Below are 288,358 nucleotides of genomic sequence, written 5' to 3'. Positions count from 1 at the left end.
ATACTGGATTCCCTTTAGTCAGGCTTTCGCTCTCCACACTTCACAGAGACTGTGCTGACTAAGGTTGTCAATGATTTGATCACTGCTAAAACTAAAGGCCATTACTCTCTTCTAATTCTCCAGGATCTCTGCTGCATTCGACACTGTTGACCACTCTCTCCTCATAGACGCTACAATCCCTAGATCTTGAAGGCACTGTCCTATCCTGGTTCTCATCCTGCCTAGCTAGTCGCTCTTTCAGTGTTAGTTTCTCTGAATCCACCTCTGCTCCGCTTCCTTTATCAGCTGGAGTACCACAAGACTTAGTCCTAGGTCCTCTGCTATTCTCTATCAACACCACTTCTCTTGGAAAACTAGTAAGCTCCTTTGAATTTCATAATCATCTATGCGGATGCTACCCAAATGTATCCCACTTACCAACAGAAGGATACCTGACATTCTATTTCTGTTGACAACATAACCATAAATCTCACCCCGCAAGCTCGATGCCTAGGTGTGATCCTTGGCTCAGAACTATCCTTTGTTCCCCACATTGACTCTATATCTAAATCATGTTACATACATCTAAAAAAACATTTCCAAAATACGCATATATCTTACATAAAGTTAATTCATGCACTCATCATCTCCCGCATTGACTATTGCAATTCCCTACTTACTGGTCTTCCCCTAAACAGACTCAAACACCTACGATCTATTTTGCATGCAGCAGTCAGACTGATTTTCCTTGAAAATCGCTATCCCTCTGCTGAGCCACTCTGTCAGTCTCTACATTGGTTGCCTGTTTTTCACCAAATCCAATATAAAATTCATCTAACATATAAGGCCATCAACAAAACTGCATCAACATACGTCTCCTCATTTGTCTCAAAATATCTCCCAACTCGACAACTCCGTTCTGTACAAGATCTGTGTCTCTTATCCACCCTCATTACATCCTCCCATTCTCGGTTACAGAACTTTTTTCCGAGCTCCACCCACTCTGTGGAATTCCCTCCCTCGCACAGTAAGACTTTCTTCTGTCCTAGAAACTTTCTTGCGTTCTCTGAAAACCCACCCTATTCAGACAAACTTATAATATTCCTCAACCACCCTCTTAACCTAACTAGGCTACTTTATTACCACCCTTTATACAATTTACACAAGACTATAACCCTCTGACCCCAGACCAACATTGCTATGTGACTGGATCACACACCATACAAATATCTTTTTATCCTTAGCAATCTGGCTGAACAAATATGCAGTGTGTAGATTTAACCTCATGTATCTGACTCCCATTGACATATAGATTGTAAGCTTGCAGGCAGGGTCCTCTTACCTCTCTGTCTGTTTTACCCAGTATTGTTTATTACTGTTTGTCCCCAACTGTAAAACGCTACGTAATTTTCTGTCGCTATATAAATTGTTGATGATAATGATAAAGTCAGGCCTGCATACGAGAGCCGCAGCCTAGGCCAGTTGATATACTACGGGAGAGATAAACTGAACAGACTGCTCTGTACGTTCTATAATCCACATACATATTTGAAAAGATGGAGGTTGTTAATGGCTCAGAAATTTGAACTGGGTACGTAGCCATTTCCCATTTTTCCATTCAAGAACAGAAACATTACACTGAGGAGCTGATGTAGCGTTAAGTGATGTGAACAGAGCAGAGATTGTGCAGAAAGGGGGAAGGTGACAGAGGGTGGGGTTTCCAGTTAGATCGGAGAACTAATACTAATTTGATGCGCTTCCATGAAGAGAATGATGGTCATGGAACCTAGGAAGTTCATACAGCACAATTTGTTAAGGTATATAGAGAATAATAAAGATGTGTATGGAGATGCAGCAATGTAATGGAAGGCATTCTAGGAAGAATGAGAATTATGAACTGAATCTTTGAGGGCACATGGAGTCACTGTAGTAAGTGGCACAAACTTCTGATGTTGGATAAAGTTAGTGAGGACAACTGTATAACATGAATTCCAATGGGAAAAAACAACAAGTACATGTTCTAGTAGTTTTAGCGAGACAAGAGTGGATGTAGGGCCAGCACGGTGGCTAAGTGGTTCTGCCTCACAGCGCTGTGGTCAAGAGTTCAATTCCCGACCATGGCCTTATCTGTGTGGAGTTTGTATGTTCTTCCCGTGTTTGCGTGGGTTTCCTGCAGGTGCTCCGGTTTCCTCCCACACTCCCAAAACATACCAGTAGGTTAATTGGCTGCTATCAAAATTGACCCCTAGTCTCTCTCACTATCTCTGTCTGTCTGTCTGTATGAGTGTGTTAGGGAATTTAGACTGTAAGCTCCAATGGGGCAGGGACTGATGTGAGTGAGTTCTCTGTACAGCGCTGCGGAATCAGTGGCGCTATATAAATAAATGGTGATGATGATGATGATGATGATGTAGGGGATATTTTTGAGGTGACATGATTTTGCAAGGGCTCAAGTATGAGGAGTGAAAGACAAAGTATAGTGATAGTGGAACTGCTAACACAGGTGAATATTGTAAGTGCATTAGTGTTAATAGACGGTGGCAACACAGAAAGTTCAACCTCACATATCAAGCAGATAAGGCAGCTAAGAGACATTTAGTACTGTAAGTCATATGAGATGGGAGGAGATATAGCGTTGGATACGAGTTGGTACTCAGGGTTTTGATAAAGAGAAAAGATTGTTGTAGTAAAGGCCGCCGTTTGCTCCGGAAGAAATAAGTCATTAACTGCTCTCTGATTTAGCAGCTAAAATATATTTTAGTAGGTGAAATCTCTTGCAGGAGAGGGTTAGTGATGACTGATGTGTGTCATACATCACTGACTGTCTTCCTGTCTCAGTGTATAGATATTACAGAGCCAGAGCCTCATTCTCAGACCTGGATTATTTATGGTGCTGGTTGCTTCTTTTGCACCTTCCCAGTTTCCATAGCTTCAGCTGCACAAATATAGATTTAATAAGAAGATATGTACTAGTGACTGAGGATAATATAAAATGATAATAAAATACAGTGTTGACATCATGCTTGTGAGAGGTAGGAGTACTCCTATAGAGCTCAGCCATGTTCAACCTTGTCCCACCCACCCCAGAAACCATGATTATAACAATTTGTGCACCAACAGCTGAAACACTCCCATTTTTTTTTTCATAAGAAGAGTAAGATAACTAAGACTATAATGACTATATTTTAATAAACTTATTGCTTGTTAGTGATTGATTCTGTGTGTCTCCCAGTTTCATAATACACAGATGATGCTCAAACAATATTGCTAGGACAATGGGCCCATATTGCAGTATGCAGAGGTACAAAGTTCTTAGAGGACTCGCCAAACTAGACCGCGCTGTAATTATGTGTTGACCAGTGGTAACAATTCCTAAATAAAACCATTTTGATTCCATGATATACTACTATACTAAAGACTCAGCACTAACATCAAAAACTACGTTCTTGCCGTCTGTAAGAGGAGAGCATGGAACCACGGCAGGAAGAGACAGGTAATGCTCTCTTATTAATGCTGTAATAGGATTGCACACGTGACCGGTGCTCTTTTAAGGACAGCTTTTTCTGCGTTTTTCACACCTAATAAAAGCAAGAAAAGTGTGCTAAACAGAACAGATAATAGTGTCAATGACACCGCTGCGTTCTAAAATAATAACGAGACGCTTAATATTTTGCAACGCCCTATGGGGCATATTCAATTAGCTTTTGGATTCGCGGTAACGCGCCGGAACAGCCGCGAAACGTAATACACGGTACCGCAATAACGTGGATTTTCGTTCGCAGCCCATAGGGTTGCGAACCAAAATCCGTGTTAATGCGGTACCGTAATACCCGCAAGAACGCGCACTTTTCGCGGTAACGCGCGTTACCGCGAATCCGAAAGCTAATTGAATATGCCCCTATATGTCATGGTTGTATAGATAAAAGCACACTGAGTGAATAGTCCATGGAAAACATCACTAAAGCACGTATCCGTTTATATGCAGATTTATTCAGTTTCCAACACAGGCACTAAAAGGTATCTGCTACCCTGCAGAACAAAGGTTTAATGGGGGGAATTCAATTGCGCATTACTACGGTTATTACGGTAATAGTGCTCGCAATTACCGTTATTACGGTAGTTCTAACACCGGCCTTTTGCTCGCATCTCAGAAAGCCGGGTTAATATTACCGTAATATCTTTAGCGCGGCGGTACTTCGGGGGGAATTTCATTCCCCCCCAAATGGTTCTGAAAGGGGCAGTAACATTGTTGCAGAGTAAAAAATTAAACAAAAAAAGGTTGATGTGGCTGTCTGCCAAGTACAATTGTTGATAGCAAAGGAAGGTTCGATGTGAGAGCCAAAGCTACCATCTTCTCAAACTCGTATGACACGTTAGCTGAAATCTCCAGCACACAAGTAGAAACAAAGTTAATATTGGATGATATGTCCACCAAAAAACAGAAAAGAAATTATCAAATTTTTGCCATTAACCAAAAACATATAATAAGTTCACTCATATCATAGTGTGTAACACTCTGGGCCGGATTAACCCGAGGTCTAACTGGGCTATAGCCCAGGGGCCTCGGGCATCCAGGGGGCCCTTCAAACTCCTCAGCAGCATTATTGATCGGTCGGGGGCGGGGGCGCCCCCGGCCCGATCGATGCTGCTGAGTACTGTCAGTGCAGTCCTCCGTCCTGGCGCGCTGTAGTCTGCTTACTGAGGATATCTCGCGAGAGTTCATGAACTCTCGCGAGATCTCCTCAGTAAGGAGCTTACAGCGCGCCGGGACGGAGGACTGCACTGACAGGTAAGTGCTTGGGGGGGTCCTCGCGGGGGGTGGGGGGCGGCGGACGGCTCACATTGGGGGCCTCGCGGGGAATGGAGGGCCCCTTAGCCCAGGGGCCTCCATTCCCTTAATCCGGCCCTGGTAACACTATGTAATAAATGTAGGTCACTGTTCTCAGTAAGGAGCCAGGAACGACAGACAGAAGACCAGGAGTGCATATGAAAAATTACAGATACACTTTGATGCCTTTTAAAGGTGAATGTGACTAAGGTCTGAGCTCCTTGTCGTATTTAATCTTTATTTCCTGCTCACAAGGCATGTTCTCTGTTCTGAAGTGGGCGGGGTTATAACAACATGTAGCCAATCAGATTGTAATCCTCACAGCAGCAGGAGATGGGTGTGCAGATCACATGGGAGACAGCGACTTGTCCACTTGTGCGATTGTGGGGTCAAACGCTCCATTATATGACAGGAAAGTCATGGATACAACGTGTTGGTGGTGTTTTCCAAAGACAAAATCCACCCATTGTGCTCCCTCTAAATAAAAGGGCGACCCACTTCTGTTGTATCACACATTTTACAATTACTATCCATTGTAAATAAAAAAGTTTTAAGGAGAGAACAAGGACCGCCTCATGTGTACCCAACTGACTGGAAACTGGGAATGTATGTTGTTAAAAACAAATAAATCAAATATTTATCATATTTCATTAAATCTAAGGTAGAATTTTGGTTCTCAGTTTTATACATGAATATTCACAATCACACTATCTGCACAATTAGAATTATGTTACACATCATATCATGTAATACAGCTCCCTATCCAACACTCCCACAAATCTCTGTTACAGCAAAGACAATGCTGCATGTTAAGCGTGGCTACTTCTCTGGAGAATGTAAGTGTTATAAATGGCTGTGTGTGTTTATGGGCTCTGAGACATCAGAGAGAAGCTGGATCTCCTCCACACTGCAGCTGTGACACACAAACACTGCTCTCACTTTATGTAATGCCCTGTATCCCACTCGCTCTGTTACCCAGCTGCAGTGACAGTAATGTCTAGAGACAAGCTTTGTTGGGATGTTATCTTCAATGAGATGGAAAATACAGTAAAATTATTATTTGTGTGCAGGGAATAGACCTCTGAATATTTATACAGATAATAGTATTATACAGTTCTTTCAGTATCTGTACTTACATATCTGACTTCTAAATGCTCAGGAACCAGTATCTCCCAATTGTTATACAGAGAATCTAGAACAACCAACCCAACTGCTTCTAACGGGGATCTAGAACCACCCTACTTCTTCTAATGGGGAATCTAGAACCACCCTACAGCTTCTAATTGTGATCTAGAACCACCCATTCTACTTCTAATCACCCAACTGCTTATAACGGAATGTGAGACCCACCTTATAGTGCAGTAATGCAGGCTTTAAACAATCCCATTTATCTTAAAGCCTTTACAAGTCATCAACTGCAGTTGTAGATACACTGTGTGATCACTGTATGTGCAATTGTAGATTTGTTAATCTACCACAGATATGGCCCCAGTCTTTTCAGCTTATTAATTACATGCCAAATGGGCCGATGCTCTCAGCCATTTAGAGATAAATTTGCATATAGCCGGGCTCAGGAGTCCATTAACAAAAACACTTATAGCACTTAACGATGAGCAGGGGCCACTTTATTGGATCTGGCAGTAGAGTGAGGGATTTAATGATTACAATACATACACAAGTGCTCAGTCCTCATCTCATTCACAGATCTTCACATATAACAATTGTATGGATCAGTGCAATGAGCTCATCACCAGGAACACAGTAAGACACAGTGTTCTCATCACATACACAAGTGTCAGGAATAGGACGTGTCAGGTTTCCCCAGTCTGCGTCTGAAAATCCCATCCATCTGCCCATGTAGGACAACCTGCATTGTACAGTACAGAGCATGTCATAGGATACAAGTATCATTCATTTCTGCAAACACTCTTGGGAACTAGCTGCTATATCGTACATGAGACAAAAGGGTGTTCTCCCCCCTCTCAGATTTATGCTACAAAGGGCTTTTATCTACAGTCTCCACTGTTTATCATTGCCCCAGGAATTGACAAACATACAGAAGAGTTTTCAGTGATTGGTGTTTGATGTTTCCTGGTATCTCAGTAGGGAAACAAATGGCTGGAAGGGCATCTATGGGGCATCTCCGTAGGGAATATGTTTTGCATGAATAATAACAACCACCCTTACGCAGATATATTAAACTGATCTAAACGGAAGTAACTTTCAAACAGAAACGGCTCCATCTATTTGCCCATCTGGACACAAGAATCACGCTGTACCCGGCGGTGCTGTGTCACTGTTGGACCATATCTTACACAAAGGACTAGTTCATATTTTCAGTCACTATGCGTACAGAGTACCTTTAATATAGAACACAAAGAAAAAACACTGAATATTCCAAGTTTGTTTTGGTGAAAGCCAGAAGCTCAATTATATGTCACTATTTAAATGTTAACTTGTATTTCAAGTATTTCATCAGCTCCTGTTTTAACCTCCAGCTAAACCTGGCAGTGTATTTAGGAAGCCCTGATGAGTGTTTAATTTGGTCACATATGCAAATGTGGTGAAAACTGCAGGCCAATAGTGATCAGCCAACGGCTAAATTTACCAACATGCACCATAAAGATCTATTTGATTTCAATCGCATTATCAGGCATTGCAGACGTTTTCAGAGCGCACAGAGAGATCAAGCCAATGGCAGATATCAGCATTATACCGGCTGTGTGTTTATATGGAAAGCCTCTAGGGATCAGCAAGCCCCACCTTTCGTAGCTGTTGTGGTATAGATGGGCAAGTCTTTAGCCGCTCGGTGGAGAATTTCCTGCTGGTATTCCTGCCTCTCCTCCTTCTCATACAACTCCTTGTCAGACTTGGATAAACAAAACTGAAGTAAAGCACAGACACAGGATGACGTTAGATTGGTGACTGGTGAAAGCAAACATTGTATTGTGTGATGCACACAGATTAAATATCAGCAGTGATATACCAAGACCAGCTCATAGAGGCCACCATGTGATACACAGAATGACATGTGATTATTGACACAGGAAGCCAGTCAGCCAGTAGGCACATGTCTGCTTGTAGTAGATATACTACTCCAATATTACATTTTCATCACTGAACATTACAATCAGACTTGGTTATCACAGCAAAATATTGCATCTCAGAAAGGGGCATGGATTAGAGAATTCCAGTAGCTCTGCTGAACTACAAGTCCCAGGAATCTGTCAGACAGTAGTTTAAATACAGAATAAAAGTCATATTTAGTGATAGAAAACTATTCACCTGACGAATCTGCATCTATCCAGCTCTCTTAATTTTACAAGCAATATAATTTGTTGCCTGTTCATTTTGGACCAACTTATTTAGGATTTGTGGTCTTTTAGCAGCTTTCACTTTATAAACGGACACATTTGCCAACAATCTAACACACCTACAGGAGATGTTAAACTTCTGACAATAATCAAAATATTAAACACATTGGGGCTGATTCATTAAGGCACGTATTCTGAGCGCAACCCGCACTCAGTATTATACGCAGATATTTAGGCTTTGCGTGAGGCCGCATTTAGCAAGGCACGGATCTCGAGATGCGTGAGCTTTTGAAATCAGGGGCAGGTCTGCTGTGCTCTACTACACAATAAGCTGCAGGACACGTCCAATACCTATGAGGATTAGAAATTCACAAAAGAACGCACAGGGAAAAAAAAATAATAATATTAAATGCATTAATGTTAAAACAGCAAAAAAAAAAAAAAAAAAAAAAAAAAAAGTGTTTTTTGTTATTTTTCTTCCCCATGAAATACATTTATTAGAATGCTGTTAATACTACTGCAGTGGTTCCCAAACTGTGCGCTACAGCTCCCTGGGGTGCTGAGACGATCCCACGAGAGTGCCGCAGACAGGCCCCGTAGTAAGCAAGGCGAGGGACTACTTGGTAATTATTTTGGCTTAGGGTGCCTTGGAAAAAATGATGGAGACCCTAAGGTTGCTTTGAACTGAGAAGGTTTGAGATCCACTGGTCTACTGAACATAAAATGCATTTTTACAGTTGCTTGTGATGGCAAACACGTTACAGCATGCATGCGAGACTGTCATCACTACTGATCAGGACTTAGACTAGCCCTATAGCTGGTGCGAGAGATACAACATAAATAACGGACATACGTAGGGCTTCATTCAGACGTGGCTAAGTGCATTTGAGTTTGGCACGCTCCTATTGTACATTGATTACGGCAAAAAACCTCTTCCCCGCCCAGTTCACTCCCCAAAATCGTAGGTTGTAGTAATAGCCCTTTGCGCTCGCAGGTGCACGGAACTGGGCTGCGTTCACAGAGGTTTCTGCAGAGTCTGGGCATGCGCAGAGTGATTTTGCGGATGATACGCACAAAATCGGCAGATACGTGCAATGACGAATCAGGCTCATTATATTTTAAGGTTTATTATATTCCTATTTGAGATTCTAAAGCTGATGAGATGGTATTCCTGAAAGGTACAGGAATGTAAATATGTTTCTCTTTCACCTGGTAAGAGAATATACAAAATACCTGTCTTAGCTCATTTATAAATCATGTAAAAGTGTACCTATATTACTTTTGCAGTGACAGCGGCCATTTTGTCAGCTACACCAATTGAAGACACTGCAGACAATCCATTCGTTATGAACCAGTGACATCACTGACACTATGTGCCTCAGAGTTATCACTATAGTTCCTAGTGAAGTGATTGGCAGAGAAGAGGAAAACTTGCTATTTTGTTAAAGACGCATGTTAAAAAACAAACAAAACAAAACAGAATGAACCCATTTATAGAAACACGTCAACTGCACATGAACGTTAGTAAGAATGCCTCTCAAATACATGTCATGATCCCTTCATGTAGATGAAGTAACGCATGAAGTTATGTTTTATCTCTGCATAGTTTTCTACAGACCATGTAATATGATTGCATGCAGCACACACAACATCAATGGCCATTACAGCAGAGAACTGTGGTGACGTTATATAAATAAAGCTTGAAACATAATGAATGAATACATTTTGCTGGGATTTACCTCTTTGGATGGTTTGGCTGGACATGAAAATATTGTCTTCCAATAGGACCACACAAACATTATAAAAAACAGGTGAAAAAACACCAAGTAGATAACTAGAATAGTAAAACAAGAGTTAGTAAAACACAACTCGTCACAGATTATTTCTGATTCTTTTTTTTCAAATACTCATAAGGCCTAAAAAAAAACCTGGATATGTCTAGCTGTTGTGGAACTACAAGTTCCAGCATGCCCTGCCAGCACTGTAGTTCCACAGCTTGCCTGCCTGTGCTCTATACGAGTTAAGCTTTATTATATGCTTCATTTGCATATTATGGCATCTACATTTCTGTAGCTTCGGGCAATAAACTTTTCAACCAAATGTCCTTTGTAAATATTCTCAGTGCAATTATCGACCATTAAGATGTTCAAGTAGTCGAGTGCTCATAAAACCCGTTCAGCTTTATATCTGGGAGAAATACAAAGAACTGAGACATTTTTGCAGCCCCGATTACAGACTAACGGACATGAACAGAACTACAAATGCTTCAGATTTGTCATTTTATCATGCCTAGGAAATCTCCCATAGGAGGACAGAAACACATGCTACTTCTCCTCAGTACACAGAATTATGTTGCCTTAGGCATCCTTGTAATTGAATAAAAAGACCAGCTAAAATATATACAAACGAAAAATACTGGCTACGATAATAGTTATTCAAAAACGTACCTTTTTCAGTGTCAGACTTTATTGTAACTGTAACAAAAGGAAAAACAACTGGCTTTAGAATGACGACACAATATAAATACACTTTGTAGCTGGTATTAATAGTAGTAATCATTTATAAACTTAAAATATATGTGAAATAAAAGTTAAAGGGGAATGACACTTTTAGGCAATATGACTTCTACATGCCCCCTGCAAGTTTTATTAAATATATCAATGTTCTTCTAGGGACAGAGTGCGGGCACAATTAGCAACTGTGATGATACATAGAGGACACTGAAAAGCCAGAAAACGTCAGTAAAAGTTGCGGAACAGCATATAGAAACCAATACATTAACATAATCAGGTCTGTGGAAAATACTTTTTCAAAATGTATTTTCTTTCAGACAACATTAATTTGTAAAGACTCTTGAACCCATTATTTGTCATTATATTTCTGCCTTGCGTCTGTGCTTTTCAATAAGGCCTATATATCAGTGTCCGCTACAGAGAGAATCCATCCACAGAGCAAAGCAGCTCTATGTTGTAACCAAGGGGAATATACATAGGCAGCTCTGCCTGGCTGATTTAAAGATATAGCTGAAAAGCATAGAAACAAGAACAAAAGATAAAATGGGGGTATTTAAAGGAATTAGCACATATAAATCAAAAAATTAAAGCTGTCCTAAGGTGGAAAATTCCATTTGTGCCAGAGACCTCTGTATGTTGTTTTACAGGTTACTCATATGACGGGACATGCACGACATTAGCTACATTAGACACAAATTACATTACGTACACTGAAAATCTCTCTGGCACATTTAAATCCACTTTTTTCAAAAGGGAAAATGCACTAGGTATTTTCACTAAATGTTCTGCAACACATTTGGCCATCAACCATTCTGCACACAAAACAAATTTAGGGAGTACACTTGTATAGCAACAGGAGTGCTACGTTGCTTATAAAGGTATTTTTTATTGTTGGATAACCCCCCACCCCTCCAAATAAAGTACCCCTTCATGCGGCATATCTGTGGGGATACCTTCCCCTCTCAGCTGGAAGGCTGCAGCCCATTGTAGGCTATAGAGCAGCACAGAGAGACGGTGTGCATTATATGTGACATCTGGCCGGGTAGCTGGGGCTCTTGTCCAATCAGAAGCAACGTTCACTACACCACTTCCACCCATCCTTCCTGTCTCCACTGCAGAAAAACACTCTGCTCTTGTTAACTGGCCCAGCCCAGCAGATTGTATAATCGTGGGGCTCCCAAAGAACAGACCCCAGAAGCAAACAGCTACACTAGTAGGTAGATTAAAGGGAAAAAACAAAAACAGGAATGTTTCAGTCCTGTCCTGGGAATTGCCAACATCAATGGCTGTTACACACACAAATTATGTAGATACACACACACACACATATTATATACACACACAGATTATGTAGTTACACTAATATATATATATATATATATATATATATATATATATATATATATATATATATATATATATATATATATATATACACACATACACACACACACACACACACACACAAATAAATAAAGTTACGCACACACACAAATTATGCAGACAATGTGTAAAGAACTACAGAACAAACTCTTGGCCCGTACCTGTAATACCTCTGTACGTAAGCCTGGCTGCACAGTACTACTACTTTGTATTCAGCTCCCGTCTGCTCCTAGCTTATACGCGGATTTGCAGAGGAATAATTGACATTGACTTATGGGGGTGAACTGGACTATCTGCCCTGTGCTAGCCATACAGGAATGTCTATGTATGGCCTGATGTCTTGTATATTGTCTCAGAACTCCATGTAACAAACAATAAACCATTTAAAGCAAAAGAAAGCTTGGGCACTGTTGGTAGAGAATGTCAGTTACAGAATCTCTTTGGTAAACACACTAAATCACTGGTTCCCAACTCCAGTCCTCAGGGACCCCTAACAGTGCATGTTTTCCATATCTCTTTGCTGGAGCACAGGTGTATTCATTACTGACTGGCATATTTTGAAAGATCCACAGGTGGTATAATTATTTCACGTATGACCTGGAAAACCTGCACTGTTAGGGGAAACTGCACTAAATATTACCTGCATGAAATGAGAAACAATTCAGGTGTACAGTGTCCAACAGGCCCTCTAATAACATCCTATCTGTGACTGTTTACATTAGAGATGCTCAGGCTCGGTTCCCCGAGAAACGAACACACCCGAACTTGGCAGATCCGATTACCGAGCTGAGCTGGCTCAGTACTCTCGCACGCCCTCGGAATTGAAAACGAGGCAAAATGTCATCGTTACGGCGTTGGATCTCGGGGGCTTTGGATTCTATAAGTACCGCCCTCCACGGCGATCCAGCGCCATTTCACAGAGGGACACAGAAGGGGTAGCACAGTTCTTGGCAATCTGTAAAGCAGTTGGGCAGCGTCATAGGTAGAAAAGAAAGAGGAGGGGTAGCAGTGTTCTTCAAAGTCTCCAGTGACATTCAGGAGAGCTTCACTGCTAATTGTCATTGCTGAAATAGAAATAATAGGTCTGGCAGGTTTGGTCTTCTAAATCTGCAGTGTTTCTTTAAAAGTGTATGAAAATAATATTGTGACCTGTGAGGTGGTCAAAATTGACTGCAAATGACTTGAAATTAGTGTTATTGAGGCTAATAATAATGTGGGGAAGGGGGGGGGGGGGGGGGGAGAAAAAAAAGGCGAAAATATGTGATTTTATAAAACAAAAAAGAAAAATAGGGATCATAAAAAATAAATAAATCTGGATCCAAAACCAAAACACGCAAGGGCGTGAAAAAAACAAAACCCGAAGTTAATCCAGATCCAAAACCAGAACACGGTGGTCAGTGAACATCTCTAGTTTACACCCGTGTGTTGTATTCCTATTTGCAGAGCTTGTTTTATTGTATAGACCTCCCCTGGCCTGTTCCCGATATCTGTCTGTCCAGACCATAGTTAAACGTCCTGCTTTGTACTGGTGTATTAGTTATATGTTATATTATGTCTCTAACTTGCGGTCACTCTGTGCAAAAGATCTGCCTGCAGACAAGAGATGGCCACTACGTATAACATCAGTTACAGACCGCACCATGGTCAGCCACTGACCGTATTAGTCACTGAAAGCAGCAGAGTTCAATGCCAAAAAAATAACAATACACCTTCAAAACGGTATAACCCTAGTGAAACCCATTAATGAATACAGTTTTAGAGCATGGGATATTTCAGCATAATGTGCTCTCGGAGAATACATCCTGCACAGCTGTAGGATCCAGGTGAGTAGAGTTATATGTGGGTACAGCTCTGGCTATTTCCAACCACTTTAGCACATTTTTCATGGTTTTAAAGACAGTACACCATTGGTCACAGTGTGCCACAGGAAACAAGCCACGACGAGTCAGAGACAGCACACCTCAGGGCATGGATGAAGACAAATAGCTCAGACAATGCAGCACTGACGCCCAGGGAGAGAGAAAGGTTACTATTGAGGACTGTAAACCGGGATCTTACCTCTGTTGTGGAAAATTATAGCTTGCCTTAGTTAATGGCTTAGTACTGCTATCCGGAGCAAGCCTGTGGCAGTCAGGAAATGAACATTTGATTGGCACAGATGAGGCAGCCATGTTATGGTCTTAACAAATACCACTGAGAATGTACACACAATCGCTCCACTACAAACAAGTGACGGCACTAGTTCCTAGAGTGTTCATAGGCTGAATATTGTATCGGCGCACAAAATGGCTGCCCTCCACTGTAAGCAGGTGACTGGTGCAAGAGATGTGGGAACAAACCTACAGAAATGGAGAGCAGGTAAAGAAATACTCACATTTTACTACTTTGTGCTAAACTAGAGATATCAGAGGTACCCCCTCCCCCTCATGATAGATGTCCCATCAAGATGTACATGTACAACTTTCCACATTTGTGAATATTGCGCATATTGAACAGACCTGTATTTTAGGTTTATTTGTCCAGTGAAGTGTACTGGTCACCAAAATAATTTAGCCCTCAAAATACCTGCATTCACTGCAGTCGGCAAGAGACGTACTTTAAGCTGAAGCTTTATATCACCCATCTCAAAGCACAGCGTCTATAGCAAACATGAGACAATCACATGAGAACATGCGTTGGTTGTGTGAATGCGGACACAATTCAGAGGACTTGAGGAGATCATTGCTACTGGTCAGGAGTTTTATATCTGAAAGCCATCAGAACATTTAAGCTATTAATGACTAGTAAGCTTACACATTGAATCTTTCATAAGGTAATAAAATAAAACAAACTTTGACTTTGGACTATAGGTTTGCTTAAAAGTAAAGTATAATGGAGTATTCCCCACTCTCCGGCAAATGGTAAACAAAACAAAAAAAAACAACATTCTTTCAAAATGACAAAAAAGGGTGTCAAGGCAATGATCAATAAGCTTAACACAATTAAGGACAAGCCCCTTCAAAACTACCACAAATAGCCAATCACTCAGACATGTGAAGGTTCAGGCTTCCTCCTCCAAATCCTTATTTGAGAGTGAAGAAAGATACAGAAGGTCAGCCATACTTAGGGCTAGATTTACTAAGCTGCGGGTTTGAAAAAGTGGGGATGTTGCCTATAGCAACCAATCAGATTCTAGCTTTCATTTATTTAGTACCTTCTACAAAATGATAGCTAGAATCTGATTGGTTGTTATAGGCAACATCCCCACTTTTTCAAACCCGCAGCTTAGTAAATATACCCCTTAGACTTGGAAGTTCCACAGCATCTATGGGACCCATACTAAGCTTTCTCTTATATTTGATGCTAAGTAAGTGCACAATCAACACTCAATACAATTCTGGGTCTTTTGCAATAACTTAGAAATAGACTGCAACTGAGAAACCAGAAAGGTAAAGCAGGAATGGGCAAAATGTGGCACACGGAAGCCAGTTTCATATTTTTATAGAGAAACTAGTCTGCTTTGCAGCAAACACTATCTTCCTGTAATTGTGAGATCACCGAAACTTGTGTCAAAACAGCTTTGTGGCAGGGAAGTGATTGCACAAAACAGAGGATATCCCTGGTCATCGATGTTCAGGGAAGTTGAGGTTTGAATTGAAGATGAAAACTTTGAAAAGGAGTTGAAATGAGGGTTCAAAAAATGTACAGTACATCACAAAGGCACCAGGATCTGTAAAAAGTGACTGCACGAAGCTCCTCGCCCCCATTTTGAGCGCCACATAGACACAATCTAGATTCATAAACATGGGTTGTTTGCCCTCAGCCCTCTCTCATGCAACAGCGTTCAGCACTACGCAAATGTGTGGTAACGCAGCGGAAGAAAAACAAATCCTTAACATTTATTGTATACGTTTGTACATAAAATCATCCTTTAATGCATGGTTGTTTAAATGGTATTCACAAAATTAAAATCTATCTGTACTTATCATAGCTCCATAATGTTAGTTCTCATAATAAAACCTATAAATACATTTAATATCTCATATACAAATCTCTATCATACAACTGGGACGTTTAATAATTAGTTCAAACACATTAGATCCTCTCAGGGTTTTCTATTGTCACAAGAATCCCCAATACAGCCAGAAGCAGATTTCTACTACTCAGAGATCCTGACATGTACAGGAATAAACTGTATTGTAATGTCTTATTCATAAAGGAGCATTCATCTTTCATGAATTAATAATACAAAAGTCAAAATGTACAGATTCATATATACAGTACCTTGCTTGGAAGGAAACAATGTTCATTCATAGAAAGATGTTGATACGAGGAACAATGAGAGAATATTCCAATATTGTAATAAATATCACTTTCAAAGCCTTGTAGTTAGAGTCCATAAATAGGTTTTTCAAGTAATGTGCAAATTAACTTTTAACAGAAAGAGCCAATATAATTAATTGGCCGCAGCTGATGTACGGCCTGATGTGGTCTTAGAGGAATAGATTAGTTCCGTTTTACCAGGTTATTTCCTAAGCTGCCTAAAGACCAAACCAAGACTATTAGGAATCTTCTATTCCAGGTTGCAGAATGCCCCCGATTCTGGGCCATTGATCTTTCCATATAAATACAACTCTTGGCAGCACTTTCTAAATGAAAAAAAACTTTCCTATCACTTGTGTTAGTAAACCAACTGACGCATTTCTCCTCTTTTCGTCAGATATTTATTTATATGAGTAATAAGTATGTTTATAGTCCAGGTTGTTTGTTACAGCTGTGCACTGCCATTCATAGTCAAATATTCTGGTTCAAGCGCCGGCCTATTGTTTTGGTTGGGGACATACAGATATGGCTGAAGCAGCTAGAAAGAAAAAGTGTATTTAGTAAATGTTGAAAGAAGGTATGGTATGCACAAGTCGATAACTTAAAGTTATCTGAAGGTGGAAATCCCTCTAAAAAAGGGTCTTTATTTTATTTTATTTTAAAATAACTTATCTACTGTGTGCGCTAAAACTAAATATAGAAAATATATGTTTAAAAAAAGCTGAAACAAACCGTGTACCATCATCATTTATTTAATTATATCGCGCCACTAATTCCGCAGCGCTGTACAGAGAACTCATTCACATCAGACCCTGCCCCATTGGAGCTTACAGTATAAATTCTCTAACATACACACAGACAGACTAGGGTAAATTTGATAGTAGCCAGTTCACCTACTAGTATGTTTTTGGAGTGTGGGAGGAAACCGGAGTGCCCGGTGGAAACACACGCAAACACGGGGAGAACATACAAACTCCACATAAATAAGGCCCTGGTCGGGAATCAAACTCATGACCTCAGTGCTGTGGGGCAGAAGTGCTAACCACTGAGCCACCGTGCTGCTCATATGCCATACTGTACACATATTAAGATCCATGGAACGCTGCACCAATAGTATTTGTGTGCGGTTCACCAGGCACACGTCACAGACACTTATGTCCAACTTGCTCCCATCTTTTTAACCAATTATTTTATGTACAACAAACGCATTCACTTTTAGGCATCAATAAAACTGGAAAACAAAAAAAAAAACAAAAAACACCTCATCTAACACTACAGAAACAACTCTTTGTCTTACATACAAAAAATAAAAATATTTACTTAAACACACACAGAAAACGCATAATATATGCCTGAGCGACCAAGAAAGCATCAATCAGCGTGAGTGGTGCAATCACTAACAGCCACTCATAAGCGGTTCACTACTACCAGAGATCATCATGAACACGGCTTTCTCAAGCTGCGTCTCTTTCCTGGTCTGCATCCAATCACAATTTACTATACTCAGCCCAAATCCCACCTCTCCAGGCACAGGCTGGCGTAAGTGGCAGAATCTGCTGCCCGCACCTACTTACCAGGCACGCGCAGAGCGATCTCACGCCAGATAAGCTACACAAACTGACGTAGTACACACCCGGCATCAGCTGATATGTACATAAAGAGCACGGAGCTGAGACACATGATAAACAGGTTTATCAGTACGACAGTATACACACACTGCGCCTATTTGTTTGGAATAGAAACGTCACATGACCTATACAATAAAGAAACTGGCTCAGTCGGATTAGTAAGTGACAACACAGTTCCGTGGGCTTGTTCCATGTCACAAAGAAAACAATGCTAAGTGTTTGGATTATGTTGTAATGTCCAATTCACTCAATTAACTGTCACAAGGGAAGTTATTCAGTGTTCTGTAACTTCCCCAGTACAACTGTAAAATTACAGCCAACGTGAAGAAAGTTCTTAGGATTTTCAAGGGATCCTTGAAATTCACATTTCCCGTTCAACAAACAATTGCTGGTGCAGCAGTCTAGGATGTTGGCTTTAAACTGCACGCTACATGAGTGCCTGAGAGATGTCACTGCTGCCTAGTGAATGGATGGGCTGTGGGCAGCACGGTGGCTTAGTGGTTAGCACTTCTGCTTCACAGTACTGGGGTCATGAGTTCAATTCCAGACCATGGCCTTATCTGTGTGGAGTTTGTATGTTCTCCCCGTGTTTGTGTGGGTTTCCTCCGGGTGCTCAGGTTTCCTCCCACATTCCAAAAACATGCTAGTTGGTTAATTGGCTGCTATCAAAATTGACCCTAGTCTGTCTCTGTGTGTGTGTGTGTGTGTGTGTGTCTATATTAGGGAATTTAGACTGTAAACTCCAATGGGGCAGGGACTGATGTGAGTGAGTTCTGTGTACAGCGCTGCGGAATTAGTGGCGCTATATAAATAGATGATGATGATCATCAGTATGTCTCCGCCCACAAAATGGCTGCCCGCCTGAGGTATCCTTTTAAGATCAAAAAAATAGCAATTACTCAATTAAAATACCAAATGCTCTCAGGCTGGACACACACATGGAGGAATACATAAAACAGACTTGGTTGTTTGGAGGTCGCTTAAAATGACAGCAAGGGAAGGTATAGAATTAAATCTGGCCAAACAACGGGGTTATAGGCAAAAGATGTTCAGATATTCCTGATGAAGTCCAGTCATAATTTGCTATTTTTACGCACGAGAACAACCAAATAAACCAATGAATTTGCCACAAATGTGACCATAAAACACATAGTGCAGAATGAGATTGCTGACAATTACCCCTCACTGCACTAAACTACAGAGCCTGGAAATAATACACAAATGCCTAAAGGATGCCACAATTCTCATTTATTAAGTGATTTAGTGAAGAAGTTTTTATTAAAATTTCGATTTAAAGTAGATTGTTCTCCGCCTCCAGCAGCAGAGAACAGTGTCTGCAAAACATTGTTTTACTTGTACATCTATAACTCATGGCTTCTGTGACCAAACCCTCTTTAAATAAACCACAGATGAAACTATGATACACGGCATCTGTTTATTTTACTTAAAAAGGAAAACCCCTCTGAGAAAGACACAAGAGGACACTACCTGGCCAACAGCTGTCACCACTACAAGCATCAATCTTCCCCAGATCATTAGAGTGTGAATGGGCAGCATCCACTTCCCGCCTCCCAGCCGTCCGTACAGATCACGTCTCACTTCAGCAGCTCTCCGAGCAGACATATACAGACAGGTGCACACACAGCACAGGCATTACAATGCTGCATGGACAACACACAAGACGGAGAAGGGGCACAAGACCAAACTGGGACAGAAGAGAACAAGACTGGTGGTGGAGAGATTATATACACACACATATAAATCTGTATCTGTCTGAATGGACAGCTACATAGCACCTCTTAATATTGTACCTCTTTATATTGTACCTAGGGATTCTGTTTTTCAGTCCTATCTGCAAAAGCTAAAGAAAAAAATTGGAAAAAGAAATAAAAAAAAAAAAACAAAGTAAAAAAACAAAACGAAAACCTATGATGACTTACAACTGAAAAAGCCTGAAATCTTCTTGCCACTTACAGTCCCCAAAATAGCATTCAGGGACTTGGCACTTTAGCAAGCCCCCTTCCTACCTCCACCCTGACCAAACTAGAGGGTGCAATGCTCCTACAATGGAGAGGAGCACATCAAGTAACTGTGGGGTAGGAAGGAGTGTAGGGGGGGGGGGGGGGGGTCACCCTGCCTATCTACACCTACATATATCGATATAATAGTGAGCAGCAGGGGGAGATACCCAAGACCCTCTTACCTATCCGATCCCCTTACCCCAGCACCCTCTCCTCTCTCCCCTGGCATCTGTCCCTCAAGTTTTGCAGAAATGAGAAGTTCCAGCGATATAATCTATGACTTGCTCTATGCAAAAAGTCTTTGTAAATAGGCATGATGCTAACTTTATAGTGTATGAATAGAGCTGGGATGACAGCGTGTTGTGCTTGGGATGGGCCTGGAAACACTTAAGGCCAAATTCCCGCAAATGTGGAATGGGGAAAATACTTAGTGGAACAATTCTGAACAGATTGCTCATCTGTAATATCAACACAGACATGTTCATACAAGATATTACAAAATACAATTCATGTAACTAAATGTCACAGGTGACCACTTACATAAGACTGCAGGTATGCTGGAGGCTTTCTGATCCCAACATTACCTGCAAATAACTAGCATTGAACATGTCAATAACCTTATCCAGAGACAAATGTACTGCAACATATTGTGCAGACGGAAAAAAAAGGAATGAAATCTAAGTTTCACGCTCATCCAGTAAAATAGATCAAAGTCTTCATTACTGAAGAGAACTAATTAAGATGAAACAAAATCAACCAGAAATATTTTGGCAACAGACAAAGGAAGCAAAAATAAGATTAGAATACAAATAAAATCTAGAATTCCTTAAGAATAGAAACATGAATGACAACCACACTGACTCATTTGTGACATGCAGGGATCAGAATGTATTTTGGAAGTGGAATTTGAGATGGATGAGTCTAAATGACAGAACATCCACCCCATAAGTGGCTATATGTGCCTGAATTCATAACTTACAGCATCACTATGGTGTCAGCTGAATGTATAATTATTAAACAATTCACTGCAAATTGTGTCATTTGTCTGCAAAACACAGATCTTATGAACAGTATTGTCTGGCAGACAAACATTGCAACCCTCCAAGCCGCTAATATTTATACAGCTACTATAAAAGAAAGACTGTCATTGCATATAGTGCATTTCAAGATCTGGTAATGGTGCCCAGAAGCTAATCACTAAACAGCCCATAAATAAACAAACCCAAAAGGTCAATTACAGCAGATTGCAGACAGAAGAGAGAGACGTCAATATTCAGAGTTTGGCAGGAATGCTGGGACAACCAGCTCTAATAAAGATCACCACGCTGAAACATCTACAAGTCCTCCCCAACAGCCCTAACCCACAATGCTTAATTTTCATAGTTGGAATAGTTTCCTAGATCTATTTTAGCTTATTAGGGGAATACAAGGCAGTGTGGGGTGGACCGTGCGATCCAAACAAACTTGGGTGTCCCTGTCTTTACATTTAAAAGTGATGGGAGCATTACCAGTGCTGCAGCACAATCATTGGGCATTTATGACAGCTAGTGAACAGGAAAACTGTTGTATGGACCATAGCAACCAATCATCAGCAGCAGCTATTTATGTAGCGCTACTAATTCTGCAGCGCTGTACAACGAACTTACTCACATCAGTCCCTGCCCCATTGGAGCTTACGGTCTAAATTCCCTAACACATACACACACAGACAGACAGACAGAGAGAGAGACTAGGGTCAATTTGAAAGCAACCAATTAACCTACCAGAATATTTTTGGAATTTAGGAGGAAACCCACACAAATATGGAGAGAACATACAAACTCCTCACAGATAAGGTCATGGTCGGGAATTGAACTCATGACCCCAGTGCTGTAAGGCAGAAGTGCTAACCACAGAGCCACCGTGCTGCCCACACCAGTGAGATGTTTGCTTTCAATTTTTCTAAGCTCTACTGCAAAAATGACAGCTAGAATCTGACTGGTTGCTATGGGCATCTCCTCAACGAAAATTTGGAAACAAAGATATCTCTTGGTTTTTTAAAGTATCAATGTACCATTAAATTAATTTAAAAATATAGTTGAAACATTACTAATGTTGCAAATGAATATTACAGCTTTAAATGGCCGATTTATAAGTTATTATTCACATATGACTGAAAAGCTGCATTTTCAAAAACCATTACTATAGTGTCCTAAACAATCCTAAGCATACTTCTAAGCTATGCAAAAACTATTTGGTGAAAAAACAAACGTCTGCAAAGCTGTAATTGGAGGTTTCTTTGATGGATAGAATAATTAATTAACTAAAAATAAGAGTTATGGCATTGTCAATGTATTGAATATAATTTCAGGTAAATTTAATGGTACCTTGATCAAATAAAAGTATCAATTATTTAAATAAACCAGACATTTCTTAACGATTCCAAATTTTTGTGCACTAGAACTTGACTGCCAATGCGTGGCCTGAAATCCCGCATCGTAGAGACCACCGTACCAACAGGCTGTGCCCAGGAGCAGTGTGTGTCTTCTTACTCATGCCCAGCGACTATCCCTTAGAGTGGAAACACCTGAAGTTCCCAATCATGCTGTATTTTGAGAGGCAGTCCTTCACAGCGGCCGGGATCATCGTGAGGAATGGGTGCTTATGGGGACAATTGTACATCGCCTGCTGGACAGCCAGCAACATGGACCTCCACATAATGACCCCTACCGGAAGAACCTGCATATATGTTCTTTAAAAGGAAGTATTTATATTATATATAATATACATTAAAGAGAAAGTAGTCATTTAAAACAATTACAATGATTTCTTTAGAAATCCTGTACAAAGAATGGGTAACTTGCAAGTCTGACAGAAGGGGGTCAGTGCGGGATAACATACTGAGCCTAGTAGTTTATATACAAAGATAGTGAGTTTCATCTTCATCATCATCTATTTATATAGCGCCACTAATTCCGCAGCGCTGTACAGAGAACTCACTCACATCAGTCCCTGCCTCATTGGGGCTTACAGTCTAAATCCCCTAATATAGACACACACACACACACACACACACACACACAGACAGACTAGGGTCAATTTAGATAGCAGCCAATTAACCTACTAGTATGTTTTTGGCGTGTGGGAGGAAACCGGAGCACCAGGAGGAAACCCACACAAACACAGGGAGAACATACAAACTCCTCACAGATAAGGCCATGATCGGGAATTGAACTCATGACCCCAGTGCTGTGAGGCAGAAGTGCTAACCACTAGGCCACTGTGCTGCCATCTTAAAGAAATCCCACCCCTCTTGAATAAATGAACAAACCAATACTGGTAGGTTAATTGACAGCTGACAAAATGGACACAAGTTTGTGTGTGTGTTTGTATGGCAGAAAATTTAGATTATTAGCTCCAATAGGACAAGGACTGATATATTATATCATATTCTCTGCACAGACTCTGTAAAATGATAGATAGAACTATCCATCTCTCTCGATATCTATCTCTATCCATACATACATACACACCACATGTCCTCCTAGGTCCTGTTATGTCATGGGAACTTTTACACATATTTGTGACATTACATATTTGTGATGTTATTACATTACATTCTTTTTGTACAGAGACCACTTGTATTTAAGTTTCAGTAGACTTTTACCCTACATTCACCACAATTTCTATCCACAAAAGAGGATTCTGCTCCCACCCTCTACTAACCAGACTACTGGCCACCTATCAAACACTGTACATCTTACAAAGCTATCTGCCACTCTCAAACGTTGTCAGATGTACCTCATCACACATCTCCCACGAGTCTGGCTTTCAAAACATACGCCAAGCCAGCAATATGGGCCACCCATCCATGTGAAATCTACTTATTCCTCACACTAAATACTAATTTTGTGTCACACTGTGGCATAAGAACTTTTAAAACACTTCAGTTATTTTGGAGCTGTAATTTATACATGGAAATCTATTAATAAGCACAGAACATATTACATGGGCACACAATTCCAATGCATAAAAGAGTTTCGTCAAGAGGCTTCTAATGTATACGCCCTTTTCCAAAAGTCACTTCCCCCCAAGAGGAGTTGTGTATTTGCATATTGTCACTAGGGAGCAAAACATTTCCTAATCCATTTCATTGCTTCAGTAAGTTTGTCTTCTATGGCAGTTCAAATGCTGAATAGACACCCCGCAGTGAGAAGTGGAGTCTCAGTAGACAACCGTCACATTGTCTAAAATGTCACTCCACTAAAAAAAGGCCTTGCTTATTTGTAAACTGTTTCTTCTGTAATTTGCAATTTGCTAAGTGGCTATAAAAAGGATTCACATTATAAAGACATTACACTACCTGCAGTGTACATCATAACCATTCTATATCCCTTGCTATCTCAACCTCATTCCTCTAGCCCAGTGATGGCCTGCATCTGTCCCTCCGAGCACCTTCCTGCTTGATCATCAGATTAGTTTGTTACAGCTTGTAACACTTGTTTAGAATGCCTACTGATATGTTATTACAGGTAGGTGTCTCTTTCTTTCATTAAAATATATTGTTTTTACTTATTACTGAGATGAGGTTAATGTGCAGCCTGACTGTTAGAGTGCTGCCCATGAGGCCCCCTAAGAGAATCAGGTTGCCTATCCTCACCTCAAGCCCACTCACTATGGTCCCTTTCATTCCTTAAACTATTCACCACTCTTCCTTGGCATCACTATTGCCCACGCAATCCCCTTATCCTGCACTCCTCAATCACCCATTCAGCATGCACCCTTCATTGCCATCACCACCCTATTGTCCTTATTGTAATCAAAATCCCACCATAAAGTCATCATTAACCCATCATCATTAACCCCCCCTTCCTACAACGTTAACACCAATCAATCATTATGAACCCCTCCATTTAGTATTATTACTAATCCTCCCTCCATCATTAACACCATCCTTTATTATTATTAATACTCCTGCACCGTGTTCACTGGCACACTGTTCCTCTGCTATATCATATATCAGTTCCCTCTCCGTACTAATGTGCTATCGGCTACACTGAAACCGATAGATCACTTCCCATCTGAGCAAGTTTGAACTTGGCATTTCAGAACGGCGGACCATGCAGCCAGCATTTTGGGACATTCTGCTTTGCAATACTGCCTAAACTACATCAGGGACAATTGATGTACAGCAATTTCCAAATCATTCATCGTTCCTGCTGGGATCAAGGGTCTGAGTTTTGACTAGGTCACCCCTGGAAATTTTTGTATTTAAGACATATTGGCTTTTGCTGAATGCATTGGCTCAATGGCCTGCTAGAAGTCTGCTCCCAAATAGTAGGTCTTGTGCAGACTGCAGCAGGTCTTCCTATAAGATTTATCTATATTTTGCTCCTTCTTGAAATCTGCTGTCCCTGAACCAAAGCGGCATCCGCAAATTATGCTGCAACAACCATGCTCAATGGCAGGGAAAGTGTTCCTGGGCTGATGTGCAGTGGTCATAGACCACAGAATATCCCTTCACTTGCAAACTCTAGATGAGATATCATGTGTACTTTCTACAACAATGCTTCTCTTTTTGCCACACTCCTATCAAGCACAATTAGTCAACAGCCTAGGCTACTGTACAGTGGACAGTTTCTCCCATCTCTGCCATGAAAGACTAAACTTGGAAACACACTACAGGTTTCACCCAAATATCACGCTAATCACACAATAAACGACTATTAGGTTCGATATCGCATTTAGCCAAAACCAAAACACATCGTGTTGTTCAATTTGATTTTGTAAACTGACTAATAAGGACCAAATGTATTTTTATTTCATACTGGCTTCAGCCTCTGAGTGAGGAATTGAGATGATTTTTCTGTCTGCTCCCCATTCTTTCCTTCTCTAGATGTTCTCTTGTCTCTGTCGCAAAAGTGACGCTACGGAGTGGATTGGTGGAGCAGACACACTTCAAGGTGACTGCAGAACTTCCTCTCTGGTTCCCAAGATCTTGTACAGTACGGATCTCCATAAGGCTCAAAGGGAATAGAGGCAGTATCCAGTGCAAGAGAAAGACAATAGGAGCAATAAATGGAGTCCTGCTAGATGAATAATGCTTAATAACGGTTTAGTAAGTATTTATGCTACATTTTTACATTTAGAGCTCCTTTAATATCTGTCTGTTTCCCATGCTGTGTTTATGCTGCAGAAAATAAATATTAAAACATTTTTATGGTCCATCTTGAAAATGTAATTTAAAGGGCCATGATACTGAAAGCTTTATCTAGTTCTTGATGTCTTACTAGCATCCTTCCGAAACATGCCAAAAGCCAAGAGGAGCACTTAACACGGGAGTAAACAGACAAACTAATATACACAGATGTGTGCATACTTCTCAGCAGACTTCCGGAGACAGTAATGTGAAACACTGCTTACTATACAGTCGCAAACACCACGCGGACAGGCAGAAACTAATCCTATAGGAGCTATTTTTAAGCAGTAGTTCCAAGAAGAATTTTAAATTTTACATTAAAAAGAAAAAAAAAACCTGCAGATCCCATATGAGAAACTGGCCTCGCAAATACAGAAATTAATATCAGGTGTTCAACACGCATTCTTAAAGCCTATAAACTGTGCTTTAACACAGATAACCAAAAAAAAAGTTGTCCAAGGTGTATTAAAACTACAAAACTCACCACCAGCCAAAGCATTCGTCAGGACGTTTGGCCTTGTTGCGAGAACAACTTCCTATGTCATTACCATAGAATGCGGAGGTTATCGCTTTGAGCGTTGAGAGAAGACACTAGGGAGGAGAGTTGGATATAGTATTGAGAAGCATCAAGGAAATATTATTAAGCGAAGGCCAATAACTGGCCATTAGGTATCCAAGTGATGAAGGGCCATCCCTGGTTGTGAGTCTAGTCCAGACCTGTATATAGTGACTATTACAAGAAGGAGGAGTGGTTGTATATAGTTGAGTCACCGAAATATGCAGGAACAGCAAGTTTAATTTCCTATTTCTATATTATTGCTTTTATGGTCATACCACTGTCACTGAACATCCCGCTGGCTAGATATACTCCAGATGAGCAGGCCAAAAGCTTTTATTTTGGGTTGCTGATTCGGCTATTCCTTACAAGACATTACTATTTTATATCCAGTTTGAAATGGATTTATTATAGAAACAAGAAATAGTGCAGAATTATTGCAGTCCTCAATGGCTACCAAAGGCCTCTCTCAATATCACAAAACTCTCAACAGTCCAATCACAAAGTATATACAGTCCATAGCAGCAGCACACATACTGTTTTTACCACAATATTCACCTCCCTCCTTTGAAACTGTAGTGTAGTAGGGGCAAACCCACTAACCATTATGCTCTGAACAAAACCTCTATTTTAAGACTTTTTATGGTTTCTCGTAAAAATTGACCATTGTTAAGTCTTGCAAATTATATATTTGGTTTTGACATTTTCTATAAGAACAAAAATTGTTTATTAACATAAATTGGTTTATAAGAAAGAAAATAAACGAAAAAAAAAATAATCAATGGACCCTTTTGATTAAGGCGGTCTTTGAAGGTTACATTTTATATGACATAAGAAACCAAATACTGGTCAAATTGATCTCTTATTTGAATGCATGACCTTGATTCCAAAAGCTGTCCATGCAATGTCTTCAAATGCATGGGCAAAGTAATCCTCAACACTGCATTCCTCTCCTTGGCCTACATAGTTATGTAGAGTGCATGTCACCTTTATGTGCCATATCAACATGAGAAGGAGTAAGCTGTAGGGCAATAAGGAAGACTATGCTTTCATTAGAATATATACTGAAGCACATTTCCACTAAACGACATGTGCATCTTCACTGTTCTCCCCAGAAAATGTTGCCAGCCAGGTGGCATTAAGAAGTAGCTGGTTGGGAGCAGTGTAATACTTTGCAATAATAATGAAAAACGTTGAAGGTTATTGCCCACACCTGCCAGGACTGGTCAGACTGGTGGTCAGTGGTCTAACACACACTGCTGGCTGTAGTGCTCACATAGTGCCTGTTCCAATAGGAGAAACAATGTTTTTTTCTATTATAATAGGACTCTGTTGGGCTCCAAGAGCCGGGTGGACCACCGGGGAAATAGGTGATGGGAAGAACACTGATCTTGGTTTATCGAGGAAAGTCCTCAATTAGTAACTAAGTCCCCCATTATAACATTGTTTCAGAACATTTGGTGTTAATCAGAAAGTTTTGTTGGCCATAAACGCGTCAGTAGAATACTCTCCTCCTTTCACAAGTGGCTTTGGGTATGGAATGTTGAAATTTTCTCCCATTAAGTTTGCCACCCATTGATTTGCCTTTAAAGATTTTACAATCGCCTGAAGTGTCACAGGCTCTTACATCAATGGAGATAAAATGATATGAATGGTCAACAGCTGCCATTAAAACAAATGAAAACAACATCTTGCAGCTGTAAAGTTTTAAACCACCACTAGGCATCATAGGTATCCAGATGTGTTTGCTGTCCAATGCACCAAAGCAATTTGGGAGGTGCGTTCTGATAGATTAAACCCATACCCTATGACATTATCCTCTGTAGGCTCTGGTATTGCTTTTCAGGTATCTCCAGAGGGTTAGGTACAAACTAACATCATTATCTTCCCAAGAAGAAAGTAAAAATGGAGGGACTTTTCCAGTGACTAATAAATAAGAACAAACCCCAAACAAAAAACAACAAAGTTTAATAAAATGTGTAACATTTTTAATAATAAAAAAAAAAAACAAATGTATGGCCTTCCTTCAACCCAGTCTTCTTTTTTATTTAAACTAAGAAAATCTGACTATTGCTCTTGGGTTTCCTTTCCATTTTAAGACACCAGACAGGGGTATAAATTGCATACGTGTTATCAGAAGGCAAAAATAAAAATGAAACACAATATTCAGAAATAGCAGTGTGGCTGGGCCCAGTGTACTGTCCGCCACATGTGTGTGGTGGCCATCTTTAAATGTGATCCAGTGCTGGGAGGGTTAATGCCCGCCACTGGAGGGGTTAATTCACCAGCGGTAGGCGCTGCATGTGTAAGATAGTTTTGCTTTGTTTTTTTTAAATATACATAATAAACATAATGTATTTCAAATGTGCGCTGCGGTGCTGAAAGAGTAATACCAGCAACGCAGCACTCAGTTGGTTAAGCCCAGGTTTGTATTTTTAAATGTAGTGAGTGTATTTAATGCATGGTGCTGGCAAGTAACCAGCATGCAACGCCAGAAAGGGTTACATCTCGTCTCTGGGATTGTAAATGTATTTACTTACATATTGCTCTTGCATTGATTTATGAGGTAATATGCCATGTTGGAGGAAACTTGTTTTTGTAAGAAAGGAAGAAAGTAAATGTCATGCTAATTAAGTCTTCTCATCAGAGTGACCAACACATCTTCTTAGACTGAAGACACAGCAGCGGGTTATTACCTTTCTATCATGTGTATTCTCTCCTGTTAAAAACACAGGGAACTATTTGAATAATGTAACAGCAAGTAATTTGGGAAATCACAGTTGATGTTTTTAAATTACATTAAATCCAAGTTTAGAGGATATATTACATCCTAATGCTAAACATCGGCTGTAATACCTCAGACTTTGTGGTGCCAGGTAGGATTACTGGGCTGGGCTACCCCCTGCCAACATGTGTATCAAAAACAGTAAAGAGCTGTAATTTGTACTTTAACTGTAGTATACCATCAGTACTTCTGAATGATCATTAGCACCTCGAACTAGTGTATAAAAGGTCCTTATAAGGACCCTTTAGCAATAAACTTAAATGCTTGAAAATTTCGCCCGACACCAATTGCCTGCTGTATCCTGTGACCAACAGATAAAAGCTTACACTCTAATACATTCCCTGGCTGTCCTGTGTTGAACCCAGCGTCTATGTCAATGCTCTGCCTACGACCCAGCAGTCCTGATCCATAGTAAGTGGTCATGAGGTGCCAACCAGCCCACAGCAAAGAGGTGCTGCAGCAGTTATACCAGCTATCCAGAAGCAAACGGTTCCAGGTGCCGGTGAAGGAGACTGGTGGTGGTAGCTGAATCCTCCTACAACTACTTCGCAGTTGCCTTTCGCAAGACGCCGAGTGTTTGGTGGCACCACTGGGAGAGGTCAGCAACAGTCAGTTACTGACAGCAAGAAAGCAACACAGATAAACTGTGTAACAACCCTTCTCTTTTTTTCCCCACAGATTGGGTGGCAAAGGAAACTCATCTGGCCAGAAGCAGTCAATCAGGAACTGAAATTAAACTAAATTCAATGTTATTACCTAACAGAGCACATAATGACCCAGCATATATTAACCCAGCAGAAACAAAACAACCCTGATGTGAGGAGCTCTTTTTAGTTTTAAACCAAAACTACTGTACTATAAAAGGAATAATAAAGCTCCATACAAGGGATGGTTTGCTATAAACTGATGGGGAGTCCCATATAAAAGCAGTCCTTATGACTTTTATACAGGTTGTGGGACTTCTGATTGGCTCCTAATGTGCTTTTGTTCCCATAGGGATTTCATTACAGGTTCTAATAATAAATCATCCAATGTGATCAACAGCTTCTCCTCTGCAGATATACTAGTCCTCATGTCATTGTTTTTAGGAGGTTTGGACGTGCTATTTCAACAAGCCCATTTGAAAATACAATAGTTATACATTTTTGGGGTTACTTCCACAATTCCTTTAGGCTGAGAGAAGAATCCATTGCTGAGGTATTAAGAAGACAAAAGTTGATCCCAAGAACTCTAATGCTTTGTACACACTCTCAATGTGCCTCCTTATGAGCTAACTGTAGCATCCACCTCATAGCAATGTAGAAAGGAGAGAGTAGACCCCAAAAATACGGACTATCCTCCAACTTCATCCAAATCACAGGATGTGGTATTGGGGCTACAAGTATGTGTATAACAGAATGCATAGCACAGGATGTATGTGCTTTTCTCTAAGCTTTGTATACTACATGGCTGGGAAGCTTTGAGTCATGTTAATGAACACACTCTGTTAGCCAAGTAAATGTGCCTAAAACCTTCTGTTTAAGGTGAAAAAATTCCAGAACTAGCATTTACCTTGTTTTTCAATGCCCATGTGTTAATGCCTTAATCCAATGACAGCAATAATGTGAGTAAAATGAACCTAGGCTTACAAAGGACAGAGCCACATAGGCTCTTTAGGTAGAAGTACACATTTTAGTAACAATATTAAAATTAACATTGAAATTCCCTATTAATAACTTTAAAAACTTGAACTTATCCCTATACTGCCCAGAAAAGGACTATGCAATAGCAACAATGACTCCTTCCATCTATAGCAGAACTCTATTAAAAAAAAAAAAAATTCACAGCCGCTGCTCTTGTCATTCGCGTGGACACTTTATGTCAGGTTTAAATGGCAACTAAATAGTTGCTATTTAAACCAGATGTCGTTATTAGGTTCTGTACAGTGCAACTATAATGTAACATGTTCTACTGAAAAACAGATTCCACCTATAGGTGTGGCACTCGCTACAATAGGAATTACCTTGACATTCTTCTTGCTGGTGGGCTTAGCTCTGCCCATTGAAGATCCACATAAAACTTAGCTAAACGTAATGCCGTGGGATACACCAACATCCTCAATTGAAATTAAATTAAGCAGATTATTCAGTGGTGGAATGGAAAGGCCGACTAGGCGGAAACATCAATGTCCCCCAACTCTGCAACTGAACCCAGCTACAAGGGTGCGACTAGAAAACCCACATCATGGAGGCCACCATAATAATAGATTGTGCCTAGATACCAAGTATACCACTCATGCACAGCGACTACTCCTGTGAGGTCCAGCACCTGCAGCTCCCGTCAATCTGTTTCGCTAAGTTCAAGTGGGCGGGAGCAACTTGAGGAAACCGTTCTATTCACACGGACAATTGTACACTGCCTGCTCGAGAGTCAGCAACACAAACAACTTCCATAGTCTAAGTCCTACTGGAACATCACATAAATAGTCAGTGATTGATGCGAGTAAGGCTAGGTACACACTGAAGAATTTTCCAACCGACGTACTATCTCAAATGATTGTACCTACGACTGAACGTCCGATCAGTCTGGCGATTCATGTGTACACACGGACACGATTTACCTTCAGATCTGTGCTCTTCATCTGGTCCTCTAGTCTTCAGAGAATGACAGCACAATATTCACTCATTCATTCTTGTCACACTGATTAAAACCGCCTTGTTACAGCTATCCACATGTCCTAACAAATTTCGTAAGTTTCTGCGACTCTGAAACGAAACATTCTGTCTCAGAACTAACTAATTAATTATTTCTTCTACAGCGCTCTCTACATCTATTCACCGGGACATTCATTGCCAGGACCGGCTGAAAAGAGCCCAACTCTGTAAACTCTTTGCACACACACTACATGATCAGTAGTGATTGGTAGGAAAAAATTAAACAGTATGACCAACCAAATGAAATGATGACCAGCACTTTGGAACGACTTTCGACCATTGTGTCACTATACATACTAGCCAGACTTCCGACCGAATGGTCGTAGGTCGGCTGATTTGCCCGATATTGAGCGAAAACCTAGCCTTAGTTCTCTGTACATGGCTGTGGAATTAGTGGCGCTATACAGATAGCTGATGATGGTAAGTAATCTGTTATTACACCATATATAATATTTAGTTATTGCACATAACACAGCTCAGCCTCAAAAACAGATGACAAAGGATTTTGGAGCAGAAACAAGGGATGACGGTGGTGCAGCATGCTGCATGGTAATAATTAACCTCATTACCGTGCATGCGCGTCTAACAGCGCCACATCTCCCCAGCGGTCAACTGCACAAAGCAGCCGCTTAGAGCCAAATATGGAGCAAAGCTTGGACATGTGCTGCTCTTTACACCATACTTGCCTTAATACATAGACCCCACAGTATTTTTCCAGGAAGCAGCAACATGAAATCTTGCTTTAAATGATTCCTGATTTTCTAGCTTGCAGACCGTGGGCAATTACAGTGAAAATATATTAAGAGCTACATTCCTAGAATACTACTGGCCACTCTAAGATAATTATTCTGCAAAACAGTGGAACTTAAGTAATTAGGAGGGAGTTTATTTTTTTCTGACATTTTCATCTCCCAAAATGCAACTTTCAGTTTGCTATTAATCCAGTTACTCCGTCCCATTCGACCAATGTATTCACACATGATGTCACAAATGCACATCTTTATAAATACGGAGTGTGTCAGAAATTCCCTGGATGCAAGAGAAGATGGGCCTGAAGAACAGGGGTAAGGATTCAAATTGCACTCACCCTATCAGTACATGGCTGAACAACTGAAGGCCATCGCCACAATGGCAGGGTGCATGAGGAACATCCCAAATCATGGGAGCCAAGCTACGGCCCCTTACCACACAACAGCGTAACTTCGCCCCGATTGACACAGCAACACACACACACAATGGCTGTGATGACAATTCCCATCCTCTCTAATAGAGAGGTGGGACTACAAAAAAAAAGCAGCAGGAAGTTATGTATGAAAAATATTACAGATAAACACAAAATATTACAATACATTTATACTTTCTCTTACTGAATAGTGTATGTGTAACAATACCATGTTGAAATTGCTAGACAACAAAGCCCTCAGGCCAATCTTTGGAGTCTTGTTGCTTCCTAATGATATACCAACACCAACACTGAACTTGTGGAACTGACGTAACATTCAACCTATTTGTTTTGGACTAAACATCCCACAAACTACTTTAACAGCACTAGTTTTTTTGTAGGGTAAGCTACACATGCTGGAAACACATGTTCATGAATCCTATTAAAGAGCCACTAAACCAACCAGCGTTATTGGTAGATCCAAGGAAAACACATCAATGCCGTTTCTGGCATAATTACTACTTTAGAGACATCAAAATACATGCATACTCTAGCATGTTCTTGGGACACTCTTTCAGAGAGAGAGCTATACCTTAGATCTAATTTTCTTTTTTATTACACTTGTGCCAAAGTCATTTAAATTGGTCAAACATCTGCACTTTGACATGTAAGTATTAATATCACAGCGAATACTCTGTAAGAACCTGGAATACTGGTCAAACTATAACAGTTTTATTGACCTATTGAAAGGTTCCCAGCACAGAACAAGACTGAAGCACAGCTTGAGGTCTGACAGCTGTATAAATCCTAATCCTGTAGTGCTAATCTTACCAGGATTGGATTCATCACTGGATTTCTTAGTGTTACAAGGGCAGCCATGGGAGGCACAAATGTGTGTTACATTCTCTGTGACAAGGAATGTTTCATTGAAAGAAAATAACAATATATATGGACGTAACAAAATAGTACTACACATAATAACACTTTATCTTCTGCCTTACAGCACTGGGGGTCATGAGTTCAATTCCTAACCATGGCCTTATCTGTGAGGAGTTTGTATGTTCTCCCCGTGTTTGCGTGGGTTTCCTCCGGGTGCTCCGGTTTCCTCCCACACTCCAAAAACCTACTGGTAGGTTAATTGGCTGCTAACAAATTGACCCTGGTGTGTGTGTTAGAGAATTTAGACTGTATTGACCCTAGGCTGTGTGTCTGTGTGTTAGGGAATTTAGACTGTAAGCCCCAATGGGGCAGGGACTGATGCGAAGGAGTTCTCTGTACAGCGCTGTAGAATTAGTGGCGCTATATAAATAAATGGTGATGATGATCTTACGCTTATGGAATCTGTCTGTTTTGCTGTTGATCAAAGTTCTTTTTAACTTTCCCTTATTGTACCTGTTGCTGTCAGTCTTATGCCAGTACTTATCCTTATATGGTGTTCAACGTTACCATATTGGAATTGCTAGCCAACAAAGGCCACAGGCAAGTCTGTGGACTGATATATAGCAACACCAACACTGAACTTGTGCAATGAAGTTAAAGGATTTTTTAAATCATTTAAGTAGAGGTAGACTAGTTAACCCAGAGATTATGGACATATTTCCACCATATAATATCTAAGTGAATTTACTGGTTTCTAGTTATTTTATAGGCTGCGCTATCAGGATATAGGTTCAGCCAATAGCTGCCATAATTGAGTGCTGATCATGGGTACACTTGTATAATTGTAGAGTCAGCTTTAGGAACCATGGTATCCTTCTAATTAGGCTATAAATTAAATGAATGTCTACTAAAATACAACTTGGGATATTAGTATGTGTACAAAATAATATTAAAATTATTAATACTCAGTTTGCGGATTGGTAACATATGGCAGTTTTGCCAAATAGCATAGTGACCAGTTTTCGGGTCGCCCAAAGAAATCTTGGGTTAACCCCGTCACCTCTGAGGCTTTCCTCACCCCTGTGCTGAGTCTAGTTTGGCACTGGTCACTTTCCAACACCACTTTTTTTTTATGCAGTTTCCAGGCAAATTGTACCTTGTTTATTTCACAAGACTTTGAATTTTCAGAAAACACTATTAGTTTGCTTATACATCCTAACACAGCAAAGAAACTCTACCCAAAATGGTAGAAAAAAGTGGGAGTGTTGTATTTAGAGTGCAAGAAAGTGTACTAAAAGCTAATGTGTGCATTTTATTTTTGTAAGCTATTGTTTTGGCATAAATTATCCTTTCCAAAACAGCAAAAAGCAGGATTTTACACGTTTTCATAATAATAATTGCACTTTAAAATGATGGCAAGGCTTTTTAATGTTGGTTTTTTTTTTATTATTAGTTTGCATGGTCTTGAATGAAATGCATAAGGTGTGCAGGAATAATATGGGTAGCAGGTGTTTAAAATAGTATCACAAGTTTATTGAAGCTATGATGAGGGAGATCTGGGCAGTATAACCATCCACCACCATCATCATCATCTCAGGACCAGACGCTTCCTGTAGTCTAGGGTGTTATTGTCTAGTAATCACTAGACAATAACTCCTATGTGGCACAACATTTCACAGCGAGAATGAGGGGTCCCTATAGTTTCTTTGAGCCTGGATGGGGAAGATCTGGGCATTACAAATACCTCTCCCCCGTCCTGGGCTCCTTATTGCTTTGTGTAGTGTAGGATGTTACAGTCTGGTGATCACACAACAATAACTATTAAGGGGACACATGATCTGAAAGAGTGAGCTCCCTTCAAATGAGAGTCCCCCCCAGTTTATTGTAGCCAGGATGGGAGGAGATCTTCTCTATCCCTTGACTTAATGATTTCTGCAGAGTAGAGGGTTATTGTCTGGTAATAACATTGTTCAAACAATAACTTTTATATAACCACATCGTTTGAAAGAGGGGACTCCTTTCCAACTAGAGTACCCCGAGAGTGGAGGTGCCAGAATCACATAACACTGCATATTTCTCTGTAATGCAAGGGATGGAGCCACAACGCGCTCAGTGACATCACACACCAGCGCACAGATGTCATCATTCTGCAGCCTCCTCACCTGTCTCCCACCGACAATAAATCCTGGTAAAAATAATCACTTACTTGAACCCTTCAGTGTGAGTCCAGCTCATCCTAAGCACTGAAGGAGTTAAACAGTCTATCCTTGTGTGTTCCCACAACTTACTCACATATCACCAACATACTCTTCTGTACAATGGGGGACTATTCTTATTATTATAACCCTTCATTTATATAGCACCATTATACAAATGCAAAGCTTTACAGGGAATGTTTAAATGATTGACATCAGTCCATGGCCCAGTGGTTCTAAGTAGAGATGAGCGGGCTCGGATTCCGCTAATCCGAGCCCACCCGAACAGTGCGGATCCGAACGGGATCCGAGCACTGTTCGGATATATCCGGCGGGCAAAAAATTGAAAACGAGGCTCTGTCGTCCAAGTCTCGCGAGGGGTGAGAGGGAGGGCCCAGAACAATTCCATCTTGTACCTCTTTTTTTGGCATTATGTGCTCAAGCTACCTCGGTGCAACCTTATGGCCTAAAAACAATATTGTGAGATGTTCAGAATAGAATGGAAATTAGTGGAAATGATTGTTATTGAATGTTATTGAGGTTAATAATAGCGTAGGAGTGAAAAAAAAAAACACTTTTTATGTTTTTTTTCAAAATAAATCCAAATCCAAAACCTTAAATCCGAACCAAAACCTTTCGTCAGGTGTTTTGCGAAACAAATCCGAACCCAAAACACGAGACACCAAAAGTGGCCGGTGCACATCCCTAGTTCTAAGTCTAAATTCTCTGCCACTCAAACTAGTGTTAATTTCACAAAAGCTAATTAAAGTAACAATACGTTTTTGGACCGTGGAGTAAACTGGAGCACCCAAGAGAAACCTACACAAAAACACACATCTTACAATCTCCACACAGGTAGCACCATGGTCAGGCTAGAACCCATTCACAACAGTTGGTACACCTACAGCATCACATCCAATTAACGACACGTTTTGATCCTTTCGGACAACTCATTTTATTGACATTTTAAGTACCTGCATGGGATAGGCACTAGAACCTATTTGTTTACAGTTTATGCATTGAATTGTTATGTTCTGTGTGAGTTGCCACTCACTTGGTGTGGTAAGGCTGTTTGTATCTGAAATCTGAAGTGCTCTAGAAGGTATTTTCTTCTAAAATAAAATAACTTGTTATATAGAATAAATCACAACAAATATACACCCACAGGGCCAGTTACACGTTTGCACTAGGCACAACCTCATAAACTGAACACATCCGTTAGGTACAAACATAAAACTCATAAGACACAATGTACGGTATGTAAACACAATGCGTAAACTCACAACACCCAGATATAAGGTATAAAACACTCACAGGTAGTGTACTAAATGCACACATAACAGAAACATATCACTGAGACACATTGACAATATGCATACAAAACATTAACAAGCACTGTACTGTACACACACCAGATAACATTAACAAGCACTGTACACACTGTGTACAGTACAGTGCTTGTTAATTTTATATGGGGTGTGTACAGTACAGGGCTTGTTAATGGTATATGGGGCGTATGTACAGTACAGGGCTTGTTAATGGTATATGGGGTGTGTGTACAGTACTTGTTAATGTTATATGGGGTGTGTACAGTACACTGCTTGTTAATGTTATGGTGCGCGTACAGTACAGGGCTTGTTAATGGTATATGGGGGGGTGTGTACAGTACAGGGCTTGTTAATGTTATGGTGTGTGTGTGTGTGTGTGTACAATACAGTGCTTGTTAATGTTATAGTGTGTGTACAGTACAGGGCTTGTTAATGTTATAGTGTGTGTACAGTACAGGGCTTGTTAATGTTATGGTGTGTGTACAGTGCTTGTTAATGTTATGGTGTGTGTGTACAGTGCTTGTTAATGTTATGGTGTGTGTGTACAGTGCTTGTTAATGTTATGGTGTGTGTGTGTGTACAGTGCTTGTTAATGTTATGGGGTGTGTGTGTGTACAGTGCTTGTTAATGTTATGGGGTGTGTGTGTGTACAGTGCTTGTTAATGTTATGGTGTGTGTGTGTGTGTGTGTGTACAGTGCTCGTTAATGTTATATGGGGTGTGTACACTACAGTGCTTGTTAATGTTATATGGGGTGTGTACAGTACAGTGCTTGTTAATGTTATGGACTATAACATTAACAAGTATTGTACTGTACACACACCATATAACATTAACGAGCACTGTAGTGTACACACACATCTAACATTAACAAGCACTGCACTATAGACACAGAGACACACACCACATAACATAGAAGCCCTGTACTAATAAATATATATATATATATATATATATATATATATATATACATACACACACCATATAACATAGAAGCCCTGTACTATATATATATATATATATATATATATATATATATATATATATATATATATATATATACACACACATAATATAACATAGAAGCCCTGTACTATACTCAGATATATAGAACACAAGACCTCATGTGCACTCCCAGCCTGGGTGACACAGGGCGGATGTCAGATTAGGGTCAGCAGGAAGTACAGTACTCACAGATACACAGCTCCAGCACATAGGCGTAGTAGGACCAGCAAACTACGAGTGTGATAAAGACCACCGGGATCCAGCCGACCACTCGCTGGCAGCACCGCAGGGCGTGAGACGGCGCCATGATCCTGTAGCTGCCGGCACCGAGCAGCTACTGTCACTGTCTGGGGGCGGAGTCTGTAGTGTATTAGGAGCCTCGGTCACACCCACGTCGTGACGTCAACTTCAATGCCACGTCACGGAGGGGCACGTGGGTTGCCAGGGGCTCGCGCCAGGCTGGGTGGGATTGACACAGATTTGGTCTCCATAAAACACAACGTACCCGAGGAGACTGCACCGTGCACCTGCCCAAAGTCTGGACAAAGGCATCACCTTACCACTGAGTCAGGGTCCTCCTACTGGGGAAAATAAGGGGACATTATCTCCTGAGGACCCATTCATACCCAAGTTTTATTTTAAACATTTACTTTAGGCAAACTGTTACTGATTCACTCCAGAAATGCGGAGGACAGGGATCACCGATCCCTATAACAGCCACTTCTGGCAGTTAACACCAAATGCAGCAAACATGCTATGTGCAACATTTTCTGTGCATTTACCTCCCACATGACTGAAAATACCATGCACAGACTCCTATGGGTGTGAGTGGGCAGGAGATGTGGGCATAGGCTTGGCTGTGGGGCAGAGGAGTATCTACCCCCTCCTCCCGGCCAGTCCCATAGTGGGCTACGTTTGTTTGGGCCTCCTGCATTTTTTTGTCTTTAAAAGAGGCAGCTGAGTAAGTCTTGCCCCCCTGGACTAAGATTTGCCAGCTCTCCCTTGGCCATAGGGGGTCAATGATCTCTGTGACGGCCACATTTTGTTGGTGGTTTGCAAAAAGTTTGTACACAGGAAAATGAGAACCTGTAATTTTGCTTTACAGGTAAAGGTGATACTATCGCGCTGAAAACTGAATGTCATCCATGTTCCGGTAATCATAGTTTGAAAGAACTAAAAGTATAGACCTCTATGTTGTTACACAAAGGAGATAATCTGGCTAAAATTGTCACTCTACAGTGCCCATACCAGCTTTGGACCTCTTTCACAGGCCTTAATTTGTGCAGGTGTGACTAGATTTCTACTAAAGCGTATGGGTTTGCAGTGAAAGATGGAGGCATTTGCTGAGAAGCAGAGGTTTACATCAGGTGATGGGAGAAGTTGGGTCGAATGGGGCTGAGAAGGGAAGGTCCAACATAGGTCAAGTACAGTAAGCAGGGGCAAACAGGGTTTCTAGAGGGGGGTATTCATTCCACACTGCCAGAGTGTATGCAAGGGGCAGGGTTATCACTTGAGACAGTGCTTGGCTGCTCTCCATTTCTTCCCACCCCCTTCAAATACATGGGCAATGGTAACCAACGGTCTTGTTTCTAGTGGGGCATTCTCAATTTTATGTGATGGTCCCACTCATTCAGCACTTTGTTCCAACTACAAGGATAGTTAGGATGTGTGTCCTGCATTGCACTGTACAGCTTATTAAGGACGAGCGGCTTGCATCTGACTTGTGCATGTTGCTGGCCCTTAACGAGCAGTACAGTGTGAAGTGAGACATACATCCCAGCTATTGTTGCAGTCAGGACAAAGTCCTGACTGAGCGGGATAGTCACACAAAATCAGGACTGTCCCACCAGAATCAGGACAGTGGGCAGACGGTGTTGCGCTCTCTCCTACCTGTTCTTGTAGTTTTCACTACCTGCGGCTGCTGGTTTCTTACGGTCAGTTGCAGCTTGTCTGGATCTTGGAATGTTGCAGCCCTGTTTGGTAAAAAGGGAGATACATAAAATATGGAACGTATAGTATTGAGTAAGGTCTCCCTCCCCAACCACCCCAGATATTAAATAAATAGCACCTACCTTTAATAATTAGGCCTCCCTACCTGAAACCAGCCCAACATTAAATTAATAGCCATTCACATTTAATAAACAGACCTATTTCCACTCTGCCAGCCCCAACATAAATTAATAACATTCACATTTAATAAATAGACCAATTAGCCCCAGCATTAAATAAATAGCATTCAGAATTAATAGATAGACCTAATTCCCTCCACCATGTCCTGACATTAAATTAATGGTATTCACATTTAATAAATACACCTATTTTCCCCCAAACAGCCCTAATATGAAATAATTTGTATTCCCATTTAATAATTAAACATATTTCCCCCCCAAACTGTCCCGATATTAAATAATTGGTATTCACAATTATGGAATAGGACGCCTTCTACCTAAACCCAGTCCCACTTTAAATTAATAAGCCCCAAAAAATCCTAGCATTAAATAATGCCATCACACCACTTTAGAATGGGTTGGGTATGTTTTCCCGATTCTATTAATAACGACAGTAAGTATGCCTACAAAAAAATGACGATTAACAGAAATCTGATATGTCTAGAAATGAGACTTAGCATAATACTCCCACACACTGTATCCGAAAAGCTTGATATTAATTACAACGGAAGAAAATGGCGCCTGTGATATTCACGTCACTTAAGAGGCCGACAGTAAGGTTTTTGGTTTTATACCGATAATGCGTGAACCCCTAACACTAACTTTCACGTCGGGCCCACGCATTGGCGCTTTAAATTCAGAAATGTTAGTGTTGGGCTCTTAAGTTACATGAATATCACAGGCGTCATTTCCCTTCGTCGTAATTAATATGCAGTTTGCCGGATACAGTGTGTGTGGGTGTTAACGGTAAGTGTGTTTTCTAGACATCTCAGGTTTCTGGTAATCGTCATTTCTTTTTGTAGGTATACCTACTGTCGTTGTTAATAGAATTGGCAAAATGACTACCACCGCTTTAACTAATAGTAATTACTATGACCCCACTATTAAATAGTTCTCACAATAAATTAATTTGCCCCCACCAATAAATTATTATTTCCCACCCACTATTAAGTGATGACTACCCACCCTCACCAATAAATTAACACCCAGCCTCTATCCTTGTTACAGCCCTCACATTATTCCACCTGGCAGACCCTTCTGTCTCCTACTTCCTGTACTGTGGCATACCGCCCGTCCAGTGAAAGAGTGGGGCGGGGCACATGCTGCAGAAGGGGGTGGGGAACGGATCAGAACAGATCTGCAGATCCGTGGCTGATCCTGAAGAAGGGGATCAGCCTGATAACAGTCCTGGCCGGATGTTTTTTTTTTGGGGGGTAACTGGAAACCCCCCCAGGAGCGCACCTGGTAAGGGTGTGTTCATGGAATTGTGACACAGCTGCAGATACATCTGCCAGCAGACATATCTTTCGAGTATTCGAACCCTGGTGCAAGATACGTGCTGCTGCTGATTATCAGCATAGACCTTTGCATTGTAAAAAAAACGAACCATCTTTTACAATGTGTTTTGTAGAACTACAATCGCAAGTATACACTGGCAGCCTTGGGTATGCTGGTACTTGAAGGTTTCCCCCTGGGCCCTGGGGTTGTTTGTTTTACTTGAGGGGGGTGGGTGGTGACCCAGTGAATTCTGGCCCTTACCAAACAGATTGGGGCTGAACCACACTATGACAGAGGTATCCATGTTATAGTGTGACAAGCCAAGCCTGGTGCTGTTTGCGGTTTTCACCCCCCCCCCCCCCTCCCCCCTTCTCAAAAACTTACTTTTTGAGGGGGACCTGTAGTTTTTTTTTAAAAAAAGTTAAAATAAACCTTAATAATGATGACTTTAACGCACTATGATACGCTTTATATGTATCTTAATGCAGCTGACGCATTTAACATCTTTATCTTAAGACCTCTACAGCTCAGCATACACACGTAATTAAATATTAGGTTTGTGTATGTCTGTGTTGTAAAATGCGTGCAGACCTACATGAGGCCTACAATGTCTCTCCACCCTCTTACACACAGATTTTGCTAGACCGGGCCTGGCCAACCTGTAGCTGTTTAGGTGTTGTGAAACTACAAGTCCCAGCAAACATTGACAGCTATCGGTTGGCTATCTGCTGGCAAAGCATGCTGGGGCTTGTAGTTTCATAACACCTGTGCTATACACTTTTGCAATACAAATATATAATCATATAAGCTTAGATACACATGACACATTACTACAATGATAACTTTTACCAGGAAAGATCACACAGATGAGGAGCTTCACTTGATGTGTTTTACTGTGGTAGCTTCACTTCTTAACACATTTGAGCAGGTTTTTATGCCATTAACTTCTTTAGTTATTTGGAAAATGTTTCTCCTCCAGAGCCACTCCTGATTTCCATGCAGTGGATCTCTCTTGTTACATACGAAGTAGGTTATTCACAGAGAGATGCAAATTACATCTCAGTAGGAATACACATGATATAGTAGGCATACTTATTGGGTACACTGAAGATGTGGAGTCTCGGTGTCATGAGTAATTTGCTTGTCTCCTGCAATTGAGTCCCAGATAACAAAAACCTTGCCTGTCTTTGATACTGGAGTTGGGTTTAGGGTAACTGGTTTTCTACATTTACGATCCAGCACATGAGTCGTTCAAAAGAGGCCTCCGTTCTGCTCCCCTCTTGTTATACACCTGTCGACTGTCCTAGATTTATAACCTCTCCGGATAGTAAGCCCCCACAGGTTCATATGAACGTCATGGAGCAAGACCTGGCCAATATCAATATATATTTCTGTTTATGTCTTTTTATTTGTGAAAAGTAGGTAAAGATTATTAGACTTTTAACAGGAGCGGTGCACAAATTACATTTTATTTTGCAGAGCAAAGTATTTGAAATGAGATAGAGAGGACACATATTTAGTGGCGTTCCTTCCTTTGTGGATGAATATATAGCCATTATTACTCTGAAAAAGTACTTGAATTTTGGAGCAGCTTAGAGCTGGTGGAGACCAGGAGCAGGATCTACTAAAGGACGGTTTGATGAAACCGCCAGTTTTTGGCCGTTTTTCTGGCGATTTTAAAACCACCGGATTTACTAAAGGCCAAACCAAACATTTTTAAAAACCACCACTTTACAAATTGCCATTCTGATTTTAACAATGATGAACATACAAACAGCCGGATTTACTAAACTGGGGTTTGCATAACCGCCATACAAACGGCCAAAACAAAAGAGGTGATTGTGAGAGGCGAGATTGCTCTAACGGGCAGCACGGTGGCTAAGTGGTTAGCACTTCTGCCTTACAGCACTGGGGTTATGAGTTCAATTCACGACCATGGCCTTATCTGTGTGGAGTTTGTATGTTCTCCCTGTGTTTGCGTGGGTTTCCTACGGGTGCTCCGGTTTCCTCCCACACGCCAAAAATATACTGGTAGGTTAATTGGCTGTTAACAAAATTGACCCTCGTCTGTGTGTCTGTATGTTGGGAATTTGGACTGTAAGCCCCAATGGGTCAGGGACTGATGTGAGCAAGTTCTCTGTACAGCGCTGCGGAATTAGTGGCGCTATATAAATAAATGGTAATAATAATAATAACTGCATGCTGTGTCGGCTATCTGGCCATTCAGAACATAAAGCAACATTTACATAAATTATTGGGGCTACCATTATTTTTTGATTAAGAGGCAAAATTAATTTATAATTAACTTATGGGGCAATATTTATTTTTTATTATATTAAGGGGACATTATTATTATATTATATTATGGGGGAAATATGAATATATAATTATATTAATTTGGCAATACTATTTAATTGTTAATGGTGGATATAAATATTTATGAGGCACAATGTGGCATTACATAGAGTCCCATAATATAATACAATAATTTTGTCCCCTTCATAGAATGAAAAATAAAATTTGCCCCCATAAGCTAATTCTAAATACATTTTGTCCTTTAATCAATAAGTCAATCATTACTTATTGAAAAAGCGCCATAATTTATATGTGAATAGTTCTTCTTATGCTTTGAATGGCAAGATAGCTTAAACAGCATGCTTGAGCTATGAAGCCAATCAGAAGTATTTATTAAAAAACCTGTTTTTTTGATGACGGTTTGGATGTTTGCAATCTGCCACCCATCGCAGACATTTTACATCGCAGCCTTAAACCGTCCTATAGTAAATGCGGTGGTTTGGAGCCAGTGGCGGATCCAGGGGGGGGCAATTGGGGCAATCACCCCCCCTAGCAGGGGCTTGCTGCCGGCAGCTGCACACTATGTGCAGGTCCGCTCGGCAGTGACAGTGTGCTGCCCGGCTGCTCTGATTGTGTTTTAAACACAATCAGAGCAGCCGGGCAGCACATTGCCGAGCGGACCTGCACATACTGTGCAGCCGCCGACAGCTTTAGAAGTCAGAAAGGGGACGGGGCCTAAATCGCCCAGGGTAGAATTTTTTTCTAGATCCGCCCCTGTTTGGAGCACTAAACTGCTGGTGATGTGTGGTGGTTTTAAACCGCCACCAAACACGATTCTTAGTAAATTTACCTCCAGGTCTCATGTTAAAAACCTTTAATAGGACACCAGTTGCACTTTACCTCTTTAGGAAATAATACAATACCAAATCATGACTAATATACTCGGCACTTACCTGTTTACGCCTCTTAGAGGATCGGATCTTGATTGCCCGGCAGGTGCATTCCCCTAATGTCATCTGGTTAATTTAATCGACTATTTCATCAGTGCCTGAACAATAGATTATGTATTTATTAGTTTGTACTCCTCTACCTGCTACTTCAGCTACTGGTGTGTTTGACTATGTTTGATTGCTTGTGACTATGATCCTTTGTGTTGTTATTACATCTTGCATTTGTTCTACTTGCCTATAAGCTCACATTCTGCTTTTGTACCTGAGCTGCCTGCCCTGACCTCGGCCTATGTCTTTCTTCTGTCAGCAGTCACCTAGGGAGAGTAGCCTGGGCGTCAGTGAGTGAAGTCCATTACTCTCTAGCAGTGACTCCGTGCCACAGGTTTACCAGCACCAATCATTAATGCTACAGTAAACTCATATCTGGGACGTTCTGTGACAGGTTTCACAGGCTATGGCCCCTTCCGACAACCTATTACGAATCTCTACATTACAGGATCTTGACAAGTAGAAAAGCGGGAGCATAAACACTTTCTGCAAAGTATTTTTAGCCCCATGGATGCATTTCAGTCCTCTCTGGCCCTTACTTCTCGAGTTTCAGATGCTAGTGTCACTCCAGTTTCTGAGATTCCAAGGCAGCCTAAACCAAATCTGCATATTCTACCAGCACATCACTATAATGGAGAGCCACAGGTGTGCAGGGGCTTCCTCTTTCATCAGTGTACAATACACTTAAACATCACAATTAAATTTTGTCTCTGAATGAGCTAAAGTGCAAGCCTTAGCCTGGACTTCTCCTTATTGGGAACAGAAAGACCCCACACTGTGCAATAGGTTTTTGTTTTTCTTTAAATTTAGGCATTGATAAACGGTCAGGTTTCTTCTGGGGTTGGGCACCATTTTCCGGGCGTGAAAAACCTGACAGTACTTACCCCGGCAGGAGGAAACCGAAGAGCTGCTCGCCGACTGACTGAAATGACTGACCGCTTCAAAGGATGACTTTTCTCAATTGCGGCCCCTGAAGAAGCCGGCAGCGGTGGCTGACGTCATATTGAGATTCTCGATGGGATCCAACTTGTTCAGGTAATAATTTAAGGAGGCAACGCCTGTACAAGGTACACGGTATAGTAATGAACCTTGTAGAGGCGTTGCCTCCTTAAATTATTACCTGAACAAGTCGGATCACATTGAGTCTCTTTAATGTGACGTCAGCCACCGCTGCCGACATCTTCAGGGGCCGCAATTGATAAAATTAATCCTTGGAAGCTGTCAGTCATTTCGGTCAGTCGCGAGCAGCTCTTCGGTTTCCTCCTGCCCGGGTAAGTACTGTCGGGTTTTCCACGGCTGGAAATCCACCAGTCTTCTATGGTCTTACAGTTCAGAACTCTATCCTCAGAATTGGTCTGGAACATTGAGTCTTTGGTGACTTTTTTTTGGAAAGGCCTCCGAACGTGTCAAGAAGGAGTTGGCATTTCACAACCTTCTGGCAGCCCTTGATGATTTGTTCACAGCAACATTTAGAAAAGGAATATCTCTGGTCCCCCTGGCTCCTTATTTTCAACTCAATTGCTCCACTATTCATAGGAACCAATGGAAGTAGGTAATTCTTGTGTTTCAGAGGAAGAATACATTTGTAAGAGAACTCTGGACTTATGGCTTTATTATATTGTACTACAGGTCTCTTTGTTAATAAATGCTCTCAAGCCAGGAAATGAAAACATCTAGGTGGAATCTGAAATGCTATACTCGGGGAAAAGTAATAATATTCAACTTTTAATAAAAATATTTTCATTTTTTTGGTCAAGTTAACCTAAACTAGAACACAGACTAAACGGCAGGGAGCTGTCCAGCAGGTAGAATAGCTCAGTCAGCAGAACAGCAGTCTCCAGAGGCAGAAGCTCCAAGTTTGAATCCTGACAAACGTTAATGAAATCTTTCAGGACCTTCTCTATTATTTCCTCATTGTCTACATAGATGGCATTTTAATATTTTCTCCTGATTTGTCTTCTCACAGACTAGCGGTCAAGGCTGTAGATTCAACATTAACTAGAGAACAGACCAATCAGAAGCTACAGACGCCACCTTGCTCTCAGCTAGTGCTTAGCAGGCACCGTCCCTACTCCTCTGATTACATTTTCCAGCAGCTCAGCTCTAAGTAAATATTATACAAGTCATTATTGTGCAGGGTAATTTAGCATTATGGGAATGCCTTGATCTTACTGGCATATCATCCTCTAAAATGCTCTCTCTCCCCGCTTACTACTGTTATTTTCTATTGTGACCTGGATGGTTTATTGGACCTTGCCTTGTCTGCTGCCTGCTATTAAAGTTATTTCATCATTTTCCAATAAGCATTTTCTATGCGATTTGTGTGGTTCCAAAGCACAAGCAATTTATTTAGCAGAAGCTTAGCAGTTCAATAAATAAGTACAGTGCAGTCGATATATTATACATACATACGCTACGCCCGCTGCGCTCCGCTGGTACCAGCTACAGGGGTGGGGGTCTGCATTCCAAAGGTGGGGGGTCAGCTCTCCAGATGATGCATACTTCTTTTTCCCGCCAAGAACTGGTTCAAACTGGTCTATTAGCATTACACAGACATTATCATTGTGATAATTTATTCCCTATCATCGATAACTAGCGCACGCAATGTGCGATCCTTTCGGCGAATGAACCAGACAACTGCGGATAAATAGGGGATTAGAATGATACCAAGCATGCTTCCCGTGACCTGAACTTAAAATATCAATAAAGTGTACATATAACCTTATAATATATAAATATAAACCAAATAACATCTGCTCATAAACGACTGTGGAATGGAACCATTATAAATATGAAATATATATATATAAATGAATGTGAAAGTGCGAGTGTATGTGTGCGTGCTTTATCGTGCGATTGCGCCATGACATGTAACACGTGGCGTACTGATCGCAATCGCACGGTAAAACAATATTAATCAATATACTTTCTTTCATCTAATTATACGACTTTGACACTGCCTTCTGACTTTAGTCTGGATTCTGTCTTTGACTGCAATCTGTCATTGACCTCTGCCTGCTTCCGATTCAGTTGGGACCACTGCCACCCCCTGATTATTGCCTGTCGGACCTTGAAATTGAAATTTGACTGTCAGTATCTTGGTGTCCTTCACCAGATACCCGATGTTCCCATTTTTCTACTGCTACTATACTGCACCCGCTGGTTTCCTACTGTGTTCTGTCCATCACCTCAAATACCCTGAAAATAATAAGTCTCTACTACTACAGCGGCTTATTTGCGAATATAGCATTCTACACGAAAAGTAAAAGCTTTTTCTTCTTCAGCTCTACAACATCCTCATCTTTCTGATGCATTCTTTTAAGAGGTGAATGCCTCATTAGTTGGAGTTACTTCTGTACAAATAAATCCAGCTAGATCTGGGGGTAAATGTATCATACCCCGGTTTCTTCAACTCCCGCGAGTTCGGCGTCTTCGCAGCTTAAGTTTAAAGCGGCGCTGCCTTGTACCCCCTTTACCATTTACCCCCTGGTCTGTGAAACTGCCTTTGATGGAATGAACACTTTTTCCTATTACTATATTTAATTATTACATGTATCTATAATGTCTTCAGCCATCACATCACTGTAAACCTGGTCTAGGTAATTGGGTTCTTATCCCGTTTTAAAACTTATTTTAGACTTTTCACCCTGGTTCAATAAACCGACACCCCTTCTTGTTTATTTGATACCACTGACTCTGACAACCATTTCTTTGTTAAGATAAATCCTTTGTGGCAAATTAACTTTGATTTAAACTACTTTTGTGGGCCCACAATCCATTTTTGCTGGACATCACGTCTCTTCTTTCTCTCTAATTTTTTTTGCAAACCAAAAGTGTGCCTCAATGTGCGGGTAGCTGGATACATCTTTAGATTGTTGCTGGGCAAAAGTGTAAACCTGACATAAACACCCATCCTCCTATCCCATGAATAACACGCCTTTCAATCAAATCAAATTTGAACACTCTCTCTTTTTCTTTAAAATATTGCTTGGTTTAGACTCACATATGGGTCATATTAATCAGGAGGTGGCAAATTTGTGTGGGTGAAGTATTTTATTAGATGAACGTGCCTCAAAAGGCGGTTCTCTGCCAAAATGCAGGATACAAGCCCAAAATGAGCTGGTGCACAATTCAGTCCCTTTGCAGAGTGCAAATGCCTGAGCACCCCTCTACATGGTAAGTAAGCCCCTAAAAACCCTCTCAACTTCTTTACAGCGGTTCAATACTCTTGAAGCATAAACTGAAATCTCATTTCTGCACTGCTCCACATAATGCTGCCCACCACTGCACTGCCTACTTTGCTCGGAACCAATTCACTTTGCCCAACTCCTTCCCTCTGCCTGTGCAAACTGCTGTTTCTTGCAAATGTGCCTATTGTGCTCCGCAGTCCCATGCGTCACAGGATAAATTGAGATGTACTTGCACAAATCGGGCATACAGAGAGTCTCACTTGGTACTAAACTTAACTTCAAAAGTAGCCTCAGTCCATCAGGATACTTTTGATGAAGAACTTCTCATAATCCTTCAAAGCTTGGAGGATGTATGACTTGTAAGAGTCAGTATAAGCCAGTAGAGAAAACTCTGTTGGACTGTCCTTCAGCTTTTAAAGGCCTCCTCAAAAGCACATCTTGAGCCACAACAAGCTTGTCACTCGGTGCGTGCTGTTGATCTGCTCTGATGTTTGGGGTGGTGTGTCCTCTTTCTCACTTTTATTTTCATCTGGACGTTTTGGACAGATGATGCAATTGGCGAGCCAAAATTTTAACCAGGCACCTGTATTTAAAGAGCACTCTAGGCTCTTTTCAGCACCAAAGTATAAGGTTCCATACTTCTCCCAGCATTCTGGTATTATCTTAATCTAGGTTACTGACTCAGCTAGTTTAACCACTAATTTGTTGGTTGATTGAGCTCCATGCTTCCCTTTTCATTCAGTCTGCTAGTACCAGCCCATAACCCCAAGAGGCAGATTTGAAGGCTGCAACTTATGGATTCCAAGCAACCAAACTTTCTTGCAGGGGTTCATGCTGAATACTAGAGGTCCCATAGACTCCGCACCTTTATTCTGCCAGAGCTAATCTTGGTTGACACTAAGAATCCACCACTTCCTAATCCAAATGCATGACAGTGTACCCTGACCATGTATTCTGCTGGTTCTCCATCTCCCAGGCATCTGCTGCTGCATGTTGTGGAAAGGGTAGACAAGCAACTGATCCAATGCTTGAAGGATCTCTCCCATTGTCTGAATACTCTTTAGCATTCTATAGGTGGTCCAGGAATACTCACCGCTTCTCCAGATGTTACAGCCATTGTGCCTGTTCATTCCCAGCTCTGCATTCTTAATCCACCCAAACAGGGCCAAATATAAGAATTATGAGCCTTATCAAATGTTGATTCTGGGCCCACCTCTACTTAAGAGATGAGTTACTTCCAAAACTTCAATGAAAGTTTCAATGGTATGTACTCTATGAACCACAAGTATATTTGGATCAAAAAGTTATGGTGGTTGAAGGGCGTGGCTTGGTAGTCATTCAGAGAGGCAGCAGACTTGGCAAGATCTGACACTCAGCTCTAGTCAGTCTAGTCTAATCTCCTGTCATCAGGTTCCTCATCGCTTGTAACCACCCACTATGCTGCCTGCTTTGCTCCAGATTACATCCCAGCGCCATACCAGATTTGCCAGCATCTCCCGGCGGCTTTCTACAGGCAGACTACCGAACCTTGAGCTGGAGGCCTGTCAGTGGCATGGCTCAATACAGTGCCTGACACCAATCTCACAGGCCTCCCCATCCATCCACTGTTGAAGAGAGCCCTGTTGTCACCACTCAGGGGACATCTACCCGGCTCAAACTCCTGCTTATTGCCAGACCATGGGCAGATTCTGCCCCTTCAGCAGCTATCTTCCCTCAACCCATCGGATGAATAACATCTGGGAGTGCTACCATTACCTCATTTCCTGGCTGACTCGGGTATGTCTGTACTGGAGTGCTTGCATCAAGGTCTACACACCCACAAGCCCCCAGCTCTCCCGGAGAGCTGGGAGCTTGTGGGTGTGTGGAGCCACAAGCCCCCAGCTCTCCCAGAGAGCAGAGACTTTCAGTATAGCTCTCTGTGGCAGCTCACTACACTCCCTCAGACTGTCGCAGCTAGTGCATGCTCACAGCCACACTGCCTGCTGCCTGACGCCATTGGGGGACAGACAGGTGTTCTAGGGGCACTAACTTACTGGACTCCCCCTGCCATACATATCCCAGTGTCAAAACTATCATACTGGTTGATATACTTCTCCTCAGCTGATTCCACGCCATGGATGACCACTCTGTTGCCTATTGTTCCTCTATCAGAGATCATGCAGTGCAATTTGTGATTTTCTCTATACAATGTGTGCTTATATTGTTCTTCATATTGTCTACACTGTGTTTCACTGAGTTCTAGCATCACCTAGTGGCTGATTCCTATTCTATATCTTGCTTGTAATTGAACTATACTATATTTTCCACAATGGCTCATATTGTACAACTCCTGTGTACGTTTGCCGGTTAATGACGTGCCTTCAGAGGGGTTGCTGACCCGATGTGGCTCAGGGGGTTCCGTTGTTCTCCAAAGATTGTCACCTCCTTTGGACTGCTGAGCCCTCAGTAGACCATACTCGAGCCCGGATGGGCATCTTTCCAGCTACTACCTACACCACCAACTTGCTGGCAAACACCCACCCATGAGGACCGCTTGAGCCACAACATGGGGCTTCCCACCTGTGCAGCACCCCAATAACTTCATTCCTGTCGGAGACTATCCTCTGTGTTTTGCAATAATCCTACATGGTACCATGCCTCCTAAACAGCAAAAGCCTATCGCTCTGGTCTCCCCAATTCATTTCCTGCTGAAAGTCACGTCTAAAGAGAACTCCTCCCAACCTGCCCTTGCATAGTAGATTATTACGACCTTGGCTTCTGACCCCCTCCCAAACCTCGCTCTGGATGTGGAGATGAACGCTCCGCTTACCGCCCTCACTTTACACCACATTTTAACTGCCCCGAGGTCTGACCTAAAAAGTTATGGTTATGATAGTTATGGTAGTTTCTGATTGTAGATGAAATGTGTGACCCTGGGTATTTTCCTTCCCAATTGTTACCGTAAGGCGTCACAGTCCTTCACAGCGCAGTACAGTAGAGAAAACAGGACATACATAAAACAGGAACATACAAGGTAGACAAAATAAATACAGGGATGAAATCAAAGGATATGGATGGCCATGCTTATTAGAGAGCTTACATTGTAAGTGGAAGAGGGCACAACAGAAACAAGAGGCGTGAGTGTGGTTCAGAGAGGATATTGGAACAGTTGTAAGGGTGCATTAGTATGCGCTAAAATGTAGATGGCTTTTCAGAGAGCTTCTAAAGATTTGATGGCTCTGCTAAAGCCTAATTGGATGTGGTAGGGAATTTCATATGTAGGTAGCAGCACAGGAGAAGTCTTGAAGGTGGGAGTGAGAGGTGGTTACAAGAGATGAAACAAGGCCTAGGAAAGATGTAGATCTAGGAGGGCGAGAGGGAGAGTCCTTTAATATAAGATTTGAGCTGTAAGAAGGGCTGGTGTAGTTGAGTGCTTTGTAGGTAAGGGTTGAAGTAGGGATGTGCAAAGGGGTGCAATAGATGTGAAGTGGTGAGAGAGGAAGAAAAAGTCTTTAAGCAGCATTTAGGATGGTTTGAAGTGAAGATATATGGGTGTCAGGAATGCCAGACAGCAGGAGGCTGCAGTAGTCAAGATGGCATATGAGAGAATAGTTAAGAGTTTTGTTAGCATGTTTGGGAAAGAAAAGTATGTGTTCTGGCAATGTTTTTAATGTGAACTCGACAAAACTAGAGAATTTGAATGTGTCACTGTCGACATGGACTACAATAGCGGCATGTCCATTGTTGGTCCGGTTATGCTGCTCCTTACCTGTTAGGGTAAACCTCTTCCTACGGCTTGCTGACCACTACAAATCTTCAGCCTTCGTCTGTCTTGCCGGGTGTAGTACCTATTATCGGTACTGACTACCCCGACACAGAACAGAATGACATGAGGATTCCAAATGAAGACTACACAACGACCTGTGAAAAAACCTAATTACCAGAATGCAGAAGACTTCACATCACGACTGTTTTGCCGGCTTGCAAAAAGGACGTCATCAGGAAACGCGACTTGGCTTAGAACGGCGATGGACGGACCCGCCTGTCATTTATGTAAAGTAAGTACTCTTTCGACCTCTCGAAAGAGTACTAGCGAGCAGTAGCGAGAGATGACCAGGTCAAGGGAGTGTCCATTACAGTGGGTATGAGATGAGGTTCACTGGGAGAGACCAAAGAAGGAAGTAAGTAAGTGAAAGACGTTTAGTGGCAGAGGAGACAGTTGGATTATCAATGGGAATATTAAAATCGCCTAGTATGAGAGTAGGCAGGTCAAAGAATAGGAAATAAGTGAGCCAGGCCACAGTTGTCAAGGAATTGGGAAACAGGAACTGGGGGGTGATAAACAACAGCAAAGAGGATAAAATAGACAGATAGTGTGAACTTCAAAGGAAGAGAATGAGGAGGAGAGTTCAGAGGGTATGACTTGGAAGGTACAGCTTGGAGAAAATAGAATGCCTACTCCGCCACCTAGTCTGTTTCTGGATCTGGGAGTGTGGATGAGGGAGAGACCCCTATAGGAGAGAGCTGCAAGGGATGTAGTGCCATCAGAGGTGAGCCAGGTTTCTGTAATGGCAAGGAGGTTGAGGCATTTAGAAATTAATAGATTATGAATGAATGCAAGTTTGTTACAAACAGATCTGGCATTCCATAGACCACAGTAGAAGGGAAGAGAGGGCAGTGGAGATATGTGGATAAGGTTGGAGGGATTGGAAGTACGGTGTGGATGGAAAGTTTGGGATGGAGTAAGGAGCTGGAGTAGGTAGTGGGGATCAGGGCTGCCATCAGAATCTGTGAGACCTAGTACCCATTAATCTGGCAGGCCCCCTCCCATACATGCACCCCTCCACTCTCTCCCCCCTTTGCTATCATAATAAATGTTCCACTACCCTTTCATAATAAATATTCTGCTCCCCCTCCCCTCCCCTCCCCATCATAATAAATGTTCAGCTCCCACGCAGTTGTCTGTCTGGGCCTCTTACATCTGTACTGGCCGTTCCCCACTGATAGGGATCAGGGTTAGGCAACATTTCTACAGCAGCCATAAGAAAGAGCAGGGTGAGAGGATGATTTGTGGGTGTAAGGTTTATTTCTGTTTATGTAGGCTGGTGAGGATGGTGGGTGCAGGAAACAAAAATAGTTCATGTGTACAGACTCACAAAGATGGAAGTAGTGAAGGGGCAGCACTAATAGGGGAGGGAGAATTTGGATGATGGAGAGAGAAGAAAATTTGGGGAGAAGTGTGCTGAAAGTGAATAGGAGAAAAAAATAGTGTAAATTGAGTAGGTGCATGATGGAGAGATGTGGATGAATGTGTATTTGCTAGGGTAAGTAATGAGAGAGTGAAAAGGAACAATTGTGCAGGACAATGGAGGAGGTGAAGGATACTTTACTGCCCCTTGGCTGGGGTTAATAAAGTAGACACTATGAAATGACAAAGTCCAGGATGCTGACAGTTGGGTGCAAAGGATCCAATCACTTTATTATTACTGTGGACAGTGAGAAAATTTTTATAGTAAACCAATACACCTGTTGTACTGTCATGGTTTTCTAACAGGTGGGTAAAAAGCTTTGAACTGGGTATTCCCACTGTAGACAGTAGATGGTATTGTAACATTTACTGTACTGTAAAAAAACTAATTTATAGGAACTATATGGTACAGACTGTACGCCCTCTCCACCCCGGAAACCAAGGCTATAGAATCATACGTGAAGGGGAATTTACACAAAAGCTACATTAGACCCTTCAAGTCACCAGCTGGAGCTGGGTTCTTCTTTGTAGCCAAAAAAGATGACAGCCTGAGACCATGTACAGATTACCGGGGGCTAAATAAGGTCACAATAAAGAATACTTACCCACACATCACTGATCTCTGTGACCTGGTTGAGAGAAGCCATGATTTTCACTAAGATTGATCTTTGTGGTGCCTACAATCTATTCTGCTTCCGAGAACGCGACAAATGGAAAACAGCCTTGAATACCCAAACAGGTCATTATGAATGTTTAGTGATGCCATTTGGCCTCTGCAACGCACCAGCATTATTCCAGGACATGATCAATGATGTCCTCTGTGAATTTTTGGGAACTTTTGTAGTCGTGACATCTTCATTTGCTCTCAGTCATTGGCCCAGCACCGTCAGCATGTCAGGAGGGTCCTTCTTAGGCTCCGTCATAATCTATATGCAAAACTTGAGAAATGTGACTTTGAGGTCAATCAGGTGTCCTTCCTCGGGGACATCATCTCCCCTAATGGATTTTCCATAGATCCTGCTAAAGTTAAGGCAATCCTCAACTGGGTACTTCCTACAAACCTAAAAGCAATTCAAAGATTTCTAGGCTTTGCCAACTATTATAGAAGATTCATTTGTTCTTTTTCTATTATCATGGTGGCAATCACCGCAATCACCCGCAAAGAAGCAAACCCTGCCAACTGGTCTCCTGCGGCAGTAGCCTCCTTTGAAGCTTTGAAACGTGCGAGTAACAAAATTTCCTGGGTGGACCCATTTCTGGCCAAGCATATCCTGATTCCCCTTTATCGCAAGATACAGTCTCTGGCGGATGCATTGTAGTAATGACTTTCTCCCTGGAAAAAGTATTTGTCACTGCAGTGCTGGTATTGGAGCAAGAAATACTAGGAATGAAGACGGGAAGGTGTTTAAGCACCTTAATTAACAAAGAAGAGACCTGAGAAATTTGAGAGCGAAGTTGGAGAATGTCCACTTGAAGCATCTGGAAGACGGGGATTTTAGAAGAAATGGTAGCCATGGTCTCTGGAAATTGAATTCTGAGTAAATAAAACCACACCCTGGGAATCCTCAAACAAGGATGGAAGCGTGCAATGGCAGGCTAAATTTTATGGCCAGTTCATACTGTCAGGATTCCCAATATAAAAACCAATGAGAAAATGCAAGTGGAACAAAGTGATTTTTTTTTCAAAACATTTTTATTGAAGATGTTCACACACCAATCATACAATACAGTTCGTTTCCTAAAAAAAGATAAACATTCAATTGTAAATACAATCAATATACATGTACATAAATATTGTTACATATTTGATAGATTCTACTTGAGGAGGTTTAACAATACCACGAAAGTGATTTTTATTTAACAAGGGTTACACAGGTAAGTGATGCAATAAATGGTAAGGCATGAAAAGTCAGGAGAGTATGACCGTTATAGCAAGGAGATGACACACAGGGTGCAATAGTTGCGGACTGATACACAGGAGATACTGGAAACAGGATGCAATGGTCTGTGAGGTGTTACTGTGGTGCCCCAAAACCCTGTTAAACAGCACAGAGGAAGTACATAGACGCTTTTGAAATACAGAGCTACAAGGGGTTAATAGAGGCTGAGAAAGACACAGTGGGAATGACAGTTGACAGTTGAACTGAAGAGGCGTGTCCAGGATGATGTGCAGGAAGGAGGAATTTGTGTCATAGCAACAAGTCCACTGAGTTTGGTAATAACTGTGAACTCCCAGAAGGCAGTGGGGAGAGGAAAGTTCTAGACTTCTGAGGGAGAGAGATGAGGTTTATGAGTGACAAAAAGACAGACCGAAAGATAAGAAATCTGAGTTGAATCTTTCCATGTAGCTGCTCACTACCTCAGGAACAGGCTGAGAGAGATAAGAGGTATTACTGCTGGAAGTCGATCATATGAAGGAACTCTAGTTGAAAGTACAGTAGGTCTGCAAATCACCTTGTCACAGATTCCTCCACTTGCTTTCCTCCATGCTGACAGATCTAATGTACTACAAAATTCCTGTGCACAGGTCAGCCCAGGACTGAGTGTAAAATATGGTAACGTTACCAGGGATAATATTGGTACCAAATGTTTTAGTTGAATGTTAATGTTAAGTGATTTACCTAAAATTAATTTATTGTTATTGAAGATTTTATCGCAATTGTGCCTTATACTCACCAGTTGTATATTATATGTTAAATGCTATTGTGCTCTATGTTGATCAAATGAATATTTTGTTATTACCATTGAGTTGAAGGGGTCAGTGGCGCGGTGGCTTACCAAAATTATCTTTACCGCATTATTAATAAACCCAAGTTATTTGACCAATCCTTGTCCCTTTCATTGAGGAATTTATCTCCTGACCACCGGATATCCGACCAAAAAAGAACCTGACTCTTGTCTGGAGGACAAGGTAAGGGAAGGAAATCCCATCAGTACTCGTCCACCACATTACCACTAGACAGTGGAGATGACACACAGGATGCAATAGTCTGCGGACCGATAAACAGGAGATACTGGAAACAAGATGTGATGAACTTTGGGTGCTGTCATAACAAAGCCAAGTCGGGTCACTAGAGGAGATGCCAAAACAGAGAGAAAAGCAGAAGGTCAAAACCAGGAAGTCAAACAAGTATAACTCACAGGAGAACCAGCAGAGGTCAAGGCAACAGATGAACTGGCCAGAGGAACGTTCTTGGGTGCCACAGAAGAATTTGCATGTAAACAAACTTATTGAACAGTTCTTTAAACAGTTCCCTAGGAAAACGGTGTTGGGGGTCCTTAACCCCTCCTCACAGGTGGGGGGGGGGTACTGTTACAAGCCATGGCTTCTCTGCAGGCCCGCTGCGGCTTACAGTCTGCAAGGCTCTCGTGTCCCGGCCGTTGCTATGACGACCAGGAGTCATTTCCTCCACACGTCCTGGCTGTCACCAGGGCAACATCCTGGACGCTTCTATGCTCACCGCCACGGCCCAGCTCACAATTTTGCCTAAGAACACAGCCATGAATAAAGAATGGTACCAAAACATCCTCCAAGAGCAACCTCTCCCAACCATACAAGAACAGATTGACGAAGAACAATGCCTATTCCAGCATGATGGAGCATCTTGCCATAATTCAAAAGTTATAACTATGTGGCTCGGGGATCAAAACATCGAAATTTTGGGTCCATGGCCAGGAAATTCCCCAGACCTTAATCCCATTGACAACTTGTGGTCAATGCTCAAGAGGCGGGTGGACAAACTCCAAGCATTGATTAGGCAAGAATGGGCGGCCATCAGTCAGTATGTGGCCCAGAAGTTGATTGACAGCATGCCAGGGCAAATTGCAGAGGTCTTCAAAAAGAAGGGTCAACAATGCAAATATTGACTCTTTGCATAAACCTAATGTAATTGTCAATAAAATCCTTCGACACTTATGAAATGCTTGTAATTTTACTTCAGTATACCACAGCAACATGTGACAAAAAGGTCTAAAAACACTGAGGCAGCAAACTTTGTGAAAACCAATATTTGTGTCATTCTCAATACTTTTGGCCATGATTGTATACACTCCAGGGGTTTCCATGCAGGTTTCAGCCTACCTGAATTCTGGGTTGGCTGGGAATTTTATTGTTTCATCAGTGGTTTTTAAAAATGTCATTCCAACCCAGGATTTGAATCAAATAGTTTGTATGATGGCCATCAATTTCTGGGGGACTATATTCCGGTGAACCTCTACAGTCACACTGCAAGCTGGAGCTCTACACAAATCATCTATTTTGTTTCTTGTTATTTCCAAGGCAGCTTATCATGTAATTTTGGACCTTCCTTGGCTGCACCTTCACACTCCAGTCCCTGATTAGCATTGTGCCCTGGGGTCCAGTCTTTCATCGTCTCCAAAAAATGACTCTTTGAACACGTCTACCTCTCTTGTCTTCAGTAAGCAAAAAGCTGAAGCCTAGGAAGATTGTTCCTCTTGGATATGTGTATACCCATTATCTCTACCCGAGATACAAGCTATGTCTGCTTATATCCAAGAAAATTTGACTTAGGCTTTTATTAGAAAAACTTCCTCTCCAGCAGTTGTAAGCTTCTATTTCGTTAAAACGAACAGGACCCTTTTCCCCCCTGGCCTCCCCTTCCTTCCCCCTATTTCCTTTTTTTGCTTTCTGTATCCTTGTAATTCAAAAACCATAATAAAAACAATTGTTGGAAAAAAGAAGGACAGAAGTCTTTATTACGACAGATGATAGCTTCTATTAGGTCAGAGGTGAGAAAGGATGAAACGGGGTGGTGTGAGGCAGGGCCGTCTCTTCCATTGGGCATGATGGGCAGGTGCCCGGGGGCCCTGCAGGCAAGGGGGGCCCATCCGAATTATTTTTTTTTTAAATACTTACGTTGCGGTCACATCAGCGGTGATCCGGCTCCCTCCCTGGTCCCCTCTTCCGTGCTGTGCTCGCAGTGAATGCTGGACGTGATGTCACGCCCAGCATTCACTGCAACCACAGCACGGAAGAGGGCAGAAGAGACTCAGCGGTGCGGAAAAAAGAAGAGGATCGGACTTAAGGTAAGTTAAGGGGGCCCCTATATATATATATATATATATATATATGTAAAAAAAAAAGTGATATATATAATCACGTTTTTTTTTACATCCATATATATTTTTTTACACACACACACACACTATATATATATATATTTATTTTTTTTAGGGGCCCGGTACACTGCATTGCCCAGGGGCCCTTAAAGTAGTTAAGTAATTTGTCCCCATTAAAGAGGCTGGGAAAGCCAGTTAGGTTGTGATTAAATTGGGCATTTAGTATACCTGCAGGTGAGCAAGTTGTGCTAACTTGGCAAGGGCAATTACCTGTCACCTTTTAGTATAGCCATGTACATACGAAGAAAGTCACAGAGTCAGTTTTGGACTTCCAAAGATGGCATGATCGGTGGATATCAACGGAACTTGAGTATTGTAGAACCTGGAATATCCTTACTTTGTTGAGGCAAAGCAGGTGCGTAAACATAATGTACCAGCTTATTTGGTTTAAGCTAACTTGGCTTTGAAGACTCTTGGGGCAAGATTTACTAAACTGCGGGTTTGAAAAAGTAGACATGTTGCCTATAGCAACTAGACTATAGCTATCATTTTGTAGAATGTACTAAATAAATGACAGTATAATCTGATTGGTTACTATAGGCAACATCTCCACTTTTTCAAACCCGCCGTTTAGTAAATCTAGCCCCTGGTATCATTTAGAGTCAAGAGCAATGTCCGCTAAAGGATTCAAATTTGCACTTGGACAAACCATGTTGCAATGCAAGGGGTACAAATGCAATTTTTATATTAGAAAATACGGCTTGCTTTGGCATGTAGTACATAAATACTGTGCAGCTTTATGTTCATACTGCAACTTAGACCCATAAGAACATGACCAGTAACCTAGAAGACTATATGGGTGCTGAGTGTGTGTTAATTCCAGTCATTGGGAGCTAATCTCATTCAGCACCATCTACACCCTGAAGAACTCAATCATCCTGGGTTATCACTGGTTACACATACAAAACCCAGTGATTGATTGGAGCACTAAAAAGATAAAGAAATTGGACCAGTCAAGCCAGACGACTGGCATGACTGGTCCAATTGGTAATGGTGTGGTAACGGTATATGTTGCTACACAAAGAGAGGAAACTGAGTCCGGACCAAAGGGCTGTCCGAGGAGTACCCTGACTTTAGCAGGGTCTGACAAAAAGCAGGTATTATTATTATTATTATTTTTTATTTATAGGGCGCCACAAGGTGTCCGTGGCGCCGTACAGGGACAAAACGAATTACAATACAAGGTGAGACAGCACACTACAGTAAACAGTAAGCACAGTAACTCAGTAAGCTCAATGCACAGCTAGAGAGGGTGGGGAAAGGGTGAGGGAGGATTGGCAAACAACGGAGCCCAAGAAGGAGGGGGCGGAAGACAGAGAGACCCCCAGAGGGGATGGGGGGAGGAGGGTCGTCGAGGAGGAGGGCAAAGTAGCTGGAGAGCAGAGTTAGAAGTGGTGGAAACAGGAGGAGAGATGGCCCTGCTCAGAGGAGCGTACACTACCACCCCACAGAGAATGAGACTGTCCAATTGGCTTGATCCCTACCTACTGAGCCAAGGACCATGACTATCTACATAAAGGAGAACTTGGATGGGCACTATGAATACCGTTCAACCTGCGCAATCTAAAACTGTTCTTCGCTGTGCTTTCTTGGTGTGTCAAGAGGGATCAAGGCAATCCAGACATTCGTGGGGTTTAGCAGCTACTACAGACATCTTATCCACAATTTCTCAAGAGTTGTTAGGCCTTGACCAAACGGGACAGCCCTGTCTGTGACAGGCAGCCAGGCAACAAATCAGACTGCTGCCGTGCTGCCTGTCATTTCAGAGCACGGCCAGGGGTTTCCCACGAAAATCCCCCAATACTATAAATAGACCTAGCGCACTGAACTAAGTTCATTGCGTATTGGAGCTTCTACATTGTAGAAGCTGTTTGCGGCGGCTCTCCTCTTTCTTTCTTTTTTTGTTCAAGCATGTTCCAGCAAGGATCTTACAAATCTGGGGCCCTCCTGGCTGAAGAGAAGAAGACTTCAAGCAACAAGGGAGCCCCTTGGCCAAGAAGAAATGAAGACTGCAAGCAACAAGGGGGGCTTTTGACCAAAAAGAACAGAAGACATTACAAACAGGGACTTTTGGATTCAAACACCTTTTTGGACATTACAAGCAGGGACTTTTGTAATTACAAATTTATTTTGGACTTTTTCAAGCCGGACTATTGGATACAAATTTATTTGGGACTTGGTTGACAGCCATTTTTGGATTTAAAGCTGCTGACAACAGATGAAAACATCAGTGGTGCGTATGTGCCCATTTATTATTTTTAATAAAAATATGTGGTATAAATGAGGGTGTTTACTGTCTTTATTGTAGGTTTATTATTTTTATTAAATGTTGTGGTTTTAATGAGGGTGTGGTGATTTATTTAACATTTTCTTTTGTGGAACTACAGGTCCCAGCCAGCCGTGGGTGTCAGGGCATGTTGGCACTTGTGGTTCTCCAAGTGCCAACATGCCCTGGCTGCCATCGGTATGCTGGTGCTTGTAGTTATACAAATATCAGCATGCCCACACTGTTTATGGCACCCTAGCTGGGACTTGTAGTTCCAGAAAACAAAATGGCGTCAGTTTAATTTTTTACACTTTTTTCGCTGTTTATTGTCCTACACCTACAGCCCAGGTGTGTAGGAAGAGCCCTAGTGCTTTCAGCACTGGGCTGGGTGTCCCTAGAGGCATAACCCATTCCCTAGGGAATCCAGCCCAGCACTGAACAGCCTGGGGTTGGTTTGTCATTATGGCAGGGAGACCCCGCCACGTGTCCCCCACTATAGTGCCACCAACCCCGGCTGGGTTGCCTAGTGTTGGTTCAGTGAAAATCGGGGGGACCCCACGCAAAATTTTTACCCGATTTTCACAGAACCAGCAGTAGTCTGGCAGCACTAGGGTTAATATTGAATAGAGGGGGTCCCCACGTTTTTTTTTCTTCTAAAACTTTGATCTATTTTTTTTAGTTTTGACAGCTGCCGGAACCTCCGGCAGCTGTCAGGCAGTGTAACAGTGATGTGTTCACTAAACACGCTGCTAGGATGCAGCTTGTTGTATCTAGCGTGTTTGAAAGCAAACTCTCCTGGTTTGCTTAATCGCAGTTTCATACATTTGAGACTTGTATAACTAGAGTGCCAAACAGTCGGAAATTTGATCTCTGTTGATTTTTGAAATAGCGCTTTTGACAGAAACACATCTCTGGCGATTTTACATGAAATCTCAGCTTCATACATCTGCTAGTTTCAACTCTCCTGAGAAAATCGATGATTTTTCAAAATCGCACCTTGATACATTTACCCCTGAGTGTAATCTGTATACATAGTAACATCATCAGTCTTTTTTCTATACTGAAGCCACATATAAGCATGCTGGCTATTGTTCTGCCTCTCTGATCCTGACTACATGTGACCATGACTGGGTGAAGCACTTTAAGGAAAATGTAATGTATTCAGTGTTTTTATACTTTCCTGCTTTATTGTAACATCGCTAATATGTAATAATGGCTTGCTGTAAATCCTGCTATATTTTGCAATTAAATATCTTTGTGCTTTGGAACCACAACAATCGCATTGGACAATGTTTTATTGGCAAGCGATAAAATGACTTTTATAATAGCATTATGTATGTGTATGTATATGGCAGCATATATGTATATGTAATCATGTATGTGTATGTATATGGCATTGTGCGTGTGTATGATGTGTCTGGGGTGGGTGACGTGATTCCAGGATCCATGCAAGAATCCAGTACCAGGTTGTGAAACCTGCAATAACAGGTGAGAGTAACACCAATTTAATACATAATGAGGGAATTCAATTAGCCGCAAAGTGTCTCTGGAACGTCTGCGAGACATTTTGCGGCAGAGATTTGTGGTGTGAGGGAAAATGAGCAGACTTCCGTTATTGCCAGCAATGTGTGACGTGCGATGTCACATCGCCGGCAATTGAATTTCCACCAATATGTCATGTCTAAATAAGTGTGGCCATGCCCATGTAGCCACGCCCCTTTGGAGGTGCCATCAGGCAGCGGTGACATACAGCACCCTTGCTGCTCGCCTGTGCCGGGGGAAGGTGGGGGTAAAAAATTGCTGTACTGGGGCCCAAAATTTCTCTTGGCGGCCCCGGGGGGATAATGAGAGACATGGGGAGAGTTGGACAGGGTATAATGTAAGAAAAAGGGAGGGTTGTAGGAGTAATGTGAGACAAGGGGAGGGTTGTAGAGGTAATGTGAGACAAGGGGTGGGTTGTAGGGAGTATAATGTGAGACAAAGGGAGGGTTGTACGTGGTATAATGGGAGACAAGGGGAGGGTTGTAGGGGTTATGTGAGAAAAGGGGAGGGTTGTAGGGAGTATAATGTGAGACAAAGGGAGGGTTGGGAGTATAATGTGAGACAAGGAGGGTTGTACGTGGTATAATGGGAGACAAGGGGAGGGTTGTAGGGGTTATGTGAGACAAGGGGAGGGTTGTAGGGAGTATAATGTGAGACAAGGGGAGGGTTGTAGGGAGTATAATGTGAGACAAGGGGAGGGTTGTAGGGAGTATAATGTGAGACAAGGGGAGGGTTGTAGGGGTTATGATGTAAGACAAAGGGAGGGTTGTAGGGAGTATAATGTGAGACAAGGGGAGGGTTGTAGGGAGTATAATGTGAGACAAGGGGGGGTTGTAGGGAGTATAATGTGAGACAAGGGGGGGTTGTAGGGAGTATAATGTGAGACAAGGGGGGGTTGTAGGGAGTATAATGGGAGACAAGGGAAGGTTGTAGGGAGTGTAATGTGAGACAAGGGGAGGGTTGTAGGGAGTATAATGTGAGACAAGGGGAGGTTGTAGGGAGTGTAATGTGAGACAAGGGGGGTTGTAGGGAGTATAATGTGAGACAAGGGGGGGTTGTAGGGAGTATAATGTGAGACAAGGGGAGGTTGTAGGGAGTGTAATGTGAGACAAGGGGGGGTTGTAGGGAGTATAATGTGAGACAACTGAAAGATTAGGCAGACATAATGTGTTCCAGGGACTGGATTTTAATACCCCCTTTCTCTGGCAGAGATACTTATATGGTTATCTGGACCACCAGAAACTTTATTTGTTGTGATGATATATAAAAAAAGGCATCCTGATGAGCTATTAACATGAGAAAGTCTCCTTCGCTGGCACCCATCAGGATAGAGTTCACAGATTCCATGCAAAATGTTAAACCTCATCAAATCCAGAACAGTTCATGCAAAAGCCTCCTGAAGATTTCCTGGCGAGAAAGAGTCTGAAACCCCTTTTGACCTGAAGGAACAAGATAAATTACATGAGCTTTCTTAATGTTTGCAGACTGTTTTGTAAGGCTTTATTAGTCCTGGGTTGAACAAAGAAGTTCCTGCTGGGATACTGATGAAACTATCTTGAATCCATTTCCTACAATGTCCAACACCCATTGATCTGTGATAGAGTGGACCAATAATTCTGTGTATTGTGTGATTCTGTGTCCTACTTGTGTTAATGGGCGCTGACTGTTAGAAACAGATAACAAGCAGAATCCTATTTCCTTGTGTGAGAGCTGTTTGCTTTCAATTAGTTTGAGCTGCAAAGCAGGTGTGTTACCTGCATGTTAGGATTCTATTGTTAGATGCCAGGTTCTGCTGTATTTCCCTTTGTATGAGAGCTCTCTACTTTCACTCAGGCTGAACTGCACTGCAGGTGTGTTACCTGCGTTTTCCTGATTGGTTGCTTGCACAATTTAAGGCCTTTCCTGAAACTCCATCTTTGCCAGTGGTAGCGGTTTGCTTCTGGCGGCAGCATCCTGGTTCCTGTGCTGTAATATCCTGCGTCTGCTTTCTGGTTCTGTTCCCTGGCTACGTCCGACTACAATCCTGGTTCTGTTCCCTGGCTACGTCCGACTACAATCCTAGTTCTGTTCCCTGGCTACGTCCGACTACAATCCTGGTTCTGTTCCCTGGCTACGTCCGACTACAATCCTGGTTCTGTTCCCTGGCTACGTCCGACTACAATCCTGGTTCTGTTCCCTGGCTACGTCCGACTACAATCCTGGTTCTGTTCCCTGGCTACGTCCGACTACAATCCTGGTTCTGTTCCCTGGCTACGTCCGACTACAATCCTGGTTCTGTTCCCTGGCTACGTCCGACTACAATCCTGGTTCTGTTCCCTGGCTACGTCCGACTACAATCCTGGTTCTGTTCCCTGGCTACGTCCGACTACAATCCTGGTTTTGTTCCCTGGCTACGTCCGACTACAATCCTGGTTCTGTTCCCTGGCTACGTCCGACTACAATCCTGGTTCTGTTCCCTGGCTACGTCCGACTACAATCCTGGTTCTGTTCCCTGGCTACGTCCGACTACAATCCTGGTTCTGTTCCCTGGCTACGTCCGACTACAATCCTGGTTCTGTTCCCTGGCTACGTCCGACTACAATCCTGGTTCTGTTCCCTGGCTACGTCCGACTACAATCCTGGTTCTGTTCCCTGGCTACGTCCGACTACAATCCTGGTTCTGTTCCCTGGCTACGTCCGACTACAATCCTGGTTCTGTTCCCTGGCTACGTCCGACTACAATCCTGGTTCTGTTCCCTGGCTACGTCCGACTACAATCCTGGTTCTGTTCCCTGGCTACGTCCGACTACAATCCTGGTTCTGTTCCCTGGCTACGTCCGACTACAATCCTGGTTCTGTTCCCTGGCTACGTCCGACTACAATCCTGGTTCTGTTCCCTGGCTACGTCCGACTACAATCCTGGTTCTGTTCCCTGGCTACGTCCGACTACAATCCTGGTTCTGTTCCCTGGCTACGTCCGACTACAATCCTGGTTCTGTTCCCTGGCTACGTCCGACTACAATCCTGGTTCTGTTCCCTGGCTACAATCCTAGTTCTGGACGTGTCAAGCACTTCTGAATATCAAGGCTGTCCCCAACTATCCTTCCCCAATAAGCTTCTCACTCATCATGGCGATGGTGTGAACATAACAGTTACAGATATTACATATACTTATGTATGACCTTAATTTAGAAGCCTGACATGCTTTAGAAGAATGATGTTGTAGTCACCGGCTGGTAATGTCGATAAGCAGTAATAAGAAATAAGAAGTAAGTAGAACATTGGCTGTATAATAACCTTTACAGGGGACATTCCCTCATCATTATATGTTTGATTTTAAATGTTAACACATGTAAAATGTTGAGGTTATTAAATGGGATACATTGCTAATGTCATAAAAATCATGTAGGTCTGTGTCAACCAGTGATTAAAAGGACAGTTTTAATTGTGTCCTAAATATAACACAGTCCCCAAAAGGTTACTTACCTAGGGTCCAGGATATTCTGTGGGTCCCCTAACATCTCCCACATGCCCGATGTTGCTCCTACTGTTCCGGCACGCTTCCACTGGCAGCATCTAGTTGGTGGACGATGTGCTGCCAGTCTGGAAGTAGAGCAGATGTGCAGCTGACACCGCTGGACTCTCCCCACTCCTCCCAACCCACTTTTTATTTTATTATTTTCAAAAAACCATGCAGTATCTTGTCCATTGAGATCACGCTGCCAGCCGGATCAAAAGGGTCAGGGGAGGGGAAGACTTTGCAGGACAAACTGGGAATCCTGAACGCTGGACCCTAGGTACAGCACTTTCGAGGACTGGGTTGAAGTTAGAATATTTTACCCCAAGTGAAATTATCCTTTATTCGCTACAGAACTAGAAATCACTAAAAACAGTGGTGACTGCCCTCTAGTGGTGTTCCAAAATAGTTACATGTAAATGAAAAAAGTTAAACACGTGCACTTATTCATAATATATCCATATCTAGATATCTCTATCGATATCTATAGATAGATATAGAGAGAGGTCTATTAAACAGCACACTCTTCCAAGGTCAGTGCTATAGAAGCCTCACATCACTACTCTGTGCTGCTGTGGCTTCCTGATTGTCTTTGTTTCCCTCCTCACCTCATGATGCTGCCCCAGTCACAGCAAACTGCCCTACTGAAATACTCTGTGCTGTTTGAACATTACAATAATGGCTACAGGTTGTTCTATCTCCACCCACTTCAAAACTGGGGTCACATGGATGAGCAGCAGACTGAAGACAAAAGAGATCTAAACCGAATGGCAAAGTGTTCGCCCCGGCAACTTCTATTTTAACTTACGCTGAGGATAACATGAATTAGGGGAGCGCTCTACAATAAACGGAGGTTTAATATAAGTGTATATAATAGTACTGGAATCCGGTACAGCCTGTCAGAATAAATCATAATCCAGATTTATAATTAAATTCACCTTTATTCATAACCATAATAATAGAAAACAGCTGTTTATTTTAGACAATTACCATGAACCCAATTACATTTTCTCTTTTAAACCAACACATGAAATTTGTATAAAGTGATACAAAACCAAACAATAAAATGATTACTAAACAAGAAAATCACAATACAAATATATAAATGTAATTTTTGGTTAACAAAACAAGTTTCCTGGAGAATTAATAATAAAAAACAAGCAACAAGTACATCCAGGTACCTTAGTTTCTTTGATAAACTGTGCAGTACGAGCATGTAAACATTGGGGAAGGGCACAGCACAAGCTGCTGACTGACTGCTGCTTTTTCTACAGTCTTTGGAAGAATAATCTTTACATTGCCTGCATAGGAATGGATACACTGGGGGACACACCTGCTGCACAGATAACCTATCGATTGCCACCATCTGGTTTACAGTAACTTTCAGTTATCTGTGTGCTAGTTTTATAAATGTCTTCCACTGTGTTGTTTTATGGTTTTGTTAGAATGTGTTACTGTCAGACAGCATCTTAATTGCCCAAAAAACAGGAAATAACATAATCTGCAGAGACAGAAATAGAGAGATACATCTGAGGTTGCTGGACGGATGTCTTGAAGTGAACCCTGCATAATATTTAGCAGCACAGCACTAAATTACTAACAAGGCAGATTCGCTCATCTCTGAGAGTAAAGTTTTGGACCACATTCAAAAATATTGTAGTGTGTATTATTTTTTTTGTTAGAATTGTTCTTCCTCTACTTTCATTACACCTTCTCCATATCCAGTTCTCCCTATAGGGAGGAACAATCTGTGGACTTACATTTGTGCAGTCGTTCCGTTTTAAATATAAATAAAGTGCCACATTTCTTGAATGTATCTTGTCTGTCCTACGCTTCTCATCCATTGTCCTGGTGACAGAGATCAAAGATGGACAGGTAACTAATAAAATCTCCTATACATACAGTGAAGGGAACTGTTTTTAGGACTGAACCAATATTCACCCCATCAATTGACGAGAACCGAGATAAGTCCTCTAGTAAATGAATACACTGTATTCTCATGAATATTGGGTTGAGCCCATGAAACAGCTGTGATGTCCAATATATACACCAGTGATTTATTAAAGTGTCTGAACAAATAGAAGGGTAGTGCGTAGAAACATGTGCTCTTATTACAAGTTCTGGGGTCATGTTCTTCTTCTTCCAGGTGGTTAGCGATATAATAAGAATAGGAACGGTCAGTAATGACTGGCACGTACTCGTTACTAAATCAGTGCAGCAGTCTGACACAGGGATGGATCAAAACGCTCCCTGACATTTCCCAGCAGGGAAGAATGACTTCAGCCTCCTGAGAAGTGCACTGAACCCATTAGCAGAATATCCAGTATGTGTGATACTACTTGGTGTGGGACAATATAACAGTCTATTGAATGAAGATACATTTATAAATATGCAGCTTGTCCTGAATTAAACCATACTTGTACTTTGTATCTCTTGCTGTATATTAATCCAAGTGCTTGACTAGACATAATGCAACTAGCTCAACTTTTATAAGTGACCGTGGAGCAAATTGGTTAGACGAGACGAATTAGTGTCCGGACAGATCATCTTGTATTTCACTCCATGTGACAAAGGGAGGAGGTCATTTACTAAAGTCACAACTGTATAGAAAAGGAGAGGATGCCCACAGCAGATTCTGTTATCTGATTGGTTGCTCTAGGTATCATCAGGTATCAGCAGCTGTTCTTCAGTTACCTGTAGGACAATCTTCATAGCGGTTCATCAATAAAGTGTAATCACTGTTGCCACGGTGAGGTCACCATACGGATCCGTTGAGGCTCAGCGGAGAACCTCGCAGCTGTTGTGGAACTGGAAGTTACAGCATGACCTGGGCAGGGCATTGTTCACTGGAGAGTCACAGGCTGCCTACCTCTGGTATAGAATAGAATACCCTGCCTGCTCTAGTATGAAAGTGAGGGCACAGATGAAGCACTGTAATCTGGAGAACGATATCAGGGCAGCACTCTCAGACCTACTGCCGTGTTTTTGCATAAAAAAATGCATGTTGAAACACAATTGAAAAAACATAACAAGCACAAATGTGTTTGACATCTGTGTTACTACTGATTTTAAGGTAATAAGATGTCACTTCCCCAATGTGTTAATGCATGTGAATAGAAACAAGATGTGTTCATAAAAATGTAAACACAACGATAGTACAAATGAGAGTGTGTATGGGGTCACTGGAATCTATGAGTTCCATTATCAGGCCTGTTCCCATTGTGTTACAAACACTAGTAAAATGCAGGACATTCACACCATGGGTATGAGGCCTTAGAATGATATATGCGCTTTATACAAGGGATGAGATGCATGTCACTACACACAGGTAAACAATACGTAAACACAAAGATATGTAAATAGCAATCCTGTAAAGTAATAGACCTCGGTCCGCTAGAACAAGAATGTTAAAATGGACTTTTTCCAGTTTGTTTCCAAACTTCACTCGCTCCCTTAATGGTCTCCCGCTTGACGCATCTCCAGTACCCCTGTAAGCCTAGCTGATGTGGCACATGCTGGAAGAAAGGAAATTAAAGTATTAACTGGATGACAGCCAATATCAGATTATTCAGGAATGTACAAATATCACTGAAAGGGGGGGGCTGCAATAACTAACATTGGCCTCCACAGTCAGATCAAACCTCTACATGGTGAAACATCTGTTATTTCTCATGCCAATGCTATCTGATGCATCTCAGTAATATCTGATAGAGTTATATAAACACATTCTTATAAACTATCCATATTGACTTACATGGATCCCGGTGTGGATGACTGACATTAGTGTCAGCCAATCAGGGACATTTATCAAAGTGGAGTAAAGAAAAACTGGTGTAAAAAGTGCAGCTAATAATTTCATCTTACAGATTAATGGAATACTGAAATAATGACACATTTTATTCCAGCTATCTTTATCCACTTTAATGTCCCAAATGTTATTAAAATCTGAAATACTTTGATGCCAATTGACATTATAATAAGAGAGCCAATGATTAACCAACTCAGTAAATGAGTGCTTGGGTAATGTGAATATGAGAATAGACTGATCGCACAATGCAGCCACAAAGCCAGTCAGGATGCCTATAGACTTTCCTACTATTTCAGTGCCATATGCACTTGCCTAGGTTTTCTGGTGTATTATCTGCACCTCACTACACCAACACAGGCAGCCAGAGAAAAGGGTGCGGTAAAAATCACATGGACTAAATACAGCCACCAGCTGGTGATCACACTCGGCCAGAGTGTGAAATTACAGGAACGCAGCTAATGCACGCTCAGGCTGGCTGACCCGGTAACATGGGGGACCTGTTAGTGCAGCCAGCAGATGCCCGCCTGCTCGGACAGTGATCATGTGCCAATCACAATTGTGGACATGCCCAAAATGATCAATTTTAATCTGATTTCTGGGCCATAGTGGCTGCAATATTAAGCCAGTCTACCTGCAGCAATATGGCTTAGGGCAAGGTTTCCAAACCCAGTCCTCAGGGCTCCCTCAACAGTGCAGGTTTTCCGGATCACATGCGACATAATTAGGACCACCTGTGGATCTGTTACAATGTGTCAGTCAGTAATGAATACACCTGTGCTCCAGCAAGGAGATATTGAAAACCTGCACTGTTAGGGAGCCCTGAGGACTGGGTTTGGGAAACCCTGGACTTAGGGTATGGCCAACAAGATATTCCCAAAATCCATTTTTATACATGCGAGTTCTCAACAAGAAATCATCATTATCCTCATATACTACCTTTAAGCCTCTATGGAGCCTGTTCTTCAAGACACCCAGAAACTCCCCATGGCTTAGACAGTTGTCTCCATCAAGATCAAAGATCTTGAAGACGGTGTCCAGGACATTGTCGGATAAGTCCTGTCCTGTCGCCACTTTCACAGCCCTTCTGAATTCAGCTACAAAAATAAATAAAAACAAATCAAACATCACAATACAAAGAAATATACAGAGCCACCGTAACGTGTCCTCCGTTCTAGTCTGTCACGTTGGCTTATCCCTGTCTTTATTGTATGAAAGTAACTGTCGGAGCAGCAATAGACATTGAAAGTAAAGAGAGTCCTTATTAGAGAGTTGTCGCTGTTATCGCAGATCTACGTAGTGTCACGTACCCAACTTCACTGCCCTGCGGGCCTCAGTAAACATCTTCATAGTGATAGAGAAGTCCTCCAGATTGTTCATGAAGTGACAAAAGCTCTTAAATTCCTCCAAGCTAATAGTCTGAAATAAGAAAACCCAATAATTATTATTCTTACCCGTCTCTCTAGAAAAATATAATAATAATTATATATCATTTAGCCAGCTTATTATATACTGCAATACATGTTACTAACATTCCAAGAGTGAATGATAAAGTAGCTACACAGCGTTAAAATGTCCCATCGTATTTTAATATATTGCTAATGGTGAGTGCAGAAGGCCACACATGGATAATATAGATATATATATATATATATATATATATATATATATATTTATATCCCACCCGCCAACAAGAGCATACCTGACATTTCTATCTCTGTTGATAACATGACCATAAATCCCACCCCACAAGCTTGCTGCCTAGGTGTAATCCTTGATTCACACCTATCCTCTGTTCCCCACATTGACTCTATATCTAAATCATGTTACATACATATAAAAAACATTTCCAGAATTCGCACATATCTTACGCAAGACACTGCTAAAACCTTAATTCATGCACTTATCATCTCCCGCATTGACTATTGCAATTCCCTCCTTACTGGTCTTCCCAAAAACAGACTCAAACCCCTACAATCTATTTTGCACGCTGCGGGAAGACTGATTTTCCTTGCAAATCGCTATTCCTCTGTTGAATCACTCTGTATGTCTCTACACTGGCTGCCTGTCTTCTATCGAATCCAATATAAAATACTTTTACTAACCTACAAGGCCATCAACAAAGCTGCACCAACATACATCTCCTCTCTTGTCTCAAAATATCTCCCAACTCGGCAACTCCGTTCTGCACAAGATCTGCGTCTCTCATCCACCCTCATTACGTCCTCCCATTCCCGGTTACAGTACTTTTTTCGGGCTGCACCCACTCTATGGAACTCTCTCCCTCGCACTATAAGACTCTCCTCTGGTCTACAAACTTTCAAGCGTTCTCTGAAAACCTACCTATTCAGACAAGCTTATAATATTCCTTAACCACCCTCTTAACCTCACTACCTTTAGTTACACAATTTCACACAAGACAACTACCCCCTGACCAACATTGTTGTGTGACAGGATCATTTAGCTTATGAGTCACTTTTACCTTTGCAGTCTGGCTGGGCCAAGATGCAAAATGTAGACTTAACCTCATGTGTCAATCTCCCATCGTCCCATAGATTGTAAGCTTGCGAGCAGGGCCTTCTCACCTCTTTGTCTGTTTTACCCAGTTTGTTTATTAGTTTATTATGTTTGTCCCCAATTGTAAAGCGCTACGGAATATGTTGGCACTATATAAATAAATGATGATGATGATAAGGCAGCATTATTATGGCAAACAGTGATTTTATGTATTCGTACCTTGTTGAGGCACTTTGTCCCCCCCCCCCCCCCCTAACTTTCCCAAGTCTGCAACTTCCCGCCACCATTTTTTGTGACATTAATGCTAAGTATGTGGTATGTAACATACAGCACATACTGTGGGCTATATCATCTTACCAGAAGTGCACTAGCTAGTGTCACACTAGTGTAGTTGAGCATCACATTTAAAAAAACAAAAAAAAACAAAAAACCCCATAGCATTTAGAAGCAGACAAGAATGTTTAGTGAACATTAATGGTAAACACTGTTACTCATGAACACTGCAGAGAACTTCATCTTTCAAGCAGAAAAAATCTGCTCAGTGCTTGCTGGAAAATGTGGTCACCCAAACGATCTCATCATCTTGTGAGAGCAGACACTGACTGACCTCAACGCATGAGCCCCTTGCCATTCAGTGGTTTATTCTGACCACCAAAAGAACAGATCTATGGGGCGGCACGGTGGCTAAGTGGTTAGCACTTCTGCCTCGCAGCATTGGGGTCATGAGTTCGATTCCCGATCACGGCCTTATCTGTGAGGAGTTTGTATGTTCTCCCCGTGTTTGCGTGGGTTTCCTCCGGGTGCTCCAGTTTCCTCCCACACTCCAAAAACATACTGGTAGGTTAATTGGCTGCTATCAAATTGTGTCTGTCTGTCAGTCTGCGTGTGTGTGTTAGGGATTTTAGACTGTAAGCTCCATTGGGGCAGGGGCTGATGTGAGCGAGTTCTCTGTACAGCGCTGCGGAATTAGTGGCGCTATATAAATAAATGGTAATAAAAATAATAATCTATGAAAACTGATGGAACACTCTAAACGTGGACATCATAGTGGTTTCAGAGTCCCTAAGGCAAGATGGGACAATAGAACATAAAGCACAACAGTTTAGTCTAGTGTGTGTCTCACTATGATAACTAGAAGGACAGGAGAAGTTGTAAGTACACAGACTCGTTATTAAGTCATGCACCTAAATCAAAACAGAAAGATGATGGGGTATCTAAACTTAGCATATCTGTGCCAATATTAACATTAGAGCGGCATCGGCATTAATATAATGCTATGAGGGTGATTCGAGGTAAACATTTCACAGTGTCAGTTTCTATAGGCTCCAATAGCTGCTGCACCCACTTCTCCTGGAGAGATCCTGGATTTCACGTTTTGCCAGTACATGTCGTTATTCTCCTCATCTGTGAAGAACAGCAGCCACTCTGCAAAATCTTCCTTTCTTAGGAAGTTCAAACCCTTTGAGAACTGGGCAAATTCCATTTCTTGCACCTCGGTTTGTAAATTCTCCATAAATCTGAAATTATAAAGTAGAATATAAAATAACTACTTATTATTTGATCCGTGGCACCATTCATTTGCAGCTGAGCAGTAACAGAGTGAGCTGCGTTCTTTCACCATTCCTGGAATACCCCAACAGCTTGAGGTCATTTTTTAAAAATGAAAATGTTAAATGAAATAATTATGGCAGCCGCAGAGTCAGAAAAAGCAGCAACTCATTTCATTTGGCAGATCAAATAATATATATGTTCGGATATACCAAATGAAACGAGTCACTGCTTTTTGTCCCTGGACCTCACAGAAGAATCTACACAATGGTTGCCAACTGTAAGCGACATATATACAGACTCGGGTAAGTGTAAGATTTTTACAGGAGGTTTTCCCACATTTTCTTTTCACCAAAATATTAATATTCCATGCACACAGTACATTACAAATTTCCTGCTTGTCCACGTGTAACCAAGTTTGAAGAATAAATACAATAGGTCAAATGCACCTGAACAATGCAATGTGCCATCCGTTCATTAATATTTTAGATAGTAATTCTAGAGTAAAATGGAGATTCCATGAACCTTTAAATGTCCCCCTGATGTTGCCTAAATACAGAGTCAGTTCTTTAACTAACATAGTGCTTAGAATTTAGATGGCATTGTGATCTACCAGTCTGCTGTGGAATTCTAGAATGCCTGTTACTATATGGTAATGTCCCTAATCAAATGATGTCACTAGTTGGAATTAATACAATATCATACCTTTTGCTCTACACTTCCTCCCTTGGCGCTCTCATCTCCTCTTTCGGTCTTCAGTATCACCTCTATGCTGATGACATTCAACTCTACATCTCTTCTGATCTTTCCTCCTCCCTCCTCTCTTGTGTATCTGACTGCCTCTCAGCCATCACCTCCTAGATGTCCTCACGCTTTCTTAAAATTAACATCTCTAAAACTGAACTGATTGTCTTTCCCCCGCCTAGACTCCCATCCCACCATGACCTCTCTATCGTTGTAAACAACTCCACCATCTCCTCTGTCACCCAACTCCGCTGCCTTGGGGTCACTCTTGACTCCTCTCTCTCCTTTGCCCCCCACATTCAATCCCTCGCCCAAGCCTGTCGCTTCCAACTCCGCAACATTGCCCGCATCCGTCCCTTCCTCTCTCAGGATGCCACCAAAACTATCATACACGCACTCATCATCTCCCGCCTTGATTACTGCAACCTCCTCCTTACTGGCCTCCCCCACTCCTACCTCGCACCCCTCCGCTCTATACTCAATGCGGCTGCAAGACTCATCGTTCTCTCACGTCGCTCCTCCTCTGCCTCCCCTCTCTGCCTTGCCTTACACTTGCTCCCTTTCCCCTACATAATCCCTTTCAAACTCCTTACCATCACTTACAAGGCTCTCTCCCAGTCTACGGCCCCTTATATCTCTAACCTCCTCTCCATTCACACTCCTGCCCGCTCCCTACGCTCAGCCAATGACCGCCGCCTCTCCTCCACTCTGATCACCTCTTCCCACTCTAGAATCCAGGACTTCTCCCGTGCTGCCCCCCTTCACTGGAACGACCTCCCTCGCTCCATCCGTCTCTCTTTTAATTTGTGCTCCTTCAAACGAGCACTCAAAACTCACCTGTTCCTCAAAGCATACCTACCTTCTACCTAACCCCGCATCTTCTCCTAACGTTCTAGCATACCTACCTTCTACCTAACCCCGCATCTTCTCCTAACGTTCTACCCTCTCTCCTCCTGGTCCTTCTCCCCATACTCCAACTCCCTCCCATTGTGTCTGTTTCGTTTTACCCATCCTTAGGATGTAAGCTCGTATGAGCAGGGCCTTCTTCCCTCTTGTCTCCACATCTGTTCTTCTACTCCGCCTCTACTGCATTAACCTGCCTGGAGTTTCTGAAGCATTGGTATTTTTGTTTATTGTTCTGTACTGTCTCACCCTGTATAGTCTACTGCTTGCTCTGTGTACGGCGCTGCGGAAATCCTGTGGCGCCTAACAAATAAATGATAATAATAATACCTTCCAACAGTCCTGATTTTGGGAGGTTAAAGTGGGTGTGGCCTACTGAAAAGGGGCCGTGGCCTCATTAGAATTGGACGCAACATAGGTAGATTGGGGAATGGTTTGGACAGCTCAGTGGTGTGGCCTAATTCTGCCTGATTTTCCCATTAAGGATATTGTCTGGTATAGAATATTGGCATTTAGAGCGTATTGTCACTGTACAAATGTTAACGCACAATACTGTGCACTACAAATTGTTTAGAGATTTATTTGCATCATCTTTATTAGCTCACTAATCAGAACACTTTTTGCCAATTTGAAACTGAGATTACGAAGTCCCCAAATTATCAGAGCTAACATGGCAATGGAATTAATGTAAAATGCAAAACTGATACATACAGCAGTGAGCATCATTAGAGAATATACTGATGTTAGGTTAATGTTTTCATACAGAACAAGGAAATACCGGTAGTAACTTCCTATATTCTCCCAATCTGCAATTTAAAAAGGGCATTTCTGTTGCAGACAGTGAGATTTTGTGGTATCATCAGTGGCTATGCCAATCCTGCTCTTAGTGTGCAATTTCAGAATCCAATAATAAATATAGAAAGTACCAACATCATTTCTGTTACTAATGCACCCAATTATAAAATGACATTACAAGAGTAACATAAGAAAATCACTTGTGGGGAAAATATCACAGTATTACTGGAAGCAAAGCGTGTACCTTTACACAATGAACAAAAGAACTTCTGGAATTGCCAAGCGGATCTCTCTTAATAACTGGCCCAGGGGCATTGAATTTACATCTCCCTATCCTTTGTTCAGCCACATGTGTGTAACTGCTGCCAGTTTCATTGATCCTAACACAGCACTAGTACAGCAGAATCCAATAACTGTAGCCTTTTTATGTCAATGTACTCTATACCACTTTTTCATGCCTTGTAATTCACCCTTTTTATGAATAGTAAGGTAGGATATATATTGGGTCTATAAATGTAATAATAACCAATCTGACATGTGCTATTTAGCAGAAACACCACTAGAGAGCGCTGCTGTTCCATACTGCACATATCGGTCACTCAGGCAGCTGACTAAGCTTCTGAAGCCCTCACACATCGCAAGCTCTGAGAAATAGAGGGGAAAACTGCACCCATGACCTTGTGTGCCTGTGCCTCTGTCTGTAGGGTTATGTAATGACCAATTCATTTATTTACTATGTCAGTAAATGGGTAGAAATGTCAGCTAAGACCAATACCTATCTTACAAATAGCCTACTCCAATCCTTGATGTATCTTCCCCATTCATTCTAGACAGTAAGCCTAGCACCACCTTAACGGGTGCCATGTGTTTACCCAAACCTAGGATCAAATACATTCAGCTACATCAATTATTATGTATTAATATGTTCTCACTCCTCATTGGCAGGGACTGAAGAGTCTGCTCAGATTAAACCTACTATTGTGAATGAATACAAGTTGGGATGCTGGACAAACAGGATATATACACTTGTAGTGTAATACTTACATAGAGAGTTTATGTCTCTTCCCTAATTACATGCAAGAACAACAAGAACTACTATATGGACAGAAAATTACTGTATACTATCCCTTTATACACACACACACACACACACACACACACACACACACATACATACATATATTTATACACATACATATACACACATACATACACACATACATCAATAAATGAAGGTCGCGGTGCTAAAAAGCAAATCAATGTTGGCTAAATAAACACCACAGTTTGCGGAGGATCTCCTGTCAAGCAAAATGATTCAATTGACAAATTGCCAGGTAAAATTAACACTGCATTTAATATACTTGTCAATATCCACAATCAATCGGACTTAAAATAGTGCTCCTGGATCTATCAAATAAACCCTATATTAGGGTATACCTAATATAGGACACTATATTAAAAACACACATATAAAAAAAGGGACACAACCGCGGCTGTAGAAAAAAGTTGGTGTACACAGAAAAAAGCACATCCAGATATAGAATAATCAGTCATAAATCCGGAACATCCAAAGCATTCAGTATATGCTTAATAGAATGCACACTGTTCTATGGATAATGTGTAAAGTACCTCATGGATACGGCCTCCTTCGGAATCAAATAGTGTGTGTGGCGAGATAGATCTCAATCACCTTATTTCTATGATCCGTCAATAAAGCAGATGATCCGTTTTTTCGGATGATATCATTCCCTCTGAGGTTAGCCGGTCTCTAAAGCACGGACTCCGCTGTACAACACAGATCCGGTAATAATGTTGTCTCAATTCCGGCTGGAGAGCGCTCTCAGTTCATAGTACAGGTTATTGGAGCCAGTTATAATAAAGACTTCTTATGGACCAGCTGAGTAGTATAATGCCCCAGAGTGAATTTGAATGGTTAAAGATGATTCGCCACTTCAATAAAAACACTTGAATGTTAGAATCGAAGGCACACCTATATCCATGTATAAGACACACAAACCCCGCTGACGCGTTTCGTGCTTCTCAGAGCACTTTCTCAAAGCTGGAACAGGATATATACATTTGTAGTTTAATACTTACATAGAGAGTTTATGTCTCTTCCCTAATTACATGTAAGAACAACAAGAAATACTATATGGACAGAAAATTACTGTATACTATCCCTTTATACACACACACACACACACACACACACATATATATATTCATACACATACATATACACACACATATACACACATACATATGTACATACACAAACTTGCATTCCAAATGCTGAACTTCCTGTCAGTGGAACACACATGCGTTCCATGGCGGAACTTGACAGCTGAAGCATCAAACTCCTGGTAAGTTAAAATCTCTCTCTCTCTCTTCAGCCCTTAAGCGGAACTTAAGGGCTGAAGGCAGGTAGCGGGAGGCTGCTGTGCCCCCTTGGCGACGGCACCTCCGCACCACACTCGTTACGGCCCTGGGCTACAATGTAAAAAGTTTTCAACATGATCCATTTACACAAAATACTCTGGAACCTTCCACTTTTTGACCGGATACCGAATTAAGTGATGTAAATAAAGAACACTTTTCTCATCAATTAATTCAGCCCTGATAACTACAGTGGTAAATAAAATAGGGTGTTTGGGAGCAGAGCATACTGGATGGAAGAGGACATGTTACAGGGTGTCTTCATAAATTCACCTTCAAAGTGCTTATGGGAATGAGAACTGTCTCCGGTGCTATTTATAAGAGCTGCCAGAGACAACAACTACTCTGGTCTTCCACACACAACGTCATAATAGATATGGTTTGATAGAACACCTAGGGGTAGATTTATCAAATCTTTAAAAAAGGAATATGGAGGTGTTGCCCATATCAACCAATCAGATTTCTAGCTAACATTTATCTACAACATTCTAGAACATAACAGCTAGAAACTGATTGGTTTCTACAGGCAACACCTTTACTTTAGAAGGTTTGATAAATCTACCCCTCAGAGTACTTGTTACCTGCACACAGTATATTATTATTTATTATTAATTTTTATTTATAAGGCGCCACAAGGCGTCCGCAGCGCCGTACAGAGACAAACAAATAACAATACAATGGGAGACAGCACAGTACAGTAAACAGTAAGCACAGCAACTCAGTAAGCTCAATGCACAGCTAGAGAAGGCGGGGAAGGGGGAGGGAGGATCCGCAAATGACGGGGCCCAAGAAGGAGGGCGCGGAAGACAGGGAGACCCCCAGGGGGGAGGAAGGAGCGAGAGTGGACGTGGGGTGGAGGACCCTCGAGGAGGAGGGCTAAGTAGCTGGAGAGCAGAGTTAGAAGTGGTGGAAACAGGAGGAGAGATGGCCCTGCTCAGAGGAGCGTACAATCTAAGGGGAGGAGTGGACAGACAGAGAGACGCAGGGGAGAGAGGGAGAGTAGGGGAACGGAGGCAGAAGATAAGGTAGGAAGTTAAGTGGGAGACAGAAAGGCTTTAAGAAAAATGTGGGTTTTTAGTGCCCGTTTGAAACTGGACAGATTAGGGGAAGTTCTGATGGAGGGTGGGAGCTTGTTCCAGTGGAGGGGGGCAGCGCGGGCGAAGTCTTGGATACGCGCGTGGGAGGAGGTTATAAGGGGGGAAGAGAGGCGACGGTCAGAGGCAGAACGGAGAGGGCGGGATGGAGCATGAATAGAGAGGAGGGTGGAGATGTAGGGCGCATGGAGTTGGTGAGGGCCTTGTAGGTGAGTGAATATACCAGAGAATACTTCATTTCAATCAGTGAGAATTATCAACATTACTAAGGTACTCTGTGTGTCATACCTCACTGATGCCCCTAGATCCTAGTAACTTGATAGGTGAATACTGGTTCAGCCCACAAAATGGCAGCCACTATTCTGTTTAGGTGACAGGTGCACTTGAAGGAAGTAAAAGCTTTTCCTTTAAGAGCACCAGAGAGCTCTGCCAGCTTTGCTTCACTCATGACAACGGGATTGTGACCTAACCAGAACAGACTGTGCAATAATGCAAAGGGAATGCAATGTAATATAATATAATACCAGAGGAATTATATCCTTTGTAAAGAATGTTGGTTAAAGTTTCCTGACATTGTATGAATAATGAGAGGTGACAGATTCAAATATTTATCAAAAATGACTAAAACTGGCTTGCACCCATGACAATATGGGCACCATAGCTGATTAAATGAATTATTCATAGTGGCCCCCTCTTTTGATAAACTCCACACTCAGAACTTGTAAAACATGAGGACTCTGGCTCTGCAGGCAGCTGTGTGTGTAAGTTGCCGACACCCTCACAAGTCACAATTAGTTCTTAAGGGGGAAAAAAAAGCCCTGATCTGTCAGAGCGATCCAATTAAATATTTCTTAGGTCCACATCTTTTTGATATTAGCTAAACTATGTCTAGCCTGCGTCGCCCAACTTCTGCCCATAATCATATGCTCAGAGCACAATAGTCTGAACTGAAAGGGAAACTAGAGGCTTTTCAACATAAATAAAATGAAGAAAAATGTAAACTTTTTTTTTTTTTCTCAGATAACCCCCTCTCTCCCTTTAAAGATCGCTATATACCTTCAAATAAAAAGACAATGGTTTTTGGGTTTGATTGTCCACTAAATACTGGGAACGTGGTCAATATTGTCCTGCTGGACCCAGGGCCAAAATCATCCTGCAGATCCTGTGAATGTGCCGTTGCACTGGATAGATCTTCTATCACACTCCGCTTCTCTACAGTTTAAAACAAATATGGAAAGTATATGTAAACCTGGCCGGTCTGTTCTAAGCAGACATGTGTCATCTCCCTGTATTCAGAGCTCTTCAAACCTGTCAGTACAATGTTGTCTCAACTATTAAGAGCGCTCATGTAGGTCCGCTGAACAGTTCTATAAAAATGACAACTTCGTGCAAAAACAAATACAGATCAATCCAACATACTTGTAGATTTTTACAGGACAGTGGAGACTTCTCCATAAACACATGTGACGGATCTGGAAGATTTCTGGCTTTCCCACCAGTGTAGAGATTTCCCTTGGTGAAATGATGTGTGCTGCGAAAAATCCCATCCGTCATCTCCTGCACAAACAGTGTGGGGCTGATCAAACACCCACAACAATGTTCTGTGTGAGGCACAAAACATCAACCAGAAAGCTGTCCGTGAAGGATCAGAACTCACAGAAAGATGGAAGAAGAAAGGATGTGCTCTTATTTCCGTGATTATAGAATGACGTGAATAACAGCGCCTGTGAAAATACAAAACCTTGTGCTTTGTCCTCGTTTATAACACATCGTTTGAAGCATGCTCTCAAAGTCTCCCTGCAGCACAGTGCAGCGTATACGCAAAGAGCTCAGCCATAGAACTGCGTTATATGTAAGCTGCTGGCAATGCTAAGATCGATGCGAAGCAAAGTGAACACTTGTCGCACACAATGGAGCCTACGTGGCCTTTATCTCAGAAAGCACTTATTGGGCTTTGCTGACGCACGTTAAAGCACACTGCGCGCTTGGGGGCATATTTAAGAAAGCAGGATAGTGCTCTTACCGGCAAATTAGGCTTCCTGGGTGTCCTCCGCAAATTTTTGAAAGCTGCATCGCAGCAGATATCATGGATATCTGCTGCTTTGCACTCCTCTTCGTTTTTGGGAGCAGTCACCATTCAACGGTATGGTGACTGCTCCCAGCTCAAATCTAACAAGTTCCGAAAAAACATTTTTTTCGGAAACTTGTCATGTTAATGTACGCCAGCTGAAGCAGGCGTACATTATCATAATTGAAAAAATCCAATGCTGTCAGCTCTGCTCCGAAGGGCAGAGTTGGACAGCGCATGTGTGGAGGGATCACATGATCCCTCCCTGTCACTCACAGCTCTCTCTCTCTGCAACGATAGTTGCAGAGACAGAGCAGGGATCTTTGTGCGCATGTGCAGTTCTTCGAAATGCACATGCGCAATTTAAGGATGAAGAGAACGAGGAGGAGATCCGGAGACAGCGCTTCCGAAGAGGCGGGGTAAGTATGATTTTTTTTTATCACAGAAACAGCAGTTTTTCGGAACTGCTGTTTCTGCGATCTGTTGTTCATAAATTTGAGAAATAGTTCAATCCTTATCCATGCGAAAAGGATTGATAACTATTTCTCACTTTTGCCGATGATTGATAAATGTGCCCCTAGATCTTAATGGGCCTATTTAACAGTCATTTCTTTTCATAAAAATCCCCCAAAAATGGCTGGTTTCGGGGGATTTTTATGAAAAAAATCTGCATTTAAGTGTAGTTAGTATCTATTAATAGGGCATCACAGCAGATATCGGCTGCTTTGCATTTTTTATCGAAATCCATAGCAGTCCCCATAAAATGTCTATGGGGACAATGTAACAAGTAATGTAAACCGTATGTGTAAATATTCAGGTCTGCTCTATGGGGAGAGCATTGCGGTGAAGGGATCTTCGGATCCCTTACTGCATCTTACTGCTCACGCTCCGGTCTCTGTCACAAAGGTGGTCACCTTGCGATAGTGACCATGGAAACAATAGGAGAGGGGTCTTCACAGGAACAGCAGTCTTTCAGGACTGCTGTTGAAGTTTTTAATAAATGCACAGATCTTACAATCCTTAATCCTTATCTTTGTGATAAGGATTGAAAAAGATTGTGTTAAAAATGCTGTCATTCTTACAGAGTCACCTAGGTGTACAAGGCTGCAGCTAGAAGAACTCTGATATATTCAGCAATGTGCCGTGCGTTACATAAACTCCACTGTCAGCCAGTAATACCCGTCATGATAAAAAACACATTTTGTTCAAGAGAGAGGGGGAGTGGGGGGATAAGTGACAATTTTGAAACGTACCAGAATTAGATCCTACACTTAGCCTGCAAACCTTAGGAATGAAATGTGGGAGTTAGATTTTGATAACACGCATCTTCTATCTGTGTGGTAGACACAATATTACAGCACAGTCCATCTGTACAACATATATGTTGTTATGAATGCAAGCCTTCCATCGGACACAACAGGGTCCTATTTAAAACCCGTTAATTTAGGAATGCAAATATGTAAATCATATCATAATAGTACTAATATATATATATATATATATATATATATATATATATATATATATATATATATATATATATATATATATATATATATATATATATATATATATATATATACACACACACACATACACAGTTGGGTGGCTTACAGGAGAGCCTTCATTAGAGTGTGGATGTGGTTGGTAGGATAGTGGTCATGACTGGGGCAGAGGTTTGTGAGTGGATGGGGCATGTCTGCATGGAACTGTACAGGGATTATTCTGCCCCCAGTTTGCCTGGATAAATGATGAGATGTAGGTACGGGTGGCAAGATGTATAACCCAGGAAACGGTGACTGTGCTCAGACTCACAAGATCAATGTATATAACAAAAGCTGAAATCCTAAAAGTTCCAGTACATGGAAATAAATGGCCTCTCAACCTCTGTGATAAGCTGGTGGGTCTTGTCCAAATTTGCCAAAATGGTTGCGGAACAATCGCTCAGGTCCAGCCATGTCTATTTTTTTGCATTTAAGTATCACTGAGTTTAAGGGCTGTTTACGGTTTCCTCCTCTTCAGATGGTGCTATTGTGGAATCCATCATTTCCAATACATTCAGAAAGAATCTCATGCTGCCTTGCTTAAAGTCACAAGTATCACAAAACATATGCTTTGGCTTGTCTCGGGGCACACCTGTGTCTCTTCTATAACAACTGGTCTGTACGTAGTCAGGTGAACCAGAGGCTGCAACATGTAGGCAAAGACTGGTCGCCTTTTAGACTCTATGTTTAGTCTCTCTCGGTCTCTGTGTGTATGTATGTTAGGGGATTTAGATTGCAAGCTCCAATGGGGCAGGGACTGATGTGAGTGAGTTCTCTGTACAGCGCTGCAGAATCAGTGGCGCTATATAAATAAATAGATGATGATGATGCTTAAGGTTAGTCGGTGTCAATCACTATCAGAGCATCATCGACACTACCCTCACAGTCTGTCAATTCGAGATTAATTAGCATGCAGATGGCAGTAGTTTACATCAACTCTGTGAAAATAATCTTCTCAGCTATATAAAATAGGTAACAATTTGTTTAAGCAGTGGGAAATTACAAGGGGACACCAAGTTGGGTTATCACTGCAAAGGACAGGGTTGTTTTAAGGATCTACTGGAATACCATCTCAGACCTCCGAAAGTTCAACAATCATTGCTGTTGCCATCTCTGTTTCTCCTTTGGTGATCTCCTTTTGGGTGACCGAAGCTACTGCAACAAATTATGAGTGTATGATGTCAAAGAAAAATACTGGTCATACTACAACCTAGTGGATGACCACAGGAGTAGCCATGTAGGACAAGAGCGATGATAGTCTTTTTCAGAACTAGAAGGTTCAGTTAGGAAAAAATGGTGGACAGTCATGGTTGCCAGCAGCTTGACGCTTCTGCAGGGACTGGTTCATTATTTATGACTGCACCTTCCACTGTTTCTCCTCATTCCAATCGTACCATACTACTGGTAGCTGCACAGAAATGTCAGTCACCGACGGTTGTTTAATATTAGTGGCCGAGTATCAATTTTTCCCCACACGTCTTAGATTGTAAGCTCCTTTGGTCAGGACCATTTTTACCTTCTGTTTCTTGTTTTTTTTTTGTTATGTATTTGTATCATGATCCCCTCAATGTACAGTGCTATGTAATTTGCTGGCATTTTACAAATGAAGGATATTATTATTATTACATTTATGTTGAGAATCCACTTCATCATCATTTGTTTGTAAAGTACCAGAAAACATTCAGTGCTGGACAGTAGATTAAACAAAGCACACACAAAAAACATAATCATACATAAAAACAGAACAAGTACATATGAGGTGGACTAAGAAAGTGCGAACGTGAGACAGGGTAGAGAGAGCTCTGCAAGTGATAGGTTACAACCTAAAGGGAGAGTACTATGCTGAGACAAGAGGAGCTAGTGGGACTCTGAGTGGAGATTGGGACAGTTGATAGTAGTATCCAGAGGGAGTGTTATCAGGTGGGAGTAGGATAGTACTTGAAAAGGATTGAAGGTTGGGTGAAAGTCCGGATAAAGTGGGTTCGGCAGTTCCATAAGTGGGCAGCAGCGGAGGAGAAGCCTTGGAGGCTGGAGTGAGAGGTGTAATCAGAGTGGAGGTGAGGTACAGGTCAGAACTGGATACGAGAGGACGGAATGAGGTCAAAGATGTATGAAGGGGAGGTGTTGGTAAGGGCTTTGAATGTGAGGGTAATTCATTTCAATTGGATTCTGGAGTGTATGGGGAGTCAGTGTAGGGAATGACAGTGATGCAGTGTACGTGGAGTGGCAAGTGTGGACGATCAGTCCCGCCAGGGCATTCAGGATTGATTGTAGTGTGGGCAGATGGGTACACTGATGTTATAATGGTACATAACACGTCTTATCTATAACTCTATGGAAAGACAGAGCAGAAAGTCTCACTTTTATTGTTCAAAATTTTATTTAAACATGTCTCAACTTGGCTACACCAGTCAATATATCTAATATGCATGAGTTTCATACTCTATAAAAGTTTAAAAAAAGATTCTGGCGTAGTGCATTAATTAAAAAAAAAAAGTAACAACACAAATTGCATTTTGACACCTTTTTTCACCATAAAACGTGCGGGATCCCCACATGACAGCCTGGAGAACATTTGAATTCTGTGCTGTCCCAGCACAATTGATACAAGTGCATTGACCAGTGAAATCATTTAAAGTTCCGCTTGGTATCGAGCCCTGGAGAAATAACCATTACCCGCGGTGAGCGAGTTCTAAACATAGGAATCCTGTGGTTCTGCCAGTGGGAGGACGATGGATTGAGATTTAAAAATTAAAAAATGTCTTGAGTTCTGTTTAAAACTATAAGTGTGTTTTTATGTTTTTTAAAGCTGAATATTTTCTAAAGAAAAAGCTGCATCTTCCTTCTGTCTTACAGGGAGGGGCCAAGTTTCTATCACTAGAGGACAGCAGGTCTCAAATATGAGCGCCTGTTTAATGTGACGTGTTAAACAGGGACTTAGGGCTAGATTTACTAAGCTGCGGGTTTGAAAAAGTGGGGATGTTGCCTATAGCAAACAATCAGATTCTAGCTTTCATTTATTTAGTACATTCTACAAAATGACAGTTAGAATCTGATTGGTTGCTATAGGCAACATCCCCACATTTTCAAACCCGCAGCTTAGTAAATCTAGCCCTTAGTGCACATTCATTTAAGGCTAAAACAGTTTGGAAATATATTTTAAAAAAGGATATCTAGCAAGCACAAAAGCTTAATTACTTACATTAAAGGACATGGTTTAAGTTAACCTTTCCTCTGTTAACCTTTGTTTACTCTCTGTCTCTAATGTACAATGGTTACTACTGATGAAAGCAATGAATGACAATATGCTAAGCCACTAATGGTAACATCACCCCCCACCCCCCTTCCTGTAAGGTATAAAATAATGAAGACGAAATACCTGTAGAAATGAGAATATTGCAGCTTATCCTGTCCTGTTCGGCCAAAGAAATGAACTAGCAATGTGGTGTTGATACCAGTGCTGTCTGATGTGTCCTCCTGCAATACAGTTATAGTTTTACAGCTCTCGTTATCAATCACCTGAAATAACAGTAATTGAGATAAAATTGAAGTACAGCACAAGGCTATAAATTAGTCAAGTAAGTTCATTAAAAATAAGTTCATGCAACCCCTCTATGTCCATTGTAAGGGTTAGTGCAACCTTGAAATGCCTTGGAAAATACAATATTATGAATGCATCTGTAAACATCGTTGGGGACATTTAAACTGTTCCACGGTTCAACTGTGTAGTAAAGGCGATGTGGGCCACAGCAACAAGATCCTGACATTTTTCGAGTACTATTTAGAAAATGAAACAGGCAGGTTGGAAATCACCACATTTGATTTTGGAATAGATCTGATAAAGGCTCCCCTGTATCTGGTAAAGTGTAAGTGAGAAATATTTGTTACAACTGGACATACGGAGGAGGAAGGGAATTATAACAGTTTGTAGTCCCATTCTGATGCCTGTGTTGTGTGAAATGTTTGAGCACAACTTTTTCTCCATAGAGCGAGACATCGCTTGTCCAATTGTTGCTGCAGGAGTCATACTGCCAATATATGGACAGATAGAGAAATCCCAGCACAGCGGTTCCCATCTGTTAACTGTGATACACACAATATACATAATGATTTAAGACTTCTGAAAGGTACCTCATATGTCATTCGGCTACAGTTTAATCTTTGGGGTTTACATCCACTTTGACTAATTCAGTAGAACGTAAACATATACATAACTGGATGCAATAGACTGAGCTGCCGATTTGTATTACATAATCCAACAGGAGGTGAAGTATGTGGACACATTGCATGTCGGGTATCTTACAGCATCTTAAATTGGAAAGTGATTTACATAAATGTGTTAGTGGCCTCTCTAGTGATTAATAAATACTTTTATCAGTTCCGTCTGCTGACGTGCAGAGGAGTCCACACAATAACATTTCTAGAATAAATCTGCACCAGAGATTTGGAAAAAGTTTAGTGATATTCAGCAGAGCTCCATGTACAAGCACAGGCATGAGTGATGGGAAACAGAGCAAAGGACAATGCTAGGAGAGGACCTCTACACATGTGCTTGGCACACCTCTACCATCATCGTTTATTTCAAGCATCAGTCTAAAGATTAGCGATCTTGTGCCATAGTAAACATATTAAGGGGCATCGAACTGAGTTTCTAAAGTTACATATCAGGATTGTACTAAATAATAATTATAGGTGCAAATAATATGTGCTCATTTAATGATTAACTAGATCAGACGACATAATTACTAATCAAAGGGTGTGCCCTGTAGTGAATCCCAGCGATGCCACTGTACCCTCCCTGGCCTACGCTCTGAATAGTCTCTTCTGGGCATATGTAGTCTGACCCATGCACTACTCAGAAGAGGACTTGGGACAACTGCACCCATGCAGTAACGGAACGACCGGGGAGCGGCCGGGGAGCGGCTGCAACCGGGGCCTCTTCATCTTGCTTTGGAATGGAGAAAAGGATGGTGCGTTTCTTAGGAGAATTTAGGCCACCAGACCTATTGCTCTTATGAGAAGACATCTATAGACAACTGTCGTAAGTTTCTGGTAAAAAGAAAATCTTGCACCTACTTAAAGTGTACCCGTCAATTACAAAAAAGTATTTCACTAGTGACCTGATTGAGGCATAGACACAAAGCTCCTAGTGAACGGACAGGCTGCACTTCCATGAATACTGGCTCTCTGCACACCACTGAAACAAATATAAATGAACATACGAACAAATGATCAGTAAAGACACCTTACCTACCATCAGCATCAACTATAAATAAAATGCACAATATTTAGGGTGCCCCCTATCAAATTTCATTACGAAGGCAATTTTGGTAGCTGAAAAGGAAGTTAAGCCATTACACAGACTCAAAAGCCAATGTGGACAATAGCATTGCAGGCGATACACCCACTCATACATTTGTAAAGATTTTCTGGTTTTATTTTGCACCTTTAATGAAATGTAAATACTTCTGCTTTTTGAAACTTGTTTTGGCAACATCTAATATTTGACTAATGGCAAAACAAAACAATTTTAGAAATCCATAGTCGAATAAATGAAAGGTGGACCTGAGGCTAGGGTAGAGGATTGAGGTGTAAATACGTATGGTGATAGCTGGCATGGACATAAGGAACAACTTGCAAAACCCAGAAAACATCACATCTCACAATACACCGCAGAAGGCATCGGACTAGTTTGCATTTAGGAAATGAACATTAATTTCAGTTGTCTCTCTATTATAAACAATATTTTTGGACTTTGTATCATTAGTAAATGCCTACAACCTCGTCTTTTCCTGGCAAACAGCAACAATAAATAAATAACTGTCTTATCAACTCTTCCTTGGCCATCAAGGTGTAAGTAGAGACATTCATGCCAACAGTAGTTCTGCATGAAGACAGGTTCTCTTCCAAAAGAGCTTAAACACACAATTTATAATTCTGTAGTTGTGCAAGGTATAGTATGCTTATTAGCTAATATGCTATGACTGCGTAAACTTTCCTCCCTTTGGATTAGTGAGGTTAATCTAGACACACGTTGTAATCTGTGGGACCCTTACATGCTTCATAGATTAGAGCCATCTCCAGATACCATTTCCAGCTGATCTCACTTGCAAGGAACGGTTTTTGGTTTTGATGGGAGCCATATGCCAAGTCCATGCATACTTCCCTGTACACGGCACATGTTATCTTCTGCTAATTAGGTGAGCTGCCGGGTACTGTAAGAACTGTGCGCTCCTGTTTCTCCCAGGATGGATTGCTGAAGCTACTCCCAATGTATCGTTAGGCTTCACTGAGCAATACGAGATGTTTTATCAAACTGACCTTAACATGTATACTGAACACTAAACATCAAAACAACAGGCGTTCAATTTTTAGGAGGGAAGGAAGACCTGTCTAAATAATTAATACACAGCCCTCAAATTCTCACACAATTATATAAAAACTAAGCCTTTGATTGGCTGAGATATTATGCCAGTAGACGAGAAGATACATTTATAAACCCCTGAGGGTTTACAAAGGTTTCATTTGACTGATTTTAGAAACTACGTACAGACCAGATGTGACTGTCCTTAATCGCATGAAATACAGAACGTCGGCAAATGTAGCAGAGTTCATTCAAACAGCTGACCTGATGCTGCACAACTATAAATAAATAAATCGCAATCAAATCTTCACAACTTCCCCATGCACAGATATTCACTTCAATTAGTTCCACTATGTTAGAACACATTAGAATGTAATAGGGAGGCACGTGAACCGCATATAACATCTAGTCATTGTTATTCAGGCTGGAAGTAGAAGCCAGGAACAGTACCAGGTACAGTACTACTCCATCAGCACTGGACTGACAGAGAGGTAAGGCTAAATAATAAAACCTCACTTTTATGTGGTCATAAAAGGAATTCCGTGAGGAATGGTGTGAAGATACCGGGGTTTCTGGCCCAATTCTACCCATGTCAATATCGCTGGCCAACCACGGGTGCCTTCCTATGCCAGAGAAGCCTACCCAGTACCTTCTACGGTTCTTATTAGTCACTCAGGCAAATGCAGTTAGAGAAGTACAACAGTACATTTATTGTAACAAAAACAATCACTAGATTATTATATACACACTGTAAATATATGCCAGGAAGGTTTACCACATTATCTGTCCGGACTCGACAACCCGTGGATCTGCCAATTTATTTCACTCGTAGAGAACGGCAACTCTAAAAACCAGCCACCCTGCAGCTTCCAGTTCCAGAATGAATATCTCCTCCCCCCTGGAGTGGCTTCTTATATCTAGGGTCTAATTTCCAGTGTTTCACCCTCCCTGGGCAAACCTCTGGATCTATCCTTCTTAACCATTGGTGGGTGCTGTATCAGGGGGTTGGAGGAGGAGTGGAGATGAGCTGTACTTCCACAGAAGGTCCCCTGCTGGGTTCTAGACAAAATGTTTGAACTAGTCATGTTGAGAACAATGGATACTAATTGGCCTTCCCTCTCACCTTTATCCTGCAAAATGATCCCTACCCATAACCCCCCTGGCTTCACTTTAAGGACAATGAATAATAACCTCACTGCCACATCATCAATATACAATACGCAATATACATAATTACAATAAGCTACAATGTCCCCTTATCCACATGTAATTAGACACTGCATTTGTACTCTGTTGGGCTGGGGAACAAAAGTAAGGGCTATAAAAAGTACACGGTATAATCCACATTTTGTGAGAAACGAGGGAAAGGCTGATTAGGGTGACATTAATACCTTGTTTCACCACAAATGGTCTATAGGTAAATATAGTATTTGGATGGATAGTTAACTTGCAAAATATTATAAAAGTAAATTTTTTTTTATTGAACGTCTACAAACTGTCATTCAGGAAGAGACCTACCAGACTTGCCATCTGTAAACGGCCAACAAAGATGGTGGCTGTATGCAAATGCGTTCATTTACACTCAAGATTAGGGCACTAGGATCCATTTAATTTGGATTTCATATTGTGACAGCAGCATGCTGCCTATCAGAATTCTAAATCCACATATGTTGTGGGTACAGGAGTTTACAGGAGAGTCTAATACTTTATTTTCTAAAAATCATTTTGCTGTAATAAACCTATTCATCATCATTTATTTATATAGCGCAACTAATTCCACAGCGCTGTACAGAGAACTCACTCACATCAGTCCCTGCCCCAATAGTTTACAGTCTAAATTCCCTAACATACACAGACACACACAGACAGACTAGGGTCAGTTTGATAGGGGCCAGTTAACCTACTAGTATATTTTTGGAGTGTGGGAGGAAAACGGAGCACCCGGAGTAAACACACGCAAACACAGGGAGAACATACAAACTTCACACAGATAAGGACATGAATAGAACATAGGAATAGAACACGTTTTTCAATCTTACCGGCTATTCATTATTTAAACTGAAATTTTCACTCTCACCACACGGCCTGTTCTGGCATTCGATACTTCGATTCAGAATGATGAAGACACTTTGAATAGAACACTAGAACATTCCATTTCTGTTGCATTACTATGTAGGTGCTCTTAAAAGCTAGTTACATAGTCTGAGAAGATCTCACCAGAGCAGTGTTTGGTATAAGCCTGGTCCCTGTATAGGGTTGCCCTTTCACACTGGTATAGCAGAGTTTGGAAAGAAAAGCTGGACTAAGCAATGGCCTTAGGCTGGGTACACACTACTGAAAATTTCTCCCTATGTTATATCGTTAACGTTTTTATCAACAACTGAAAGTCCCGATCAGCATACAGATTCATGTGTACACACTATACACGTTTTACATCATTTACCGTCGGATCTGTGCTCTTCATTTGTCATAACATCCGAAGGAACGATTGTGACTGTAAACTCTATGGAGATCTGCCTACACTGCTGGACGTGAGTGCATACACACTGCAGGATTTGCCCGACATCGTTCCATCATTTACAGAGATTTTTAGTCCGGTTATAAAATAAAACAATTCAATGTGCTTTGGAGGGATAAAACATGATTGTTGGAGCGTACACACCAATGCTATATCACATCTAATGGTCGTTTATTGTGTGATTAGCACGATATTCGGAAGAAAAACCTATAGTCTATACCGTGCTCTAGTTAAACCTGCATTCAGAAAGCCAATAGAATATGAGGCAGTATATTTCACTTTGTATTATAACATCACATTTGTTGGCTTTCATTCTCCAACCATATAGTGTTGACATTACAGCTGAACTGTAGACATAACTTCATCATTAAAGGTGTTACGAACAACTAACAGCATGTTTAAAGAAAAAGAAGCAAAAATATATTTGTACATAGTCAAAAAATGAGGTAAGAGATCATGTAACAATTATTTTCATCCAATCATCCTAACTATTTCTAAACAGATGTTAGAACACACGGAACAAAGCCTTTCAATCCCTTAAACACTGAAATGTAGATCTGAAATGTTAACATTGCATGTAATATTTTGTCGAAAGACGTACAATGGTTTGGAAGGAAACTGTAACATTTCGGGACGTCTGTCGGTGTCGTATATTTCCTCGTTTTTTTCCAAGCAATGCAAAATAAATAGCTGGAGAGAAAACAGAGAGTGCCCTTCATCTCAACCTCTGTGCCTCCAAAAGCTTACAGCCGCACAAAGTGCCCTAGACTTGGGTTCTACTCTGTCACCACTTGCGTTGCTGTATTCTTTGAACATAACAAATACACCAGGCAGCATGAAGAAAGATTTTTTTTTTTTGCAGTGGAAAAGGGAGGGTATAGGGATCTCAACAGAAGTATTCTTATGACATCTAAATAGCCCCTGTGTCTGTTATCCTGCTGAAGAGGCAAGTTGAAAGATGAGAATCTTTTCATGAGATTTAAGACTAATGGTTATTTAGCTTTCAGCGTATCTTAAGTAACCAAACCCATTAGTTCAGTGTGGGTCTTCATGCTTATTGCATACGTGACATTTCAAATATTTTATAGTTCAGCGTCTGCCACTAGCACGAGGGAATTCATGTTGGCAATAGACATTAGGTTATCATACAAAAGTGCTAATACAATAATGCACACAAGACCCGTTTCTACACTGAAGTCAACTGACACTTTATAACCCCTTCCCCACCAGAGGCCGCCGAGTTACACCATTACAGAGAAGCGAAGAGGAAGGAGCCTGTTGCGGCTTGCGTGGATTAATTTTAGATAACTTTTCTATCTACAACCTATCTATTAGGAAGGATTTAAAGAATTGAAAGCTGTAAGAGCGTGTCTAAGGTATTAAACCTATATTTGTAGATTTAGCTCTACACATGACTCAAGAATTCCCCTGTCTTTTGTGTTGTTGGAAAATCTTGGCCGATTAGCAGTTGATTCTTGTAATAACACCTCTATGCTGGTGAACGAGGAACGCTTCTCAGCGAAGGGAGCTCTGCAGAATATTGATGGGAAGGAGACACATATAAACAATACCTATCTTGGCTTATCTGAGATGACAAAGCCTATCCCTGCATTTATAATAAATATGCACCGACTTGTTTGCTAGTCGCTTTATCAGCTGGGATTCCAAGGTGGGACTGGCATGGATCCAAGCACAATGTTAGTGGGAGTAGCAGATCAGTTTTAAACTCTACAGAACACAAACGTCTTTGATACACAGGGAAAAAAAAAAAAAAGCTCTTGAAAGCTGCGGGTAGAACTACAAAGAATATAACCTTAAATGAACGCACATTTTTTATGTAGACAGAGAAATGTGCCCAAAGACGTGAGCATTTGTTTTTCTTACCTAGTAATGTATCACAATGTAAGACACAGATGCCAAGTATCACATGCACCACTTTACAATCTGACCTCTAAGGCGATGTTGCACCTTCAGATGACTTTAGCTTATTGGCCCGCACCCTTGCAAATCTGACATTGTCTTCTATTTCTAACTTCCTACTGTGCTGTTTATCTACATGTCTTCATTCGAGTAGGCAGAGGTTTTAACTTCGAAACCCTGGGATAGGCCACAATGTAGCGTTATGTACACAGTTGCTCAGTATAACGGTATCATATCCCAGAAATAGGAGGTTCTGCCTAGTCACATAAAGACATAGCTGAAACACCATGAAAAAGAAAGCAATATATTTAGTAAGAGCTACAGAGCAGCACGTACATGTCAGTGAACTACTTTCAAGAATTTGAAAGCAACAGTGCAAGCAAAGAACAATGTTTCTATAAGTGGAAGGCCCACTTCTTAGCATAGTCCCTCACTAGAAGATTGATGGATCAGCATGATGTGACTATCCAATCAGGTGCTGCCTTTCATTTATTTTAGTGCATTGGACACATAGGTCCTCCAGTGACCAACCACAGGGGATGTGTCTACAGCTGAAACACTGGGGGGCCCTCAGGGTCGTAGCCCAGATTGTCTACTAGCTATTAATTGGGAGGGTGTGTAAGTGTCCGATCAATCACCAATGGCATTGTTAGGAACACTATCTCCTGTAGTAAGTCTGCAAGTTCATCTTGGTCAATATGGAAACTTCAACACAAATATTCTGCACTAAGATTATATATGGCAAGAGTGCATCAACAAGCCTACCCACCTGCTGCAAAGGGGACCGTGTCCCAGACACAAAAATATGCCTTAAAGTATAAACATATCCAGGCAGTTATAGGATTTGTAAAATAATTAGGATACAATGACTGTATATATAATTCAGATCACAATACAATCAGCCCTATGCCCTACTGGATATTGACAGGGGATAAAGCATACATCATAGTGGGTATGACTTCACCATGGTGCGCAAAGGGTATCATCACATTTGCGCTACGGTGCCCAGACATTATAGGTTATACCTCTGCTGTATGGCCTAAGCTGTTTATGTAAATAAAATAACTTCTGCTGGTTTGGTGCGGAAGTATTCAAGTTCTAGGAAAAATGACACCTTAATAACTAGGGAACAAAATTAGCCAAACGCTACATGCAACATGCAGGCATGTCTACTAAACATGCAAAAGAACAATGAAAGTGAAGAAATGTTGAATACACAGAGCCTCACAGCACTGATGTCCTAACACTGAGGACCCAGAGCGGATTTATCAGCGACACAGTGGAGACAGACATTCTGTAGGCTGAACACAGCTCATTAATTCACAGGTGACTCAGTGATGTCACTAGGTCTTACTGAATTAATAGGCTGACTGTTGGTTCAGCCCACAGAACGGTTGTCTCAACTGGGCGTAGATGATTTAAAAAATTACATATATTAATTTAGCCCACTGCTAATACAACTAGTGACATTGCTGCTAGTTTTCCAATCACATAGTATTCTTTATCCAAAATTCTAACATTTCAAAAACCTAAATGTAGAAACCACAGCAAAGAAGAATGCCAGACACAAGTTAAATATAAATCCAATAATTATTTGCCATCTGGGTCTCTGCAATAATGGCACAGACAGAAATGTGTGTTACGCTGCAACTTCAATGCTTATTACACATGGCCTAGGCTGGCGAGAATCTTGGGCGGCAAAAGATTTTCCCCAATCTTCCACCTGCCACATCGACACGTCCTGGAAACACCTTTCTATGGCCCTCGTGGGTCTCACACATGTGCCCAGATTACTGTCTGGTGGACTATAGCAGGGATAAATGTGTGCGAGGGAGGGAAAGCTACAGATGGGGATATTTGCTATATGTACTACAGATAAGGAGTGTGCACAAAGATTGTATTACCAAACCTTATATACGAATATAACGGGCGAGAGCGAGAGAAAGCGAGAGAGAGAGAGCAAAAGCGAGAGCGAGAGAAAAAGAAAAAAAGAGGAGAGAGAGAAAAAGAAATGCTGAAGCTGCTGCCACTAGTCATGACATAGACGATGAAATGCCATCAACGTCGTCTGGCAAGCCCGATGCCCAATCTCCTAGTACAGGGCATGTAAAATCCAAAAAGCCCAAGTTCAGTAAAAGTAGCAAAAAGAGAAACTTAAAATCATCTGAGGAGAAACGTAAAGTTGCCAATATGCCATTTACGACACGCAGTGGCAAGGTACGGATTAGGACCTGGCCCGTGTTCATGACTAGTGGTTCAGCTTCACCCAAGGATCTTAGCCCTCCTCCTCCTCCCCCTACAAAAAATTGAAGAGAGTTATGCTGTCAGCAACAACACAGCAAACAACTCTGCCTTCTAAAGAGAAATTATCACAAATCCCCAAGGCCAGTCCAAGGGTGTTGGTGGTTGCGAAGCCTGACCTTCCCATTACTGTACGGGAAGAGGTGGCTCCTTCCACCATTTGCAGCACGCCCTCTGAATATGCTGGAAGGATCACCCACAGTCCAGTTACAGATTTGGCTAATGAAGGTGTGAATGTTGTACACCGGGAGGAGGATATTGACGCTGAGGAGGATGTTGATGATTATGATGCAGACAGATACCAAATTGCCGTTCTCAATTTCTATTTATATTCTAGATTATATAACGGCTGAATAGTTTTCTATTTTACTCCTAGTGGAGAGGGGATCTGATGCAGACAGATACCAAACTGCCTTTGTCCATTTCTTTGTATATTTGAATTTCTAGTTCTACAGTCTATGCAGGCTGCTTTTTTTATATTCAACTACAAGTGTAGGGCGGGGGGGAAGGGGCATAGATAGCCACCAAAGTAACGTGGTCCATTTAATTTCACTTTCTAGCTCCACAGTCTGTGCAGCCTGCTTTTTTTATCTTCAAAGTATTTACAAGCCTTGCAATCTAAATTAACAAGAGGTAGTGAAGTGCTAGAACTCCACCCTCTATATGCTGCAGAGGATGGAGGAGCATCAAAAGGCCATTCAAGCCTACACAGCCACCTACGACATAGGAAAAGGAGTGGGGATGCGCCTGAGTCAAGCGCACTGGAGAATGATTTCCGTGTTGTGCAAGGTTCTGCAGCCATTTGAACTTGCCACACGAGAAGTCAGTTCCGACACTGCCAGCTTGAGTCAGGTGATTCCCCTGATCAGGATTTTGCAGAAGCAGCTGGAGAAAGTGAGGGAGGAGCTGGTACACCATTGCGATTCCACCAAGCATGTAGCTCTTGTGGATGAAGCCCTTCGTACGCTTTGCCAGGATCCGAGGGTGGTCAGTCTTTTAAAGTCAGAGGAATACATTCTGGCCACCGTTCTCGATCCTCGGTTTAAAGCGTATGTTGTGTCTCTGTTTCCGGCGGACACAAGTCTACAGCGGTGCAAAGACCTGCTGGTCAGGAGATTGTCCTCTGAAGAGGACCGTGACATGCCACCAGCTCCACCTTCATTTTCATCACGGTTTGTGCAGTCACAAAAAAGAGGAACTGCGCCTTTAACTGCTATGTTGGTTTTAGACGTCCATCCGGTGTCCGCCATCTGTGCACTGGAATTCAGACCAGTTGAGGGTTATTATTATTATATTGTGGCCCCGGTACCAAATTGGGTACCGGGGCCACTCCACTACGCAGTCCAGATACTTGTTGGGTGGAATTCAGACCAGTTGAGGGATTTTTTATTATATTGTGGGGACCACTCCACTACGCAGTCCAGATACTTTTTTACTTGGAATTCAGACCAGTTGAGTGTTTTTTTATATTGTGGGGACCACTCCACTACGCAGTCCAGATACTTTTTTGGTGGAATTGAGACCAGTTGAGGGTGATATATTGTGGTACCAAATTGGGTACCGGGACCACTCCACTATGCAGTCCAGAAAGCTACCTCGGTGAAAAGTTTTGGACTAAAAACAATATTGTGAGGTGTGAGGGTGTTCAGAATAGACTGGAAATTAGTGGAAATGATTATTATTGAATGTTATTGAGGTTAATAATAGCGTAGGAGTGAAAATAAGCCCAAAAACTTGATTTTGGAACTTTTTATGCTTTTTTCAAAATAAATCCGAATCCAAAACCTTAAATCCGAACCAAAACCTTTCGACAGGTGTTTTGCGAAACAAATCCGAACCCAAAACATCAAGCAAATCCTAACCCAAAACACAAAACACGAGACACCAAAAGTGGTCGGTGCACATCCCTAATGATAAATGTATTAGTGTGTGTGTGTGTGTGTGTGTGTGTGTGTGTGTGTGTGTGTGTGTGTGTATGTATGAGAGAGAATGTGTGTCAGTGTGTATGAGACAGAATGTGTGTCAGTGTGTATGATAAATGTATTAGTGTTTGTATTTATGTATGAGAGAGAATGTGTGTCAGTGTGTATGATAAATGAATTAGTGTGTGTGTGTGTGTGTGTGTGTGTATGTATGTATGTATGAGAGATAATGTGTGTCAGTGTGTATGATAAATGTATTAGTGTGTATGTATGAGAGATAATGTGTGTCAGTGTGTATGATAAATGTATTAGTGTGTATTTGAGAGAGAGAATGTGTGTCAGTGTGTATGATAAATGTATTAGTGTGTATTTATGAGAGAGAATGTGTGTCAGTGTGTATGATAAATGTATTAGTGTGTATGTATGAGAGATAATGTGTGTCAGTGTGTATGATAAATGTATTAGTGTGTATTTAGGAGAGAGAATGTGTGTCAGTGTGTATGATAAATGTATTAGTGTGTATTTATGAGAGAGAATGTGTGTCAGTGTGTATGATAAATGTATTAGTGTGTATGTATGAGAGATAATGTGTGTCAGTGTGTATGATAAATGTATTAGTGTGTGTGTGTGTGTGTGTGAGAGAATGTGTGACAGTGTGTATGATAAATGTATTCGTGTGTGTTTATGAGAATGTGTGTCAGTGTGTATGATAAATGTATTAGTGTGTATGTATGAGAGATAATGTGTGTCAGTGTGTATGATAAATGTATTAGTGTGTATTTATGAGAGAGAATGTGTGTCAGTGTGTATGATAAATGTATTAGTGTGTATTTATGAGAGAGAATGTGTGTCAGTGTGTATGATAAATGTATTAGTGTGTATGTATGAGAGATAATGTGTGTCAGTGTGTATGATAAATGTATTAGTGTGTGTGTGTGTGTGAGAGAATGTGTGACAGTGTGTATGATAAATGTATTAGTGTGTGTGTGAGAATGTGTGACAGTGTGTATGATAAATGTATTCGTGTGTGTGAGAGAGAGAGAATGTGTGTCAGTGTGTATGATAAATGTATTAGTGTATGTGTGTGTGTGTGTATGTATGAGAGATAATGTGTGTCAGTGTGTATGATAAATGTATTAGCGTGTGTGTGAGAGAGAATGTGTGTCAGTGTGTATGATAAATGTATTAGCGTGTGTGTGAGATAATGTGTGTCAGTGTGTATGATAAATGTATTAGTGTGTGTGTGTGTGTGAGAGAATGTGTGTCAGTGTGTATGATAAATGTATTAGTGTGTGTATGAGAGAGAATGTGTGTCAGTGTGTATGATAAATGTATTAGTGTGTGTGTGTGTATGTATGATAGATCATGTGTGTCAGTGTGTATGATAAATGTATTAGTGTGTGTGTGTGTGTGTGTGTATGTATGAGAGAATGTGTGTCAGTGTGCAGGGCTGCCACCAGAAATTGCGGGGTCCATTACAAATGTAACAGGCACCCTAATTTTTAAATTATTCTCTAGCCAACATTTGCCTACCCCGATTCACCTTGCGGCTCCCTTCTATTGACAGCACTGTGACGTTATTAATTACATGATGTCAACGATACTGAAGGGAATTTCTCTGCCTTGTTGCAGCTCTCTGTCCAGAAGCCGGGCAAGGACTGGAGCAAACTGCGGCAGCTGTGGGGCCCCACATCTTGGGAGTGGACACAGACATCATTAATTACACGCAAAGGTCTCTTCCCAAACCACCTCTCACATCTCAGGAGCAGCTGCTGCCTAGAAATGGCACCCACTACCTCCCTTAATTTACTGTGGATGTCTCCTCCCCCAATTAATTTATTTGGGCTCAGGGTTGGTGGGGCCCCACTCTGCTGCTGGGCCCCATACTACTGTACTCCCTGTACCCCCCTGATGACAGCCCTGTCAGTGTGTATGATAAATGTATTATTGTGTGTATGAGAGAGAATGTGAGTCAGTGTGTATGATAAATGTGTGTATGAGAGAGGGGGTGAATTAGTGTGTATGATAAATTAATTTGTGTGTGTGTATATATCTGTTATGGTAATGTGTATGTTATGTGTGTGTGGATAATGGGGCTTTAATGTAATGGGGGGTGAGGGCAGGGGGGGTTGTGATAATATAATGTGAGTGTGAGGTAGGTGGTGGCTAATGTGTGCAATTTTATTTGTGGGGTGATGGTGGGCCAATTTAATTTAATAGTGGGGCCTATTAGTTTAAGATGAGGTGGTGGGATCTTTAATGCTGGGGTGGTTTGGGTCTATTAATTGAATATGGGGTAAAGTTTGGGTCAATATGGAAACTTCAACACAAATATTCTGCACTAAGATTATATATGGCAAGAGTGCATCAACAAGCCTACCCACCTGCTGCAAAGGGGACTGTGTCCCAGACACAAAAATATGCCTTAAAGTATAAACATATCCAGGCAGTTATAGGATTTGTAAAATAATTAGGATACAATGACTGTATATATAATTCAGATCACAATACAATCAGCCCTCTGCCCTACTGAATATTGACAGGGGATAAAGCATACATCACAGTGGGTATGACTTCACCATGGTGCGTAAAGGGTCCCATCACATTTGCGCTACGGTGCCCAGACATTATAGGTTATACCTCTGCTGTATGGCCTAAGCTGTTTATGTAAATAAAATAACTTCTGCTGGTTTGGTGCGGAAGTATTCAAGTTCTAGGAAAAATGACACCTTAACAATAACTAGGGAACAAAATTAGCCAAACGCTACATGCAACATGCAGGCATATCTACTAAACATGCAAAAGAACAATGAAAGTGAATAAATGCTTAATACACAGAGCCTCACAGCACTGATGTCCTAACACTGAGGACCCAGAGCGGATTTATCAGTGACACAGTGGAGGTAGACATTCTGTAGGCGGAACAGGATTCACGAGAACACAGCTCATCAATTCACAGGTACCTCATGACTCGGCCTATTAATTCAGTAAGACCTAGTGACATCACTGACTGTTGGTTCAGCCAACAGAATGGTTGTCTCCACTGGGCGTAGGCGATTTTAAAAATTACATATATTAATTTAGCCCACTGTTAATCCAACTTAAAGTTTGGGCAGGAGGGCTATTTATTAAATGTGAATGTGAATTATTTAATGCCAGGGATGGTTGTGGGAAATAGTTATATTTATTAAACTTAAATGCTATTTATTGCTATACCTGTTTGGAGGTAGGGAATTAGGTTTATTTATTAAATGCGGATACTATTATTTTAATGTTGGGGCTGGAGGGAGGCCTAATTATGAAACGTGTGTACTAATGATTTAACGCCGGGGCTGGTTGGAGTTTTCTAAATGTCATGTACCCATTTGTTTTCCAGATTGGATCCTACAATGTTGGGAGTCCTGACAAGCAGCAATTAAGCTAAAGACACAGCAGTCACAGGTCAGGAAAGCGACAAGAAAAGGACAGACATACTCAGGTACATACAGTAGGCGCAAACACATACTGGGCCCCACCTAACATTTATTTGGCCCGTCTACATGATGTCACTTTCAGGCTTTTTTTTTCCAGAGCAACTTTAAGTTCCCAATCTGCCCCTGCCCTTTTCTATGTAGGTGGGGCCCACCCAAGTCCAAAATTTGCACCTGCACCTGAGTCACACACGTGTGACTAGTGGCCTAGTGCTTTTCACACTCACCCTTTAAACGTGAGAGGTATTGATTTAACATTGTGACTGGTTAGGGAAGGGGGCTAGAGTGTGCCCTCATTGCTTCGCAGTCCAGAATTTTGAAAACTCCCCTTAAAATATCCAAAAGACACAGTATAGACCTCCCTTCCCTCTGAAGTGTGACTGCTGGGTGTTGTTCCCAATATCAGACACCCTCTATCCATTCTGGAACCATGCGAAGACATTGCAATAATAAGTCTCACAGAGCACTATGATGCTGGTTAGACAATATTGATGTCTTTTAGGTAACATGCACGCTTCCTCACCAATGTATACACTGCACTCAACCTATACTTCTTGGGCCTGATTCATTAGGCCATGTATCTGCTGAAACACTCTGCGCGTGGCCAGAACATACAGATACGATATAGTAACAGATAAACTGCTGTGTAAGTTAGCAATGTCCATGCGATAGTGAGCGCAACACATACTACAGCAGCCGACTTTGGGGAGTGAAGTGGGCAGGGAAGGGGCGTTCTACCGTGGACAATGCACAATAGGGTTGTGCCAGACTCCAGAGCACACAGCCACGTCCAAATCAAGCCCTGCGCACCTCAAACTTATTTGTTTTTTTACCAATGCTCCAGTATTGGGGCTAGTCTAAGCCCTGATCAGTAATGCCGCCAGTCTCGCCTGCATGCTGTCAGATGAGTTCCCAATCACAGTCAAATACAAAATGTATTTTTATGTTCAGTGACAGTAACAACATTCTAATAAATGTATTTCATTGAAAAAAAATAAAATAAAACTGTTTCATCATTAATGCCTTAATTATTACCATGTGCCATTCATTCAAACTTTTTTGATTCTTAACTGTGCATTCTTTTGACATTTTTTTTTTAATAAAAATATAATAATAATAATAATAATAATAATAATAATAAATACATAAAGTATTTTTATAAATGAAAGCATTTTATCCCTGGTGCACTACAGGTCCCAGGATGGCCGGGGTGCCTTTAAGTAGCACTAGTACTTAAATAAGATATTTCTTAATTTATGATCCTTAATGAATCAGGCCCATTGTGTGATTCCTGGTAGATGATCAAAATCAGCTCCCCTGCAAAGTAAGCTCTTTGTAAAGACATTATTTATATTTAAAATGTATATTACTATACATTATTATACATTGAAACAAATAAATAGTTGAGTGTAGTTGTGTTCACTTTATTTTATAATAAATAGACTTTTAGTTTACTTTGCAAGAGAGTTCTTGGGTACATAGAACACTCTATATAGATTGTAATACCTTAAATAAGGTAAGTTATGTTGTATTTACCTAAGAACTGTACTGCAAAGTAATCTCAAAGCTACAAATTATAAAATAAACTCAACTCAGCTAAACTATTTATTAATAATACCAATGCATAGCGAGCTCTCGCGTGTGTGCCGCACACCCGTAAATGCCCCGATTCTCTGGTCGGACGCAGGAGTCCGCCGTGTCACTTTTACGTGACGTAAGCGGGTCAGGAATGAATACATCTTGCTACGTCTCTTGAGATCCGTTCCTTGATTAATTCGGGAGTGCGCAGCTTAAAAATATGATGTGGGCCGGATGTGAAATTGTGCCGGGGGGGGGGGGCGTGAATGTGAAAGTGTGCCCAGGGCGCCAAGGACCCTAGCACTGGCCCTGGTTGCACCTGTGCTTGTGACAGCTACTAGTAGTAAACATTACACTTAACACTTACAAATAATACATTAAAATGGCATGTGTTTTGTGGCATCAACCTCTCATCTTTAAAGAGGACCAACCACTTTAAGTGCTCAACGTATTAAGCTCCAGATTTACTGACGCTTTGTGTTAATGATACAATAGCTGTCACTGTTAATTTATATTTCCAGCAGGTCTTGTTCAGCGACTGCGTCTTCGTCCTGAGCACGTCCACAGTACAACATAACTGACGGACTGCTCTATGGCCAGTGGCAGTCCCACCATTCGATGCATTCATGCCATGTCTGTATACAGTCCTGCCTCTATAGTCTTTATATCCCGAGCCCAATTAAGGCGAGGCTTGGAGAACCGGGCCTAGGCTAAGGCTAAAGGAGGAGATCTACTTACATGGCACATTTTGCTGCAATCAATGATGAATTGGAAATAAACCTAAGGGCAATATCCACTGACAAGTGTCAGCTACACAATGTTAGTATTACATTACTGGGGGTAGGTACACTTTAAGACGATCACCTCTGCTTTATTATCTAGTTCAGGTGATTATTTGGCCCATTATGACAGTATAAGGTATAGTATAGATTTACCTGCAAGGAAGTCATCTTCAGATCTTTAGATCCAAGAATCTTTTGTAACTAGAAAAAGAATAAAAAGAAAAAAACAAACATACATTATTTTGTTTGAAGCCCATACCAGATAGATTTAATAGTGACAGCTGCAGGCCGCTACATTGTGGGCTGACTTTGTAATCTGAATCAATGATTTGGGGGTAAATGTATGAAGCTCCGGGTTCCCTTTACAAGGCAGCGCCGCTTTAAATTTAAGCGCCGAAGACGCCGAACTCGCGGGTGTTGAAGAACCCGGAGCTTCATACATTTACCCCTTGGTCCTGGATGTGTATATTGGTATTGGCAGCAATTTAAACAAGAAAAAAACCACACAAAAACTATTTCTAATAAAAGTGTACACAGGTATATATGGGCAGGTGTCATGATCTGTGTAGAGCGTATCCACAGTGAGTGTGTAGCGCAGGGTGTATCCATCAACCAGACAACTTCTTGTAATTGGTTGCTACAGATTTACCCCTCTCTTTTTCTACAATTACCTGTAGAACAGTTTTCATAAATAAATTACCAAAATATCTAACATAAGAATAATAAATTAACACTGATCTCAGTGTTCTCCCCAGAAAATGTTGCCAGCTGGGTGGCATAAAGAAGTAGCCGGGTGGGGGCAGGTGTAATACTTTGCAGTAATAATGAAAAATGTTGAAGGTTATTGTCCCCACCTGCCAGGACTGGTCAGACTGGTGGTCAGTGGTCTAACACACACTGCTGGCTGTAGTGCTCACATAGTGCCTGTTCTAATAGGAGAAACAATGGTTTATTGTATTATAATAGGGCTCTTTTGAGCTCCAAGAGCCGGGTGGAAAGAAAAAACAGCCGGGTGGAGCACCAGGGAAATAGGTGCTGGGGAGAACACTGGATCTCAATGCATATAAAAATAAAACACATACCTTCCCGGGTCAGTCTCATTCCTCAAGGCCAGCAAGAATAAAAATGTGCTTGTGGTTATATAGTATTATATGAACACATTTCTGGTGTTATAGTTACAAGTTACAGCACTGATCAATTGGAGCAGAGATTGAGTTCTGCCATTAACACGGGCAGTGGCTTTATCTGAGAAATATTTAGAAATGCTTCCTTTGTGTTTGAATTCAAGAGCAATATTAAATAGTAACAGTTAGCAAATAATTATTATTTCTTTTTTAAAAGTTAAGAGTTTTGGGTACAACCAATTTGGATATAAAACATATTTTAAAAATGAAATGTTGGGATATCAAGTTGTGTGATTATATCATATGTGGTTATTTTGATAATCGTGTTTGAGGATTTTTAAGGGAACTTTAGCTTTACGGTCACATTCCAGTTAACTATTAAGAGTATTTTACACATGGGGCATAGAACAACCAGAGTATAGGATACATTAATACCACAAACCTGTGGCCAGGCTACAACCAGTGCACCCATTAGATGCTCACAGTGAGGAGGGTCAGGAAACGAAGAACTCTTCAGTATTAATCATGCAGTAAGAGCCGTCTAGTAACAGTCTGTATTTCTATTCTCATATTTACTGTATAACAGCCAGTGCCAGTGAGGGTTAAGTCTCACCCAAGGAATTCCTATCAGATTTCATTAGTGCAAGACGTGGATCAATGGCTTCAGCAGTAGAAGGTGTGAATAGTATCCAATCTGTAGACCCATTGAAAAGGGCACAAATCCTACCACATTTGGCAGTATTTAACACACAGTGGTTCCTCCTTTATACTGCTCTCATACATATAGATCATTGGGCAGCACGGTGGCTTAGTGGTTAGCACTTCTGCCTCACATCGCTGGGCTCACGAGTTCGATTCCTGACCATGGCCTTATCTATATGGAGTTTGTATGTTCTCTCTGTGTATGCGTGAGTTTCCTCTGGATGTTCTGGTTTCCTCCCACACTCCAAAAACATACTAGGCTAATTGGCTGCTATCAAATTAACCCTAGTCTGTGTGTGTATATGTTACGGAATTTAGTCTGTAAGCTTCAATGGGGCAGAGACTGATGTGAGTAACAAATATTCTGTCTACAGCGCTGCGGATTTGGTGTCGCTATATAATTAACGATGATGATTGCTATATTTATGCGGGTGAGCATACAGAAGGAAATATAATATATATGGCAAGAGTTACCATAAGCCCAAGTCAATGTAGCCTTTCCACAAATCCAGGCCTGGCCCAACTCTGTGCTTTACTCTCCTGCCCCTCCAGCCATCTATTCCTCATATGACGCTATACAACTTGATGCGTTTTCACCACATCAGGTGTATAGAAACCGCTGCTAGTCAGTACCATAGAACCACTGTTTACAGAGTTTAAAACCCTCAAACTTCATCTGACCAGATTTATCATAACAGGTAAATACCCCAATGTCAATTAACTAATTTCACTCCAATAGTATCAAATTTGACATACATAATTTAATTAAAGGTAAAACTCTGCTTCTGTGCAAAAATGTATGGGCAGTCTATTCAATGGTGCAAATAATACTGCTAGCCCTAAACATATACTGGTAACACTGACAATTTGGAAAGATCTTATATGCAAATATGTAACAGTCTGATTCATTCCGTTAAACACTATAGACTAGCAAAGCATCACTTTGAATCTTGCAATATAATCACTAGAATGAATTAGCAGACAGAGAAAAACTTATGTTTGCCATAAGGAATAAATCTCTAGCAGGAAAGTCACAATTTGTTTTTACATCTTAAAAGTAAATTAAATATACATTATGCACATATTGTTCGTTCTACAAAAATGTAAACAAGTACAGCCTTTTAATACAACATAAATGTAGACTATGACTACTGACACTGTCCATTCTAAGAACGCAAAATAAATCTTATCCAAAACACATTTCTTTTTTTTATGTGAATCCCTGTATTTTATTTCATAAAAAGTGAAAAGATCTACTAGAAAACAAGTTAAAATCAATGCATATTTACAAGCATTTCTGGCTTTAAGTCGTACCCCTTTTAAGCGTCTGAGAGATACTGCTAGAATGTTGTAATAATGCTTAGGTGTCTCACTTTTATCAACTGTTCTTGTCAATGTAAAAATAATTGACTTCCACAATATTAAATTAGATAAGCTTTGTCACTGAACAGTAGCATTCTTAACTGAAAAGGAGTAAATGGTACATATACAATCTATAACTCCCCTGTGTTACCAATCCTATAGTAATTAGTTATAGCGACTGCAGAGCAGTGTGTGATGCCGTATGATCAGATTTGCTTTCTCTGCTAAGGGTGTGTGCAGGAGGAGCAGGAAAAGCAGAAACCTGGAAGAGACGAGAGGAGGAGACCACTGTACATGAGATTTAGTGCAGCCTGTAGGTTGGATGGGCTATGCTGTTGCATTGAGGCGATTTACGTCGATCTGTTAACTTGTCACTTGTGCTCAGTGCAGATAGCTTCCTTCTCTCACTAGCTGCTGTATATCAGTGAACACACTGCTTTGTATCCTCCAATGAACAGCTTTCTGATGGCTTTAAAACATTACTATTGAATATAATATGTTACCCACTGAACCTGGCTAGAATCCAAGATGCGTAAACTTATCCCAATATTATCTAATCACTGAAGGAATGAGCTGTACAAGTCATCATCAGCTATTTATATAGCGCCACTAATTCAGCAGCTCTGTACAGAGAACTCGCTCACATCAGTCCCTGCCCCATTGGAGCATACAGTCTAGTTCCCAAACATACATATAGACAGAGAGACTAAGGTCAATTTAATAGCAGCCAATTAACCTACCAGTATGTTTTTGGTGTGTGGGATGAAACCGGAGCACCCGGAGGAAACCCACGCAAACACGGGGAGAACATACAAACTCCAAACAGATAAGGCCATGGTCAGGAATCAAACTCATGACCCCAGTGCTGGGAGGCAGAAGTGCTAACCTCTAAGCCACCAGGCTGCCCAAGTCATAATATAAAGTGACTATCAGCCAGGTGACCAGGAGACTGTAAAATATATTCACAATAAACATCCTGGACCAACAAATTTGTATTGGGTAGCATCATATTGGTAGTAGCAGGCACACTACCATTACATAGGTAGTCTTAATAATCAATGTAGGAGACTTTCCCACAAAGGGAAACCAACCCTTTCTCCCTCACCTTCTGGTCGTGCAGACTTCAGAGCATGGCAGGAATGAGTTACTGGTGTGTCACTGGTATGAATCTAATCCATATATTAATGTCCGTCTCGTCTCCTTACTGGTACCATCATGCATGTTTGCTTACTTGGGCCAGAGGTAAAATTACTTATATAGATGCGCAAGAGTATGACTTATCTCGATACCTAACAATAAATTGTTCCTTGTGTGCAGACAATGGGCTTAAAAGGCGTTGTCGAAAAAAATGCAGCATAATAGGAGTTAGAGCTAAAATAAACTATTTGGATCTATAAACGGTTTTAAATAGAGGTGTATTAGCCACCACATTCTCCTACACCACATTGTTAGGAGCCCAACATCACAACCCAATGCTGTTGTTAAATACTGGATTTTCCAGTCCTCATCATGATCCCACCGTGTTATATAGAGCAGACCAGTGACTCCTTGGTCAGGTCAGGTCAGTTTTGCCCAAGGCCGCTGGTGAGAAGCCAGGCAAATACAGAGGTGGTAAATCTCCTCTTTTGAAGCATCTATTTGTCTTTTGATTCCCTCCTGAGCGACTAGATACAGAATTTTTGGATGCGGCAGGAGTGAGTCTTAGGGGTAAATGTATCAAGCTGCGAGCAAGTCACTAGATATCACCAGCGATTTTATGTGCAAAGTCGCCATATATATTAACCTGCACTTTTGACATTTCAAAAATCCAATCTCTGGTGATTTGTGTCAATTACACCTATCCCGCCCGTGTTTTAGTCAAAGTCGCCAGAGATTGAACACAAACTCGCCGAAATTTCAACAGAAATGGAAAATCGTCCGAGATTGAACAGGAAAAAAAAGCATGTTCTTAGAGCTATCTGGTCAATGCTAGCACAACAGGAGGCACAATACAAGTTTTAAAGGGGGTAATCATGAGTTGTGTTTTAGAGGGGCAAAAATGATTATTAATTATCTTACGGGGGCTCATAAAATCGCTGAAAATCTCAAATCGCAGCTTGATACCCCATAGTCTTAGATGACATTTGCAGAGGAAAAGTAGACATTCAGCTCCCATAAGCAAGTCCCCAGGGATTAATGTTATGCTATGATGAACACAAAAATGCTTACCTTCAAAAACTCTCTCTTTTCAACCTGGTCATTGTCATCTGTATCCAGCATCTGAAATGCAATATGGAATCCAACCTGTGGTTCTGAAATAGTATTGAAACAATAGCTATTTAATGAATAAATATCTAGTGTTTAGTAAGAGTTATGGAAATATATACATAAACTATCAACTTGTCCCATGAACTGTGCTATAGTACTAATATGGGTCAAATAAAGATACAAGGCCAGCATTTAGAGACAATAGTGGCATATGACCAACATTCCGTGACTATGTAACTCTCCATGAGTCTCTGAAATATGGTTTACAGTATAGTGAGGGACATTTTTTGCAGTTGAATTGCTTCTGTCCGTTCACAAAATGGAATTGTGTGTTGAGGGGACTCGAAGAGTTTAAGTTTGCCAGAGCGATCTATGATTTCTATATCTGCTCCACACTTAGTTTGGTTTAAACACAAGTATTCAATATGAATAAATAGAAGAAGCGCAGCTTTAACAAGCATTGTATTGTCTGGCAAAATGGTTTCACCTAAATTTTAAACTTGCCCGATTCTGTCCATTTGTACTTCAAAAACATCCCCGGCCCTCCTGTCCATGACTAAAGGTTTCTACAATGGAATGCAAAACTGAAGACAAACCCTCTGGATACCGGGGTCCTCTCATACAATGCGGCTGTTGGAGTACAGTGCACTGTGTAGGGCACACTATATTACCCTATTTATTAAAGCTGGTAGAAATGCCAGTATATTCCTATCTTGTTTTTTAAAAAAGCCTATAAATACTAAATGAATGGTAAAATTTAGAATAACGGCTTATTTTTCTACATTAACTAGAACAATTATCTATAAAAAGTTACGGATATCCTAGCAGGCCTCCAAGAGTTAAGTGTCACCTGACAAACACCATGGACTTTCACACTATTGACATGTAAGCAATTGAAACCCGCATATTTTAAGTTGATAATTCTGGATTAGGGGCAGGATATATGGGCACATCTACATAGTAAACCTACCCCATGAACGGAGAAGGCTTTACAGCAGTTACTGATAGATACAGCAGAGCAGAGTGCATCTAAACAAGTATCCAATCTATTTGGCGCAGTTTTAAAAATAGTGCCCGTGGAACTATTAAACTCATGATGAAAATATATCCACATAATGTGTATTATTCCTTTGATATTTTTTTCTTGAAGGCGATGTCCTATTTTTCTGACTTAACAAAGAAATGCATCCAAATATTTAAGAGTTTTAATTGGGTCATTAGTGTGTTAATTATTTTGACACTTTTGCTTACAATAACATGCATCTCTAATATAAATAAATCTATAATTTATAAATGATAAGTTATATTAATCACATAAAACTTCCTATATGTGAAAACAAGCTACTATGGACGATGTGTTCAACATCTGTTTCACTTGTTCCCCTACACACTTCTTACGATTAAAGCAAACATAACTCTTCTTCAGGTAGATTCTACAAGTGCTCTTCAATCACCACGTCTACCAGCTTCCATCACTGTCCACTCACAAGGTCTAGTCATAACAAGGTCTACACCACCCTTCACTCACACAAAGCCCAGCTACATCACGCTCACAACAAACCCTAGCCTACACTAATGGACTCCAACAACAAATCCTACATGGTCAACTCTTCGCCTAAAAAGCATACAGTCAACAGTACAGTAACCACAGGGCCTAAGGCTCCCTCTACCCATAATCACAAAGCCTAAAGTGAAGGTCTGCACCCACTATTATGCCAGCGTAAGTGAAGAAGAAACTGGGCTTTATTGTGCATGTGTAGGCCAAGCAATCAGGCACAGAAGAGCAGAGCGGGAGGACAGACTGCTCCCCCTCCTAATTGTGGTGTCCAGTGATGTAGTATTATGCCCCTAATCTGATCGGTAGCTATGGTTACAGAACGCTGCACCATGCCATTAAACTTCAACTGAGCCTTCAACCTACAACTTTAGAATTTTGTCTACAGTCAACTTATACAACCTAAGATAGAAACGCACCTAACTTTACTTTACAGTGGAAAGGTAAAGGAGCTCACTTTAAAATGACGACGTGTTTATGGATAGAGTATAACAGGACATTTTGCAATTGGTGAATTGCCATAACTCTACTTATAACCCAGTATGTCAGACAGCACTTCCTCACTTAACTGAATACAGAAGACGGACCTTACCCCCTGGTAACTGCAGTACACTACAGACACTGCTAAGAATGAAAACCACCATAATGACTTACGGAGTCTAGATCCCATTTCTGTTCAACTCTACAGTCTACAAGTGAGGACCACTCTTTATATGCAATCCATTTAGACCATTATACACAAGTAGAAATAGTACGTTTCGGTGGATAAACTTCTCAGATGGTGCCAGAACCAACATTTCTGATTTAAAGAAGGAATTATTTTTCAAAATCTCATATTTCTGCACTTCTTAGGTAAACCTAAATCAAACTGTTTTCCTAAAGGACCCGATTCCCTATTATTCCAGAGAATGACACCTTTATAACAACACTCTGGATTAAACATAGCATTTAATACGTAAAAAATCTGAATTTGCAAAAAAAACAAAATGAAAAATGCATTTATCACTGCCTCTGAAGAAATCACCAGGCAGGTGATGAAACGCGTCAGGTGATTTGGATGTTCATTGAGCCGCTGGATAGCACTATTCCATGACCCAGCTCATATCCCTAGTGGATTCTTGGAGGTTGCCTTTTTTGAGCCATATTATCGCTATATATTTGGTGCCACGATTGTGTTAGCTGCTATTCCACTATTTACACGGATTGCCGTCTTCACCTACATATTTACCACGGAGGTCCCGGAGTTCGTCTGGGTATGAGGTGCGTGCGCATACAGACCACAATACGGGACTGAGTATCGGACCAGGTCTGTATTGCGCTTACTGCTTAAGCAGCTTAGCGACTTTGATTTCCATTCAGGAGTGGCGGTTTTCTCATTGTGGCATTTATGGCATATTCTCCTCCATACTACATGTGTAAGAAGCATTGAAGTGGGGTTCACCATCATCGCGGTGACGTACACTTTCCACCACCAGTGTGGCCACACTTATTTTGAAGCTCCACTTCATGACCTTGTACGGGGTCATTGGACACTAGTATCTTTACGATGTGGGACATTTAGCTGGTTCTCTTCAGAAGTGATCGATTTGATGGTTCATCAGCCTTATTGATGGTCAACACAGTCGGTTGATCTGATTTTTTATATGTCTAGTTGTTATCCACTGGCCAGTGTTGCATATTTTATGGTTCATTTTTAATAAAGTGTTTATATATATTTATCACCCACGGATGGTTGTATATTGATTGTGTGTATCAGTCATCAGCGCTGTTTTCTGTTGTGTTATACCATTTGAAATGATCTAGTGTAAAAGGTTGATACAGAGCCTTCCCTTTGTTCTCAGACACTTAATGTTAGTCTAAGAATCTTCAGAAGAGGAGTAATCTCCCCGTAAAATGAACCTTAAGTGAGAGCCAGAAATTAAGAGCTGTTGGAACGTCCAACGTAAAGAACATTCATTCTCTCTGGAAAATGATTTTTTTTTTCTTGATGGAATGTTGTTCTAAGATTTCTTAGATATTGGTTGTATTCTGATGCCTCCTGAGCTAAGTGAAGTGGATCGGTATGAAATATAATTCCCAGGCACAGACAGAAGATGTTTGTTTCTAAAAAGGGTTTTGTAATCTGTTACAAAGGCATGAATAGAGGTAGAGAGAATGGAAGTACAATGTCTCTGAGAAGAGGCCACCAACTTCAGGGGAGTCTGTGGAAGGAACATGGACAATATCCTGTGCTGTGTGAATGATGATTTTAGTGTATTTGAAGACAGTTGCAAAAGGCCCTCTGTTTCAGTTACACAGTCAACCATGGAGCAATTCAATTCATAATGACTGGTAGAGCATGATGGGAGTCATAGTTATTACTGGCATAGCGCCACAGTTTGTAAAATGCCTTCCTGTACCTTTTCAGGATTAACCAATAGTACAAATATTTAAATTTTATTAATACATTACATGTTTTTTTTAAAATAAATTTCCAACTAATAAATCCATAAGATGTTCTCTAACAAACATAATGTCTATTCATAGAAGTACATAATTTAATGTATACTGTGTACACACTTAGGGGGAGTTCTGTCAAAGCTGATTCAGTGGAAGAAAAGCCAATGAAATGCACTGCCAATAAAAATGTATGGATAAAAACTCAACCAATCAAAAGCAATGCTTATATTCTGGCCACTTTTGATTGGCTAAGCAGGTACTAACCTCCAACCCCATTGAAAGCAAAATTGCTGGCCGCAAAGTGAAAAATACTCCTGTGGAACTGTTCCAGCCTGTCAGGGCATGCTGGGACTTGTTGTAGGAGTCCCAGAAATTAATGGGACTTGTAGTTCCCCAAGTATCTGCAGAACTAAGCTCTCAAAAGGCTGCCAGAGCTTTGTGGGGCTTGAAGTTGTACAATAGAACATAATTGTTGTTTTTTTTAACTTACAACTCAGAAACTGAGAATTTGAATGATTGAAGTAGGGCGATTTTTTTTTCTGGAGGTTTTAAACAGTGGATATTTACATGGTGATTTGACTTTAGTAGATCAGGCAAGTTGCAAATAGACATGTAGAATCACTATAAAAAATAAATAGATGGAGATTTGATCAAAATTGCCCTTCGACGAAACTTCCCATGATTGTTTAATAAATCTACTTTACTGACACCCAACTTTGTCCTTTAACGTACACTGCACAAAAGGGTCTGTAGCTTTTTCAGACGAGTCACCTCTACATGGTATCCCATTAATACATAATATAACCCAACAAGCTTCTCAGGTAGGTATACTCCTGCAGAAGCAAATATCCCAATTAAACTGACAAGTTTATATTGAAACATTTTACAGGAACACAGTTTTATAGAATCAGGGTTGTAGAGTCGTAAACCAGGTAAATATGTTAAGGACTTATTTGACCAATAGGTGGCACTAGAGGTCAATTCAAACATATGCATTGCTCAGGATTGAGAGAAGTGCAGTAAAAGAATACAACAATTAAAGATACATATACATATATACATACATATATACATACATACATACAGCATACAAATAATTTAAAAAGAAAAAAAGTTTTTCTACAGTGTCAGTTACACAAGTGCTACAAGGTTAATATAAATGTCACTACAATGCAAGACTCATAGAATGTCAGCATATATAAGTTATAAGTTTTTCCTTTACTTTCCTTTACTTTCAAATATCTGAGGCCAATTCCCCTACAGTAGTACTACAACTCCCTAAGTGTTCTACAGACGGAGGTTAAATAGGCGCAATTATAAGTAATCCGATGACTTCGGAAAATATCTCATAGCAGGTGGTAAGAAGTCTACAATTGCCTGCAAATTAACACAAAGTTATAAGATAAATAAACCAGACAAAAAGCAGGTTTATAAATTTGCAGTCAACAGTGATTTATAATGTCTACGATGCATAAATGTCAGGAGTGATGCAACTTGCATGAGTAAATCAGATTAGGTACGGTCTTGGGAGTGTTTAGTTCTCCCGCAGTATCCTCACATTCCTGGCTGATACTCCCCTGTCCACCTTTAAACAACCACCCTATCAGTTCTACAAGGTTATGTTTCTTATAAGTTTTGCCCTGACTTGTCATCTTTGACACAATTCACCTCCCATGTATAGTGTTAGTTTTGTAGAAATTTGTGTACCAGTAAATGCCTTTATCCTAGATGGATTTAAGCAGATACAACTATATGGTACAGTTTGGGCACCGATGGTCATATTGAATGCGTCACTGAGTCACTAGGTGAAGAGACATTAACGGAACCTCTGCAGGGTACAAACTTAAACATGACATTTCTCAACATTTTAATGCACAATTTATATTTGCTCAATTTAACAGATAAGAATAAAATAAGCATTGTAAATATTGCATGTGCAAAGGTTTGGACAATCCGTCAGTCAGGGCTTAATAACACCTCTTTTGGCAGAAAGCACAGATCTTAAACAAATTATTGCCAGCTACAGTAAGGGTCTGTCTATCTTCTAGCTCAGAAATACTTAGGTCTTCTTGTCTGCACTGCAGTTATCAGATCTCATTCAAAGTCCAGGGACTGTGCAGACCATTCCAAGACTCGTTTGTTCCCATAAGTGGTTCAGGGTAGATTTTTAGGTTTTCGATTGTAGTATCAGCTATATAGTGTATATACTGTATTTAGTTTAATACATTCTTCCTTCTACCTGGACCATAAAATCCTGTGCCATTAGCTGCCACATAACGCCATAGAAGTTGGAGCAGCTGTTTGCCATTTTCATCTTGAGGAGTAGTGTATCCCAGACAGTTGAACGATGTTCCTTGGGAACGATCTCCTTCTGATAACTGTCCCACGCAGGTCATTTGTGAGTAAGAAACACTCTACAGTTGATTACCACTCTAATGTCAGCTAAACATTACTGCATAGCTGATCTGTTCATTAGCAGTTCTGTCAGATTTGGGCTTCCAGATCTTGCCGTAAAGTACCAAAAGAGAAAGTTTCACGTTGGAAGCGCCTAATAATGTTTTTCTATTATAAAGTCCTCAGTCAACTGTGATGAGGAGACTACAGTTGTGTAGCTGCTACACCCTGTGACACTAGAAGAGTCAGAGTCTTCATCTGATTTACTTTAAGGTCAATCAAGTTTTGAGGCCTTAAAGAAGGATTCCACTGTGAGGGTGCCCTGTTATTAGCACAAGCCACCCTCTGAGCACACAATCATAACTGTGCATTTAAATGATCAGAAATATTCAAATGGTTGTGAGTAATATATGTGGTTTGCAGGAGACCTTGAGAAAACGGTGTGGAGAGGAGTGTGAACAGCAGAGGCCGTACAGCGGTACAGGTCAACACATCTCTGTACTGTACTTTGTCTGGTGGTTTTTAACCCCATAATGAGGAAATCAGTACTCACTGGAAAGACTCATTTGCAAGCAAGCCGGTGGGAAAAAAAAAAAAGTAAAATGGGCAATATTGGTACCAGATGCTGACAGCCGGCTCATGCTACAGCTCTCAGCACTGAAGGACTAAGTTTGCCCATAGCTCTACTGAAGACCTATGGCCAATTTTGCAGTATGCAGCGAGCAAGTGGACACTTGGCTTTAGGTAATACAGAGGGGTTGTATATGTGGGGGGCATATTTGACTAATGAAGGCTACACTAAAGTGGAGATGTCATTTAAGTAGTCATCTGGAATATAAAGAACCCACCTATGAAGTCACAGGGGACAGAGTGTTAATACACAATAATAATCCGGTGCATAGCTATGTTGAATTGGAGGTGTTGTTGGGTGGATCATGGGCGTGGGCAATTTTGACCGAAATACTGTAAGGTACGAATACAGGGTTTGCAGACAATTGCTCAAGAGTAATTTAATTGTGATCAAACCGGCAAATATCGGTGGAACTCACCTGATCAATGGGCTAATTACATAAAAGTAATAGATTGTATTCAAGTGTTCATATCTAGGTGATTTATCCACTTTCTAACCCTCCCCTTTCCCAAACTAAAGATAGTGGGAAGTAGTCTGGAGCCAACGGATCAGTAGTAGGACGCAGTGTGGAGACCAGAGCACAGCAAAAACTGTTGGGGTATCCGGAAGTAGGAAACAGGGGGGAGGTCAGTTCAAGGTTCATGAGCAGTTACACTAAATAAGCATTTCCCGTTTGTTTTTGGCAATTGTCTGTATACACCAATGAAGAGATACTGAAGAGAGAAGCACAAGAATATAAACATTTAAGATCAGCTTTAATTCACATACAAATTGCTCAGCGCCTACCTTGAAGACCCTGTCTGTGACCCGTATATATACAGTGTTCTTCACACAGGAACAAATGCTCATCTTTATTGTTCAGATTCCAGAGTACAACTGCTGCTCTGACATTGGGCACAACAGATACACAATGCTGTCCCTGGACCAGAATATAAAGCCACATTGGAACCAACGTTGACTTGTACTCCTGGTGCATTCAGACAGTTCTTTTACATTAATAACCAGCCAAATACACACACTCAAAAAAAAAAAAAAATCAGTCTGAAGACTGACCAAGCAGCTGTGTAAAATCAATATATTCTAGATAAAGATGTATGGAGGTAGTACCTACTTGTAAGAATTGTCAGCATAAATAAGTATTCGGTGTAGGAAATCAGTCCTGTGGGAGAGAACGGTTACAGGGTTAGACATCAGCGCCGTATATCAATAGCCAGAATCACGTTATAGGCACATTACAGGCATTTCAGCTCATTTTTATTAGTGACATTGCAGTTTACGTTACCATGTCACATTTACACAAATTATTGCAGGGCAGATAACTTTCACATTTCTCACAGTGTCATCGTTAAGACCCCGACCCTGCAAAACAAGCTCATATGTTTGCAGTGCACTGAATGTGAACCTGTTATTTTTGCTAAAACACCAGCATCTGTTTTATGCTTTCAACCCAATTAAAAAGGAGAAACATTTATTTGTTTTCTGCACTAAATCTTGGGGTTTGTTTCTTTTTCTTTTCACTTTTTTCTTCTTCTTACTTTTCACTTAAAATATACACTGTTTACACAGAGGGAAACATAAATTAACCTCACTCTGTCATATTTAGTACTCCTCTAATATTACTGAGGAGGATCAAAGTATTTCAGCTCTTTTGCAGCCCAAGGAGAGCGGAGAGTAGCCTGTCCCACAATCCCGTGGGGCGATGGAAGTACACCAGTCTGCCAGGTTACTAGATTGCAATGATAGCATAGTTAGGTCCGGTGCCAAAAAGACTTTTCTCCCTCTCTTTGTAGGATAATGTCCTTTATGGCAAGGTGAATATATAATTTTTTTTTCTTCTTCAAAAGAAACGTCAATGGATGGCTCTATAAACATGCAAGAAAAATATACAGGTGATGTTCAGCTGTCACATATCGGCACAAAATAGTCATTGCGGAATTAAATGATTCCAGTGTGTAATGTGACGGGTGGGAAAAGGCCTTTTTAATTCATTGTTATGTCAGAATACCTTGAAAACACATTGCAAAGCCTCACAGGCACTAACCGGATTAATCACTCTATTGAAGCTTATACAGTACAGAAGGTATTTCAGCGTGGCATGTTTAAACACCACCTAAAGTAAAGTAAACATAATTTACTTCCGTTTACATTGAGCTAAATTAATAGATAAAGGACACTCATCCGTCCATGAGAGGTAAAACGTGTGTTTTAATTAGTAGCAATAATGAATGTATTTTGCACGTGAAAAATGAATTGAAGAAAGATCCCTGAGGAGGCAGCCTTCTTGGGTTTATAGTAATACAGTGTCATTATGACACGGGGTATATTGTAAACGCTGACCTGAGACCCCGTACAGGGAGCTCTGAGAACAGCCAGACAGACAATCAGCGGCACATTCCTGTTCTACACTGGTGCCCGGCGTATGTAGTGGAACCCAATGAGAGAAGTCCATAACAAAGTTGTCAAAACGTCTAATTTTCAGACCAGCATTATTCCACTGCCATTTTAAAGGAAAATATGTTGTAATGCAGAAAAAGGAACGCCAAGTACTGTGATTTGTATATTTTTAAGAGTAATGCAAGAGAAAAAAAAAAAAAAGGAAGAAAGAAAAAAAAAAGTAGTCACCGCAATGTCCCTTTGATATGAGTGGTAGTGAAAAGATATGTCAGCACTACGCAATCTGCAGCAAGAATGTGTGTTTGTATAGCACAAAGACTTACAGGGAAAACGCTACAGCATGTGGGTTACAGTAATATACGTCTTGCGGAAGGCACCTGACAAACTTCCTCTGGTGAAATAAAAGTGTTTATACTTTCTATTCCCCCGTCCTCATGACAAAACTGTGCTAAAATGAAAATGGCCACAGAAGGGCACAGCTAAAGCCAACACAGATGTATATGAGCTGGAGAATCAAAATACAGCAGTTTAAAAAGATATGCTCACCCACAAATACAGCTTTAGTCAAGCTTCCCTCCCCCCCAATAAGCAGAGCTGTAGGGTTCAATGCCAAGGATCCCGCAGAGCGCTCACATCAGCAAGTGCTGCACCACAATCCTCTTTGTTAATTTGTAAGACAGATGCTGATTGGGCAGAACTGCGACTCTTCCCAGTTGTTGATGTAGAGAGAGGATCTGAAGCAACGGAAGTGGGGGAGAGTATCCAAGAACTGCGAGGGAGGGTCTCTGACATGGGAACCCACTGCTCAAGAATGACGACTTAGCTGACATGTCAGGACACTTTAGAAATTATTTTATACATATAGAGACATATACATATATTCAGCTAAAGGGTGCAAATCTAATTATACAGTCTGGTGTTGCAGTTAGCACACAAACACAAGGCAGGAAGTGCACACATTTAACATTTCTCCCCCCTGCAGCAAAACATGGCTTTGTCAAGGTGCAAAGTGCCACCTTCTAGCTGGGTTTACTCCATACTCACCCACACTGGCGGAATGTCCGGAGACTCCCGAATTCCAGGTGGTTCTCCTGGACTCTCAGGGGAGGAGGCCATTGTCACTGGGCGGGGCCAAAATGACGTGATTCACAACATCCCACCTCCTTCCACTCTCCCACACACACCCCCCTGGGATCTCTCTGGGGGCAAGACTTCAAAGTTGGTAAGTATGGTTTACTCCCATCTCTAAATGAGGCCGACAATGTACAAATAACTTGAGCAATACTATATACCTGTGGTACAAGCTCACTTAAAGTATCAGAAAGACAACTAGATCATTTACACTGTATGAAATAAGATAGGGGTGAAACACATACATCTGACAGCGAGTGAGTGTTATTCTGTATATTAAAATCAGACACAGTGTTATATATCATTGGGCAGCACGGTGCCTTAGTGGTTAGCACTTCTGCCTCACACCGCTGGGGTCACGAGTTCAATTCCTGACCATGGCCTTATCTTTGTGGAGTTTATGTTCTACCCATGTCTGCGTGGGTTTCCTCCCACTCTCCAGAAACATACCAGTATGTTAACATGCTGCTATCAAATTGACCATAGTCTCTCTCTGTCTGTCTCTCTGTGTGTGTATGTTAGAGAATTTAGACTGTAAACTCCTATGGGGCAGGGACAGATGTGAGTGAGTTCTCTGTACAGCGCTGCGGAATTAGTGTTGCTATATAAATAGCGGATGATTATGACGATGATTTTTCAGACACGAACGTTCACAAAGTGCAGCAAAGTGCTAGAAGATTAGGTCAATAATGGTCAGATTTCTTGGCTTTTCTCATTTGTAGCCAAGTTTATTTCTCGGCAACCTTCACAATTATATCTAAACATTCATATTAAACACCCACTCAAATGTACATAGGTAGATAACTGTCTGATGGGTAAAAAGTTACAAATCTGGTAACTCAGGGAATCCTACTGGACTCTTGTAGGATTATTAACGCAGAACAGGACAGTAACATATTATATATTAGATATATAAAGTCCCTAGTCAACCCATATTTTGAATTTCTGTGCACTAGTGTACAGGGAGGAGAGAGTTTGGAGACAGACAATTTCATTAATTAAAGAATGGAGGTGTTATGCGATAATGATTAGACAAAGACAAATTACATTTAACAATAAAAAGTTTCCTTAGAGGTAAAAGTATTATGCATAAAAATATCCTAGGACAATAGAAAGATTTGTCTAAAGAAATGTATTATACTCAGGGTTTCACAAATTTGAAAGAGACATACGGACATAGGGCCTGGTTCATTAAGGATCTTAACTTGAGAAACTACTTATTTCAGTCTCCTGAACAAAACCATGTTACAATGCAAGGGGTGCAATTAGTGTTCTGCTTTGCACATAAGTTAAATACTGACTGTTTTTTCATGTAGCACACAAATACTTGATAGCTTATTTGTACACTGAAATTTAAAGTTGATATTTGTGTGCTACATGAAAAAACAGTCAGTATTTAACTTATGTGCAAAACAGAATACTAATTTGCACCCCTTGCATTGTAACAGGAGACTGAAATAAGAAGATTCTCAAGTTAAGATCCGTAATGAATCAGGCCCATAGATTGTAAGCTTGTGATCAGGGCCTTCTTGTCTCTCTGTCTGTATTACCCAGTATTGTTTTGTTACTGTGTTTGTCCCCAATCGATTAAAGCGCTACGGAATTTGCTGGCGCTATATAAAATGTTGATGATGACGGCTTCACCATCGGCCTCGAAAGGAGTACTTCACTGTAAAGGGATGTGGTGTTGGCAGCTTTACTAATTAGACTGCAGCTCGAGCTACAATCACCAGATCGTTTATTTGGGTGTATAGTGTAGGAAATTAATCTGATTGTCATTAATGGGGTAAGCCAGCATGGTTACATTGGCATCTGGAGATTAGCTTACCTCCCGCAGTATTCACAAACTTACAATTTATAGGAGACTGAACTTGATGGACTCTATTCAGCGCTAACTATGTAACTAACCCTTCCAAGTCATAGCGGGGCAGCCTAGGTGCCAAGCTGTCCTGTCTGGATATCAAAGTAGCATAAACATTTCCATGGAACCAAAGCCACAGACCAAGTGTTCAAAAAACATACCTGTATTGTACAAACGTTAAAAACATGACTTGTGTTTTTTATGCATTCAGCGTGACCAGCTTCCTGAAGTCGGTCACACGAGCAATGCTTTTAATGTTCTTAAAATAAATGTATGCCTTGAAACCCCAAGTAAGGAAGCATATCTACTTCTTTCAAAGATCGCTCTCACTGATATAAAGTTATCATGTCAGGACTGGATCTCTGCAAAGTATCAGTTGTGGTCCATTGATGAGATCAGCATCACAAGTTTAAGTTCACTTTTGCATTCACATAATTGGTCGATGTATAGTCATGTTTGTTTAATAACAGAGTTCATGCATTTAAGAACACAATCTTACAGTAAGAGGCGGCAGTGAGCATGCACTTACACTACATGCTTCCAGAGTTTGCTTCTGACAGTAAAGGGTTTTTGTCTTTGCTAAGAGAAAAGGGTACTTTAACGATGGGAAATAAACTGCTGTACAGATATATTTTATAATTACAGGATTAGTCTTCTGTAAGCTGACACCACATTTATCTATAGAATGCTGACTAATTTGTGACCTTTCTAAGTGTGAAATTTAAATATGCACAGATGCATAGAGAAAGGGGGAACAAAAGATAACCTTTTAGAAAAATGAAAGGCTATTCTGTTACATGGGCATTAGCAGTCATTTATACTTTAACTGTTTTCTGTTCAAGTGACTGTGTATTTCTTACTACAAACTATACAATAGAGACAAATAAGTGACAATGCATTGTTCTTAATCTGGTAATTATTTTGGCCATCTACATTCACTTGTATTTGATCACAATGGAGTATAGAGCTTTATTCCTGTTTATTAAACAGTTTAATCAAAATTATAATATAGTTTCCCAAATCTTTGTGACAGAAGCTGGGCACACACTACAGAAAATTTCTCCCGATGCAATATCATTACCAATTTTACAAACGACAAAGTCCCGATCAGCATGCCGATTCATGTGTACAAACTTACACAGTTTACCTTCCGATCTGTGTTCTTCATCTGTCATAACCATCAGCTGAAAATACTGACTCTAAACTCTATGGAGATCTACAGACACTGCCGGTTGTGAGTGCGTACACACTTCAGAATTTGCCCGACATTGTTCCATCATTCATAGAGATTTTTAGTCGGGTTATAAAATCAAACGATACGTTGTGCTTTGGAACAATAATTGCTCATCGTTGGAGCGTACACAGTAATGTAATAACGGGACTGGCAAGATAATCGGGTGTAAAACCTGTAGTGTGTAGCCAGCCTAACAGAAGACCGTATGTATATAAGTTTTGCTCTAACACCCACTGGCTGCTTTTCCAACCATCACCACCTTGGACCTTGCTCAACTACCTTTCTAAATGCCCCTTCAGGGTCTACCTCTAGCTCGTTCTCCCCTCCACCCCACGATCTGTCAGGGTCCCTCAAGGCTTCTCTCTTTATACCTCCTCTCTTGGGGAACTAATATTGTCCTTGACTTCCACTACCACACCTCTATGCATATGACATCCAAATAAACCTCTGCTCCCCTGACCTTTATATGCATCTTTTAACCCTGTGTATCCTCATTCCTCTCCACTGCTCAATGATACAAAACTAAGATCAAATTTGTATTGGATTCTAAGATGGTTGAATGGATAAGATCTTAGTTGCAGGATAGAAAACAGAGTTATAATAAATGGAGTGCATTCACTGGAGGGAAAGGTCATCAGTAGAGTACCCCAGGTATCTGTACTTGGTCCACGTGGTTCTTATCTGCCTGTCAAATTCTATGTTTGTTTCTATGTTTGTGCTGTATTTCTCTCATCTCCTGCATTGACTACTGCAAAGTCCTATCTGCACATGGGGGGGCGCCTGTGTGCTTGTGCCTGCATGGGTCAAGTGAACTAATGTTCTGCAGTGATCAGGTTAAACTTTTCTTTTCCGATTCTAAACAGAATAACTAAAAACACAATAAGGGGCAGATGTATCAAACCTTCTAAAAAGGAGAAGTGGAGATGCCCCTTATAGGAACCAATCACATTCTAGCTGTCATTTATCTAAAATGTGCTAGATAAACGACAGCTAGAATCTGAATGGTTGTTATAGATACATCTACCCCTAAGGGGGGTATTCAATTGTTAGCGTTAACGAAAAAAAACGAGCGCTCAAAAAATATAACCGTTTATACGGTAATATTGCGCGCGAAAAGCGTTAATACGGTAGTTTACGCGCGGAATTTCAGCTAGCGGCAAGCTGAAACTCGGCGAGTAATTACCGTATTGACGCTAAGATTTTTTGAGCGCTCGTTTTTTTTGTTAACGCTAACAATTGAATACCCCCCTAAGGGTTTCTTTGATGAAGTGACCAAAAAAAACCAAGACCTTTTATAAGTCAAATCTGATTAAGTTATAAGATTTAATCTGATATAATGACATCAGAACTTACCACTTATATAGAGGTTATTTAATGTTGGACAAGGAAGTAAAACAGTGATCCATTAGTAAACTGTGTATATTAATAAAATCAATAACTAACACGGCCCCCGCTGTACATTATTTGGGATGATAGAAGTCCCCTCTGGTTTTTTTTGACCAGTATAAAGCTGTTTGACCTGTGGACTCCTGCCTTTACATGGCAACATGTTGACTTATAATACCCTTACCTAATTTGTAGTTTACCTCTGATATTAAATTAGATTATACATTTTACTTCATACATACATGAATATGGATGGTTAGTGTGACTGACAAAGATAGCGGGGGAAAGAAAAACATTGCTCACCTTTATCACCCAAGTCTCTGAACAACGTGGGCCCTGGTTTTACCTTGGCCGCCTGGACAAGCATGGCATCAAACTCCTGTAGAAATTAAACAAAATAAATCACATGCAGAGACTTTATATTTTTCCTGCAACACACAGCGATCTGCATCATTAAGAAACACCTGTGTCTTTTATTAATATGCAACAAGTTTAACGAAGATTTGCCAATAATAGTAATTAAATGTAACTGTTGTGAAAATGTCTAATTAGAAAAAATAATAATTCACAAGTAACATTATTTGTAAAAATGTCACTGTAAGGCCGCTACCTGCCAAATTGCAGCAGACTGGAGGCAGCAGTCTCCACCACCACTCCAGGCCGTTAACAACAGAGTTTGGCAGGTTCAGTGCCTGGAATACATGACCAGCATCATCAATAGGACATCAAGATCATTCACTAAGGTATGGAGCCCATGGCTCTCGTTTTTTCAGGCTTATTCCCCTTTCACTTGACTCTACACCTACATATGTCCATCCTCTTTCCTTTAATCCCTTTCTTCCTTTCCTGATTCGTTCTAGTCTCTCTCTCTCTTCCCCTCTCCCTGCATCATGCCCTCCTTTCTCGTGGCATTTCGCCCTCTCCTTTAAATCTTTAAAAAATTTCTGGTCAATCTTTATACACGTAATTTGACCCCTTGGCACTGATTTTTTACGATATTATGTTTATATCATGCTTTCTGTGATGTGTATAAGCTCGCTTACGCTGCATGTTGGTTTTGTTTGTTATTTAACCATCCCAAAAAAAAATAAAAAATGTTACTGTAAATTATAATAAGTATGGAGTAAAATAAATAACGGTACAGTTCAAAGGCACTTTAACCTCAACAATGTTCTTCAAACCTCAAAATGTGCCTAGTTCAGGGGACTCTATATGCTGTATCGCTTTATGGCTCTGTACAGCCTAAAAGCACATTTAGGGGCTTAGGACTGCCTCCCATTTGCCTACAATATTTTCTGGCCTTCAGATTTGGCCCCGTCATGTTCACTCCCCGAATTCCAACTGACAGACACTTCTGCCTCCAAGCTGTCACATAGGGTTTGAGAGGATGATAAGGGGATTATGAAACCGAGACAAAAATAGCGTTCTCTATGAAAGATAAACTCAACAAGCATATTTAGTAACACCTCTGTAGAGGTGGGGAAAGCCAATGGCCGTTCCTGTGCCTCAAAGTGCCATGGTCAATATAAAAATGGCTCCATCATCTCTTCATTGGTCACAAAACTCCACTTCTAATGTGGATAAAATCTGCAAGCGTGTGAGGTCATCAACTTGCATGCGTTTCTTCAGTAAGGCCCTGTAATGTACGCATTCATATAGACGAAAAGAAAGACATTCACCTGCCGTGAGTAAAGACAATAAAACGGAATTTTGTCATTGAACTTAAGGAACATGAGGCTATTGGACAAGCAGACTGTGATATAACTTCCAGAATGAACAGGTTAGGAAATAAAGGCATTCCTTTCATGCTTAGGAGTTTATTCAACAAGTGGGTATTATGTAGGTGAAAGGAACATCCTGCGTGGTGGACCTTCCTCAGATGAGTAAGAATATGTGTGGGCAGTTGTAAATACTTAAACGATGTGAAATCAATGTAAATCAGCGGAACATCCCGTGTTTGCAGAGGAGAGGGTAGGATTGCTCCATATGAAGGGCCTTCAGTAATAAGACGCTCATACCTTTTTAGTCAATGTCCGAGAGATGGTTTTACCTAAAAGAAGAAAAAAAGAATTATTAGAGAAATATCATAGCAGAGATTAATAGGTTAATGACAACTCATTTTACTTAAGATGGAGCAAAGCAGTAGAGACAGGACAGCTGTCTAAGGGGCGCAGATTGATCATGGAATAATTATATATATATAAAATCCAGTACAGTAGTAACAAAACAATTCCACTGTGTAAGGTTCATAGCGATAATGCAAAACATCCATATATCCACATTTTAACACTTGTGCTGGTTTTGTTCCCTCTTTGGACATATGAATGATATATAGATATACATACATACATACATACATACATACATACACATCTATAGAATACATTTTCTTTTCACCAATTGAGTAAAAGATCACCTCCAAAAGGAACATTACAAAAGCACAATAAAATTAGGTCTACAAACTGTATTATCACATAATTATATTTAGCAGTGATTCATACATGCTCAGTAGCTTATTCCACATCAGGTGTCCTTCATGATATGACACAGTCCCATATCAGACTTTACAAGGGGCCTCCATCCACGAATAACATCTTCTATGTTTATTTACTAATGTTACATTCAGAAAGTCCGCTGCATTTTAATAAGATAACATCCCAACACACAAATTACAGGAGTTCAGTTATTTTACTTGACAAAACTGGTATTTGCATCTATATTTATATGGGGGTGATTGACCTAGGTCAGTGTTGGCTAACCTGTGGCACTCCAGATGTTGTGAAACTACAAGTCCCAGCATAGCCTTCCAGCAATAAGCTGCTATATATTGGCAAAGCATGCTGGGACTTGTAGTTTCACAACACCTGGAGTGTCACAGGTTAGCCAACACTGACCTAGGTAATTCATCAGATTGCTATTTATGATGTCACATGTCCTCCATCCAGCATTCCAAACGGTCATAGAGGGACAAACCTCTATCAGTCAGGAAAGTTTAAAGCAACTGGTGCTGGAAGGTGGCGTATTCTGGTTGCCAACTTCTTAAGGAATAAGGGGGAAAACGGTAGAATACTATAGGGTATAAGAGCTCACTAAGAGTAATATGTACTTTTTGGAGCACGGTAACGGAGTCCATAGCTTGCGTGGCCTATACCGCTAGGTGTACAATTACAGCACCAATCCAGGTATTTTAAACCTTGATGCAGAATCCTGGACCATACAACTTTCTACTCAGAATGTAACCTCCTAATCTTGCACTTGGCATGGAACTGAGCGGCGGCACAAATTTTCTGAGTGGGTCAAGTGCCGGACTTTCAATATCTTTTCCACGAACGTGTAGAGCTCCGACACCTGACATCTGTTGCCTTACACAGAACCCTCCATTTGTTTCGACGTCATTAAGAAAAAATTCAAAGCAAAACAAACTACTCATCAGAAAATGGAAAACATCTTATGTTTCTTGAAGGAAGACACTGGACATTTCATCCCTCGTCAAGTGCCGAGAAGGAAGAAATCTGGATGCGGGTGAGCAATTTGCTTTCATCCTGTATAACATTAGATTTTATTTTACCATCACACATACATCTCTAGATTGTTTTCTCAGTGACCATGTTCCTTTGAAATCCCCTGTCACTGTATAAAAGTGATGGGTATTGTGGAGTGCAAGTGTGCACTAGCTTAATTCGACCTAATGCATTTCCAAACTCTGATGTCAGGCTTGTTCCACGTATTTGTGTTGAAGCATGATAGATCATGGAAAAACATTTCTCGTCTCACAATTAGATCTGACATGAAACCACTTTTGCCCGTGGCAAATCAGAGCTGAATCAGCTGCGCTCAGTGATGTTTTGTTAGTTACGGTTATCAACTAATTTATTCACTTAGCCGCAGGCAAAGTCTTCTCTGACGCTATCTAAACATGGTATTATTGCAGCGCCTTTTCTTCAGCTGGTGTATAAAAGTGGCCCTCTGCCTGTATCACCAAGTGCTTGTAGCTGGTGACTAGTTTGTGCATTCTGAGCCTTATAAACAGAGCATGGAATATTCCAGATAGGTGGAGGCATTCTGAAGAAATATGTACTATATGTTGTAAGCCAAAATTCCATCAAAGGTTTAGAGATCCGCAGAAAAAAAAAATTAAAGAAGTGTTTTTTGATCTTTAAGACTTCTAATAAAAGCAGAGCCAGATTTTCTTAAGCTCCACACTTCAGCAAGTAGCACGTAAACTACATAAAAAATTACTTTTAATTTAACCCAACTCGCACCGGACGTAAGGTCTAAGCCACAGCGAGCAGACGAAACGTCACGGAGCAAGGAAGCAACTTAAAACTTTGCTTTTGAACTCATGACTGCAATATGCACGCTTTCTTAAAATGGGCCTATCGACGCTGTGGAAGCAGCCATTTTGTGGACTGAACCAATGTTCCTGAAAAGGGGCCTCGCGACTCAGTGATGTCGCTAGTTCTTCATACATTCTTAGGCTGAGCACTGCTACAGGCCACAAGATGGCTGCCCTCCCTGTGTGCACATGGCTGGTGCTCTTTAAGAATGGATGATGCTGTATTTAGGAATATAATGGAATGAGCCATTAAATGGATCAAACATTAAAAAGTTCAAACCAGTAAACTGTTAATAGGAGCAGAGACGGGCGATGAGGTGGGAGGATGCCCAGTGCCAGGAGGCAGACTGCTGGTATTTACATAAGTCATAAACAGACCCTGGTAATCATATGAAGCATCAGACGTCTCACTTGGCACCTGACCCCTCATGACACCGCATGTACAGGGAAAATATCTCCCAGGGGAAGAAGAGGAGAAGCAGTTTAACCAGGGTCCTAGTAATGTGCAGACGAAACTGCACAGGAAAAATACAATAAATGAACATGAATTGTCTAGTGCTCAAAAGACGACATGACGAGAGAACACAAGGTTACGTACACTCAGAAATGGCTCAAAAAAAGCCCCAAAAACATACTAGTAGGTTAATTGGCTGCTATCAAAATTTACCCTAGTCTCTGTGTGTGTGTGTGTGTGTGTGTGTGTGTGTGTGTGTGTGTGTGTGTGTGTGTTAGGGAATTTAGACTGTAAGCTCCAATGGGGAAGGGACTGATGTGAGTGAGTTCTCTGTACAGCTTGTCAGGCGATGTCTCCGCTGTTCTTCTGCTTTGCTGGGACGGACGCCTGTGGAGCTTCGTTAGGGGCGCCCTGTTGCCTAGCAACAGGTGCGCCGCGCCCCCAGCTGTCCTCCGTCGGGCGCATGCGCCCAGGTCTGTCCCGTTGCTAGGCAACGGGATGCTATTATCGGCACACAGCGTGCCTGATCCTGCCTCCTCCAATCCCTGCTCCTATTTAAACCTGGCTCTGGCGCCATTAGGGTGCCAGAGTACCAGGTTTATGTCACCAGCAATTCTAGTGAGTGTTTCCTGTTGTGACCCGGCTTCCCTGACCATCCTCCTGTGTATCCGCTCTCCTGTTGTTACCCGGCTTGTCGACCATCCTCCTACCTGCGTGCCCCACTTTGTTCCTGCGACCATGGCTTGAATGACTACCCTCCTGGATTTTCCTTTTCTACCTTGCATCCCCGATTGGCTTAACCCGGACCGTCTGACCCTTCTATCACTACACCGGCAACTGGTTAGTAGGACCGCAACCTGCGTTCCCTGTGCAGCGAAGTCCAAACATCCTTGCGGGGCTCCCTGGCAAATACCAGGGGCACGTTAGACTCCACACCTACTAGTTCAGTAGTGCCAATACCGGTTAGTGTTCTCCTCTATTCCAGTCTTCTACCAGGCCTGACAACAGCGCTGCGGAATCAGGGGCGCTATATAAATAAATGGTGATGGTGATGATTATGAAATTCACAAATCTGTACGAATTCTGTTACACTGTAATGTGTCTCCATTTAAGCCGACATTATGCCTACAAGTTAAATGGAAATCTGTTACAAGGAGGTAGAGGAAGCCCAAAATTATTCTAAGAATCTTTTCTGTGACTGGAGCAGAGTCATACGCTCATTGCTAATAGAAGGAGGCTTATAACATAATCCAATATCATTTCTGTATGAAGCTTCAGCACCACGATAATCCATCAAAAAGATCATCCTTCATAATCACTAAGATCCCTTCTAAAACAGAGACATGCAGCACCATCTCTTCTCCCTGACCTTTCTAAAAAGATCAGTCAGGTGAATCTTCCAACCATGTTTTAACAGCACCAATTAAGTCATAATATTACTTACGTGAGCGCTCCAATGCTGCTTGCCAGACATTGTGACCATACACCTAAACAACTGGCTATTTCGTTTTAGAATTGTCAGCTACCGTAACCTTCCCACCATCTCCGCTGCACCCACCACTAACCCCAGTTCCCTATCTCACTTATTTACTCTATTTTCTAACTAGCCCTCCCCCTTTATCCTTAGATTATATAGTCCTCAATCTCAGAAATCTCTCTCCTAGGACAGTAGAAATCTTTCCATTTAGGTGTAATCTATCTTTAACGTATAGATTGCACCCAAAAGAAAGCTTAGATCAGTGCTCTTGGCACCAAGAGTTTAGCCATGCATTCAGGTGGTCTGTGTGGCACATGGCACGGTCACTAAACCAGAGAATACAACCTTAGAAGATCTGCCAACAGCCTAGGTCACTAAACTAATTCTTTAGGATCTTCCATTTTTCCAATATGGTCAAAGACCAATGAATTGTGCCCAGCACCACCCAGCAATCTGTCACTCAAGTCCACTACATACCAAACCTCTTTATTCTGTGCACAGGAGGAGTTCATCAACATCCAGTGGACCTGCATTACCATCATGTCATGTTGGGGGGGTTAATTCCCTATGTTTGCGTTCAGTACACACTGTGTAATGTCATTGGATACTGCAGCCAAACTACAAAAAGTCTCTGAACATTGTATTCAAATATTCACAACTATGGTATTTCCACAGTGCTTACATTAATACTAGTAGGAAAAAATGTCCAAGTTACTCAGGAAATGTTCTTCCTGCAGAGTACCTCCTTCTGCCCGTCCTACCTTCCCAGCAGATACAGTTTATGTGGCTCTAGACCAGTGTTGGCTAACCTGTGACAGTCCAGGTGTTGTGAAACTACATGTCCCAGCATACCCTTCCAGCAAGAAGCTGCTATATATTGGCAAAGCATGCTGGGACTTGTAGTTTCACAAACACCTGGAGTGTCACAGGTTAGCCAACACTGCTCTAGACAGAGAGCGCTAGAGTAGGGCTCCCGTGTTTCTCAGTCCAGGACAGTCTCCCCACTTAAATTCTTTGACGTGCATCGGAGTGCTGCTAGAACAGTCACAAGGGCACTCCACGGCGATGCAACATCACGGAAAATCTGAGATGTTGGGGTACAGTAGTACCTGGAAACGCACACAGCCATACATTCAGGAATGATCTCCCAGTAACTTAACAAGAATTTAAGATTACCTTGTTTTAATTAATTTAGCAAACACAAGGAAGTATGAGGGAGATTTTAATTCCTTGAGCAAACATCATGTCATATTGGTGTCCTCATTAATCATTTTATATTGGCATCAGTGTGAAAATCCTTGCAGATTTTATTATAAAGGACATCATGCCCAAACTGCAGACAGACTACAAATTTTATATCAGAAACACAGAGATGTCTGCAGCTTACGGATTCTGGGTCCATCATATTGACCATGATGTTATATTGTCTGACTTAAGCAGAAGACAGGTAAGTGGATAAACAGTGTGCGCGCTAATCACAAAAACGCTCATGTTGTAAAACAGAAGAAATGAAGTGAAGAACATGCGGTTTACTGCAAGTCAATGCACAGTGCAGAGTGCTTTAAGGGGTATGGGATTTCATTCCCTCTACAAAATAATAATGTGGTTTAGGTTTACTTTGCTGAGGTCTATTAACATGTTCAATTGCAGCAGCTTCCAAACCAACTAGAGATCGTCCTAAATTTAATGTAATTACAGCTTTAAGTAGCAAATTTTAGATGTCACTCCAGACCCTTTTCACAATGAGTTGCAAGTGTGATGTTATTATTCCTTTACTGTAGTGTTGGAGATTCCAGGATGGTATATATCCCAAAGTTATGTCACCACGCGATGTTATAGTTAATGATCTCACATTACCTCCCATGACTGCACCTCATTGACAACACACTCCAAACCCTTTGCAGGATAGTCCATAGTGATGTCATTATGATGTCACAGAATGTGAAAGTGCGACATCTTCATATGACAACAGTCATCAAACTAACTGCAGTATTCTAATCAATGGGCAATGAGAAGTGAAGTGTGGGCAGTAGGGTGGCAAAGTGGTTAGCACTACTGCCTCTCAGCACTGGGGACACGAGTTCAATTCCCGACCATGTCTGTGTGTATCTATATTAGGGAATTTAGATTGTAAGCTCCAATGGGGCAGGGACTGATGTGAATGAGTTCTCTGTACAGCGCTGCGGAATTAGTGGTGATGTATAAATAAATGGTGATGATGAAATGGTGATGAAGTGAATCAAGCAGCTCCCAGGCACATTACTAGTCAGGAAACATGTCAGCCACCATCTTGAAAGGAAATGTCCTGTCACGCTTCGCTGAAATTTGAAGATGTTTCTGTAGGGCGGACGGTCAAAAAGCTGTTTACAATGAGTCATGTTGTGAACAAAAATTGTTAGAGAAACAACGTATTCTAGATGTGAATTAATTAAACTGCTCATAATGTTTCACAATGCTGCTGTATTGTAAAAAAATTATGGGATTTCTGGTTTCGTTTTGACACTTTTTTCTTCATTTTACATTTTCCGCATTAAATACTTTTCCAATGTAAATTAGTAGTTCCACTTCATTAGGTTACTCTCAGTATTTTTGAATGAGTTATTATTTGATGTGTTGCAATCTATACAGAGTCCAGTGTTCTGTCACTGGACTCTATATTCTGATGACTGAATAACTTTCGTAAGTATGCAAAGCTGCATTAATTGTGACTTTTATGATTCTTATATCAGAAGCCAAGGAATGAATTCAGCCTTATGTAAGCTATTGATCATTTTGACGCTATTTTAATACAATTAAACCCAACTTTCACAGCATCTGCTGTAAAAGTACGTACAGCCTGAGTAATGCTCAGAGACGGATATTGTGCACTAGGACATAGTTGTGTACAGCTGCCCCCTCCAGCGCTGATGGAGGATTACAACATTCCATTGCAGCAATAACATTGCTGGTCAGAAGGCTTCAGACTGACATACATAACAACAACAGAGATATGTACATGAAATGCCATTACAACAAGAATGGCTGTGTAATAGCTTGGGATGAATAAATGCATTCTGATGAAGCCTTTTGGGCATCTCACCACATATTCTAGATCTTCAGCTTTATTCCTAAGAGTCCACCTGTGTATGTCAACGTTGGATAGTCTGAAAACAAGTAAGTGGCACGGTGCACTCAGGTTCACAGCTGGAAGACTAGACAGTCAGGACGCCCAGGCTTGTATCCATATACAGGGATACTTCATAAACACACTGTACTGTGCTTTTGTTACCGTCGCATTGTACCTTGTTAATAAATATTGAGCGGCTGCTCCTTTACCTTCGGCTCTGAAGACGTTACACACAGCATCTTACAAGTGAAGCGCTCTTGTGTGCTGTGGAGGAACATTTCCATGCACCACTATGGGAGCAATTCAGCACTTATAAACATTGCATTTCTAGATGATCATCATCATCTATTTATATAGCGCCACTAATTCTGCAGCGCTGTACAGAGAACTCACTCATATCAGTCTCTGCCCCATTGAAGCTTACAGTCTAAATTCCCTAAGATACCGTTACAGAGACTAAGTGAGACTAAAGTCAATTTAACAGCAGCCAATTAAACTAATAGTATGTTTTATTTAGGAGTGTGGGAGGAAACCAGAGTATCCGGAGGAAACCCATGCAAACATGGGGAGAACATGCAAACTCCACACAGATAAGGCCATGGTTGTAAATTGATCTCATGTCCCCAGTGCTGTGAGGCAGAAGTACTAACCACTTAGCCACCGTGCTGCCCTTATGGAGCTACCCAACCTGCACAGGCAACTACTTTTACTCTGCTTCAATTCCATGTCTTATTGGGACTCATTAAAGTACATTATATCTAGCTATATAATTTCAAGGGGGGATGGTCTGCACACCCTAATTTATAAATATATTAAAGCTGTTACACTGCTGTGACTGAAAGTACAACACACAATCCAAGATGTAGGGGCACACTTTAGGCACTAAGAGGTCTTCGCTCTTACAGAATGCACCCGCATCGTGGATTGTGTGTATATAGATAGAGAGCTGTTTAATGATGTGCATAGATCAGGGCTGCAGAAACATTGAGCAACTACCACTAAAGTCTGTAAACATGTGCCCCTAATCTCTGTACGGATCTACCAAGTGCCCACTCATGTACATAAATACTTACAGGCACCCTCTAATATCTGTAAACGTTTACCACATAGCCTTACATTAGAGTGGTAAACTTGACTTCACCATTGCGTAGCCCACCCCCATTAACAGAGCATTAATATTATGCTCTCAACATTATCCATTTACATCTCTCCCAATATCAATCTTACAAAATGAATATTAAGTAAAACAAATATCACCAAATTTCTGTACATAGTCCAAAATGAATCCAAGATGATCAATATCAATCTAACTCCTCCCCACACTGCAAATAATATTAAGTACTTAAATTAAGCATCTTCATGATTCCTTTGTGAGGCTCATTTTAGCTATGCCAGCTTTATTAGAGATCATCTAATCTGTTCATATTCATCATCATCATAGTTTATTTATAAGGCGCGACAGAATCCGCAGCTCCGTAGATAATATTAAGTGTGTGTACGTTGGATGACAGCATTCGCACAGACAGCTGCACTATAATTCCCAGGATGCAGTGCTGGGAAATGTCCTTGCAAAGAAAAATGAGGACACTTATGTAAACTTGTATACAAAAAATAAAAAAGCGCAGTGACTTATGGCTATTAATCATGTTTCTTTTCATTTTCTAGAGTGGAACAGGAAAATGACTGCTACAATCCATTTTGCTGCTATGGGTTATAAAACCTTTTTCTGTGCACCAATCTTCATTGACGTCTCTATTAAACAGGTATGGCTGCTGAGAGGGATCTCTATCCCCAATGTAACGGCTTCTTGGGGGGATCCCATTAGGCAGAGAGCTTGTACCCACAGCCTGAGGGGGGTGAGTGTGAGGAACAATAAGACGCTATTAGCTTGTGCAGTACCTTTCCCCTGCCTGTAATCTGGCACAGATGGGGCCATGGATGAACTACTGTGGCCCCCAGATGTCATCGAACCCATGACCTTTATACCCAGCCCCCCCCGCCCACCAAAAAAAGGGCTGTTTATGAAATACATATAAAAGGACATGCCGCTGTGCAAGCACAAAAGGTACCTTTAGCAAAACACTTCTCATAAGAATGTCATAGGCAAAGCAGACCGAGTTGCCAAATGAAAAACTAGAAACCGCTTAGTGAAAAACAAGCCCAAAACAAGACCAAACCAATCCTAAAAATCCCAACTTACAGGGGACCGTCCTTTTCTATAACACTAATTTTTACACTGAATCTCCATTTAGGAAACCTTTATAAACACAAGAGGACACATTTATACACTGATATGGCAAATGAAAACACAAATGCTGTAATTTAGGACACTGGTATGTCTATCCCACACAGCCCCATGATATAACAGTATAAAATAGTGCACTGAAAGCAGTCTTCTGACATGAGCAGCTTACTGAATGGGAGGGGAGGGTGTTATATAGCAGTGTTACCTGCTAAAAGTCCATCGATCGTGTCTGTCACCAGACTCACCACTTATTGCAGTAGGTTGCTGTAGATCCGTCTTCCTGTGATTTATTCCACGTCCTCCTCTGACTCCGCCCACCCACAAAAGTGCCACTTTATTGGAGGAATTCTCTGCACAACCCGCCCACCAAAAAAACAAAACTGAATGCACCAATCACAAAACCCCCCCCCCAAAAAAAACTATTATGCAGCCTGAGGACTTAGAGAACGTGTCCAAGCCCAAAAACAAGCTACCCGCGGCAGCCCAAAAATACCCGCAACTCCGGAAAAAAAGAAGCCCAATTCCGCTTGCTATAAGCGGAATTGGCAACTATGCATGCAGCTTTATATGTTTTACAGCTTTGAAGGATTAACAGTCTTTCCCACCCCCACAAATGAGGTCATCTCGGGTGAGGGGATATCTGGCAATTACATGGGAATCCCTCAAAGACTTATGTAGAGAGACCTCTGGTGGTGCTGTGCAGAACTCAGTCTCACATGTGCAGAGGGACTTAAGTGAAGGCACCTGGCCAGGTGCAATGATGCCATCACACCTGGCCGATATACAGGGCGTTAAACGTGCGTGCAATGGCGCCATAAAAACAAAATAGAGACAGACAACAGTAGCAAGTGTAAAAAAGCATTTATCACAATGTACATATTTGACTATACTGTAGCAAGGATGATCAATTCACTTACTATCAGACAGTATTAATACTGATTTTTGAGTATTTTGCCTTTATCATGTCCATAGAAGCAAGGGTACAGATAATGCATATGCTGGGACCTTGTGTCAATGTCCTGCTTTATTTAGAGCATCTCTGAGGAAATCAGCAGAGCTTATGTACACTCTTGGGAAGATGCCAGGGCTGGCAGGGATTCAGAGCAGAGGGAGATTTGCGTCACCAGCCAGCACTGCCAGCAGGTGAACAGGAGCTGTACCACAGGATACTGCAGAGCAACACTTGCAGCTTAGTAACCACTTATTACACCAGGAACACTGCAACATGCAGCAAAACCCCAGATTGTAGGAACATACAGGAGGTTACTCTGAACTAATATAGTACCTGACCACAGTAATACATAGAATATACCAGGTAAATATAACACCTTAGCATTGTCTTTGCATTTATTAAGGGTTACACAGCAAAATGTATTTAGGATTAACCTAGTAAAAAAAAAATCACAAAAGAAAATGTTACTTTATTTACAAAAGATTCAACGTATTATTATGTTTGTCATTTGAATTAATAGTTTTTGTAATTTGGCCATTAATTAATGAGTTATTAGGTGCATTTCCAACCTGCACTAAGGGACTGTTAAATGCCAGTGACAGGTGCAATATAATGAGTATTCTCTGCCCAGTGAGTGATAGGAGACCTCTCACATCCCCATTCAGTACCCTGGAGTGGTTGTGTGTGCCAGAAGCTGTGACATACAGGAGGGCAGACGGTGACAAGGGATCTGATTTAGAGTCCTCTTTCTATATGAACAAAGTGGGTTCTGATTACTCCGTATTTTGAGTTGTGCGGCTCTAAAGAAACACGCAACCTCAAATCTGCCGGATAAACGAATCAGGAGCAAAGATGCAACAATTATCACTTCCAAAACCTGAAGCCAGTTTAAGTAGGTGCAAAATGTGTGTCTCACAGCCAACGCATTTCCAGATCTGTGCAACTCAAAATTAAATGCATGGCAAAAAGGGCTTGCTTAACTTGTGTGCACGCCCCTCCCTTACTGTACTTGTACACTAATGCCCTAACCCTCTCCAACTGTAGGATATGGGCATCTCTAACTAGAGGTGCAAGGTGTGCGCATGCGCAGTGTGTCCATTTTGAACTAAGACATCTAAAAGATTCCTCTCTCAAAAATAATAAAATAAAAAAGACCCCATTCGATTATTTTCTCTTTAACAGACTCAAGTGCTTATCATGGAAAATGAAGAGGTTATTGGCAAAATGTCTATTTTCTGCATCTCCGGGACAGATAGTAGGAGATCTATTCTGTTGAGTAGATCTGTCAGTACATCATAGACGGATCAATTTCAGCCACTTGGGGCCTTACATGGAAAATGCTTTATTTGTGTTTGTATTGCAGTAATGACTCTGCAGGAAGGTTACATCCTATGAACAGTACGCAGGAAGCCTTGATAGACTTTCCTTACTGCAACAGGGAAGATTGTTTCATGTGCTTTGACCTTGTTTTGAGGACAGTGAATCTGCACAGATCAAAGTCCCAATCTGACTCTGTAGATTCAGATTTGAAGATATACTTGATAAGAAGCAGACATCTGACTTCACACACGTGAGATAATGTCCTGTCATAGTTTACAAGGCTTTCAATTAAAATTACCCTATTTTTCTTTTGATTTGTCAGCAACTAAACTGAAAGCAGCCTGTTCTCCACAGCCAAGTATCTAGCAGAGATCAAAAATTGTCAGCTAACCTACCTTGGCCTAATATATACTGGAGTAGCATGGTGGCACAGTGGTTAGCATTGCTGCCTTGCCTCTATCTGTGTGGGGTTTGTTTGTTTTCTCAGTGTGTTTGTGTGGGTTTTCTTTCAGGTGGTCCGGTCTCCTTCCACAGTCCAAATACATACTTATAGGTTAATTTGCTACTGAGTAAAAGTGACCCTAGTTCCGGCCTGGATAACCTGTGGCTGTCCAAGTGTTATGAAACTACAAGCCTAAATATGCTCCACCAGCCGAAAGACTGCAAGGTATACTGGGACTTGTAGTTTCACAACACCTGGAGTGCCACAGTTTGTCATGGCCAGCCGCAGTGTGTGTGTGTGTGTGTGTGTGTGTGTGTGTGTGTGTGTGTGTGTGTGTGTGTGTGTGTGTGTGTGTATATATATATATATATATATATATATATATATATATATATATATATATATATATATATATATATATATATATATATATATATATATATATATATATATATATATATATATATATATATATATATATATCTCTACTATATAAATGCCTAGTGGCGTGTGGAAAAACAAACAACCAAGCTGCAGCGCCACCTGCTGGGCCGAGTTATACACTGACCTATATATTTCTTGAAGGAGAAGTGACAGTTGGGAGTGGTTGGTGGTTGCCGGGGGTGACAGGGGGGAGTTTTTAACACCTTAAGTAGCTTGATGAAGGATGTGGCGATGAAGATGAAGGATGAGGTGATGGAGAAAAATGATGAGGTGGTGACATGTGGACAAAACCACGTTAAAAAAGGGCACTTGCGTCGGGAAGTAACGCTCTTCCCCTGAGGAGGCCTGGGCTAGGCCCAAATGCATGACAAGAACCTTTTTAACACCTTAAGTAGCTTGATTGGACTAGAATGCATGAGTATCATGCACGGGTTGACATATATATATATATATGCTGGTTTGTGTTAGGGAATTTAGACTGTAAGCACCAATGAGGTAAGGAGTGAGGTGACTGAATGTCGGGTGTGATGTCATCATGCCAGACATTCAGTGACAAGTGAGGAGGGAGGATGCTGGGTCCCGGGCACCGCCGGCTTAAGTTTTTTTTTTTTTAATATGTGTATTATTTTTGCATACAACTGTCCTGGCCTAAATACTTATTACGTTTTTTTGACCCGACTACTCATAAAACAGGACTGCTCTGTAATTATTTTCGAGGGGTGTCTTGAAAAAATTATGGAGACTCTAAGGGTGCCGGAAACTGAAAAAGTTTGGGAACCACTGCACTAATAAATATACAGTGGTCGACATGAGCCAGTATACAGCGGTGTGTCATATTGCCACTTCTCCCCACTTGGTAATCAATTGTCACAAACAAGTTTGCCTTCAATGCAGAAGCCATAGTGGGAAAGCTATTTACATAGGTCTCCGTGCACTATGGTCTCCAAAAAAATGGCTGTTCTCTATTACAGACTAGGTCATATCAGACAAAAGTGAAGAAAACCTAGAGTTTTCCAGTTTATTTCTTTCACATGACACAGGCAGGTAAACGTTTTGTTACTTCAGTGATGGAGACAGACGCACACTAAGTGGCCACTTTATTTGGTACACCTGCTTGTTAATGCAAATATCTAATGAGCCAATCAAATAGCAGAACCTCAATGCATAAAGGCTTTCAGACATGGTCAAGAGGTTTAGTTGTTGTTCAGTCAAATATAAGAATGGGGGAAAAAATGTGATCTAAGTGACTTTGACTGTGGAATGATTCTTGGTGCTAGACGGGATGGTTTGAGTATCTCAGGAACTGCTGATCTTCTGGGATTTTCATGCCCAACAGTCTCTACGGTTCACAGAAAATAATACTTAAAAGAAAAAACATCCAGTAAGCGGCGGTTCTATGGGGGAAAACATCCTGCTAAATGAGAGAGAACTGGAGAATGACCGGACTGGTTCAAGCCGATGCCGATAGGAAAGGTGACAGCAACTCAAATAACCTTACGTTACAACAGCGATATGCAAACAAGCAGCTCTAAACCAGCAGATCACCCCGGGCTCCACTCCTGTCAGCTATGCACAGGAAACCGCGGTTACCGTGGGCACAGGCTCAACAAAACTGTATAGTTGAAGACTGGAAACACGTCACCTGGTCTTACGAATCTTGATTTCTGCTTCGACATGTAGATGGTAAGGTCAGAATTTGGTGTAAACCACGTTAATCCATGGATCGATCCTGCCTTGCGTCAGGCTGGTGATGGTGGTTTAATGGTGTGAGGAATGTTTTCTTGGCAGACATTAAGCCCCCTAATACCACTTGACCATTGTTTAAATGTGACAGCCTACCTCAGTATTGTTGCTCACTATATGCATTATGGCCACAGTCTATCCATCTTCTCATGGCTACTTCCAGCAGGATAACGCACCATGTCACTAAGCACATGTCATCTCATGCTGGTCTCATGAACATGACAATGAGTTCAGTGTACTCCACTGGCCTCCAGTGTTACCAGAGCCCAATCCAATACAGCACCTCTGGGATGTGGTGGAAGTGGAGATTGTGACTATCCGTATAGTTAAGGTTTGAGCCTCTATTTTCAAACTCACAAAATATCTCTCTTATCTAGGCCCTGCACGCCTCCGTCTGATATCCAATCTAGGCCCTGCACGCCTCCGTCTGATATCCAATCTAGGCCCTGCACGCCTCCGTCTGATATCCAATCTAGGCCCTGCACGCCTCCGTCTGATATCCAATCTAGGCCCTGCACGCCTCCGTCTGATATCCAATCTAGGCCCTGCACGCCTCCGTCTGATATCCAATCGAGGCCCTGCACGCCTCCGTCTGATATCCAATCTAGGCCCTGCACGCCTCCGTCTGATATCCAATCTAGGCCCTGCACGCCTCCGTCTGATATCCAATCTAGGCCCTGCACGCCTCCGTCTGATATCCAATCTAGGCCCTGCACGCCTCCGTCTGATATCCAATCTAGGCCCTGCACGCCTCCGTCTGATATCCAATCTAGGCCCTGCACGCCTCCGTCTGATATCCAATCTAGGCCCTGCACGCCTCCGTCTGATATCCAATCGAGGCCCTACACGCCTCCGTCGAATATCCAATCGAGGCCCTACACGCCTCCGTCGAATATCCAATCTAGGCCCTACACGCCTCAGTCTCAGGCATTCATTAATATGTCAATGTCTATATAACTTGACTTTGGCATGAGTTTCAATATGGTATAAAGAAAGAGAACTGTATTTGTTAAATCAGTTGGGTCGCTTACATAGATGCTGTAAAAAAACTACTAGATAGCAATATACTTTATCTTAATATGTCAGCCATCTAGAAGTTTACTATATAATCTCCAAATGAACCCAAATTATTACATTTAATATTTCAGTATTTGCCTCTGCAACATTATCTTCCTATTTATCACATTAGAATGTTCAATACATAGCAGACATTTATCACCTTCTCCTCGCATTATTATGTCAAGCATATGGAAATATCTATTAAGTATTATTATTCCGGTTTCATACCTTCCAAATAGCTTTTATAGGCTGCGTAAACACTAGTCTTAAATGCTATGGGAAACGGCTTTCAAGAACATCCAAGCAGGCATAGAAGAGTATTAGCAGCAGAGGAATCACACCAGACTCAAAGACAGCCTTGTGCTGCGAGGAGAGCGTGCAGGCGAGTCAGCCAAGAGTCCGGGCGGCTGGCAGGTCAGTGCAACCAGATGCAACTCCTGGAAAAACACATTCCTGAGATTGCCTTCCCAGATCAATAGCTACCAGAGAACACCCCAAATACGATCAGTCAAGTTGTTTTTAAAGCTTCAAAAAATAAAAAATAACAGAATTGCCTGCTACCATGAATTCCTAGACAATTAGATTTATGTGCTGGGAAACTATTTACTAATGTTCTCCCAATTAGGCTTAACCCATTACGTTACAAGCTTCAAGGTCTGCTTTCAAATGATGCTTTTACAGTACAGCTAGTGTAAACGGCACTGCCAACATATGAATACAATCCTCAAGGAGACTGCTGCAAGGCAGGTGCATCAAAGCATTTAGAATAGACTTTTCCCTATGCAAAATGAATACACATTAATAGTTGTCCACCCCAGCTGCCACTGTAATAAAGCATCATTTAGGGCAAGTTTCACAGGTTTTAAAGCGCTGCAATTTTTCTCCTTCTAAAGCCAGGTTACGATCAATCAGCTAACATTACAGTGAATGGGAAATGCTGTTCCCCGGTCACACCAGAGTGATTCAGACATCAAAATACCACATGCAGCTTGGTACAGGGATATGCCCTGATGTGACGGTAAAACAAAGTGCGCCAATCACGTCAATATTAGGCTGAAAGAGTATGAAGCTTGAGAACGCTGTGGTTTCCAGGTTGAATAATCGCACCATTTTGAAAGGCCTGTGTGAGCTTGCCCCTTATTATGCTACTTAGATTGTGGTTATGGGAGGTTCACTTAGCCACCGTGGGGTAGCACGGTGGCTAAGTGGTTAGCACTCCTGCATCACAGCCTCACTGGGGTCATGAGTTCAATTCCCGACCATGGTCTTATCTCTGTGGAGTTTGTATGTTCTCCCCGTGTTTGTGTGGGTTTCCTCCGGGTGCTGCGGTTTCCTCCTACACTCCAAAAACATACTAGTAGGCTAATTGGCTGCTATCAAATTGACCCTAGTCTCTCTTTCCTTGTCTGTTCTGTCTGTGTGTGTTAGAGAATTTAGACTGTAAGCTCCAATCGGGCAGGGACTGATGTGAGTGAGTTCTCTGTACAGCGCTGCGGAATTAGTGGCACTATATAAATAAATGGTGATGATGATGATGATGATGATGATAAATATTTCTGTTGCATAACTTTACGAAATTGCCAAAATTTCGTAAAGTTATGATAAAGTGGGCCAATATCTTGCTATAGATTCCACCTGTGTATGGAACTCTCCCGAAGGGTTGAGCAGTTATTCTTTCACTGGATTTTCCATCAGTTGATGTTTTGTTTATGGTGGTGGAACACATTGTTTAACGTTCCACCGTAAAACCTGATATACGTGTTATATTGGGTTGAATAGTTGGGGGCACTGTCCTCCTGGAGCATTCCTCTCCCTATCAGGACAACATGCTTTGTATTTACAAATATATACTTGCACTCTGAGGGGAAAAGCAGAAATAAATCATACCACATAAAGGCACCCACACCATAATAGAATCAGAATCCTACAACACTGCAACTTATACTTGTTTACTACAAAATAGGATGAAAGTTGAATTGTCTGATCGTATGACTGTTTACCAATGCTTACTGTCTGTTCTTTACACCATTTTAATTGTGAAAGTGAAATTTAAGTAGAGATGTTCACTGCCCCCCATGTTTTGGTTTTGAATCCCTATTATTTTCTAAAATCTCTTTTTTTTTGGGGGTAAAATCACACATATTTGCTTTTTCTCCCCCTACATTATTATTAACCTCAATAACACTAATTTCAAGTCATTTGCAGTCAATTTTGACCACCTCACAGGTCACAATATTATTTTCATACGCTTTAGGTTAAAGACTGCAGCGACCTGGCTGGATGCTAAGCGACAGAGCAATGACACAAACACATGGCAGTTCATAGCACATCTAGGAAACATTCCCACACAGCAGTGGCAGAATAGAAAAGTGGTGCAAGATGGAATTGTCCTTGGATCATGAAATCAGTTATGGTTCATTTGATCGCTCCACTCGTTCCTTGGATAACTGTGGTAATTCTACAGCTAACACATGCCAAGGAGCGCTGACCCCCCCGGGATGCGTGCTTTTATCAGACCCAGCCCAATCCAGGGTGCCAGACAATGCTCTAAAAAGAGCCATTGTAATTCACAGCAAAAAGCAAGTTCATCACTGAGCTTCGAATCAGCTCCAATTCACAAAAAATTATAATATAGTTAGGTACCTTTGACGTAAAGTGCAGATGGCAAACACTTTGTGCAATACTGATGAAATAGCAGCAAAGTGGAAAGTAATACAGATACACGTCTATTTAGACATTCATGCTTACATTACTTCTGCAAGCAACGTTGTTCTTTGTTAATAAACCTGTTGTCTTTATACCATTCAAAAAAAATAAAAATAATCCTCCACCATTCTTTGGATGTTGATAGTTGAAAGTAGGATCAGGTGGAGTTACAGCAGAGGTGTCACTAATTCTGGTCAATTCTTTTACAGTAGACAAGACCAGATGTCAAAATGTTGTCATCTGCATCATCAATGGGTGTCTAAGATTTTTGCAAAGCACACAACAGTATATAGCACATGTAGGTAACATTGGCACACAGCGGTAGCTGAAAGGAAAAGTGGTGAAAGATGAAATTGTCTTTGGGCCCTCCCACCCACCCTTATGTTGGATTTTAAAAAGGACATGCACACTTTAACAAACCAAGCACTTCAGTGACAAGGAGTGCCACTTTTGAGGCTGATGTGCTTGGTTTGTTTGGGCCCCCACAAAACAAGGTAACAATGGGCTTAAGGCAACTAAGGTAACAGTGCTGCTAATGAACTCTACTGTGGCAAGATGATGTTGTCCTCATCCTCACCCTCATCAGTTTGTACATCATCCTCACATATTATTAATTCATCACCGCTGGAATCCACCATTACAGAAGCCTCAGTATTTTGATGTAATTGGCGGGCAGGGCCTTCCTCATGGAAGATGTAGTTCATGTTGATAAACATCATCTTTTCCACATTTTGAAGAAGTAGCCTCCTATGCCGATCGTTGATAAGGTTCCCGGCTGTGCTGAAAACGCTTTCCGAGTACACAGTGGAGGGTGGGCAGCTTAGGCAGTGCATTGCAAGCTGGTACATGGGTCTCCAAATTCCCTTTTTTTCCTCCCAGTATGAAAAGGAACTGTCTGATGTGTCTATTTCTATGCTGTCGTGAAAATAATCCTCCACCATTCTTTGGAAGTTGATAGTAGGATCAGTTGGAGTTCTTTTAGACCAGACCAGGTGGTAAATGTATCATACCCCGGTTTTTTCATCTCGCGGGAGATCAGCGTCTTCGCAGCACTTGCCTTTACAAGCCATCGCCCCTTTAAATTTTAGCTGCAAAGATGCCCATCCTCTGCAAGATAAAAAAAACCAGGGTATGATATATTTACCCCCAGATGTCAAAATGTTGTGCCGAGTCATATGCAACATCCTTGGGTCTCTTGGGAAAGTTTTTTCCTAGCCGCAGTTGAGTGAGAAACTGAAGGAGGAGACGTCGTCCTGTCACATAACACTTGAGCTGTCATCTTGCTCACCAGGAGCTCCTTGCATCTCTGGGTCAGTTGGAAACAAAGAGAAGACATAGCTCTTAAACCGAGGATCAAGCACAGTCACCAAAATGAAGTGATCCGATTTCAAGATTTTGATAACTCTTGGATCCTGGCGATGCGAAAAAAGTACTTGATCTACAAAGTCTGACATACTTACTGTAATTGCTTTGATTCATCTCCTCCTTCAGTTTCTCAAGCTGCTTTACCAAAAGTCTAATTAAGGGAATCACTTGACTCAAGCTAGCAGTGTCAAAACTCACTTCACAGGTGACCACTTTGAATAGTTTCAGCACCTTGCACAACGCGGAAAGTATTCTCCACTTTGCTTGAGTAGAATACATCCCCCCTCCTTTTCCAATGTCATGGCTTGTGGAGTAAGCGTGGATGGCTTTTCGCTGTTCCTCCATCCGCTTACACATATACATATACAGGGTGGAATTCCATCTGGTCACCACCTCTTGCTTCAGTTGGTGGCAGGGCAATTTAAATTGCTCTTGTAGCTGGTGCAATCTCCTACACGCTGTTGCCGAATGCTAGAACTGTCCACATATTTTACGGGCCACAGACAGCATCTCCTGCACAGCCATGTCATTTTTTAAAAAGATCTGCACCACCAAGTTTATTGTGTGAGCAAAACAGGGAATGTGATGGAATTCACCCAGCTGTAATTGCTTCACAATATTGATGTCGTTATCAGAAATGACATATCCTGAGGAGAGTCCAAGAGGGATAAGCCATGTTGTAATGACATCCCTTAATTTATGTGACAGATTGTCAGCTGTATGCCTCTTAGTGAAGCCAGTGATACAGAGAGTAGCCTGCTTCTGAAAAATGTGAAGTACTTGGGTACATGCTGCTGCTGTTCTGCTGGTGAAGGTGAATCACTAACCCAGTGGGCTCTCACAGTCATATAATCTTTAGTTTGCTCAGTTCCGCTTGTCCAGATATCTGTGGTTAAGTGTACAGTGTGTAAAAAATAATTATAAAAATAATTCCACACATAAGAGGTGGATTTTTTGGCCTTATGCATCACAATGGCCTTCTTCTTATCACGTGCAATAACTGCTTTCACTGGGGCAGGACTTACACAAACATCATCCTCATCAACATCCCCATTAGCGCCCTCGTCAGCTACACAAATATCCCCCTCACCCTGTTGCAATTCCAAAGTGGCATCCTCAATTTGTGTATCACAGACTTCACTTGAGCTGTTCATGCACACATCTGCAGTGTTTTTTTACATTTTTGTTTCCCTGACACTATGCACTTTAACATAGGCTTTAGCAAGATGACGTAGAGGGATTACTATCATCATAACTGGTGCCAGCAGCTGCTAGGTGCTCCTGGTCTTCTGCGTACTGCTGTAAATCCATTTTGATAACACAGTACAATGTCATTGCAGATTTAGAAGACCAAGACTGCCAGACCTATTATTTCTATTTCAACTATGACAATTAGCAAAGGAGCTCTCCTGAATGTCACTGGAGACTTTGAACAACATTGCCACCCCACCTCTTTTTCAACCTATGACGCTGCCCAACTGCACTAGAGACTGCCAAGAACTGTGCTACCCCTACTGTGTCCCTCTGTGAAATGGCACTGGATCGCCGTGAAGGGCGAAACTTATAGAATCCAAAGCTCGCTAGATCCGAGATCTGACGACATAACGATGATGTTTTGACTCGTTTTCAATTCTGAGGGGTCGGCTCGGTACTCGGATCAGCTAAGTTCAGGTGTGTTTGGTTCTCGGGGAACCGAGCCTGAGCATCTCTAATTTTAAGATGGAGAAAGGGATTTCAATATAGTAACCACACCATAGACTATCTTGATAAATGGACTGTAATGGACATTAACCTCTTCTGTACTAGCTGACGAGGAATAACTTGTCTATTTTGCCTTGCATGGAAAAGCAAAGAACTTGCATGACAGCTTAGGGGCATCTGCTTTTATCCCAAATTGCTCAGATAATTACATCCATGCCAACAGCACATTAGCGACTGTTCCTTGTGAAACATCAGTAAGTGAAGCAAATTCCATAACTGCAGCTCCTGTAAAATGTGCCCCCAATATCCCCCCTCTCTTTCTCTAGCTGTGGTAAACCCAAAAAATGGAGCCACTGAACCAGTCAGGCATTTTTAAGCACAATGGGCTCTTAACTGTTTAATTAACTGAGGATCAATGCCTTTGTAGTAGCTCTGACTTTTAGTAAACTATATTCAATAATTTCCACCAGAAGCACTCATGTCATATTATTATTTAGGGAGGTCTAGCTTTCAGAGACAAGTCTGCTTCAAATTATGGAACACAATGACTTAAGTGACAAAATCAGGCAAGTGTTAAAGGTGCAACAAACCTAAAAATCAAATCTCTATACAAAGGTACATTCAACACCATGGGGTAACTGTATCAATGTGCCGATTTGAATCGGCCCGTAAATATCGCCAAAAATTGTCGATTTAACAGAATCTCACTCATACATGTGACAGGATGGACCACCTATGCCACCCTGTCTGTTGTTGCTGGGAAGCGACTGGGCTTACTTTGCCACCGTTACCTTACATTATCCCAAATGCGCCCTCTTTCCGCAGTTACAATGCTGCCTCCACTGCGCTCCTTTATGGTGTTCAGAACCACGTACCTTCTGGGTAACTCTCACTGCTAGTGTACTCCTGTGCTGGTACACTTGGGCTGGTAACTCCGGACCTCTTACTATGGATCAGGGTTGCTGTGGATGGATCCCCCCTGGCCTGTCACACTGACCAGAGCTTCAGGGTAGCGGCAGAGCGGTGGTATTTGAGTGCTGGGTCCAACCTCAAACAACCAGTGAACGGATTAAATTTAGGGTCTAATCTGCAGGTCACAGGATTACAGCAATATTGAAGATGTTGTCAAGCAGGGTCTTGAGGCAAAGAGTGATGTTTTATTTTGCTCAGGTGTCCTGACAAGGACAGTTCCACTGATTAAAGGTATCAGTGGTCAGGTCAGATGGAACATCAGAATGATACATTTCAGTGTACAAGACAGTGCTTTTTATACAAATTTGGACACAGGCTATTTTTAGAATCAGGATGTACCCTGTTTACCAAAACATAGATTTACATGCATTGTAAAGCAAACCATATTTACACTTATCTGTGATATGTCCTGCATCTTGTTTTTAGACACAGAAAATCTAGTAGTCTGCCTTCAAAAGACCTCACACATCAAAAATTCCAATCAACATGAATCCTTTCTTTAGACAGTCGCAGAATACACATTCCCAAAGACAGGTACAACCCCAAACAAAGCATTTCTTTACACCAAGATATGCATTAGGCTTTCAAAACAAAGACTTAATGTATCAGATATATACATCAGAAATAAGGTATTTGCTTTAGAAAGGTTAAAACAGAAAATACGAAATTTCTACCCTGGTCTCAGAAATAACGATTTCCTATCTCAAAATATACACAATATCAAAAATAAGTGCATGTGCAATAAAATAAATACGCGCCCTGCGCTATTTCCTTTAAATAAATTTATACCATAAGGTATATATATGTGATCCAGTCACTCCTATGTTTCATCACTCCAGTGTGACCAGAGTCTCACACTGCTGTGCTGTTGAGGATCTTGCTCTTTCCCTCTTCACTGTCAGTCGGTGGCTTCTTGCTCGCATTAGGACATTGCAGTTTTATGCAGCCCTGCCCTCACTTCCACAAACACACGAGTGGACAGGACCCTGCTTCCAGCAAGATCAGCACGAAAATGTCCTAAAATGAACGGATTAGCTTTCAGTTGTTTCCCTGTCCACATCACATGAATAAGCCAGAGATGAAGAATAAACAATGTACCCTACCACTATTCACAAATAAAAAAAACAACAAAACAAAAACCAACAAACTAAGACATTATAGTGACACCGGACAATACGCCCACCAAGATCACATGACCAATGAACATGATCATATTACAATCCTACTGAATTTGAGAGACTCATGTTCAGTACAATATAACTAGCAAAGCTCACAGAGAACCGTATCAAGTACTCCTGGACAAAATGATCACAGACACATGCAGTGACCACGGTTACTAGAATTAGAGAAAGTTGTTGTATATTATTCTAAAAAAAGAGGAGGAAACGAGGGTCAGCATACATAAGACAAACTCTTCATAGCTATTAACTGGAGAGGAGACATCAGGTTACAAACATCTATGTGGAGCTTGATGACTTAAAACAAATAACCAGGCAGGCTCTGATTTTTTTCCCACCCGAGACTTATAACTCATGGCATCACTCATTTGCTAAATGACTCCAGACTCTAGGATTGTTTTCCTGACTGTTTAAGAGCAACAGAAATATGCTGCTTCTGCCACACCAGCCTGGCTGTAGGACAGCTTAATGGGCAGTTGGAGTAAACAATGGTACTCCATGCAAGCGATATGAAACCCTTATGGAACACAGTCATCATCATCAACTATTTATATAAACTCACTCAGTTCCTGCCCCATTGGAGCCTAGTCTAAATTCCCTAACACACACAAACAGAGACTAGGGTCAATTTGATAGCAGCCAATCAAGTACCAGTATGTTTTTGGAGCGTGGGAGGAAATCAGAGCACCAGGAGGAAACTCACGCAAACACGGGAAGAACATACAAACTCCACACAGATAAGGCCGCAGTCGAGAATCGAACTCATGACCCCGGTGCTGTGAGGCAGAAGTGCTAATCACTGAGCCACCGTGCTGTCCATCTATGGAGGTGGCATAGTATTCTGGCCTTATCAGTCAATGTCCTTGGTAACCAAATAACACCTATCCGTAAAGATTTTCTTCCAGCCACCCTAAACTCCATTTTACTCTACTCCATTTTACTAAATCCTAGGAAGAAACACAGTTCTAGCTCTCTCTATTAATTGTTGTTAAGACGCAAATACTTTAAGGTTTTGCATGTGATCTGTTAGAAAATTATTAAGGGACTGCGCTCTATTCCATTAGCACAAGAGCAGCACACAACAAGGGTCTCCCTCCCTTATAGGCTAGAACAAAAGGTTGTAGAGCGCTCATTGACTAAACATGATCATGTAAACTCACGATTACAATGGTTCAGCCTATAATACATAAGGAGGATAAATGCATAAATAGAAATAATTTAATGGGTCAATATATCCGGATAAAAACAGGGTAAACAATATAAACACTGTTAAAACACAACAATACGTTATTACATGGTAAATATAATCTTGATAAAATGGGTAAACAATATAAAATCTGTGTAAACCCAGCAACACATTATTGCAAAGTAAATATAAAACCTGATAAAACTTAGATGTAGGTTTCCACACAAATTGTGAAATCCAATTAATAAGGTATCCAATGGTTTGCTCAATATAATTATTCCTCCAAGAGCTAAATAAGAGGTCAGATGTATGTCGTAACGGTTTTATAATCCATGGATATCGAGATTGTGACAGACAGAAAGTATATGTTCCAATGCATAGATAAATGGTGCAGTCAGTGCATAGGATTGTTTTTATGAATCCCGCTTTTAGAGTGGTGGTTGGTCAATAATACTTGCGTTGATACATCATGTAGGAAAAGCAGAAGTACTGGCATTTGCAGGTGGTCTGTAGGGCTGTGTTCCAATAAGTGAGAGTGGAGCTCCTGAAAGTGCCGACCGTCGGCAATAGGCATAGCGTGTGTTCCACCGTGGAACGCATGTCCGATGACACTGTACTTCATGTACACGTGATATTTAAGGGGAGTGACCCAATGCGTTTCATCCAACCGGACTTTCTCAAGGGAATGTTTGAGGATGTTGGTTCTGTTCTGTCTTTTAAATCAAATCGTGCAATTTGATTGGAAGTAATGATATCCCACTGTCTCAAGCAACCTCTGAATGATGTAAACTATACACTAGTGCAAATGAGTTAATTCATACTTGGTCTGCTAGCCCCTTAAAGATCACCAACAGTGTTCTCCATGAACCAATGTCTGGGAAGGACTAGCTTTGAAGTCTCATAATGATTACTAGGACTACTATACAGGTAGGAGATTTAGTATATATTATATTTTTAAGTGTCATAACCACTTTCATTTCTTGTACTGTCAAACAGACTAAAGGCATTTGGGATAATGTTAAAACCCTCTAACCCCCAGAATAGGCAGATTTTTACATTCTCTTGTTTGGAACTCAATGCAAGAAAACTCTTGCTTTAATGAGCCCCAAGTCCTTCTGACCAAATAAATCAATTCACATACACATAAAAACAGAAAGGTTGCAAAGAAGAAATAAAAAGATACTGAAAACGAAGATTGGGGATGAGATTAAATTTGGTTATCTAATTCATGATAAAGACTACATTTGATGTAATTGGTGTGAAATGTATTGGGGAATTGTACGTGGCCATCCGATTTCACAAAGTTGATATGCTTATATACAGTAAATTCTTCCAATACATAAAATTACACATTTATATATGAAACATTTTTGGAACTTTATTAATGATAAATCTATGTAGCATAGGGCTATCACTGTGGGGGAGATCATTTTTCCATCCACACACTAGACCTATAAAAGGTGCCGATGCATTGGGTAAACCAAGCTGCCTCAACTGAGCAACGCATGTGTGCTTAGATTGGACAAATCTGATTTATCATCATTTATTTATATAGTGCCACTAATTCCGCAGCGCTGTACAGAGATCTCACTCACATCAGTCCCTGCCCCATTGGAGCTTACAGTCTAAATTCCCTAACACACACACACACACAGACACAGACACAGACACAGACACAGACACAGACACAGACAGAGAGAGAGAGAGAGCGACTAGGGTCAATTTGATAGCAGCCAATTAACCTACCAGTATGTTTTTGGAGTGTGGGAGGAAACCGGAGCACCTGGAGGAAACCCACGCAAACATGGGGATAACATACAAACTCCTCACAGATAAGGCCATGGTCGGGAATTGAACTCATGACCCCAATGCTGTGAGGCAGAAGTGCTAACCACTTAGCCACGATTGTGCCGCACTGTGGTCAAATGGCTGGAAACAATGCGACACAAATTGTGCAGTCGGAAGATGGCCGTGTAGGATGCCAGAACATGGTCACCATCCATATTCGGTGGCCATGGAGTGCCAAGATGTTCGGTGGAGATGACATTTATGTAGTGTGTTTGTTATTTGTGTGAAAGTGTGTATTTGTTATGTGTGAAAGTGTGTATTTGTTATGTGCAGAAATACAATGTACCACAAGCAATCTTAAATATTCAGATTTTTATTAATTTGTATTAAAGTATGTGCTTTATTATGCAACTTACATATTAGCTGAATTCAGAGCAATCTATTTACAATTTAACCATAAACATGGGTAGCAAAGTCAAACAGATCAGGACGCTCACGGTTTCTGGGCAAGTGACTATATCACTCAGTGCTGACCAAGCTGATTTGTCCCTAATAGCTTTTGCCAATTCATATTTTTAGCATGCCGGAAAATAACCTGTCCGCTGTCAGATATCTGACTGCTCCGGCATTTGCTCATTTTAAGGCCAGTCTGCTGGCTAGAATTAAGAGCATACCCAAAAACTATCCAACTGACGACAAACTGTATTTTTGGGTACAATATCAGTAGTCTCAAAACTACATAAAATTCAAATCATATTTTTATCTGTATCTCACTCACTTCAGGAACATACATTTCGCAATAATTTGCACCGAGAAAGAGTAATTCACAGATATCTACAGGAGGTGGTTCATCTCCAATCAATATAGGCAAATATGTCCAAAAACAAACAGAATACAGCGTATTGCCAAATAGCCTTTTCACAACCAGTTCCAGTACCAAGGAGCACCGCTGTAGGTACAATAAGTACATGCAACACAATCATATTTCAGAGCTTTGCAGATTCTCAAATACGGAAATTATGTTTTTTAAAACTTGAATTGCTTCCAGTCTTTTTTTCCAAAATATAATGATTTTTGTATAATTCTCTGGCACAACTTAAAAGGCTTGGAGCAGTGGTTGGTTGACTGATGCCATTTTCTAGACTAGTCATGTTTCATTGTAAGAAATCTTGCACTGGAAGCACATCAAATTTATGTTAACAATTACCGCTAAGCAATATGAATTGACTGGGTTAGCTTGCTGAATACTTGCACATATTTAGAATTATTTTTAGCTGGTTGATGAATGACAGTACATTTATCGCCCTTAGGCAATCAAATTGCTTCTTTTCCCCTTAACATGCAAAAGAAAACCTTTAAAGAGGACAAGTCACCTACGTACATGTGGAGGCAGCAATTTTGTAGACGGAACTAACAATATTCAGCCTTTCAATTCAAGATCTAGTGAGATCACGGAGACCAAAAGGAAAATTCAGCTCAATTCACTAGGAACTAGTGACAGGACTGCGGAACTCGCGTCCACCTTAGAAAGAGAAAATAAAAACCAGTATAGTAGATTCTATAATTCCAGTGCCCAACTAATGAATATAACTCATCAAATTCTCCAATCCACAAACAAGCACTGGTCACTAGAGGAATAGCTGAGAGTGAAATAACAGTTTATTAAAAGACATCCTACATCAAAGAACACATGTATCCAGTATCTGGTTGATCCAGATGGTCTTTAACATAAAGGTAAATAGATATATAGCGCAAGGCTGTACCCGCCTATATTAAAAAAAAATGTTAAGAAGATTGTTTCATATATATTAAAAATGTATCTATACATTTATTTCTTCATAAAATGAACCATACTTTTTACAGGTGCAACAAAGCTCCCCGTCACTTCTGGCTATAGAAGTCGGATGGACAGATGGAGACACTGCATACAATACTAATGACAATGCAGATCTAGTGGTGCCTGGTACCAGTTTGAAGGAATGTTTGTATTTGGGGGAAGGGTATAACCGTACAGCATTCTCACTTACTCTGTGCCTATTAACGTCAGACCCGAGGGAAAATACAATAATCTTATCTAAAAAGCTGTTAAATTAAGCGAAGACTTAATATGATATGGCTCTTTTTTTAAAAAATAAACATAGTAACAGAAGATCGCATCGATCAGCTTACTCATCACTGAGGTATTGGAAAGCAAGAGAGAATGTTCATATAAGTGGTAATGCACACAGTAACCTGCCAATAAAACAGACTGCAGGACGTGGGCAATCAATCTGACGGGAAAGGAAGAGAATGATGCCTTTAGATATTTTATTACCCTACCCTCTGCCTAGTGTGCCATATGAACTCCTCTACCTACGTTATTTAAAGTATCCATGTCACAAGGCCACGTCAATGTGCAAGATAGCAAGAATTACAATCATTATTTTATGGATATGAACAAATAAATTAGACCTGCAAACACATAATGTTGAGGATGCTATTTTTGGGTGACTAGGACAAGCATGACTCAAAAAATAATAACCAAACACAAACACGTGTCACCGACATGTTCTAACTACAGTATGAGCAGAAAAGGAGGAAAAAGGTCAGTGAAAAGGAAATGATGGGCCGCAGCAAAATGCAATATTAATATTCTTTTTAAATGACACTATAACCTTTATGGTTCATTATTACGTTATTTGTTTATCTATGTCTCCATCTACGCATAACAGTATTTGATCAACTAACTTAATTTCTGATGGAACAGTGCCCAAGTGATAAAAGTCATAAAATATAATATGTATATGGTTTTACCAATCAGTATTCACTTTAGCTTTACCAAGCATAAAACATCTCACGGAGATGGGAATCTATATATCTATATTGTTTTACAGCACAATGTCTAAACTATAAATTTAATATTTAACCTTACATCTGTCCCTACATTGCACCTAACTATTCCCTACTCATTAAACGGTTTAGTAGTGCGTCTTATAATTACTGCAGGAGAAAGTGCTCACTGATGATGTTGTGTGGATGACATTACTCTACACCAGCACCTATTCACTTTTGTTTCGTCTTTCTGGTTTTCAGAACCTTCTAAGTAACAGGTTTCTAGATAATAGCTCTGACACTTGTAAGAACTGTATTTTAAATAAATAGGAGTTTGACACTAATCAGTTTCCCAGGAGCTATAGAACACTACTATTTATTTTTGCCATTGTGGGACCCTACTCGCTCTACCATGTAACTGTTACGAGCCGCGGCGGTGCCCAGCCGCCGTGACTCACTCACCCCCGTCCCGGCCGTCGCCATGGCGACCGGGACGTCATTTCCAGCCATAACCCGGCCGTTGCCGGGGCAACCAGCAGACGCTTCAGAGCTGCGTCCCGGCAATAGGAGGAAGCCGGGCGCAGCGATTCTACAGCCTGTGGGCTAATTAATATGGGCAGATTATAGGAGGCAATTACAGGCATTAGCCTGCAACTGTGCAGGCCAGGGGCAAGCCCTGATTGACTCTATTAGTGACTGCTCTATTAACCTGCAGGAGTGTGTTCAACCTGTGATTGGTTCAGCTGGGTATTTAAGGCAATGAGGCTTGCTGCCTCATTGCCGGTTATAGCTTCTGTGCTCCAGTCTGCTGACCTGCTTGTTCTAGTTTCTGTATCCTGTATCTACGTTTGACTTCCCGTGTATGACCCTTGGCTTCGTATTGGACTTCGCTTGTGTTTCCTGTGACCCTGATCCTTGGCTTGTTTACCCGTTCTGCTACTTTGCCTGTGACCTCTGACCTCAGCTTGTTCATCATTACTGTTACCTGCTGCCGGCCTTTGACCTCTGCGTGGACCTGACTCTTCTTGCCTAGGTTCTCCCCAGCCGGTACACACTTCACGACCCTCTGTCAGTCTGCAGCCCAGTCTGTCCCCACCATCAGGGGCTCCAGTGAACACCTGACTGGCAGAGTAGACTCCGGGTTGTGTTGTGCCGGCTGGAGGGGTTCCTAACATTATAACCGGCCCACTCACGGAGACAAGGTTAGAATGGATGCAAGTGGATCCACACCGTCTCCGGCACAAACCCTAGCAGGCCATGTTGAGTCCTTGTATCAGAGGATGCAGGGATTGGCTGAGCGTATGTCTGTTCAAGAAAAAGCCACAAAAACTTCACAACCTACTCTAGATCCCATCTGTGAGCCCAAAATGAATTTACCGGATCGGTTCTCCGGAAATAGAACCCTGTTTCGGAACTTCAGGGAGAGCTGTAAGCTCTATTTTCGGACGAGACCCCGCTCCTCCGGTTCAGAGCAGCAAAGAGTTGGGATTATTATTTCCCTTCTACAGGGTGACCCCCAGTCCTGGGCGTTTTCTTTGCCACAGACCAGTCCTGCTACTCAGTCCGTAGACTCCTTCTTTGAGGCATTGGGTCTACTGTATGATGACCCGGATCGAGTGGCCTCCGCGGAAGCTCATCTACGGTCTTTGAAACAAGGCCGACGGTCGGCAGAAGAATATTGCGCTGAATTCCGTAGATGGTCACCTGATAGTGGATGGAACGACCCTGCCTTACGTAGTCAGTTTCGTGTCGGCCTATCCGAACAGATTAAAGATTCTTTGGTGCAATACCCGTCTCCTAGCTCTCTGGAGGATCTGATGCACCTCTCCATTAAAATTGACAGGAGATATAAGGAGCGGAAAACTGAAAAGGAAACAGCATCACCTCCATCCACCTTCGTTCCTATCTCCCAGGTTGGTGAGGAACCAAGGCAATTGGGAGCATATCGTCTTTCCTCTGAAGAAAGAGACAGGAGACGGACACAAGGCTTATGTTTGTATTGTGGCACAAAGGGCCATTTCTCCCATTCTTGCCCAAACAAGTCGGGACGAGCATGCCTTGGGAACGAGGAGAAAGTTCACTTAGGTCTGCAGATCGTTTCCCCGAAAAATGCACTATTGGTCCCTGCACAGCTCACGTTCAGTGCTCGTTCTACGAAACTATCAGCCTTCATTGACAGTGGAGCTGCTGGCAACTTCCTTGACATCGAGTTTGCCCGCTCTGCTGGGATTCCGCGGATTAAACTCCAATCTGCCATTACGGTATGTGGCTTAGATGGTAGTCCGTTGCCAGGAGGCAAGATTACTTGGGAGACCCCACCACTACAGTTGAACGTTGGCGCTCTCCATTCGGAATCCATAGTCTTACGTCTTATCGAATGTCCATCGGTTCCTTTAATTCTGGGCCACCCTTGGCTATCCTGCCATAACCCCGTCATGGATTGGGCAAAAGGAGAAATTGTCCAGTGGAGCCCCCATTGTACACAGTCTTGCTTGACACTACCTCTACGTATTATTCAGTCTATTCCGGAGCAGCTCCCTTCTCAGTATCATGACTACTGGGATGTTTTCTCCAAAAAGGCTGCTGACACTACCACCGCACCGCAATTTCGACTGTGCCATTGAGCTCATTCCGGGCTCTAAATTACCCAAGGGACGCTTGTATCCTCTCTCCGGTCCAGAGACCAAATCCATGCAGGAGTATATATTGACGAAAACTTGGAGAAGGGCTTCATCAGGCCATTCAAGTCCCCAGTAGGAGCAGGGTGTTTCTTTGTACCCAAAAAGGACGGTGGACTCAGACCCTGTATCGACTATCGAGGGCTGAACCTTATTACGGTTAAGAACACCTACCCCCTTCCCCTCATCTCCGTTCTTTTTGATCAATTAAGAGGAGCCACTATCTTCACAAAAATTGATCTTCGTGGAGCCTATAATCTCATACGTATTAGAGCAGGTGATGAGTGGAAGACGGCGTTCAACACGCTCTCGGGCCATTACGAATACCTGGTCATGCCGTTTGGCCTGAGTAATGCTCCTGCCGTATTTCAGGATTTGATTAATGAGGTGTTACGTGAGTTCCTGGGACACTTTGTTGTTGTTTACCTTGATGACATCCTCATATATTCAAAATCGTTGTCTGCGCACCAGGGTCATGTCAGACAAATCCTACAGAAATTACGGGAACATCACCTCTACGCGAAACTCGAGAAATGCGAGTTCGAGGTCCAGAAGGTATCCTTCCTCGGTTATCTAATCTCCTCAGAAGGTTTCTCCATGGACCCAACCAAGGTCCAAGCAATTCTGGATTGGATTCAACCGAATAACCTCAAGGCGGTCCAGAGATTCCTGGGATTCGCCAATTACTACAGGAGGTTTATTGGCGGCTTTGCTGATATCGTGGCTCCTATTGTCACCTTGACCCGCAAAGGAGGTGATCCAACTGTTTGGTCACAACAGGCAATAAATGCATTCAAAACCCTGAAGAAAGCTTTTGTGTCTGCTCAGGTTCTCAGACATCCGGATCCTAGGGTACCGTTTGTTCTTGAGGTAGATGCTTCTGACGTCGGTGCTGGGGCTGTCTTGTCACAAAAAGACCCCCAGACCCACCGCTTACATCCATGTGCCTTTTTTTCCCGTCAGTTCTCATCAGCGGAAACCAACTATGACGTGGGAAACCGAGAATTGCTGGCAATTAAATGGGCCTTTGAGGAATGGCGACACTGGTTGGAAGGCGCTGCACACCAGATCTCCGTTATAACGGATCATAAGAACTTACAGTATATACAGTCAGCCAAACGTCTGAACCCCCGACAGGCTCGGTGGTCGCTGTTCTTCACTCGGTTCAACTTTATTATCACCTATCGTCCTGGTTCCAAAAATATTCAAGCGGACGCCCTGTCTAGAAGTTTCCTGGCACATCATGCTCCGGTCACCTGCTCAGAGCCTATTGTTCCTGTGTCTATGATTCATGCCGGATTAACTCAAGATTTGAGCTGTACCTTACAAAGGTTCCAGAGGTTGGCTCCTGATAACACTCCGGCAGGATGTTTGTTTGTCCCAGTTCATCTAAGGAAGACAGTCCTTGCTGAGGCACACAACAGTCGGACTGCTGGGCATCCTGGAGTCTACAAAACACTGGAAATCCTTTCCCGTACTGTATGGTGGCCGTCTCTGTCTGCTGACGTCAAGAGTCACGTCCGGTCCTGTGAAGTTTGTGCCAGGAACAAAGTTCCCAGGACTCGCCCGGTAGGTCAGTTAGTTCCGTTGGCCGCCCCTGGTAAACCTTGGACACATCTGTCCATGGACTTTATAGTCGATCTGCCACCCTCTGCGGGACACAATACCATTTGGGTCGTGGTAGACCGGTTCAGCAAGATGGCACATTTCATTCCACTCACTAGGCTGCCTACTGCTCGAGATTTGGCAGTTTTGTTCATTCAACACATTTTCCGCCTCCATGGACTCCCTACAGACATCGTCTCCGATCGGGGTTCCCAGTTCATAGCGCAGTTCTGGAGATCATTCTGTACCCTCCTGGGAATCAAGGTCAGTTTATCATCTGCATACCACCCTCAGTCAAATGGGCAGACTGAAAGGGTTAACCAGTCCTTGGAGAAGTTCTTGCGATGCTACATATCGGAGTTCCATGACAACTGGTCCTCCTTGTTGCCCTGGGCAGAATTTGCCTGTAACAACTCCTGTCACTCATCCACGAAAACCTCTCCGTTCTTTTGCAATTATGGTTTCCACCCCAGATCTAACTCTTTGTATTCACTCCAGTCCGTTGGTATCCAGGAGATCCGTTCCACTGCCAGGGATCTCAGAGTTGTCTGGAAGAAAGTACATTCATCTTTAAAACAAGCCTCACTTGTTGCAAAAAAAATTTCGGACCGACACCGTACCCCCTGCTCCCTTAAGGTTGGCCAGAAAGTCTGGCTGTCTACAAAAAATATCAGGCTCAGACAACCTTGCAAGAAATTGGGCCCTAAGTTCATCGGGCCGTTTCTTATCATCAAGCAGGTGAACTCCGTCGCATTTAGGTTAAAAATTCCAGGCTCGTTAAGAATTCCAAACACCTTTCATTGTTCTCTATTGAAGCCAGTGCTTTATCCTGGTCAAGCCCAGTCTTCAAGTGTGCCTGGGAGAGGTTCCAGTGGGCCACAAAAATTCGTGATTCAAAAGGTCCTTGATTCTAAAAATGTTCAAGGACAGGTGCATTTCCTTATACAATGGAGGAATCGCGGATTAGAAGAGCGATCTTGGGTTCCGCGGAGACAACTCCATGCCCCAAAGAAACTGAAGGAGTTCTTCAAAAAATTCCCTAGGAAACCGGGATGTCGGGGTCCCTCGACCCCTCCTCAAGGGGGGGGGGGGGGTACTGTTACGAGCCGCGGCGGTGCCCAGCCGCCGCGACTCACTCACCCGCGTCCCGGCCGTCGCCATGGCGACCGGGACGTCATTTCCGGCCATAACCCGGCCGTTGCCGGGGCAACCAGCAGACGCTTCAGAGCTGCGTCCCGGCAATAGGAGGAAGCCGGGCGCAGCGATTCTACAGCCTGTGGGCTAATTAATATGGGCAGATTATAGGAGGCAATTACAGGCATTAGCCTGCAACTGTGCAGGCCAGGGGCAAGCCCTGATTGGCTCTATTAGTGACTGCTCTTTTAACCTGCAGGAGTGTGTTCAACCTGTGATTGGTTCAGCTGGGTATTTAAGGCAATGAGGTCTGCTGCCTCATTGCCGGTTATAGCTTCTGTGCTCCAGTCTGCTGACCTGCTTGTTCCAGTTCCTGTATCCTGTATCTACGTTTGACTTCCCGTGTATGACCCTTGGCTTCGTATTGGACTTCGCTTGTGTTTCCTGTGACCCTGATCCTTGGCTTGTTTACCCGTTCTGCTACTTTGCCTGTGACCTCTGACCTCAGCTTGTTCATCATTACTGTTACCTGCTGCCGGCCTTTGACCTCTGCGTGGACCTGACTCTTCTTGCCTGGGTTCTCCCCAGCCGGTACACACTTCACGACCCTCTGTCAGTCTGCAGCCCAGTCTGTCCCCACCATCAGGGGCTCCAGTGAACACCTGACTGGCAGAGTAGACTCCGGGTTGTATTGTGCCGGCTGGAGGGGTTCCTAACAGTAACTCAGTCTTGCTGCCTCTATTCCCCATCTCACATCACAACACCGACGATCGCTCACAGCCCTGTCCTCGGTATCATAATCGCACAAGTGGGTAGGTTACTGCCTCACACAAATTCAGTACGTCCTGCTGCTGAGGGGGATGCGATGATCTGTTTGGCTACAGGTTGTTCTATCCCCGTTCATTTACATAAGTTTACATGTTGGCACCTGCGCTCATGTGCGCCTAAATGCCCATGGGTTGCACTACAGGCCAAGATAGTAATGATAATATATATGATAAAAGGTCAGGACACAGCAATACTGCAGATTCAGGGCCTGATTCATTAAGAAATGTAAATGCTGACACGTGCCATATTTTGCGCTTCATTGCTTTGCGCATGCCCAGAAACTAACTCTAAGCCAGTGAGCGCAAATGTATGCAAATCTTTCTCGAGCGCAAAGAACACTTACGACAGCCTACGATTTCATGGAGGGGACTGGGCGCATGCACGTTGTCAATGTACAGAATGTAACGCAAGGGCATGCCAAGCTCGAGCGCACACAGAAGCATCCGATTCAAGCTTTGGGAATCTCAAAGGTACGTGTTTTTCCGTTTTGTTATACAGGAGGCGGCTAAGAAGGTAATTAGATGTACAAAGGCACAAGCTGAAGAGACAATGGCCTAGTCAGTAGGTAAAGGGGGCAAAAAACTTTTTAGGTATATAAGTGAAAGGAGAAAACTAAAAAAGAGGAATAATAAAACTAAAGATAGAGAATGAGAGTCTTATTGAGGTAGAAAAGGAAATAGCAGATCTTAATGTTATTTTTGCTCAGTGTTCACTACAGAAAGAGCAGGGAAGGGACCACAGTTAAGTTGCAAGTAAATTCATAAAAAATAATTAGATACAAGTGAATTTACAGAGGAGAAGGTCCTAACAGAGTTCTCAAAACTGAAAGTAGATGGTACCAGAAGGGATACATCCAAGGATATTAAAAGAGCTTAAAGGGTGATGGTAACACCATTAACAGAACTATTCAATCAGTCACTAGTTACAGGAGTAATTCCATAGGACTGGGAAAGAGTGAATGTAGTCCTACTGCACAAAAGTGGAAGCAAGGAAGAGGCAACTACAGACCAGTGAGCCTTACATCAGTAGTAGGGAAATGGATGGAAAGACACTTAAAAAAGAGAGTTGTAGAATATCTCAAATCCAGTAACTTACAGGATCCCAAACAGCAGGATTTACTGGGGGAAGATCATGTCAAACAAATCGTACTGACTTTTTTGACTGGGTGACTAAAGTAATAGATCAAGCTGGGGCGTACATGTAGCTTATCTAGATCTCAGTAAGACTAGTGACACTGATCCTCACCGCAGAGACTGTTAAATAAGCACAACAGTTTGGGATTGGATTCTAAGATGGTTGAATGAATAAGAGAGTTATAGTAAAGTGCATTCACAGGAGGGAAAGGTTACTAGTGCAGCCCCCCAAGGATCTGTACTTTCTATCAGTGCTTTTTAATATCTTTATTGGTGACATTGCAAATGGTATTGAAGGGACATTATGCCTTTCTGCAAATGGACACGAGATATGCAACATTGTAGACACACCAGGAGGGTTAAAACAATTGATTGATAGTCTAGGTAGACTAGAGGAATGGTCAAGAGAGTGGTAACTACAGCTTAATGCCAAAAAATGCAAAAGCCTGCAATTGGGTCTCAAAAACCCAAAGGCTAAAATTAGTATTAACGCCATTATAATGGAAAAACTACTGAATAGGAAAGGGATCTAGCGGTCACTATTTCAGGTGACGTAAAGGCAGGTAAGCAATGTATCAAAACAATGAGAACGTCATGTCAGATGCTTGGTTGCATAGGAAGAGGAATCCGTAGCAGAAAGAAAGTAGTAATAATGCCGCTGTATAGGTCATAGGTACGGCCTCATCTAGAATACCGTGTTCAGTTCTGGAGGCCATATCTCCAGAAGGATATAAATACATTAGAGACTGTACAAAAAAGGGTAACTACAATCAGGGTCGGATTAACCATAGGGCTAACTGGGCTATAGCCCAGGGGCCTATGGCATCCAGGGGGCCCTTGAAAGTGCTCAGCAGCAGTATTGATCGGTCGGGGGCGGGGGCGCCTCCAGCCCGATCAGTGCTGCTGAGCACTTTCCCTGCAGTCCTTCCCCGGCGCGATGTAGTCTCCTTACTGAGGAGATCTCGTGAGTCTCACTCTCACGAGATCTCCTCAGTAAAGAGCGCACAGCGCGCTGGGGAAGGAGGTACGTGCCGGGGGGGCGGGCAGCTCAGATCACGGGGGGGGGCCTCACGGGGGAATGGAGGCCCCCTTAGCCCAGGGGCCTCCATTCCCTTAATCCGGCACGGACTACAATGGTGCATGACCTACAGCACAAAACTGACCTGGAAAGACTAAAAGATCTTAATATGTATAGTTTGGGGCAGAGAAGGGAAAGGGGGACATGATATAAACTTTCAAATATATCAAGGGTTTTAACACACAGTTAGGGAGGGAGGGAAAGGAAGAGAAGGATTAGAACACGAGGACATGCATTGAATATACTCCCATCAGAGGTGGCAGAGGCCAACTCAGTAGAGCAATTTAAACATGCTTAGGATAGACATAAGGATATCCTTACAAAGAATAAAGGATCAAACAGGGTTTGGGGTTCGCACAAGTTAAAAAATGAGCAGACTAGATAGGCAAAGCGGTTCTTATCTGCTGTCAAATTCTATGTCACTATGTTTTATCACTGGCACTAACCACAGGTCGAGTGTAAGTGCCGAGTGATAGTGATGACGGTTGCGTATGGCTGCTATAAAATGTGTTTGCACTCAAGAGAAACTGTAAAAATGCATTTCAGTAAACATCAATAAAATCCTGATAAATGTATGTTAAGGAGGGGGGGGGGGGCACTTATTTTAAATGTTTTTTTCATTAACATACAAAACATACTGGTAGGTTAATTGGCTGCTATCAAAAATTTACCCTAGTCTGCGCATGTGTGTGTTAGGGAATTTAGACTGTAAGCTCCAATGGGGCAGGGACTGATGTGAATGAGTTCTCTGTACAGCGCTGCGGAATTAGTGGCGCTATATAAAATGATGATGATGATGATAATGATTGATGATTGATGAAGATTTCTTGTCCGGCCATAAGGCCTGGGCAAAAAAACAGTTTTGCATGGAGGATTGAGTGCCTTACTTTGTGCCAACGGTGAGGGTTCCAGTCCCTCTACCCCTGCATTTTCAGGTCACCCCCTGGGCCCTGCCCCCGAAGACCTGTGTATCGGGGGCAGGTCTTCAAGCACGATGGGCCTTCTGGCATCAGACCAAGGCAGCACTGCTCCTCCAGGATAATGAACAAGACCCCCTGATAAGAACAGATGCTACACTTGATCTTAGCCAAAAGATTGACAAACAAAAAAAAGTTACACAGTACATTGTAAAGATTTCACCTAGAAACTCCTCCGACCTATCTATGGTTAAGAGACAAAAAAAAAAGTGTCCAGACACACTGGTTGGGAATCATTGGTCAATAGAACCATCATGTAAATCACCCAGACATCAAATACATTTTTAAGGATGACAAGAAATCTGGAGCTCAATTATTAGAAAGTTGTAATGGAAACCAATGAGGATAACTTGCAATAGAAACAGTCTGGCAATTAAAAGGCTAAATCCGTTGGACATGGACATGTGGTGTTGTGGTCTCTTATGGCTCAGGATTGGTTCTAGAAATGTCTATATCTCCATATAGTGTGTGGAGGTCCATGTTCTTAGAAACATTTTTGAGATTCACTCCAGAGAATTTTACGCCACGCCAGGATTAATTGTAAGAAATGTAACTGCACACAAGGGAAAAGTATGTGGGCAAACCAGTCCAAAGTACAAAATCTTTGTCCTCACAAGATACATAGTGATCAAAAGAATTTGGGGACCTTCCCTCTCTGTTTGCTGTGTCAATATTGTGGAAATGGGCCAAGGAGCCAATTATCAGCTCCTGCAGTCAAACTGATAGGACTGTAAATATTTTTCTAGGTTATCGCAGGGGTAGTAAATATCTTTGCAGGTATGATTCAGTTGATTCACTTCAGCAGAAGTCTCCCAATTTCTCTTTTGTGTATCAGACAGAAAAATCAGCAATAAAATGCTTCTGCGTGAGGACGGAGGGTGCTGGGGAATGTCACAAAGTTGAAACCGGTGGAAAGCAGGTTCAAGATCAGTCAACACATAAGTGCCAGGGACATAGGTTTTATTGTCTCGAGTGTATTTGAAGTGTGGTTATGTCTAATCCAGACATATATGCTTATCTTTAGAGGCAGAACTCAATTCATCACCGATTGCATAATGCTTACAGGAGTGGTTGGGAATTTATTTCACAGAGAACTTGTGAGTATTAGCTGAACATTTCTGATTGCTCTGACATACTGTATAACAGTTGGCCGCTTTCCAACTTAAACAAAGCCCTCACACAACAGATCGGGATATCATTTTGCTTCTAATTGTGTCATCATAGTTCCAACTTCAAGGGATTCTATTATGAGACATCATGTACCTTTAAATGTATGGTGGAGCCACGAAGGCCATTGTTACACATTGCAAACTGGAGGTGCCAGGATTTCTTTTTTGTTTTATTATTGAACTGGAATTCCTTCCACCTTGCCTCAAGAATGGGTTTATGTCTCACTCATGAAAGCATAGCAAAAAGGTGTAGCTTGATTACATCCCTCTCAGCCAGTTGTTGCTATTTTTTTTTTAAAAAAGAATCTTTTCGGTGTAAGGTCAAAGAGTTAAAAACTTAATTATACATAGAGACACAGCAGAACTTAATTCCATAATATTTTGAGAATATGGAATAAAATGAAAACACATTAACTATATATCTATATACATCAGTCGGCCAGAACGTTAAGACCACCTGCCTAATATTGTGTAGGTCCCACTGCAAAACAGCGCTGACCCATCGGTGCAAGGGCTTCACAAGACCTCTGAAGGTGTCCTGTGGTATCTGGCACCAACACATTAGCAGCAGATCCTTTAGGTCCTGTAAGTGGGGCCTCCATGGCTCGGATTTGCTTTTACAGCACATCCACAGATGTTTGGTCACATTTAAAATTAGGGGCTTAGTGTCCAAATCAACACCCTGAACTCTTTGTCATGTTCCTCAAGCCATTCCTGAACTATTTTTTTTTTACCCTACAGTCTGATAATTTTATGTAGCATAGGATGGCGTACTTCAATAACTAGGGGAACACATTACCTCTTGAGATTGATTGTTTTTCAAAAGGGATATTATGAAGTAGGAAAACAGTTGAATGGCCTCTATTATCCAGAACTATTGGGACTTGGAAGTTTATTGGATAACAGGGTTTTTCTATACGGAGTACAATCCCTAAAGTACTTTTAAAAATGACTACTTTTCATTCTCAACACTACCACTAGCAGTAAACATTGCTCAGCAGTGCTCTCCACAGTGACTGTAAGAGAAATGCTTAGTGATTAGGTCTATGTGCATGGCATCAACCATCAGCTGCAATTATTATTTTTCAGAACTCTTTGGCTAATGGGTAATCGATCCCACACCATACATTATAGACATACTGTCTCACGCAAAATCAGAGCACTCCTCTCCTGAAATAATATGTACTGCTGTGAGCATTCCGACGGCCTGATTGGCTACACTTATGTACAAAATGAACCAAGAACCTGCCACAAATTTACATTCTCGTTTTGGTGGCTACTTTAAAAAAAGAAGAAAAAAAGAAAAGAAAAATGGTTAGAAAAATATCATTTATCCAGTGATATAAGAGTGGAACATGTAACATTGGTCCAGCTTCATTAATTATTAGGACACCTCATACCAACTTGTTATCAGCACTGTCTGTTCCTTGGTTATTCAAACTCAGGATTTCCTCATTTTTTTTTGTTCTAGGACTAATCAAGTATCCAGAAACCAACAGGAAAAGTGAAAGTCAACACAACGATATTAAAAAATATTTTATCAAGAGCATATTTGTGACGCAATGGATCTCTCTTCTAGCAGATAGTACTGTGGAATTGCAGCAAACATGTTATTTCCCTTTTCAAACAAAGACGGGTGAAGCAGATTAAGGCTAAGGAGGGAAACACTGCATGATGCATTTTACAATTATTTTAATAGTCAAAAAAAAAGTGGTATACGTTATGTGACATTTGTATATTACATAAGTGGTATTAAAATACAGGTCTAAGATACCCTTATCTTTGCCAACCACTGTGCCTCCAGGCCCCTGCAGAGCTCTCCGAGGCCCCCCCGCCCTGCTCTGAAGACAGCAGAGTGGATTCATCTTCTGAGCGGAGCTTGGTAAGTGGGGAGCAATTGTTCTATTTTATAAAGGCGCTTATAAAGGCGCTTATGCCGCGGCCTGGTACTTTTATGTGGGTATGAAAATGGCTAGTAGCTCTGTGACCTGTAACAACCTTACAATATCCCACCAATAGTTCATATTGTTATGCACCATATAAGCAACAGTATCACATGAGGTTAGTCACCGTCAGGACTCCATGTACACAGAGGGGTAAATGTATCAAGCTGCTAGTTTCCGGCGGGTTTTAAACATGGAAATGTTGGCTATAGCAACCAGATTTTAGTTATCATTTACTTAGTACATACTACAAAATGACAACTAGAATCTGATTGGTTGCTATAGGCAACAGCTCCCCTTTGCAAACCCGCTGGAAACTCGCAGCTTGATACATTTACCCCTGTGTTTAATCTATTCATTATGCAATAATAACAGATTTGAATGGGACTTTCTGTGCTATTAGGGGCCCTGTAGAAAAGGTGTGGAGGTGTTTCAGGGGATGGACTCCCACAATTCCAATAAAGGAGGTAAGTGGTAGAGGAATTACTACTTACAAATGTTAGCCTTTAGCTTATATTGCTATATGCAAAGCTGAGAATCTCTGCTTGGACACAAATGAAGACAATATAAAGGCTACAATGTAAGGAGGTTGTGAAATACTTTGCATTCTATGACAAAGGGCTGAGGGGTAACCCTATGCCTGTGCTGTATGTGGTCGCTCCCTGTTTGCGGTGCTCCAAGCTCTGAGTGTTTTCATGGAGCGGTTAAAGTTAATCATATTACGAATATTTAACAATGGGGAAAGGTGAAGGGTTCTCCAAGCCAAAACAATAAAAGTTATAAGTTTATGCAAATTCATCCACTTTGAAATCTAAGTTCCTATCTCTGTATGTTGGGAATACCACCTCAGGAATAGGTGTTTTTTTTGTTTGTTTTTTAGAAGTCTTTATTTATTAGAAATAGTCACAAAAAGTATGGACAATCGACATGGTCAAAAGGTGCAATAGAAAAACGATATCTAACAGTAAAGGCAAGATGAGACGACCAATTGTGATTAGAATGATAGCCTGGGATAAACATATGTGGTAGCAACAGTAACATGGAACTGAAAATAGACCCAGAAAGGGAGTGTAACAGTGTGACGAATTATATAAAGGGGAAGGAAAGAAGTGGGAAGAAGAAGAAGGGGATTAGGGGGGAGGGAAATGGTGAGACCGAAACCGGAGCCCCCAGTGGCCAAGTGATAATATGACAAATGTTATCTACTAAATATCAATCACAGGAAAAGGACAGAGACACTCCGAAGAAAGTCAGGTGAGTGTGCAAACCCAGAGGCACCACTATAGATGAACCAATCACCTCAAATTTGAGAGAATTTGTGAGTTTTCCTATTTAGATATGCAGAAATGTTTTCCATAGATGCCAGGTACCAAATTTTATTAAGTAGTTGCTGTCTAGAGGGAGGGGGTCGGGGGGAAATCAGGATTTTTCCAATGCTTTGCAACTAGGCATCTGGAAGCATTGAGGATCTGAACAGACAATTTGTCTGCACATTTATCCAGGACTTCGATAGGGGAGCCGAGAACTGACCAAGGACACTTGGAAACCTGGACGGAAGTAACATCACTGATGAGACTAGCAACATCATCCCAGAAAGAGGAAATCTGTGGGCAGGACCACCAGATGTAGAGAAAGGACCCCTGCTCCCCACAACCTCTCCAACATGAGTCAGAGGTGGAACTATATATTCTTTTCAGTCTAGTGGGGACCAGGTACCAGCGATAATACATTTTATATGCATTTTCCTTGACAAGGGATGAAATGGATGTCTTAGAGACTCTCTCTAATTGTTGCCTGCTCTGCCACTTGAGCGACACTTTGGTGAGCTGCTCGGGGTATCATATTGAGTCTGGATATTCCATTCTTTCAGGAGATGTGAGGCTCGATATGGAGACAATACTGAGTTGATGAACAGTTTTACCAGGAGGCCCTCATCTATACAGGTTATAGAAACCTCTCAGGACATTGGTGAATTCTATGCGATGAAGATGGTAGTGCTGGAAAGCCCTGTAAATGGCCCACTCCATCTGTGATATCCTGCTCTGAGAATTATTCATTAGCTTGAAAGAAATGCAACAACTGTAGTAGGACGTCATCCGATAGGGATCTAGGAATGGGCATTTGGAGTATCTGATCCATCACTATACCAGGATCAGAAGCATTCAGGAGAAGATCATGGATGATACTTGTCATGTCTCCCACCAAGAGCAACAGGCAGGCTCCCAAGTCTGTTCCTTCTGTAATGGGCTTTTAAAACGAAAATTTTACTTGTTTGCTCCTTCAATTCCTTATGAAGTATATATGTTTAATGTGTGAGCTAGCAGACGGACAGCTTCTAGTGCTTTATCCTTTCTCCTAGGTCTGCAAAGTCTAGAAGGAGCTCTTTTAGTGAGTCCCAAATCAGGGTTAATAGCCACATGGAGTGAAGTGAGGAGAGATTGCCTAGTGGAGGGGTATAGGACTGGAGTTTGCATCATGAGTTTGGATTATATTTTTATTAGTGTAGTACAGGCCAAAAATAAGGGATCACATTGATGCAATTGGCCATCTTAACATACGTGCTTAGACACAAATAACGGGTAGTGCCATGTCAACTAAAAATAAAGGCTTTTTCAGCTAAAGAAATGCTGCATTTATGACGGGAAGTAAAAAAAATACATAGTTTTTAATAGGTAGGAAAGTGCAGAGACAAAACACCATTCCTTTTCAGCACTTTAAGGTGTTCTCATCTCTGTACTCAACACAGCGGAAGTAGCCATTTTGTAGGCGGGGCTAGCTGCTCAATTCACTTTTAATGCACTTATACCTCCGTCACCTCATCCGTTCCTAGCGAATCGATAGGCTGCATTCTCATGACTACTGGTTATGTTTTTTGTGTCTAAACAGTCTTCAAATTTCAGCTTACACTGGGATACTACTGAGGGTTAATTGTTTGAATTACAAATGTCAAATACTAAAGTTGTATCTATAAAGTCATACACAGAACATCTACATTATGCAACAATATAGACATATATGTATGGGATCTGTTAGTCCTACCAGATGTCTAAGTTTTATTACTCCTTACATCATAAACGACATAACATTCATTCTTTGCTGTTTTTTTGGTACAAGTAATGTGAAAAACATTTCAAGTACAATGCATGCAGAAAAAAACAACACATTATAAGTGTAAGGAATGTCATTGTGGAATGTCCTTAAATTAAAGCCAAGATTTTAAGTTCATGCGAAGATTACAGAACAAACAAATGGAAAAGTTTATAGAATGACCAATTAAACATTAGTTTATATAGTCTCACTATGCAGGTGACTAAAACAAACAATTCAATGATATTTAATATGCAGACAAATTGAGTAATGGTATCTGTATATCAACATCTGAATTTTCTACTTTTCTGTCTACTATGGCTGACGTTACAAACCCTGCTCGTATACTGCTAGGTAAACATAAGATAGCCCTGTTAGCCGTTGTTAATGCTTTAACTTACTGGCTTAAGCTGGGTACACACTACAGAATTTTCCACCAACTTTTTATGCCGAGCGATTTTACATGCGATCGATGGTCCGATCGCTCGGTCCATGGACTGCATACACACTAGCCTCGTTTTAGATGATAAAGGGAAGAGCGGACGTCCCTTTAGCGACTTTTTACAGCCATGCTGTCGTGAGCAATGACTGCAATTTCGTACTCACTGCTGTGGATCGGTCGGAAGTTTATACACACTGCACAGCGGAAACGAGATTGGAACGAAAATATTTAACGGTACGACCAACCAAATGAGGCGACAATCGTCCATTTGGGCAGACTTTCGACCATCGTGTCACTACACACACTGACCGGACTTTTGAACGAGCGGTCATATGTCGGCTGATTGAGCCGATTATTGGAAGAAAACCGTGTAGTGTGTACCTAGCTTTAGGGCTCGTCTTCAACTTGGGGTTTCCCAACCTATTTTCATGCATGAGTCTTTGCCATCAGTAACAAGGGATGTCAAGAAAATAGGACAATTCTGGTTCTATAACTACGTATATGTTACTCTTAAGCTATTAAAAAAAAGCATTCCTAAAAATATTTTATTTTCAAAATAACTACAGAATGGTGCTTGATAATGTGAGCAGAGGCCGCTGGTGGTAGGGCAGAGCAATGACCCCAGATATTATTAGCACCTTGTGAGGGGATAGGCTGTATTCTCATGAAGGCTGATATAGCCAACAATAGCAGTGTTTCAGACACAGGTGCACTTTAAACACCATGATGCAGTAAAAAAGTGGTTATTACTTCCAAGTCACCTATTGCCTTAGTAATGTCACTGGTTCCTGCTAAACTGTTAGTCTTCACATGTGTCACACTTTACTATGAGTAGGAGATAAGTGCACTTTAAAATAAGTTCAAAAACCCATTGCTAGAGGGATTGGAAAAAGTGGTACATGCCCATTTAGCATTATAATATACTATAATAGACTCATAACAAAAATATAACAAGATCTAACGTACAATCTTAAACAAAACAAAACTATTATAGAATAAAATAAAAGTAAAAGGTATGGGATCTCATATCAGGAAACCTATTCTCCAAGAAGGTCCAAAAATTATAAAAAGAAAATAAGTAAATCATTGCTGCTACCCAGTGATAATGTATACACACAAACATGATCACTGATCCCCCGAGACACTGTGAGGAGCTCTACTTGAACAAATTCAATTGGGTGGGGCAGTGTGAGTAAATACAGTAGTAACTTTTAAAAGAAGATTTTTGTACTTGCAGTAAAATCTATTTCTCTAAAGACAGTTGGGGGACACTGCTAACCACTGGGTATAGCGGACACTGTGGAGTAAAGGCACTACAAACTTGTCCTGACTGCTCCCTCCCCTCTGGCCGGAAATACTCAGTTTATTTAACCAACTCAACAAGAGAGGGTGAAACACAACAAACAGAACATTTAACAGGACAGTCAGAACCAAACAAGGGTGGGAGTGCAGTGTCCCCCAACTGTGTTTAGATAAATAGATTTTACGGTAAGTACAAAAATCTTCTTTTCTCTAGTACTAACAGTTGGGGAGATACGCTCAGACAGGGTTGGGTGGAAATGCTCAGACCGAGCGGCACATAGAACTTTAAGGCCAAAACGTACATCTTTGGAAGCAAAAACATGAAATCTGTAGAATCTGGTAAACATGTGGAAGAAAGACCAGGTAGCTGCCCGGCACAACTGGTCAACCAGGGGCCCATCTCTTTCTGCCCAAGAACCTCTAACAGACCTAGTGGACGGGCACCAAGACCAACTGGAACCAGGGAACCCTTGAAGCCTGATGAATAGTAGCCGTTATCCATCTAGCAATCGTCTGTTTCGTGACTGACCAGTCACGCTTCCGAACATGATATAACACCAGAAGATTGTCAGTCTTCCGGACTGACGCCGACCGATCCACATATATCTGCAAGGTGCGGACCATATCTAAGAGAAGGAAGGGCCTCCTGACTGTTGGAGTGAAGATATCTAGGTAAAGCTGGAATGACAATATCTTGATTGATGCGGAACCTGGAAACCACTTTAGGCTGAAAGGAGGAAACAGTATGCAGTACCGCCCTATCATCATGAAAAGAATCAAAAGGTGAGCGACAGGAAAGATGCATCAACTCCGAAAATCTCCTGGCTGAAGAAATGCCCAGTAAAAAGACCGGAATTTGTAAAGTTCCTAATCCGCCGCAAACCAAGGCAAATTGTGATGATCCTTCCATATGGGTATGTGTAGGTACGCATTCTCGATGTCCATGGAGGCTAGGAATTCGCCCTTTTCCATGGAGTTTATAATAGAATATATGGACTCCATTCGAAACCCTGGGACTCTTAAAGAGGTTTTAAATTTAGAATAGGGCAGAAGGACTGATCTGGGTTTTGAACTAGGAAAAGGTGTTAGTAATAACCCAGACCCTTTTCCGTCTGTGGAACCGAAACAACAACAAGTGATTCCACCAGAGACCGGACAGTCTTTTGTGGGGCCACCAGTCTGATTGAATCCTTGTGAAGAGGAGTGTTTAGGAAAAACCTTAAAGGCGGTCCTGCTAGATCTAGGATGTATCCCCTGGAAACTACTCCTCTAACCCATGAATCGGTAGTAGAATTCACCAACTGTTCCTGAAACCCCAGCAAGCGAATCCCCACTACCGCTCTCACTGACGGGCAAGGCTGCGAGACATGCAGCTGGTTTTTCAGTTTATTTGGGTGCAGGGCGATGGCCTGTCTGCCTCTCTGAGCTGCTCCTCTTGGTGCAGCGGACTGGCCCCTGGAAGAAGCACCTCTGTATTTCCCAACCTATCGAAAGGAACGGAAATGTTTTCCTTTAGCTTTTTGAGTAGCCACCCGAAGAAAAGTGCTCTTCCTTCCCGTGGCCTGGGCAATAAATTTGTCGGGACAAAACCTGTCCTGCATCCAAGACCGCGTCTCCCAGGAACTCTGCAGCCTCTTTAATATGATCTGCTAAGGGAAACAGATAAGCTATCGCAGTGCCAGCCATAATGCCATCACTCCGTGGCCCATTTTTTCACTGCTTTAATGACCCAGGGTGCCGCCATAATAGGGTGCAGGGATGCTCCAGAGGCTAAACAAATAGAATTCTTTCGAATTTCCTGTCAATGCCATCTATTATGCTAGCAGCACTAGGCAAAGGAATAATTGTAGATTTTGTCAAATGAGCCAGAGGAGTGTCTACACTAGAGTGCGTCTCCCAAGATCCCATTTCCACTTTGGGGAAAGGGTAATAAAGCTTATACCGCCTGGGCATTGGAAACTTAGTGTCTAGTTTAAGTCTGGCAGCACCCCAAATTTTAAACAGTTGAGGAGATGGGGGGAAAAACGCAGTTCTTTTCTTTGTTCTCTTGAACATAGACATCTGTGAAGGCACTAAAATCTCATCAGGAATGTGAAGCACTTGTCTCACTGCCAATATTAGATCCTCAATTCCCTGTCTTGTGGAAGGATCTTTCCTCCCAACCTGAAACGTCCACAAACTGATTCATCGTGAATTTTACAATCCTCTTGCAAGGAGGGATCCGTCTCGGAGTGCCCCAAGTCCTGGAGGGGGAGGAGGGCCCAGGCGGTTACGCTGTCTGCCTGATGTTGAGGTGATTAGTATCTTCTCCAGATAAGAAGATACCCTGACCAACCCCATGAAGAATCTTTCTAAGATTTGCATCCAGGGGAGCTCACTGTAAACCCCTGAGGCCTCAGGCAGTAAGTGAGATGCCCTACTAAAAAAAAAAAAAACGTGCTAACCATGGGTTATGGTCTCCCCAAACTGTTAGGGCTAGAAAAAAGTAATTTAGCATTTTTGTTCCATAAACAAAGCTAAAGCTGGCAACCCTTTGCCCATTCCATCCACACGTCAGTGGTCAAGTCGGATGAAATTGGGATGATCTTCTGGGTCATTTCTGGCTCCATTGCAGCCTCTACGTGTGGTCAAGATGACACGCAGGCGAGCAGAAATCAATGTCAATGCGGAGAGGATGAGTATCAAGGATCAGAATTGTTTTCAGCTCACACACACTGCAATCTGGGGCAGACTGCCAGATATTTTCTGACATATGACACAGTCTAGGCACGTTTAGAACCCACTATTTTGCATAATAGATCCTATACCTGTATACAATTTACAGATAAGAGCTTACAAATTTCCATGAGCTTTATTAAAATAAACATTTACTTCCCTGAATTAAAATTAACACCAGCACTGGAACACATGCTGACGGATAGTGATGTCTGACATGGCATAGTCTGATTTAAAATGTTACACGTGTGCATGCCACTAGCTATCACGGAACACGTGTGTAAGTAAGATAGGCCATATAAAATGTATTGTATTCACAGTATGCATTGAGAAGTATTGATATTTTTGTAAATAATGCAAGAAAAATAAATTTAAATGTAATATTTATATAAATGATTATGCTGATAACAGTTCTTAATTTCTTTCATGATCAAACATTTTATCGTATGCGTTCTGATGGGACATTTTATTGTACATACTCATGTGATTATACTGCAGTCTGTTTTGTGTGTCTACATGAGGCAAGAACTGTTTAGGCAGAGTGTACTTACACCCAAATTCAAATGGAAATGCATTTTGAGATACCCTTGGATTTGAATATGGTTGTAACGACAAACAAGTTATGTGCATGTTGTGTTTGGACTTGAATTAGGACATCAATCTCCTCCCTGGAAGCAGAATTTAGCATGAACTGTATGTAATTGTAGTTAATAAATGGGCCCACACTAGCATAATGTGGAGGGTTCTGCTGGTATACTGAGTGCGCCTACAGAACCTCTGCTGATACAATGAAGCTGGCAGTCTTTGTATCAGATGCTGCAGAACCCATCTTACTATACCATGGGGTTGGATCTACTTTTGTAATAGGATGGTCTCTGACGATATAATAAGCAATATTTTGAGTTGTGAAATCTACAATTCAGGCAATGCTGATCGCTGGTAAGATATAATATGTTCCTATGAAAAATGGCTCACGAAATTTTTACAAAATTGCTGGCTCTTGCAAAACAATATCCAGCAGTTCTCCATGTGTGCACATTCATTTACTGTGTGATGGGACTTACGCTGCACCTTCTCAAACATGACAGAGAAGAGGAAGTCGCGAGGGGTCATGTAATACTCTCCGTCATACTCCAAAGAGGAAAACTGCATAAACCGCTGCTTCCGGAGCGACTGTTTCTCCTGAGCCTCATCCACAACTTCATCACTCTGCAACAGAAGGACGGAGGACAAATAACTATACAGTAACATAAAAGGGAAAGATGTAATCAAAGTTGTAGCCAAGCATGAAAAAGGTAAAACAGAAGGAAAACGGTCAGTCATGGCAATCGCAGGCAAAGGGGGGCAGTAAACAGGGGTAGAAACAACGATGTAAAGACTTTAGCATCCAATCAAATTCCATATATTATCTAGTACATTGTAGAAAATGAAAGCTAGAATATGATTGGTTACTACTAGCAACACCTCCACTTTTCCATTTTAGAAGTTTTAATAAATCTACCCCCAGAAGTCTGAATGTTTCCAACAAGTAAACAAGAGTGCACACAATACCAAGCGCCAGCCACTGCTGCTAAATAGGCCTTTATACACTACAAGGCTCATGTTACACAATCTAGTTCATACAAGACAAACCTGATGTTTAGTCTTGAACTTTGTCATCTGTAAAAGCTGTCATATAGAAATCACATCCTGTTAAACTGCAATCCAATCCTCTGAAACATGATGTTGTTCTATTAGACTGAGGTGAGGTGTAGTGGCCGATAGTCTACAATGAAAATCACATAAGTATATATTGTCTGTGTGCTATGATATTAGGAAATAGCTTGCTCCCCTTGTCACAGGTCATGTATAACTCTATTGCCCTACATGGACCTTGCAGCTGGTTGGAAAATAAAAATACTAAGAAAGTTCCACTGTAATTGACTACGCAGTGTTGGTATCACTGTCGCTGGGAACCATGACTGAATACATCCTGAGGCTTCTCGGACCAGCATTTTTTGCAAATAGTAAAGTGGGGACAGTCTAATTTATAGCCATTCAACATTCAAGCACAATAAGAGGATTTAAGATGGTACATAACCAGGTTAATTATGGCATTCGGACTTAAGGGCCATGTTTTCACCTATACCACGTGTGGCCAATTTGGAAAGTGACCCTGGCGTTAACTCCTAGGCTGGATCACTGTTATGTGCTATTAAAAGACATCATACACAGGCTGATCTGACAGCTGTCATCTTCTGAACACATTTTCCAACAAGCTCCATACTGGTCGTATCCATTGTGATTGGATTATCAGCTACTATGCTTGTTTTGGAGCCACACGTACAAACATAATGAAGGTGGTTTATATGTATTATAGACATTCTGGTGTAGTGGAATGATACAATTGTAAAAATGTCAAATCTTCAGAAATCAAAAACAGTAGCTAAGAACCGTTCCAAACACTCCTCACATCAAGTATAAGTTTTACCAGTTTTTTAAGCTTATTTCTTTAAAGATTTTTTTTTTTTAAATGATAATTTTAAAACACCGCATTAACAGAAAGAACTTTTATAGTAAACTGAAAAGTCATGCCTAGTTTTAGCAAAATGGTTAACAAGTTGAATGCATAAACTTGGTTTTTACTTTTTAGAAAGAGATTAGACACCCCAGCCTACTGCATCCATGTGACAGGGTCCTCACATCACTGTTGTGCTGTTAGGGGACCCTGCTCCTTCCATAATATAACCATTCCTCATATTATGACATTGTCCCTGGCACTTGCAGTCCTGCTGTCACTCATTCATATAAGTGGACAGGTCACCGTCTCCCATAAGATCACTCTCACAATTCCAGAAATACTCTGTGCTGCTGTGTGCATTCCAATCAGCCAATAGGTAGGAAACAGGTTATTCTGTTCCCACCAGCTTGAACACATAGGACAAAGCAAGGAAAAGGTAGAAAGATTAAATACAATTCAAGACCGAAATTTTATATACACATTTCACTTTTTTTCTTAGCTGTAGCTTGTGAAGTTTGACATATGCTTTGTCAAATGTAAGTCTTAATAGGTAATGGCATAGCAGCAGTAAGTTGATCTTATATCTTTCTAAGTGACTTCAGAAATCAAACAGGAGAAAAAAAACTAAAAAAAAACCTTTAAAACCAAAATAAAACAAAAAAAATAAAAGTTTTTGACACACAAAAGAAAAGGGATTCATCAATAACAAGTAATGTTTCCGTTCCAGACGAAAAAAAGCATTTTTATCTCCAGATTTGTATACGCTGAAAGATGAGCGTGGTCTGAAACATATCTTGCCTCAAGTAGTGTAACTTCAGCTGCTCAATGTCCCATTTAACAAACTGTCTCATCTGTTCTACACACCACAACTGGACCGATTTATCTCTCTTTATCTACTGCTTCTCTCCACATAAACATTGCTGGTTCTCAATACCCTCCAGAATAAAACTGAAACCCCTGACACGTCCTCTGTCTCCTCTTCAGGCGCTCTGTCATCCTACAGAGTAACGATGACAAAATGTTCTCCTTTGGAACTCACCATTCTTCTTTACATTAGCAAACCTAGGATTGTGAACCAAATCTAAAACTGGACAATTCTGAAGTAAAATTATTTGCTTCACTTCTACCAAAGCCTTCCTACGTAAACAATATACACCGAAGAGCCACAGCATTAAAACCACTGACAAGTGAAGTGAACAACACCATCCCCTTGCACTGGCTCCTGTAAAGGTGAGGGATATATTAGGCAGCAAGAGAACAGTAAGTTCTTGGAAGTTAATGTATTGGAAGCAGGAAAAATGGGCAAGTGTTAGGAACTGAGCGACCCTAACAAGGTGGAAGTGGAGAAATGGCACCATACACCTGACCATCTATCTTTGTCTTATGAAGGTCATGTACATTCCAATTTGTTTCTGTCTGCCTGAAAGACTAGTTCACCGACTGATCAGATTGGCGGCCACTTTTTACACACGGGGCAACCAAATTGTGCCTTGTTTTGCTTTGACCTTTCTACGATCAGATTCAGCCAGCTAGCCAGTCACCCCACATACAAAACACACTGCTCAGGCTCGCATATTATATTTTTATTCTAAATAAATATATATATATTTCATACTTGCCAACTCTCCCGGAATGTCCGAGAGACTCCCGCATTTCGCATGAGTCTCACAGACTCCCGGGAGAGTGTGGCAATCTCCCGGATCTACCCACTTCCTAGTGAAGTGGCCAGAATTAGGTCCAAAACTCTGCGATTCACAGGGAATCGCTGCGTTTGGCCAGAATGACGCAATTATTTTTTTGGGGGGCGGAGGGGGAGGGGGTTGCGGCGCCCACATTCCCCGGCAGGCTCTCGGATCATACTTGCCAAAAGTTGGCAAGTATGATATATTTATAGTTATTTAAATATATCTATATTTCTGTCTATATATATCTAAATACACACACACACTATATATTTCTTTTTTTATTTTCTCATTCTTACATGGTGGTAACAGAGTATTCATAATTGAAATGAATAATTTATAACAAAAGGACTACCAGGAATGTGAGCTCTGGTGGAGTGAAAGAGAAACAAAAATAAATAAAAAGGCCAATTCATGTTAAGTTCAGTTTAATCCCCATCCCAAGGCTTCTAGTGTACATATAATGTTGCACACAGAGCTGTTTTTCAGTCCCTTGTGCAGTATACAGGGGCCGCTACAAAAAAAAAAAAAATATGGAAAAAGCATCTTTATGAATATGCCAGTTATCCTTATATTAATAAGAATATATCTAAATCAATAGGCTACCAAAGTCTTTTTAGAAAAAAAAATAGCAATGATACAAGTTTCCAAGTTTTTCATTAGGAAAAAAATTGAAGTTATTTCTAATGAAGGTCAAGCAGGAAAAATTGTCCTGGTCATTAAGGTGCAAAGTACATCCATTCATGAAGGCAAGAATATTCCTTATTATGTGTAAACCTCCAGAAACACATCAGACAGGTAGGTTACATAGGTAGTAGCAGAGCCAGATAGTGTATTTAGAAATACATGCGTTCTTACACTGGCTGCTACCTAACAGCAAAACTATGTGGAAAATGTCTTTGATGTCAAATAAATGTAAATATAATAAAGACGTTAAGACATACAATCAAACTACAGAGATAAAAACTACCCTTTTGACAGCGTGAGTTATCGCTTTAAAATGCCAAAAAAAAACAACCCCGTAAGGAAGTAAAAATCAAGAGTGGCTTCAATGTATTCATTACTTCCATATTACATCTTTATGCACTGTACATTGTGACCGATAGCACCAATTTAAGTCTTTGTCTCTAATCAGTCATGAATCACACAACGCATTGGATGTCTTCTAAGGAGGGGAAACTTGCTCATGTTCTACATGTCAGGATACATAGCTGGAAGAATATTAATTTTGTTAGAAGTCTAAGGAAAAGATGAAGCCTAAGGGTGTGTATATTCTGAAGAGGTAAATCAGCATTTGTCATGTTCACTCAATCTCCTACCATTAAGTCTGATGATATTTTGGTGCTACTTTAATTATCATTTTGCAACAAAACCCTTTCTGCCTTAGAGAAACCTTACAGCACCACAAAACAAAGGCCGCTAATTGAGACGGAGAATATTACATCTGTCTTGTGGCTTCATTTGTAAAAGGTGACATGAGAAACACACCTGTTAGTGGATGTAAAACAACAATCCTATAACTAATGTAAAAACATTACAAACGTAGCAGAAGGGAAACTGTACTGTCCTACTTTTCCTTGAATGCCCAAATAACTTTATTTATTCAGACAATTAGTCATTAGTTTCTCAATGCGTACATATGATTAAACTAGGTGAATACATGAACTTTGTTTTATATTCAGGCACTTTTCACGAATGATTTCATGTTGCTCATATCGCAGTCTTATGTCATGCTATTATTTACGAGTGGCTGGTCTGTTTCTGTGAACATTCGAATGCTCCCATTGGTTAGGTTGGTCTGGCCTTTAGAACTTTCTAATGCACTGTGGTGCTACAGGTTGGTCTAGTCCTGTAAACTTTCTAATACTTGCTCATGTTTACATTCTATTCTTCTCACCAAAAGATCCATCCTGCTACTGGAACCTATCACGGGCAGCTACCAGCAAGGAAATTAAAGAGAGATACATTATTAATGACAAAATGAACCAAAGCACTCATAACTCATAGCTGAAAAAGGTGAACCCTTTACTTATTGGGTTGAAGCAGAGTAGACTTTCACAATCCCAAGTCTTTTTATTGAGGAACACAGGAGAACAATTTAACTGAGTGCGGCTGGACTACTTATAAATAACTTACAGTGCAAATGTATTTAAAGGAAATAGCGCAGAGCGCTTATTTATATAATTGCAATGTACTGATTTTACTATATCGTGGGGCACTTTGTATAGGATATCCATTCATTTCTGAGGTATAGATTTCTGATGCAATAAGCATTTGTTGAGGAAGTCTGTTGTGTATCTTCGAGAGCAAGTCCTTGTTAAGGCTAATTAGGTCGATTCATGCGAGTAACCAACATGTCCTTTTTAGTCTAAATGCACCACAGGAGGTCGTCACTGTTGTTCCCGAGTGGCCTTTTGTGCAGTGTGTTAGAACCTGTCTGAACATTGTAAACAGCACATGATGTAGGATATCACAGATAAGTGCAAATTTTGTTAAGTATAAATTGCATTTAAGTTTAAAGAACATCTCACATCCTGATGTTAATCTCTGAGTGAAATATTTCAGACTTCTTGGAACCGTCTAAGATCAGGGGGTGGCGTTACCCCCTGCTGATGTGTGTGTCAAAAACTCTATAAAGAGAGAGCAGTGTGCACTGAAATGTATCATACCATGTGTACCTTTCTGGATGTCACTAGTACCTTCAACTAGTGGCTGTATCTGTCCTTATTAGGACAGTTGAGCTAATAAAACATTTTGCTTCAAGAACCTGCTTTGACAACTACTCTACTTACCCTGCTGTAAATTGCTGTGGCCTACAGATTAGACCTAAATCTAATCCGTTCTCCGGTTCTACTGAGGTGGACCCAACATTCCAGTACCAACGTTTTGCCCGCTACCTGCAGCTCTGGCCAGTGTGATAGGCCAGGGTGGTACCTTCCACAGCAACCCTGATCTAAAGGCAAGAGGTCAGGTATACCAGCCCAGGGGTACCCTAGCAGCGGGAGTTACCCAGAAGGAAGCAGTTCTAGGTGCCGGTGTAGAAGCCTAGTGGTGGCAACAGGCTCCTCCTATTGCGACAGAAGGAGCATATTTGGGATTAAGAAAGTTGATGCTACGAGTTCCCTAATACATCTTAATTGTGGGGACTGCAATTAACCAAGTGCAGGTAATTAAACTTTTACATTTTCTATTTTACATCAAGTGGCATTAGCATGAAATGTTGCCTAGCCCGGGAGAGCCGCGGAGCGCGCCTAGCCCGGGAGAGCCGCGGAGCGCGCCTAGCCCGGGAGAGCCGCGGAGCGCGCCTAGCCCCGGAGAGCCGCGGAGCGCGCCTAGCCCCGGAGAGCCGCGGAGCGCGCCTAGCCCCGGAGAGCCGCGGAGCGCGCCTAGCCCCGGAGAGCCGCGGAGCGCGCCTAGCCCCGGAGAGCCGCGGAGCGCGCCTAGCCCCGGAGAGCCGCGGAGCGCGCCTAGCCCCGGAGAGCCGCGGAGCGCGCCTAGCCCCGGAAAGAAGGTTTACCAAATGCTTTTTTTTTTTTTTCTTATTTCTTTTTTTATTTCTTTATGCTATTACTAGATTATTTTCTTTAGTGTCCGGTTTATCAACAAGCAGTGGAAGCAGCCACTTTACTGGCTGTTATAACCCTTAGGGAATTGATGCACGGACATGAATATCGCTTCATCCCACTAAATCCGCTACAGGCGATGAGTTCACTTTAATAATATGTGCTACAGCAAACTGATATTTGGTTATGAAAATGCTAAATCCACCTGTTTTATTTATTTTCATCAACATCAAAGTGATCAGGATGTAAAATTAAAGAGTAAAATTGGACAGTATATCAATCCTCTCTTTTGCCTTCTGGAGACATACCAGCGTTTAATCATTTAATCATTTTCATAACACACGCTGCTATGAAGTAGGCTATATTTCCACCCAAAATAGTAGCAGTTTTTTTTTATGACCATTGAAAGAAAAATGCTTAGAAGTTCGCACTTCAAAAGATTGACACACACAGAAACATGTCGCAGCACAGATGAAACACCTTGTCCAGACACAGCTACTTTAGTGTCAAATGTGGCTGGATCTCCATTATTAACCTCTTAGAAGACTTTGGTGTAACAAGAGAATGTGTGTATATATATATATATATATATATATATATATATATATATATATATATATATATATATATATATATATATATATATATATATATATATATATATATATATATATATATATAACACAAGATAGCCCGTACCTTCACAGTGTATTATAGCAACCAAAGATTTATGTCAGGACTGTCCACAAGGCATGTCGTATACCGATCGTACAGGCTTAAAGAGCTGGATAGCACCTTACTAAGGATGAATGTGGTATTTACCTAGAGCAGTAAGGGGCAACATGAAGTAGCTGGAGGGCCACAGGAGCCTTCAAAGGGGCCGCACAGAGGAAAGAAGGATTGGACAGTGCAGAGGTCACGCGATGAAGAAGTCGGCTGCCCCTGTTCTCATAAGATCCTGAGCAGCCAGCTGGGGGGGAAGCAAGAGAAGGCTTGGCGGACCATCTGTTGCCCACCGCTTACCTAGAGTGTCCACCTTTATGCCTTCTTTAAAGATTTGTTTTTGGAGGTGGAGAAATTGCAGAGTAGGAAGGTGGCTATGTGTGTAAATATAATCCTATCCTACCTGTAACCACTTCCTAGATATACTCAAATACGGTGCAACTAGCGCTACTTCGTTTAGAACTCAGGGATCTGCAAATGAGGCATCAGCTGCGAATCAGGCAGACCCTAATAGGGTGTAGCTGTAACAACCCGCGGGCCTATAAAGAGCCAAGCAGCGGATATCTGTCCAAACAAGACAGAAATACATCTGCACATGATTTGTAAGTCTTCTCATAGGACGGAAATGACCAAGACGAAGACCAAGTTTAAAATCTCGTTAAAAAAGGTGATAATTAGCAGATTGGACTCAATGTTTTGTCTAATTAATGCATGTTTGAACCAGGACGTAAAACATTCAAATGATCATTTACTGAAATGGAAATGCACATCTGGGATTAATGTGCAAATAGAACCTGCTATCCATTAAAAAGGAGAATGTTTTATACACAAAGATTATTGAATGTGACCATAGTGTCTATAGAGCTATGAATGTGTTACAACTATTCTGAAATGTAATAAAATATCCTCTAACAATTTGTGATTTTTATTATATTATTGTAGCCTTTATTTGTATTGCTCCCGATGCACTCAAACTGTAATAAAAAGAGCCTCGAACAGGCATCAAAACCACCAAACTTGGTATAATAAAGACACTGTGGCTCCGTCCTCCTAGATGCGCTACCAGACCCGTCCTCCTAGATGCGCTACCAGACCCGTCCTCCTAGATGCGCTACCAGACCCGTCCTCCTAGATGCGCTACCAGACCCGTCCTCCTAGATGCGCTACCAGACCCGTCCTCCTAGATGCGCTACCAGACCCGTCCTCCTAGATGCGCTACCAGACCCGTCCTCCTAGATGCGCTACCAGACCCGTCCTCCTAGATGCGCAACCAGACCCGTCCTCCTAGATGCGCAACCAGACCCGTCCTCCTAGATGCGCAACCAGACCCGTCCTCCTAGATGCGCAACCAGACCCGTCCTCCTAGATGCGCAACCAGACCCGTCCTCCTAGATGCGCAACCAGACCCGTCCTCCTAGATGCGCAACCAGACCCATCCTCCTAGATGCGCAACCAGACCCATCCTCCTAGATGCGCAACCAGACCCGCCCTCCTAGATGCGCAACCAGACTGGTCCTACTAGATGCGCTAAACCAATGACAGGCAACCCGATACTCTTCAGGGGCTGCATCGGTAGCCCACTAACCTTCAAAAAGCCAACACTATACCCTTAATCTCAGTGCTAAGTTAAAACAATACATTTAACCAAAGAAATAGACACCTATTTGTAAAAACATAATAGAAGGCATTTTACACAAGTGTTACAAGCCATAACAAATCAGACGATATAGTAGGTAGGAGCCCATCACTGTGCATACACACTGCACAATTGGAACAATATCGTTCCATCGTTAAACAACATTTTTTGTCTGGCACTTTTACATTACACATCAGGGCATCCAATCTTAGGCCCAATGACAGGTCCACTGGAACCTATCCTAAAAAGCTTACAATCTAAAATGCGGACAAACCGGCCTCGCAACTTTGGTCAAACACAGGAATGTGTTTTTACGAAGCAAAGCTGTTTTATAATACAAATCTAGTATAATTCTTTACAAGACAAATTGTATTTGCATTCCTCCTGTGTAAGCCATGAGTGGGTTACTTTCCCTTAGTATGTCGGAGTCATGCACTCAGTCTAGTCAATTCTGTGCTCACTTCCTATTCCAGTAATGAATAAAAGTACATTTGATTCAAAAGAAATAGTAAACAATCCACATGGAAAAAACCTGCTCAACTATAAAGATCTGATCTCAAAGAAGCGAGAAGCAAATAAAGGGTTTTGTAAGGCTTCTAAGATGTCCTGTAAGAAATCTCCAGATTTACTAGATCAGTCTGCATGCCTAATACCCCTATAGTGAAGTCCTAAAGCGGAGAGCCAGACTAGACTGTGTTTAGTGCTCTTCACTCTTCCAGTTTGGTTGTAAACTAGACAGGCTCAGAGAGTGTCGTAGGACAGGTAGCGTCTGGGGCTGTCCTGTGACTGTATAGCATCATTCTGCAGGAGAGCTAGCGGCTATTATATCTGCATCAGTAGAGTACTGCAGCAGCATGCTCCAGTGCTCCACAGCGCCCCCAGCTGGAGGAACTGAAGACAGCTATGTGAGCGCTCATCTCCATTGTGCAAGGGACAACATCTCGGTGAAACACTCTATAACCTCGGAGGGTTCAGGGAGTGTTCCCTATAGCAGAGTCAAACCAATTTGTTGAGTCAGTGTAGTCCTCACTATGAATGATGTGAGCACAACCCTCTTCACACGCCGAGTATAAATACATATTATAGTCATCATCATCATTTATTTATATAGCGCCAACATATTCCGTAGCACTTTACAATTGGGGACAAACATAGCAAACTAATAAACAAACTGGGTAAAACAGACAAAGAGGTGAGAAGGTCCTGCTCGCAAGCTTACAATCTATGGGACAATGGGAGTTTGACACATGAGGTTAAGTCTACATTTTGCATAGTCAGGGCAAGTTATGTTGTCCAATAATATGTTATGAGAATTAAATTTCACATTCTGTTTTAATCATAAATAAGGAAAGTAATGTTTAAAACGTGCCACAAATGAAATGGCTAAAACTAGTGTCTGGACTCTCCGGAGTACATACATACCCATACATGTATTGTTGGCACAAGCATGAAACATGTTGTAAAGTGTATTTTATGTGAGTAACTTAAAGCCAAAGCCCTAAGACTCAGTGATGCTTACAGGCACATTATTCACAAAACATCATCAACGGGGGCAACAAATGACAGTATCCCAGTGCTTTAAATGTCTTTACAATTATTATCCAGCATGTATAAGCCAGCAATACCTGGTATGAGGTACACTGACATAACACAGTAAAGCACCGTTACATTGCTGAAATGCTGGGGTCAAACTGTACTGCTAACAACAATAAACAAAAATGTAGTTAATTCAAAGTCGAACCCCAGTACTGGTGCCCAACTTTTGGGAATTAATTTTACAATTTTAGTTATGTCAATGGATGCAGTACTACAGTTATGGAAAAACGCAAATTTATATTGTAACACTAAGACCACAGATTTCTAGTGTCACAGAGGTTAATATATGTTTTACACGTGTTACATGCAGACTGCAGGATTCACACATCAGAGGCTATGTACCCTAAAGATCCTTCTGGCTCCTGAGTTCTACATTATTCCCTCATCTCGCCCTGTGTAGCAAACAAAGTACACAGAGCTAAAGCTGGGTACACACTACAGGATTTTATCCAATTGTGGCGCAGATGACACTATGAACAACCATTTGGTAAGATGTTGCATTAGTGTTTGCGCTCACACAATCATGTTATATTGTGAACAGAGCACACTTGGTTTTATAAACTTCCTAAAAATCACGATCAATGGTGGAAAGATATCTGGCAGATACTGCAGTGTGTACTCACTCACGACCAGCAGTGTCCATAGATCTCCATAGAGCTTACAGTGTCACAATCTTTTCAGCAGATGGATCTGACAGATGAAGATCACAGAACTGTAGGTAAATGGTGTTAGGGTGTACACATGAATCTGCATGCTCATCGGGACATTCAGTCGATGGTAAAATAGTTAAAGAAATCGCTGTAATGTGTACCCATAGTTTGTGCCGCTTGTACAGACCCCACTTATCTATAGACGTAAGCGTTCAGCGTTGGGCATCACAAGTGATTAGTTTGGCAGTGTACAATCTATGTTTGGGGTGGCCACCACAACGCCCCATCCCCCCCACCCCCTCCAAACCTGGAAAACAAAAACCAAAGCAAGGGAAATTCATCTGCCCAGACTACATACCCGGCTCATTCACCAGTGTTAGGTTTCATTGCTCTGCTTAATGGTTTTATACACACTACTACCCAGTACACGGCTGAATATGTTAAATCCGAATGAGTTATGTAGAAAAGAGCCTGTAATGTCTCTTTCAAACAGAGAAGGGGGAGAAAGCAGCGTGAACAGGTGGTGTTAGAGGCCAGTGAACAACAACGCTTTTCCTGCCATTATAAAAGTGCAGACAGCTTGGGAACTACGGTCAAGAAAATTCCTCTGCTCGGGATTGCCCCAGCTGCTGTGCTATATAACGATGGATGAATGAATGATTTCAGGCTTCACCCACAACAATCTTCCTTCATTATAATTGATTTTCCTAGGTCAATTAACTCTTACTCTGCCAGAGGGGATGGATATGTAAGTGAATGCACTGTGTGGATCTTCGTCTTTCCCCTCGGACATGCTTATACTTGCAGCACTTAATGACTGCGAGATCAATCGATTCCAGTGGGATGTTGTGGCTGCGAAAGTCATGCAATAACCCACTTTCCTGGCATACGTTCACCCTTTGTGTTACCGCATGCAGTCTTAGCTGTGAGAAATAGAAGCTGTTGGATCTGGAAGTCTGATTAGAACCTTAAAACATTTCAATTTGAATGGGATACCTAGAGTTACCAATATAGGGACCCTTGGAGCTAAACATTTGCCCAGGCTACCAACTAGCGTGAGAGTTTGCCCAGGTTTCCTCCACTTTACATTTCCAAATACTGTACTGTGGAGAAAGCTGGCACTATATAGATTTAATGATTCCAGAACCTTAAAATAATGTCATTTATTTATATTGTTTACGATCACTGTGAAGGAAAATATTCTGTAAGAACTTGCACTAAGTTTATACAGCTGACAGGTAAGCAGTAAGCAAACATCCATTATTCTGATGTGTAAATAACCTGTGTAACTTAGCGGATTCCTAGTCTACACAGAATGACATTTTCCACGGAGATGCACCAGGCCTCACACAGGACATCAATACAGGACAAGCAAAGCTGGATACACACTTTTACCAACGTCTGAAAGTCCCGATCAGCATGTCGCTTCATGCGTACATAATCACACGTGATTTACCTTCATATCTCTGCTCTTCATCTGTTATAACCATCTGCTGAAAAGATTGTGACTCTAAACTCTATGGAGATCTGCCTACACTGCTGGCCGTGAGTGCGTACACACTGCAGAACTTGCCCGACATCGTTCACAGAGAGTTTTAGTTCGGTCATAAAATCAAACAAAATGATGCGTAGCACTTTGGTACGATAAAGCATGATCATGGGGCACACACTAATGCAATGTCGGACCTATCTGTCGTTTATCATGCGATTGGCACGATAATCAGGTGTAAAACCTAGAGTATGTACCCAGCTTTAGTCCCTGTGACAGGACCTAGACTGTACACACAGTCCCAGTAATCTGATCTTTCAGACCCTCTTCTGCCCAGAACCCCCCTCCTTAGGTATTAGCAGCTCTGGCTTCCTACTTGAGCTCCTATTATCTTTACATAGCCAGTTACATCGCTGCTTTGCAGGGCAGGAGCACTGGGTGTGATTTCATCCCATTCATTCTATATGTTCCCTGTTCCCATGGTCCAAAAGGTTAACTCCTAGGTCAACTGGCTTCTAAATAAATTAGTCCTGGTAAGTGGGTGTTTCCACGCTTCACTGGGGCAAATACTGAAGAGTCTGAGAATTGCCAGATTGTACAACGCTGTATTATACTGCTGCTCTATATAAAGAATAATAATCATGGTGCCAACAAGATGTCATCGGATACAATACAACTGGGGTGACAAATTGAGTCCATGAAAGTGATACAGGAACATACATTGTGATGTATGTTGAGGACCATCCATGCTGGTCTGTTGTGCTAAGCTCTGATAACAGTACGGATAATGGAAAGCCAAGTGTATAACTGGGAGCATGGTTGTGTAAGCCAGAGGTGCACAACGTGTGGACTGAGAGCCCAAGCGGGTGCCTGGTTTGTAATATATACAATACATTTCTATTGGCAACCACTTGATTTGGGGCATCAGAACGATGACATGCCAACACTTGGGGTCCTGCCTCAAAAAAAATAGAATAAAGGCTGAGAACCAGTAGTAAGTAACTGATGGGCTTTGTTTTCATCATGTGCTTAGTGTGCTGGTCGCAGAGAACCATCATCATCATCACCATTTATTTATATAGCGCCACTTATTCCGCAGCGCTGTACAGAGAACTCATTCACATCAGCTCCTGCCCCATTGGAGCTTACAGTCTAAATTCCCTAACACACACACACACACACACACACACACACACACACACACAGAGACTAGGGTCAATTTGATAGCAGCCAATTAACCTACCAGTATGTTTTTGGAGTGTGGGAGGAAACCGGAGCACCTGGAGGAAACACACGCAAACACGGAGAGAACATACAAACTCCACAAAGATAAGGCCATGGTCGGGAATAATCTGAAGATTACAGGCAAAACAACATTGCTTAGGGCCTTGTCACTAATCGCCACTTTAACCCTGCTCAGGCTGTGCAATGTACTGCATATACACCAACTTCTTCCACACTAGGTGCTCCCCATCTACACGCTTCAAGTGAATCCTAAGCTAGAACTGCTTTTGAAGAGGACGACACTTCAAGTTCATAATCTGCGCTGACGAATTTGTATATCATTCACAAAAATCATCTCGGAAAAAATAACTTTGTGGGAAACAGCGCTAGGTATGTCAAGTCAATGACCCAACTAAATTGGTCCGTGTTAATGGCCCACACTGAAAATAGAGAAGTGATTTAACAAGCGCTGTGGTATTGCTTTGATCATTGAACATCATTACCTCCAGCTACTAAATCTCTTTAAGTTATGCAGCACTTTATCTATTAGTTCTGCTACAGATAAAGCTGCCTGGGCTGCAGAGCCTTACAATATTCCTCCAGTCTTTACAACTGCCAGTAAATGAGTTTAGACAGTATTTATTTTAACAAAAACCATCAAGGCTACAGAGGCAAAAGCACAAGTGAGGCCACACAGCTGGGCAGCTTCCGTAAGACATAGGGAGCTAGCTGGTGTATGGTCTCCATAATTTATCTGACTACTAACGGTTCCCCTGGCTGTACAAGCCGATGGCAACGCACCGGCCTTCAGAGGAAGCTAGTTTAATTGTTCTGACATTTATTGTTGCGTTTGGCTTGTGGAAGGGGGTAGAGGATCTAGACATCTTATTGCAGTTTATCAAACATCAAAGAATCGGATCTATTAACATTTGTAACCACCACCAAATAGATAAAACTTAATAGCCTGTCTCTTTCTATTGACAGTGCCATTTGCTGGGGTGAAGGCACAACAAGGAAGGGGAAATGAAGGCTCACACAGTAATGAAGGGGAAATGAGAGAAACAAAGGCCATATTTAGGGAGCTGTCAATATAGCAATCACAGGGGTAAAATAAGCAAAGGGAAAAGTGGTATTGTCAAATGTTTAATGACATGGAGATGGGACCGATACCAGTATCCTAGGCACAGATTATGCCACAGTGATGCACGTCATGGATTCAAGCCTGCTATTTACATTATGTAATTACACTTTCTGCTCCGGCTTCCTGCTGTAAAGCCAGGATCTTCTTCCTTCATAGACGTCTAAACACATGGGTTTTGTGACATCAAACTGCAAACGTGGGGAAATAAGTAACAGAACAACCCCCCCTTTAGCGGATGCCACCTTATTATTTATATATTTTAGATTTCTTTAGTTAAAATTGAGGGCTAGGGGGGCGGCATTTGTCGTTCTCGTCCCAGGCACTAGATTTCTAAGTTACGGCCCCGGTATGTTCAGAAATGTATTTCAATTTTATATTAAAAAGACTGATTACATGAACACTGGAGTTTCAGAAGTCATGTCACAATGTCTCACACACCATCCTCAACATACTATTCCAACTAAATACAAAACAACGGAATAGGCAAAGCAATAATTCCAAAAATGTCTGAAGGCCTCTACTATGGAATGAATGTTACTGAGAAATGTGTAAACTTCCGAGTCTATTTACAGCCTAGGTGTAGGCAAACTTTCCATTTCATCTCTGCTCTTGCAAAATCTGTGCATCCTGTGAGATTCTCAAATGGTATTTTACAGCTGTTTATCACAAACCCAACAGCCTTGAGTTTGAAATTCTTTAATAGGTGAGTGGAAAAATGTTCATTCTGATTAAATAGTCCCACACAGGCAGACAGGACCAGTACAACTAAACCTGCAACGTAGGAGTATGTGGGGCCATCCGGTAAACGGCTTAATCTGCAAATCACAATAACAGAGGCACATTTTCCATTGAGTTACTTGAATACTCTAAGGATTTGCCATACTCCTTACAGCTTTAATACTGTACACAAAACATAACAAGCATGAAAGGAATGAGATAGATATATAATATTATATATATATATATATATATATATATATATATATATATATATATATATATATATATATATATATATAAATATAATATATATTATATATATATATATATACTCACTCCTTTTATACCAGGAACGTTCTCATGCAAATGCGAACAGAATGAGCCCCAAACCGCTACAATTGATATGTTGGAACCATTAATTAGCTTTTTCACCACATTATATTTTATATTAAATGATAGAAATACCATAAACTTATTTACATGTGGCCACGATAATGATTAGGTTGGTTATTAATAGATTGTAGTGTACAGAAATTTTTGATTACCACCTCTGTCCAATTATTGATCTTCAACAATATATATAATATCTAGTAAATTGAGACTAGGGGCTAGATTTACTAAGCTGCGGGTTTGAAAAAGTGGAGATATTGCCTGTAGCAACCAGATTCTAGCTGTCATTTTGTAGTATGTGCTAAATAAATGATAATATATAGATAGAATCTGATTGGTTGCTATAGGCAACATCTCCACTTTTTCAAACCCGCAGTTTAGTAAATATACCCCTAGGTATTACAAACAGACAGATAGACAGTCTCCTATCCCCCAGATGAAGTCCATTAGTTTAGAAGGTGGATGAAACACAAAGGGACGGGACACCTTGGCATATACCCTGCTGATTTAAAAAAAAACTCGGAAAACCTGGAATTCCATATTGCAGCTGAACATCTTGTGGACTCTGTTATACCAAATAAGCTATTTTATATATATGTTCATCACTGTTATTATTACATTTACTCAAAAAGAACCTAACCTTACCATACCACACTATGTTTGCTGCTCTCATTGGTATTATTCCCTAATTTAAAGGCAACTCAACCAACAAGGCGGATTGTGGGGACCTAAAGATGAGGCCAAACTTATTACTGCACTTACTACGCACTATCCTTTACGTTCAGAGTTGGATTTATTTACTGTACTAGAAGGCACCTATTCTTTAATAGATTTATATTATAGACAAATATGCACACATATTGTATATACATTCATATCGATCATACACACACATACAAGAAAGGGACACCAGACGAGTAGATAGGACATGGAAACACTTTGCAAGCAGAGCAGTTTATAGATGTCCGCTGCATTTATTTACCACACTATTGAACAGGAGAAATACTGCAACATTCAACTCTATATACTTTTACACATTTACAAAATGTATGTTTCTCCTTTATAGGGAATGTGACCTACGCACTAAAATGTATCTATTCTACGATACACCGTGAAAAATCATCATCATCATTTATTTATATAGCGCCACTGATTCCGCAGCGCTGTACAGAGAACTCACTCACATCAGTCCCTGCCCCATTGGAGCTTACAGTCTAAATTCCTTAACATATACACACACACACGTCAATTTTTATAGCAGCCAATTTATCTACTAGTATGTTTTTTTTGGCGTGTGGGAGGAAACCGGAGCACCCGGAGGAAACCCATGCAAACACAGGGAGAACATACAAACTCCACACAGATAAGGCCATGGTCGGGAATTGAACTCATGACCCCAGCGCTGTGAGGCAGAAGTGCTAACCACTGAGCCACCGTGCTGGTGTAACCTTATTAAACGTTATAAATAAAAGTAATAGCAGTAAGTATCTCACATGCTAAGGGCAGCCCAGTTGTAGGCGACCTGTGTCCTCTCGCTGTGTGTCTATACAGTCTCACATGTCTTGTATTCTGATCGATTCTCCAGTTTGCACATTAATGTGTCTACATGCCTGACTGGTAATCCCATAATGCAAACAGTTCAGGGGAATTTCCACAAAGGGTTCACATTATGTCCTATGGTTTTCAATATATCACAAGCAGCAATCTTTGAAATGGTTTTATCAGTTAGAGTTCAATCATCAGCGGGTAAACTAGACCTGTCCCTGGGTCCCAACCTAACAGGCCCTTGCAGTAAGAATGTGACTCACAAACTAAAGAGAAACTTTAAAACTATAGATGACTATTAAAGTGTTGTAAGAGTCTTGTTCTGTTTCACATGGATCATATTCCTGAAGTACAGTCTCTCTCTATTACACCTGTAACCTAAACACAGGGAGCAGCCAACTGAGTTGCAGTCAATGTTTAATACAAGGTGTCCGTTCTCTAGGGAGCACTGGTGGGCTGCAGTAAACGCTGTGGGCAGGCGGAACGCTGTGCTTGCACACTTATAATTATTCTCCATGTGGCACTGCAGCTATATAAAATTGCTCCTCGCAGCTCTGGGGCCACACGTTCTAATCTGCCTCTAGCCCTATCTGTACGGAGTGTGCATGTTTGTGTGGGCCCCCCACCCCCCAGTGCTCGTGTTTCCTCGCACAATCTGAAAGCACTAGCTTCATGTCAGAGAGAGTGTGCACATGTGTGTGCTGTAGAGAATTTAGATTGCAAGCTCCAGTGGGGCAGAGCGGATTAGAATAACTAAATATGCTCTATAACTCCCTAGGCAATATGTTGATGCTGTATAAAAGACAGGTGAATGATAATAATTCTTCCGATCACTGGCTGACTCTCCACCTTTTTGTGGTTGCAACATATATTTTTTTTCTTCACATCAATCAGAGATGTTAAATTGCATTAAATAAAGCCACAATCATGAGGTAAAGGTAAATGTTAGATTTCCCATTTTCTGTGTTTTTGATATTGTAGAATTCTTACAAGACTTTACACATCAAAAACAAAGTGACCTATTAGTAGGATACACAGGTCCAGAATCCATGCACTAGGCCACAATGTCCCCACTGGCATTAAATACATGTGTTTTACAAGAGGTTATTTTTTAAAAGGTCTATAAATAAAACCCATTGTTTTTAATGACCCCGATGCCCACTGACTATTTGACTAGTGTTTTGGTGCATTGTGTTCCAGTGAGTTTTTCCCAAAATTGCATGCTCCATATATTTGTATTTAGCTCAATTTAACGCCTTGGGAGAAGCCTAGCTGACCTTCAACAACCCATTTTGGAAACAGAAGTGACTTGTAAAGGTCACAAATATGGACTGTAATGAGTACTGGCGTGTGTTCATTATAGATGGGGTTGTACAGACAATTATTCTTTGAAGTGCTGAGTAACAATCCTTTTACATATCTGTTTTCAAGCTCTTTTTACAGCAACACATTTATGCTAAATAATTTCTTTATGTCCATAAAATCATATAATTTTCCTAGTGTTAATGTACGAAGTGTATTTTACAAACTGCTGTATGCGAGAAGAAAAAGCATCTCATACAAATGAGTCGGCCACAAGTCACTTTATTAAACACACACTTCCTCCTGCCTAAAATATTACAGATTTATAGAACAAATGTACAGAGCTAAGGAATCATTCATTATATTGTAATATTATGTAATTATTACACCACAGGTTGTATTTTAATAATATGCTTCTATTCCAGAAAAACCAGTGAATCAAGAATGGGTGCAAACCGGATATCCAGAAATCACAGATGTGGCCAGGAAGATTAAAATGTAGCCGCGAGATAACGTGGCCTGTCAAATCACTAAAAACAACGAGGCATGAGGCACATGTTTCTAGCACCTCATGCTTCCCTACAAGATGAGTGCCTCCAGTGTGTGTAGGTGACAATTAAAAAAAATAATTGGTAGAACCAATTTGAACACATGGGAGTATATTTACTAAACGGCAGGTTTGAAAAAAAAAAAAAATAGAGATGTTGCCTATAGCAACCAATCAGATTCTAGCTGTCATTTTGTAGAATGTACTAAATAAATGATAAATAGAATCCGATTGGTTGCTATAGGCAACATCTCCACTTTTTCAAACCCGCAGTTTAGGAAATATACTCCCATGATCTGACTTTACCTTCATATCTGTGGTATTACATCTTGAAGACATGTGAGCTTTATTAAAAAAAAAAAAAAAAAGTAGATCAATTTTCTGTTCTTGTTTTGGGTAAATGCATCCTGCCAATTTTAATGTTTTTTTTCCTTCTGAAACATGTTTGGACACAGGGCTCTTTTTTGTACTCCTGACAGGGGCTTCAGACTGCAATTCACCCACATACAAATTGTCAGGTTTCCCTCACTATTAAGAGTTTATTTCTTCCTCTCACTGATCCCTTTTCTCAACATCTCACCTTTCACAACGCGATTATTACTGTCGCCCAACTCCATAAACTTATCTGAAAAATGCTTATTATGTCTAGTGTTGTCTTTGCATGGGTATACTGTACTACACCATTACCTGTCTCCATTTATCTCAATTGCATTTACGTTAATTAATATATATATATATATATATATATATATATATATATATATATATATATATATATATATATATATATTATATATATATATATATATATATATATAATATATATATATATTTTAACCCGTGCATGATACTCATGCATTCTAGTCAAATTAAGCTACTTAATGTGTTAAAAAGGTTCTTGTCATGCATTTGGGCCATAGCCCAGGCCTCCTCAGGGGAAGAGCGTTACTTCCCGATGCAAGCGCCCTTTTTTAACGTGGTTTTGTCCACATGTCACCACCTCATCATTTTTCTCCATCACCTCATCCTTCATCTTTATCGCCACATCTATCCAGACACAGGGATCTCTCTCAGCGGTCCTGAGTATCACACTCCTCTCGCTCTGTCACCCCCGGCAACCACAAACCACTCCCAACTGTCACTTCTCCTTCAAGAAATATATATATATTTTTTTAAAAAATCTTTATAAACACTTTTAACAATTAACAAATTAAATTAACAAATTAAAAACATCTTAGTATACCAAATTTCAGCCCTTTCTGAGTTTTTTCCCCACACACACACACACTCTAAGAATTTGGTAGGTCAGTGTATAACTTCGCCCAGCAGGTGGCGCTGCAGCTTGGTTTTTTTTTTTCACACACACAGACACACACCACTAGGCTTTTATATAGTAGATTATATATATGGAAAAGAAGAACCCCAGAAACAATGTATGCCCCAGATAGAGATACTCTGATATATTTCCTTGACAACCAGCTTGTCAGATTGATACAAGAGCGGGTGTCAATGCCCCTCCCCACCGCCTGCGTTACAAGCATAAGCCAGCTCTAGGCTCCCCTTGACATCCTTTTCCTGCCTATTCTCAAGAACCATGCTCTGCTTTCTAAGCAGCTGACTGAGGACTTGGGAATAAAGATAACTGTCCGTCACAGAGCAGGAGGCGGCTCTAAAAAGTCACCTAAACATCTCTATCTCAAAATTTCTACTGTCAGAAACCTCAATTAGAGATGGAAGCTAAAGGGGGCTCGTGATCTGACAGACCCAGGAAACCTTCTTTCCAGTTCATGAGCAGTTCCACCAACTATGCCAAGCAGATCTTACATATTACTGCAGAAACGTTGAGCTGCCAATGGGAAGTAGTCCACAGTACAGCACTGCCGACACACAAATGATGTACATGGAAGCGTTGTCAGAAGGCCACATTTCCTAGGACCACACCACAAAAGTGATCATCTTACATATGCAACAAGGTACAGGGATCACCAATATGTTCAAAGTTAGATATTAAAGGAAAAATGTCCAGGTTAGACCTCCCTCAACTGTAATGACAAATGTGGGAGATGAGCAACACCCTTCATTAGCAATAAAGGTTCGGTAGGCACCAATGGTTTAATTTCCTATATACTGGTAACCACGACTGTAAACTTGTGTAAACTGTTTATATAGGTGCATATTATGTGTATAACCCTATTGAACATGGCACATACAGTCAGGTAAAACCCAGAGCACGGAATTAGGGTCACTGATCCACAAACTATCTTTGTATCATGGTCTCGTTTCACAATTGCCAGTTTTAATCAGTCCATCTGATTTCTCCATCGTCAGCGCAGTCAAAGATCATCCAGGAAGATCTTCCAAACTCTGCCAATGTTCCCTAGTAGGGAACACATGAACACCCATCTCGTTACTCCTGTGTGTGCGATATGGAAGAACTACTGCGTTTGAAACGTGTCCCAGCTCTTTTCACAGGCTCTTATTTCACATATCAGTGGCTGTCGCAGTGGAGTGACCCCACCTGACTGATATAAGAGTGGTGGCATAGGGTGAGTGGTGGCATAGGGTGAGTGGTGGCATAGGGTGAGTGGCACCAATATCTCTTCTCCATGTACTGTAGTTTGCACAAAACAAAGCAATTTTCTTTGTCATACACAAATGTTTCTGCATATCTTTAGCTTCCCATGTTGGAGACACAGTATGTTTTGCTTCTATTCATAAAGTAGTACTTTTAACCGGACATGGGGCTGCAGTTGCGTGTGATAAAACATTAGTTTAACTCTATCTACTAGCTGAGACTCTAGGGTTAGATACTCATTTCTCTAGAGTTACGGAATAACGAATCTTGCTGTATGGGTCACTGAACCAGCGCTCGGTTTACAAGAGGTGATGATGAAACATCTGTTTTCATTGACTGTTTTGTATCAATATTCACTTCCTATACAATACACAGCGCAATGAATGCAGAATGTTATTCAGAGTTCATGAGTTTTCCAGTCACTTCAGAAGAAAAGCTTGTGCATGGTTAACAGTAAAAACTAATAAAAATCATATTTGACTGTGTTGACCTATGGCCAATTTTCCAATGTATTTATAAGTCCCCAAGACAGTCAACGGCAAATGCCATCTTCTTTCTGGGTAGTTACTCAGCATTTATGAGAAAGCACCCACCCATTGCTGTTACTAACTCCCTGTTCCCAGCTAGGCTTGGAACCGAGACGCTCCAACTTGCATACTGCATGTCAGCAAGTGCCGTTCATCAGGATGTCATCAATGCTGGAGAACGCACTGCAGGGAAGGAAAGCTTGTGAGGGGCTTGAATTTTTGGGGGCAGCTGGGTTTTAATGCCGCACAATGCTGGAGCCTCAGGCTGGATGCCAAGATAGGGTGGAGCTTGTATGGGCTCCACTTGTTTAAGTGGGGGTCTTGCAGGAATAGTTTCCATTGATAATGCTGGCCTAATGTATGTAAGCCAGCCACTGCCAGAATGGACTTCAAAGATCCTAGGGAGGATTACAGTAATGACACTGGAGTTTGTGGTGCCTTACGCTACTTCAGAGTCAGTAGAGGGATAAACAGAGGACTCTTACAAACGCTCTTTCTACAGGGGCAAACGCAGGATTTGCAGAGGGGGGTTTTCACACCACGCTGCCAGTGGGCGTGACCAGCATGCATGGGGGCGTGGCTATAATTTTAGAGAGTGCTTGCCTGCTCTCCAACTCTCACTATTCCCATAATATACATGGGCAATGCTGCGTGCACTGCTGTTCGGTCTCTTTTCGAGCAGAGCCATGTGAAGCGGGGGCAGGGCCCAGCCACCTGAATTATACAGTGCCCCAGGCTTGGAGAGGGGTCTCAGGCACTAGGAACCCCAACCCCCCCCCCTACTTAGTTTGCCTATGAGGTACAACTTTTTAACAAGCACTGGACAGAACATAAGCGGCATCAATGATCTTTTATGGTGAAGGCAGTATGGTCCTCCCATTAACCATACACAATATACCTATTTTAGAACCTCTTGATTATAACCAATGACCCATTTACTAAAAATAGATAAAAGTTTTAGGGTTTGTACTGACTTAAGAAAACAAACTCTAGACTGTAAGCTATAAAGGTTTATGAGTAATGCCATTTAATGATAGATGGGTTATTTTATTGCCCTACAGAAATAGTCTCTACGTCACACATTCTATTAAGCTGGACTTCCTTACACGTAAAACCTGTTTGATGTTAAATACGTATTTGTGATACATGCTGAACAATAATTTGTTAACAGATGTCATAATGTTTCTCAATTCATTGTTGGGTCCAATATTCTATAACTTATGCTCACTTTACACTTAATGTGGAACTGATCAATCAATCAATTAGGAGTCAGATGCACATAAGAAAGGAATAACTTAATACTCATCTAACAATACCAGCTACCATGATGATCTCTATTTAGGCGATACTGTGTTTTACTTGCAGAAACAATAAAAGGGAATTCTATCATTGATGAGCTTGATATAAAAAACCCCAAAGGGGATATTGTTTTTCACATCTTGCACTGCTGCTAAAACCACAATTTACTTATTAGTACCTAGCAATGAGGGACAGTATATTTACAGCAGACAGGACTGGGTTGTGATCCTGCTCATTGGTATATTTACGATGTGCATCCATATGTGGACAGACGTGTGCAACGGACAGTCATTGACAGCAAAGTGCTCCAAAGCTAAGAGCAAATAACCAATCGCCTGCTCCGTAGCGTTCTATAGAATCCTGCATTGCATATACATGATCGGTGAACTAATTGGTAAATCAGGTGCTAAGGGAGATGGTAGAAGATAGGTAGATGTATGCACACATGAGGGGGAACAGGTTAAAAAAAGGGCATTGCATGATCATGACAAACACTGTCGTAAACCACCACCATAAGGCACAATTAACTACATGAAATTTATCCATATACAATTTGTTTGATGCTGAATGCGTAGAGACTGGTTAAAATACAACTTGACATTTTCAACTAGATCATTTTGTTACGTTTAAAAAGATAATTTCATTTTTACACCTCAAAGGAATCCTAGTATTCCTCGCAAGAAGAGATTTATAACTGCAGGGTTATCATTTACTTTGAACTTTAAGTTAATAACTTATCAGGGCAGTCTCCTGTTGTGTCTTAAAACACAAGGCTACAAGATGAGACTACTGAATACATAACATATTTATGTAAAGCAGTGTTTCTTACTTCCAGTCCTCACGCACCCCCCCAGCAGCTCATGTTTTCAGGATTTCTTTAATCATGCATAGGTGACTTAATATACCCGACTGGTTCAGAATCTATCCTACCTGTTTCCACAGAAATCCTAAAAACATGACCTGTTAGCTGTGCGTGAGAACCAGAGAGTTAAGAAACACTCAATTACAGAGACTATGGGTATTATAAGGACAAGTTATCTGGCTGTTTCAAATATCAAAGACTAATAGCACTAAAATATCTAACCTAAGTCCACACATTACAATAAGTTATGCCAGTTATCCATCCTACTGTGATCCTTACACTAAGGAAAGTGTCAACAATATGCAAAATTATATGGTTTTAAACACACCCTGCACTTCACCTGTATTTCAAAAGTCCAATAGACACCAAACAAATGACAGGACGGCAATTCAGGAGGCGAGAGTTGGAGATTAAAGTGGTTTGCACTCATAGCCTTATAAACAATTACCTTTCAGCACAGTCCTATAGCAAACTGTGAGTGGTCACAAGGGCAATAGTGCACAAAAGTCAATTTATAGGTAGCACCTGTTGCTACAGATGAGGAAACAAAAAACAGACTCCCCTAGCACGCCGCTAATACCAACAAGAAAGACTAATTGCTTCTAAAGTATTTATAGAATGGAGAATCTTAGTTGCATAGATCTGCAGAGTGAGTACCTAGTGTCACATAGATGCTTTGCATGGCTGTACATGTTAGACTTAGAAACTTACAGCATACAGTTCATATACCCGTTGGGACCTGCACATATCAGGGACTTACGGTCACGCTGGCAGGCAGCATTTGGCATACTAGTGCTTGTGTGGCAGTTAATAAGAACGTGTTCTCCCCAGCACCTATTTCCCTGGTGCTCCACCCGGCTGTTTTTACTTACCACCCCGGTTCTTGGAACCCAACACAGTCCTATTGTAATAGACTAAACCATTGTTTTTCCTATTGTAACTGCCACTATGTGAGCACTACAGACAGCAGTGTGTGTTAGACCACTGACCACCAGTCTGACCAGTCCTGGCAGGCTTGGGCAATAACCGCCAACATTTTTACTTATTATTGCAATGCATTACACTGCCCCCACCCGGCTACTTCTTAAGGGGGGAGAACACTCAAGAGATACTGCCTTATGTGCGTGCATATAGTGCTATAAACACCAATAGCGCCACATATGGGTGCAGAACTGCCAATGTTACACTCTCCTTTCATGCCCTTGTGATACAAAAATTCCTGTGTGCCCCGGCAACGGCCGGACGCTTTGCAAGGCAGCGCCGCGTCCCGGCAACAAGGGGACAGCCGGGCGCGTGCGCGGAGATCTTCAATAGCCTGATGGCTATTAAGCATTTATGATAATCAGGCAGCTCTTGGGTGTGTTTTCAGAGCTAGGCTCTGATTTGTCCACTGGTGTATTTAAGGCAGTGAGGTCTGCAGCCTCACTGCCGGTTATAGCGTTCAGCTTGCCTGTCAGCCTAACCTGCTCCTGCTCCTGTTTTGTATTGGTGAAAACCTGTTGGACCGATTGCCTGTGTATGACCCCTTACCTGGATTTAGACCCTTCCTGTGTTTCTTGTGACCCTGACCTTTCTGCCTGTTTCTGGACCTTGCTACCGTGCCTGTGACCCTTGACCTCGGCTTGTGTATTGGATTCCCTGTCTGCTGCCAGCCCTCGACCCTTGTCTGGACTTCACTTTGCTTTCCTGGGTTCTCCCTAGTCGGTACGCACTTCACGACCCTCTGCTAGTCTGCGGCCAAGTCTATCCCCACCACTAGGGGCTCCAGTGAACACCTGACTGGCAGAGCAGACTCCGGGTTGTGCTGTACCGGCTAGAGGGGTTCCTAACATTATAACCGGCCCAAAAAACAGACGTTCCGGAGATGAAGTGGGGATGGAAGAAAGCGGAACCAAAGCGTCTCCTTTTCAAGCCCTAGCCGGTCATGTTGAGACCCTGTACCAAATGGACCGAGGATTGTCTCAGCAGTTGTCCTCTCATGAGGAGGACTCCCAGACTACACAGCCATTTCCCGCTTCTGTTGATGAACCCAAGCTAAATTTGCCGGACCGGTTCTCCGGAAATAGAGCCCTGTTCCGGAATTTTAAGGAAAGCTCCAAACTCTATTTTCGGCTGAAACCTCGGTCTTCTGGTTCAGAACAGCAGAGAGTTGGAATTGTCATCTCCCTCCTGCAGGGTGACCCCCAGTCCTGGGCTTTCACCCTATCACAGTCGAGCCCTATCATGCAATCGTTGAAAGCCTTCTTCAACGCATTCGGTCTCCTCTACGATGATCCAGATCGAGTTGCCTCTGCTGAGGCTCATCTACGGGCCTTAAAGCAAGGCCGGCGCTCGGCAGAAGAATACTGCGCTGAATTCCGCAGATGGTCGCCTGACAGCGAATGGAATGATCCAGCGTTACGTAGCCAGTTCCGCTTAGGACTGTCAGAGGAGATTAAGGATTCAATTGTGCAGTATCCTTCCCCTACCTCGTTGGAGAGCCTTATGCAACTTGCTATTAAAATTGACAGGAGGATCAAGGAGAGGAGGACAGAGAAAGAGCCGTCTTCTTTTTCGTCTGCATTTATCCCAGCTTGTGTATTGGATTCCCTGTCTGCTGCCGGCCCTCGACCCTTGCCTGGACTTCACTCCGCTTTCCTGGGTTCTCCCTAGTCGGTACGCACTTCACGACCTTCTGCTAGTCTGCGGCCAAGTCTGTCCCCACCGCTAGGGGCTTCAGTGAACTCCTGACTGGCAGAGCAGACTCCAGGTTAGGCTGCACCGGCTAGAGGGGTTCCTAACAGGGAGCCCAAATAACATTTCAAATACCAAACTGACAGTACAAGGAGTATTACTACATTAATTGTACCATCCCTTATAAAAAACATGTTTAACATCTTACAAGTATTTGACTCATGTTGAAAGGAATTACTTTCAATTAATTTAGTGATGATAGGAAAGTCTTAAATCAACATTTATATTAATAAGGTAATCAAATGTCCGTGAGATCTTTTAATAGTCCAGTCAAAAGTACGTTTTTGCTCAAATCTAAAAGTAGCAGAATTGTGATGGTCCCACGGCAGAAACCGCCACAGACCGAGAACAGATCCTCTCCTGCAGGGGTAGTACAGGTACAAACAGAGATAGGAGGAGACTATTTGAACATGGAAGCTACCCATGTGTCTCAGAACTGTGGAAGGAGATGGAGCACACGATGGAACCCCCGCTAACACAGGGAGAGCAGCCCTGGTAGAGATGGGGTACTTACGACCATGGGGTCCCTGGCTTCTATGCTCACAACATTCAGTTCTGTTAGTTGAGGGGCGCCGTTGACTAAAAGTTCACCTTTGACCTGGACATTTAACATGCAACAAAAAGACACTGAAACCACATATAGCAAATATATAAAATGAACAAAGGGATACATATGAAAGCTTATATGAAGACCACTGTTTTGTTTTAAATAGCACCCCTGTGGAAAACAATAGCACATTGGGCGGAGCTTGTATGCACTCCCTGTGTTAGCGGGGGTCCCATCGTATGCTCAGTCTCTTTCCACAGTTCCGAGACACATGGGTAGCTTCATAGGCTTCTGTACTATATAAAGAAAGGATCACAACAATCCTTAGTGGACATGAAAGGACCGGGCACTACTCACAGCGAAGATACGGACTGTTAATAAGAAGAAAACAAATAAACCACAATACTCATAATTCCAAGTCTTGGTTTTGGAAAGTGACGTTCTATGCAGAAATGCCATGCTATCTATGCCAAGACTTCTGGTAACACCAGTCCACATTAGTGGTGGTGCCAAGAGCCAAAATAGTTTTGATCAGCCCGATGATGTATCAAACTTGGTGTCCATTAGCACCAACATGGTATACCAGTGAGCGGTGGGCATACAACAGCTGCGGCCTGTGTCTGCCTTACTAAAAGCAGGAATCAGACTGACCATACATTTCTCTATGGATACTAATCACCCAGGTTCCTAAATGGATTATTCTATAGTCCATGTGAGATCTTCAGTACAGGTGGTCCACTCTTCAACATTTACCGTCACACTTCTTGAGACCCTTTCAGGGGTGAGTATCGGGCAAACAGGCACTGGAACCCACAGTCTTACAAATCTCCACTGAGCAAAAAAAAAATCCTATTTGTCCTATATAACACTGTTGAAACAAATAATCTTTACTTTGTGATAGTCAATGGAAAACTTATCTGACAACATAACTCATTAGATACTAAAATCTAATGAGTTATATTAGATCACACTGGGAGCGGGTCACCAACACGTGTGCAGCAATTATTCAGAGGTGATTTAATCTGATAAAGTTATCAGCAGAAGCCTTTGTGAACCATCACGCTGTGTACATAATGATTACGGGCCTGGTAGTTCATTAGGTTACAAAATCACTACAATGATGTCAAGGAAAAATATATTTTGGTCTTCATACACAGAACTAATCAGTAACTCCACTGTCAGATCAGTAATCAGAGGACGTAATGTAAAGTGCTGGTCTGTATATCGGTTCATTAAATCACATAACAACTTCTTAGAACCTACATTTTATATAAAAATAATACAAATATATTATATATATATATATATATATATATCTCTATCTCTATATCTCAAGATTGTAAGACAGATCAGATAGTGTTATCAACAATATTAAAAAAGTGGCCAATGGCTAATCAATGGTGCTATCTTCTGTAAAGCAGGTGTTTGTTTGCTTTTTTAAACATAAATCACTCTGGTTATCTAAATAAGACGAGAAATCATTTTGTACGTTTTTCCGTTGCAACTAAAGCTGCTAATAAGGATTTACAGCTTGCTCACCGTCATGTGAATACTGTGCTAACCAGTCACATGACATATGATGTAGCGAGCAGAGAGGCTTTTGAATGCCCGTCTTCTTAACAGGCACCAACAAATGACCACTCAGGCAGTCACAATGATCACATTACAATCAGTGGAGAAGCAGAAAGCAATGCTTCCATGTGTTATACAGACTGGCAGTCTCAGCCATCTAACAGATCACAGATCAGTGCTTCAAATGGGTAACAGCGTTATAGGAGAATATCCTGGAAATTGACTTTTATTTACTGTCACAAGGTACAACACATGCTGCTTATAAACTACAATATTTCAATGTTTACGCTGTTACATACATACATAATCTTAAATATTATGTTCTGCATAGTTTAAATGTCATTTACTGGGTACTGTCAAATCATAAATTGAAACTGCAGTCTTAATGAGAACCCAACAAGGCTAAAAGTGTCTTTAACATGACTTTTTTAATAAAGTAAAAGCATAAACAAGTGAGGAATTCTAGTTTCATGCGGACAACAAAAAACTTTAAAGATCAAGTCAGGGAATTGCTTGTGACTGTTAAGATGCATTGTTATACTTTGTCATATACAGCGGGGGAAGAGAGCAAACATGTCAACTAATTTAATCAGAAGAAAGTTAAAAGCATAGTACAGTTTAACCATAATTTATATCAGCATGCAAACAGCATGGAGCAGGTCATTACTACTAATCCAATCTGAAGAGCCTGGGTCCAGAAATGAATGATATCGCACCAAGGCCTTTGGACATTCCTAACATATCTGAACCTAATCATGGGTAGAACTCACAGGTACCATAAACTAATAAAATCTATAACATAAATTATATAAATATTAGCGCATAATTAAAAGCATTGTGTTATGATGTCCCAATGAAAGCAGTGTACTTCAGAAGACGGATAAGACTGGAATGAATCATGGACTTGACATGTTGGGGTCAGTGTGACAATTATTAAAAGAGCACTTCGGAAACTTCCATCCTGGACTCTGAGCATCCAGTGAAGCCCCGTCATCATCATCACCATTTATACAGCGCCACTAATTCCGCAGCGCTGTACAGAGAACTCGCTCACATCAGTCCCTGCCCCATTGGGGCTTACAGTCTAGATTCCCTAACACACAAAGACTAGGGTCAATTTGTTAGCAGCCAATTAACCTACTAGTATGTCTTTGTCGTGTGGGAGGAAACTGGAACACCCAGAGGAAACCCACGCAAACACGGGGAGAACATACAAACTCCTCACAAGCCCCGTTCTTTACTAAGCTAACAATGACATGCCCAATATCACCTTGCATTGTTTAGTCTAAGTTTAATCATCATCTTGAACTCGCCGAGAAGGGCGTCTGGGGATTGTCACAAACGCTTCTCACAGCAAGAATAATCTTCCTGCTTCACGCCAAGAATGGACAAGACGGATTATTTCTATCCCCCAGGGAAAACTTATTTTGTTACTGTGTTTTTATTATTGTTTTCTAATAGCACTAGCAACAAATGTGGAGTGTGTATCCTGGATTGTATCAGTTTACGTTCCGCTTCACAGTAATCTAGCATTAGCGTCTAAACGGATTGCAGACATTCAATGCAGTGCATTAATTGGATGTGCACAACAACTGTACGATTACAAAGAGATGTAAAAGGGGGCTAAGGCACTTAATCCTCTTCTGACAAGAGGAATGGAGTAACCCCAACAGCTGAGCAATGCTCCTTGGTTTGGGCAAGGAGACATGAAGTCCAGACACTTGTACTTGGAGTCTGAACACCGTGTCCCCTTGAAGGAGTGAAACTAAAGAGCAGTCACAGCCAGTTTATTTCCTAAAATTAATAAAAACGTACTAGAAAGAAGGAGGGAAAAAAAAAAGAGGGTGCAAAGCTTATAATAAAACACACAACCCATGTTATCTGTTATACAAGTAACACATGGAAATACTTTGTCAATATGCCACACAAATAGAAGTCACGTAATATCTGGCACTTCAAGCTCTTCTTTCTCAGATCACCTTGATGAATTCTCTGTGACCCTTTTCAATTACATAGAAGCCTCTTGTAGCTATATCACAGGCCAGCCGACACCAAAACCACACTGGTGCTTCTGGTACAAATGTAATGCCAATGGTCAGAAAGAGAGGTCACCTGCAATAGCTCAGTGCTGCCACTGGGTGTCAGAAGACTGATGTCTTACTGATGAAGCAGAGGCAAGTTAATGACAGTCAAAAGAAAATCGAAGCAATTTAACTTTACCAAGCCAAAAATTACCATTGAAATACATCCACATATTGTATTGTGAGCACTTTCAATTATCTAAATATTGTTGAAATGAATATGATCTTCAGTACACTGCATTGTTTACAATAGATTCACAATACTTGTGCACAATGTAGTTGGGCACAAAATATTTGTACTTAACAGATCTAAACTATGACCCATAACATTCAGACATCTCCTTATCGATTGATTGAATCTCATTGTTGATGGGTTGTCGCGGGTTTCTAAACATTTGCAGCTTGCTAGTAAACATAAACATTTTTTTTTGTTTAATCAATACAAATGCAAAATTACTTGTGTTTACATGTTCTCAGTTTATTCAATTATATAAAATACATAATAGATCCCAGACATGAATTTGGGGATATGTCAGAAAAGGTATGTAAAGCGGCATGTAAATAGTAGTTAATTCTGCTAAATTAATATCTCATCACCATAGTGGTTAGCATTGCTGCACCAATGGCACTGGGACCTTGGCTCCAATTGTGACCAGGCTGTTATTTACATGGAGTTTGTATGATCTGTGTCTGTGTGTATTATGGGTGCTCCAGTTTCCCACCATGGTCCCAAAGCATACTTGTAGGTTAATTGGCTTATGATTAATTTGCTCTAATGTATCTATGTGTTTGTAATGCAGTGGTAAGAAAATTAGATTTCAAGCTCCACTGGGACAGGTACTGATGTAGATGCATATATAATCTAAAATGATACATTGCTGCTTAGGTTGACGTTACATAAATGATGATAATAAGCATAATATTTGTCATTTTGTTGTTTGCCAGATACACATGGTATTAGACACCAATCCCTCGGTCACATCATGCATCTTTAGTACAATAATAATTAATCTACTAAACCGGACAGTGCAAAGTCCGTTAACTCAGAGAGACAAGTACCTCTCTCCTAACCCTGCAACATCATCATCATTTATTTATATAGCGCCACTAATTCCGCAGCGTTGTACAGAGAACTCATTCACATCAGTCCCTGCCCCATTGGAGCTTAGTGTCTAAATTTCCTAACACACACACACAAAAACAGACAGACAGACAGAGAGAGATTAGGGTCAATTTAATAGAGGCCAATGAATCTACTATTATGTTTTTGTAGTGTGGGAGGAAACCGGAGCACCTGGAGGAAACCCACGCAAACACGGGGGGGGGGGGGTGTATGAGAAGGATCACCAATCACAAGCCACATATGCTTGGATTGCGCCACCCACAACCCACCAACTCGCAATACCTTAACTCCTCTCTTCACCCTACAATGTTTTTCGACTGGGTCTATAAGAGCAACAGAGGTGCCCCAGGAAAAAATGGCTACATGTAAGCCCTGTATCGGCATGCTGGCGATTGTAGTTCACCAGTAGCTGGAGAACCACATATTTAATAATTCTACATTGAAAGTTCTCACTACCATGGACTTAAGTACTGACTTCACTTACTCTTTGTTTTATGTAACAATTGTTCCCAGAATTTGTTCAGCAATAAGTACTGAATCTTTCTGTGTGTTTATTATTTATTTACCTAACACTGGGAACACAAGGCTAATCTGTGATCTTTGGAACAGGTAATGTTATTCTATGAAGAGTTTCTGCGCTGCTACTTGATACGTTATAAACTGGGAGATAGACTGTTTTGCTCTTGGAATTTTTGTCTATCTGTATATATTAAATAAAGAGAAATTAACATGGTGGCAAATCGCTCTCATCTAGGAGATTCACTCCTGCCGAAACCATTTAATAACAATGAACACACAAACCAAAAAAACAAAGTAAACAAAAACGCTTTGTTATCAGCCAGCTCTGATACACTTAACCTGCCCTCCACAGCTAGCATAGATATGCATAATTATACCATCATTATATAGTATCATAAAAATGTTTCTAATTTTAAAATCGGTATTAACAGGGGGAATGTTATGAGGAAATGTTATTCTTCTTATCGCAGAAATGACAGAACAAGGTGCAGCTATATTGCTGTGTTCTCTGCCACCAGAGGTTCATCCTTCCCTGTATGCCAGGAGATCATAAACCCCTAACCTTTCCTCCTGTGTGTAACAGCCGATGTGGTGTGCAGCTGGAATCTGGCCAAGTAAAGAAGGTAATAGGTTAAAAACAGAAACAAAAATAAAAGTAGATAATTCCAGGATAAATCAGCTACACAACAGGACAGCAAGCAGGTTTGTGTCATTGGTAATCTAGATACATAAACCACACAAAAAGTGACACTCAGGGCAGAGAAATGCAGCAAGTTCCTATTTCTCCAACACTTTATATATTAGAGTTGTATATTAAAGGACTTTAGATCCTGCTCATGGCTGTATTCTATCTGCTGGTGAATGGACACTGACCCCGTGCAGACAGATGGTCAGTTTCCATGGACAGAAGTGGAAATGAACAATAGAGCAATATGGTGCATGCTGTCCCTGCATCAATCATTTCTACAAATGCCTAAATAATAACGCTCCTGTCACTCGTCGGTCCATATCAGTCCTCCCTGGCATGCAATGGGCAGGCTCTGTCCTCTTTATCTTAGTGCTCGCTCAGTTTAGGGTATAGGCATCTTTTTATCTGAAACGTGAATTTTATTAGTCTTTTCCACTCAGACCGTTGGATATAACATGTTACCACAACACAAAAAGCTCAATATCATACATCTCTGTTGGTGACGTTGTATAGATATGTGAACAACATTCACAAATGTTACAGTGTAAAACACAATACACACATTTATAAACAGCAAATTGACAAGCTGTATTCTAATGAATTTTGTCTCAGGTTATACCTCAACATTTATTTAAGTCAGAACAAATATTTCCTGCCCCCGATAAGCACAAAACCCACCCGACCTGCTAAACCACAAACACATTTGCTAAAGACAATGAAGTCCAGTAAGCCTCTCTTTTAGGATTCACAAAATCTGGACAATTGAAAGATATGAAACGGCTGTGTGTGTGTGTGTGTGTGTGTGTGTGTGTATTCCACTTTAAGAAAGAAAACACAATATGCTAGTATGACTGATTTGCTCTTTTATGTTTACATTTACAGGTAATTTATGTACAAACACAGTTGCAGTCACAGCAATAAAACACAAGGGTGTGTCTCACTAATTGTCCACCTAAGGTCCCTGTCAAACTGCACAGATTCTTTACACACTGACATGATGCTTTTCACACATTTCTGTGACCTGCCCGATAGTACATTGCCGTTTAAGTGTTCATACAAGAGAGAACAAACACAGGTGATTCCTAAGAACTAAAGGTCATGCACTTCCTTAATGTGTAACCTTTGAACTTTCACACAAACACATTAAGAGGTTGGAAAAAAAATGTTTCCTGGCAAAAATCTTAACTTCTCTGCTTACCTCTGCTACACTGTAGAGGAATAAGCACCAACACAGCATATAGGGTGATAAACTTATTTTTAGTGGTGTTACTGGAGTATAGAAAGATTAAAATAACATCTGCCATGTTACTGTGTCAAGGCTGCACCAACATACATCTCCTCTCGTCACAAAATATCTCCCAACTCGGCAACTCCGTTCTGCATCTCTCATCCACACTCATTACATCCTCCCATTCCCGATTACAGGACTTTTTCCGGGCTGCACCCACTCTATGGAATTCTCTCCTCTAGTCTACAAGCTTCCAAGCGTTCTCTGAAAACCCACCTCTACAGACAAGCTTATAATATTCCTCAACCACCCTCTTAACCTCACTACATTACCCTATTACCCCCTGTTAAACAACTACCCCTTGACCAACATTGTTATGTGACAGGATCATTTAGCTTTGAGTCACTTTTACCTTTGCAGTCTGGCTGGGCCAACTGCAAATGTAGACTTAACCTCGTGTGTCAAACTCCCATTGTCCCATAGATTGTAAGCTTGCGAACAGGGCCTTCTCAGCTCTTTGTCTGTTTTACCCAGTTTGTTTATTAGTTTACTATGTTTGTCCCCAATTGTAAAGCGCTACGGAATATGTTGGCGCTATATAAATAAATGATGATGATGATGATGATGATGAATGGGCCAACATGTTATTTTAAAACAAACACAAACGAGACAACCAATTAACAGGTATCTAAAAAAGAACTAGGGGTGACTTACCAACACATACCTCCCAACTGTCCTGATTTCAGTGGGACAGTCCCAACTTTAGGGCTCTGTGCAGCTGTCCTGCACAGGGACATGTTTGACAGACAGGGGGGAATGTCGGGGTGAAGGGAGAGTTTATGGACGACAGCCCTTTGGGGGCGGAGTTACACACCCATCTAAATGTGGCCACGCCCCCTGCCCTGCTGCCAGGGACTTGCATGTTGGGAGGTATGCTAACACGCTGCAGAACTGCAGTAACCCAGAGACACATTTTCTTACATTATTCTAACTGTTGGATGATATTGATGATATATAGAGGATATTGGTACATGCCCATTAGTATTCTCTTAGTAATAACACTCAATCTGCCATTCTGTACGATAACATCCCTTGGGATAATTTCATCCTCTGAGAGCTCCCTGAAGAGGAGAACGGAGTCCATATTGCGTAGATGCAGCTCTACTGAGCACCATAGACCATGGTTGTCCAACCCAGCATGCCTGTAAATGTGGCCCAGCAGGAGTTTTGGTTGTGGCAAGGGGGCAGCGCTGAAAAAAAAAAATCCTGCAAAAAAAAATAAAAAAATACCTTGCGGTAATGTCAGCTGGCGCTCCGGCTCCCTCCCTGGTCTCCTCCTCCGTGTGGCGCTCGCAGTGAATGTCGGGGGTGACGTCATCACACCCGACATCCATTGGGTAGCGCAGCACAGAGGAGTCATCCGCGTGAACTATCAGCAGCAGTGAAAGATTATCCAGTATCTTATTGTTGTTACTCTGAATTTGGACTTTCTGCACCATGCAATTATGAACTAGCTGTGTTCTCTGTATGTATCTAATATAAATATTAAGAGATAATTGTATTTTTAATATTTTAAACCATTTCAAATGTGCAGTGCTGAGTAGGGTGAAAATATCACCCACTGTTACCCTCATCGGTGGCTGCTCCATGAGCCATTTTTCCCGCCACCCTATCTTTAAATCTCTGTAGATTTCTATTAGTCCTCCTGATGCTACCTATATCGGTGACCATTTTTAAACTGGTCAATAAAAAAAATGATTCATGGGTGCAGAAAGAGAGGGAAAAAAAAGTTTTTGCCATTTAATTCCCCAAACCCCACTAAGGGGCAGATGCAGGCAAGTTAAATTGTAGCTGGTAATGGGTCTACTGCTTTAATCATGATTCTGCAACAGGTTTCCTAACTCTTACTAACTTCATTTCCAAGTAAGTTTAATATGTTAACTATGTTTTCTATGGTTTTTTCGATTGATCAGCTATCGTTAGTGTTAGTGTATTTTATGTGCGGCCCAAACAAACTCGTCGTCTTCCAATGTGGCCCGGGGAGCTAAAAGGTTGGACACCCCTGCCATAGACGGTCTGCAGTGTGCACCAAAACTAACAATCCAGCTCTCCGATAAAAGGTACAGAGCTGATGGTGGGAAAAGGAATGACTAAGGCAGGCCTGGCCAAACGGTGTCTCTCTGGCTGTTGTGATACTACAAGCCCTAGCATGCTTTGTCAGAAGATAGACTGCCAATAGCAGGCAGTGCACGTTGGGACTAAGGGATTGTCCAAAAATGTACAACCCCCTCAATGCAATAGCATGAATTCTTCAAAAAGAGAAAGAAGAGATGTGCACATTCCCACTGATTCTGGAATCTAATTTGCTTAGAACCACATGCAAACAATTAATGGATGCCACTGAATCAGCAGATTAAAAGGATAACTCCACCCAAAAATGTTAAATTTAGTTTTGGGTCGAGTTCAGGATTTTACTTACCTGGCATTCAGCCTATTTGGTGGAATCCCCAAATGCTCCCATGGTCCAGTAATGCACCCCACTCCTATACTAAGGTGGGATACTTTTAAAACAGCGGTGTGGTTGACACCCCTCTTTCTTGAACTTCTTATTTACATAAATTGAATGTGGTGATACAAAGAAGGATTGTGGCACTAGACCACTGGAGCACTCCCAGACCCGATGAAGGTCGCTGGTATATATTCTGAATAAAAACAATAACTGGCAACCAGAACACCTGACATCAATGTTCCTGACAACAGCACAGAAAATAGCAAATATATTGCCGGTAAATCTAATCAGACTCCAACTACCCCTTGTAGAACATCTGCTATGTACATCCATATAGGTGTATAACGCTTGGCAAACCTATATACTGTATATAACTATTCACATTTGATTCTTTATAAAGTCATAGCAAGAATTCTTAAACAATGAGAATTTGACTTCTGGCTATAGTGAAGTTTGTTCAACCAGAAAATATTATTAGAGCCTGCCAAAATTTATAAAATACTGCCTATTACACATCTGCATTATATGTATGGGGGGGGGGGAACTAAAATACAAACTAAGAGCTGGTACTGAAAAGCCCCACATTAATCAGAAACATTTAACATTTCTAATGCACATAGCCTCGGAGCTGTCTTACAAATGCAGGTCAGACAATACCTCACCGATGAGATCTGGTTTCCTTTTGAGTAAATGAGAAAGAATGCTAATAATTAGCCACCCAAGTGGCAGAAATTACACTAAAATGTCTTTAAACTTCGTGGCTTCAATTGTTGTGGGATTTAAAACTTCTTGTAAAACAGACTTTAAATGTTGGCTGCGCCTCATCAGTAGATTGATAGATTTTATACTCACACTATGAAATATCATGCAATTTTTTTTTTACTTTGCAAGCTGTGTTATAATGAGTATAGATAAGGAAAGTTAACAGCTCAAAAGCCTTATTCTTGTAAAGGGAGGAAATTCCATTAGCCCACTCCATGAGGACCTGTCAAGCAATTAGTCTATGTAATTGGGTCAATCATGAATTCAGAAATACTAATCTACAACATGAAACCCTCAGAGTGTTACCTGTCTCTAGGATGCCAACTAGACTGGTAGAAATACATAGAAACGTAATATCTCATGAACACGACACTCTGTGGTCAGTTGGTTGCATGCCTGCCCTCGATTACCAAACACATGATCCATATATAAACATATCTAGACATACACTTCACGATATAGATATCTAAACACTGACGCATACTGCACACACATTGTATGGACATAACGGGTTTATAAAGCTGAAATAGATTCCTATATTAACTGGTAAACTGCCAGGTATGCATTCTTCTACCCATTTATATGACACCAACTGGGGCCAGGTGTGCAAAATTACACCCCTACGTGTAAGTTTGAATCATTATAAAATGAACTCAAATGTAAACTATCATATTTAGAATGTATTCTGACCTTGCAACTTGGAAAGGAGACTTTTTAAGAAGAATGGAAAGACCTCTTCATCAGGATCTGAAAATACTATCAATATTTATGCACACAACGCTTACTAAGGTATCTTGCACCTCTTCATTTTACTATAGGTGCCACTATCATAGTTCCAATGCGTAATATAAATAGGATGTTCACCTTTGGATAAGCTGTACGTAAGTGAACATGCTCTGTGCTTATAGCACTTGTTCCTCTTAGTTATCTGACGTCAGGCTTTGTCTAACTCTGATTCGCAAACTTTTTTTTTTATACTCTAAAGGGTAATCTCTGACTAAGGGGGGGACATCGCTTTTAAGTACTTTATTAACAAAATATGGGAAGCATGCCGACACCTGCACGGGGACCACCACCACAAGAGGCCCGCCGACACCTGCACGGGGACCAACACCACCACCACAAGAGGCCCGCCGACACCTGCACGGGGACCACCACCACCACCACAAGAGGCCCGCCGACACCTGCATGGGGACCACCACCAGCACCACCACAAGAGGCCCGCCGACACCTGTACGGGGACCATCACCACCACAAGAGGCCCGCCGACACCTGCACGGGGACCACCACCACCACAAGAGGCCCGCCGACACCTGCACGGGGACCACCAACACCACCACAAGAGGCCCGCCGACACCTGCACGGGGACCACCAACACCACCACAAGAGGCCCGCTGACACCTGCACGGGGACCACCAACACCACCACAAGAGGCCCGCTGACACCTGCACGGGGACCACCAACACCACCACAAGAGGCCCGCCGACACCTGCACGGGGACCACCAACACCACCACAAGAGGCCCGCCGACACCTGCACGGGGACCACCAACACCACCACAAGAGGCCCGCCGACACCTGTACGGGGACCACCAACACCACCACAAGAGGCCCGCCGACACCTGCACGGGGACCACCAACACCACCACAAGAGGCCCGCCGACACCTGCACGGGGACCACCAACACCACCACAAGAGGCCCGCCGACACCTGCACGGGGACCACCAACACCACCACAAGAGGCCCGTCGACACCTGCACGGGGACCACCAACACCACCACAAGAGGCCCGTCGACACCTGCACGGGGACCACCAACACCACCACAAGAGGCCCGCCGACACCTGCTCGGGGACCACCACAAGAGGCCCGCCAACACCTGCTCGGGGACCACCACAAGAGGCCCGCCAACACCTGCTCGGGGACCACCACAAGAGGCCCGCCGACACCTGCTCGGGGACCACCACAAGAGGCCCGCCGACACCTGCTCGGGGACCACCACAAGAGGCCCGCCGACACCTGCTCGGGGACCACCACAAGAGGCCCGCCGACACCTGCTCGGGGACCACCACAAGAGGCCCGCCGACACTTGCACGGGGACCACCACAAGAGGCCAAAAATAAACTAAAAGGTCCTCCAAGTCATTGGTGCTCAACCCACCAGTAATTACAATAAAGCAAATTGGGAAAATGTGTTAAATCATTTTATTTTTTTTAATTGGGTATTTTAAGTTATTTTTGTAGAAACACAGTTTGGTGATAACTCTAAGCAGATTGAACCACTGATATATCTTCATTACAGGAGAAAAAAAAACATTAAACAGACTGTGCTACATACAGGACAAATAACTACCCCAAAAGCACAAATTACATCTAATTACAGGGTACAGCTCTGTCATCTTCCCTTTTATAACCTAACCGTTTACACACTTTGATTTTTTTGCTTCCATTTAGGTTTATTAACATCAAAGCTTTTGTTATCACTTATGTTTTGTTTTTAACCTAAGGCGATAAATGAAAGCTTCTTCGCATTCCTTCTTTTGTGATGCATAGTGAAATAGTCTGCATTCTGCTTATGATGTTCATGCTTAATAAACTTTTGTAAGCTGCTGTAAAAGTTTATGGTCCATGGTAAGCTGGTCTAGAATTCTCTAAAATGAAACCTTATTGTCCAGACACACAAAATGAGCCAAGAGCACAAAGCCGTGTTTTCCAGAAATAACTCATAATTCCCTTATTCCCAATCTCAGTCACTGTGTATATGTTATAGTCAGAAAAATAAACATCAGACAAATCGACATTTGCATTTTGGGTCACTTGGGGTTGAGTTAGGAATAACACAGCACCTACTTACTTCCACAGACTTCCAAGTTCTACATAAATTGGGCAGCATTTTCAGTAAATCTTTTTCTGGAAATATATAGAGCAACTACATGGACATGGCTTATGAACCAAACTACTAATAAAACCATGACTATACTAATTTAGATGTTTAAATAATCGTTGGCTTGTAGGTGCCACACAATTTGCGCCTTCCCCTCCCCTTTAGAATGTAAGCTCTCAGGAGTAGGGCCCTCCTTCCTCGTGTTCTCCTCATACTATTCCATAGCCCACTGTACCTCTAGGCTGCTTCCCCAGCAATGTCCTCATCACCCCAGGCTTACTACATGTTGGACATTACCATCACTCTCACTCACTGCCCCGTAATAACCTGATCTGCTTTACCAAGTTATCTGTTAAATAGCTTAAGTCAGGTGTTTGTATTTATTTTATTTTATGTTCTATGTATTATGGATCATTGCTGCCTGTTCAATGTACACTACTGTAAATGTCATATGTGGCCTTGTTGACCTTTTGTGCCACCTTATAAATAAAATATTACAATAATAATAAAAATGCAGAGAGTGCACCACAGCTTTGTAGCCACTTAATGCAAAGAGCAGTAAAGAACTACGACTGATTATATAAAACACATGCCTGGAAAGCACAAAAGGAGTTTAGTAAGGGAACACTGAATTTTTTTGTAAACGTTACAAGAGGTATATGTTCAATAAAGTAATGTCACCTTAAGGTGGACATAATCTTTAAATACTAAATATGTTATTAATATATGTAAAGAGAGCACCGTTAAGTAATCATTCTAAAGAGACCATACTGCATTCTAAAAAACAAAACAAAAAACAAATACTATAAAAAGCCAGTTTAAATGAGGCACAGATTTACAAGAAAGTGTCCTGGCATCATATTGATGATTACAATGAGTTGCGGTTAGACTGCAACACTTAATAGCCCAAAGCAGTATTGTTTACATAAACAACAACCTAACCTTCCAAGGTCTCCAGCAATAGGACTGTGCTCTAAGAACAGTCTGTGTGTGGGGACAAGCAATCTATAAAACGCGTAGGAATGCAATAAAAAACAACCACTGACTATTGACTGTTCACAATTGGGCACAATTACCATTCGGGGAGGGAGAGAACCCCCAGCTGAATATGGCATCAGTGCAGCGTTCATTACCCGCAGAACCAACATGTTCCTTGCTGTACCGTTTCAATTCTGAGAACAGTGAAGTTATCTTTTTGTTCAGCTAATAGAGCAGAATTAATGTTCTGGTTTGGCTGGTAACAATCACTTAGCGATGAATGCAGGCTATGTTACAGCCAAACCCAAGTTTCATGTGGCCTTTACACGTCTGCGAGGGAAAAGATTGAGCTTTAATTTAATATGTTTATAGATTTTCTACTGAAATATCCCAAATGGTCAAACAATATAAAAGCAGAAAACAAGTAATATTTTCCATATGACAGTCTCAATGAAAGATATTTTTCTAAGGAGTTCTGGACAAATGAAACAATGTTAGATATACTAAACGGTATTGTAAAAATAATAATTTAATGACACATTTTTCGCACATGCACCAAGGGCTAAATTTACTAAGCTGCGGGTTTGAAAAAGTGGGGATGTTGCCTATAGCAACCAATCGGATTCTAGCTGTCATTTTGTAGAAGGTACTAAATAAATGAAAGCTAGAATCTGATTGGTTGCTATTGGCAACATCCCCACTTTTTCAAACCCGCAGCTTAGTAAATCTAGCCCCTAGTCTCTAAAAAAAAAAAATTTGAATTGTTTGCTTTTTTTTAATCAAACAGTGTGTGGGAAAAATGAAGGAATCCTGCTGGAAATAGAAGAAACCTTGAATGATAAGTGACTCATTTAACTACTTGCATAATTTATATATTTTAAATCACCCTGTCAAGAACGATTTGTAAATTTTAACTACCCACCTAACTAATTGAACAGGGGGTCGCTCTCCTTGAACTGGCTTCACCTGTGCTGGGGGAACATCAGCCTCAACAAAGTAGTAGCCAATGGTCAGAGGGTAAAGCAGTGTTCTTATAGGCATCATTCCATCCCGCCAGTCAGCTGACATAAGACCCGTGGTGCTTATACCTTCATCTGTTCTTACGTGGAGGGGCTGCCATGACACACTGCTGGGGTAAGCTTGGCCCAATCTTATCGCCCCACTGTTCAGGTACCTCAGGACGTTCAGTGTTCTCCCCAGCACCTATTACTCGGGTGTTCATCCTGGCTGGTTTTACTAGCAACCCGTATCTTGGAGCCCAACACAGTCCTATTATAGTAGAATAAACCATTGTTTCTCCTATTATAACTGGCACTATGTGAACAGTCCTGGCAGGTGTGGGCAATAACCTCCAACATTCTTCAATATTATTATAAAGTATTACACCTGCCCCCACCCAGCTGGCACAATGTTCTGGGGAGAACACTGATGTTTGTTATTTTTTAGTGAAATGTCCCCTAAAGGAATATATACTGTACTATAAGAAAGGGTTAAACAGGCACATTAATGTTCCCTTTACAACATTCTGAGCAAAGACCCTATTTTCCCTCATACATACTATATATACCCTATTTTCATACATATATATATATATATATTATTTATTTTTTTAAGTAATAGAAAACCTTCTCTTCCAATACGACAGCCGTACAGATACCTTCTGACCCCAATTAGCTCATAGAGAATAAATGAATCTATACAACCGGAGGAAGTCACCAATATACACAGACACATGCTTTTCCCATCTGAAATTTACAGATTTATAACTCTTTTGATACCCAAACCGTAGCCCTTGTAAGCCCACAGAAGAGATGCCTATGTTAATTAATACTTATCCATATGTCCCTCTGATCTCCCTTTAGCCTCAGTCTTTACAGAGAAGATGATGATGTAAGTAAAGTGAGCAGTCTGACAACATGACCTCTAGGACCCTTCCTTCCGCAGTTTAACACTCTATAAAGCCACAGGTTGCAGAATTAACAGCAACAATGGAGGAAGAGAAACTACATGTAAATGAAAGAAATGAAAGCCTGTGTCATTGTAATGAGTCTAGTTCCCAGGCTGGTGACACTGTAGGCTGTGCTCCTACACATTCTCACAACACGTACCCACCACACAGTGACACATGATCTACAGCAGTGGAATTTGTGCCATTAGTGCTGAACAAAAGATTGGCACCACTTCATTTGTGTTAATAGTGCAGTGCTTTATGCATGTACATGACAAGCATCGAGTACCGGGCTAGGAATTTGTTCTCAAAGGAATGACAAAGCAAAATAAAAACCAAAATCAGGTACATGGAGGGTTTACCCCCCCAGAAACAGAAAGCCAATTCTGTACATGTGCATATCCTTAGCTTGCATAGGAGACCGATTCTGATCCTATGTTTTAAATACAGATAAGATATGATTTATTAAAACGCCATAACGGGTTTTGGCAAATACAATAGCATCCCTGACAGACCACCGAAGATCGTCCAAGTGTAGATTAAGTAATGTGCGTACAGAATGCCACTACAGCTTAATTTCACCATCTATTGACAATTCAGCTGCACACGATACTGTGGAAAAATTACATGTTACGTAAGGAAACATGTAAAAAGAAAAGAAACAGTGGAGCTTATTTTTAGAACTTTCACATCTTGTACAAAATGCAACTAATTAAATCTTGTCCTAAGTAGCAAGTTCACCCAAACAGTTATTAGTAAGTTAGTAACTCCGGTATGTGCGAGGCCTATTACTATTAGTTCACTAATGGTCTAAACCAGGCCTGTCCAACCTGCGGCCCTCTAGATGTTGTGAAACTACAAGCCCCAGCATGCTTTGCCAGTAGACAACCTGTTGATAGCTGGAAGGTCATGCTGGGACTTGTAGTTTCACAACATCTGGAGGGCCGCAGGTTGGACAGGCCTGGTCCAAACGATAAATGTAAGTGAATGTACACTGAGAAACAATGTTAATGTTTGGTACAATACGATGGGAGTTTTATAGGGGGCACTCATTATGCTCATAGTACTGTATGCTGCTAGCGATCTGTTAATAGTGAGGACAAAGCACAAGGTTATGCCTAGGATTTTAACAGGCACTGTTTTTCAACACCCATTTGTTTACAAGCCCTTACAGACTTATTGCTGCATAACCTGTGATGCTCTGGTGAAGACGAGGTACAACTTTCCTTGTTAGCTAGTTGATCACCAACAGTTCAGGAGCCCATGTCAGTGGGTTTCTCTTCTGGGAAATAATTTAGCACCGAACCACTAAAACAGCAAGAAGAAATTCACATAGGAGTCTGAACTCAGAAAAGGACAATTTCTCCCTTTAAAGTCCTATAGGACAAAGAGCAGAGGTTGAACCATTCTTTGATGTGACACCTTCTACCCCATTCAGTTTTATGCTAACCAAGAATAACCATAATCGTAAAAAAGTATGAAAACAAACACATTAAAAACAAAGGAACTCTTGGCCAAGTCTTTAAACTTTCAATAAAATATTAAGAGATACACTGAACCCCAAACCAATTTCAAACCCTAACTTGCATTTTAAAATCAAAACATACCTAAAATACAAATTACAAATTCAATTATGTGTAATTTTACCTCCAGGAAGCAATTAATCTATAATATGCTACCACATTTGCACAGAACTCAAGGATGATACCTGCTCAACAATTAAATAACTGACCTTGAAAACCTCTATCTCCTCCCATGTGAAAGAAAACACTTCTACTAATCTACTTTAGGTGGTACCTGGTCCCAACTAGGCTAAAAATAAATAAAAAAAATAATGGAACCACATCTAATCTTTGTTGACGGGGTTGTGGTGAATGGGGATCCTTCCTTCACATCTGGTGGTCCTGCCCAAAAATTGCTCTGTTTTGGGATGACGTGGCTGCTTTACTAAATGTCCTGGGTCCTTCCTTCTGGGCTCTCCATAAGAGGCTCTTGACAAGCACGCAGAGAAGCTGTCCATACAAATCCATCATGCAGCTAGATTCCTGGTGGCTAGGAACTAGACAAATAAACAGACCCCCCCCCCCAAGCCCTCTAGACAACACCTCCTAAATAAAATTTGGTTCTTGGCATCAATTGAAAAAAAATTGGAGCATATTTGAACAATAAATCTCAAAATCTCTCCGAAATCTGGTGCGATTGGTTTATATGCAATAGTTCCTCCAGTTCACGAGATACCAATGCTCATCCTCAGGATATTTCATCCCTCTTCTTATACTTGTTATATTTGATGTTCCATGTTGATTTGGGTCCCCTTACTAGAGGATCATTGGCCGCCAGGAGTCCCATATGTAAGGTCTCAGCCTGTCCTCCTACCTGCCCCTCTCGCCCCCACCCTTCCTACTTTTTTCTTTTTTATATAGCGCCACTGATTCCGCAGTGCTGTACCGAGAACTCATTCACATCAGTCCCTGCCCCATTGGAGCTTACAGTCTAAATTCTCTAACACACACACAGACAGACAGACAGACTAGGGTCAATGTTGATAGCAGCTAATTAACTCCTTACATTATAGGAAAAATATACTTCACACTCCTATACATCAATTAGTGGTTTTGTATTATTACTCTTGCACATTTCGGGCCATCTAAGGGTATGTGTATTCTGTTTGTTTTCCTCTTGTTCTTTTTCTATCCGTACTTCTGTGTATTGGCTCGGGCTGTCCCATAGTCCCTGCCAGTTCTATATGATGTCACCTATTTTGGTCCTTACTTTGTGTACAATGTGTGATTGTACTTTATTTATAGTTACGTAAAAAAACAACAACAAAAAAACAACAGGGTTTATAAGGCCAAATCCAAATTTTGCCAGGCACCATTCAGATTCAGCTAGTTTCTCAGCTTCATCTCTACAATATTGCCCAGATATCATGCCCTTTGTATGCCTTCTGTCAAACATCTTCAAGTCATTTATCTATAATGAACAACCTACTAAAGAGATATACAAACGTGTCACAATGCACAGACTTTGAATCAATATCATAGGGAGAAATGTTAGTGGGAACAGACCGTAAAGTAAAGATACCACCTATGCATAATGCCACATATATCAAGATATTATTAAACATAAACTAATGATTTCACCATCCTTTTCCCCAGCAAGTGCTGACATTAAGACCGTCCATATATGACTGATTGACTTGTCAGTTTCAATTAGGTGGTAAACAGACATTGAGAATATGCAAAGGTAATGCAAATCTATCCGGATACTTTTCCTATACCACAACATCTGGCCACTTGGAACCAGAGGGGACGGCAGCCACAGATTAGATTTACTAATGACAAAAGAGAAACCCGGGGAGAGTTCCTGGCAAATGGTACATCCACCTGCCAGGGGACGAGCACATGTTAAGGAGGATAACCTTACACCTCTTTGTCAGGGAAATAATGACAATTTAAACTACATGACTGGCCAAAACCTTCTTTCCATGAACATATGGTAACTTTTTGTTTTGCATAAGTGAAAACATGTCCTTTGTACTTTTCCCAACAGGCATATCATGTAATTTTTCTCATCTGGTGCCACATAATCCAAGGACATAAAGAGACACTACGCAAAAGGTATACAAAGTTCAGAGTGAGAACACACTCTTGGAGATAGAGGCATACGACATATACAGTCAAACTTAATGGACTTATACCGCTGAACTGACTGACATTTTCAGATATAAACCATGAAAGTAAAGTGTTAAGCTGACATTCCACTGCAGATCTGTTAAACAAAAAAATATTACTTACTAAACTCACTGGCCCTGCCCCTATGTATGAATCCACCAATCCACTCTCTGGATTTACACATGTCAATCTAGCTTCGGTATGGCCAACCTGTTGCTCTCCAAATGATGTGAAACTACAAGTCCCAGCATGCCCTAACACCTATCCTGGCTATGTGCTGAAAGAACACACTGGGGCTATGCAGGATGCTTGGAACTTGTGATTTTCTGGTTAATGGGTTTTTCTGTAAAACAAAAAAAATGGAGCACCATGCCTAAAATCCCCAAAAAATTACCCGTTTTCCCCTCCTCATTAAATTGTCGAGCAGAGTTCCTCATACTAATTCTACAAACAAACCTTGGTAAAAAAAATAAAAATAAAATATATATTATATATATATATATATATATATATATATATATATATATATATAATGTAATTACCAAACATCAATAATAATCATTTTTTTCCTTCTGATTTTTGGAAGTGTCCACATAGGCGATCATATTTCAAATGGACACACATGGTTCCAGATGCAGAAGTTGTGACTCTGCAGTTATATTTGTCTTCATGCTGATAAAATGGAATGTAAGTACATGGCAGTGACATTATCACATTCTAGGAAAGGACAAATAATGTTATATTTGCCGCTCAGTTTCTCTAGATTATTAAAAGAAAAGAACTCAAAAACATCGGGTGGATTTCAGTTACGTACTACCTAGGGACTGTCAATATCATCAACGCTTAATGACAACATTTCTAATTTATTTTAATCAATTTGCCAACCGCAATGAGGGATGACATTTTCATACAGGGGGTGTTGTAACAGAAGAAATACCGCATTGATTAACTCCTGAGACAGCTGCGAATACTACAGAGCCGCCAAGTGTTGTCAATCACACAGGGGCATCTACTCTTCTCATTACAAGAGGCAGAAGCTGGCAGCATTGGGAGCTTACACCTCTCTGACCGATGCAGTGGGGGACATTTATGAAACCAGTTCTACAGATAGTTACAGAATAAAAAGGTACATAGTAGACAATCAGATATTTGTATTACACAATTGTCCGTTAGGATCCGATTGGTTGCTATAGTATCTCCTTTTCTACAGTTACCTGTTGAAGTGGGTTTTTAAATGCTTCCGGTGAGTCCCTCCCACCTACAGGATCATTGATCACCTGACAGTTGTTCTAAATTTCAGTAGCTTAGTGCATTTCTAAAAACGATGCAATGTTGTGCATACATTAAACGGGAAGTGTATCTTCAGAGATTTATTACTGTCCAGGCAAATATGTTTATTTTTGCTTACCTTGGAGACAATACATAAGTTTCTTTTTGAGCATAAGTTTCTTTTTTATCTACACAGGAGATAACTATACTGAAAACAACCAAATCTGCCTAGACAATATAATTATGTGAAAGTGGATTTCCCCCTCCAGGGAACATCTCCCCTTAATCATTGTTTCACCACAGATATCAGGTTGGGATTCCTAAACTGGTAAACCTACCATAAAGACAGTCATGGACCTATTAATATCATATTTTTTGTCAGAAGAGCACGAAAACATAAAATCTGGAAAGGTGCTCCCTTATATGGAACATGGACGTATCAATCTGATTAGACACAAGCTTAAAAAGATGCAGCTATTGCACACAAAGCTACTACTGTCCAATTACATGTGGCAGATTACTTTCATGTCCCAGATAAGTTATGATGTCCGTGATTAGAGGGAATCACTTCTGCACACACAGACCATTTCTTTGCCACTTACTTCAAAGACGGGATCAACACAATTTATTAAGATATCTCATCATGCCAGATCCCGCGCACCCACCACCCTACACTCCCCAATCCACCCTCTATTGTCCCCAACAAGGACAAAGACACTGTACTCATCTCATCCTACAACCTACCAACTCTTCAATATTCTCTTCCAACTTCTCCACTCCCTCTTTTCTACTGCATGGCCGTCTCTAGCTCACCTCTTCAAACTCTCTCCACCAACGCATTGCCATTCTCTTTTCAATACACATTCATCTCATCAATCTAAAAGAGACAGTCTTTCAATCCAGACTCTTTCCAACTACCGCCCTATTTCTCTTCTACATGCCTCAAAACTAGTAGAGCGACTGGTGTACAATCATCTAGATTTCTTCCATCGTACTTTCTTCTCAGCTCTCTGCAATCAGGCTCTAGTCCACAACATTACACCGAGACTGCCCTCACAAAAGCACCCATTGATCTACTCAGAGCAAAGCACAAGATAAACTGCTCCATATTAATCTTTCGGCACTGTTGATCACCCTCTTCTCCTGTACACCCCACACTTCATTGGCCTTTGTGACACAGTTCTTTCCTGGTTCAATTCCTACTTATCCTACCTCTGGCACCATCTCCCTTCCAATGATCTGTATGTGCTTAGAAGGAACCGTTCTCAGCCCTCTGTTTTATTCCATGTACACCTCTTCCCATATGGCCTCCAGTGCCACCTCTATGCTGACCACACCCAAATTTACTACTCCTTCTCTGACCTCCACCCTTCTGTACAATCTTGTGTGGCCAACAGTCTCTCTATTGTATCCACATGGATGTCTGTCCCAATATTCCCTAAAGCTTAACATGTGCAAAACAGAGCATATCATCTTCCCTCTTCCCAGTCACCACCTCCTCATAAATCTCCCCCACCATCAACACCACCACAATATCATCCATGTCCCAAGTCTTGATGTCATCACCGTCTCCTACTTTATTCTTTACATCCAGTCTCTCTTCCAGTCCTGTTCCTGTTGGAAATATTGCCAGAATACAACCAAAATGCTTATCCATTCTTTCACCTCCCACCTCAACTACTGCAATCTCCTCCTACATGGCTTTCCCCTCACCAATCTATCTCTTCTTACTTCCATGCACAGCAAGACTGACATTTCTCTCTCACCTCTTCACATCCGCCACAAATCCAGAATGCAACTTAAGATGCTCATACTCACCTACAAAGCTCTCAACATTTGAGATCTATGATGGGATGGTGCCATCTTGAAATACTCTCCCTTATGCCTTCTTAGACCTAAGCTCTGCCCTGCACCTCTTCTCCGATAACCACTTCTCACTCTTGCTTACAAGTCTTCGCCTCCTGTGCCACTATAAAACTTATGGAATTCCCCATCACACCCGATTAGATTCTCCTCCAGCCTAAGGGGCATAATCAATTGTTGGCGGAAACGCCGAAAATTCCGCGGTCCGCGCACGATTGCGGTTATTACGGTAATCGTGCGCGGAAAAACAGTTGATACGGTAATTTACTCGCTGGATTTTACCGTATTCACTGTACTAATTTCAACGCCGCAGAACTTTTTAACAATTGAATATGCCCCTAAAAGTTTTTAAATGCTCTCTGACGACCCATCTCTTAATTAGAGCTCTCCCTACTCACAGCTATCCCACTCACATGCACTGTCCCAATCTCCACCCTGACCCACACTCGCTCCTCTAGTCCCAGCAAGGCCCTATTACTGTAAGCCCTGTCATATCCTTTGTTTTCATGTCTGCATTTATTTTGTCTAACTTGCATGTCATTGTTTTATGTGAGCGCGATTTTCCCCACAGTTGGGAGCCGTGAAGCACTGTATATATAAAAATAATGGAGAGGCGAGGAACTTTAACTGGTCACATTCACATAACTGCAGTTATGGGAGGGAATCCTTTGTGCTCCAAGGAATGGAAACCTCTGAGCACCTCTAATGTAAAGAGTATAACTTAATACTTTACTTCTTATAGATGTCATCATTTTTATAGTTTTATAGGCGTTCTAAGTTTAACTTGACTCAACACCTTACTGATGAGATGCACAGAATGAAAGTGGTGATCCTCCGTTACTAAAGAGAACCACACTGCTTCGTTGGCTCATGTCTCCTCAGGCGCACACGAACTGGAACAAGTGATTAGAAATTAGACCAAAGAATGTCTCTTTTGCTTACGAATGTTTCCTTTCATTGTTTTCCAAATGAAGCAATCTGTGCGGAAACTGAGTGACATATCAGATCCAGCAGAATACCTAGAGATAAATAAATAGCACAACTTCAATGGGCTCTACACATGTTCTACTTTCATGACTTGCAGATGGCGGACTTGACGACTGAAGCCACATGAAAGAACATTATGCATTTTCTTATTAACGTAAATTTCCTTTGCTGCAATATCTAACATTTCTTTTGTAGATTTCAAATAAAGCTCGCTATTGTTAATACGTACTGCCATTAGCTCATCCATCCTGCTCAAGTCTGCTTGTATTTTTAATGTGATCATCTTCAGGTCAAACTGCAAATGGAATTTACCTCCTCCTTGCAGGCTGTGTAAGTGCATCGGTATATGGATATATATGGATAAGGATTTCTCAACTTTAGTCCTCGGGAGACACTAAAGGCTCATCCGTTTCCTCACTGCCATGGATGACATTTATCTCTTGAGCCACACAAACCATTGGAGAGTAAGTGAGCTGTTATCTTGGGACCTCTTCCAAATACAAACACTGGTACGCATGCTCTAACAGCGCATGTTCTCCACATCATCTCCTCTCAGGAGAACTGCCCTATAGGTTTGTGGCCGACTCCACATATGCTACTTATTATTTTGGCTGCAATTCCCTAAAGAGATTTAGATAACGAAAACCAAAAGTTGAGAAACAGCAATAGCCAGATGCTTAAACTATCTGCACATGCTGCCGTCTGGCTATACGGCATTACCACTGAACAACAATCTAACCATACACCCAACTGGACAATTTACACCAACGGGGTTGTTCAAGTACCAGGTAGATGAAGAGAACAGCCATTCATTGCTTTCCCATCCTTCCTGGGGCTCATTTGGCGCACGTTTTACTATTGTTTGTTGAAATAAATTGTTTTCTAGTGAAGGCACTGCTATCTACCAATTTATAGGCATCGCTAAACACTTCTTATGGTGTAATGTGACTTTGCTCGTCTAAAGTGCTAATTACTCACCAGAGTACATGTATTTACTTGTCTGGGGATGTGAAAATACTAAGAGGACCTGGACATTCTCAAAATATCAAACCATTAAATAATTTTTCTGCATCTGAAAAAGCAGGTGAGCAAAATGATTTTGTTTACTTCTAACAGGGTTTACATAGTCCTGATTTATTTTTAAGGCGCCACAGAATACGCAGTGCATTACAATCTACCAAATGTAAACAGAAAGGTAAAAATCAGACAAAGAAACAATTACATTAGTACACAGCTAGAACAAAGGAAACCTTACAAAGAGAGAGGAGATAGGAGGTAGCGGCCAAGCTTCTGACAGTTAAGATTCGCGAGGGTCAGATGTCAAAGGGGGACTAGAGGAGGCAGGTGCAGAAAGTTATTTGGGATGCGAAAGGGTAGTAAACGGAGGCAATAGAGAGGGGGGAAAGGAATTGAAGGGGCAAGTGTTGTGTGAGGAGGGAATTGTATTAGGATGGGGTGGAGTAGGCAAGTGTGAAAAGGAGAATTGTGAGGGTGTGCTTGAAAGATTGAAAGTTGGGAGATTACTTACTATAGTCTGATGTGAACAAGGAGGACAGTTTGTCATAGACAACAAGATTTCCTGAAACTACTCAATTTGCAGGTAAACAGCAGAGTTACCAAAAAACATTGGTGCAGCATAGCAGACCTCAGTATCCATATACAAATAAATTATATATATATATATGTTTCACAGACAAATAGGCAGCAAGTGTTAGGAATAATGTTAAGGAATAGGCTTTTGACTGCCAACATTTGCCCATGCCAGTTGCTTCAGCTTTACAGATCTTGTAATTAGTTCTTTAATACACTTGGCTTCTACGAGTGATTATTACGTGCTAAGAAGTCAGCAGACCTGCTTCCACAAACAGGCTTCCTATGTGGTCTGACTTGCCATATTCGTGTTGTGCTGACATAGGTTCAGTCAGGCACCTCAACAAAACAGGCGCATTCAGACATGCCGCGATCCGTCTGTGGTGTTAAATGGCTATAAATATTGTAATTGAGGCTTTTTAGACCTTCGTGCAGCCGTTGCTTTCATTTGGAAAGTCTATTTACTAGGCATAATCTGTGCCCAAAATGGTTGAAGAAATGCAAAAATTCTGTAAAACCTACCAGTAAATAATGATCAAATCAAGTTGACTTAAAAATTTCCATTTGCTAAAAATCTTTATATGAAATTTATAATGGACATGGAAACATACTGTTACATAAAGCGATAGAAATGTTGCAGTAATCAGTGGCACAATTGCCCCAATCAGAGTGGCCTGGAGTCCTGCAATGACATCACTGGACTGCACCCAGCTGTCAGTGACACTTCCACATGAAGTGCCCTTACATTCTTTTTTAATATATAATTTTACCAGGAGTCTAATAAGTAGAGGAATCATTAAAAGCCCTGTTCTATGTTTGTCCTCTTCCAGTGATAAGTTTATTACCCTAATGTAGGTCAGAAGCATACATATAGCACCCACGCTACATGACATAAGTCGAAAAACCGGTCATTACCAAATGACTTGTCCTACTTTTTTTGTTTCCAAACACCATCTGACAGATCACCTGGAGCTCTATCACTTTGTCATTATCCATTGTATTTAAAATTATACATAAAATGCATCCTTAATCTTCCATTACTATTTGTCATAATGTTGTTAGTGTTACTAGCATTTACTTTACATTTTCATTACACAAGATTAGAGGATGAAAATCAAATCGATGCGCAGTATTTAAACAAATTACATGTGAGGACGTTACAGAATATTAGCCAAGCTGTAAATATATAACAAACAAATAAATAAAAAGAAATATCATGGAAAGGCCAAACACAGAACAGATTATAGAAATGATAAAAAAAACTTTGTCAGCGACTAAAAACTTCAACAAACTTTCAGGTACAAATTAACATTATAGTAAGACAAAAGCAAAGCGCACAAAAAACAAAAACACAGGAAGCATTAAATTGAGTTTTAGGTACCAGACACAAAAGAAAAGAAAGTGTATAAATGTAAGAGGATCATATTTTAGTTACATTTTAACATTTCATCAATTTGATTTTCAATTTTTTTTTCCCCGCAGTTTTGTTCAGCGTTGCAGGTTTTAGATTCCTCTGTAAGTTAATTAGCCAACCCTCCTGCTCCTAGAACATGAAAGTCAACTAGGGCAGTCTCTCTTTACTCTCTGCTATCCTCTCGCATACCTAAGAGCAGACTAGGACTTGGCATTCAATCTCTGCTATTAAATACATTGAGCATGAGCTCAATGTATCTAATAGCAGATGTTGGTGACACAAGTGCTGGATGGCTAATGATATATGTGCACCCAGCTCTCGCATCATCAATATGGAGCTGCACATTTTTTATTTTATTTATTTTTTACATTTTTTTTAAATATAATTTTTTTAAAAATTCAAATAGCAAAAAAAAAATAAAAAAAAAATGTGAATTATAACTAAAGAAACAGATAGGGCACAACTGATCTATACTCTTCATCCTAATGTAAGATAAATCAAATAAAATCAATTAAAATGTTTAATCAGATGCAGGATTCAAATAGATACAAGGACCAAAGAAAGGATAATAAAGAGATATATTAAATCTTGATATCCAGGCGATATCAAAAAGACTGTGCTACATGTTGAAACGCGTCGGGTAATATTATACTGGGAGCCCAATCTTGAGGTGTCCTCGAGATTAGCCGGGATCACTTATGGACATTCGCATTGTGGGAGAGATTGTGAACATGCGCGTTCTTCCATAACATCTGCCTTCTAATAACGGCATTCTGACGGAGGAGACTGGATCGAATTTCACTTTGAAACATGCAAGAGTTTAGCAAGTGGTTAATAACTAATATGAATCAGGCCACCATGTGCGTGCAATCACAAGGGGGCTTTCAGCATGTGGACTTTTTTTTAAATCACCTTTCAGTGTCACTTTGCACATTATTTTTCTTTTTTTTTTTTTTTTGTATGTATTCTACAAATTAACAATTGTTGGAAGAAGATGCACCTATTTTCCTTTATCAGGATTTTATATACCTTTGAGAACTTTGGATTATCCATTCTTTGGAGCTTGTATCGCTGGTTAATTCCTGCATGTGACTGCAAATTTTGATTAACTTTATTGGTTTCGTCTCACGTTAGGATGAAGAGTATATTTCAGTTATACCCTGTCTGTTTCTTTATCGGCTGTGCCACAATTCATATCTCCTGTTTTTCTATCATTTGGGCTGACACCTGTTGATATTTGAGTTGGGCTGCATTCCCCTTTTTCTGCAACTTTGTTCATAGCAATTATTTTATATCTTATTTTTATTTATTATTTTAATTGCTAGGTGGGGAGATTAAAGCTCCTAATTAAATTTAAATAAAAGATAGAAAATAGAAAGAAAAGAGAAAGAATAATTTGATCTATGTTTATTTAGCAATAGTTTTAAAATAAGATGGTTCACTTTAAATGAGAATATATCTACATAGAGTAATTGTTACTAAAATATTTCACACTAGTAACAACATTTGCTTTATTGCAATATCAGGCAAACCTAGCATGGTATGATCTGATATATACACTGTCTGCCAGAATTGGCAAGGGTGCAAAGCATATCTTTATGGATTCTGTGGAAGGAGAAAACAACAACTAAATCTACCAGCTAATTAGTATAGTCAGTAAAAAGATAGTGGTTCACAGTTCTTCACAGCTTCCACTGGCTTCATACACAGACATGTTATAGTCTGAGGAATTTCCATTACATGCCAAATCAAAGAGCCTTTCTAGGCATATTTTGTGTCACGGACTCACAGTGCTATGTGCAATTACTGTCATACTCAAGACAACCTGTTTTAACTCCGTTTACATGTCCTTCACCAGTGACTCCACTTAAAAATGTTGTATGATTTACACTCTTGTAACTGTTTAAATCACATAACATGGGAACACGCTGTGCTGTGTATTAATTTCTATCTACCTATTAAAAGGTATTGCCTGAGGCAAGCCGTACAGATGTGTTTCTGTAGGTGATGTCAACTGCATCTAAAACCGATTGAAGTACCATGTCTGACATACCTCTGAATCTATAAAGTTCACACGTTCCCTCTGTCTGCCAAACCCACAAGAATATCCAATAGTCCTGAATATCAGTAAATACATTTCCACTTCTGGAAGGTTGTTCTACCCTGATTCGGTGAGTAAATACACTGGTCCTGATTATAGGGTACATACAGACAGATCCTACAATAAGAGGTAGTCCCCTGGCACCAGGAATTTAATAAGATAGATTAAAATGCCTTTAGAGTGGCTACATGCTTGACAAAAGGAAGGTTTATCTTCAAAAAACATTGCATATTAAGGCACATTTTTTATCAAGCAGCCACTCCAAGCAAAGGTAGACCTTTCTCTAGTACTGGGTAGGACCCCCCTTCGCCCACAAAACAGATTGAATTATTTGTGACATGGATTCAGCAAGGTGCTGGAAACATTCTGATCCACGTTGACAGGATAGCATCACGCAGTTGGTGCAGATTTGTCGTCTGCACGCTCATGCTGAGAGTCTTGCGATCCACCACAATTCAGGAAGCATTCCATGAATTCCTGCTCTTTACTGCAAATTGTGACCCTACCAACTGCATGTTGCGGCAGAAATCACAATTCGCCAGACCAGGCAACATTTTTCCAATCTTCAACGGTCCAGTTCTGGCGAGCCTGAGCCCACTGTAGCCACAATTTCCTGTTCTTAGCCGAGTATAACTGTGTGGTCTTCTGCTATTGTAGCCCATCCACTTCCAGGTTGGATGTGCTGTGCGTTCAGCTGCTCTTCTGCATATCACTGTTGTGACGCATGGTTATGTGATTTACTGTCACCTTCCTGCCAGCTTGAACCAGTCTGGCCATTCTCCCCTGTTCTCTCGCATTAACAAGACGGTTTCTCCCACAGAACTGGATGTTTTTTTATTTTGTGCCCTATTCTCTGTAAACTATGAAATACTGAAATACCCTGCCTGGCACCAGCTATCACTCCATGGTCAAAGTCACTTACATCACATTTCTCTCTCATTCTGGTCTGAACAACAACTCAACCTTGTAACCATGTCGAATGATTTTATGCATTAAGTCAGAAAGTCCGGGAGACTCCCGAAATTCGGGTCATTTTACTCGTGGGGGCGGGGCCAAAATGGCGCGACTCAAGTCGCCTCACACCCCCCCCCCCCCCACCCTCTAGTCACGCCCCTCTCCCGGACATCGCCTACCGAAAGTAGGCAAGTATGCATTAAGTTGCTGCCACAAGATTGGCTCGTTTAATATTTTCAGTAATAAGCAGGTGTACCTAATAAAGCCCCACTGGGGTGTTAGAAAGACGCTCACATCTTAAACGGACTGCATGGGAGCAAGTGCAATGAGGACAGGCGCACACACTGGAATCTAAGAACTTTTAGGACTGTTTATAATAAAACTTGATAAAGAGTTCTAGTGGATCCGAATAGTGGATCCGAACAATTGGAACAAAGTTTTCTTTTAAAGAATACCTGGGGATATATCTACTATGTGGCGGTTCCGTAGAACCGCCGATTCCCGGCGCTTTGAAGGCTTTTTTTTTTTTTAAAACTGCACTTTTATTAAAGAAAAAGCCCATCGGGCCAAGGTAAAAGTAACTCAAATATTGGGCAGCAGAGTGGCCTAGTGGTTAGCACTTCTGCCTTACAGCACTGGTGTCATGAGTTCGATTCCCGACCATGGCCTTATCTGTGTGGAGTTTGTATGTTCTCCCTGTGTTTGCCTGGGTTTTTCCTCGGGGTGCTCCGGTTTCCTCTCACACTCCTGGTAGGTTAATTAGCTGCTATTAAATTGCCCTTAGTCTCTCTCGATCTGTGTATGTTAGGGGATTTAGATTGTAAGCTCCAATGGGGCAGGGACTGATGTGAGCGAGTTCTCTGTACAGCGCTGCGGAATTAGTGGCGCTATATAAATAACTGATAATGATGATTATGATGAAGGCATGCTTCTACCTAGGTAACTGAAGCATTCTCCTGCAGGCATGCCTCTTTGTTTATAAACACACAGCGTTAGAGGTAGACAGGCGCACAGACATAAAGATGTATCACCCATGCATCTAACATCCTCCTTTGAAGTTTCATAATTTGATGAATAGCTTTCCAAAGTTAGGCATGAATAACTTTCTAAACCTGGGCTTAAATAACTTTCCAAATTTAGGACTGAAAGCCTTACACCAAAGGGCCGATAATAATAAACTTCTAAGAATATGCACTGCTTATTTATTTCATAATGCAGGATTTGATTATGACTGGGGGAAAGTGAATATGATCCTTTATGCTGCTATCCCACGCATACATTTTTCAGGTGCTTTAAAGGAAAAAAAAAAAAATGTAAGCCTGGAACTATAGTACTATAGTCCAGAGTCACAGAACCTTGGAGCAACAGGATAACTGCTTGCTTAAAAAGAAATATTTAAGAGTTATAACTAGGATACACACCAGCCACAAGTTATGACAGGCATGCTGATACTTGCAGCCTGTGAAAGTGCTGTGTGCCATTGTTAGCCAGCAGTATAGGTTATTTATATGCAGCAATAGCATGGAGCACTCCCTGAGGCTGGGCGCATGTACTGCATCCAATTAACAAATCCCAACATATATATTTAGAGTGTTCTAAGCATTTATCTAGTGGCTCAAAATGCAGAGCTTAGGAAAAAAATAAAATAAAACCACACAAAACACAGATATAAAATAAGAAACTGCAATGAGTGTCAAATAGAAAAGGACAAATAGGGAAGGAGTGGGGAAGATTTTTCTTGAATACAAACAGGAATAATTCTGGAGATAAAACAAGAGGGATAGAATTCCAGATATGGAGCCACAAGAATGACAAGTTCAAGACAAGAATGAACAGCTGAGCTGGATGTGGTGGAGACTAAGTTTTATTACAAGTCTTCTCCAAGAAAATATTACAAATTCAAAATTGCCCATATTATATACCTTTACACAAAACGTGTGCCAATATTATTTTTTATATAAGTCAAACGGGCTTTAAAAACCCACCTTTTTCTTAAAGCCTTCCAGTCTCCCACTTAACTACCTACCTTATCCTCTGCCTCTCCCCCTTCTTTCCCCTTCCCTGCCTCCATCCCTCTACTCTCCCTCTCTCCCCTGTGTTTCTCCGTCTGTCCACCCCTCTCCTTAGATTGTACACTCCTCTGAGCAGGGCCATCTCTCCTCCTGTTTCCACCTCTTCTAACTCTGCTCTCCAGCTACTTTGCCCTCCTCCTCGAGGACCCTCCTCTCCCCTCTGGGGGTCTCCCTGTCTTCCGCGCCCTCCTTTTGGACCCCGTCATTTGCGGATACTCCCCCCGCCCTCACTAGCTGTGCATTGAGCTTACTGAGTTACTGTGCTTTATGTTTACTGTACTGTGCTGTCTCACCTTGCATTGTAATTCGTTTTTGTCCCTGTACGGCGCCACGGACACCTTGTGGCACCCTATAAATAAAAATTAATAATAATTAATATAAGTACCAATATATTTTACAGTGCTGCTTTATAAGCGAAGTTCTGATATAGTCAAATCGTAAACAAGGAGTATGTCTTAACTTGGCCATCTGAGCTTACAATCTAACGGAAAAGGGAAGCATGTAAGACATGAGGAATAAGGGGGTAGAAACAGGGTCATTGAATAGGAGATTCACTGTAAAAGAGATAGGGCTGAGACAAGGGGTAGGCAATTACTGGTGAACTTGGTTTAAAAAGTGTGGGGGGGGTATCTTTATTCAATTGGGTACAACTGTGCTTTGCTGTACCTTTTGCAAGGCATTTCAGTGGTGGGAACAGCTGAGAGCCACAAAACGCTGGCAGGGGCCCACAGTCAGAGGAACAGACACTGCCCCTACAGGTAAAGCAGGGCAGTGCTTCTGATGTATTCTGCAGGCCATTACATCACACACTCCAGTCCTCACACTGTATTAAACTGAGGATAGCAGTCCTCACCGCTATTGGTGGAGAGGATTCCGCAACAAGAGTTTCACTATCTATGGAAGAGAAATCCTAATCCATTTTAAAAACCCCAAACATTTCTAGAAAACAGAAATGAATTACAAATCATCTTATTTACCTGGTGGATATAAATATAAGAGATTTCCTCATGTAATTACGGTTTGCATACATTTTTGTTCCACTATATTCTCTTTTTCAGATGCATCCAGTGTTATGAGAACTAACAACGACAGCAGCAGAGAGGAGGTTAAACCCATCACGCTCGGTAATACAAGTAACGGACAACAAAGAAAGAAAATGCAGTTGAAAGTAGTGTGAGAATAGCCCCGCTGAGTTACAATAAAAAGGTAGCAGTCTACCTTCCCAGCTACACAGGAGACTACCAGCAAGCAGCTGTCAACAAGCCTATGCATGACTGCAGTCAAATTACAAATAGTAAGGGGATAAGTTTTTGAACTCGGTGCCAGAAAAATATCGTGTATCTAATCCATGAAAGAATTACAGACCTCTAGACTGCTATTATTTTATTAGCCATACCACTTACATTTTCATCTCTCCTGGTAATTTTGTTTGAACTTACCTGACAATGATACCTTGTGGGACCAATTATAACTCACAGATCAGTGCTCTTTAGAAGACATGTTCAGCAGCATTTACATAGACTATGCTTTTCTAACAGAATAGGCTGAACTTGGTGCAATCATTTTATAGAACATATTATATTACAAACATCTGTATAAATCCCCAGTTTACATTTTTCAAGGGACCAATAAAATTGGTGTAAAATCTGGGATATTTAAAGCCAGGGAGAGCCTTAAAAACATACCAAACCTCAGGTAACAATCAGGGAAACACACCCACACAAGGTAATATGCAACGGACCACAGTGGGATATTTTGTTAAACCGTTTGTTCCAGCATATAAACCATCTACACGTGGTTGACTTTCAATGAACAAAAACAAACAAAAAAAAAAACCAAAACATTGTAATATGTAATATTGATATGAAGAAAATAAACAAACATTTTTGGAGAAAATAAAAAACAAGTCCTATGTACAGTATTGTGCATCTTTTACAGTATTAAAACATATAACTACACTATATTAAACACCTGCAGCAACATACAACAAGGAACGTACTGTACAGTACAAATCAGGGTAAAATGTAGCAAGTTTCCACTGAAATGCGTTAGCTGTTGGGGGGGGGGGTTGAGTAGAATAACAGGAAAGTAAACTCTAGAAAGGTTTTGAAAAACCCAGGGACATATTTTGCAGCGAAAACGTTTCATATATTTCATTATCACACTTGAAGACATGTATTGGAAAAACTCACAGCACCTGCATTGGGTAAGAGAAATTAAATGTCAGCCGTAGAGAGACATTGATGTAAACTGATGCACAAGTAAAGGGTGTTGTAACCTGTAACAACCAATCGGATGTTTGCTTCCCTTTAATAAACTAAACTACAAAGATAAATTAAATTTGACCCCTTAATTGGCCCTTACTAACCAAGTTATCAAGGAAAAACGACTGCACTCCTGCTTGACTTTAAGCCAAAATGTTTGTGTTTTTCAGACATGAATTTATTATTATTATTGTTTTAATGACAAACAAGGTCCTACAGAATGTTTTTAGAAAAAAAAGTAGTATTTAAGTACAATGGACTTTTTTGTGCAGTGGGGTACAAGGTAAGAAACACAGTATGAGACAGAGAACTGTTCTGAGAAGCAACATAGAAAGGGAAGGGGGGGGCAGAAGGCTAATAAAAGATTGTGCGAAGCGCGTCAGTACAGTCCAAATTTCAGTTATCTTCTTCACTAACCTGTCTCCCTGTAACATCAGTAAAGAACATTTCAATTTGTAAATTCATTTTTAGTCAGTGAGCCAGATAAGTGTAAAATAATTAAAATAATCCAAGAAATATTTAACAATAAAAAATGACATACAGAAAACATGACAGCTCATATTGTTCTTAGAAAATGTCTGTTTTCCAGAAAAGCAATTAAAGTGAACATTGTACTAACCGATCTATGACACCTACATAACTCATAAGTAACAATTCTAACTATTCACTAAATACTTGAGAGGTTATTTATTATTAAGATCTGTCTCCTATCTGTTCTATGCAAATAAAAAGACGAGAGAGATGTCCCTTCACACTCGAAGTTCCAGGACAAAATGTAACTAGACAAACCTTCAATCCATAGTTTAGAAAGCATGTAGCAGTTTTATGGGAATAATCTACCACTTCAAGGAGCAAGACACTATTTTTTTCCATCTAAAAAATTATTTAAGAAAAGGAGTAAATCATCTTCTCAAAAAATAAACTCCTGCTTTATGGTCTAGAGCACCAGATGATTTCAGCTGGCTGGTAGGTAAGAAATCATGAATAGAGAGGAAAGAAACCCATTCATTACATAGGACTATGCCTTATCGTGACCTTACCTAACTTACCTGGCACACCTCAACAGAAAACAGCAATCAACGTCCTACCCACTAACTCAATCCATTTTCCTCTAAACAATCTAACACATATTTTCTTGGGTCCTTTTTACATCAAAAGATCAAACAGAGAAGATTAGAAGCTGTTGGATGCCACTCCCATCATATCAGCGAGTAATGTCCATTTTTCATGGATATTTCAAAGGCCAGGAAGAAACTTTGTAATTACGCTGATTAAAAAGTTGGAGGAAGACCAGAATGCAGCGAGCGCGGACTGCAGCACGCATGAACGTATTAGCCTGGCTACAGAAAGAAATATGATAATAATGCTATTAACTTACACAAAGGGTGATTTCCTTATGGAAATATGCACCTAACTCAATAGCAGCTGCTTTTCTCTTTCAAGTCTCCCAACGCTGGTACCATATACTGTAAAGCAGTCAAGTACCAGAGTGAGGAGTATTTCAGGTCACTGCATGATTGAAACGGTGGAAGAAAAACCCTTTCCGTGGTGGCTGAACTAGAGACAAGTCCAAGACCACCAGCACTTAACGGATCACAAGCATTTACCTCAGTATCTTGTAACAGTATGTAGGGACCACATCCAAGGGGCAGGAAAAGATCTATTTCCCATTAAAAAGTAGGTAAAATATACGATTATGTTTTTGGTAAATGTACTCATCAAATAATTAGTTTATAGGTTAAAGAAAACCATTGTTGCTCAGTGCTACGTTTACAATATTTTGCTTGGTCAGTGACATAGGGCAGCTGTGTAACATGTATCCAGTATATTAGTCGTATGACAGGGGGGGATCTGTGTAGAAGAGTAGCAGCTGCTACCCCTGGAGTGATCATTTCAGGGGGTATAATATGATGGTCATTGCTATGTAAGGTTAGTACCTTATCCAGTATATGCATGCATCTAGTACAGCAATATTGCAGAAATAAAACACAGACGCACAAATAAAGCCCCACCATGTAATTTCAATACTCTCACATGACCAGGTCACAAAGTATCCCTGTGATTTTTGGCTGATAACATGTGAAGTAATAAACATATTTAGAAAAATGTATATATTCAAACTGTAACAGAGAACATAAATCACACTTAGGGCTAGATTTACTAAGCTGCGGGTTTGAAAAAGTGGGGATGTTGCCTTTAGCAACCAATCAGATTCTAGCATTCATTTATTTAGTACCTTCTACAAAATGACAGCTAGAATCTGATTGGTTGCTATAGGCAACATCCCCACTTTTTCAAACCCGCAGCTTAGTAAATCTAGCCCCTAGTGTGTGAAGCATCCTATTGCCTGGGTAAGATGCTCAACTGCAACACAGCAAGTTCCCTGTAGCACCAAGGATCCCGATGCTTACGTTTTAAAGTGGATATTGGAAGCAGGACTTGCTGTGAAAATAAAAGGCATTCAGGATTCTGGTCTGACAACACAACAAAAGTGTCATGCAATCTAACAGACTTGTTAGTAGATCAATACAAATGCCAGTGCAAGGCGTGATTGCTTTAGTACAACTTTCCCGCTATCTGCAACGGCAGCAAAGCAATTCTCTTACTAAACGAAAGTCTTTCTGCATGTCAAAATAAGCAGACATCTTGCACAACGTCTGCTGTTTTTAAAGTGAACGACAGCACAGAAGTCACATATCACCCTGGTTTGCTCATTTCGCTTCTCATTAGATATAAACAGACATAAGCTAATCATACTCTGTTTTCTGATTAGTCAGTTATCTCCATTTGCAAACAGTGAAGTCACATAATACGGACACTTCCATGTCAAGCGTGGCGACATTTCATCAATCGTGGATTTGCAAATCATCAACCAATGTCAAAATAATTACCATGTAATTGCCTTTTTAATGGGGATGTCAGACATGTGTTGCAGATGCATCTTGTGTGTAAGGGCACAGCAATAACGGCTATAGTCAGGATTCAATTAGATATTTAATTACTAACACAGTGCTAAATAAACCAACAACCTGTATGAAATGTATTTACACAAAAATGTATTTAAATTAGCTGTGATACAACTGAATACATTTAAAAGAATAATCAAATGTTTTTGTTCATTGTTAATCACAAATGATATTCAAAAGGAGAGTTAAGTTAGGGTCAAAACACCTTATTCATTCAATCATCATCTCCTTCTCATCCAACACAGCCTCAGTTTTTTTTAGCCCATCAGATCATGGAAAAGTTCACAGCACCCACAGGACCGTCATGACCGCAGATAGTCCTTCAGGTGATTGTGAGAGGCATTGACTGGAGATGACTGGGAAGTGTATGTTAGGGAATTTAGACTGTAAGCTCCAAAAGGGGCAGGGACTGATGTGAGCGGGTTCTTTGTACAGCGCTGCAGAATTAGTGGCGCTATATAAATAAATGGTGGTGATGATGAAGTTATTGAGTTAATGTGAGTCTATTGTCAAAACTGATGCAGGAACATTGTGGTGTCAGACACTCCTCTATAGGAAATAGTCTGGCTATTTTTTTTAATGTTTTGTAAAAATAATTCAGAAAAATAACAACCAATGAATTGCCAAGGTTGTCCAAGTGGAGGTCAGTCGACTTTTCTGTGACTCTAAACATGACTGTATGAGAAAGGTCAAAATTTCTATAATAGGACTCAATTTAAAGTACCCATTACCATGATTTAACAGTGTACCTGTTGGGAACATACTGTATGGTAAAGGTAGGTAAAATTCTTGGGAAGGAAGCTCAACATGTCACTGAGGACCAAGACAGCAATTAGTTAATGCATTAATTAGCAGGTGTCATTTACCATTTTCTAACAGAATATATTGGTTAATGGATATGTTGGATTTTTGCTGCTTGCATTACCAGGGGAGGCACAAATATGATCTAGAAGATTATTCATATATAGATTGTATTTTTTTGTGATGTCTTGTGTTTTATATTTTTTACAACTATGCCTGGTTTGTTTTAACGAAAGATAGTTTTCATATTACTACCTGACTATTAACCCAAATGGATCATCTGTGGTTAATTTCTAGATTTACATTTTTTAATTTCTATATTAACTATTAGAGACTAGCCTATATCTTGAGCATTGTTGCTTCTTTATCAGTCTGTATTTGTGGAGGCAAGAGCTGCACTAATACAATTACCTTTCATGACACGGCACTGCCATGACGGTTTGGGTTTCAATATTTCTATTTCAAGACAAAATGAAATAACACAACACCATGCTGATCTTCCTGCAGGACTTCATAGCATGCACATACGTGTTAGGAAAGTACAACCGTGTAATCTCACAGCATAGGTCACACACTCTACAGAGATATGGCTAAATTCTAATTGTGTAGCTAAAAGTATTAAATAGTTTACCGAATTCATACATCCAATATACCTGATTAAATGGGGAACAAAATAGGCCCCACACCAGATGGAATTAATATATCTGATGAGAACACACCTGTTTTTGTAGCACTGATGACAGGTATTCAGCTTCCTAGAATATATGGTAAACGCTACATTGTGATAGACTGCATCCTCGTGATTAATCTAATACACCTCAACCAGTATAAGCCTTTTATACCAACATACACTTCATTTAAGTGTACGCAATACACATGCAAATTGGAGCAATCCATGGCACTGAAACCTATGAGTTGTGCAAAAACAGCAAAAATTTGGTTTAATATCTTACAGACAATGGGAAAGTACACAATTTCTGGAAACAAATGTAGATACAAAACATACTATTCACATGATACTATGCAACCCACAAAATTGCCACTAGACCAGTGATGACTAACCTGTGACGCTCCAGGTGTTGTGAAACTACAAGCCCCAGCATGCTTTGCCAGTAGATAACTAGCTGATAGCTGGTAGTTTCACAACACCTGGAGTGCCACAGGTTAGCCATCACTGCACTAGACCCTACAACTGACAAAGTCAGATATGAAGCATGAAGGTAAATGTATTGCTCAGTGTTCACTCCATTACGGACAGCTTCCACATCTTTAACACTGTGCCCTTAATGGGCTCACACTGCGGCGAGTTTAAATGGTCGTCTTCTTCAGCCGCATCCATACCTGTAGCTCCCATGCGGACACTATAGCTGAACGCCCCTCCGCCACAGCCACCTCTGACCCTCCATTGGAGTTCCAAGAAAAAGAAAGAGAAAAAAAAATCCCCAAAATGTAGCTAGTAACCTTTCCTACCATCAGCTTAGACAGTAAAGAGACACAAGAGGAAGGGAAGAGTTGACCTTATATATTTCCAGTGTGACTTTCTTTTACATCTATCCTTCAACTGACCAAGAGAATAACCCATTAATGATGGCCGCTATGGGGGGCAGAGAAGGAAAGACTTATCCTCTCTGGTGGAGCTGTGCGTCTCAATTTACGCTCTCTGTATGACAACTTATATGCGCTTTATACATGGCCCGATACTGCAGTCACTTGTGCTGCTGTGAAATCACCATGCGCTGCCCAGGAGTATGATTCCGCACAGTTTCTTTCTGCATCAATTATAGTCGACTGGCCCAATTAGAGAAACATCTTCTCCATAACATGGTGACACTGCAGAGTGGTGCAAGAAAGCATGGAGAACAGATCTAGTCCAGTGTAAGCGTTAAGGTATTTTATGCACATCATTTAGTTCAGTAGTACACAGTCTGCGATAATATATATACATATAGATTTCAAACAGTGGCTTTATTTGTTCTTTAAAAAAAAAAAAAAATTACTTACTCCACGTGTGGGGCTAATGTATATCGGAGGTCATAATAATAATAATAATAATAAAAATATAAACCAATTAGTGACAAAAGTCCTTCTGCATTTACATTACTCTGGCAAACCCTCAAATTCATCGAGAAGTCGTCTGATAAATTAATTTGTCACATTTGTAACGCAGCTAAACCTCATATAGCTTGTGAGTAGAAGACCGCCTCCCAACCCTCCAGAGAGGAGGTCATTAGTAGAATCTGGCATGCAGCCTCTATGGAATATATAACTAGTCTCCTCTACGACAAAACTTTCATAAACTCTCTTGGTACCTCTATAGCACCCCCCAGGCATATTGTAACGTCTCCAGTTTACCCTGTTAGATGACCATAATTTAGCCCACTTGAAGTGCTGTACCCGACGCCCATGTGGGTTCTACCCTCATTGAGGTGACAGTTGCTATAACGACCGCTCTTGTCCTCCCATCTTTCCGACACCTCCCAACCCCCTGTGCTCTCTTGCCTGGTACCCTTTTCCCTGGTTGTAGAGTCACCCATCCACCGACCCCCCACCCCACACAACCACACCTGATAACCAGTTACCTAAGAAAAAAAAAAAAAAAAACTGTTACCTGTACGGTTTGGCCGCATTACCAAAGGTCTTTTTCTATTGTTACTTTTGTTCCCAAAGTTACAGAGGCTGAGTTCGGGTTTTGGATGTTTATATGTCTTTACATTGTTCTAGAAACCTCTGCTATTGTTTCTTAGACATAATTTCTCGAATATATATTTAACAAGTTTTGTGAAAAAATTCTGCATGTGGTGGTTAAAACAGTAAAACCACAAGAAAGTGTCAGCCAAGATAGTCACCTACTGACAGTAATGGGACGTATCACCTGTGTTACAGGAGCTCAAGTTCCATCTTTTTACGTCAGCTCAGCAATACTCATTCATTGCTTCCAGTATTCCTCCTGTCCCACAGTGCACTCTGTTCCTAAAGTAACAGGCTCTAGTACATAAGAGGAGAGAACAGACAACATCAGGAAAGTGCACCAGATACAGTCCTCTCAGTTGTTCTCCACATCACTTCACCATTACTTGTTACCTTTAATTTAAGGGACTTTATCTTTCAAGCATCTTTTACTTTAGATAAGGATACTAGAAGTCACCAGTTATGTGACCTGTATTACAGCACCTGCTCTGTAGCATTGTGGGCACCACGATGGGACACTGTTAAGCAGAGTAGCCTCACAGTGCTGGGGTCGTGAGTTCGATTCCGATCAGGGTTATATGTTTGGAGTTTGTATGTTCTCCCTGTGTTGGCATGGATTTCCTCCCAGTCAAAGAAACATACTGGTAGGTTAATTGGCTTGTGACAAATTGGACACACTGTGTGAGTGTGGAAAGGAGTTTAGATTGTAAGCTCGAAAGGGGCAGGGACAGATGTGAATGATTATATATTCTCAGTACAGCGCTGCATAATATGAATGGTGCTATATAAACTAAAATAAATATTAATAATAATAATAATAATAATTGTGCCTTTATATGGTTGTGGATCTCCATGGTGACTTATAATAACTTACATGCTACTGTATACAGCTATATTATTAATGCAAGTGTTATCATAGAGCTGTATTTCTAAACCATGCAAACGAATTCTATAAGACCGCTCTCTACGTATTACAGAGTAACTTTAATGGAACATTGGAATTTGTATATATATATATATATATATATATATATATATATATATATATATATATATATATATATATATATATATATATATATATATATATATATATAGAAATTCACCTTTTATTTTATAGTCAACTGGCGTTAGAATGTGGGCTTTCTGTCTTCCAGCACGCTGTGCTGGAGGTCCCCTCAATTTCGCAGAGCAGCACACGGAAGAGATACAATTTAAAGTGCTACAAGGTGAGAGAGGGGGACAATGTGTGCAAAGGAAACAGGTGGGGTTTCACACACCTTTCTCGTTTTACTAGACTAAATCAAATAACTTACTGTTAGATATATGATTTAGTTTCCTGGTCGCTATGGCAATGTCACTTATTTACTTTGCACCAGATTTAATTAAGACCCCCTAAAATATAATTTGGGCTAAAGACAGCAAGGAGAGTTCACACTTTACTTAAGTTTGCTCCTCAATCTGATTTAAGATCATGTACAGTACACCTGCAGAAGAGACAGTGGACATTGAAGATTAAGGGGAAAACAAAAAAGAAAAGAAGACAAAAGCACTTTTTGGGCAGGTTAGATTTAAAGGGCATGTTCAGTCTACAGGAAGGGATTGTGGTGGGTGCTACACCATACACAGCATAAATCACATTATAGAAACATAACAGAGACCTATTTAAAGTAAACTTCATATGTCGCAGGCTTGAGAAAAGATGCTGCAGACGAAACAAGAGACAATGTTCATATTTTCAATAGCAATGTGTATAAATATCACAGGCCTCATAAAATCCTGAAATGTATATCATGTCTCTAATGTTGTGAAACAAATGCACACCCACTAGTGCAATCCAAGGCTATATTAACTCTGTCGTCACTTGGTGGATTCCAAGCTAACTATACCATAATCTATTCTAAGCGCTGACGTGACGATGTCCGTATGTCAGTGATGCTGGGTATGGCACTTGTGATCTTTTTAATAGCGGTTGTTGGTCAAGACTGACGGGATGACATGGGATACATAAAGTATCTTTAAATCGTCATATTCCCGGTGGCAGGGAACCCACCACTGCCGACACACACCCCACAGCATTCACAAGATTGCTGCCTACGACTGCACAGTGCATTCTACTGTGTACCCTGTGTGGCTGGGCATACTGACACTTGTAGTTCCACAACCACTGAAGAGCCACAGTTTGCCTAGCCTGTTGTAAATGTTAGACGATTTTACATAAAATCATTTAAAAATGATGTCTTAAAAGGCATCGCTGAGCTGATCTTTCTTTTTGACATAAAACAAACAAATCAGTGGTTGTGGCCAGTTTTATATTACACAGGCAAAGTGCCCGGGAGTAGGCTGATAACATATTGGCTTAATGAGCTCGCTTGAAAAGCTGACCGCATATAACATCTGATCACCAAACAGCCCGATCTGTGGTCAGTTTGGTTAGGACATTTGAAACTAGCTTATAAATGGATCCTGCAACTGAACTTACATGTTGTCCTGTAACCAGCTGAATATTATAGAAACTGATCTGCTGTAACAGTTATCGTTTCATAAGTATATAACAGAACCCTGATCAGAAACCACAACTAATCACAGAAGGGACGGTGCAGAGGAATACCTACAAAACTAAGTAAACTTGTCATTTCCTCTTTAAGCTGTACGATATTTAATGAGGAATAGTAGAAACTGTTTGACAGGATGGACCGCCTATGCCACCCTGTCTGTTGTTGCTGGGAACCGGCTGGGCTTACTTTGCCACCGTTCCCTTTCAATATCACGAATACGCCCCTTCTGCCACCACTGAACTCCTTTATGGCGCTCAAAACCACGTACCTTCTGGGCAACTGTCACTACTAGTGTACTCCTGTACTTGGGCTGGTAACTCCGGACCTCTTACTATGGATTTGGGTTGCTGTGGATGGATCCTCCCTGGCCTATCACACTGACCAGAGCTGCAGGTAGCAGGCAGAGTGGTGGTACTGGAGAGCTTGGGTCCAAACCTCAGAATCAGCCGGAGAACGGATTAGATTTTAGGGTCTAATCGGCAGGTCACAGGATTACAGTAATATTGAAGAAGTTGTCAAACACGTCTTTGAAGCAGAGTGATGTTTTATTGCTCAAGTGTCCTGACAAGGACAGTTCCACTGATTAAAGGTATCAGTGGTCAGGTAAGATGGAACATCAGAATGATACATTACATGCTCACACAGTTCACCTTTTATACAGTTCTGACATAGGCTATTTTTAGATTCAGGATGTAACCCCGTTTACCAAAACATTGATTTACATACATTGCAAAGCCACTAATATTTATACTTGGCTATGAAATTCTAGAACCCTTGCTGTGATTTCCTGCATCTTTGTTTGAGATGCAGGAAATGTAGCAGCACGCTTTAAATTAAAACTTCCTGTCTCCAATTAAACCTCGCACATCAAAAGATCTAATTAACATGTGGCCTTTCATCAGACCGTTCGGAATACATATTCACACAGAACAACAAAATCCAAAACAAGCTAGTTTCCCACATCACAATACACAAGAGGCTTTGTAAGCACAGGCTCATTGTATCAGATATATACATCAGAAATAGGCATTTCCTATAGTAAGGTTAGACAAGAGACAAATTTCTTCCCCTGGTCTCAGAAATAACGATTTCCTATCTTACAATATAAAAAAAATAAGTGCAAACGCAATTACATAAATAAGTGCCCTGCGCTATTTGCTTTAAATAAATTTTTACCAAAAGTTATTTAATAGTGATCCAGTCACACTGTTCTTATAGTATACATTGTAGCTAGATAAGCAAATTCTGACACTCTTTCACAAACCTGTATCTTTATGCATGTGTATGCCTATGCGAGTGCATGGAAAAACTCCCATATGCTGTACACATCTAACAGTTACTGCAATCAAGTGAATAGCAAGCTACTGTTATTGTGTTCTCAGCCAATTATCATAATCATCCTTAATTAATAGGGCACCAAAGATTTTATAGCACTGGACAATCATTGCAAATATGAAGTACATGAATACAGTAGCATGATCAGAAAACAGGTAAGCATAACAACAAATATATTAATACAATTACGTATGATAGCAATGTGAGGGATGGCTAGTAAGGGGCCTGAAGACTGCCAGGTACCGCCAGTAAGGGGCCTGAAGACCGCCAGTAAGGGGCCTGAGGACCGCCAGGTGCTGCTAGTAAGGGGCCTGAAGACCCTGCAGTGTCCTTCAATAGTCTTACAGTCAGGAATCCTGTCGTGTAAAAGGAACATTTCCTCTTTCTAATTTATTAAACATCTGCAGTTCTCATAAGCACCTGGATCTTATACATTTGTTAATGTTATTAGTGGCTCTTTTATACAAATAGACCTGTATTTTATTGGTCTCCTAAATATCAAGTCAAAGCACTTTCTTAAAATGATCACCCTCACAACAAAATATAGCAGGGATCCCAGACATGGAGTATTAGCCATCAGAGTGCAGTTGGGGGAAGGATCTGCTGAAAAGCAGGTGCCCTCTGCCATTCGTATATTTGGGCATAGGGTGTATTTTTATTTTATTTATTTAAACAAAACAAACTTATTCCAAGTTATAATGTTAAGTGAGCTGGGTTCCCAGTCCAGCTCCAATCACAGTGTAAAGAAGCATAACAATTCATCATGGTCCTGTCTTTCCCAAAGTTCATATTCAAGATTGAAAAGACCAAGTAGAGCATCAGCAAACGTATGTAATGTAAGAGGCGTTTTCAGGTTCTTTTGTTTTGTTACATTTTAATGTCAGCATTTAATTTGTTCTATAACTTTATTATATTCACAAGCGGCCTGTTTTAAATCAACTTACATCACCTTGCAGATGACAACAGTGGTGTGGTGCGACGGATGGCATGCTTAGTATAAATGTAGGATACCTATCCGTTGATCCTCAGAGCTATACAGATGGGAGACATTAGAGGATTTCCATTAGAAACAGGCTGCACTCAAACATATCAAATTGCACAAAACATGTGTTTTTGTTAAAAGAATTAAATCAGCGTATGAGGGCACAAATTAAGCATATTTGACAAATGTGGAAATTAAATCTGTGAGCTCATACATACTAATATATCATTTGCTTTAACATTTGGAAGAATGCAATTATATTCTATCACAAGCCTAAATTACGTGACACTTGCAATTCAAAAGAAAACTGGAAGGGTCAGACGTAGAGCGGGGACACGCACCGAAACGCAGTGTGGGGGCCAGACGCAGAGCGGGGACACGCACCGAAACGCAGCGTGGGGGCCAGACGCAGAGCGGGGACACGCACCGAAACGCAGCGTGGGGGCCAGACGCAGAGCGGGGACACGCACCGAAACGCAGCGTGGGGGCCAGACGCAGAGCGGGGACACGCACTGAAACGCAGTGCGGGGGTCAGATGGTTTTCCAGCCCACAACTAAGGTGTTAGAGTTGTTTCTTCTGTAATACTGCAGATCATTAGAGGGACTGGTAAGTTATGGTTAATTTCACACCATAATGAAACTTTTATTTTGAGTGGAATTCCATAAATGAAACATTAATTCAAAATGTTGCTTACCAGAGGCGATCTTTCAGGTCTTGTGGATCCTCCAATGTGTGCCGCGGTCTGGTGATGCACTCACAGCCAACGCACTGCTTTCCCAGAAGCCAGCAGACATTGGGAGACCCACCGGATCCCAGGTAAGTCATAAATAACAAGTGTTTAACTTATGGAAAGAGAGCCTTAATTTTCAGTATTGGGTGGAGTCATCTTTTAATTGTGACTAGAGCATTGTTCAGATACCCCCATCCCACCGGAAAAAAAACCACTTAAAACTAGCATTACTTGAAATACACAAAGTCCAGCTAAGATTATCTCCACTTCGTGTATTAAGGAAGCACTGGTCTATTTAATATCATTTTTGTTTTGTTTTAGGAGGTCCTGATCATGCTTCCTTAGACTTAGGCGCTCCTCTCCCTCACCCGCGTAGTTTAGGTACTTCTAGAAGACAATGTAGAAGTCTCTCTCTAGCATGATGTAGTAGTTACCTGTTTATTTGGCTAGTAGATAGGGACCCAACAAGAAGGCAAACTTTATTATAGTGCTGGAAATGGCAGTATAACCAGAAGTATAGACTAGTTTGCAACAACTCCTGTATGTAAATAAAATCGCTATATGGATGTACACCAATCCTTTTAAATATATCATTTATAAGTCTGGCACACTGTAAATAAATACCTGCAGATATATGTATGGCTTTTACCGGATTTCCATCACCTAACATGCTGCATAGTTGAAGGGTGGTCATCCAGAACTGTAGTTCACCATTGAGATGAGAGGATTGTGCAGTCCTATGATAGAGGTTACATCTATCGCTTGCTACACCTGTACAGTTTATGTTAACCGTAAACCGACAGCAAGTACTGAATGTTCATGAAAACGTCCCAACCAAAAACCGTCTGGTCTAATCCAGGCAGATATCGCTCCTCTAGCGAAACCCTCTTCTCACACTAACTCGCCACCTTTTAGCTATGTCATTAATTATACTCAATAGTTTAGCTGGACATATAATGGACACCCCTTAGAGTAGATTATCAAACAACCTTGTAGCATAGCTTTCCAAAAAACTGGGACTCTACCTATGTGGGGCAGGCTGGAATATCAACTCCTGCGATCAATTATTATAGTAATGATCATGAAATGAAGCTTACTCTCTGTAAGGCTACTTGTACGTTTGTAGTACAAATACACTGCTGAGAACTCATTACCTTCTCTCCTCTAATACAATCACTGATGACTTGGCACTCACACTTTAATACAGATCCTTTTCATTTCACGCTGCAGTCCAACACTTTAAAAAAAAAAAAATCCCAAAAGCTGCAATTAATTTGCATTGCTACATAAAACCTTTAATCAGTGCGTCTTAGGATTCATATATGCTTTCTATTTCCCAGATTGAGTATTTTTATTGTTTACAGTTCACCAGAGCTGGTTAGATTTCTGTAACACTTTAAATCAAAAGATTGTAACATTTTGGCTGGTCCGGTATGTCTACAGCAGTATCACAAACACAATCAGAGTGGAAAGAAACGCTGCTGATTACTGCCTGCGAGGCCTTTTATTATCAGGTTCAGATCAGAGAGAACAAAATGCTATAAAATTCATGTAATAATCCAAAAATGTTCTTAGCAACTGGCCGAGTTCTAGTTTAATGAAATCCAGTGCATGGATCTGTAACCAAACTGTACCCGGCATCAACACACACACACACACACATATATATATATATATATATGTACAATACTGGAGGCAGCAATGTTATGGGCTGCACCAATACTCCTAGAGAACCAATAGAATCTCATAGACATTGGTTCAGGTGCACACAATGGCTGTTTCTGCTGAGTGTATTCAATGGATACACTTTAAAAGGTGGAATGGTTACTTAATGAACAATGTGCAAACTTAAATTTGTACACTGTGAGCAGAATAGAAAGAACTAGCAGGTAATAGGATATACACAATGCCCACTTTCCCTAACTGGGTTACAGAGATACTAGAAAAATGAACAGCCTGAAGGCTAACTGTATGTTCCTACTCCGACAACCCTGAATTAGATAACAGACTGCATGCACTATTGCTACCATAGATATGGATTTATTTAAGTAAATACATTTTAAAAAGGAATAAAATGGGTACAAAAAAAATGAGTCATGATTTATCGTACACGAGTATAAAGGATAATAAAAATATGTATGCAATATAGAGAGTGGTCACAAATCTGCACATAGATTAGATCTATCTAGCCAAGCAGTCACTTGCTAATCCATGAATCACTGGACACTTGGGATGTACGTTGAAGACACCCTGTACACAAGCCTCGCTCTCACCTGGAGTGGTCTGTGCCTTAAGCGTTCTAGGCTACCCCCAACACGTTTCATCGCAATTCAGATTGCCTCCTTTAAGTTTTTTGCCCACCTACTCAATTAAAACAAAACCAGTATAAAATTTGCCTTGATAGACTTAAAAAAAAAAAAATATATAATAATTGAAGAATGGGAAAGAAAAATATTATTCCCAGGGGAAGAGGCACATCTCCAAGGGCAAACATTGGCCTGGTCATAAAAGGTCAAAAACCCTCCAGGCATTAAGTAGTGAATACATGTTTAATCAATCCATGGACCATATTTAATAACACTAAAAATACCACAGCTGTTGAGAGCTCAAGAGTCAGAAGTAACTGTAATTCATCTCTTAGCAGCCTAGGACACACCTTCTGCAATTATTTCACAGCTATGTAATCAGCATCTGCTATAATAATAGCACATGTGCGCAGCTGAAAATAACGCAGTTTGCCCTCATCAAAGATGGCCACCCAGAACGAACATGGCACCCAGTACTCTGTACTGCACCAAATTAAAGGAAAATGCAAAAACACTTTTGAAATTAAATATACACCGATTTTGGCACATATTAATTTGAAATTAAAAGGATCGATGGTGAATGGTTTTTTTTAAACCTAATCACTAGAAAAAAAAGTCAGTATTTAACTTATGTGCAAAACAGAATACTAATTTGCACCCCTTGCATTGTAATATGGTTTTATCCAAGAGACTGAAATAAGAAGTTTCTCAAGTTAAGATCCTTAATGAATCAGGCCCTTGATCCCTAACAGACTCATATTAAAGCTAGTTATGATTACCTACAACACCCATTCTGGCCCTCTCATATGTTGGACTATGGGCATTTAATAAAGTCTGTGGCCCACACTTCTTATGTATAGGACATCCCAACTGCCAGAAGAAGAGGCCATAGTAGCTTCCTGTACAGGATACTTGCCCAATGTATTTTTACACAGACGTCTTCATTTACTACATCATTAATATTGTATAAATTTATTAAAGGAGTATTTACTTTGATGAGGAAATGCCAATTAAGGAAAAATAACAATCCATTGCTAAAATAATACCCATCATCAAATACAACAGACTAGAGATGAATTGACAAGGATCATAATTTTTTGTTTTTATTTATGCATTTCGAGTTAAGAGCAAAGCAAAGAAAGAGAACATTTGCACCTTGGTCAAACCATGTAGCACTGTGGGGATGGGGGGGGGCAATATAAAATGTGCAGACAGATTCAGAGTGAAGTTGGGAGGGGGTTTGTCATAGCACAACTCTAAATTGTCTAAAAATAAAGCTGTCCAGTACTTGTGTGCTACTTTCAAAAGCAGCCGGTATTTTCCCTACATGCAAAAAATAAATGCATGTGCACCCCTTGCATTGCAGCATGGTTTATACAGGAACAAATTTGCTCCTCAATTTTTGCTTTACTCCTAATTCTAAATGAAGATCTTTATGTGTATCTGAAACATGCAATGAAAATATCAATTTCTCTGTGCATGAACCCTATAATGTTATTAAAAAAAAAATAATAATCACACCACTAACAATCACAAAACATGTAGCATGGTAAAATATTATGTTAGTGAATTGGCTGCCTCCTTTCACACGGAATGTCTTTAAATAACCAAGTGGTGCCTAGTGTATGATAATGTAACCGGCTGAGATAAACAGCAAGTTCTCAGACTCACACAAGATGAGGACTCATTACAAGCAGCCTCATTAAAGGGACCACAGCTGTAGACTTACTGAAAGACAAGAAGCACAATACAAGAACTCCAGTACGGCAAGTGTTGTAATAAAGACTAACAACAGCACATGGCTCAGGGCATTTAATTATACAGACAACCGTTTGGTTGAACTTTCAACCGAATTTGTTGGGCTATAAAAGAAAATAAAACAATTTTTATTACATTTATTGTTCGTATGCATGGTACTCACGTTATTGGAAATGGGTCAAACAAGTTTAGTTAAGGAGTTAAAAATAAAATATATATAAGACACCAACAAAATAAGGGAGAAGAAAATGACAGCAAAGAGTTAAACAATTATACAACACACAATAAATATTTTTGAGTTTCTATATGATGCATTTATCACTGTTTACAATATAGTATTATTTATTATTTGTATTGCATCACTATATTCCAAAGATTATTGTCACATTGGAAACCTGGTTACATAACAATGACATTTTCAGGATTCCTGATGGATATAGGGAATCCTTTAGACTTGTATGGGAAACAGATCAGAACTCGTCTGACAACAATACTAATATACCCAGTGTTGACTGTAATCTTATAGAAGCTTACATGTAAAATACCATTACACCGGTTAACCATTGCTGTTTAAACCCTATACCCGTCTTTAATTTTTGACGCAAATGCAAAGCCAGTTACCTACTAGTGTTGCGTTTGCGTTAAAAGACACAACAGCAAACTCCTTGTGAAAATTAATTTGTGGAAGCATCCAGAACGCAGGCAACCTGGAGCTTTTCCCATTCATTTCAATGAGTGTACACGGAATGTAGAAACCCCACTGAAAGGAATTGGCTATCTATTTAATGGAGGACAGTCTATACCTTTAAAATAAATTAAATACAGGCAATGTGCTTTATAAGAACAATATATATATATATATATATATATATATATATATATATATACATACACACACACACACACACACACACATATACACACATATACACACATATACACACATATACACACATATACACACACACACCTTAAAAAGCGCTAGACAGCCTGGGCTTGTTCCCACAAAGGCGATTGGACAACGAAAGTGGGGTTCCTCTACTAGTGCCTGGACTGGCTCTCACTATGAACAGGGAAGCCCGCAGCACAAGGGGTTCATCTGTAATAGTGGAAGCACTGCAGGCTGCTCAGTGAGGGGTTGTAGTATCTATGGAGGGGGAAGAGGTGTGGGGAGGCACGGTGGAGCCTTACACATCCACAATAATAATAATAATAATAATAATAATAATAATAATAATAATACTTGCACAAACAATGCAATAACAGCAGGAAATGGCGGTGAAAAACAATGGTATCAGATCTATGTACAGCTATGTCTAATATATATATATATATATATATATATATATACACACACACAGACACACACACACACTAGTATCAATGTTCTCACTTATTGTGTAAAGGGAAGAATTAACTATTTGGATTTTCTTTCTTTTTCTTCCTTAGATCTTGTCAATAAAATTGGCAAATATTTATTCCACTATTCTGGAAAACAAAACCTCTGGCCCACCCTATCCCCATAAAATGTATTTGTGTATGCACAATCCTGGGCAAACGTCTTTATTACAGATATTAATTATACTTATTTCCTCTCGATTATGTTCCTTCATAATAGCTTAATAATGCTGAATTTATTCCCTCTGTTATTATCATTACATGTAATAGGTTTCCTTCAACGTCTCATAGAAATAAACTCAGAAAATACCTAAACTGTGGCATCTCATGTGTCAAACCAAACTATAAAAGCAGAAAAAGGAACAGGCCAGTACTTTATTAGGGTGGTAGCGGTGGGATTACGGCTTTAAAGAAAATAGCCAACAGCTGCTACTTCTATGTTTATGACTCGGCAAGTTTGATCCACAAACTAACGCTTGGAAACATCCATGAAACGATCTTGATAATAAACACGAATGACCAGCTGAGAAGGGAAAATAAAACAAATCTGAGGGAAGGCAAAGATCATGTAAGAGGGGAGAAGGAAATGGTGCTTAAGTGGGTAGAGATTATATATATATATATATATATATATATATATATATATATATATATATATATATATATATATACACACACATACATATATACACACACACACACACACACACATATTGGTTTCCAGTTCTACACAAAGACTACTTTTATGTTTACATTAATAACTATGTACCCTGTGGATAAAGAGGTACTAAGATAGCTAGAAACTGTCCAACAGAAAGGAAAAGAAGGCACAAGAACAACATAGGCAAATAACTACTTCTCACCAAAAAATATATTGCTTCTCATGGAGGAAAGTTCACAAGCAAATTGTGGCTATTCAGTAGGAAACAACCATACTGCTTATTACCAAGTACAACTACACTTGCCATTAAAGTTGGAATAAAGCTACAGCAATATATTGATGTTCTTGAAATTTAGAATATCTGTTTACAAAGTCAATTATTTAAAATAAGGTTGGTGCAAGCCGACATATTTCACTGAAAAGTAATCTATGCCTTGTTATTAGCATACTGTATACGTTCCCATGTGCTCGGATGTGTCATCGTCCATCCCCCCATATTTACCGAATAGTAAGACATCGCAATTTTCTTCCAATATTTGTGTAGTCATACCAGCCTGGGAGAACTCAACTAGGGATGACAGGCTTCAATTATATTCTTCATTTTTAATATAATAAGTAGCAAACAATGCCATAGAACACTACATTAGTCAAAGTTTCATTTAAAAGTGTGCCAACATCATGTGAAGAAGCCAATTATCAAAATAATAATGATCACACCATCAAAGTCTGCAGCTATGCTTCCAACGGTACCAATAGGAGTCAATTTCAGACTTGTTAATTCATTTTTACGTTTGTCAAAAATCTTAACTGTATTAGGTTTATGTTAGAATATTCTGATCAGGACATTCCCCCCTTAAATTAATAATTTAAAAGTACCTTTATGCAAACTCACACAGCATGTTCTGGGCAATCCAAAACAGTAAAGGGGAATAGAAGATATAGAGGATCTCATGATTACAAGTTAACTGTACACTTTATTTTTACAGAAAAAACACATCATTTTAAAATAATATTACTGCAAAAAATACAAGGTTCCAAAAGATCATTACTGGTACTGGTACTGGAAAACTTAAAAAATAAAGGGGAGAGTAAATATAATGTTGGAAAAGTAATGATTTTCTACCATTCGCTAGAAACATCCAATGTAAAATAAATCACCAGACCTTTAATATTTTTCATATCACCGAAAGATGAAGTGAACATTGGAAGCACGTACTAATAACATGAACTCAATGACATTTTTACTGATAATGCAGCCAATGTACAACAAAACTAAAGTAAATATACTAAGATAAGTCAAATGTTTAATACTGCATACACTGCAGTTTACAGGATAAAATATAATATAATAAAACAGTTTGATTCAGATCAGAATAGCATGGTGTGTTGACCAAACAGTAGTACAATAGACCTCTAATATTCAAACCATGAGTGTCTTACTGTTAGAAGCTACAAGTACTTTCTTCAATAAATAAACCCTTACTATAATATAAATATTAAGCAATGATATTTCATGCACACAGTTAGGATTAAAGAGAAACTGGCACAAATACTGTACAATGATGAACCATTTACAGGCAATGGGGGTTTTTATTTAGTAATGAAGAACAAATTATATGCAGTTATACATAGCAATCACTTTTATTGTGCAAAGTTGCCTGATATTGAAGTCTGTGGCCTGAAAATGATCACTAATGGCCTGAGCGTGGTCAACGTCCGACTGAACTACGAGGCCCCAATCATGCCTGAAGTGATCTGGCCACTAAGCCCATGGGGCCATATCTCATTCATTTCCACCATGTATGTGTGGCCAAATTTGGAAAATTATCCTGTAACTTGGGGGTTGATGCCAAGTGGCAGGATCAACCCATGTGTGGTCAGTTTAAATGACATGTTTGCACTTTGTTAGTAAATAACCCCCAATGTCTTCAATATATTAACATTTTATGCAAATTTCAAAACACATAGAAAGCAGTAGGGACACATATTATGATACCTCTATAGCCATTCCTACCATGAATGAATCATTGTCAGCATATTTCTGAAATCATTGTTTAAAATTTAAACATACACAATTTAAAAAGTAAAACAAACTTCCACAGCTAGTACTAGTCCATTGGATGGAGACAAACCAAATTACTGCAGCTGTGTACTGACCATGGTGCTGATACTAAACGGGATTGTTCTGTCTGGAGTAATCTCAGTTTGGTATTTTATAGCTCTGGTTTTAAAAACACTGAACTATCATCCCATAAATGTGACAGTCTACCAGCAAGAATACTCTATACACATAAAGATAGATAGTAGGATATCACTGAAGTCACTATTTCCTATTATGCCGTCACCCAACTACTATGAGTCATAATACCAAATGCCACCAAAGCCAAACTTCTCGTAAATATCAATATTTACACAACACAAAGCATATGAGGCAACACTGCCCAAACCCTCACTGCTCACTGATTAACTGTAATATGAATATATGAACTGAATATAAAAATGCGCACAATTTGTACTAAACATCTTAGTCTAAACACCTGTATTTAACAGTATATAATATAGAAGACATAGACAGACAATGAGACACAGCTCTACTGAAGTTCTGCAGAGCATCAATAACTTACAGCAGGTTTAACCAATCTGTGTCTCTCCAGCTGATGTGGAACTACAAGTCCCAGCGAGTCCGGGCAGCCAGGGTAGGGAAGAGTGTTACAGGACATGCTGTGACTTGTAGTTCCTCAGCAGCTGGGGACAGACACCAGCTGGGTACTGACATGTCTCTCACCTGTGCGCACACACTCAGCGCTCCGGGACCCCAGTACTGGTTCCCTCTCACCAGCAGCATTCCGGAACACACGGCCCCAGCACCGACAAGAGCCGCTCCAGCCACACGAGCCGCACTCGGCGGCATCCGGATACCGGGGGCCCCGCGGGCCACCCATCTACGAGCCAAAGCAGAGATCGCCGATCTCCAAGCTGCCATCTTCCCGGAAGTGTCACCTGTCACTGGCAGTCCACTTCTCGCGAGAGCGGCAAGATGACGTCAGCGCGGTTGGTCAGGTGGTACAGCTTGTCCTGCTCTGTGTGTCACTCCTATAGAGGGCTGGTCAGGTGGTACAGCTTGTCCTACTGTGTGTATCACTCCTATAGAGGGCTGGTCAGGTGGTACAGCTTGTCCTACTGTGTGTATCACTCCTATAGAGGGCTGGTCAGGTGGTACAGCTTGTCCTACTCTGTGTATCACTCCTATAGAGGGCTGGTCAGGTGGTACAGCTTGTCCTACTGTGTGTATCACTCCTATAGAGGGCTGGTCAGGTGGTACAGCTTGTCCTACTGTGTGTATCACTCCTATAGAGGGCTGGTCAGGTGGTACAGCTTGTCCTACTGTGTGTATCACTCCTATAGAGGGCTGGTCAGGTGGTACAGCTTGTCCTACAGTGTGTGTCACCCCTATAGAGGGCTGGTCAGGTGGTACAGCTTGTCCTACTCTGTGTATCACTCCTATAGAGGGCTGGTCAGGTGGTACAGCTTGTCCTACTGTGTGTATCACTCCTATAGAGGGCTGGTCAGGTGGTACAGCTTGTCCTACTGTGTGTATCACTCCTATAGAGGGCTGGTCAGGTGGTACAGCTTGTCCTACTGTGTGTGTCACTCCTATAGAGGGCTGGTCAGGTGGTACAGCTTGTCCTACTGTGTGTGTCACCCCTATAGAGGGCTGGTCAGGTGGTACAGCTTGTCCTACTCTGTGTGTCACTCCTATAGAGGGCTGGTCAGGTGGTACAGCTTGTCCTGTGTGTGTCACTCCTATAGAGGGCTGGTCAGGTGGTACAGCTTGTCCTACTGTGTGTGTCACTCCTATAGAGGGCTGGTCAGGTGGTACAGCTTGTCCTACTGTGTGTATCACTCCTATAGAGGGCTGGTCAGGTGGTACAGCTTGTCCTACTGTGTGTATCACTCCTATAGAGGGCTGGTCAGGTGGTACAGCTTGTCCTACTGTGTGTATCACTCCTATAGAGGGCTGGTCAGGTGGTACAGCTTGTCCTACTGTGTGTGTCACCCCTATAGAGGGCTGGTCAGGTGGTACAGCTTGTCCTACTCTGTGTATCACTCCTATAGAGGGCTGGTCAGGTGGTACAGCTTGTCCTACTGTGTGTATCACTCCTATAGAGGGATGGTCAGGTGGTTCAGCTTGTCCTACTGTGTGTGTCACCCCTATAGAGGGCTGGTCAGGTGGTACAGCTTGTCCTACTCTGTGTATCACTCCTATAGAGGGCTGGTCAGGTGGTACAGCTTGTCCTACTGTGTGTATCACTCCTATAGAGGGCTGGTCAGGTGGTTCAGCTTGTCCTACTGTGTGTGTCACTCCTATAGAGGGCTGGTCAGGTGGTACAGCTTGTCCTGCTCTGTGTGTCACTCCTATAGAGGGCTGGTCAGGTGGTACAGCTTGTCCTACTGTGTGTATCACTCCTATAGAGGGCTGGTCAGGTGGTTCAGCTTGTCCTACTGTGTGTGTCACTCCTATAGAGGGCTGGTCAGGTGGTACAGCTTGTCCTACTCTGTGTGTCACTCCTATAGAGGGCTGGTCAGGTGGTACAGCTTGTCCTACTGTGTGTATCACTCCTATAGAGGGCTGGTCAGGTGGTTCAGCTTGTCCTACTGTGTGTGTCACTCCTATAGAGGGCTGGTCAGGTGGTACAGCTTGTCCTACTGTGTGTACCACTCCTATAGAGGTCTGGTCAGGTGGTACAGCTTGTCCTACTGTGTGTCACTTGCATTCCCATTACATTTTTCATACTGTCATTTCTAAATTTCCATACCACCTCTTCTGAATGTTCACTTCGACCACCGAACCCAATATCTAACCCCATATCTGATGGGTGTTCTCTTTCTTCCATGTAAAACCCCCCAACTTCACCCTATAAATGTCTGTAAGAGAACCCACCAAACATAGGTATAAACATTACAGTGGTTAGCATCGCTGCCGCAAAGTGCTGGGGTCATGGGTTTAATCCCGACCAGGGTGTGTTCTACTTGTGTTTGAAAAACATGCTGGTAGATTAATTGGTTCTGACATAATGGATCCTAGTGTGAGTGTTCTAGGGAATTCAGACTGTGAGCTTCAATGGAATTATATGTTCTCTTTACAGTGCAGCGTAATATCAGCGCTATATAAATTAATATAAAAAAAATGCATACACTTTGATATTTACCCATATATTCTAGTTTTATCTAGAGGTTTATTTCTTTAGAAATCAAGACACCCCTTCATACTATTTCGGACCATACTATAAATGAATCTGGAAACATAAATTTAATTGGAGATAACTTCTTCCCTATTTTGTGTAATAAAACTACAGGTTTAACCCTTCTCAAATCATTCCCTCCCACATGTATTAATATGATATTCAGTGTAGGAAAATATCACCCTGTTCTAAATTAAGTCTCTGCTTCCCCACCAAAATAGTTTATTGGTTGGGTTACTGATGTTAAGATGTTCCCCATAACTGCACTTCTTTGCTTGCTGATTTGAGTAATAGACATATGAATGGCCGATGATCCAAATTATCCTTATGAGTTTACCTGCAAGTATCACTGTTAGGATACATCAGAAAGGCAATCCATGCTGCCACAATGTGTTGTATCAGTAAAGTGACTTCACATTGTTCCTTGGTTATCAGGTAGTTTCATCACTTGATGCAGTCATGTTGGAATAAGATGGGTTTTTTTTTTTAAATCCAGTATTTTTATTGAAATTTTTTAAGATATAAACATACTAAACCACAAAAAGAAAAGAAAAACAATCGCATACATATCGGAATTAAATGACGGAATTTACAAGATTACATTAAAGCATAATAATAATAAATGTGCTATATTCATTCAGGATCATACATCGTAAATGCTTATACATAAGTATGTTACACATGCAGGGTTTATTACATGGACTCAGAAACTTATTATAAGAACTGCGGTAGCCATACATTTAAGTAGATAGAGCATCTGTACTAGATGACATAGGATAGAATGGAGACTCTAACCACAATCAGATGTTTAATGTCATTGCATCTTAGACAGAGCTGTCAATCATTCCTTTAGGCTGCTACTATTGGATACCTGTTCTTTAAAAGTCTTCATTTCCCCCTCTTCCTGTGCTGGTTGTAACTCTACTAGTGTGTGTATGTCTCTGTAGATCTGTGTTTGGATACTTTAGATTTTGACCTTGGCTTGAATTTTTGGCTTTTGCTTGTACTCTGCCTGCCCCAACTTTTGGATTGAATTTAGATATTTCTCAAACTCTGCCTGTCTCAACCTTTGCACTATATTTTGGACTTTGCTAGAACTTAGCCTGCCCTGACAGTGATTTAGGATTTGATTTCTGTTGTACACCATTTTTTCTGGACTCTTGCTGGACACTAGAGCTTAATATGCTTGGGCCTCCTCTTGTCGTGTCCTAACCTCCACAAACCTAAGCTTGTACCCCCTTGAGCTTAAGACCTGGAGACACCCAAGTATTGCCAGAAGAACGATTGCTGCTATAAGTGAAGACATCTGCAAGCAGGTTCTGCAGGTCTTAGCGTTGGCATACCAGTATGGTAACAATTAACAGAATTAGTAAATGACCAAATCAGGTCTAAAATAAATACAAATGTGATTTAATTAATCTGCCAAGTTGCTCATATTCACTGAAGGGCCTAACCTAACTGCATCTGTAGCTGCACATAATGTAAAGGCGGAAATCCCTTCTGATGCAAACCTAGAATTTCTAAGCATTTACCGAACACGTTAAATTGAAATTTGTAAGGAGAGTACTCCTCTGAGTGCATCAATAAAGTCCCTGTTAAGGATGGCCTGGAAAGTATAAACTGGACCATGATTACCACCGGACATACATTAGCATTTTTAACTAACCGTTTCAAAGCCCTTTCATCAGTTTGATCTGCTTTGGATCTTGGCAAAAATAAATGCACTCTTTCTGATGACAGTGATACTTCTTGGACTATAATACCTAAGGAGCACTTCTTACTTTTAGAGACTAGGATTCCTAGTATAAACACCACGTAGAGTAATGTGAATGAAACAAAGTGGTTTATTTTAAACACAGGTAGAACTGAGATGTAGTAAATGATAAGGCAGATAACACAAGCCCATAGAAACTGTGAGACTGGATCCCAGACACCCAGGTAGCTAAGGTACAGGAGTACTGGATTTCTGGCCCAGCAGGTCAACTGCAGCTACAGGTTGGCCTGAGTAAGTAGGTTTGGCTGGGAAGCTGAAGACTGGTTTTTCAAGTTAGATGGTGGATAGCAGATATTGGATGTCTGGATTGTCAGATAGAGCTGAGAATCTTGTGAGCTGGAGACCAGGCAAGTGAGAATATCTGCAGGTACACAGTGTCTGGATGTCCAGGTTAAGCTAATAACGGGTAGCCTAGTATCTTCCCCTGTATAGCAAATGATTTCATAAATTATGTCATTAAAAAAAAATAAAAAAATCTTGCATTTAAAATAATTTAAAGAAATTAGAGACTCCTGCCAAATTTCTAGTTACTGCAGCACCAGATTGTCTCGTTAAATAAATTAAGGAAAAACACTGTAAAGTGATCGGGAAGGAAATGGAAAGGATTCCAGTCTAGTTCCCCATTAAATGCTACCCAACCATTCCAAGCAGAAACATAAGCTCATGTAGCTCGCGCTAAGGCTTTGGAGACTAGGGGAATTAATCCCATGTTAAATCCCACAGGGATTTGGGAATACAATTCTATCTTTGTCCATCTGAGGGTCAAATACATGGTGGAGTTGCTTTGTTGAGTGAGACAAAGAATCAGCAAATTCATTACTTTTACTCGGAAAATAGCCTTGCACCAAATATTCTAAACAACTGATGTTCTCTATCATAGTAACACACTGGTGAGAAATTAGGTATATTATTAATGAGCTCACCCATATTATACCATTTTAGCATACCTTCTGATAATGAAGTTGATGGCTCTCCCGCGTATCCAAGACTTCGCACGCGCTGCCCCCCTCCACTGAAACAAGCTCCCACCCTCCATCAGAACTTCCCCTTATCTGTCCAGTTTCAAACGGGCTTTAAAAACCCACCTTTTTCTTAAAGCCTTCCAGTCTCCCACTTAACTTCCTACCTTTTCTTCTGCCTCCGTTCCTCCTTCTCTCCCTCTCACCACCGTGTCTCTCTGTCTGTCTACCCCACCCCTTAGATTGTACGCTCCTTTGAGCAGGGCCATCTCTCCTCCTGTCTTCACCACTTTTAACTCTGCTCTCCAGCTACCTAGCCCTCCTCCTCGAGGACCCTCTTCCACCCGTCTCCTCTCGCTCCCTCCTCTCCCCTCTGGGGATCTCCCTGTCATCCTTGCCATCCCTCTTGGGCTCAGTCGTATGCGGACCTTCCCCTCTTTCCTCCCCCGCCCCTCTAGCTGTGCTTTGAGCTCACTGAGTTACTGTGCTGTCTCACCTCGTATTGTAATTTCGTTTGTCCCTGTACGGCGCAAACGGACACCTAGTGGCGCCCTTTAGATAAAAATGAATGATAATAATAATAAAATGGCTCTCTACCTCTAGACCAGGTCTGACCAAACTGTGGCTGTCCAGGTGTTGTGAAACTACAAGTCCCAGCATGCCATGACAGCTCTCGTCTGGCTATCTACTGGAAAAGCATGCTTGGGCTTGTAGTTTCACAACACCTGGAGAGACACAGGTTGGCCGGGCCTGCTTTAGAGCAACAGCCTTTAAAAGAAACATAATAACCTGTTACAACTTGCTGCATCTGTGTAAAACCTTAATTGGCCATTGGAAAGGAAATCATCCTGCCGGAAAAAAACTGTACCATTGAAAACTGATATAAAAAAAGGAATCCAAGGCTCATCTCAGTCATTGAAGCTTTCTTTACTAAACTTTTCAAATGATGTACTTTTGTTCCCTGAATATCTACATTCCATTCTATTGGAATCAATCATGATACCTAAAAATGCTAAAATTTGAGTGGGAGTTACCGTCTTATCCTCAGCTAAACGGAATACCAAACTTTCTTGGAAAGTAACCAAAAGCCAATAATAGCAGGGTGGAATTTTTAGGGCCTACAAACAAAAAAATCATTCACTATTTTTTTTAATGCCCCAAGCACTATGTGAAACAATTACTACCTAAATGTGCCCGATTATAGTATTATGTATAGTACTGTGTATAATGGCAGCATGACAAAGAAGGACATAGCTATGTGCAGAATCAGTAAAAATGACTGTATAGATCAGACCCAGTTAAGCAAGATGTTATATAGACCAGTGGTCAGAGTGACTGGTATACGGTGGTATGTCATACCGCCACTTCTCCTCCCACTGCCTTCAGTGTAAAACTATACCATTCACTTACATTACATTTTCCATACAGTCACTACTAAATTTCCATACCACCACTTCTAAATTTCGACTTTGACCCATGTTCATTTCCAGTCTGTGGGCAAGCAGGTCTACTGTTAGAACAAAACTAGTATTTTCTCTTATCCCCACATTCATGGCGTATCTGCAAGGATGTTATATCATCATCATTTATTTATATAGCGCCACTAATTCCGCAGCGCTGTACAGAGAACTCATTCACATCAGTCCCTGCCCCATTGGAGCTTACAGTCTAAATTCCCTAATATAGACACACACTCACACACAGACAGAGTCTAGGGTCAATTTTGATAGCAGACAATTAACCTACCAGTATGTTTTTGAAGTGTGGGAGGAAACCAGAGCACCCGGGGGAAACCCACGCAAACACAAGGAGAACATACAAACTCCACACAGATAAGGCCATAGTCGGGATTTGAACTCATGACCCCAGTGCTGTGAGGCAGAAGTGCTAACCACTAGGCCACTGTGAATTCAGTATGCAATGAAAGCATTTTTATCCTCATTGAAAATTGAACTGACCGTACAGATCATGGCCATGGACCAAACTCTGTATGTTAAGAAATACAGAGGACTTGTCATGGTTTTCATTAAGTAAATAAAGACATTTTTCACCACCACCGATACCCCCTTATTACAGTTTTGTACATTGCCTGCAGCTGTGATTTTGAACGGCTTCCTGCATGGTTGAGAACCTGTCTCAACTTGCCAAAGAGGCTAGAAAGTCAAGATTGTACAGGCAGTTATTTTATCAAGAGACCCAGGAATATTTACTTTCAGAATTTTATCAATCGTCGGTTGGGTCCCTTCCATGGGAGCTATTTGTGAGGTCCAGCAGTTCCCACAACTCATTTGTACTGAGGACCTCTGCTGGAGGCTTGTGGTAGCAGCACCGAAGGGGGAGATTGGATGCATGGCGGCTACAATTGTAGTCAGTTCCTGAATCAGTGGTCATCCAATCAGAAGTTGGCTGTCATTTTAGCACCTTTTACAAGGCCACTGCTCTTCTTCACTGCATTATGCAGCACAAATCAGCACTAGGGACCACTGCACACGGCAAACAGCAGGGGTTCCAATAGAGGGATCCTCACCAATGTTTGGTGTAATTGGGTGCTGTGTAAAGCCGTCATCAGTGATAGGCTTCAGATGCTAATCTAGAATTATTAACAAACTTTCTCCATTGTGATTGTTTTATTAAAGGGTCAGTAGCTGTAAGAGATATAGTGTATGCCTATAAAATGCAATTATTTGTTTTTAAATAATTTCCTTCATTGTGCTTTACTATGTCATGCCATAGAAACCAGGGGGACAACTGTCTCCAAGCATATTACCTGTCATACCCTTTTCTAACATCCTGACAATTGCAAACTAGGTGGCGCTAGTGTGCATACTGTTCATACACTGGAGTTTGGGATCCTCCCAAACAGCATTGAAAAGGTGTTTAAGCATCCGGAGCTTAGTGTAGATCAGTGTGTGTTCTACTGGTGACAGGAGATTAGAGAAAGACATTAGGTCTTGTTGGAGACAGAAAGGAGGACCGTCTGTCCTCTGAGAACTGGCTTCCACCAGAAAGGAGTTAAAGGGGGTCCTGTATAGTGTCCTATAAAATGGGTAATTAATAAACATTAGCTTTCTATTGAATAAATGCTCTTTCAATAACATGATCAGGAGTATAAGTGTAAATAATTTTAAGTGTTGTGAATAATATAACATTGTCATAGTACAAATAACTTGTATAACTTTTATACAAGCAATAAGCTGGTGTGTCGCTTCATGTAACGTCGTGGTGGATGGAAGTTATAGATATAGGGGAAAGACCATCAGGAGTAAAGCTGGGTAGACACCTATCATAGGCAAACCGAGGGAGGGGTTTCCTAGTGCCTGGAAACCCCACTCCAAGCCTGGCACACTCTATAATTGAGGTGGCTGGACTCTGCCCTCACTTCACACGTCTCTGCTTGAAAAGGGAGAGCTGCGTGCACCTAACAGTAGTCCACGCAACACTGGCCATGTACATTATGGGGATAGAGTTGGAGAGCAGCCAAGTACTGTCTAAAATTATAGCCACGCCCCCATGCATGCTGATCACACCCACTGGCGATGTGGTGTGGAATACCCTTCTACAAATCCTGCGTTTGCCCCTGCCTATGCAATCTTACTTCAGATGCAATTTCTGTATTGATTTCATCAACGATTGAAAGTCCTGATGATCATGCAGATTCTTGTGTACACAATTACACGATTTACCTACAGATCTGTGATCTTCATCTCTCATAACCATCTGCTGGAAAGATAGTGACTGTACACACTCTACAGAGATCTGCCTACACTGGTGGTCGTGAGTGTGTACACCCTTCTACATTTGCCCGACATGGTTTCATTCGATGATCATGATTTTTAGAAAACCAAATCTAAAACATGATTGTGGAAGCGTACACGCTCTTGCACTATCTGACTAAACGGTCGTTAATCGTACGATTTGCACGATAATTGGATAGGTGTGTACTCCGCTTAAGAGACTTGCGTGGAAGATTTCAATTGGTTATTAGAAAAAAACAACTGCTTGGGAAAAAATTAACTGATAAGAACACTATTTTATTTTTTATTACTTTTATTATGGAAAAAATGGACTAAAACTAAATATACAGTGGATTACTAATGTTATATATGTAGATTAATAGTTATTCTGTGGTAACAAAAGAGGGTTAGGGTAGAGGCAGCTTTGCATATATAATATTAGCAACCCTGGTTAATCTTGTACATGGCTTAAACACTATTTAGGTTTATATCCATGTTGCCTGGAACCTTGTTGTATATTGTGTTTGTATATAAATAAGGCCTGGGGAGGCCACTGGGATTAAGGATATATACTAAACTGCAAGTTTGAAAAATTGGAGATGTTGCCTATAGCAACCAATCAAATTCTAGGGGGTAAATGTATCATCTTGCAATTTATGAAAGTTGCCGGAAATCAGCGACTTTGCAGTAATTATTTAAAGCGACGATGGATTGTAAAGGTAAGCTTGCCTTTACAATCCATCACCTCTTTAAATAATTACTGCAAAGTCGCCTATTTCCAGCGACTTTCATAAATCGCAAGATGATACATTTACCCCTAGTTATCATTTATTTAGTACATTCTACAAAATGACAGCTAGAATCTGATTGGTTGCTATAGCCAACATCTCCACTTTTTCTATCTCGCAGTTTAGTAAATATACCCACTTTCCCACAGCCTTCAAATCTTTAGACACTCTTTGAAAATTTATCTCTATTTTAGAGGTGACCTTATCCCCGATAACACTACTGACACTAATGCACCCTCACAACTGTCCCAATCTCCACTCTGAACCACATTTGCTCCTCTTCTTTCAGCTGCGCCCTCTTCCACTTAGCATGTAAGCTCTCTAAAGGTTCCTTCATACCCTTTTGTTTTCAAGTCTGCGTTTATTTTGTCTACCTTTATTTTGTACAACCCTTTGTAAAGTACACTGTACATGGCAGTATAGTTTCATTACCCCCTTAAGAGCAGCGTTAACAATGTCGCCTATGTCAGTGACGTCATCCAATCCCGCCGGTGTCTTCTTTCTTCGGGATTGCTTTGAGTCGCTTCACAGAAGAGTTGTGATGGATCCTTGTCGGGAAGCAGCCGTCCAGACTCAAGATGTTGTAGTAAGGCTACCACCGGCTTAGTGGTATAGGATCATCATCATCATCACCATTTATTTATATAGCGTCACTGATTCCGCAGCGCTGTACAGAGAACTCAATCACATCAGTCCCTGCCCCATTGGGGCTTACAGTCTAAATTCCCTAACACACACACACACACACACACACACAGACTAAGGTCAATTTGTTAGCAGCCAATTAACCTACCAATATGTTTTTGGAGTGTGGGAGAAAACCGGAGCACCCGGAGGAAACCCACGCAAACACGGGAGAACATACAAACTCCACACAGATAAGGCCATGGATGTATGTGAGATCATTAGGTGGTAGTGTATGATGGCTTTATTGGTGTGATTAGGTTTATATAGAAGCAGGAATATGACAGAGATCAGGCACAGAGGTAACATTCACAGGCTCCTAAATGTACCCACATTCTGCAATGGGGTGTAACATAAAACTATGTATCACATATGCATTCCCCAGTGCTAGAGGCATTTTTTCAAGTTACAGTCCCTTTTAAAAATAGGAATGGTTTGCCGTCCTCCTGGAAAATTAAAACTGCATCTGATTGCGGGTGACCCCTTCAAGGAAACATTGGTGTTTTGAGGATCTGCAACACAGCTGCTGTGCTTAACGAAATATCTGATAAAGCCCCAGGATAAGAATGGCTATATGACTTTGTAAGAGGTAGTATTTCTAATAATAAAAAATACATTATAGCTAAACTTGCTTTCAGCACATTGTATCTGGAGAGAGACTTTTTCTCTAAAAAGAAAAACAATCTTGTTTATTCAGTTCATTCGTGTTACATAATTTTTACAGTAAATATTAGCTTTTTATGGCTAAGTCAAACAAACAGATCTCTAGGACAAAGTGGATTCTTTGTGAAGATAACATGGATTTGATTTATGTACTTATGATTTAAGTGTAGAAACTTGTAATGCGTATATAAAATATCTGTTTCCTATCCAAGTTTAAACCAGAGTGGTCTTTTCTTGTCACTGCTGAGAGGTGTGAAGTCTCCACCCATGGAAATAAATCTACATTTGCTGCCTACCCACCCATTAGCTGGTATGCACTCAAGATGCATATATTGGAAATAAGAAGCACACCCTAAATTTTGTGTTTAAATAAAGTGGAAACAATGTGACCTTGTGCAAATACCGTTCTTGCTTGAACCAAGGTCTAAAGTTTTCATGTCACACCCCTTCCAGATATAATTGCTTGTGGGAGTAAAGAATGTTGAGTGTTGGCTCTTTAAAGCTGAACTTATAATTAGTTACATCTATTACTAAATTAATGTTATTAAGAGTTGTCATGTGTTGGACAAATTTGTTTGTGAGCTACTTTAAGCACCATTAAAGCTTGATTACAAATTGCTTTATAAGAGAACAGCTACTAATGCCCACAAATAACATTAATTCATTTATTCAGCACAGGGCCCCAAGCTCTGATATTTTTACCTTCACCACCTGACTTCTCTGTGCGAATAGTAGTCAGGTCTGAACCTTAGCCAGTTGTGCCAGCCAATCAGATGTTTTGGTGCCTCTGGTTGGCATGGAATGCTGGGACTTGTGGCTCTTTGACAGTTGAAGAACTGTATACTACTGTCCAAAATTAAGGTCTGCATTTTCTACTAGCCTTAATGAATTGTGGTCTCTGCTGCATTCTACCCACCAAAACTGGAGTCTGAATTATATGACGCCGCCGTAATTTGGGTGCTTGCTGTATTATAGCCATAATAACTGTGGTTCTGCATTGTATAGCTATGTTGTAGATAAGTCTAATATACATTATAGCCACCAGGATTCGATTACTCTTTATAAACTTCCCACCTGAATTGACACACTGGTATTGCACACTAGACACCAGAATTAGGGTCTATTTTATAACATAGCCACCAGTATAGTGTTCTGCATATACTTGCAACAGAATAGGGTTCTGTATTGTACACTAGCCATCAGAATTGAGGTTTTCGTTGTATTATAATCACAAGAATTGAAGTCTGCATTATATTCTAATAACTTTTGGGGGGTCTGTATTGTATTCTAGCCTCCAGCATTGGATCTATTTCATATAACAGCTTCCAGAATGAGGGCTATGCTTTATAAACTTCTACTCACCAGAATTTGAGTTTGCATTGTATATTAGCCATCGGAATAGTCTCTGTTTTGTATACAAGCCAACAGAAATGGCCCTGTTTTTCTCAATACTGACCAAGTTTGTGATACCACTTTTTTTAGTCTCTGCCCTGAGCCTTTGATGCAGCTGCTTATATTTATGTTACATACAAAAGTTGAAGTCAGTCCTGCAAGTAATCACAGTGCAGTCCTTGTAATGATCATTAGGGGCCTGATTCCTTAAGGATCTTAACTTGAGAAACTTCTTATTTCAGTCTCCTGGACAAAACCATGTTACAATGCAAGGGGTGCAAATTAGTATTCTGTTTTGCACATAAGTTAAATACTGCCTGTTTTTTCATGTAGCACACAAATACTTGATAGCTTATTTGTACACTGAAATTTAAAGTTGATATTTGTGTGCTACATGAAAAAACAGTCAGTATTTAACTTATGTGCAGAACAGAATACTAATTTGCACCCCTTGCATTGTAACATGGTTTTGTCCAGGAGACTGAAATAAGAAGTTTCTCAAGTTAAGATCCTTAATTAATCAGGCCCTAGATCACTATTTGGAGGAACCTTGAATGTCAACGGGCAATTCTGCCACAGACCCATTCACCCATTGATCATGTTAGATCGGAAATCTGGTGTACTTTGAAAATTAAGACTCGCATCCCTACACCCAAATAAATCCCCTCCACCCATCCCAAAAAAATATTTAAATAAAAATGAACATTCAAGAAAGACCAGTCTGGATGGACCTGTATAAATATGTAAATGTCTTCATTGTGGAAGAATTAGTCTTAGCTATCTTCAGTTCAGATGAGTTTCAGAATAGTGTGCATATACAGTTATGACTATTATTGATAGCTGCTTCCTATTTACAGATCCATTAAATCTACCTAAGTTTTAGTGATTCTGTAAGAAGCTTCGCCAAACCACAAAAGTAATTGATGATTATAAACAGAGCCTACATATTATACCCACACGGAGCTGCAAGATGGTGGTGGTGGGGATAATAAATCCTCAGTTAGTTGGTCATAGCGGCCATCAGGATGTACAGTGAGTGCTTTAATATAAGTAGGGGTGGCAGACGGGCATTGATGTGAAGTGCATTGGTGACTGTCACTGCTGGCCTAAAGCCTTGACACCAGGAAGCACAGAGATGCTGTTTGTCTAAGAGGAGAGTGGTAGGTATGGGGTAGATCTGGTTAGATACAGAGGCGGCACTAGAAGGCCATAGTGCACCGGACGCCTCTGATATTATTTAATAGCACCACGTTGTCGAAGTCAAATAATTGGATATGTTCATTTTCAATTTAATATCTGTCAATCTGATTGTCTATGTCTGAAATTATGTGAATAGCATGCTACGGCGTGGAGGAACGTAATTAACCACAACACGTGCGAACACTCACACACATTTACACAAACACATACACTTGTAATTAGTTCATATAAAAATAGTTGCAACACATAGTTATTTGTAATGAAATGTAGCAGGATTTACAGTTAAATATTATAATGTTATATACACTTTAGTGAGATCTAAGGTTCAGGACACAGGAAACATATCTTGTCTGGTATCATTCTAATCCCCTATTTATCCACAGACATCCATTTCAATCGCCTAAAGGATCACACCTTGCGTATGCTAGATATTGATTATAGAGAATAAATGATCATGAATGGTATATTCTGTGTAATGTAAATAGACCAGTTTGAACTAGTTCTTGGTGGGAAGATTAGTATGCATCTTCTGGAGAGCTGGACCCACCCTTTGAGAGCATAGTTTGAACTGGCCAATGATGAGTTCAATTCCCGACCATGGCCTTATCTGTGAGGAGTTTGTATGTTCTCCCCGTGTTTGCGTGAGTTTCCTCCGGGTGCTCCGGTTTCCTCCCACACTCCAAAAACATACTGGTAGGTTAATTGGCTGCTAACAAATTGACCCTAGTCTGTGTGTCTGTCTGTCTCTGTCTGTGTGTGTGTGTGTTAGGGAATTTAGACTGTAAGCCCCAATGGGGCAGGGACTGATGTGATTGAGTTCTCTGTACAGCGCTGCGGAATTAGTGGCGCTATATAAATAAATGATGATGATGATGACCTGCATTAGACTGGATCTTCCTGAAGCCTGAACCTATGGAAACATGCAAAATCATCTGTATTGTTTTCACTGTATCACTGATTGTATATAAGCAGGGGTTCTGGGACCAGCAGACAGTCTCTTTGACCACAGACTTCAGGACTGAATCACTGTATGCTGGATCAAGGGTGCCTGAGAACATAACGGCTGTACTTATTTTATTTGACTTGTTACTCTGCTGCTTTTTGCTATTAAATCGCATTGTGCTTTGGAACCACATAACTGGAGGTGGACAATCATTATTGGATAGCGACTAGACGCACATAAAAACATGTATAAATACCTGCTATGGTGAGTTCTTCCATACACACTGTGGGGCCCATTTAGAGTTGAACGCATTTGCGTTACTTAGGAAAAGACGCACGCAAGAAAAGCATACTTATATTGGCATGTTGAGTCGAACGTACCTCAAGGTGCAGCCTGCTCAACAATAGTAGCATTTACGCCAGGCGTACTTCAGGGGGCAATCGTGTTGCGTTCTATAGAAACCTGATCAAATATCAGACAGATCACGTTTCTGTGTATGTTCACGTCAAACTGAGGTCACTGCTCAATACTTAGGTTGAGCCGCCAAATGGAAACATTAAAAGGGTAACATATTGTTAGATTTAATTATACATATTGTCTAAATAGGTAGTAACAACATTGGTGCTGCCCTCTAAAAAGGGGCACATACACATTGTTTCCCCAAATACTTTCCACTTAAATCTAAAGGTTTAAAAATGAAATATCTAGTGTGGAAATTCCCCAAATTTCTGTTAGGAGAAACATCTCTGTCTTCTTTTGCCAAGTGTTTGAAGACTATCCATCTACTCAGTCCCTGGGTATATACAATACATTAACTTGTGCTCATAAGTTTTAGAATTCTTTAACATTAGTTAGTCTACAAAGCAACCCTCGAAGCTATTCCATACTGGGATTATCTATGGAATGCCCAGCATACGTGTAAGTGAAAGCCTGGCTTATATGGTGTACAATTTACTGTTCCTATGCCAGCCTTTGAATATACCAAACAGTATGCTCAGACATACAGCCTTCTACAAAGTAAATTGTCCTTTGACTGTAAGCTTCCCTCTAACTTTCTAATACATGTATGATGTGTTTTGCATGCACTATAGTAAAATAATTAGGTTAGCAGAGGTTATGTAATGTACCGTCAGTGGGAATCACTTGGCCACTGTACTCCAGGCATCAAGTCCATCTAACAATGGGATCAGGATGCAAAAACTAAATACAGAAAAGCTCAATCTTGAAATGCCAAAATACAGACTTGTACTAATTGTTTGTGCACCTATTTATCCACCAAATGCGTTTAAGGAACACAACCACTTCCTGGCATTTGAAACTGCGATTGGAAACACAGAGCCTGATTTATTAGTGATCTTATCTTGTGCAAAAGTTAAGATGCTTATTTTAAGAAGAAACAGGGAGATAAGAGTGAAGTTAAGACGGATTTTCATCTTAACTTAAGAAATTGTTCACTTACGCAGTGGATTTTGCTTCTTATCTCCCTTTTCTGGGCATGTACAGAGTGGATTTGCTTAAGATAAGCAAAAAACGGCAGATAAGTACACTAATGAATCAGGCCCCCCAATATGCTCTTAGCTTTGTGGGGTTGTGGATCCACCTGATAATGTGCATAATGGAAAGGATGAAGAGTGAAATGTCACTTTAACTCAGCAATCCATCTAATAAATCAAGTGTGTTTTTTGACATAAATCACTGTGGAAGGCTATAAGAAGAATGTTGGTATTGTACCATTCCTCTTATTTTTTTTCCTTCAGGCTGCTATTAATGATTTATGATTCTGGACTACCACGGCAACCACAGTCACTTGGCACATATTGCACTGAGCAGAGAGGCTTTGGAACACCCCTCTGAGCTCTGGCTACACTGCGACATTATCCATCACTCCATTCTGCCATCACATGACATGCCGAGAGTCTGTGAGCCTGTATCTAAGTCTGGCAGCCCTATTTGTTTGCCAAACAGAGATATTTTGAAACTGAGATAATGATTTATAGGAGGATAGCTAAGAAAAATCAGATACATGCTTAAAAGTTGCTTAACTTGCCATTCACAGAAAAGTCTTTTATGTTGGAATGCTTCCTTAAAATCCTACTCAAACTTAATGCATTTACAGTTTTCTATTTTCCTCCAAAAAGCTCAGTTAAGCCTTATTTACGTTTTGAGCAAATCATGAGAGGGAGAGGACATTGTGATGCACATTTCCACACAAACCAGAACCAGAAGGTGCAAAGTGCATTCCGTTAAAATTAAAAGAATAGACCTGATCTTCACTACCTCAGAGGTGTGTGTAGGGAGGGGATGAAGTCACTTGGTGGGGAGAAAAAGACTGTGTACCCTCCCACAAAGCAGAAACAACTCCACTATATGCACCTTCTCAGACCCTTTACCTAATTTGAATAATACTCACGTACCTGCTCTGCACACAGCACCAATATTGGCCCACAAACCTAAGTGTTTATCAGTAATACAGTGCATTTGCATAAAAGTAGGTGCGAGACAAAGGGAAAAGTGGAGGTGTTGCCCATAGCAACCAATCAGAATTCTAGCTGCAATTTATGTAGTACATTCAAGAAAAGATAGCTAGAACCTAATTGATTGCTACTGGCAACACCACTGCTTTTTTTTTTATAGAAGCTTTGATAAATCTATCCCTAAGTGACTGAAGTAGTTACAGAACACAGGTAGTGAGAATGGTGTAAATACTTGGGGCTAGATTTACTAAACTGCTTGTTTGGAAAAATGGAGAAGTTGCCTATAGAAACCAATCAGATTCTATCTTTCATTTATTTAGTGCATTCTACAAAATGACAGCTAGAATCTGATTGGTTGCTATGGGCAACATCTCCACTTTTTCAAACCCCGCAGTTTAGTAAATATACCCCTTGATGTGAAAAATATCCTTATATTTGGTGACTGGTGATATCAGAAAGTCACAAAAATAGAAATATATTATATATAATATATTTCACTTTTATCTACTTGATCTAATGCAATATGCCTTGTTGCATTGTTTGTTATGCCGAATTGGATATCCCATGCAAGTTTTATCCCTACCCAAGATGCATTGCATCTCCTTGCACTTTCCTTTCTATGCTAGACAAGTATAAAATGTATGCTGCCTTCTGGTCCATACATTAAAAGGTTAACTGTTTTTGTATGCCAATGTGGACTTGAGGATTCATTTTGAATGGTAGGTTTTGTGCTATAACATTTTATTCAGCGCTGGTGTCAATTTTTATTTTCAAGATACTGTTATTGTGCTTAATTTGGAGACTAGTGAAACTTTCACTCAGCGTAACATGCACTACTCTCTAATTGTTCATTTAGCATACATATTTTTATCGCAGTCTCAAGGGTTAACTCCTTTTGCTGTAACTGCATGCAAACTGTGTCATTATAGGTACCATAGACAATTATATGCCCAATCAGTTCATTGGTAATGGTGCCAAAGTCACATTGTTTTGCTAGCAGTTTAAGCGTGGAAACATAAGACTGTATTGGTTCATAATACCTATGGTTGTTGTGATGAAAGTATGCCTATTGTGACATTTTTTGTACAGGAAGACATATTTCGTCAAACTTCTGTAAGTATCAGATTTGTCAACTGCTTCTGAACCGGCTAAATTTAAAAATGGATAAGCTTGTAATTTTTAGACTTCTTACAGCATGTAACTGCATGAAAGTGTGGCTACAAGAACTGGATACAAGTGTGGAGGAGCAATGTATTACTCTTTAATAACTGGCCAGGCACTTGATCCATCCCACCAAAGTCCGTGATGTAGTTTCCCTTGAGCTCATGGCAGGACATATATCTATAGCAGCAACTGAGCCCAGCAGGTAAAACCCTTCAGTGGTAACTGACAATTGTGTAGCGCACAGAGCATTGTTTTTGCTGTTTTGACCACAAATGTATCCAGACCACTCTAGAAAGTCTGCTGACCACACCATGTTGTTGCTAGACACTGGATAACTTGTTGAGCACGTGCTAGTTTGTTTCAGATACTGTTAGCCACTCAGTCGCGCTTTTTTTGTGTACAGCGTTCTAAAAACATCATCAGTGTCCAACCAAACAAACACAAGAGGCAGAATGAAAACATGTTTGGCTTTCAATACATTTACATATATCCAATCATTCCACAGCTTAGAAGTCATCGAAAGTAGTCATAGTCCACATCTCTAAATTAATCTTCATAGATCTGCTGCCAGTGAGACTTGGAGCAGGTTATTTGTGGTTTGTGCAGTCAACAGTATAGAAAACAGAGTATAATAAGCAAAAACTCACATCAGCCTCCGGCACATGGAGTGGAGTTTAAATTGTATATTAAAAAAAATAATCGTTAGGATTGTTAAATCAAGTAAGTGGAGGTTATCTAGCAAGTGCAAATGTTTGCTGTGCAGTGGAATATAGGGTTTGGACTCATCAGGTGCCTCAATTAGTGCAAGTGTGCCCCAATTTTCGCGCATGAGTGGACCAAGATTGGAGACTGATTTTTAGGGTGTTCCTTGCAGTGCAAAAAAGCACACAGCTACTTTGACTCTGCAAAAGGGCCTGGATTTTGTACCTGCTCAGAACTTGCTATCTTTAGATATTGTCCTAGACTTTTATTGTGACCCATTAAGCACATTTCTAGGTGCACTGCGAGTAATGTATTAAAGAGCTTCATGAAAATCTTAAATTGCCACAATAAAGATAGTCTTGAATAAGGTAGGTTGAAGAAGCGCATAGGTGAAGGACTAGCACTGAACTGTTTGCAAGGCCTGCCTAGCCCTCAGAAGGGCAAGGCCTTGCAGTACTATATAGGGTCCAGGTGGATATTTACCAAGGTCTGGGCCAAATGACCAAAAAGCGTCCTTGCACACAGGAGCCATGAAATATGATGTCAATCTTTTGCTAGACATGCATGTGCTGCTTTTCTTGATCCAGACAGAATAGTATAAATGTACAATAACAGCAGTGGACTATGCTGTCCAAGACGGATCTGGCTCTAGTAGTCTGGTAACACTTGCTTATGTTACTCTGACTGATCCTAGCATGCTGTGGTAGTTGTAAAGACTTTGATATATAATGTTAGATTGCGATTATACTTTACATTGTTCTGGAGTTTGCGGAGAAATGTACAAATGTCTGTAAATGTGTTTGATCTACAGCAAATGTGCCATTATACCAGAACCACCTGGCTCCTCTTCTAAGATTAAAGTGTGACCACAGGTGAGCCTGATCATTTTCCTGTACCGGTACTCACAGACGATATCGATTAAAATTCCTGATTTACTGGTTTCATAGTATGATATTGGTACTGCGCACATTCAGGGACCCCACATTAACCCAGGCTTGTGACAATATAAACATTTTAAATGGGGTAAATGAAAAACCAAGAGCTGACAACGCGTTTCACAATTTTTTAATGCAAAATGATCTGTTTTACAGGGTAAAAGTAGAGGCAAAGTAATGGAGCAGCTCGTAGTTATTCAGAACTAGTCCCAGAGATGGATATTGTTAAACTTGGTCTACTCACATGTTTTAGGCTACATTTTATGTATGGAAAGAACAAAGGGCAAACAGAAGAAAGGACAAACTGTGCAAAGAAATACACAACAAATATAAAAATGATTATGAGTTCTTTCCTTGGTAAATAACTGCTCCCATATCATATTTTAATAGCTCATTGCTACTATATCAATTTGAATAAACCTTAAAAAGACCAGCAGTCATTTTTGGCAGTGAACACATCAAGAGTGAGTGATGTTCATGTGACAATAATGTAAAAATTTCTGACATCTTGTACCAGGTGTACTATGTGTATGTTGCGCTCACTAGATCGAAATGGGGGGGAAGAAATATGTTACCAGAGTGCTGGAAAAGTGATTGAAGGGTGATCATTCCCTGATTACACGCATTGTTTTTAGAGTTTTAGGACATTTTGTTAATTTTGCCTACCACTATAACTGAACGTCCTGGGGGTAAGTGTATCAAGCTGTGAGTTTACATCAGGTTTGAAATATGAAGATGTTGCCTCTAGCAACCAATCAAATTCTAGCTATCATTTTGTAGAATACACTAAATAAATGATAGCTAGAATCTGATTGGTTGCTATAGGCAACATCGCCACTTTTCAAACCCGCTGAAAACTTGCAGCTTGATACATTTACCCCCTGGAGTGAGTGGCTGTGTATTAGGTGAGAAGGTCACTCAATAGGCTATTCCAGGTTTTGGACCTCCATGCCACTTAGTTGCATGCAGCTATCAGGTCTTTAGAAACGTAGAAGCTATCAACAAATATTTTGCTCTCAAACTGGAGAAAAAAAGGTTATGTTGACCCAAGAGAACAATCCTGACCAAAGAACTGAGAAAATGATGCATTTGAGTTTCAAACGTGTAGATTTGTGGCACAAGCCCACTCACTGTTAGTTTGAGAACTGTTTATTTGATAAGAGACAAGGCAAGGATGTCGTTTTGTTTTGCTTTTCCCCTGTGTGGAAAAATCGGCACCTGTTTCCTACCATCACCTGTTAGAACTGGCTGTGATCTTAACTTTTGGGCTGCCTGTGTTTCCTGTGTGTCCTGTCTATCCCAGGAGATGGATCTCCCATTGTGCTTATTCTTTCATTATAGCATTCTATATAGTAACAAGATGTGTAAAGTCTCAGGTTGTAAATGTTCCAGGGGATCATGTTGGTGGTCATTAGTTTAGACCTTGAAAGGACATGAACAATGGAAGCCCTGTTACTATCCCACTTGAAATGTTTTCAGATGCAGATCCCAACAATACTCTGCATAGTAGTTTCAGGTAGGTAAAATGCATATTTATTTGAATTAAGGTCAAGTTGTTGAAGTGATTCCGACCCAAGATAACATGGTCTCCTTATCAAGTTCCATCTTGAATGTATCACCTTAAAAATAAAAGCCTGTGAGATTGTTTTCCTCCTATTAAAATCGACTTTGCATTACTGAAAAGGATTAAAGTAATTCTAATCTCCATATCCATCCATTTATCTCAGAGGAAACTATCAAGTAACCAGAATTAGTTCTTTTAAAATACAAAAAGCTTTAGGTTTTTAGGTCTCTAAAATATGTTTATGGGATTATTTTGAGTCCTGTCAAAGAAACTTCACATACCAGATAGGCAACGGTGGGTGATGTTACCAGCCATAGTCACCGATAGCACCTCAGAAACCACTGCCACGACTATGCTGACAGACTAGGGTAGTAACAGTCGCAAGACCTTACTCCACTAGTTAGCCTATGTCAAGGAAATGTGAGACATTGAAGACAATGAAGGAACTTCTCATGTACCCTTACATTTTATTAGATTACTATATTACTTATCGGTATCACAAATGTGACATGGTTACAGTGTGTAAACATTTATGAATTACACAATGTACAATTCAAATGAGTTTACTTCAAGTACACCTGTTACCCATGTACAGTTAAGACAGTTATTTTGTGGGTGTAACAAGATGGGGTACCTAGCATACTACAGTAAAGGTTATGTCTGCCAGGGGCCTCTCTAGTAGGGAAGAATGGGGGTGGCCTTTCCCCAAAGTTTCATAAAAATCACCATAAGTGTTCGGAGCTGGCATGGCTCTGATCGCAGCTTGCATGCAAGGATCTGACACCATCGGCTTCATCCTAGCTGCCGTTATTAAACCTCATCCTAGTTCCTTTGGTTCTTATCCTGTGTGAGCCTACCAAAAGCAGGGTGACATTTGAGCTTGACCGCTGCTTTGCCGGCTACAGAATGGTCTAGCTGACTATTGAGGGGTGGTGGGAATTATTTTATATATTCCCTGTGTGCATAATCCTGTGGAGTATGATATTATATTTTCTCAATAGAGTTATAGCAACTTTTTGGAATTATTTTATTAATAAAATACCACATTCTAGTTTAAGATATTTACCTAGTTTGCTCCCACTGGGTAAAGAGGAAAAGGCTACAGAATAAGCCTTGTGGTGATGGCTTTTTTGCTGGATTGCCCCCAGTTAAGTCTAGGTGCACTAGTCACAGGTTGGCATGGGTGTACAACTGTCAGGTACCATCCCCGCACTTACAGGAAGTGCCGGGGATGGACACCTTCCCTCTCCGCTGCATCACGCCCCGTTGCTAAGCAATGGAACGCGTCCATGCCCGGCAGGCGCCGGCGCATGCGCAGAGCCACGGCGTCCTTGTAGCTAGGCAACGGGACTCTGCTTCCTGTTGGCGGTCAGCTGATTCTGACCGCTGACCCCGCTGCCACCAATTAGCTTCTCTCTCCCTCCATATAAGGAAGACCCTGGCACCTCTAGGGTGCCAGAGTATCTTGGTCTTCCATGTGCTCCAGCGTAGTTCCTGTTCCTATTGTATCTGTGGCTCCCTTTGGTTTTGACCCGGCTATCCCTGACTATGGCTCTGCCTATTCCCTGTGGATCTCTGTGACTTCCTGGTTTGACCTCGGTTATCCTAACTACGGCTCTGCCTATTCCCTACTGTACCTCTGCCCTCACCGTGCTGACCCGGCATGTACGACTATCCCTCACCTCTCTGGTGGCTACCTGGGAGGGCCACGACCTGTGTGCCTCTGCTGCAAAATCCAAACCTCCTTGCGGAGGTCCCTGGTGAAGACCAGAGGTACGTTTAGACTCCGCGCCTCCTGGAGTAGCGGTGCCAATACCAGAAGGTGGGTTTCCCTAATGGTCAGCGTGACAAGAACCAGCAGGGGATCTTGCATCCGGACACTGCCCCACACCAATATTTATGAGAAAACAGTGCATGAACTCACAAGGAACCAGAGACATCAATTAGGTACTTCAAAGCCTCATGTTCCTTATGAAAAGATACACTGCATTCTAATAAATTCTCAGAATACAAAATGAAGGCATTTGCTCTGTCACTACATTCTCATAAATAAGTGTTCAACCCACAAAATGTTTCCCCTTCACTGTGTGTTGGTGACAGTTCCCTCTTAGACACATCTCAAAAGATGGACCTCCTCATACACCATTCATGATCCTAACATTGCGCATCCAGTCCAGCTTCTGTGAAGCTTGTTATTGATTAAAATTCAACTTGTATTTAATTACTTACAGGAATCTACTGGGTGAATCTACTGCGTACACTGATTTACATGATTCTACTGGGCTGGGAACACTGATATGGTAATTCATTTTTTAAGCTTTCAACCTAAGTAACTCTTCCCAATCTGATCATAAACACCAATGCCTCAAATTATTTATTAGTATCAGTTTTATGGTCTGAAGACTAATAGCAGTTCTTTTATAGTGAGTGGCATAATAAAATACTGAAATTCTCCAGTGCCTAACATAGTTATAACATTTAAAAAAAAGGTTTAGTTTAAACAAAAGCCTGGATGTTGGACAAAAATGATTCCAACGTAGGATGCTTAACTATGAAACATTTATCATGAAATGGTTGAACTGGCCTGGTCTTCAAATTTACAAATACTTTGGCAGAAAAGTGGCTAAATTATTTTTGTCACATTTGAACATGATGACAAAGAAAAAATGCGTCGGGCATGCCAATTTGTGGAAACGTGTAATTCAATACACATTCTATTCTTCTTTGTTTATCCTTCATTATTTGTTTACTCTGTAACAAATCTCACTAAATTGCATAAAAGAGACCTTTTTTTTTTAAGCACACAATACATTTTTCTCATGTCAAGTTTAGATCTGTCAGGAGTGCCACATTTTATTTAACACTATGCACAGACAATTTAAATTTCCCAGAATAATAGTTTTTGCGGAGAACCATTATTAAACTTATTATAAAACTTCTGAAGAAGAGACCTGTGAAGTTTTGAAAACTTATGTATAACAGCATCTGGATGAGATTAAGTCAACCTTATAAAAGACGTAATTGCTGGCAAACGCATCCCAAGTAGAGGCCTTTCTAATCCTCCTACGAAAGCTAATAGCAAGAATCGCCCCCAAAAATATTTTCTATGATAAACATTTGCAAATTCTGTTTCTCATTTTTCTACATTCTCATTACGACAGAATTTAATTAGACTTTTTTTTTTATACTATAAATCAGAAAAAAAAATGTTTTGAGAAAGTGAACTAATTTTGTAAAGAGTTGGCGTTCCTATAGGACTCTACAATTCCATATTAGATACAGATTCATCTGCAACATTCCACTTTATAAAATGGGCTGTATCAGTGTTGGATATGAATTAGGATATTGTGGAGTTCTTCCAGTCTTTTATAATTTGTCCTCCTTTCTTTATTTCATCTTCTTTTGGTCGTCATGAAAGCAAAGTAATGACATGAGAAGCATATGTTAAACAGGGTTTTGAATACAGGGCCATAATTAGAGTTGGCACTTAGACATTGTGGGTCTGATATATTAAGGTACATAAAATGAACGTATTTAATTATTTGATTAAGGGTCATTTGTGCTTAAGGAATGGATTGGATGTTACTGCGTTCTCTGGCATATGGTTAGTTTATGAGCGATTTTACGCAAAAGACACCACATATCAGCATTTACGTTCCTAATGAATCAACACCATCTTCTCCATTATTTCTACTAGAAGAAATCAGTGGTTGGTAAAAAAAACATCAAGAAACAATAAAATGAGAGAATTGGGTGGAATATCTTAAATGAAAGCTGGTCCCTGCAGGAGCACAGGGAAGAACGGTGGACATGTAGGATGGCAGGGAAAACACTGGAGAGTCTGAACATTGGACAAAAGGTAAGTAAGCTTTTGGAGACTGGGGGGTATATTTACTAAACTGCGGGTTTGAAAAAGTGGAGGTGTTGCCTATAGCAACCAATCAGATTCTAGTTATCATTTATTTAGTACATTCTGCAAAATGATAGCTAGTATCTAATTGGCAGCTAAAGGCAACACCTCCACTTTTTCAAACCTGCAGTTTAGTATATATAACCCTGGGTTTCACTTAGAATACTCCATTGAGAAATGAACATTCTCCCCCTGAACAGGACTGCCCTGTGCAGATGCCTAGATGTTATATATGGTACAAGCAGACCTGTGGCTAGTTAGTAAGGTTTATTCCAAAGTCTCAGTAGTTAATATAATTACTGGCACATGTACACAACCTTTTAGCGTACTTGGGGAAAAAAATTACAGGTGTATTTATTTTATTACTAGTTGTGAACTGATTATATATAAGACCTGGGGGAAATGTATAAATTTGCGCATTTTGCAAGCTGAAATTCGGCGACTTTGCAGGGAAAATTTAAAGTGGCAATGGCTTTAAAGGCATTGATTTGCCTTTAAAGCCATTGCCACTTTAAATTTTCCTTGCAAAGTCGCTGAATATCGACTATAAGCACTGGCACACAGAGTAACATCGGGCCTCTATATACCCTTTATTGGTCCCAGAGAAAAAAAGTTTGAATATATTTCTCTATTTTCTCCATATGCACTGAAAGACACGGCTGATGATGCTTAGGGAAGAAGGAGTTATTATAATATCAGACCTTGACGAAACAAAAAAACTGAATTTGACGGCGCAAAAAATATTCATCCTTTGGAGGATATTTTTTTTGTTATTTGTTTTAAATATATGTTTTGGGTTATTTTTCATAGGAAGCATGGAAGTTTA

At 41.0% G+C, this 288,358-nt stretch overlaps 2 protein-coding genes across 2 annotated transcripts in view; both read right to left on the bottom strand.

The window, feature by feature from the left end:
* ZDHHC20 (zDHHC palmitoyltransferase 20) overlaps nt 1–39,114 on the bottom strand; it is a 64,113-nt gene extending 24,999 nt beyond the window's left edge. The window contains exons 1-4 of the mRNA XM_075198845.1: nt 38,938–39,114; nt 10,569–10,595; nt 9,861–9,955; nt 7,571–7,691 (exon numbers count right to left, since the gene is read on the bottom strand). Of these exons, the coding sequence (XP_075054946.1) occupies nt 7,571–7,691; nt 9,861–9,955; nt 10,569–10,595; nt 38,938–39,055 (361 nt within the window). The 5' untranslated portion in view covers nt 39,056–39,114. The remainder of the gene's footprint in view (nt 1–7,570; nt 7,692–9,860; nt 9,956–10,568; nt 10,596–38,937) is intronic.
* A 29,154-nt stretch (nt 39,115–68,268) lies between these two features.
* Nucleotides 68,269–262,432, bottom strand: MICU2 (mitochondrial calcium uptake 2). The gene is made up of 12 exons (XM_075198856.1): nt 262,189–262,432; nt 178,557–178,701; nt 128,135–128,166; nt 126,420–126,495; nt 119,222–119,269; nt 111,053–111,135; nt 105,810–105,857; nt 88,181–88,278; nt 75,015–75,186; nt 72,463–72,571; nt 72,092–72,249; nt 68,269–70,862 (listed from the first exon to the last, which is right to left on the bottom strand). Exons 1-12 carry the CDS (start codon nt 262,384–262,386, stop codon nt 70,755–70,757), a joined length of 1,275 nt encoding a protein of 424 aa, XP_075054957.1. The 5' UTR covers nt 262,387–262,432; the 3' UTR covers nt 68,269–70,754.
* Between the last annotated feature and the right edge of the window lie 25,926 nt (nt 262,433–288,358).

This window comes from Mixophyes fleayi, chromosome 2 (genome assembly GCF_038048845.1).
Source record: "Mixophyes fleayi isolate aMixFle1 chromosome 2, aMixFle1.hap1, whole genome shotgun sequence".
NCBI lineage: Eukaryota > Metazoa > Chordata > Amphibia > Anura > Limnodynastidae > Mixophyes > Mixophyes fleayi.
The sequence above is the reverse complement of the archived record's forward strand: the minus strand, read 5'-3'. Positions and strand labels throughout refer to the sequence as shown.

Excerpts from the sequence above, each read along its gene's own strand:
- MICU2 (XM_075198856.1), bottom strand. The coding sequence starts at position 262,386 with ATGGCAGCTTGGAGATCGGCGATCTCTGCTTTGGCTCGTAGATGGGTG. Across the intron at positions 128,167-178,556 it reads CATGTTTGAGAAGGTGCAGC|GTAAAACCATCTCTCGGACA; the intron begins GTAAGTCCCATC and ends TTCTTCTTTTAG. Across the intron at positions 72,572-75,014 it reads CCAGGATCTCTCCAGGAGAA|ACTATTAGCTTGGAGGAATT; the intron begins GTGGGTGCAGCA and ends TTCTTATTTCAG.